At 37.4% G+C, this 288,358-nt stretch overlaps 6 protein-coding genes across 11 annotated transcripts; 1 reads left to right on the forward strand and 5 right to left on the reverse strand.

The window, feature by feature from the left end:
- Positions 1-1,998: 1,998 nt before the first annotated feature.
- On the reverse strand, positions 1,999-31,033 carry LOC148840813 (ADP-ribosyl cyclase/cyclic ADP-ribose hydrolase 1-like). Its single transcript, XM_088923582.1, has 8 exons — positions 30,778-31,033; positions 29,570-29,699; positions 11,304-11,439; positions 8,655-8,737; positions 6,746-6,819; positions 4,166-4,255; positions 3,699-3,782; positions 1,999-3,593 (listed from the first exon to the last, which is right to left on the reverse strand). The coding sequence occupies exons 1-8, from the start codon at positions 30,996-30,998 to the stop codon at positions 3,533-3,535; spliced, it is 879 nt and encodes a 292-aa protein (XP_088779708.1). The 5' UTR covers positions 30,999-31,033; the 3' UTR covers positions 1,999-3,532.
- A 3,156-nt stretch (positions 31,034-34,189) lies between these two features.
- Positions 34,190-56,725, reverse strand: LOC148840814 (ADP-ribosyl cyclase/cyclic ADP-ribose hydrolase 1). The gene is made up of 9 exons (XM_088920558.1): positions 56,554-56,725; positions 48,791-48,968; positions 46,504-46,630; positions 45,149-45,284; positions 44,709-44,791; positions 43,404-43,477; positions 39,096-39,188; positions 36,871-36,957; positions 34,190-34,265 (listed from the first exon to the last, which is right to left on the reverse strand). Exons 1-9 carry the CDS (start codon positions 56,723-56,725, stop codon positions 34,190-34,192), a joined length of 1,026 nt encoding a protein of 341 aa, XP_088776684.1.
- A 10,940-nt stretch (positions 56,726-67,665) lies between these two features.
- Positions 67,666-85,750, forward strand: fbxl5 (F-box and leucine-rich repeat protein 5). Of its 2 annotated transcripts, XM_088923910.1 has the most exons (11): positions 67,666-67,808; positions 70,468-70,683; positions 73,447-73,542; positions 73,880-74,069; positions 75,484-75,666; positions 76,421-76,546; positions 76,664-76,812; positions 76,900-76,982; positions 77,503-78,192; positions 81,471-81,619; positions 83,852-85,750. In XM_088923910.1, the coding sequence occupies exons 1-11, from the start codon at positions 67,725-67,727 to the stop codon at positions 83,926-83,928; spliced, it is 2,043 nt and encodes a 680-aa protein (XP_088780036.1). In that variant the 5' UTR covers positions 67,666-67,724; the 3' UTR covers positions 83,929-85,750. The 2 variants fall into 2 exon arrangements, with proteins under 2 accessions (XP_088780036.1, XP_088779949.1); XM_088923823.1 differs by lacking the exon at positions 83,852-85,750 and having other exon boundaries at positions 81,471-81,852.
- Positions 85,751-87,422: 1,672 nt separating this feature from the next.
- Positions 87,423-123,005, reverse strand: cc2d2a (coiled-coil and C2 domain containing 2A). The gene is made up of 39 exons (XM_088923701.1): positions 122,888-123,005; positions 122,060-122,141; positions 121,354-121,410; positions 120,650-120,730; positions 120,105-120,180; positions 119,875-119,925; positions 119,408-119,499; positions 118,973-119,074; positions 118,472-118,570; positions 117,248-117,454; positions 115,910-116,069; positions 113,129-113,265; positions 111,448-111,579; positions 109,812-110,021; positions 108,928-109,034; positions 108,438-108,578; positions 107,762-107,918; positions 106,824-107,071; positions 106,239-106,416; positions 104,152-104,305; positions 103,560-103,707; positions 102,370-102,508; positions 101,510-101,713; positions 101,021-101,113; positions 100,577-100,668; positions 97,318-97,485; positions 96,813-96,912; positions 94,581-94,690; positions 94,077-94,173; positions 93,866-93,964; positions 93,068-93,244; positions 92,325-92,528; positions 91,639-91,728; positions 90,755-90,868; positions 90,129-90,263; positions 89,432-89,554; positions 88,492-88,550; positions 88,235-88,412; positions 87,423-87,772 (listed from the first exon to the last, which is right to left on the reverse strand). Exons 1-39 carry the CDS (start codon positions 122,899-122,901, stop codon positions 87,584-87,586), a joined length of 5,004 nt encoding a protein of 1,667 aa, XP_088779827.1. The 5' UTR covers positions 122,902-123,005; the 3' UTR covers positions 87,423-87,583.
- A 10,691-nt stretch (positions 123,006-133,696) lies between these two features.
- On the reverse strand, positions 133,697-147,754 carry c1qtnf7 (C1q and TNF related 7). 2 transcript variants are annotated; one of them, XM_088912435.1, is made up of 3 exons: positions 147,522-147,754; positions 139,044-139,283; positions 133,697-137,157 (listed from the first exon to the last, which is right to left on the reverse strand). In XM_088912435.1, exons 2-3 carry the CDS (start codon positions 139,273-139,275, stop codon positions 136,529-136,531), a joined length of 861 nt encoding a protein of 286 aa, XP_088768561.1. In that variant the 5' UTR covers positions 139,276-139,283; positions 147,522-147,754; the 3' UTR covers positions 133,697-136,528. The 2 variants fall into 2 exon arrangements, with proteins under 2 accessions (XP_088768561.1, XP_088768570.1); XM_088912444.1 differs by lacking the exon at positions 147,522-147,754 and adding an exon at positions 140,830-140,868.
- A 24,448-nt stretch (positions 147,755-172,202) lies between these two features.
- On the reverse strand, positions 172,203-230,117 carry cpeb2 (cytoplasmic polyadenylation element binding protein 2). 4 transcript variants are annotated; one of them, XM_088926487.1, is made up of 12 exons: positions 229,404-230,117; positions 228,570-228,677; positions 219,514-219,795; positions 203,906-203,996; positions 194,509-194,559; positions 186,040-186,063; positions 182,833-183,006; positions 182,423-182,512; positions 181,392-181,510; positions 180,552-180,666; positions 179,776-179,957; positions 172,203-176,610 (listed from the first exon to the last, which is right to left on the reverse strand). In XM_088926487.1, exons 1-12 carry the CDS (start codon positions 229,860-229,862, stop codon positions 176,383-176,385), a joined length of 1,923 nt encoding a protein of 640 aa, XP_088782613.1. In that variant the 5' UTR covers positions 229,863-230,117; the 3' UTR covers positions 172,203-176,382. The 4 variants fall into 4 exon arrangements, with proteins under 4 accessions (XP_088782613.1, XP_088782614.1, XP_088782611.1 ...); XM_088926488.1 differs by lacking the exon at positions 186,040-186,063; XM_088926485.1 differs by having other exon boundaries at positions 228,570-230,117.
- Positions 230,118-288,358: the final 58,241 nt, after the last annotated feature.

Below are 288,358 nucleotides of genomic sequence, written 5' to 3' on the forward strand. Positions count from 1 at the left end.
GGGCTTTCTGGAGACTTCAATCATGTGTTAGTTAAGTTGAATAATCTTGAAGACAAAGAAGATCAAGCCAGGCACTGCATTTTTCCTTCTTTCTTATTTTTCTTTCTAAAGTTCTTTAAAAACTTTGGACCATGCACTGGCAAGCTCAAATCTTTGCCAGGGTCATCTGCAAAGAAAGGTGTACCAAACCTGTGGCGCAAATCTAAAGTGATGACTCTCCCAAAACCAGAAAAAGTCCCAAACTTAAACTAACCTTAAAGCTACCATTCAGTAGTCCTGTTCTGTGTGTGTTTCCATGTCTTTAGAGTGCTTTATTGTACAGTGAATAGAAGCAGATGTAGATTCAGAAAGTTGAACAAGTGGACTGCTGGAAAGGGCAAATCTGGATCCAGACCTTCATTGAGAATGTGCTTGAAACTCAGACCACTGGCCTTCTTGATCCCAATGACACACTGGATATAGAAAGGCACACGGGTCTCAAAATGTTCATTCCTAGCTTTTGGGGTCACTAAGGCCATTGACCATCTACCGCGAAGACAAAACATTTCAGAGTACACACAGATGATGAGTGTATCCGCAGGCCCCAGACCTTTTCAATCTTCACACCATCAACTCAGTCTCGCAATTTTATCTATACAATTTTGTCATATTTCACTTTCATTATGCATGCATACAACTGATACAATCATACATAGAAGTTAACAATTTATATGTGCAAAGACAATCAATATTAAAGGGTGACCAGGAAGTCTTACTGAACCCCATCTAACATAAAAATTGTATTCCAGTGTTTAAGGACAATTTAGATACTAATTTATGTCTCCTAATTAAAATACTATCACCATGAAGTTGGTCACAAAGAGCCCTTTGTGAAAAAACTTAAAATATGTTCTATGCAGCAGTGATTTGCAACGTTCCAGGTGTCTGTGGGCAGCTGTTGTTATCTTGCTCAGCTCACCTTTCATTCCATGTCCCCAGGGGTGCTTCAGAGCCACCTAGTGGCAAATTACTGTAAGGTCAAGCAAGAATGAAACTTTGAGTGAACACTCTACTGAGTCCTGTCATTAAGAGCTTGAGTTCCATAACACTGATAGTGATGAGACTACATAGGCTGGAAAACATAAAAACTAAAAGAAAATTGTCAAATTGTGTATATTATTTATAATTATTTTACTGCTCATTATTAAATTAAAAGCAGAACAAAACTGATAAATTGTCAATTCTATTTAGCTTTATGCAACAATTATATACATATGTAGCAATAATAATTACTTAACATTTAAATGTGAACAAATATTCTAAAAACCAAGATTAGTTTAACTAGGGTGAAGCTAAACCCGTGCTGCCATATCCTGAGTCTGAAAAAATCATAATTCTCTTATTTTTGGATATGCTTCCATTTCCTTTCTCTGGTAAATTGCATACAGTACTCAGGAAAAATACTCTTTCAGGACACCTAGTGTCACGCTGCTTTTCCATAGTGACAAAAGCAACCAAGAGCCACATGCTAACCTAGAGAATTGTTTTATAAATAATTATCCAATTAAATAAAAATAGAAACAAGTTTGCATTTCAGATGAAGGGGTGACAGCCTAGATAAGTTTTGTTTTAAAGTGAATGCACTTTAAGTACAGGGTTGGTGGCATTAGTAAGGCAACACAAGCTTTTAACCACATGGAAATATAGCCTTGTCATATTTTATAGATGAAAAAATAAGGTTTGATAATAGATTCCCATTAAAGTAGGAGTGTACAGTATAATAATGGTTGTACACTGGTGTTTCTGTGGGTTTTCATTCCAAATCAGCTCTTAACAAGCTGGTTATGGGCTTAACAGGACCACTTCAACAACTTCTCCCATCTTCCTCAAGTGTTTTAAAGCTAGAAAAGTAACGGGCACATGATGAGGCTTGGACACCCCCGACTTAAACCCTTGAGAAAAATTCTGTACTTTGTTCACCATTCAATCCTGATGTTAGACATTCCCATGACAGCGATGAACATTTGGAACATTTCCTTTTTATTTTTTCTATTTATCCTAGTGTACTGTAAAAATATTAATAATTATAGGCCATTATTATTATTATTATTTTATGTTGTTTTAAAAGAAATACTAATAACCATAAACTGGTTTACAGTAAGTCCCTTGCTTGCTTAAGATGTACAGTTTCACAAGTGAAAAAACTACATTTGTTGCAGCCCATTTTAAAAAATCCTTCCCCGCATTTTTTTGCATTTATTAAACACAGTATAACAAACAAAGTTGGGGAAAAAAAACATTTCTCACAACTAAAACTGAAGTAAAGATTACAATGATTAGAGCAGTAACTAAGAACAGATTTAGTTAAATTCAACATTCCCTGGAATGATGTACAGTATGACAGGGATGGTACTTGTATGATGCTTGCTCAGGGGTCCAACGGAGTAGGATTCCTTTGCCAGCCGTGGGATACGAACCAGCAATCTTCCAGCCACAGGAGCAGATCCTTAGCCACAGACCACCACACCACCCCATGTATGTACAGTATGTATACATGACAGATCATTTTTCTTTTGATCATTTATCTGTCAAAAACACCAGCTTTGTCTTCCACTTCTACTTCAAAAAATATAAATGAGCAAAGACCATTTACCCCAAAATCAAACAGGCAAAAAATGTCATGTTGTTTGAAATTGGTTATCTGTAAATTATGAAGAAGGAAGTTATTTCTTGAATTCATAACTGCAAGTAAACCCGTGGATATTACAATCATATTCCACTGTTTGTGTGCAACAGTCATTCAAAATTTATAAAATGGGATCACTAATACTTCTGGTTATTCTCCAGAGATGCCCTAACGTATACTAAATCTTCTTTCAGTACACAAAGGGCAAAGAGCAGTATAAAAAGAGTGGAAAAATAATTCTACCATTTGTCAATTTTTATGTCAAATATATATTAAAAAATGTCTATACCAGTCTAAAAAACCCTCTAAGAAAACAGTTGTGATAAAATCATTAATTATAACCCTTGATACGTACAGTATTAAGAAATTAATACTGATGTTATATACAGTATATATGCCATACTTTATGATAAATGATTTAATACTTTTTATAATTGAATTGGCTTAAATGTAACTTAAAATGTAATGTAAAGTCAGAAATGTACAGGGGAATAAACAATATAAGCAAATAAAAATCCTAAAGTAAGAGAAAGAGAAGCCCTACTCCTACAAGGTCAGTATTTCTGACTTTGTTTTATGCTGACAAAATTCCGTCCAATTGAAGAGCCCACTTAGCATGTACAGAAATCATGTATAAAATTGTATTGTGAGATGAACTGCTTGAAATGGGTTGTGTATAAGCACAGCAGATGAAAATAAGTAGCTTTAATTCGCAACATTCACATTCGCAGGTTTCCAACTAGCTGGAATGAAACTGGCACTTCTGGCGCAGTCTGGATTTGAACCAACCATCTGTGGGTTGTAAGGCCACTTAAAAGACTTTACCAGATGAGTCTCTGAATATTCACATTTTTGACTGCAAATGTTTTATTCCCAGCAAGGACCACATGGTTTCTGGGGATCTTCCAAACACTTCAGGATTGTTGACCTGATAGATGAGAAAAATTGTTAGAATTTCTTGAAAGAATCAAATGGGCCATTTGTTTTGTAAGATGTTCAAATTAAACGATATAACAAAGTAACGAGTACTTACAGCTGAACTGTTGTACAGGTATACTTGAATTCAGTGTTCAAAGTCTTTTCTAATTCTTGTAAAGAATCATTCTTACAGGACATCCTTCAGAAAAAAAAAACAATAAGAAAACCTATATTTCAAGATGAAGTTCACTTAAGTAACCTGTCCTCTAAATCTTTGTACAACACATTGTTTCATGTAAGACCTACTATAATGTGCAGTATTACTTTGCAATACTGTAGAACCATGCTGTTTTCTTCAGAAATCAACATTACTTAAAACAAAAGAAATGTAATTATTTTATTATACTAAATATAATAGTATACATATTTTCTCCCCAATTATTATTCTCTACAGTAATCCATTTAGCAGTAATATTCTGCATGCCTACTCTAATACTCTAGATTTTACTCCAAATGTTTTCCATTTTACCTTGACTCTTTCATGTAGAACCTATTCAAAACACAGAGGTTTATACTACTTACGGGTAATCTTCCCTGCCAATCAGTACAACATTCATGTATTTTATTTTCTTCTTGAGGTTTAACTCATTGATTTCGACGCTGCCAAATATACTGTTGGAAAAAAAACATACAAAAAACAGACATAAAGAACTGACAAATCGAATAATACTATAAATACAATCAATGGAACCACTATTGAGAAAACTGAAAATTAAAATACAAAAGGTTTAATATTTTGTACAGTTGCCCTGTGATCCAATTACCAAGAAAAATATTTGTAGGCAAAATACATACTAGAAATGGTATAATTCTAATTCCTGTATTTATTCCTGCATGTCATTATTTTACATAAAGGTATTTGCAACAAGTATTATAAATCATAATCATTATAAAATATTAAAATACATGCTATCTTTTGCTCAGTTATATAAAAATATCATACAGTATGAAATAAAAGGGACAGAGTCTCGCTCCTCTTACTGTAGATTTCAAATTACTTTACTAAAATGGAGTTATTAACAGAAGTTTTGGAGGGATAATGATGACAAGTCAATCTCACACAGCTTTTCCTAAGCACCATCATTACAGAAATTATATAACACAAACAGTTCCAAAGAGTTCTCACTTAGTATTCCAAACTTTCACAAAGCATCTAATTCTAGGATGTTCTTGTCCCTTGTGAAATTATGTATATATTGATCCTAAACCTGTTTATTGTTTTTCTAGGCAGATCATTTTGTACCAAAGTTTCAATTCCATAAAAAACATTCCAGTACAAACAGAAATGTGTACTTTTTAAATACCAAAGAGTCTATACATAAATCAATATTTAATGTTGAGAACCAGTGTAAAGCTCTAACAAAAGAGCAAACCTTGTATTACAAATAAAAAGAATAGTCTTTCAGGTTAGTAATGGAGAAACACCTAGTTTTAGATAGACACAGAGAAGGGGATAATAGAGATGATTTATCAAAGAGATATGTAAAGATCAGGGGCAAGTAGGTGTCATAAACAAGCAAAAACCAAGGTTCCTATATTTGCCAAACAATTTTAATTGCTACAGATTCACTCATTTCCAACACAAACAGGCATCACTGTGTTGGAAAAACACCCTCTCAGCGAACTACAGAAGCAACTAGAATTGTCTTTTTGATTAAAAAAAATCAGCCACTGACTAAATGAAGTTCAGGTGAAATAAGTTAAGATTAGTTAATATCTAATATCTTAATAAGTTAAGATCTATAGGTTGTTTGTCTCTGTCGTTTGAATGTTCTTTGAAGTGCTGTAGAGGCTGCCTTCTTGGTGGATTGGTTGAGGTATATGTGAATTGTCTGGTGTACAAACCTGTGACACTGAGATTGCCACAGTGCTAGAAGTAAGCTCACAATCTTATCAGATCCAGTTCACAAGCAAGCAGTACTTATACTTAACTCCTATTTTTCTGCTTCTTACCAGCAGAGGCCACTCTAACCACACACAGCCTCCCTGCCAGCTTCAATGGTTTGTGTAGGTTTCTACTTTTCCCCTGGCATGATACAGTACCTACTGTAACTTCACACCACATTAATAATAGTTAACAGTTGCAGTGATAGTCCATCATGGGCCCCATTGCAAAAATAAATTAAAGGTCCCTTCTCCTAACAACACAATAGCACACCATAATAATATAAAGCTACCTTCTAACTCATTTGAAATTAATCCTCTGGACAGAAAAAAACATTGTCTTGGCTAATGTCGCTGGTGGAAGGCCTAAAACTGCCTTCTGATATGACACATGACTTTACATGTCCATCAATAATATTTTTAGTAAAATGTCTTGTCAGTTAAATAAACATCATCTGACTCAATTTCACTGCTATGTAGTGGCTGGAAATGACCACTGAGGTGAAGTGAATTCCTCATCATGAGTCTGTGTCTCACTGTGTCCTCCACAGTCTCTACAGGAGGTCTGTGCGGAGTGTCTGAGCAAGCGCTCAGCCAGAGTTAATGTAGGGTTCATGCTCTGACACTGTCAGTTACAGTCCAAAAAAGTATATTTTAGTCAGTTTGATTGCTGTCTCAAACTGCTCTCTTTTGGTTTTTCATTCGAAAATACCACTTTTACACTTCTGTTGCATAGATAACGTAGTGTGATCATGACGCATGGTTAATTTTTTTTAATCTGCCACCTTTTTCCTTTTTTGTTCTTCCCTTTTCCCCATAAAGCTTTATTTTGTAATTAGCATATTTAAATATCACCAGCAATATACTTCAGACAGACCTTTGAAGTCATGTCAATCATACATTGGTTGATTAAGTTTAAATAACATTTTATATATAAGCACCCAACCCCAGATCTGATCTTAATCAGATTGTTTTATCATCGACTAAATGACAAGAAAATATTTAAAAAGTCCCATGTGTGGGACAAACTTTCAATATTAGTGGTATCAGTACAAATGAATCATAGTAAGGATAACAAATAAATAACTATTTCTCTAAAACATGCAGCGTTTAACTCTCTATATAAAAGTTTCAAATGTTGGATTCCATACATGTTGGGGCCCAAAGTTTGACTGGTGATACCAGGGCATAAAAAATAATTATCAAGTGTCTACGTACCTTTTTACACTAAAAGGTTTATCGATAGAGCCATTCAGCATTGCTGTGACATTGCCACATGCCGACTCTGCAAACTGCAAAATAGAAGAATATAAACATTTTACTACTTCACTATTTCACTACTTTGCAAAGTAGCATAAAAATAGGGATGCTCTTCCTCCCTTCCAGACCATTCTGAAGCTAATAATCAAGAATCCAAGCCCTTTTTTGAAAGAAGCCACTGTATCGGCTTAAATACCAGAATGTTATACATCTAAAATATGACACTTACGAAATCCTTAGTTGACAACTTCAATTAATACACATCACTTAATTGAACAACTAAAACAGAGATTCACAGAGTCATATTAAAATTGTGTTTAGATACTTCACTGGTGTGCAGTGGTGAAGTATGGAAACTTCCCACCATTGCATCACATCATAGTGCCCGTTTCCAGACTTTCCAAATTCCCCTTAAACCATGGTTAACTGTATTGCGATATTATAAAATGTTAAAACGTCTGCGTCTCTTCGATTCTTGAATTTCCACACTCAGGAGTATATGCACCTATAAATCAGCAGCATACAGTAGCTAATTTGCACAGGGGGGTTGATTACAAAATGGTGTGAATGATTTGTTTTCATGGTGGTATTTACTACACACACATGCATATACAGTATTTACCAGCATCATTAAACAGAAAGTGAAAATTTTTTTCATTGAGAGTGCTTATTTGTGGCAAATTTTGGGGTAATGAAACTTTGTGCTTGGGAACTTCAATTGCATCAACACATCTTCTAAAGAGTCGGTAACCAAATTAATTTTAAGCAGTTTTATTAAGCTCAGCTTTGGGTGTTTTTTCAGACACTACAATTTAAAAATAGAAAATGACATAAATTGCTAGGGACTGGAATATTTCATACACCAGTAATAACCTGCATATAAACATAAAACACCCATGGGTATTTCTGAGTGCAGAATTGTATTTATTGTAATTGTGGCAGTATGGCTACGGTACGTGTATACATAAAACACTGTTACAATACTAATTTTACCATTGATTTCTATTATATATAGGAATTGTATACAGCAACAGAACAGCAGCACAATAATTAGGACCACAGGTGTTACGCATTCCACTCGCGCCGCTCTTCCTTCTTGCATTCCCACGCGCACACCCTGTAAAACAAGCTCACGCCGCAAGTAAACGCCAATCACCTTTCTCTCCCGTCTCTATTTTAGTTCTCCCTTTTCCTCACTTCCCCGCTCCCTATTGCGGATTCTCTTCGAGCTCCCTAGTGCGCGGTTACCTCTTGCTTCTCTCCGGTTTTCGGTTTCGTCTTGTGATTTGGATTGCTGCTTCCTCGTTTGTGCTTCCGTGTTCTGATCTTCTCGCCTGCTTCCTGGATTCGATTTTGCCTAGTGTTTTTGGATTGTTGCTTCCTGCTTGTCTCTCTGTGTGCCGACCTACTCACCTGCCTCCTGGTTTTCGTTTTTGCCTAGCGTATCTGCTTAGTGTCATTCTCTTGTCGTGAGTCCTGCATAGGATCCTATTGCCCAAGCAGCCCTATCTTACAACAGGGTCCTAATCAAAACAGATCTGTGCTGACACTTTTGGCTACTGAACTCCTTACAGTTTTTTCTTTATACACTGCACACAGTCAAAGACCCACCCTATTTAAAACATTCCTGCCAAATTTCCCAACATTCCAAAGTACATTTAAGAAGTAAATATTAAGAAATCCCTTTCAACTCTGCACTAACACACATTACAAGCCACTAATATCTTTTTCATTTCTTTTTCTTTATATTGATTTTTTTTAACTCATAACTCATGTAAATACTTCACTTACAGAATATATACCATAAAATTTAAGACAATGTGTATTCTATACATTTGTTGTTTGTGAAATATCTATTTGTACTTACGTGTGCTGAAGCTCTGTTCCAAAATGATCTGACAGGATTTTGTTCACATGTATTCCAGTTTGGACAACCAGAACTGTATGTATCTACAACACATTAGAATTTTAAAAAGGAACTGTAAGCATCTTCAAAACAGGTTGCACTATTAGGAAGCGCTACAGGAAAACAATGTGGTCATAATATTATGGATGGTGGAGGATAGTTGTTTAAATAAGATAATGTGTAAGAATGATTTCTATCTTCACTAATTTCATATGAAATATTATGAAATACAATCACAATATTAGTAGTAAATCCCATTAGGTATCAACAGTTTAAAGAGTTGAGTGGAAACCTGTGTTAATGTGCAAGCTGTAATAGAGCAAAAACAATGTAATACCACTCTAAAAAGGATGAAGAAGAATCTACTGCTGAAATTTTGTTTCTTTTTTTATGTTTCAACATGGAATTAACCCCTGCTTGCTTCTATAAAATGAATGGAAGCTATAAAGATGAATGTATATGAATTTTTGTTTTTATAGCAATCACTGATGTCTGATTGTCATTTGTAGTTCAAATCAAGTGTTGTTTAGCCTTCAAGTTGAAAGACTTGAAAGAAGAATCTACTAATAAAAATTAGTAGTTTGCTTCAAGCCAAGGACACTAATAACAGCCTTAGAAAAAATGCAGTATTGAACTGTGTAACAACATTAACTACACTACCTTTAAAATAGTGCACACCTGAAGAAGGTTCAATAGCCAAAATTGTGTTTCTCCTTTCTAATTTTCAGCATGGAATTAACCTTTACTTGCAGCCAACACACACAACTCCCCACACTATCACTGTTCCAATCAAAAAATTCTGCTCTACGTGTAAGATATTGGTTACATATACAGGTATACACTATATAAATGGATACCTGTTTCAAAAATGTGTAACAGGGAAGAAATGCCCTTTTTTATTATGAAAGGCTGCTATGTTTCAATTTAAAATAACTATCAGAGAGAAGCAGAGACTCAATATATAACTGTTCTTACAGTAAATGATATCACACATTATTAATAATAATTGTTGTAATTAGACCTAATAATGTATGGCAATTCATTGGCCAGCAGCCATGTCACCCTGCAACTTACAATTAGCAACCCACTGAAGCTAAGCAGGTATGAGCCTGGTCAGTACCTGGATGGGAGACCTCCTGGGGAAAAACTAAGGTTGCTGCTGAAAGAGGTGTTAGTGAGGCCAGCAGAAGGTGCTCACCCTGAGTTCCAGGTGGGTCCTAATGCCCCAGTATAGTGATGGGGACACTATACTGTAAACAAGTGCTGTCCTTTGGATGAGATGTAAAACTGAGGTCCTGACTCTCTGTAGTCATTAAAAATCCCAGGGTGTTTCTTGAAAAGAGTAGGGGTGTAACCCCCACGTCCTGGCCAAATTTCCCATGCCTCCTAACAATCCCCCTCTATGAATTGGCTACATTACTTTGTTCTCCTCTGACAGCAAGCAGACCCTGCTGATGGGGGATTAACGCTAGGATGAGAGAATGTACAGTAATTCATTACTATGTTTTCAGAAGCAGCAGGGTTCTCCACAAGTTTTGCTTAAATCAATTCAACAAAGAATTGTACAGTATGCCTGCAAATGTACAAACTTACAATCTAATCCGTTTAAAACCATTTTTTTAAAATAATGTAGAAGTCAAACAATCACTCTTTGGTTAAAGAGACATATCACTTTAGCATATTTCAATTGTATTTACCCCTGCCTGATAATTACCAAGTTTGGTTTTAATTAGCTAAAAATGTTTGTGAACAGAGACAATTTAAATCTATTTTTTCTGAATACAAGCATTTTGTATTTTTCAAGCAGTGTATCCTGAAATAAATTGTGGTGTACTGTTCTTTTGCTTCATTCTGCTTTTTTTCAGAAAATTAAAAAAATATAAGAATGGTATACAAAATGAATCAAGTTCACAGGTACAATCAAGTTCTATAAAATGATAGATGTATTGTAACATTAGCTGGTTACTTCCCAGCTAAGCTAATCACCAATCTATTAGAATTACAACACATTTTGTTGAATACCCAAGATGTACAGGGAGTAACAGACCACAATCTCCATACAAAATTGATCTCCCAGATGCTTTTGGACTGTGCATGTACTGTAAACATAAGATCTAGTGGAATTTAAAACTATGCCGAAAAACAGAGTTAAGACAACTTCAGCTCTGGAGATTTTTTAAAGGTGTGACGGGAGACAGAAAAAAGTAAATATGACAGAAAGAGGACAGGATGTGGCAAACACAAGGTGAGGTGAGTATGTGCAGGGGTATATAAAACCTTGTTTCTTTAAGCACACTGACGCTGCTCCCTGTTTTAACCCCTTCTATACAGTACCACTCACAACTTCACACCCCTCCAGGGATGTTCTACTTTGTTCAGTGATGAATAATCTATAGACATTTCTTTTACAGTGAACACTGTGTAGAAGTTAACAATTAACTAACTCCTAAAGGTCTGGGGAGAAGTTTTTAATTAGTATTCCTACTGATCATAAGGCTCTTCACTTTGTAATTTTTCCTACTACCCATTTCTTAATTTTGTCCATAACACCGTAAAACTGATTGCAGACAATATTTTGATTTAAATTACTACTTAGCTTTCAAGTCATACCATTGCCATCTTGACTGCCACACCAAGTCAGTCCATCCATAATAAACCCAAGTAAGGTGTCTTCAAGAGTCATAAAGCATTTTTTAGCTTGTGTGAACCTGTGAGCCATCTGCTTGGTTTTGCTCCAGAACACCATCTGGAAAACAAAAACAGAAATTCCAAGAATGTTCCAATGATCTGTGGTCACAGAAACCCACACATTTTCTACGTTCAAGATGATCTTGAACACTGCAAGCATCTATTGTATAAATTTAGATTAAAGAACAAATAAAAACAAACTGTTTCCCTTCAAATTCTCACCAATGTTTTAATACAATAATTTCAATATCCCTGGAAAGTCCCTGAAAATTCAAAGACAAAAGTATGTCTTTGATGTTTTATGAGCTTAGTAAACACAGCATGAGTCTTCTTCCTAATGAGGTTTTTAAGAAGCAACAATTCAGACTTTCTGCCTAAACTGCCACCGTAAATGAACAGGTCCATTCAGAAATCTGTTTTTGTGTACTATAGAGTAATAACACCATTTCTACAACCCATTTTGTAGAATGGTTATTTAAGCATATAGTATATGTGATCTTTAAAAAGGTAAATGAGAACACAGCTCAACAAAAAAAAAAATCTATTTATAAAATTAATGTACTAACTTGTGGCCAAATATTAGAGCTTTCTCACATGAGCAAATCATTTACGGTGCTAGAAAGTTTGTAAACCCTTTAGAATTTTCTGAATTTCTGCGTAAATTTGACCTTAAATGTGATCAGATCATCATCTAAGTCATAAAAATAAATGAAGGAACACAATAAAAAGAATAACACACAAAAGGATGTACTTTTTCATTCATTTATTGATCACAATTATCCAAAATTAAATGTCTTTGTCAGAAAAAGTATGTGAACCTCTAGGATTATCAGTTCAGGGATAATTTTAGTTAGGAGTGTCAATCAATGGGATGACAATCAGGTGTGTGTTTGGGTGGCCCTGCCCTATTTAAAAAACATAAACCTGAGTCTTCACTACACAGGTTTGTGAACGTATACCATGCCTCGATCAAAGGAGATTTCTGAGGACCTCAGAAAAAGAGTTGTCGATGCTCGTCAGACTGGAAAAGGTTACAAAACAATTTCTAAAGACTTTGGGTCTTTACCAATCCACTATCAGGCAGATAGTGTACAAATGGAGAAAATTCAACACCATTGTTACTCTCTCCAGGAGATCACTCCAAGAGCAAGGCGTATAATATTCCGGGAGATCACAAAGAACCCCAGGGTAACATCTAAGTATCTGCAGGCTTCTCTTGCACTGGCCAATGTCAGTGTTCATGAGTCCACCATCGGGCAAACACTGAACAAGCATAGTGTGCATGGGAGGATAGCAAGGAGGAAGCCACTACTCTCCAAGAAGAACATTGCTGCTCGTTTAAAGTTTGCTAAAGACCACCTGGATGAGCCAGAAGACTACTGGAAGAATGTTCTGTGGACGGATGAATCGAAAATAGAACTTTTTTGCCTTAAATGAGAAATGTTATGTTTGGCAAAAACCAAACACTGTATTCCGATATAAAAACCTCATCCCAACCGTGAAACATGGTGGTGGCAGTATCATGGTTTAGGGCTGTTTTTCCTCCTCCCAGTGGTGTGCAGCTCACTTATTTGTATGGGCGTCAGGAGCCACCCATGAAGGGGGGGTACTGTCACGCCCTCTGCAGCCAGAGGGCGCTCCAACTCTGTCCTATCCCTTGTTTCCTGTGCTTTGCTCTCCGGTGTCTCTCTCTCTGGGGCTATATATTTCCGGGTCACTTACTCTCCTGCGCTCAGCATTGATGTTCGGATGTCCTGAGACCCGCCTAGCATCCAGGTCGCCCCACGTCCGCTGCCTGAGGGCATTGGTTTCTATACGACTCCTGAACTGCTGAGCCCGGTGTAGTGGCAATGCTTGTTAATAAGACAGAATTAAGCGTTGGTATGCTCCTAAAGGAGGCCCCATCTCACCCTCCATCTCTGTGGTGCAGCCACAGAGAAAGAATTCAGGCAAGCTGATTTAAGATGTTTTCCTTTTGATAAGAAGCAAGCTCCCAGACGGGGATGCAAGTAGCTAAGTCTGGCCATCATGATCAATGGTCATCTACTGGCGCCTATCTGTCTAGGGAGTGCTGAATGGACATCTGGACTGCATTGCTGAGTGTCAAGACTAAGTGACTTATATCTCACCTTGACCAACCAATCAGGGACTGGTAATACCACGTGGGTCTCCAATGCCCGCCAAACTCTCAACCAATCAGCACACATCTGGGTCTTGATCAAAAAGGGAGTGCAAGCTCAGTTCTGGGCTCTCCTTGGCCATTTTCGCGCATCCTCAGAGACAATCACGTGACAACTGCTGTTGTCTGCAAAAGGACTTGGACTTTGTCCTAAGCGCAAGGCCGAGGATCCCGTACGTACTCAGAATTCTACCAACGTGAATGCTCCGCTTGATCAACGGCAGCCTACAGTTGGACCCTCGTCGACAACCTGAATAGCTTATTCAGAAGCAGCGCTGGACCGGGAACGAACCAGTTTCTTCCCAGGCAAAAGAGTGACTTGTGAGGACTCGCGGTCACACTCTGTGCATAGAGACTTTCTACTAGCCAGCCGGACTGCTGGTAGATCCCCTCGGAGCAACGACTGCCCTGCGCGCCGCAGTCAGATTCCTCCGCCCGTCCTACTCCGAGCTGCACCTCGACTGGTTGGCCGGTAGCCAGAGGACGCCGACACAACGCCCATTGGACAACCGCTGCAACAGAGGCTGCAACAGAGCCTGTCAGCTGGTTTGGTGTTCGTGCCGGGAAATTCCAAATCCAAACACAGTGGATAAGTAAACCCCATGTTCTACATTGCGTCTCGAGAATTTAATTGTAACTCAACACAAGTTGTTATCAATTTAATTCATGAGTAATGTATTTACTTCCGAGTTTAGAGTAACAGTGGGTAATAACACTGATTAGCGATTTGGTAACCGAACGATATATGTTGACATATATTCTCTGTTGTGTATCTCTTTGTGTTTGCATCTCTTCGAGATTATATACCTTGTATCTTGATAACCCTCACAGTAAGGTCTGCCTCTCGTATCCAGGCAGACTAGTATATGTTTGGTGCACAGTTTATATTAATAAATGTATCTCGTGTATTGAACCCGTGTGTGTGCGTTGTTAGTTGTTCTGACGATTGATTTTCTAAAAGCCCCAACGAACAACCTTGTGATTACTGCTACAATTAATAATTGTCTCAGTAAACCCATCAAACCACTACATTTACTGGCGTCCCTGGGTGGGCGGTTAAGAATGAAATGAGAATCAATCGCACAGAATAACTGATATTGCTGTGAGTTTAAGTTCAGCACAGCACCGCGGCTTCTATACGCGAATACCGGGTGTGCTGATAACTGCGTAAAGAAATCCCCCTGTTTTCTAGCGTTTAGTGTAACGTGTGCTGATTGGAAATCCATCTGCTCGGGTGTTTAGATTCCATACTGTATTTTGGTAAAAGAAAAAAGTAATACTCTTAAAGTTTCTCTGACGTAATGACAATGGCTGCTAAAATGTCTGAAGTGGAGTCGCTTATAAGTACTATTTCTAGCGACGACAATCCTGGTTACTGGAGCGGTATCGAAAAGTTGAACTTTGATGATATTGAGAAGCTGCAAGTAGATTTAGTAGCTAAGGTAGCGAACCAGCTTAACACAGGAGGGTCCGTGAACGCAGTTCAGGTCCTATCGAGTTTCGCCTTAAATCTAGCTAAACAGCTGGAACTGTCTTTGTCCGAGCTGACAAAGTTTCAAAAGCTTCAGGGAAAGCTAGAAAGATATAAGGCGGAGCGAGTTGAGTTGTTGGATATAATCAGAGAAAAGAGAGTGAAAAATGAGGAAAGTGAAGACAGACTCAGGGAAGTTTTAGGTAAATTAGATGACCTGTCTGCTAGAGAAACTGCGGCTGAGGTAGCTAGGAGAGACCTGGAAGCGAGCTTGAAAGAAAAAGAAAAAGAAATTGAGCGTTTAAATGATCTCAGCCAGGAAAGGCAAAAGGAGTTAGATGCTGCCGTACTGGAAGCAAAACAGGCTAGATTCCACTTGCATGCCAGCCCATCTAGCAGCCCGGAGCGCTCACCCAGCGCGCCGGGGGGAGGTTTCTCCCGGCCAGGGTCTGTGGTCGGATCGGCATGGGGGAGATCGCCGAGTCCTGCGCGAGACGCAAGGGCGATGCAATTCAGGCAGAGACCCCCTGCTCCTGATCACGGCCGTCCCCCTGCCCGCGGAGAAACCGTAAAAATTAACCTCCACTCCCTGAGGCAGTTAGCCAAAGATGTAGAAAGGTTTGACCCGTCAGTGTCAGGGAATAATGTGGAAACCTACATCGATGAGCTGAGACACACTTTGCAGTTTATGCCCGGAGCGTCCGAACAGGAAAAGGCTATGTTAGTAAGGAAAACTACTAGCCGAGCGGTCCACGAGTGGATGTCTAGACAAGGACCGGAGGTCTGTAATAGCTTTGAGGAGCTGTGTCAGGCAATGATCGGAGAATTTTCGGCTTTTATCGATCCCATAGCTGCCGTGGCCGCTGCGCACCATATTAAGCACGAAAAAGCTGAAGCCCCTCGCGACTATTATGAGAGGCTTAGGCGCACTTATTTTGCAGGGCGGAATGAAGAGGGTTGCGAAGAGAACGTGAATTTCAAAGGTTTATTCATTGCTAATCTGCATCCCTCAATCAGGAAAATGATTGTGATGCACACTGATGCAAAAGCGATGAAAATGGCTGACATTAGAAGGTTGGCTCAAAAAGCCTGGGGAGCTGAAGTCTCTGCTTCCTCAGAGCGAAAACCTGCTAAAACGGCCGTGTTCGCCACTAAAGCCAGCAGGGTTGACGACTCGCCTCAGCTCGAGGGAGCTGAGGTTCCTGAGCCCGCTAAGCCCCGGCGCAAAATAGGCAGGCAGGACCGCACTAAGCGTCAGAGCCGCCGTGAGCGCTACGGGGAAGGCAAGGGCACAGGCAGAGCCTATCAGAAGGCTGGACGAAGGGAGTCGACTGCAACCCGCCTGGCCAGGCTTGAACAAGCCCTGCTTGAGAGATCAGGACAGGGTAAACCTTCCGCACCGAATGCCGGAAGCGTGAATGAGCTTAGGGGGACCACGCCCCTTCTCACTGGAGGAGGCGGGGATCCATCCCAAACCCCTCCCTCAGTCTATCTGATTGGGTGGGAGGGTTCCTGCCTGGAAGAAGGCTGTGACTCTGAGTTGGGCGCTGACCCCGCCCCTGAAGTCAAAGAAAAGGCAGGCTTCCAACAATTCTTAGGGAATCTCAGCCAGAAAGGCAAAGCAAGGCGTATTTATATCAAGGTTTCTCTTGAAAACGTCTTAGATAGAGAAGCACTGATTGACACTGGGGCTGAAATTAGTTTGATGTCAGCCGATCTACTCAGCGAGCTCAAACGAGTAGCGAAAGGAAAAGGCATCAGACTTAAGGTAGAACCGTGTAAGATAGATATTTCCAGCTATACCCAGGATCATGCCAGGATCACACACCGAGTGTGGGTGGCACTTAGGTTCGGGCCAATGAACGTGGTGCATCCTGTTTACATCTCTAGGTTTAAAACAGAGCCACTACTCATTGGCCAAGACCTGCTTGACAGGCTGGAGCCTCTGGTGGACTGCCAGCGTGGAAAATTGTGGGCTCAGGTCAAAAACCCTAAGCCTGTCGTACAGCAAAAAGGGGGGTTCAGTGGTTATGCTGTGATCACACAGTGCCCACTGAACACTATAGCTGAGTTGGAGGATCCTCCTGGTTCCTCTGGACGAGAAATAAATGTCTCTTCTTGCTTTCCAAAACTACAGGGAAGTCCTGCCCAGGCCAGCACTCCCACGGTCTCCCAACTACAGGAGCAGTGCTCCGAGCAGCTGCTTGACCCGCCAGGTAAAGCACACCCCTTTTTCATCCCTGAAGAAGAGTGGATCTCCCTGTCCGGTAATGAATGGGAGTCCTTTCTGTGCGCCCTGGTACCTCAGGGGGACCAGGACTACCACCCCATGGTGGTGGGAGGGGTCCAGGTGGCAGAAGTGCAGGTTGATGATGTAATTCTCAGCCTCAGCTCTGAGAAGTCCATAATCAGTGAAGTTCTGTTCGAGGACCTGTCGCGAAGCCGTCAGGTGACCCTGGTGACGCAATCACAGGTTCTGTGGTGGGCACCCCCACCTCATAGGTCTATTTGGAGCAAAGGAAGCTGTGTAGCTTCCATCTCCATCGGAAAAAGGAAGTTTGCTCACTACTTCCAGGTAGCACCTCAGCTGACCCATTCGGTCTGTATTGGTGCAGACCTGTTGGTTCGACTGGGCGCCCAACTGGACACAGTAAACAGTGTGCTGTGGACACGGGTGAACCCAGATGCCCACTCTCTAAGCGGCGACCCCAAGAACATTCGGTCAGGTCAGACGATTCCTCAGGCCTGCCAGGTAGTAAACGAATCGGACCTGATCGTTCCTGCGTCAACAGCAGGGTTTCCGGTACGCCTTGTCCTAAAGAAGGGACAGAGAATGGATGCTGAGATGGTTTTCTTCCAACCATCAGCTCAGTTTATCAGACTGAACCTAGCAGTCTGTGGTACCCCCAGACTGGAAAGGAATGGCCGAGCCACCTGCCTGTTGGTGCAAAACATAGCAAAACAAGATGTCAAAATCCCTGCTCGCACTGACATGGGACTGGTAATTGACAATGGTTTCTATGATTTCGAACTGGCCATCCCAGTACTGGGGCAGCTCCCTGGTCCCTTGGCCAGGGAGGGGGGAACCGAGCAGGTGTACTACACCTACCCCCGGCGGATGATTGCAATTATGCCAATAGAGGGATTCTGCAACCAGGAAGTGTGCAGAGTGGACCTTAGCGATAAGGATGAGATGGTTGTGTATACAGTACACGCAGGGGTTCCGACGGACCACTCAGCCGAGAGTGCGACCCGGGACACCGCCATGCCGTCAAAAGCGGGGTTCCTAGAGCAGGTACAGGAACAGGTTGGTAAGGCAGATGCCCTGGAAACGGAAAGCCAGCGTCAGCAGCTGCGTCAGATCTTCCAGGATTTCCAGGAAGTGTTTGCACGGGACGCCTATGACTGCGGGGTGACGGATTTGCACACAGTGCGCATTCCTACGGCCCCTGGCGCCCGCCCAACCTATGTCAGGCAGTATCGCATTCCCCTCACGGCATACGAGTCCATAAAGCAGACGTTGGATGCTCTACTAGAGCGTCAGATCATAAGGGAGTGTAACTCCACTTATAACTCCCCACTGTGGCCGGTGCTGAAACCCAATGGTAAGTGGCGTCTGACCATTGACTACCGGCAGCTGAATAAACAGGTTCCTTTGTCACGATGGCCAATGATCTACCTAGATCAGGAGTTAGCCAAGGTGACAACAGCGAAATATTTCACCACAGTGGATGTGGCCAATGGGTTCTGGACCCTTAAGGTAGAACCGACAGACCAGTACAAACTGGCCTTTTCCTTTGGAAACAGGCAGTTCACCTGGAATCGATGCCCCTTTGGGTATTCCAACTCCCCAGCGGAGTTCAACATATTTCTGCACAAAGCCATGAGTGATGCAGCCGCCAGGGGCAACTTGGTCTATGTGGACGATATTCTGATGCGGAGTCAGACCTGGGAAGAACACATGGCCGAGATCAGGCATGTGTTGACCCAGCTCTCCCGTGCAGGGGCCAAACTGTCTCTGGCTAAGGGACAGTGGTGTAGGACCCAAGTGGAGTACGTGGGACTATTGGTTGGAGCCCAAGGCATACAGCCACAGTCCAGCAGAGTCCAAGCTATCCAGAATATGAAGTCGCCCACTAACCTGTCTGAACTGCGCAGCTTTCTGGGAGTATGTAATTATTCCCGGCAGTTCATTGAGGATTACGCTGAAATAGCAAGGCCCCTCCACAAGCTGTTGCAGAAAGACGTGCCCTTTGAGTGGGGACCTTCCTCAGAACAGGCTGTAATGGAGCTGAAGCGCAGACTCGGTAGTGCGCCGTGCTTGGCCTACCCTGACAAAAATAAGGTCTTCTACCTTGAAGCAGGGTTCTCAGAGCACTGCCTTGGGGCTGCTCTGAGTCAGGAATATGACCAAGAGCGAAGGGTGGTGGCGTATGCCAGTCGAGCCCTGAGCCCAGTGGAGCAAAAGTTCTTGGACTGCGAGAAGGCCCTGTTGTCTACGGTCTGGTCGGTAGAACACTTCCGTAGTTATGTAGGGGGACAAAAGATCATCATCGAAACCTGCCACCAACCTGTGACATTCCTGCATAGCCAGAGACTGAAAGCGGGCAGGGTGTCAAATAGCAGGATTGTGGTATGGATGATGGCCCTACAAGGCTATGAGATAGAGGTACGTTATGCACAGAGCAAGAAAATGTACCTGGGACAGGGCCTGGCTTTGGGCCAAGTGTGTCACGGTTGTGACACTGACATGGAAGCTCCAGAAACAATTCCCGCTGCTGAGCTACCGAACAATCACCGGTACTACGATGAAAACGTGGGCCAGGGCTTACCCATGGCCTATGTTGACGGTTGCTCTTTTCGCCACGAGCAGCAGGTGCTAGCAGGGGTAGGTGTAGTCTGGCAAGACAATACTCCCTGTGGGCCGACCCGCTATAAGCTAGGACCAAAGACTAGTCAGTATGCGGAAGTAGCTGGGGTGCTGATCACCCTCCAGCAGGCCCTGACAAATGGCCTTAAACAATTTGTCATCTGTAGTGACTCGAACTACGCCCGACATAGCTTCGTGTCCCATCTTCCGTATTGGAAGGGTAACGGCATGAAAAATGCCCGGGGCAAGGAAGTAAAGAACAAAGAGTTGTTCCTGGCCAGTGACAAGCTCACGACCGAGGCTGGAATGATGGTTTACTGGAGGAAGGTGAAGGGACACTCCCAGGTGAAGGGACCCGACAAAGACGGGAATGATGAGGCCGACCGGCTGGCCAAATCTGGCGCCTTAGAGGGTGAACCCTGGCAGTTCCAGCAGGAATGGCTACCCCCAGAAACCGTGGCTGAGGTCAAGGCGGTCACCCGAAGCAGGGCTGGACAGGATGTCGGAACTGACCCTCAATCTGTAGTGCTTGGGTCACAGGGTTTTAACACCGATCTTGCGGAAATGCAGAAACAGGACCCAGCAATTGGGCAAATGTATCAGCATATCGCTGACCCAGTGCGTCAACCTCTTTCGGAGCAGGTGCTGAGCCAGTCTCCGGAGCTGAAGGAGCTGGCAGAGGTGAAAGACAACCTAAAAATTATAAAGGGGTTGTTGGTTTGTGTACCAGTTGCACAAGGTGTCCCAAAGTGGGTAGTTCCCCGCTGCCATCGGGGGGTCATGATCCAACACGCTCATGACGAGCCCTGTGGGGGCCACCGGGGAATCAAGGCCACGTACGACACTATCCAGCAGGTGGCGTTCTGGCCTCACATGGGCCAAGACATCGCCGCGTATGTAAAGGGGTGTCTGACGTGTAGCCAGTTCCAACCATCACGGCCCTTGCACCGTGCACCACTCCAGAAAAAGGGCATGACATTCCCCTGGTCCAATCTACAAATGGATTGGGTGGGGCCGCTGGTGAGGTCATCCAGAGGGAACAAATATTTCCTCACTGTTACGTGTGCATTCACAAAATGGATTGAGTGCCTCCCAGCACCCAACGACACGGCAGAGACAACTGCAGTGCTGTTGGTGAACCATGTGTTCAGTCGATGGGGACTCCCCCTTACCGTGGACTCGGATCGGGGAACCCATTTCACAGCTACAGTAATGGCAACCCTGTGGAATATGCTTGGGGTCAAGGCCCAGTTGCATATCTCCTACCACCCTCAATCCTCGGGCCAGGCAGAAAGGGCAAACCGAACGGTGGTTAGTATGCTCAAAAAGTTTGTCTCCACCAGCAGTAGGGACTGGGACATTAAGCTGCCCCTGGTTCTGATGGCCATCCGAGCCACGCCCCATTGCTCTACGGGGGTCCCACCTTTTGAGATGATGACAGGTCGGAAGATGACTCTTCCCCTACACTGTCTTTATGGGGTGGAGGACCTGAGCACGACGGGGGCTGCTACGGCCCATCAGTATGTGTCAGACCTGCGAGCACATCTGCAGGCAACCTTTGCTTTTGCCCAGAACAATCTGGGAAGGAGTGCAGAGGGTAGGAAAGCATACTATGACCGAAAGGCAGTTAACCAGGAACTCCAAGTAGGAGACAAGGTCCTGTACTTCCAATTTGCCAAACCCACAGGGGTGGCCCGGAAGTTCTTACCCAGTTGGACAGGACCCCACGAGATTGTCGATAAGGTATCACCGGTAGCTTATCGAATTCGGATTGAAAAAGGAAGGCAATCTCTGGTCTACAAGTGGGTGCATCGCAACCACCTCCGGTTGTATCGCCCACCTCAAATGGCGCCGGAGGACACAGAATAGGGTTAAAAATCTAAACCCGATCAAGAGGGGGGTGCCCCTTTGTAGCTGCAGGTAGTTAGGTATTGTAGTGTAGGTCCTCCTAGGAAAATATATTCAAAATTATAGTGGAACTGTACCATGTGCCTCATCTATGTTCCAGAATGGGAATCCTAAAACTGCCACGGCTGGTCCTGACAGTGCTGTGGATCGCCTCGACACAGCCCCTTGAAGTTGTGGAACCCGGTCCTCCTACCGGCATAGTCCTGCAGGACGCTCCCGGATTGTTGTTAACAAATTGCAGAACATATACTCAGCGAGTGTATGTGCGGCTGGACCCAGGTGATGTGTTTCGGAAGCACATCAACATGAACAGTAGGGTGTCCCATCATGGCAGGCAGTGGGCTAAGGATGCTGTATGGCATGCCCAGCTAGACACTATACACATGCTCCGCCAGCTGAGAAAGGCAACAGTCAGCCAGGAGGAGATGACAGGCCTCAGCCGCCCCAAAAGGTTCTTGGGGGGTCTGATTGCTGCGGCCTCCGCCGTGGGCTCGCTATTTTCAGCTGGTCTGTTTGCTGCTAACACTGTCACCCTGACCACCCTGAGAAGGCAGGTGTCTGGGTTACTTAAGGAAATGCCAGAAATTCAGGACAGGCTGTATCAACAGCAGCAGCGGCTGGAAAGCCTAGGGAAAACCTTACAGGGCACAATATTAGCAGTAAACCTTCATGCAGCAGTGTTAAATAACACCCTCCACACCGTGGGCAGGATTGTCGACGTGTTACAGTGGGATTATGCTTACGTGCAACAGGTCAGGATGCTGATGCAGGATTTGCTTAGGGAGCTTAGTGCCACGATAACTAGCCTAGCCATGGGACAGATTCCAACTTACTTGGTTCCACTGTCCTTAGTAGAAGAAGTACTTAGGACAACCACTTCTGAGATGGTGCAGCCATTGCAGGTACATCTTGCATACAGTCTAGGCAGTGCCATTCCTATACATGTAAACCCCGAAGCCAAGGAAATAGGTTTCCTGTTGAACCTTCCCATCGTGAGTGGCAAGGATATCTATAGACTCAAGTCTATATCGAACGTTGGCTTCTGGAGGGGGGACATGCATGTGAAGTTGACCACCCCACCGCTCGTAGCTTACCAAGAGGATGATCCAAATTTGTATCTTGCTCCAAACCTGGAACTGTGTATATCAACCAAGGATATCCACTGGGTATGCCCAAGTAAGCCATTCCTTAGGGACACAACTCAGAGGTTGTGTGGTATCAGAAAGGGGGCTGCCACTGAAAAGTGTAAAGCCACAGTGACGAGCAGAAGTGAGGTTAACGAACCCCAGGTTGAGCAGGTGGGAAAGAAATGGCTGGTCAGCACACCACAGTTAACTGTTACAATAACCTATGACAGGCATGATACAGCTACCGAAGTGCAGCTACCCAACCAAACAGTTTTTCTACAAGTTCCTGAAGGAGCGATAGTGCATCTCAACGATTTAGCACTGTATCACCTGGAGTCAGAACTGTATGAAACGGAACTCGAGATTGTGGACGCTTTCAGAGGACACGGCGTTGACTTGGATGAGAGAATCCAAGAGACAGTAAGTCTTGAGGGTGTACAGGTAGTCGAATTTGTTCTTAATGACACAAACTTAAAAACTACACTGGTAGGTCCCAAGCACAGTCGTTGTGGATCCTCTGGGGCGCTAGGAACAATAAACGTGGTCATCTTGACACTGCTGCTGGGTAGCTGGATCATGGCTGGGGTAATGTGTTGGATGTTGTTCTCTTGTATCAAAGCCTTGCGGGGTAGTTTGAATGAGACAAAGGGAGCAATGGTTTATCACCGAAATCAGGTAACCACTCCCAAACGTCTGCCTGCTGCAGAGCTATCCGATACTGATAGTGAATTGCCGGAAGTTTAAGGTCTAGGGCTAATGATGATGCCCAATGCCTCATTCCTAGGTACCTTATAACTGAGAGCAGGTATACGCAATGTTCTTTCCAACACTATTTCCTGTACAAATTCTCGAGAGGTAATGTGAATATTGGGTGGTAGAATCCACCGTGGTACAACAAACATCACTTAACTCTGTTTTTGTTTTGAAGGCAACAACGCCTCAGGACCTCGTGACCTTCAAAAAGGGGGGATATGTAGTGGCAATGCTTGTTAATAAGACAGAATTAAGCGTTGGTATGCTCCTAAAGGAGGCCCCATCTCACCCTCCATCTCTGTGGTGCAGCCACAGAGAAAGAATTCAGGCAAGCTGATTTAAGATGTTTTCCTTTTGATAAGAAGCAAGCTCCCAGACGGGGATGCAAGTAGCTAAGTCTGGCCATCATGATCAATGGTCATCTACTGGCGCCTATCTGTCTAGGGAGTGCTGAATGGACATCTGGACTGCATTGCTGAGTGTCAAGACTAAGTGACTTATATCTCACCTTGACCAACCAATCAGGGACTGGTAATACCACGTGGGTCTCCAATGCCCGCCAAACTCTCAACCAATCAGCACACATCTGGGTCTTGATCAAAAAGGGAGTGCAAGCTCAGTTCTGGGCTCTCCTTGGCCATTTTCGCGCATCCTCAGAGACAATCACGTGACAACTGCTGTTGTCTGCAAAAGGACTTGGACTTTGTCCTAAGCGCAAGGCCGAGGATCCCGTACGTACTCAGAATTCTACCAACGTGAATGCTCCGCTTGATCAACGGCAGCCTACAGTTGGACCCTCGTCGACAACCTGAATAGCTTATTCAGAAGCAGCGCTGGACCGGGAACGAACCAGTTTCTTCCCAGGCAAAAGAGTGACTTGTGAGGACTCGCGGTCACACTCTGTGCATAGAGACTTTCTACTAGCCAGCCGGACTGCTGGTAGATCCCCTCGGAGCAACGACTGCCCTGCGCGCCGCAGTCAGATTCCTCCGCCCGTCCTACTCCGAGCTGCACCTCGACTGGTTGGCCGGTAGCCAGAGGACGCCGACACAACGCCCATTGGACAACCGCTGCAACAGAGGCTGCAACAGAGCCTGTCAGCTGGTTTGGTGTTCGTGCCGGGAAATTCCAAATCCAAACACAGTGGATAAGTAAACCCCATGTTCTACATTGCGTCTCGAGAATTTAATTGTAACTCAACACAAGTTGTTATCAATTTAATTCATGAGTAATGTATTTACTTCCGAGTTTAGAGTAACAGTGGGTAATAACACTGATTAGCGATTTGGTAACCGAACGATATATGTTGACATATATTCTCTGTTGTGTATCTCTTTGTGTTTGCATCTCTTCGAGATTATATACCTTGTATCTTGATAACCCTCACAGTAAGGTCTGCCTCTCGTATCCAGGCAGACTAGTATATGTTTGGTGCACAGTTTATATTAATAAATGTATCTCGTGTATTGAACCCGTGTGTGTGCGTTGTTAGTTGTTCTGACGATTGATTTTCTAAAAGCCCCAACGAACAACCTTGTGATTACTGCTACAATTAATAATTGTCTCAGTAAACCCATCAAACCACTACACCGGGCTAACCCCCCATTCCGCTGCTACGCATATGGGTCTTTTTCTGCTCTCCTGCCTCTCCACGGTTTGTCCCTTCCGACATCCGGGACAGTTCTGTAAGGCCAAAATTCCTCCAAGCCAATGTGCGGGACTGATCAACAGTTACCGTAAACGTTTGGTTGAAGTCATTGCTGCTCAACCAGTTACTGAAAGCATAGGTTCACAAACTTTTTCCAACAAAGACATTTAATGTTTGTTCATTTTGGTCAATAAATGAATGAAAAAGTATATCCTTTTGTGTGTTATTTCTTTTATTGGGTTCTCTTTATCTATTTTTATGACTTAGATGAAGATCTGATCACATTTTAGGTCAAAATTGTGCAGACATTCAGAAAATTCTAAAGGGCTTACAAACTTTCCAGCACCACTGTACTCTTATAAAATATTAATGTTAGTTTAAGATCAACTATACAGCTTTGGGGTTATTATCCAAAATAAGATATGGTAGGTACAGAAATAAAACATCCACTCAAAGTAACAAGAATTCACACCAAAAAGCATGGTCCTCAGAGAGCAAGAAGAACAGATGGAACAACCTGAAAAATGTGCAGCACTGTACACTTCCAGTCTTTCAAGATCAACACCCACTGAGGTTGTGAAGGTAGTGGAATAGCAGGAGTGATCTGCACATTCGACCAATTCACAGCAGAAATAAGGTCTGGGATCTCTTGTGGTCACAGAATATGATGAAAGCTGGCCTCTTTCTCCTTAAGACAATCATACATTTCTTGAAAATAACAGAGCATATTAATTTGTTCCTAATTCCTATCAGTATTACTGTCAGTTCATTGACATCAAGTGCAGGCAGTAAAGTTCAAGGATGCTTCAATAAATTCATGAAACAAAATATTAAAGATCAATTTGGTTCACGTGAATGTTTAAGGGGGAACTGCGATCCTATTTTTATATTTTGGGGTCAGCAAGAATCAGCATTGAATAGTGCATTTTAAGCCACAATGAAAGTAAAATGTAACTTGTAAATCATCCAATTTGCATCACAAAATAGATTAATCTTCTAGGTATGTGTAGTTCTGTATTCTGTGATTCAGAATGAGGCAACAAAACTTCTAGGGATGTGAATTGGCCCTATTACACTGTAAAGAAGCAGGCTTATAATAATAATAATAATAATAATTATAATTGCTTAAACTTATATAACGCTTTTCTAGACACTTCACTCAAAGCACTTTACAGGTAATGGGGACTCCCCTCCACCACCAATGTGCAGCATCCACCTGGATGATGCGACGGCAGCCATAGTGCGCCAGAACACTCACCACACATCAGCTATCAGTGGGGAGGAGAGCAGAGTAATGAAGCCAATTCACAGATGGGGAATATTAGGAAGCCATGATTGGTAAGGGCCAATGGAAATTTTGGCCAGGATACCGGGGTTACACCCCTACTCTTTTCAAGAAACGCCCTGCGATTTGTAATGACCACAGAGAGTCAGGACCTCGGTTTTACGTCTCATCCAAAGGATGGCGCCTGTTTATAGTATAGTGTCCCCGTTTCTATTCTGGGGCATTAGGACCCACATGGACTGCAGGGTGAGCACCCCCCGGTGGTTCCACTAACACCTCTTCCAGCAGCAACCTTAGTTTTTCCCAGGAGGTCTCCCATGCAGGTACTGACCAGGCTCACACCTGCTTAGTTTCAGTGGGTTACCAGTTGTGAGTTGCAGAGTGAGCTGGCTTATGAATGAATACATCACATTTAATCCAACAGAAATATTGTTCTCGACTTTGACTTTGACAGTTTTGCCAACAAACCTGTTAACTCTGCATGCAGATCACATTGGAACATTTCTGTGATTAAATGTCTGCTGTACAACCAGTACTTATTTGCTCATACATTGCAGGTTTGTATTTAATTCAGAATTTGTAGAGTTTTGCAATATCACCAATTATTTTGTAACCAAGTTTAATAACCCATCTGAGAAATTAAAGGATCTTTTGCAATTGATAAAAAAAATTGTGTTTCTACTTATGGCCAAAAAAGCAACTGCTAAGCTGTGGCTACTTCCCAGTCTCACTAAACTTGAATGCATTAGCACAGCTTTAGGTGGTATGGACTGGGTAACTGCACCAAGGCCCACAAGTGTGCCACCCCTCATCTAAACATGGGCCCACTTTTAACTATACTGTGACTGTAAGTTTTAGAAGAATTATTCTATTATCACTTCATCCATCCACCTAATTTGTAACCTTCATCCAATTCAGGGATGCAGTGCAGCTAGAATTCATTCCATTTAGGCGAGCAACAGGTGCAAGGCAGGTTACACTCTGTATAGGATGACAGTCCATCGCAGGACAGATAGAAACATGCACTCATTCACAACAGGGCAAATCTTCCCAGAAGTCAACTAACCTAGCAGCATGTTTTTGAACCGTAATAAGAAACCAGAGTACCTGAAGGAAACACACATGAACATGGGGAGAACATACAAGCTCCAAACAGACAGAACCCTAGGTCTGGAATTGAACCCAGGGCCCCAGCACTACAAGTCATCACTGCTAACCACTGCACCACCCTCATCCTAGTGCTCTGAATATAACCCACTTGTATTTATACCACTAACACTGAATGTCTCCTTCCCTAACTGGCACCTTCTAATCATGGTCTTGTCATTTGCTTGAAGCATTGTTTTTCTTTAATACAATCTGGCTAAGGTCAGGCTTATATCTGGGATTGTTGTGTAAATGTAAAAATGTATTTAAAACTTCCTTATCAAACTTATTTAACTGACAAGACTAACATTGTGCAACCATGCAAAATGTTGCAAATGTAGGAAAATGTATTGATTGTGGTATTTAAATATGCTAAGTAGAAAACAAAATTTTATGGGAAAAATACAGGAAGAACAAAAACAAAGTGAGTGATAATTTTAAGAACGAGCCCAGGTCATCACCACAACACCTAAAGTCATACTACATTAACTGTGCCAAAGAAGTATGAAAGAGAGATACATCTGAGATGACAACCAGAATGACTAAAATAGAGATCTTTTTCAGGGTCAAGAGGACATTCACAAAGCCAATGTAAACTCGAGCTCAATGTTTGCTACCAACATTTGCACAATTCTCACGTGGAGATTGGGAAAGAAATGATGAAATGATGAGCAATTCACCACACCAGTGATCTCTGGTACTGACCTGGAGTCAGGTGACATTTATAGTATCTGACCAACAGAAGACATCTTACTGAAAGGTTAACAATTGGAAAGGTAAAGAGGAATACCACATCACAGGACTCCAGGACTATCCGGAGTGTAAAACAACTTTGTCTTAGAGGGGGAATTTCAAATGAATGAGAAAGCTACTTTATTTTATTATGGTGTTGCTAAGTTGTTATGTCAGGGAAGGTGGGGGAGAGTGACCACAAAAACTCAAGTTCCACAACTGTGATTCATGAGTGAATGATTAGGTGTGTATAATAATTAATAATAATTGCTTACACTTAGATAGCGCTTTTCTGGACACTCCACTCAAAGCACTTTACAGGTAATGGGGACTCTCCTCCCACCACCAATGTGCAGCATCCACCTGGATGATGCGACGGCAGCCATAGTGCACCAGAACGCTCACCACACATCAGCTATCAGTGGGGAGGAGAGCAGAGTAATGAAGCCAATTCATAGATGGGGATTATTAGGAGGCCATGATTGGTAAGGGCCAATGGGAAATTTGGCCAGGACACCAGGGTTACACCCCTACTCTTTTTGAGAAACACCCTGGGATTTTTAATGACCACAGAGAGTCAGGACCTCGGTTTTAACATCTCATCCGAAGGACAGCGCCTGTTTACAGTATAGTGTCCCTGTCACTATACTGGGGCATTAGAACCCACATGGACCGCAGGGTGAGCGCCCCCTGCTGGCCCCACTAACACCACTTCCAGCAGCAACATTAGTTTTTCCCAGGAGGTCTCCCATTCAGGTACTGACCAGGCTCACTCCTGCTTTGCTTCAGTGGGTTGCCAGTTGTGAGTTGCAGGGTGATATGGCTGCTGGCCATATCATGTTAATTGTATGTATGTAATAACTGTATGTTAATTGAGCACCTAAATACTTGACAACAGAAGACTGAAAGGTAAATACTGTACCTTAGAAACCATTAGTTCTACATTAAGTGAACTGCTGAAAAAGTTTCTACCGTACTTGTTAAGACTAAAGAGGTTTCTTTTTTCAAATACTGAGAAGCGTATTAAATGATGACATTTTTTAACAAAATCAACTAAATGCATTCTTACCTCATTGCAGGGTACCTTTTGTTTTACTGTGTTCATGAGACCATCATAAGCCTCTACTGAGATCTTACATGGGTCTTTGCCTACAAATGAACTCTGGAATGCATCCCAAACTTCATTGCAGTCAATACCACTTAAAGAGAATAGGAGATATGCAACATAAGTGTTTCAATAAAATACGTTAAAAATGATTTTCTTTACAAAAAACACATGTACTGTAATATAGGTTTTAGAGAACACATTTATACACACTGTATATTAGTACTTTTTTTTTACTTACTACAAGCACTGTAATGTGTTAAACGTATTGTTGTGGTTGAAATTAATGAACCATAGTACTCAAACAATACATTTATTTTTCATAAAATGAGTTTTAAAACATAAATAATACTCTTAATTCATTACCACACATATTTGTATTGTACAAATACCACATAGGTATTTGTAAATCTAGTTAAATACATTGTTACGTTTTTTTCACCATCATATCGTAAAATAGGGATGTGTTTGTTTTCATGATTTTTTATACTGATTCGTCATAAGACATTCCACAGAAGAAGCATGAAATTAAACTAATAATAAAATTTTGTAGGATCACTATTGAAGTTTAAGCCGTTTCCAAAATCTTAAAGAGCTAGACTGCATCTGTTCAGCAAAGTATAATTTGAATTTATATATACAATACGCCCTAAATAAGAGTTCGCACCCACTACGTTCCATTTTTAATTTTTATACACAAGCCATACAACGAAGAGATTTTGAGACAATGAAAAACATCTGTAGGTACAACTACAACACATTTTATATTTGGAGTGTTTATCCAGTACTTAAGTAATACAGTACAAAACTGTCTTGGAAACGAAGAGGAATTTCCGACAAATGTTTCGAGCCCAGTTGTTTTATATGGATAATGGCTAGACAGAACAACGCACGTGTGGAGTATCGTAAACAGGGCAGTAAAAGAGTCAAATAAATACAGTATGTCCCCTAACTAAACCAAGACGCCACAAACACCAATATTAAGAACAACCCTAATAAGACATTAGAATCAGAATGAAGCTGGAACTAATTTTAAAAAATGACCTATAAGTCATATATTTAAATTCAACGCGCTTCGAAATGTTAAGCATTCTTATGAACTTTGGATACAACACAGAATATACTGTATACTGTATATATAAATATATTTTTCAGAAAGTGAAACTACTTACACTCTAATTTCGTCATGTGTTTCCAAATATTCTTTACATCTTGTAATAAAGACATATTTAAGACTTCCTCCAGTTTCTGTAGTCCTAATTAACACGGCGAAACCAGCAATGGCCAGTGTTAAAAGAATTAATACACAGATTATTACTGTAACGCGTTTTGTGTTTAGGGTAGCACAGCAACCCTGTCGTTCCATCGCTATACCCCTTTCAGCTGTTCCCATTCACAGTGTTGCTGCCACAGACCTCTATGGGCAATGAAGTAAGCAAAGTAAAATCTGGCTTATCTAGCGTTTAAAACAAGCGGAACATGATACGCCTATAAAAAAGTTTAAAGTCAAAGATGATTGGGAAAGTAGCGCCACAATCTGCTGACAGTCTTTACAGTGCATGGGGTTACTTACTGGAATATTTTACACACTGGAATTTACCATCAAATTAGTACAGCTTTTCGTAGTTCATTGCCATGATTGCAAAATGACAAAAAAACTTTCGTAATTCAGAACATGTTTTCGGCATTACAGAAATACTTGAAACTGCCTGAGTGGTTTTGAATATGCTTTAATTCTCATCTTGTTAGAAGGAACTTAAATTCAACATTAAATTTTACATTACCTCTCATTCTTCGTACAATACGTTCTTATTTTTGTATTAGTTATTTTATTATTTATTAATTAATCAGAACCCTCTACAATGCGAGATACTAAAGCAAAAATACATGTAAAAAAAGCTGAATGTTATGCTACACAAAAACATTTTTAAATTAGTTCAAATTAGAAGTAACATTGAGAATAAAGTCAGGCAGGTGGTTAAAACAATTAAAACTCTATTTATCTAGAGTTTCTAGTGGTTGTGTTATGTTGATATTTTATCGTTTGTGTTAAATTTTATTTCTATGTATATTATACATATACAATACACTATTTCCAACTTACACTTTTGATTTGTTTTCCTCTAAAATAGTGGGGTGAATTGCATTAAACTGAAAGCAGCACAGGGGGGCATGATGGGGCAGTGGTTAGCATGGGTTCTTTGCAGTGCTGGGGCCCTGGATTACTGTCTGTGTGGAGTTTGTATGTTCTTCCTGTTTTTATGTGGGTTTTATCTGGTTGCTTCGGTTTCCTCACACAGTCTAGCGGCATACTGGTAAATTAATTGACTTCTGGGAAAATTCCTTTTAGGGGGGATTCTGACTCTGACAGTCATACTGTAGTCCCACAGATGGTAACTTTGCACCACTGGCTCCCCAGTCAAGCATATACATTCAGTGAGTGTGTTGTAGTCTGTGTCTGTGTGTGCCCTGCGATGGACTGGTGTCCCACCCAGGGTGTACCCTACCTTGCGTCTATTGCTTGCCAGGATGGGTTCCTGTTCCCCACGATCATGAATTGGAAGAGGCAGGTAGAAAATGACAAATTCCAAAATACAAGGAATTGTATATGGCCAATAAAGTGATCTTATCAAAAATGGATGGATGAACGAAAACAGTGATGAGTGACGAAAACAGTGAAACTAGTGATGATCCCATGGTTAGTACACAGCTCCAAACGCAGGCCCATACTAAACTAGTAAGCTAGTGAAGGCTTGAGAAAAGGAAAATATCTCTTTTGACGAGCAGAAATAACCAGACAATAGTTCAAGGTGAAAGGCAATCAAAAGAAAAATATTTAGCGTACTCTTTTTATTTCAGAATGCTCTTATAGAGGCATATTTAAATAGATCTGAAACAGAGAAGAAAATCCCATATATGGAATACTATAAAACTTATTTGTAATCTTTAACTTTTCTTGCTTTCTTGTTTATTGCTGGCTAACACCCCGAGCTAACCGTCACCCCTGTTTACTGTTAAAATAATTTACAGAATCAACTAGAAAGTAGACATTGTCTGGCTCAAAATGCTAGCACAAAAGGCCAATTTGTTTTACTGTACTGTATATACTGTATATGAAAAACAAAGAAAAACACCCAAAACTCTATGGTTTGAGCACATTTCAGTTAATAAAAGCCAAGATCACAGCTGTCTGGAGCACTGGAAACATTATTGACACTGTAGATACTCAATTCATGCCACACCAAAGAAGGTGCACCATGCTTTGAAAGCACAGAAACTACTTTCACAAGCCGGAGACATCAAGTGGGCATGTCTTGTGTGTCAACACACCTGAAGAAGGCTCCGCAGCCGAAATGTTGTCTCTTTTCTCTTCCTTTCAGCGTGAATGAAACTTTTACCTGTTCCTTTGCAGCCTACACATGCTGATGCAGCTACTTACTTGAATTTCTTGTGCTTTGTTTTTTTTTCAGAAAAATAAAGAGCTCAGATGATCATTAGATTACTGCCAGATGAACAAACTGACGTTGGATGACATACTGTATACCCACTCCAGATACTGGTAAATGGAAGTCCATGCAGATGACTGGGCCAATACTACTTTTGTCACCATGTATGAGTTAATACTGTATATACTGTATGCATGTTTTGCAGCTCCATTTAAGATCCATTTTGATCAAGGCTGAGGTTTTGAAAGAGACCTCTACACTCATGTCAACAACTTCAGACTGCAGGTACACAATTGAACAATTCCATTGCTTTATTCTTCTGAACATTATTATTCTAAACCTTTTACATTTTTTTTAAACCTACAGTGGATATAAAAAGTCTACACATCCTTATTGAAATTGCAGGTTTTTGTGATGTAAAGCCAGAAATCAAGATAAATCGTGTCAGACATTTGTCCTTCTTTAATGTAACCTTGCAACCAACAAAATTCAAGAGAAAAACAAACAGATAATTATTAGGAAAAATAATTGAAATTAAAAAACCTACAACACCCTTGTTGCATAAGTGTGCACACCCCCCAGCTAATACTTTGTGGAAGCACCTTTTGCATTAATTACAGCAGTAAGTCTTCATGAATAAGTCTCTATCAACTTTGCACACCTGGACTTTTCAATTTTATCCCACTCTTTTAGCAATTTTAGCCCGTGGTAGGGACACAGTGAGCCAAGGGCAGTCCTCACGATAGTTCAAACAGCCCTGAGAGAAAGGGCAAAACAAAACAAATCTGATGTCTTAAAATGAAACAGAATGAATTATTTTTACTTGTGGACTCATAAATAATACAAAGTTATTCATCATGATACACTGTAATTATTTACTGTCATTGTCTGAAAATTCCCCATAAATTTGAAACAATATTAGTGAAGAGATGGTTGATTTGAAAATTTAAAATAACTGTAAGTTACAGCACATAACAATCATCATTTACCTGGTTAAATAATAATCATAGATATCATAATGTATCATAACATAACAGATGGAAACTAACATCATTATAACCAAAACAAATACAGTATATTTGTTAAAATTAATACATTATTTTGATAAACAAATACTGATAGATTTCTATGTATCCTTTTAAAGCTGGGTGGGTTTGCAGATCCTGCATAATGGAATGCTTGGATTTTTAACACACTGTATGTGCATAAATGACCTGTTGAAACAAAAACAAAGTCGAAGGCTTTTTTATGCAAATTAAATATTTTAAAATATATCACATTTTATAATCAACTTAAAAGTAAAAGCCCGTGGTATGATAGTACACATTGTTAAAACCAGACCCATTAAGATATACGTATATCATTATGTATATACTGTACAATCACAGACCAAAAACTTCTATTACATGTAAGGTTATTGAAACCACAATTATAACTAATTAAAAGGATCATCTATGTTACAGTGGGATTAGGTAGTCAATATAGCGTTGGAGTTCTTTGAACATACAAAACATTTACATAATATTGCTTATTTAGATTTTAATAAGAATTTTCAGCTAATGTTCTTCATACATTCATACATTCTTAAATTGTAAAGGGTTAAATGCTGGAATGAGGGTGATAGAATTAGTGGAGTACACTGGAAGAACTTCTATTAGAACTTGATCTTGATCAGTGACCTTTATATTGGTGTACAGTATGTAGTAAGACAAGTTTGGAGATGATATGAAAATTGGAGGATTAGCAAATACTGTAAAAGCAGCAAAAGAAAATCTATATGATTTAGAAACAAAATGCATTTGGCAAAATACTAGTAATTTGCACAAGTGCAAGTGTCAGAACAAGTGTTACATGCATACAGCAAAAACAAACAAGTACTGTATTAATATAAGATCTGAAACTGAGCTCATAGCAGCTAGCTATTGTAGTGGCAATGCTTGTTAATAAGACAGAATTAAGTGTTGCTGTGCTTTCCCAAATGAGGCCCCATCTCTCTCTTCATCTCTGTGGTGCAGCCACAGAGAAGCTATTCATGCAGGCTGATTTAAAGATGTTTTCTTTTAATAAGGGACAGCTCCCAAATGGGGATGCACTTAGCTAAGCCTGGCTATCATGATCAATGGTCATCCATTGGCGCCTATCTGTCTAGGGAGTGCCAAATGGACATCTGGACTGCATTCCTAAGTGTCAGGAGTAAGTGACTCATATCTCACCTTGATCAACCAATCAGGGACTGGTAGGGCCGAGTAACCCACGTGGGACTCTGATGCCCATGGAACTTTCAGCCAACGAATGAGCTGAAGTTCCTCCAGGTAAAAACAGGCAACACAGAGCTCCAAGACTATTCGAAAGACTATTCTGAAAAGAACTATTCTAGAGGCAATTCTAAAGGGAATTCTAAGGAGAATTCCAGGGGTGCGAGACAATTCCAGGGCAGGACGGCCCAGGAGCAGAAAGGCTCCCAAGGGCAGGACATTCTCGCAGTGCGCCTCCTGACCATCCACGGAACGGCCAGTGTGTCCGAGTGCCAGAACTTTCCTCTGTTCTAAGAGTCTAGAGCGGAGGTTGCCAGAGAGTAACCAGAGGATCCACCCGAGGTTAGCATCAGCAGCAAGCCTCGTGAACAGGTCGGAACTGTGGACAGCTGAATCACTATTCAGAACTAGCGCTTCATCAGGAACGAACCGGTCCTCTTCCTGACTTGCTGGGACCCACAGTCATCTTTTCTCCTGTGCACAAACTTTGCTAGTTAAAGCCAACACTAACTAGCCGGTCAGTGAGCATCAGCAGCGCACCGTCGCAAGCCGCACAGCACAGCCTGGCACGGAGCCAGAGAGCCCGCAGGAAATCTGAATCCCTAGAGATTGGATGAGTATTCAACTTCAATGCATTACAGCTCGAGAATTCAATTGTTATCCCAACCAGTTGATATAAATTTAATTCCTAAGAGTTATGTACTTGTTTTGAGTATCCAATGTAGAAGTTATAACCAAGTTCATTTACGAAACGGTCTAAATGAATGATATACTGAACGTATGTCCTCTTGATATATGTAACTCTTCGTAACTGACTGAATATATACCTTTTGTATTCTGATAACCCTCTTGATAAGATCTGTTAGGTTTATATGCATATTCTATGTATTAATAAATATATCCTCGTGTATTAGTACCTGTGTGTGTGCGTTGTTTGAGTTATATCGCATGATTGGATTCTAAAGCCATTAAAAGAATCATTTTGTGATTTACGGCTACAATTAATAATTGTCCCCATAAATGCCCAAACCCTACAGAACTGGTGCCTCGTGAGAGCACACTACACTATGAACAAGGATAAGGTGTTTATTTACTCTTTCTATAAAATGTGTGCAAGAGAATTGTGAGAGAGAAGACTCTGAGAGGACCTGATTAATGTATTCAGTATCTTCAAAGGGACTGACAAAGTTAACCCAATAGGTGTCTTCAAAGTTAAGAGCAAAGTAAGAGCCAGAGAGCACAAGTGCACAAGTGGAAACTACAAGAAAGGACAACTGTTTAACACTAAGGGTTTTTGAGTCCAGAAGAAGCTACCCAGCCATGTTATTGTCTTCTTTCTACAAACTCCTATTATAGATCTTTGGTGACAGGCAGGCAAATGATCTAGATGAGTCAAATAGCTTCCTCTTGGTGGTAACCTTTATTATATTCTTATATAAATCATTTTTGTGTTTATCTACCACAATTTTACTTTTGTCGCCTCTGCTCAGCCAGTGCACTGGCATATACTGTAGTCAGGTTTCATCTTACAATAAATGAAACTGATTTAAAAAGAATAACTTACATTTCATTTTCAGTACAAGTCCATTGAAACCCCCTGTTCTGTAAGATCTTTATTAAATCCAGAATAGAACCACTGGTACAGGACTCTCTTGAAAAAAAAAATACATGTCTCTACATACTGTATAGCATGCTGCCTATCAATGTCATATATAGTGCCTTTCAAACATATTCACTCCTTTCCAATCATTTTGCTTCTCTATTGTTTATTTACTGATGATGCATACATTTTTTAAAGTGAATATGTTAATGCACAATGGTGCAGTGGTTAGTGTTCCCAACTCACAGCAGTGGGGTCCTGGGTTCAAATCTAGAGCTGGGGTGCTATCTGTGTGGAGGTTGTATGTTCTCCCCATTTTTGCATGGATTTCCTTAGGGTGTTCTGGTTTCCCTTCATGGTCTAAAGACATACTGGTAGATTAATTGGCTTCTGGAAAAATTGGCTTTGGTGTTTGTGTCAGTCTGCATTTGATTGACTGGTGTACCCTGCCATGTGCAGATAGGCTTGGGCTTGAACTGAATTGCAGTTAGAAAATAAATGGATGGATGTTAAAAACTTGATTACTTGAACTTTATTTTATGTGTAGTGAAACAAAATAAAAGTCGGGAAAAACTGCAAAGAAAAATCCAAACCATAAAATAGGTTGATTGCATAACTTTCCACATCCTTTGCTGCGACAAACCTAAATTAGTTCAGGGACACAAAATTACTTTGACAAGTCATACAATTAACTGACTATGTGCAATATCAGTGGTTTGCTTGATTTCAGAATAAATACACCTGTGATGTGCCTCTGTTATCTTCTATGGTTTCAACCATGAAGACTAAGGGACTTTCAAAACAACTGCAGGATGAAGGTGTAGAAAGGCAGAGGTCATGAGAAGGGTAGAAAAAGTCAAAGACAATGAATATTCCTTTGGACATGGTGAACCCAATCATCACAAAGTGCAATACAGCACACCACACAGACACTGCATAGATCAAGCTGTCCCTACAAACTGAGTAACTGGACAAGAAGGACTTGGTTGTCACGATCGCTACTCTTAAGGGCGCTCCAGCCCTTCCTTGTTCTGCCCCATTACCTGCACCTGTTTTAGTTCTGCCCCACCTTAAAAGCCAGACGCAGGCGTCACCCCGACGCTTCTCATTGAATCCCGTTTCGTGAGAGCCCGGGGTCCTGCTGCGTCTGGCTCCGTTATGGTTTTAGTTTCCTGTTCCTGATTCCCGGTCCCGACCCGGTTCTGGTTTTTAATTACTTTGGATGGATCCCCTGGTCTTGGACTCTGCGTCCCATATTGGATTTTACTTTTGGATTTATGCTTGGATTGTTCGCCTTGGATTCACTCCCCCTGGTCACCTGCACTCCTCTGACACGCCCCCGTCTCCAGGCCCTTCTCCTGCATGACTATTTTCCCTATTGTACCCTCACAATTCCGGATCGTGTCATCCGCATAGGGCCCGGAAAGAACTGTTCCTGACATTGGTGTAATCAGTGACTTAGTGGAAACTGTACATTAAAGTGGACTGGTCAACCATATCCTGGTATCTCTATACAAGCCTCTTGTACAAAGCCAACACAGAACATCAGCCCCTCAGCACCATTCCTACTCTTAAGCATGGTCATGGCAGCATTATGTGGTGGCTGCTTCTCATCAGGAGTGGGAAGCTGGTTGAGACTGAGGGGACAATGGATGGATCAAATACATTGAACTTCTTTACATCACAAAAGTGTCAGTATGAGCATTCATGTTTACAGTCACTTTAAAAATGTTTTTTTTTTCATTATTTGTAATTCAGCTAGGCAGGACATCATTGGAAAGGGGTGAATACTTCTGTAAGACATTTTTTAAAAATGAATATGCAGTAGTTCCAATGGGTATTTGTACAGCAGTCATGCAAACACCTACTGGAGCCAGTTTAACAATGACCTATACAAAAGTAACATAAATCAAATAGTTTCCTGATGATATCTAAAATCACATTAGAAACCAGAAACTGCCATATTTTATGATTCTGAAAATATACATACAGTATAGTATACTTTCAATAGATTATATTTAACCGTAAGCTTCAATCCACCATTGCATTACTGGTTTTTAGTTATACATTAAAAGTTTTATACCATTAAAACTTTTAATGGTAGCACAGCTTCCTTTTAGATATCATGGGAATGTATAAAAAGTTCTGCTGAAAGTGTTGCATGCTATTACTTTACCCACTATACATACCTGAATGGCCCCTCCAAGTTGTCAATCACCTTAATGTTGACATGGTTGATTTTCCTTGGATCCAGGCTGTTGATCTCAACACTTCCAAACATACTTTAAACAACAAGAAATATAATCAACAACAAGAAACTTAATGAAATATTGTTACAAATGGGGGGTTACAAAACTGGTGAAAATCAGGAATTGACCGAGCGGTTTAGTCAATCAGTGAAATAATTATTCATACTGTAACCCCTGACTTGTAAGTGATTTTTATACCTGATTTTTATACCTGGTACAATTACAGCCACGTGAATTATTTTTTCTCTGCCACAGCTTTGTTGAGAGGAGTAATAATCCAGGCACACTTGGCTAAAACAAATATTACAATAAACTACATTAAGACACAAAACATGTAACACACCAAGTTACATTATATTGTTACAAATAGGGCTGGACAGATATTTTAAAACAATGACACAACAAACAACAAAACATGTTACATTATATACAGTATTTACAGACTAGGCGTTTCAGAAGCCTGAAATTCTGGTCACCCAGAAAACCCCAGACTGCTACTAAGCACTAAACTCTTAACTTGCCTAGAGAGGCCACACAAGAGATGAGCTGCCTTCTAACTAAATAAAAAGTAACCTGCAGTTAAATCTCTCTCTCTGTACCCTAGATGCCACAAAATAAATGGGAGCCTATATCCCTATCCGTAAAATTCACCCTAATCAGGAAAGACAATTTGTCTAATTTCTAAGGTACCAGGAAACCTAAGTTCCCTAAAAACACAGAGTAGCAGGCTCTCTCTAACAAGGTTTAAATACTTAGTTCCAGTCAGGTTTTGTTTGGATGATCATGAAGTAGGAGCTCTCGCCTGGCGCAAGCTTCAAGCCCCAACTCCTCCGGACTCCTCTCTCTTCTCCCTGCTTCTCCTTGTTTCTTCCTCCTGTCTCTCCTCCTTTTCTCTCTCCTTAAGGTGAACTTACTCTATACTGTGTCTTTCTGCCCTGCTCCTTTGAAATAATTAATCCACAGGTTGCCTAGGCATACCAAGATAAACTTTACTATTGTTTCTGCTCACTCAGGAGACCCCCAGAACTCAGCAAACATCCTCTCTGCTTTGAAGCTATTTAACTCTTCCCAGTGTCACAGAGACACTTCTCAGTCACCCAAAGCTGTAACAATATGAAGTACTCATTGTGTATATGTAATTATTTTAAAGGAAATAAAAGTACCTAAACCGTGAGTCAGATGAAATGAATTCAGCAGGGGCTCAACAGGTATTGTTAAAAGAAGTAATAATGATATGTACAAAAATGGAATAATTACATGTAAATAACTCCATACTGAAATGTTATGTTATATGCCCCTTCTGAACATCATATTTCTTTGGTTTCCGCCTTGTTGGTAGAAACTCTTCTCATTCTTTTAAAAGTAATGTTAACATGAAGCAATTAGGTTACCTTAATACTGATATTTCCTTTGGTTCTCTAATTATACTGGTTTATAGTAATAAAATAATCGTTTAGGGTTACAAATTTGAAATACAACAGGGAGCCAGTTGAGGGATTGGAATAAATGTGTACTGTAACATGAAAAAAGATGAGCTGCAGAAATCTGCATGAGTTGAAACAGGCAGATAGTGTTGGCAGGAAAGACAACAAAGAGGGAATTACAATAGCAAAAGAATACTATAGAAGACGTGATTAAAGTAGAAGTGGGAGGTGCTTCTCTTATTGGTTATTTGTAGAGAAGGAGAATATATTGTGTCAAGAATATAGATACTGATATAGAGTCAAGAGGAAAAGAGAAACTGAAAGCAGTAGGTACTGCAGTTAATGCATGTGCAGTATTTTAATAGATTTATATAATTTATTAATGGTTATAAAGGAGTGAATGTTTAAATGGTCATTAAAAGAGTACTCATACCCCTTTATGTATGATACTCATATAGGCAGATTAGAAAACACCATGAAAGCTGCAAAAAGATGATGAAATATTAAGATACATTTCAAAACACCTAAATTTTGTTTAGGTTTTGTTATTTTTGACAAAATAATTACAATTACAAAGTGTCTCATACAGACAGCAAGGTCTTAAACTGCTAGTATAAGGTGGAACAGAATGCACTTGTAGAAGCTACCTATGAAAAAGACTCAGCAATAAACTGTGGAAACTATCAGAAAGAACAAATAAAACTGAGAACAAGAGGCACTTTTTCACAAAGTGTTGTGGGTGTCTAGAATAGGCATCTGGGGGCATGTTTTCAAACTGTTACACTGGCTTCTTTCACTTCTTTCAGAAAAAGCTGGATGAGATCCTTGGAACAACTACTAGCTTCCTCTTACTTGCAAGGGCTGGATCCCCAAAGTTAAAACCTGGCCTTGTTTAAACAAGAGCTGTTCAAACAACAAGGGTGGCACTAATTAATTTCTTGAGGATGAAGTAGGTCTAACAAGATTACAGTATTATGATATGTACAATATTACTGTATGGACTAATGTTGAAAAACCCAAAGTCAAAATATATGTACAATATGATGATGGAGTCTGCTAGCAGGATCGGTATGTTACTCTGTACCCATATAGTGGTAGGAGCTGTGAACTCCTGCTAAATTCACATGCTAAACTCTAACCTTCACGCTTGCTTTAGCACAGATGCTTCTCCCTCCCTGTACTGAACTCTCATCTTTTGTACTAAACTCCTGATAAGGAAGGCATGTTTTAAGTGTCTGGGTCTGCTAGATCCACCTACTTCTCTCACATCATTGAAAATCACTAAAACAACCCCAGACATCTTTTCTCCACCATCAACAGATTGCTCAAGCCAAACTGCCCCACCACTTTACCTGCCTCTTCTCAACTTTGCAACACATTCTTAGATATCTTTAGTTCTAAGATTGACAACATCCGGCATCACATTCTCTCCACTGCGCATATCATTTCCATACCTCCTCCTTCCTCATCCAACTTCTCTGGTTCCCTTCTCTCCAGCTTCTCTCTTCTTGACTCACCATCCCTCAATAAACTAGTTACACGCATGAAACCCACTACATCTATTTTAGATCCCATTCCCACCACTTTATTTCAGTCCTGTTTCTCTTCTCTCTGTCCCATTGTCCTCAATATTATACATGAATCCATGAGCACTGGCATTGTACCAGCGGTCCTCAAAACTGCTGCCATTACCCCCGTGCCAAAAAAGCCTAACATGGCTCTCGACAATCTTAACACTTTTCGCCCCATCTCCAACTTACCCTTTCTTGCTAAAATTCTAGAACATGCTGTCACACTTCAGTTACATAACCACCTCATATCAAACAACCTTTTCGAACCCCTCCAATCTGGCTTCCGTCAACTTCACAGCAGAGAAACTGCCCTGGTCAAAGTCACTAACAATCTTCTAATAGCTTCTACTCATCCTTCTTAATCTCAGTGCTGCTTTTGACACTGTTGACCATAACATCTTACTTTCTCGTCTTGAGACTGTGTTTGGAGTTTCTGACACTGCTCTCAAATGGTTCAAATCTTACCTCACTGATCGCTGTAACTTTGTCTCTCTTAATGGGTACAGGTCTGAAATTGGTCTTGTTAAATCTGGTGTTCCTCAGGGCTCAATACTGGGTACCTTGCTCTTCAGCATTTACATGTTTCCACTTGGTCAGCTTTTAAGATCACATGGCCTCAACTTTCATTTTTATGCTGACGATACTCAAATATACACCAATACCAAACCTGACCAGTCCTGTAACCCTATCTGTAGATGGTTCTGTACTTGAGCTTCAATCAAAATTGAAAAACCTTGGGGATATATTCGATTCTGGCTTAACATTCGACCCACATGTGCAGCATGCTGTCAAAACATATTTTTTTCACCTCAGAAGTATCGTTAGACTACGCCCTATGCTATCACTAACTGTGGCTGAAAAGCTGATCAACACATTTGTGTTCTCTCGAATTGACTTCTGTAATGCTCTACTCGCTTGGGTATCTAAATCTACTCTGAACAAACTTCAGTATGTCCAAAATTCAGCAGCCAGAATCCTGACCAGGTCTAGTGCAAGTGTTCACATTACTCCTGTCCTGGAGTCCTTGCACTGGCTTCCGGTCAAATTCCATGTAGACTTTAAAATCCTCATGCTCACCTATAAGGCTCTGCATGGCTTGGCACCTCAGTACCTGTCTGAACTATTATCGCCCTACTCCCCACCTATACAATAAAGCTATAGGAACAGATACTTCAGGATCTAATCTCTCGGTTTCTACAATAAGAAGATTCTTTCACTGGACAATATACTGTATAAGATCATTTCTGTTTTACCTTTCTTTATTGAAGGCCTTTTCTATGGATCCATTCAGCATCACAGTGATGTTGCCACATGATGAATAAGCAAACTAAATAACAGGATTAAACATGAGCTTTAGTTTCTAATAAAAGGGTTTTTCAAACTTAAGTTCAATAAATCTTCACATATTTAGTCTTTATTAGCTGCTCCATTGAAATAGGACAAAGTTGTTATTGTTTAATATTACTATTACTTTCATATAGTGTTTTTTTTATAAAATGTTTGAAGGATTTATTAACAAATCCCAGTTTGTAACTTTGACAGCATAAAAATAACAATGGTTTTCAGATTTTTAAGGAATGAAAGCACTTACACCTTATTTCCTTGAAGTATGGGTTTGTGCCAGAGGTTCTTTTGCAAAGAAATTAGCGTATATTCAAAGATCACAGTTTTGAACAGGAGCATAAATATTCATAAGGTTAACTTATGAATAAAAGTATGTTCTGACTGTCTTTCTGTTTATGAATGGTATGTAAGTCAACAATTTTCCTTTGTACAATGGGAGTTAAAAGTGATCTCACGCTTTTGTTGTGAGACATTTGGGAGCTTAAAAGATTGATTCAAGAGCAAATAAATACAGCGTTGGAGCCAAGGAAAAAAGTAGCTGTTTCTAAGGAAAGAAGTGAAGTGCTGCATGAGAACAATGTCTCTTTACATAATTGCCAAGAACACAGTCTGCAGAACTTTTCTTTCTGCTTACAGGGCCAGTTGAATTTTTATTACACAACATCATTTCATGCACAACTATTCTTTTCCTTGTGAAATACTAATACCGTAGTTTGCCATAGTCATTTTACATGCTATTCATGCTGTTGGAATAAAAAAAAACACTTCTGTTACTCATGTTACAGTGGGCAGTTGGCCTAGCAAATGGTCAAATGCTGTATTTTAAACAGATTTACTCTTTCTTATAAGAAGGTAAGAAAGAAGCCCTTGAAAGATATTCAATTCCATCTCATATTTCCATCTCAAACAATCATGTACAAACTAGCAATAATGAGTCAATAGTCAGTTGGTTTTGGCTTGTCAATTTACAATGAATTGGCAAAGCTTTCTTGTTTTTGAAACACATGCAGTATAAACACCTGCTGAAAGTCAGCAAAGCTGAGAAACATGTGACTGTTGAAATATTTCTCTGTTTTAGTACTTTTGAATGGCAGTATTGTGGCAAATTTATGCTAAATAGATTCTGTGTATCTAGATTTAGATGTGTATCTAATATATATTATGCATTAATTTCCTATTTTTGATAATTCTTATCAAATTCTATACAAACTTACATATTCTGAGGCTTTTTTCCATAATGAAGACACGGGGTGGTGTTCACAGGTTGACCACTCTGGACAGGAGTTAAAGTCAAACCCTGAAAATAGATTTTATCAATCGTTTAAATACAGTAGATATTGTTATCCATTTAAGAAATTACACTATGACAACAATTCAGACATTATCTAAACATAATACAGTGTACCGGGTCCTTAACTATATGCTTATTCTGTAGAGCTATGAAACCTGCTATGTTCTCTCTTTTTTATAATCCATAACATCTAAAACATATCGTGTTATTTTTTATTCATATATTATATGTTATGTGTAAACTAACACGTTAGATAAGACCTTATTAGAAAGCGTTGATTATAAATACATGAAAGTTGTATCTGCTAATACTGTTATCTTTGAGCTTTTAAAAATATCATTATCTTGGATAACTGAAACATACCTGTGTGGTTTGTTTGTCCACACCAAGTCAAGTCATTAAACATGTAACCAATGAGGGTGTCTTCCAAAGTTATAAAAAGGTGAGTAACAGCAGAGAGGCTGTGAACAAACTCATGAGTCTGGCTCCAGAACAGCAGCTCCATTAAAAAAGACAAGATGACAATAACTGTCAAAAGACATATCTAACATGGCTCTTTCTTAACTTAAAAGATTAAGGACATTTATTTTATTAGTAATTCAATTACTAAGAAAATACAAGTGATCCAAGTAATGCTGACATTAGAAATTATATTTAAAAAGTCACTTGGAAGAATATTTTTAACATCACTGAAAGTGTAAATTATGATCTAGTGATGCAATGTTCGTGCAATGACATAAGAAAAAGAAAACAGAAATGTAGAAGGACAAAGGACCCTTTATTTCAAAACAAGTAATGTTTACCAAACTAGTTTCAAACTTCCTGACTGAAAAGAAGTCCCATAGCATCATTCACAGTAACAATGCTCTGCTGTGTAGCCAAACTCCTTATTTTTATTAGCCTCTAACTTTTGCTGTCAAATGATATGTGGAGATTTAACACAAGTATGCTCAGTACTATAGACTAAACATTTAACACAGGCGAGCACAAGTGTAACAAACTATGTTGTCTTTGCCAAATTGTGCGCTGCAAATTATTTAAGAGAAAGAACTGTGTTAATGATTTTTTTATTCTGAATTTGAAAAAGCTGAAACAAAAGGATACTTTGGTTAGTGCTTTGCTTTGCACATGGGAGACAAAACCTTATAGCTTAGTGTGTCTGTAGAAAGATCCAGGCTATGTAAAAGTGCATTTAAAACTAATGGGAAAAAATGAAATAATTAGCAACTACCAAACAAGCCTCCTCTTTATGTTCTTACAACTGCAAACTTTTTTGTATAAATTTAGTGTACGAAAAAAAAAGAGCACCGTTTTGCGTTTACAAAATTTAGAGACAATGTTTATTGCTTCTTTGCTTTCATAATATAATTTATTTCATTCACAGTTCTCAGTCCCTTAAATCAGAAATTATTAAATCGGACATATTTCATTGCACAAAATAGCTCAGAGTTTATACAAGTTTTTTTTTACATTATTCTGTCCTAGTTCTATCCCAGTATGTACTCTAACAACCCATTATATTAGAACTTACCTCCAAAATGTATTATATGATTTAATTTCTTAATCAATTTCAGAGAAAAAAATGTGTGCACATTCATACTGTGGAGAACTTTTAATCATACGTTTAATCTTCTTTTTTAGTAACAACTCTGAAAAAATGCCTACTCTTTTTTCTGCACAATCACTTTTAGACTACATAATGAGGTTGTCACACATACCTTATTGCAGGGCAAAGTCTGCTTTGCTGTTTGGAACAATTTGTCATAGTCCTCTATGTGGACATTGCAAGGACCTTTATTTAGAACAGCATCCTGAAAATCTCTCCATATTTCTTCACAGTTGTACCTATTTGTAAATAACACACAAAAGAGTATCTAGAGTTTAATACTGTACAATAATAATATAGGTTTCTCTCTCAATATGCTGTATATGGTATGTGCTTAAGCATTATAAGCCAGTTTCACAGGACTCGTGCATGACTGCCTAGCACAATACACACCTTTGGTGGGAGTCATGGTGGGTCTATCCTCTTTTGTAATCAGGAGATAATTGTGGAAGCATTTAAAAGGCAAACAAAATGTTGGGATGCATAATGAAATAAGATCACTTTATTGGCCATATACAATTGCTTGTATTAAGATTTTGTCTTTTTCACATACCCCAACTTGCTCTCCATGAGATAAACCACAGACAGGGAGAGAAGCTTGGGGTCAGAGCACAGGGCCAGCCATTTATACAGCACCCCTGTAGCAGTTCAGGTTAAGGGCCTTGCTCAGGGGCCAATGGAGTAGGATTCTCCTGCCAGCCACGGGTTATGAACCAGCAACCTTCCAGCCACAGGCACAAATCCATAGCCACAGAACCACTGCTCCGCCCTAGCCACAGTAAGGCCTTGTTTGGAATATTGTTTTCAAGTTTGGTCATCACATTACAGAAAAGATATTGCTGCCCTTGATTCAGTTCAGAAAAGAGTAACCAGACATACTCTAGGGCTTAAAGGAATGTCCTATACTGAGGCTGGAGGAACTGAACCTTTTCAGTCTTGAATAAAGACAACTACATAAGGATCTGATATAAATATAAAACCTCAATGAAACGGACAAAGACCAGGGCAGTCCAGGGCATTTTTTCAGAATGAGCAGTGAAACATGAACCAGACGACACAAGTGAAAACTATGGGGAACTGAATTTAAAACTAAAAACAGGAGACGTTGGAAATGGAACAAAGTGTGGCATTACGCGGGGGCATACCCAGTGTGGAGGCGGAGCCCTGGTAGAAGGGCAGAGCCTCGCCTTTGTAGTCCCAGCTGTCCCGGCTTCTGGATGATGAGCCACAGCTGGGCAGGTCCTATAAAGGCACACTGGACACCTCTGGTTTACTCTCAGGCACACATTTTTCACGCACTGAGTTTTTGTTTTGTTTTTGCCATACGCGCCCTGTTCTACCAGACTGGATCCCGCTAAATAGGGTCCAGTCCAGTCTGGTCACCGCTGTGCTAGTGGTTCTTTTTTTTCCCAGTCTGGACCCCGTTAAATAGGGTAAGCTCAGCTTGGAGGTCGCGAGGCACAGCAGTACACTTTCTTTTTGCTTATTGTTTATTTTTTCACCCCTTTTTGTGTTATTTTTGGTCCCTGTTAACCTCACACCGGTGCTTCCATCCCCTCACCCAGGGCGTTGACCTTTTACTGGTGCCTGTCGCGGCGCCTCCCACTCCCCACTGTCACAGAAGCTAATAACTTGGCTCCTTTCAAGACACGGCTTCATGAGAACCATGGATCAATTAGTTAATAACTACCAAAAGAAGTCAAATGGGACTAGTGACCTTCTCTCTTTTATGACCTTCGTTAGGTTCTTACTTACTCATTGCTTTCAGAAATGGATCAACCACACAGTTTTGCTTTGCAAATGGAAATATTCCTCTGTTTTATTTAGAAAGTATTGGCCATTATTATAAGCTGCTCTTTTAATTAAGTATAGAATTGTTGTTGTTTTTTTAATATTACTGACTGGATCTACTGTATGTGGAGTAAGAAAGCAGTCTAATATTTTCAGTACATTTTCAGAGCCATTTCTTCATGAAAGGAGACCTCTTTAGCTTTATTTTTATATGAACTAAACTATCAGTGTTTTTTTTTTTAAAAAACACAATTTAAAAATACAATTTTGAGCTTTCTCATTATTTATTTTTTATTTTGAACTAACAACTCAATTCCAAAATTAAATCATCAGCCAGGATCAGGAGTTATGAATGAGGTGTTTCTTATTTTTGTAACGGCAACTTCTTGGTGTCTGTCCTGCAAAGGCATGGAAAATCATTTCTGTGGTAAATGCCTTGCACATGTGAACCACTAATTCTAAGAAAAGATACAGTATGTTCTCAGGCTCTTGTTCTGTTTAGTTTTCTTGTTTTTATTTATACTGAAGCTAATCTGATTATATTAACAACAGTGTCCTACTTGAATTACTTGAATTAATTTGTGTTTCTTACTACTGAATCGCTTTACCTAGAACTTGGATGAACAATTTTCACATAACTGTAACATCTTCCAATAATGATTTCTTTTATGTTCTGGGTTGTCCCCTTGTTGGTTCTAGTCTTCCCAGAAAAGAGAAACAGCAGAATCACAACACCTAGAAAAAATACAACAAATTCAGAATGTAAACCCAAACAATAAAATGGTACTGTAACAGAGATAGTCTTAAGCCAAAATATTACAGTTTTAACTACTAATTATTCGAACATACTGTATAACTAGCAAATGATGCATATAAAGTAGTTAAAAAATGCACCATTATGAATGTACAATGAAAAAAAAACATTTTGTTGTAAATTATTTTAAAGATAAAAAAGATCAAACTTACCACTGAAAAGTTTTGACATTTTTTAATGTTATGACAACTATCAGAAAATCGCATGTATAGTCTTATATTGAAATGTACTGTAGATATTTTCCCCCGCAGCTTATTTAGCAAAATTCCAGTCCTGCTGCCACCATCCGACCTTCCCAAAGGAAATAAGGAGATTAGATCAGCTGTATCTGAAATTGCTCAGCATATCTAGCTCCTATCTGACACATAAGTCACAAAGGAAGTGAGATTAAACAACTGCTCTGCAATTCTTTAGTGTCAGCCAGTCTCAATAAAACACCATGGCAAATAGTTTTCATAGACATTCCATAGTTTTACTATCTGAGGGTGAGAGGGTGTGAAGCAGACTTCTAAGTTAACAGGGGAGAAGAAATGACAAGGACAGATTGAGACAAGTATGGAAAGAGGAGCTCAGCAGAGAAGGAAACATATGATGGGGAGGAAAAAGGGAGATGGGATGAGGAAGAAGGGACCAAGGAGCTGTTTTTTTAGCAGCACTTACCCCACAGTAACACATGTCAGGAAAAAACAATATAAACAATATGGTTAAGATATTTACAAGAATAAAATGCATCATTCTTAAAGAAAACAATTGAAAGTGAAGAAAGTACAAACTTAGAGCACAAGCATTTTGTGCACCATGAAAAAACAGTTGTACAACTGTATTTTGTATTTGCAATGTTCTGTATTTGGTGATGTTTTAGGCCTCTAAACACAGATTTCACCATTCAAGTCCAAGCAAGAAATCCAAATTCCCTGTTCTCAGGACCCTCACAGGTCCTGGTTTCATTCCTGCCCAGCTCTAAATTATTTACTTGAATCTTTAATTGAAAGTATAAGTCTCCTTTAAAAAACTGGAGACTTAAATATTAAAGTACTTACAAATATTTAATTGCAGAAAAGGAAAAGAAAAAGGAAAAGGTTTACAAGCTCAAAACAATCGAAGAACATACTGTACATTAAGCATATTATTAGATCTATAGTGGATTTGACTCCATTAGCCAGGGCTTGGATGGAACAAGACCAGCAGTTGTGGGTTTTCAAGGACCAGAACTGGGAATCCCTGGCTTTCTTTTTAAAATCAAGCAATCTAATGTTAAAATTGTTTAACGTAGTTATAAGATTTCTACGTAGTTATAAGATCTCATTTAAAATAATATGTACAGCTTTGGTAGCTACATTTCAAGTAATTTATTTTAACTATGGAAATCCAATGTAGACTGACCTGGAATTTCAATTCAAGGAATATCCTACACTGGCATGCTAAAAGAAAAAGAAATGTGCACAATGAGAGCCCACTGTTTCCCTAACTGGTGGGAAGTGCCATGTACATTACCATATGGTATACCCCATCTTACTAACCCAGAGTCAATGCGTTAGTGCTGAACTTTCTCACTTGCTCACCTTGGTGCCAACATTTGAAAAAACCTAACCAAAAAGTTAGGTCTCACCATGAGACTAGACTACTGTATATAATACAGCTAGTCTGATCTCATCGTGATCTTTTCCTGGATCCTCTACCTGTTTATAGTGAAATCTAATGGAAACTAACTGCATTATACAGTATACTTCTATTGCAACCACATGTGAATGTTTGTACTTATTTCCTCCCTAGAGCAGGGGTCTCCAATTCTGGTCCTGGAGAGCCCCAATACAGTTAGTCTTATAGGTTCACTGTTTACACCTGTCATTAATCTGTTCAATGAGAAAACTAGTCTTTGATTGCTGAAGAGTACTTAGATTTTAGTTGTAAATTATCTCTGAAATACGTGTTTTTAAAAGACACCTCTTTAATTGTTCAGAATGGAATTGTTCCATAATTTTGCTGTGTAATGGTGACCTATAAGACTTGCTAGATTGGAGATTTCCAGCTGACCTCTAGTGGGTTAAACTGACACAGACAGCTCCCAGAGACAGCTGCTCCATTACAACATGTCATGTTAGAACTCATGAAATTGGCCAAACAGGCTGAATATTCCCATTACTGAAAATGGTGCGCATTTAATGTCAGAGCTCAAAATGATATTTACATATGTATCTGGCTTTGGATAAAACATTTTAAATAAACACCTACACATTCACTCCAGCAGGGAATCCCTGCTTTTCAAATGACCAAACATCCACAGTATGTACCATTTATATATAAAATGTTTCATTTTTGCCAATATATTCTTAACTGAGTTTCAATTATGTTTTTCCCTATGCTCACTGAAATGTACAGAAACCAAAGATTACATACTGACTTGTAAAAAAGGGTAGAACATGGTTCAGATATATATTTTATCATGAATTCAATTCCAAACCCTATCTTAACAAACATGATAAGATAACCTTGAAAAAAAGGCTATGTTCCTGAGAAATTGTTAGCCACTGGCTAAATCCTTATGAGTTTTTCATGGTAAACAATGAAAGTTGGTTAAAATAAACTATGCATCTGAATAAACTTTTCATTTAGCTGCATTCGGGTGACAAACGTAAATTAAACTACAGAGTCTAAAGTCTGACATATTAAATGTTTGTTACCTTGTGATACAATAATAACTATCATTAAATGAGCACCAATTTAGACAAAAAAAGCTGTTTTGATCTTTCACAGCAGAACAGAGTAATAAACTCAGACAGATAAACTGATGTGCTAACCACTCGACTTACCATGTCACAAAATGCTGTACCGAGACTTGAAAAAAACAAAACCATTCAACAAAAAGTGTAGTTTGACATGTTTTACAAAACAAAAGTCTTCAAATATTGCCTTCACCTGCTGAACAGTAGAGTTTAAGTACATGCAGAACTGTCTGAATTGAAGTGAAGCAGAAGTTTTTTTTAGACTACTTGTATGTAGCAGGCTAATGATCTTGATGTGACAGCATTCCCTAGTACAAGAGGTATACTGTGAAAGCTTAATTTGTTGTTAAATGTTCCCTGGGAGGTTACAGTCTTTCTCTAAGGTTGGGAGCAAAAATAAAATTAAAGTTAATCAGGTAACAGGGGACTACAGTTTTCCACTGAATGGGATGCCTTATAGGATTATGCAGACTTCCAGTTTACAGCAATATTATGGGGAATGGTCTTGCTGCATTTCACACCTACCTGTACTGTACTTTCTTCTTCTACAGACCATTGGAATTCAGCAGAAAACTTATTCCCCACCATTCTTCATGGTTGCTGTAAGATTTCAATAGAAGTTCCTTCAAAAGGTTTAGGCCTTGTTTTTTGTGACATGTTCTGAGCTGCAAAAACAATTGTATGGTTTGTGATCTGTCACTTGGCAGAGACTGAACTCTTTTTTTCTATGGCAACAGTACTTCTGTCTTGGGACCTGATCAAGTTACAGACAAGGAGCATACTGTATTACAAACCTTGCTTAGAAGGTTGACCTATATAGTACACATACTTGCTCAGATGTACATATACATATGCGTATACTGTATGTGTACATATACATAGATATACTGTATACATATACATATGCATGTACATTATTTTAAATTCCAGAGCTTTCAAATGTCATGTCTTAGTTTCTCAAATGTAATTTTTAGTGTTTTACGATACTTTTCACTCCAATCTCCACACTACTGCAGGAGCTACAGTGACGAGACAGAAAAGACCCTGCTTTTGAAGCTATTAAAGCTGTATTAGAAGAGGAAACTGGAAACTAGGTTGATGGTTGGAAGCAAGGAAGAGTCTGGTTGTCATTGGCCACATGTGCCATGAGAAATTAATTCCATTTGTGGGAAGAAATAATTCTTATTACTGTTATCTTATATGAATGTCACAGGAGGTTCCGAATCAGTTTACTCAGAATGAAACAAAGGAAGTCTGAGACAGCATTCACAGCGAGGCAGTAAGGATTATTTTAAAGGATATATTTTGCAGTAACCCTCCTATTGACCCTAGAAGTCGATAAGTGGTTGCATGGGACAAATGTAATCATCTCGTGTTAGAGCTATGTTTTCCACCAAAGACAAGAAGGTTTGCAGCCCCTGGGGAAGCTGAAAGCTCATATGGTGAATAGGAAAAAGGCTCTGTGGTATCTATGTACTGTATGTCACAGACTGCAGGTACAGGATCCAGTGAAAAGGTGTTTAAGTGGTATGTGATTAATGGCAACATTGATGTCAATAATTTCAAAGGGTGGAAGAGTTAACTGAGCACATGTACATACTATACGTTATGTCAGGTCCAGTACGGCTGTTGTTTTGTGTGTTGGTAGAGCCTGTTTCTTGAGATGTTAGGTGTGAAGTAGGGTGTACACTCTGGATAGCTATGCAAAAAAGTACCGGTTCAAGTAAAGAATTTTTGTTTTCTGATTCTGTAGTTGTAACAGATACTGTAGATGTTTGGAACTTGATATTTGTCTGAGATGCAACCAGGGGTGGTTAAGGTACATGGGCATGCAGAGCGAGAAATGTATACAAAAGAAAATGTTCCTTTTGTTTTTGCAGGGGGAAGGGCTGAGTGTGGAACAACAGAACCAACTGGATGGATGTGTTGGTGGTTCAGTCGTGGGGTTTTGTGTTTCCTGAATATGATTAAAGGTTTAATGTGGAAAGTGTGGTGATACATCACATTAAAACAAGACATCGGCCAAAATATGTCCACTACATATGCTCAGGAGATGAAATGAGAAGAAACACAAATGTCAGTACAATCAGGGGTGCTCAGGAAGGTTTATTATTACCATGGTGTTTTGGGTACATGGTATTTTGGGAATGTCTGGAAGACAGTTAAAGGAAAACTAGCCCATTAGGTTGAGGGCCCAGAATATAGTCTACTCAGGAAGTACTAAATTTATATAGTTTAGTTTCTTCGTCAGGGAGGGAGAAGAGTAGGGGATCCTCCAGAATGGGAATGGGAACATACTTTTTTTGCCCTATATTTTGAAGAAGACAGTTTCTTTCATAGTGTTTTGGAAAAGACGTTAGATTACTTCACCAGAATCAATTGATTGAAAGCTTAAGATAATAATGTTTCTCTGGCTTTGGAAATTAATCCAGGAGCTGGTTAATACCTCTGGACCAGATCCTTTAGAATTGTTTATTAATGAGACCAAATCAGCCACCATGAATCAGAACCATACTGACACCACCCTCATATACTGTAATGTCCCTATGTTTCTCAGTATGTACTGTAGTTCAAAGAGGATTTATACTGTATGTCCAATTAGTTTAATTGCTTAATTGTATTACTCTATTTTAATACAATTGTAATCTTATATTATTGGGATGGGCATGTGTACATTGCTAATTGTACTAAACTATTCCTATCAGCCATAAAAGTACCCTGTGAATTTAGTAATCAGATTTCTAATTATCAAAGTAAATTACTTCAAATTACAAATCACTAATTCAAACCACTTGTGTCTGCACTTGTCTGTATCCCTGCCTAAAAGGTGAGGTTAAGTTTTGGGGTTTCCAATGAAGATGACAATTCCATATTTATCCCCATTTTACTTGTCCTAAACTGTTATATTCAGTATTTGTTCCTGAAATTGTAAACATTTTTATTTCAAATCCACCTGTATACCTGGGTATATTATATACTATATACTACAAGTGTTCACACCTCAACTTTCCTTATTCTGTCTTCATTTACTGTAAAGACTAGGATCAGTACAGGCAGTCCCTGTATTATCCATGTGTATACAGTATATGTGTATATATAACTAATTTGTACATTCATTAAAACCTTAATTTAACCCAACCATACCTACTTCTACTTCCATTAATAACTAATACTCATAATATAACTTTAACATTACAAATTTCAACAGTTTTAGACCAATATTTAATCCTAATCCTAGGTTTAACTTTAACTCTAATGTGATGGTACAAGGTGAGGCTTGGTTCCGGCTTCCTCCTGCTGGAGAGTAAGTTGGGCTCACCTACTTTGACTGACTGATCATGGAATTTCACAGGCAGGAAAGGGGTTCACTCGACTGGCACTGTGGATTATTGAAGAATCTTCAGGAGCAGCAGTCAGTTTATCTGCAGTCAGGTGGATAAGCTTTGATTTGTGTCTAAGCTCCTTCAATTCAGTGAGGGTGTTTACTGTAGTTAGCATCTGAGAAGTTATTTTTCTCTCGTGCTTTAACATCAGCAACCAGCTGGAAGTCCGAACACTGGTTTGAGGAGTTTAAAAGAGAAAACAAAACTTGCAAGGTTTTTATTATGGATCAGATTTAGTAAAGAAAAATGGATCCAGGGTGAGTTTAGCATTTTTTAATATGAACTCCTGGACTAACTTCAATTCTCAAGACCTTCTCTACAGTTGAAGATTAGTGCTGTTTACACAGTGTAAAGCAGTTGGAAACTACAGTATTTGCCAGTGGTTCAGACAGAGAATGTGTATCTTCCAATGAAGGGAAGACTGGCTGTGAATGGAAGAGCCCAGTTGTGTGGGGCAGGGGTTCCAGTGACTCAAAACCAAGCTGATATTTTTGTAAAGAAGAGAAATGGAGAACTAAGAGGAGTTTACCTTTTCATGGCCTGATGAATTCATTGAAGATTAAAAAGCTATTCTGCAGGATATGAAAAGAAATTCAATGTACGTGGCAGAAAATACCATTGAGTGATTTAACTGGTTTTTGGGACTTAACTGGCTTCTCTGAAAGGGGGCCACCGGTGCATCATAGGAGCCCAGAGGGGTTCCACATCACAGACAGTGACAAACCACCCAAACACCCACATGTAATCTGGTGATGTGCTAGCCCTAGATTACATATAGTGGCTAGGGGGTCAACATTCACCACATTTAACTTTCAAATGTTATGAATTTTATACAAGCTAACAAACTGCTTATCTTTTATCTTCCTAACTGCTTATAACCCTGGTACATGGAAGCATATCAGGGGGGCATCTATAGGTCAATGGAAAAATGCAGCTCATGTCTTAAATGCAGTAAAAGGGCAGTCGAATGTCCTGTTCTGCCAATGTAAGCAATAACAAAAATCCTGATAAGGAGTTGTTTTTCTCTACCCGAGCTTACATGAGAACAGGGTTCGTTTTAGGAATTTGGTAATCTATATTTGCCATGTTTTTAATGTTAGTAAAAAAGTTTTACCTTTAGAATGAGTGTTGTCCTTCTCATGTTTCTTCCTTTGTGTTTTTGGCTGTACCTCAGTTCCAGTAATTTTGGGACAATCCATGAATAAATTTGTTTGGCAATGGAGTGCACAAGAATAGTATATTTTTGTAAATCCCAAAGACTAGTCTTTTCACAAACATACAGTATTTTACAAAACTGACTGAACGGTATAAGACAAAATGCATGAAAAACAGCTAAAGGGATGTCTGATACTTAGGTCAAAAGTTATATTTCCCTATAATTGTCACGCTCTTAAACCCCTCCTCTTAAGGATGCTCCAGCCCTTCCTTGTTTTATTCTTGATTCCCTGCACCTGCCTCTGGTTCCTGCCCCCGTCCTACAAAAGCCAGGTGTTCCTGCCAATCTGGGCTCAGCTTTGGAAGATGGACGCCCTGAAGCCCGTCTATCCGCGAGTCCAGGAGCGACTCGACGGCACAGGCTTCATCACAGTGTCCTGACCTTCTGAGTACGGGATTAGGAAGCATCTAGTCCCGTGACCCCCCTTTTATTCCCCCGTCCCTCCGCAGGATCCCGCTCCAGCTTTTAACTTTGTTCGTCTTCGTCAGGATGGATCACCCGGTCTTGGACTATTGCCACTCATGGATTTGCCTCGGACTCCTTTGGACTGTTTGCCTCGGCCACACCTCCCCCGAACACCAGCGCACCATGGACACTCCCCCCTGTTTTCCTTCCAGCCCCTTGCATGCCTTTTTCCCCATGTTTTCCTCACTCCTCCCCGGATTGTGTTATCCGCATAGGGTCCTGAAAGAACGCTTCATTACAATAATCATGGATGATTTACATGTTATCCATATTAAGGAAAATGTTAAAAGAATAGAAAAACGTTTTCACTTCTGCAAACTGCATGCATTTTTTCTCTGTGACATAAGCAAATCATTTTAAAAACAGGGTGAAATATGAAAAAGCATTTCCCTAAAAAGTGTACAGTAAATGTTGTCTCCAGTGAACACAAATCTTCACTTGGCTGCAAAGTGCAGAAAATATTATGCACCTTTCTCCCCTATCGCTACAGTCAATTTTGTTTTCTTTTTCATTTAAACAATTAAAATAAATTAATACTAATACTCAATCTTTACAAAACTACTGGAGTGAAGATAATAAAAATGTTTTTAAAAATCATAAAGGAGTGGATAATTAATTAATGTACTGTACTAAGCAGGAATGTTCTTTGTTAATGACATCGTTCAGTTTACAACGTGATCCTGACTTGGAGAATACCTGTCTACAGACAGGCTAGGGAATCCACTTGCTAGGTCCTGGTGGAGGCAAGCAGACAGTTGAGGAGGAGAATGCCCCAGGCAGACAGGCAGAGTTTAGATGTGCTAGGCAGACATAGACAGAAAGAAACCAGAACAAGAAAGCTGCAGAGCACAATCAGGCAATACAGTTAGGTTACTAACGATGCCGTCTGTGGCCGTGTAACAGCAGGGAGACAGGGATCCATTAGGTTTTGGCTCAGAATCAGAATAGAGGTTTAAGATGGGTTCAGACATATTGCAAGATCAGTAACTGGCAGGCTGGTACAGTACATGGAATGAGCGTTTCTATACATGCGGAGGAAGCTCAATGACAGGGCGTCTGACTAACAGGATAGGGCTTAAGTATCTGGCACTGACCTGTTAAGTGGGAGTAGCTGGCACAGATAGCCTCCCCAATCGTGTTCTCATGCCACCGGGAGGTGTTTGACTTGAGAATGGATCTGGTTACGGCAGAGAGCCACGGCTGCAAGCTCTGACTTGCCCAGACGTAACAGTTCAGTGTTGAAGATCTCATTGAATGCAACACTCTGAAAATGTGCTTTCACTCCAATATTCATAACCTATATTCAACTGTGGTGAGGTTGAATTTTCTTAATGCTGATAAGGTAGACAGTATGGCATAACATCCATCAAGCATTTTCAGCCTAACTCTGAATTCAGACTACTATCTCAAGCACATATTGAAAGATCTGATTTGCATAGCACAAACAAGCATGCAGACCCACAATGCCTAAAAGATGGACACCTAAAACAATGGATTTACCATGTCCTTGAAAACCGTGGATGATAATGTCAACAGCAGACTGATTAAAGACACTCACACCCTCTATACTCTATGACAACAACTCCTCTGAGCACCCAATCCACAGTGACCAAAAGCCACCGCATAATAAATAAATGGCAACCGTTACATATGATGAGTCCTGTGATAGAAATTGACGCATTAACACATTTGATATATGGCACATACTGTAGACAACCATACAAGAAAACACTCAAAAACAAAATCAAATAACGCTCTTGTGCTTGAATTTTCTGGAGCAAACTGGAAAAGGATGGCTGATTCAGCAGGTCACAAATGTATTTATTTTCAAAGTTTTCAATTTTTCAATTTTCTAGAAAAGTTACAGTCAAATATAAACTGCTGTTCAAAAGTCATTGATATCTTAGACACAACAGAAGTTTCTAGAAATGTTTGGGAGAAAGACTATATTCTGCCAATCCTGGAAATAAATACAGACCTCTTTTCCAATCTATTCCAGCACAATTGAGAAGATGATTAAGCAAAGATCAGAGAATGCAGGCAGTGTGTTGAGTGAGGAAGGAAATATACAGTACCTTGGATGAAAGGAATTTTAAAAATGACAAAGATAATAGAAATTTCTGTTGGCTAAAAGATAAGAAGGAAGGCTTACAAAGGGTTATTTTTTACCAGCTGAGCTCTGTCACAAAACCCCTAATTAACCTAATTAGATCAATTAATCTATGGAATCAGTTAAATATACAAATGCCAATGTACTAGTCATATGGTACAATTTATTTAATATGGATGGATGTTTGCCCGTTATGCCTTCCAGCATACAAGGGCCACAACATCCTGTTGCTGTTTCTGTAACACTATTTTTTTAGGGGACAGAGTTGTTAGCCTTGTGCCCAACCTCCAACATGGAGGACCTGGAGCCCTGACATGGGACACAAACCCACTACCCTGAGATTAGGAGTCTCATGCTCTACAAACAGAGCTAGCCGGGGCCAATTAATTTATTATATTGTGCTGTAAAACATTCTGTGGCCATGGTAACTGGCATTCTCCTAGTACTATAGAACTAAGTTTAGGGTTTAAAATTAGAGCAATAGGTTTACATCAGCTTAAGAGTTAAGGTATGGTTTTGGCTGAAATTGTAATGTTTTTGCTGAATTGTAGGGATATAATTTTAGGGAATTGGTATAAGCATTATTTGGAATCATGCGACTACGTGGGAACTCAAAAGCCAGATTGAAAATATACACGCTTGAAGTTTAAAAAACATCCTGTTATTCTGTCTTTCTTTTTTATGTGTCAGCTACATTTATGCATAGCCATAGTTTTTGCATAATGCAGAAATGGCCTGCACATCATGAAGCTGCAATATTATATCCCCCTCCTCTGTGACCATTTTGATATTTTCATTAAAATAAAACAATTCCCAGTGATAAAAAGCAGTAATATACTCAATATGCTCGGTAAAAAAGTGCATGACTTTAGTTGATAAGCATTCCCTTTGACAGCTGACTGAATAATAACTTTCGTAAACACACAGAGTTGTTTGACAAGGCTTGAGGGAACTTATGCCCCTCCAGTTAAAGTATAGGATAAAACCATCCCATTTAATATTAATATAAAGAATAGTCATAACTGGGTCAGAATGGTGACACAGTGTTTAGCATTGCTGCCTCACAGTGCTGAGGCCCCAGGTTCAATTCCCGACATTGAGTGCTGTCTGCATAGAGTTTATATATTCTCCTTGTGTTTGCCTGGGTTTCCTCCCTCAGTCCAACCTTGCAGGTTAACTGACTGCTGGGAAAATTGGTCATGGCGTGAGTGTGTCTGCGTTGGACTATCACCTCATTCAGGATGTACAGTGTCCAGCTGTGCTCCTGTGACTTTCTGGGATAGGCTCTGGCTCCCATGCGACCATGTACTGGATAAAGAAGTGAGAAAATATGCAGAACTGTGGTATTCATAACTGCTTTCACTAGAAACTGAAAACCTGAAGTGAAAAGCTTCCATGAGGAAGAAACATGCTGGGAAGGACAAAGGGAAATAAAAATAACCATGACTAAATTTGAAACCTACTGTAACAAAAACACTTCTACAATTCTGGCATCACTCTTTTCTGTAAGTTCACTTAAGTGTGAAGATTACTTTGATCTAGGGTTAGTTTTTCTCTGTTATGCTGAAGTAATTTATTGGATCTTGAACTATGCAGTATATTGTGACATACCTGGGGACAGGGTGTCATAACAGGAACTTTGAATAAACAGAGAAGATGTGATATAATGAAGCTACTGTCTGAATGGAATTTTAATCTGTTCAACAAACTAAAATCTTATGTTTAAATGTATAACCAGAAGTGGAGATATAAATGAATTTTCAAGAAAGATATTATGCTTGAACAGTGGTCAGTGCACAATCTAACAACTTTAACCCACCTCTTATGTTTACAGTTAACATATCTTCCACTACTCTTCTGTTTCTGGAGATAAATCTTTCCTTTAACCATCCAGAATTCTCACCTTTTGTCTATTACAAACCCACTGATTCACATAGCTATCTCCTGTACCCCACAAGTACTACAAACTCTCTCCTTTTTTTGCAATTCCTCAGACTCTGATAACTATACAGTAATGACATGGACTTTCATAGCCAAGCCTTCAAAGTGCACTCTTTTTCCTGACAGAGTATTTCCAACACATGTAATTGACAGGGCCCTCACCAGAATCAAAAATAGTTCTAACACCTAACACCCTTTCTATTCCCTGGACCATCAGTGACAAGCTCCCCATCTTACAAGATGATCCTTCCACTGGAGCCCTCTTTCTTAACCACCCCATCATCTCATATTGCCGACTACATAATCCATGCAAACATCTAGTTTACAGCTCCCTTAACCACCTGTAGCATCTACATCAGATTCTTTTCCCTGCAATAGAATCTGCTGAATCTCCTGCAAATATATATCCAATACAACAGACCTTCAAGATCTCTCTGGACAGTTCATGTCAGACAGATGACACCATGTATTTCCAGCATCCTCATTTACTGCATCTCATGCAGAAACTTCCCAGCCATTTACATTGGTGAGACAGGAGGAAGACTGACAGACAGGGAACATTCCAGAGCTGTGAGAATCAAAGATGTCCTTAAATCAACAGTTCCCCATTCCACCTCTAATGGCCATGATCTCTTTGATCTCTCTGTCTGCATCCTCACAGTGGGTTCTCGGAACTCCTATTGCAGAAAGATATCAGGAATCAAACCAGGATCACACTTTCCTCCTTTGCTCAATGACAGACTCACATCCTCCTTAATCCTCTCTATTCATTTGCAGATTTCAGCTTTCTACACCTCTCCTTCTGTTCTCCCTGAGTTAAGATGTTCAATATCACCTGCCAATTTCCTCATTGCTCCCCACCCCCTTCTTACACACTCTTTTGTTCTCCTATGCCTTATTTATTTTACTACTTTCCCTTCCTAACTCACACCCCAAGAAGGCTCCACAGCTGTTTCACAATTTTGAAACTCCGCAGATGAGTTTCTTTTCTTTGCCTTTCAGCATGGAATTAACCTGTTTTAGCATGAATTATCTGTTCCTTAGCAGCCATCTACTTGAAAACTTCAATATAACAATAATATACCAACTTGGGGATTGCACATCAGACTAGACTGGAAATACAGCTTATATTTAGAGCATGTTAAGATCAAAACACAACTACACAACTACACATCATGTATAAGGAACCTTTGTATCATACCAAAAAATAAAATCCTGATGGGCTTTTTAAATTTTAGAAAACAACTGAATAACATTAAATTTAAAGCTTCCTTGCACAACATGTATGGGGAAACCTAAGCAATTACTATGGGTGCTGAATGGATATGGCAAAACACCATGTAGGACATTAATAATTGGTTCGGGGCAGAATCCTTCTAGATGATCTTTCAAGATGCCAGTTGAGAATCAGCTCAGATTCAGAATGTTGTCTAAGGCAAAGTCAGACGACAATGCTGTGGTTAAATGAGAGAAAGATATTTCTCCTCTTCGCTCATCACGCAGACTCATACAGGGCTTCTATTCTTTTCTCAACTCCTCCTGGAAGCCCCAGATTCCTGTTTTTTAAAGCCTTGGGTAGTCAGGTGACCTTTTAGAAAGTTTTCTGGAGAATGTGGTTCATTTCAGAGAAGCCATTTCAGGTGGGAGACCCTCGCCCGACTTTAGAAACAGCCACTTCTTCCACAGAGTGATAGCAAAAACAGGGAGGGTGGGTCATGGGCCCATTGTATTTCCAGGTCTTGCAGCCACCCTTTCTTCTAGCATTAGTCAACATCAACAGCCCCCTCACTCTGCAGCTCCATTGGTGTTACCTATTCTGGCCACTTAGGAGTCTTTAAAAGCACTTCTTTCTCAGTTTGTAGCAGAATCTTAACACGTTTCATCCAGATTTGTTTTGTAATATGTGTACTGTAAAGAAAGGTTTCTTTCAGGACCCTATGCAAACAATACAATCCGGGAAAGAGTGAGGAAAACACGGGGAAAAAAGCATGCAAGGGGGCTGGAAGGAAAACAGGGGGCGTGTCCATGGTGCACTGGTGTTCTGGGGGGTGAGTCCAAGGCAAACAGTCCAAAAAGTGCCCATAGGGAAACCCTTGACAAGGCAAATGTCCAGACGAAGACGAAGACAAACGGAGTTAAAAACTGGAGCGGGATCTGGCAGAGAGTCGAAAAGGGGGAAAAAGAGGGAACGGGACCAGGTGCTCCAGGTCCCAGACTCGGCTGGTACTGGAAACCAATGCAGGGAACGGAACAGAGTGAGCGTCTGGCTTAAGTAGGAAGGCGGGAACCAGGAGCAGGTGCGCAAAATCAACTCAAATGTGAAAGAGCCGGAACGCCCTTAAGGGGGAGGGACTACAATTGTGACTTGTACACTGTAATAGTGGTTGTTTCTTACAGTCATACAGATAGCCATCTTGTTTCTCTGCTGCTTCTCAGCTTGCAAGGCCTCACTCTTCTCCTCCAGCTAATTAGCCCATATGGTGTACTCCTGATGGACTTTCTTCCAGTCAATTGCTTGTTGTAGTTTCTTTTCTCTTCCTCAGACTTCCTCGTAAAAGCTCTAGACTGGTCTTTCTATTTCTTCATCTTGGACCTCATATTTCTCCTTCATGAAGGCAGTCAGGTGCATAATATTCACAGTGAAAACACAAAGGTGCCCCTCTGGTGCCATTTCTTATTCCAGACTCTTACCTTCTAGACTTTCTCTGTCTAGTATCAAAGGCTCTCATTAGGTACGGGGACATCATTCTAAGGCTTCCTTCTTAAAAAACACATCTGTCTTCAAAAAGTTCAATATTTTCAATAGGGGGATTTGTTTCAGAAGTCTCCTGAAAACAGACACAAGGTCTGCCATAAGGTACACATTTTTCTGTAAACAAACTCATCTTTCTGGGTAATTTAGCTCAGTGCCCTCCTCATAAGACTAATATCTTTTAGCCATAGCACACAGTACATCTGCATTCCATGAGACTCTGGTCTATTTTCGCTTTAATTTAACAATTCAAATGAGATTTTCAATTCTTCTTTTACTCCAGTTCATTTACATCCAATTTTCATCAAAAAGAAATTAAGATCATAATTGGGACCATAGGTGCTATTTTCACCTCAATCCATTAATTCTTTTAGTGTCCTAAAACAATTCACATAGATGAGACTCAACCTGTAACAACAACTCAACATGTTGTAATGATAGTATTAAGATCACTAATACATTGCTTTCAGATGACCTCTAGTGGATGATGTGATGAATTTCTTACACATGCAGCATTTCCATCTGTATATTAGTGTAATTATTCTGTTACGGTTGACATCCCTCCCCAAGATGGTGCTCCATTTTACTCCTGTCAATAGATCTCTGTGATCATTTATACATGTTCCAGGTGTGCTTTGTTGTGTCTCCCCCTATTTATTCTTAGCTCCTTCACAGCTCAGGGCTCAACATTAGGGTATGGATGTCACGAGGCCTACCTAGCACCAGGATACCCTACGCCTGTCTCCTGAGGGCAAAGGCCTCATCCCCAACACCTTCTGTGTTCTGAGCCCGGGGTCTGGAGGACCTCGCCCCATTATCCCAGGATGTCCATGTCGATTGTCTGTTCGTGTTTTCCCCATTCCCGGGGATTTTAACCTCATCAGGTCTCAGGATGGATCTATGGTTAATGGACTCTTGGAATGTGCCCTGACCCTCCTTCAGACCTGCTCGGATTTGGACGCCAATCTTTGTCTCCCCTGCTCACTGTCTCATGGACTGTCACTGTTATTTTGTGCACCATTTAACCCCTGTGTGTTTTCCCATACCACGCCGCCTTTTTCCTCCAGCTCTTACTGCATTGCATAGGGTCTACTACAAGATCCGACACAGACTGCAGACCCTGTCTGTAACATTTTGAAGTGTAACACTCATCTCAAAGATCCCAGCCTTCATCTTCAAGGACTCCAGCCACATTTTGCTAGATCTCTTGATACCTTAAATTGTTCTCATTAAATTACATTGGACCAACACATTTTTTTGTCCTCTGGATTTGAGTGTTGCATGATTTTTAAGAACAGTAGTCAGTAATGGTGCTGTGGACACTGACTGGCATTACAAACAGATATCTATAAATAAACACATTAGTTTTTCTTTGGCCCACAGATTGGATGGGCTCAGATGACCAGGACTCATTTGGTCAAGGCTATGTTAGGAACAGAATGACCCCTGTGACCTCCAAGACTACATGCATTTACCATGAGTAATGCACCTTTCCTCCAACTGATGCTGCACCTCCAACTGTGTATCAGTGTCTTGTTAAAAGATTAATAGGTCGAAGGCAAGAGAAGCACATGAATCTGCCTAACCTTCCTCATTGTTTGCTAAAATATAAATCGCAAGTATCTCCATTCACGCTCAAACATTTTTTTCATTGATTTGTTGACATACTGTAAGTAGCCTGATTTCCTGTGGGTAAGCTGACCATCATTTACTGTAGAGATGCGGAAGCTGCCCTCTTTAGGGACAAATAAATAAAAATACGGAATGCAAATTATTGTTATCCTTTGCAGTTCAGGAGAATGAGGGGAGGTATTTTCAGTCCATTCAGTTAATTTGCTTTTAGGTAGCTCAGTCATTAAAGGAAGAGCATGAAAGTGAAAGCAAGAAAGAACAACAAAACAAACACTGGTCACCCAGTGTTCAGAGCCTTGTTTTGGAAACTGAATGAAGACCAGAGTGCAAAGTGTGCAAAAACGATTTAGGTATCTAGGGAATTGACAGCTCACTGATGTCATTAGGTGACAAACCTTTCAAGCCCTTAAAGGTGAGCTATTTTTTAAAGTATTTTTAATTTACAGCAGTTCAAGTGCAAATAAGCTAAAATGGGTGATATACAGTACAGTATGTTGATGCATTTTAGTTTTAGTTGAAATTCACCCATCTGAGGTCTGAACAGTGAAGGTCATGTTAGGATAGACAAGCAAGCACTGTAATACAATACTCAAGCCTGTTAAGTCATGAAAATAAAAGAAAAAAAACATTATTATAACTTTCACTTTGAAGTGCAAGACTTGGGTCAAAAATGAACAGAAGATTTGCCACCGGAGTAATAATAATAATTGCTTACACTTATAAAGCGCTTTTCTGGACACTCCACTCAAAGTGCTTTACAGGTAATGGGGACTCCTCTCCAACACCACCAATGTGCAGCATCCACCTGGATGATGCGACAGCAGCCATAGTGCACCAGTGGGGAGGAGAGCAGAGTAATGAAGCCAATTCATAGATGGGGATTATTAGGAGGCCATGATTGGTCAGGGCCAATGGGAAATTTGGCCAGGATTCCGGTTTTACACCCCTACTCTTTTTGAGAAAAACCCTGGGATTTTTAATAACCACAGAGAGTCAGGACCTCGGTTTTACGTCTCATCTGAAGGAGTAGTTGAATCAATGAGTTGGACTCCATCTAAGATGATGAGTAGTCAAATGTACTGAGTTAATAAGGAGAGACAAGCAGTTAATGTTTGATCTTGTCAGAGTTCAGATGTAAAATGTTTTTATAAGCAGTGTGACGAGACAGATAGTGTGGGATTAATATGAGGTGTCCTGTGAACATAAAGTTGGGTACCATCCTTAATAATAATCTTTTTATTTATAAAGCACCTTTCCAAAGCCAAGGATATGGTACATAGTGATAAAGAAAAAGACAAAAAAGTACAACAAAACACCAGAACACAAACGAGAACATCCAGGTTCATACAGATAGAATGATGACATGAAAGAGCTCATGATGGAGTGGAATGGTGGAGCCAGATTTTAAAAAGCCTTAAAAGTAACAAGATCTTGTATTGCATACATGACTTAAAAGACAACCAATGTAAAGATTTAAGTGTAGGAGTGATATGATGCCAGGGTCTGGTGTGAGTTGGTAGTCTAGCTGCAGAGTTTTGGACCCACTGCAACTTTTTGAGAAGAGTGTTGGGGGAACCAACAAAGAGTTGAGCAAAGAGTTAAGAGCTGCAGAAATCCAGCTTTGATGTTATAAATGCACAAATAATTTGCTGATGCCACACCCATGAAAAGTTCAATCCACTGGTTACACATTAAAAAGAAGTGGACCAAGACCAGAGCTTTGTGGAATGCCAAATAGGAGCAAATTTGTAAAAAAGGAACATTGCCCTCAATATTGGACCAAAATGCCTTCAGTTAGATAAAAAGATAAAAATTAAACCACATCAAAGTTCCTTGATCCAGACTCCCACAACCCTTTTTGAAAAGTGGTGGCTTCTGTTCTCAGGAGTCCTGGAACACATATCGCACTGAAATAGGATGTGAGGTATAGAAACATAAGTACTGTACTGCAACTTTATATACAAATGTTTAGATTTTTGTGCAAATTTATGTAATCCCTGCAATAATGCTTATTTGCTTAGTTATCCTATCCCTATCCTAAATAGTTATCCTATTTCCCAAAATAGCTTTCATACAAATTAATTACATAAAAACACATCACAAAATTAATATAGATATATATACACAATTGGCAGCAGTCAGGTTTCTGTTTGATTTTGTTACAAAGCGTATGTTTTAATCACTTGTAATTTGTGATTATGAACAAACCATTACCAGCACTGGTTGGCGCTGATTAGCATCTAGGCTTATAGCAGTGGAATGTCAGCATTCTGCTTGAGTACTGTTTTACGTACTCGCTGAATGAGTCACTGTTGGTGTTGACCATAAATTAGCACGCTGGCAGCCGCTCTTTCTCCAGTACGCACAGCAGGTCACGTAGGCTCAGTCTCACCCTCATCACGTGAGAGGGGAACCAGCATGGTTCCTCCCTGCGCTGCCTCACCTGTCTAAGGTCCGCTGGACTCAAAGCGCAGTTCTCTGGTTCCGCTGTTTCCATGGAGTGAAAATGTCTCCTTTCCCAGAAGAGGTAGATGTCTTTACAGGCCCACACTGGCGGATGAAGCAGCTGGTGGGTCTGTATTGCGACAAGGTGAGATCGCCTTTTCTTTCTGTAGCTCTGCTGGAGGTTTTAAAAAAGACATACGTGACAGGCGAAGCTTCCTCAGACAAGGGAGTGTTTGTTCACTTCTCTGCTACGCATTAGGAAATTCTGGGGTTTGTTTTGAACCTATACCATTGCAATAAAATTAAACACTGATTTGTTTCTTAATGTTTATGAACAAAAGTTTTTTTTGGGGGGAAAATGATACTGGATACTTGATCAGAGGACCTGAGGTGTAATATGTCTGAGCAGCTGTGTGCTGTAACTCCTCAAATTTAACATTTTTCAATTTGCCTCGTAAAAACTTGGGTGCAGAAAGACAGCAACCACCGAGGAACGTTATTCATATACAACTGTATACTTTGTAACATTATTGTTAAAAGCTGTCCAAACCGAGGGAAGTATTATTGTGAAAAAAATTTGTGCTAGTTTTTAGTGGAGTACGCACCCCACACTTTCATAAGCAGTTTTTTAAATTATTTTTAGTCATTCGAAAGTGTTTCTATTATTTTTCTACTTGATGTATTTAATGCATTAAGTGCTACCATTAAGTCATTAGGTCTTTGGACTCGGGGGAGGGGTGTGTGTGTAGTGCGTTAAAACTCACAGTGGGACGCTACTGTTGTATCCTTGAGCAAAGTACTTCACCAAGATTGTTTCATTAAAATACTGTTCGCATTTGACCCTAATAATGAAATCGGTGATTCATTAAAATGCGATATCCTGGGTAAAGCTGTCAGTGATGTTTGTGGTCTGACTTCTGTGACGTGGGCATTATAATATACCACAGTACAGAAAGCCTAAGACAAGTTGTTTCCACTACTGTTTAGCAAACCAAACCTTCCATCCCTTTTCACACTTGAATTTGAGACTACCAGGTCAGATTGTTATGGAAACTACACATCTTTCCTGCGATCTGGGCTAAACCTTATCTGCTGTTTGCTGATGATGTTGTCCTCTTTGCCTTATCTGACTGTGATCTCCAGCACACGCTGGAAAGTTGGACGCAGTCGGAATGAGGGTCTGCAACTCCACAAATTTGAGGTCATGGTTTTCTCCTGGAAGGGCTTGACTTGCTCTCTCCAGGAGAGGGGGTTAACAGCTGCCCCAAGTGGAGAAGTTTAAATACCCCCGGGGTCTTGGCCATGAATGAGGGCAGAGGGGATCGTGAGCTTGACCAGCGGATCGGAGCTGCGGCTGCAGTACTGAACCGTGGTGGTGAAGAGGGATCTGAGTTTTCGGACGGCCCCATTCTCGTCTATGGTCACAAGCCGTGGATAGTGACAGAAAGAATGAGATGGGGATATGGAAGTGAGATTACTCTGTAGGGGTACTGGGCTTACTCTTTGAGATAGGTTGAGGAGCTCGGGCATAAGGGAGGATCTTGGAGTACGGTTTCTGCTCCTCTGGATCAAGAGGGTGCTAGAGGTGTACTGGGCATGACCCATTGAAAAGAAAACCTGGGGCAGACTCAGGACACGCTGGAGGGATTATATCGGAGAAGTCTGGTCTGCCCTGCTCAGCCTACCACAACAGCCTTCACCAGGAGTAAGTGTAAAGAAAATGGATGGATGGATGGATTAGAAAACGCAGATTAACTGCAGTCCAGATTTTAGTAGTTTAAGTACGTAAGAACTTAAATGTGGCTTAAGTACCATATTTTATTAGTAATCCTTCAATTCAAATGTTTTTAGGTGTCATTATGCAAAAAAATTTGAAAAAAAAGTTGAAAATTCAGTGATGTCTACTAGTTATGTCAGTCAATAATGCGTACATAAAGCAATTACTTAAAAAATAGGACTGTGTTTCCCAGGCAGGTTTAGAGTTCTAATTGACAGAAAGCCATTGTACATCAAACCTAGAATGTCACCTGTGTGAACAGTTCAATGTGATATGTAAGGTGCTCTAAATCTTAAACTTTTCCATTTATTAGTTATGTGCATCTTAAGAAGAATTCACTATTCATGTTACACTGTGATACTGCTGCAGATATTGTATTAATTTACAATAATGCAATATGAAGGGTAATGTTAATGGGACTATCCATCCATTCATTTTCTAACCACTGCATCCAATTCAGGGTCACGGGGAAGCCAGAGCCTGCCCTGGCAGCAATGAGTGCAAGGCAGGACACACACTAGATGGGATGCCAGTCCATCGCAAGGCAGACACAAACGCAGATAGACACACACTCACACCAGGGTTAATTTTCCCAGAAGCCAGTCAACATACCAGTATGTATTTGGACTGTGGGAGGAAAACGGCACCTGAAGGAAACTCGTTTGGAGCATACAAACTCCAGCACGCCAGGTCAGGAACTGAACCCAGGGTCCCAGTGCTACGAGGCAATAATGCTAACTACATACAAGTATGTTGTTGAGTTGTGCGGCTTATAAAGCCTGAGCACAGTAGCGTTCCCTTAATTTTCAGTGTTTAATACTGTGAAAGTATTAAACATTTTGCTTTATATGTAAATAAGCTCTTTAAGAACTAACATTTTAGCGGCCCAGAATGTTAAACCCTTAGATTATCTTGTGACATGCAATACAGCTTTCCTCTTGGCGGGTATTTATCAATTGGGATTGGGTGTGCATTTCATTATTTATACATATTAGGCCTAATAACCCCTTTCACTGTTCTTTTTCAGCTGTCGAAGACCAACTTCTCCAACAACAACGACTTCCGCTCTTTTCTCCAGTCACTCTGTGCTACCTTCAAGGAATTTAAAATGCATGAGCAAATTGAGAATGAATACATCATTGGATTACTCCAGCAGCGGAGCCAAACTGTCTATAACGTGCATTCAGACAACAAGCTATCAGAGATGCTCAGTCTCTTTGAGAAGGGGCTCAGAAATGTTAAGGTAAATAATTGTTTCTGTAATACATACATTTGAGATCAATATTTACAAAGAGTTGTACTAAACCCCATGTTGGCTTAGGCAGTAGATGAGACAAAGTGATAGTGCGTTTGTATGTTTTTCCACTCCTTCTCCGTGAACAAGGCACATGAGTACTTAAACATTAGTCTAGAACTGTGGAATAGTATACGTTGCTCTTTGCAGTAATAAGTACATTATTTCCAAGTATCAGTAGTGCTTTTTTATTTTTTGATTTTTAAACAGGAAGAGAAAAATGTATACATGTATATCTGTACAAAAGGCATGATTTCTTTGTTATACAAATGTATCAAATAATGCTTTTACATACATGATTTCATTAAATATGGTTATGCTTTAATAAAAACCACCATTTACATTATTGTAGTAAATGTTAATAGCAAAAACATTGGGTAATTACAAGAAATGTAAGATCTTTTTAATATTTATTAAAAAACTGTCATTATTATATGTAGAATATATACAAATGCAATATGACTTTGTTATAAAAGGTTACTCAACAAAATACACCATACACGTTTAAAGGAATCAGATATTAGAGAACCATAGTGTATATATGAAAGAATTCAACTTGCCTAAACAATGCCATAAACAACTTCTTTAAGTAACACTTACTATCATTATATTAAGCAAACATGCAAAATGATAATCTTCAAGTAGTCTCTACTGTAAGATTAGAAAAACATATTGGTAAAGCAGTTCAGTTAGGATTACATAAAAATCTAAAAAAGTGAGATTAGGGTCACAGGCCCTAAATTTACTAAAAAACAGGAAAATTCTTCGAGAAATAATTTATAGAGTGAATAAAGAATTTTTAATGATGGCTTTGTATATGCCATTTATAGCATGCAAAGAGATGTTTCAGTGCATTTAATCACTCCATTAAGACGAAGTATTCTTTGTATTTATAGTGGAATGTGATCTCTCTGGTTTACTGTGCCTCTTTTAGAAGTGAGGATAGTTTGCACTGGGCAACAGATGTATTTACTGTATATGTTTCAGTTAGATTATAGGGAACCTAGCACTTCCTAAATTCTATTTTTGGTGTCTATGTAGTGTGATTTGAATTCCTTTCTTATATTTTAAATTAATCCTACAAAAAGTTTTAGGGTTGCTCTAATCTAAAAAATTATATGAAAATTATACCTTGTTGTCCCTCGTATCAGTTTCTCCTGGTTCCTCTCATGTGTCCATTCCATACTTATGAATCTTGAGAAACATTAATACATGGTTGCATGAGTTCCCAGCTAATGTGTAGTTTTATTAAGTGGATGCATTACTGTAGGAGTGTGTGCCCTGGGCTGGGTTTCAACACTTATAATCTGCCCTCTGCTGCTTTATCACCTGACCTGTTTGATATAGCTGATTTAACAATTTCAGCTATGAAATGGTTTTATATGGAGTTAAGTTTAATTTCTTACTGGTAATGGGGCTTTTTAAAAGTTTGACAGTGGTTAAGATTAAGTGGTATTGTTCAGTTATATCTTAGATGTGCTGTTTTAAAGCTCCAAGATGAACAAAATGGTAAATAACAAGAGCTGTATTTGTTAAAGTAAAAAAACAGCCACTTCTTAAATTTCCTAGGTCTTGTCTCCATTCCAAATACTGGAAGATGAAAGGTTTTACTGTAAAATATTTCATCAGTCTACCAAAAATTTCATCATAAACCCATTACCAAAAACACGTACAAGGCATAGTACAGGATTAAAAATATACCAGGGAAATTTTAATAAAATTTTTAGCTTTTGTTTTTTTTTAATTCAGTTTTTGTTGATTTCTTCTAAATGGAAGTGAAGTCCTTTGTTTGGTTCCCATTCTGGGAAGAGTGAAAATATTTACAGTACAATATTAGGTTACCAGAAAACTCACCATATGTCAAGGGAAAGATACCTGGTGGATCATGGTTAAGAAGAAAATGTACTGGAAGCAAATAATTTATGAATTCTGTTTACCACTGCTGAGGATATCTGTAGTAACGTCATACCGTTACATTCTACATATGAGTCGAGACCTGTAACTATGACATACATTTTTGGAATATTTAGAAAATACCTTAAGTAGCAGTATCTGACACTGCAGTTTCTGAATCCCGTTCTTAACACAATGGGATTAAGGAAGAGTATAGGTGGTCTAAAGTGATGTGATCTAATGACCATCTAGGTTATGAGTTCTGGTTCCTCAGCATGAGTCTGCATTTCATACCACACCTAATACTGAAAGTCCAGAGAAGTAGAGAAATCTACTGTTGCACCATCTGTTGTGTTCCTCTAGAATTTGCCAACAGGAAAGTTGGTAAGACTGCTGCCGAGAAAGAATTAGGAAATCTGCATTTCTTTGTGTGTATGGACGGTATCCAGTAGGTTTACAATCGGGCACAAGAGGAACATTTTATAAGTGTTCCATTAAAAATACTTTACCTTGCTCCAGGTGGTACTGAAGTGTTTGTCTATCATTATGTAATATATAAGTACCATGATGTAGAGTTTAGATGACAATTAAAATTTTAAATTGGAGAACCTTTTATTAGATGTACTAAGCTCTTGAATGTTGTCGGACAAGTGTAGATGTTAACAATAAGGAATTATTTGTCCAAGGACTTGGTGTAGCAAGTTGGCCGATAGTGGCATTTAACATTTATTTTACTACACTTCTGTCAATACTGTGAACATTTAGAATACATATTTTTTAGATTGAAAGCTTACATTGTGCATTTTATGTTGGGTTTAGAATGAATATGAACAGCTGAACTATGCACAACAGCTGAAAGAAAGACTGGAGGCTTTTACACAGGATTTCCTTCCTCATATGAAAGAAGAGGAGGAGGTAGGTGCCAATGTACAGTGCTTCCCTTAAATTATTATGTCTCTGTAGATATGTTCCACTGTCAAAGCTGCCATTTTCAGTGCTATGGTTTGATTGCCATTACAGAAGAAGGAAAATAATAACGTTTTGTGTACTTAATTGGAATGGCTTACAACCTCATTACTTCAATTTTTAAGACCTCAAAATTTAATTCTGCTGAAGAGCATATATCCTACAGGATAACAGTACAACATTTGTAAATAATCCAGAAGGTTTATAGAACTATTAATAATCCTGTAATAAAGATGTAAAGCTTTGTGGTAACTTGTGATATAATGCTTTAAAATCCACATTCAAGGTGTTCCAGCCGATGCTAATGGAGTACTTCACCTATGAGGAACTGAAGGACATTAGGAAAAAGGTGATAGCACAACATTACTCACAAAGGTGCTGGGATACAATGGAGGTTTTGAAGGGGCTGAGCCTATGGAACCAGGCAGAACTGCATAAAGCCTTCAAATACTCGGTGCATGAAAAGGTGGATGAGGGTGAGTAATTTGGAGCAGTTGTGGACCACTGTTACTAAACTGGTATTTAAGTAACATTGTGTTCAAATGATCTCTATTTTTAAACTTCTCAGCAATCAGGACTGGTACTGTATGTGCATCATTTCTCATTCTGTTAAGTTTTTAATAGCATTCCTAAAATTTGAAGGGAAGTTGGAAGTTCTAATGACGGTTAACTGTGTGTTGCAAAATATTTTCTACCCATACACTTCATAAATTTTATTTTTTTGACATCGGAGGCTCTGTATGCAAATTATGACTTTTTTTTAATCTCACTTCCTCTTACTGCTGTTTTTACCACAAAAACATATAAATCACACAGGTGTATTCTGGTGTTTCACAATACATCAGTAGTGCAATAGTACTACTGTATATTGAATGTTACTATACAGTATGCCAGTCATTCACAGACAAATTTGACCTAGTGGATTGCCAGTCCGTGCTCTTGGGAGTTCCTGTCCAGACAGGTTTGATCGTCTTTAACTACAGAGTGAAGAAACTTACATCCGTTACTTACAAGGGCTGGGATTGTGCTTAAAGGATATTATAAAAACGATGTTGTACTGTAGTTTGCTAGAGATGTGAACCTTGGTAAAAGAGCAATGAGAATATAATTTTCTCAATGTAAGTATGACTGATGGGGATAGTATGAAGTCTTAACTTAATAAGGTTCCAGATCAAAATATAAATACCATTGCAGTCTTTTTCTGTGTATTTTTATCTCATCACATTAAGATCTGGAATGATTAGAATTTGCATCATGAATTTCTGAACACACTCAATTAAATTTCACTTTCACTATTAATTGTAACATCCAGGGCATTAGGAATGAGTCATGTAACCTCATTTAAATTTGAAAATGAATAAAAATGAAATTTGAAACGTGGCAATGATGAAAAGAAAAAGAAGCTATGCAAAGATGCATGATTTCTTGCTGCTAAAACATTTTAAAAGCAGTTTTTTGTCAAATTAAATATACATAATACATAGGTGATTTTTCCACCAATCTAAAGGAACATGAACTGAGAAAACTAGTTTATAGAATAGAAGTAAGTGTTGAAATAGTCAATGTTGAGAGTATACAGTTATAAGTATTAAAATAAGTTACATACTGTACTTGCTTGGTTTTAAAATGTAATCCATTACATTCACAAGTAATTTGTGCTGTGGCATTGTTATGATGCAACAGAGATTTATAAAATATCAGATATTTAGGCTGTCACACCTTGTATGTCTCTTATAAATGGGTAATGGGTAAATAACTTGGAATAGTTGGAAGCAACCATGACTTACTGAAAGTGTTTGTAAAAGAAACTTGCATGTTTCTTTGTGTGATTTCATTTACTGGGAAAATAGGCAATATAAAGTAGTTTCTTTTTCTTTATTTTTCTTACAGGTTTTGAAAAGAATACAAGTTCAATCAGTATTTCCCACCTTCCACCTGAGGTCCTTTTGAAGGTCTTCAGGCATCTCAGTCCGGAGGATCTGTGCCGCTGCAGTCGAGTCTGCTCATCTTGGTCACAGGTGGTTAAAACTGGATCACTCTGGAAACACCTGTATCCAGTGGACTGGGCTAGAGGTGAGGAATAGCTAGTTCTCGGATTACATTTTGCTGTCTCCTGTTAATCATGCTTTAAAACGCAAGCTCGGGTTTAATGAACAATTTTACCCATAAAGTTGAGCATTTACATTTAGATTAGTCAGAATAGTTTGATGTTCAGACAACTGAAGGGTGTGAAAATTAAGTTTGATGTCATGCCTTTAGTACCTTTGTTGCCCATTTTAGAACTTTGTATAGAAAGTTCCATTGATCTCAGTGTAATTATGTAGATGTAAAAACTTAAAGCAGCAAACAGTAGTTCTTAATGTTATAACCAGATGTTATGTAATGGTTTTTTGTATTAATGGAGCATCAGTGTATATTACTTTTTGTAAATGAAACTGTTTTGTTTGTCCGTGGCCTTATGAAAAGACTTTTATATTGCTATATGTAAGGTATTAATTCCATACATCTGTGACAATAATTTTGTTTATATTGAACTAAACTCCACTCAAAAAGCATAAAGCCTTTTTAAATTGTTCTGATCTCTGTTATATCAGAGTTCATACAATTATAATTGCTCATTTGGGAAGGGGGACCCATACTTATGTCTGCAGTTACTGTATATTCATTAATATTATCAATTGGTGAACATCATTGTTTCAAATGGTGCCAATACTTCTGGAATTCTGAAATTCTAATGATTCTTTCCAAATACAGGGCTTTATATAGCTGAGTCTTATAAGAGTGTGTAATGTGTTTGACCTATCCTAAAACCTTTTCCCCTGCTCAGGTAATTTTAACAGAGGACCTCCAGGAGACCTGGATCAGGAGCCAGATGATGAGTGGAGGAAGAGCAGGGAAGATGAAAATAAAGCGTACCAGGAATGGGACGAAGATGCAGATATCGATGAATCTGGTTGGTAGTAATTTCTTATTGTATGTTGTACTATATTCCTGAAAAAATAAGGGGATGTTGGTTCAGAATGTTTAACTTTTTCTTCTTTTGCTAAATTGTGATCTGATTTTTTTGTAGAGGAAGGTTGGGAAAACTCCCCAGCTGTTAATGTAGTGCAGAAAGAGAAGAGCTTACTGTATGGAATGGTTCAGCATCTGCTTCCAGTTGTCGGACCATCCGTGAAGTCTCTCGTTTTGGCTTACAGTTCGACTGTCTCCAGCAAAATGGTATGAAATAAGAAATTGTTTTGATGGATGTCATTTCCATCGCAATTAAATATTAAAATCTAATTTTTCTCCATCATACTGTCACAGGTAAGACAAATGCTCAGTCTGTGTCCCAACTTAACACACTTGGATCTCACCCAGACGGACATCACTGACTCAGCTTTTGACAGGTAATCCTGTTTGTTTTTTGAAAGGTAATCATAAAGCCCTGGGGATTATCCCACAAATCCGAATTATTGTGTATCGTCTTTTTTACTCCTGGTTTGCACAACAGCAGCATCTTTTGCTTTTTGAGAGTTTTTTTACAAAATTAGAAAAGGTAATAAAATTTGATTTGGAGACCAATTATTTTGTTTTGTTTTTGAGATCTGTTTCAGAAAGGTTTGAGCATAAATGTCTTTATATTTGATTGAGAATTTTAATTAGTTCAAGTAGGTAGCTGTGTCAGCATGCGTAGGCTGCAAAGGAACAAATAAAGGTTTATATACCCGTTGACAACCAAAGAAGGCTTCACAGCCGAAACATGTTTTTTTTCCTCTTTTCAGCATGGAATAAACCTTTACTTATTCTTAAAATTATATTTCATAACTAATGAAAAGTGAGATTTTAATTCATTGCTGTTATTGATATTTTCAACACATTAGAGCTTTATCCAATATCTTTCTTCCTTTGCCCTTTTGTGTTCTGTAGCTGGTCATTTCTTGGGAGCTGCCAGACACTTGAACATCTTGACCTTTCTGGCTGTGAGAAGATTACTGACATGACTTTGAAGAAGCTCTCTCTGGCTCTTGGAGACCTTACTTCACTAAAGGAGAATGAAAGACTTCACAAAAATTGTCAAAACAAGTGTATAAAGACTTTACAGGAACAACAGTTGGTTAGTGTGCGGGGCAGCGATGACTGTAGTCTCCAGTCCTGTGGTCGTCAAGCTCTAATTTTCAAGAGGAAAACTGGAGAACAAGCAAGCACTCCGTCCCATGTCTGGGTGTTAGATCCTGTGGATTTGGTTGATATTGAAGATGCAGCAGAATGGAAGCAAAAAAGCAGTGACGGACTTGGTTTTGTGGAGAGTCAGCCATCAAACATCTCTTGCTGCTGCAGAAGAAGCAAGTATGGCTTAAGGACTAGTGCCTATTGGCAGCAGTATGCTTCCTCTTCTTCTGAGGCTCATTGCGGTCACTCCTTCTGCTGCAGTGAAATAGCTCTAAGGACTACTGGGACATTCCCAGAACCCTCTGCACTGTTAAGGACTAGACAGATGGAGGATAAGGACTTGATTTGCTCTGGGAGTGAAAAAAGGACTGATCAGCTTGAGGCTTGTCGAAGACTGAGATTTCTCAGTCTGTCGGGATGCTATCAGGTCACAGACCTTGGCTTAAGGTAAAGTGTGAACTCTGTTGAAACAGGTGAACAAGCAAGGAAACGGTAGAATATGGGAAAGCAAATTCCCATAATGTTGGGAATTAATGTTGTGTGAGGATTTAAATATTTTATCTCAGTGTTTCTAAATTACAAGCAGATTTTTGTTTTTCCTAGATGACCGTGAGAACTAGAGATCTTAAACCTAAATGAGCTAGATGAGCCACACTCATTAACCTATACTTTCAATCTTTAAAATGTTGGGAATTAGAGTAAGTGATGAGTATTTTAACAGTGCTTCTTCTACAAAATGTATCTTTTGAAATGTGACATTTATGAAAAGGGACATTCTTTACCTTCAAGTAACTTTCATTTTGCTTATTTTAGGTAGAGTGCCTATGCCAGTAAAGTTTCTTATAAACAGGGACCTATATTGAGAAATAGTCCATTTCATATCTAAGTAATTTTTAGTAGTGCTGAATCAAGATGAAATGGTTGTGGTTGTCTTGATCAGTGGATCTAATAAAGCAGACAACTGGCTCTTTAAAACACTTTGGCTTCAGCTGAACAGTAGTATAGCTTGCATTTTGTACTTATTGATGAGAACTCTGCCGGTATTGTGAGCCAGTTTATCTGAAAGTCTTTGTAATGTCATGTCCTTTAATGAATTTATGAGATTGTCGATCTTAGAGTATACTTTGGAAGACATTTTTTTCTGCCATTCACACCATGTTAGAAGCTGCATTCTCAGTCGCAAATACCAGTTGTTCCTCTTAATCTGTTCTTAAAGATAATTTAGCTTAAGCAAAGACTGTGCCTAGTGCAATGTCCAGATTCTCCCTAACTAGCTACTTGTAGTGTACCATTTTGGTATAGTAGGTAACTGCATGAAACCACTTATACAACCTAGTAATCACTGTTTCAGAATGCTGTGACACTACACCATTGCCACTTTGAGTCATTGTCAGCTCCTGGCATCACAGTTTTTGTATAGGACAATGCCAGACACTTTTTATTTGTGCGCTGACACCAGATTATAAACTTTGAAGAAATGTTTGCATCAGACATCTCTAGCTAAAGATGGGGATTTGCAAGAAAGGTAAACTGCATTCTATGTAGCATGGCTGAAGTCAAAACCATAATTCATAACAGTTCTACCGTACAGATTAGAGTTGAGCTCCGTAGAGAAAATCTAACATCTCTATTTTTCCATGAACCAGGTATGAATAAAATATGGCGAACATATTTTTATGGGTATCCATTATCTTATCTATAACTGCATCAGATTCCTCCAGTGTCAATTTAATAGACTGAACACCTATTGCAATTACCTATTGCAAAATTGTGTTTTGTGCATCTTTTTTTTTTGCATAATGTGAAAATACCACCATTTGCCATGTTTTTCTTTAATTATTAGCATGGTTTTACATTGTCTATATTCTTTAATGGTATGTTGGCAGCATTAACAGCCCCTACTAATTCAAATGTTTCACTTACTTTCTGCACTGCCTTTAAGCAGTGTCACTGTTGCTTGTTTTTTTGGCTGTCAGAGACATGAGACCTTACAGCTGCCATTTGTTTAATCCTTTGGGATTCCTAGGTGATTGCCCCTGCAGTGAGTTTGTTTTTTTCTGGATTTCACCAGTACAAGAACAACAGAATACAGCGTGTAACGGTGCTGCTGGGAACTCTTTGTCAAGATCCCGGTGCAAAAATGTTACCCTTTTCCTCATTTCTTACCCATTTTTTCAGTTGGAAGGCTGTCAAAGATTTCACTATAGTTTATGGAGTTTATAGTTAAGGTATAATTTATAGTTATGGTGCATATTTCTAGTTCAGTATAAAGTAGAAATCCCTTTTATAATGTTGTCATCCAATTATATAAAGGCAGAAACTAAAATAAGCATTTTGCTAATCTTTTGAAATTGAGGGTAATATGGTACTTAACATTGCCAGCAAAACTTTTGTGCGACACATTGCAAATTTAGTAGATCCTTCGCTACTATGGTTTTGCACTTTAAGGACAAATTTTAATTTATGTTTGAATCACTGAATTATGGATAAATCATTGGATTCTGGTGTTGGGCCTTGTGCCCAGTACTTCCTGGGACAGGCTCTGGGCAACAGCGAATTGGATAAATGGTTATTGAAAATGTTAAAAGCCAATTCTATTGGCAACATGGGGGAAAAAAATCCACTTTGTCTATTATTTGTAGTGTTCAGAATAAAATGAATGTTACCATGTGATGTTTAAAGCTGTTGGGGGGCCTCTTCCTGGTGTTTTCTAAAAGTTTCTCTGAATATTTTTTGTCATTAATGTTTTAATTCAATGAATTATTCTGTGAAAGGATCCTTTTAAAATTGTTACTGGTGGAATGCCTTTCTGCCTTTCTTTCTCATTTTCAGTTTTCTCATTGTGTTTAATCTTCTGTGCTCTGTTTCTATTTACATGCTATGAAGTTATAATCTCTTTGCTGATCAGGAGTAGGAGTTAATCCAGAGTATAAAATCAGGGATTCGTTATGCACTTATTTTAAGGAATATTTCTTTATGAAAAGTGACAGCATTTAGACAAATTCCTAATACAAGAAATTGTATATGGCCAAAAAAGTGATCTTATCTTATAATGTAGGGTTAAGACATTATAACCACATGAAATTAAAACTGGAGCTCACTGTTTTTTTGTCTTCATTTTTCAGTTATATTTATTAGAATGTGCTTAAGTTAGTCACAGGTCGGGGATTCTGTAAAGCAGTTATCTTTATAATTTGATTTAAAAGGCAAATGAAAATCACAGAAACACAGTTCAGTCATATTTGTAATTTTTGTGATTTGAACATTCCCAGCAGTGTTATTTATTAGGAGCTATTGCAGCTGCCAAGAACATGTGGGGTCCCCTCCCTCTCCCTGAGAAATGAGAGGGTGGCAAATCTTTGGCTTAGACTTTGGGCCTGTAAATCTCACAGTATAAGGAAAGACAAAACCTCAGCAGCTCTGAAAATGTCTTTCAAGAAAGCTGAGTAGAGCTGACAGTACAGAGCATTGCCAGTGTAAGGCCAGCTGTTCTACATTAGATTCAGCCACTAGAAATCGGAGTGTGGTGCATTAGGAGTCTCCCACTTGGGAGTCATGTAGCTTTTGAAAGCAATTCAAAAGCTGTTTTCTACAGCTCGTCTCTATCTGTAAATGGAGCATCATTGCATTTTACATCTTCAGGACAAATGTCAAATATTATAGAGATTCATCAAATGAAGTTTAATGATTAACTGTATAAACACAGTGGTCTTTGGCTTTTTCAGAGTGCTCTCTCTGCGTGGAGGCCTCCCTCGTCTTGAGCATCTTAACCTCTCTGGTTGCCTCTTCATCACTGAGGTGGGACTGCAAGATCTCGTGTCAGCCTGCCCCTCTCTGAATGATGAGCATTTTTACTATTGTGACAACATTAACGGTAAGCAGCCAGTTAGAGCAATTTTTATCTTTACTTTGCAAAGCAGATTCAGACGTTTTTGTTTTAATATGGTTGCATTTAGGGCCGCAGTTTGGTGTTCGTAGGCCTTGGGCACTTTCACTCCGAAATGTGCAAAAAACGGGGGTAAACGCCCATTGAATTGTGTCGATTTGATATGATGCACTCTAAACTGTTCTAATGCTAAACAACATGATGGAGTCGAGCGACCATCACTTTGATACTTCTAGTTTCTAGAACAGCCGCTAGATAGTGTATGATTATTGATTTGGAGCAAGCATTTTGTTTCAGCTCATTTTTCGTTAGTCATTAGTGAAACTAAAACTTTTGTAGGTCCTAGGATCCGGCACTGGTTGTATTATTTACGTTTTGGAAGAAAATCTCTTAACTTAATAAGAAAGAAAAAAACATCCTGTGTTTTATGTTTATAGGACCAGAATAACATTAATGTTTGGAATTATTTTCATTAAGTAGCATCTAAATAGTTTTTAAATCTTTTAAAAGAGCACTTGTTTTACAGCCTTGTAACAACATGGAAGCACTTAATTTTGGAGATACGATATTAACATTAACATATTTAACAAACAATTTTTTTTCAAGGTTTCATGTGAAGCCCCTCATAGTATTATTCATATACCAGTGCTAAGCACAGAGAAATATGTAGTACTTTGCTAAAGCAGTTGGATGATATCGGTGTTGTATACTTCATCTGTGGACTGCAATATAAAATAAATTGTGCAAGTCAAAACTCATTACTTTAGCATTCCTTTTTTCTATCTATAGATGTGAATGTGAATTACCTGCATTAATGAAAACTGAAATATTGTTAATAATCTTTAATTTCATAACAGTGTAATGACTGATGCTATTTTAATACTTGATAAAAAGAAAGCTTTAAATGTTTAATTTTTCCTTCTGCTAACCTCACTCATTCCTTTGTACAAGTTTATTTCTACAATATAAACCTAAGTGCCTTATTTAAGAACCCATTTGAAGTCCTGTAACCCTGAAGATTTAAGGTAAGTAGTAATAGGCAAGAGTGAGATGATAATCCCATATACAGACACAGTTGTGAGAAAACATTTGTGAACACCTGAATTGATTGGAACACCCGACTCATTGATTGGAATACCGGACTCCAATTGCCCTCTTTTCTAGATGTCATTGTCCAAGAGGTTCACATACTTTTTCCATCAGTTGCCTTGATTTATTTATTTGTTCAATAAAGATATGAAAATGTAAAATGTTGTATGTGTTGGTTGTTAAAGAAGACTCTTTAATTATTATTATGACTTAAATGAAGATCAGATCACATTTTAAGAGCCATTCATGCAGAAATCCAGATAATTCCAAAGGGTTCACAATTTTTTTTCTCACAACTAAGGTTAACACTATGGGTCAGGGTTATTTATTATCACGATATATTTGTACTGAGCTACGTGTTTAGTTTTGGAAAATGAAACTGTGCAGTTGGAACTGGTTCCAGGTTATTTACTAGATTTAGTGTGCTTGGATAAAATGGTAATTCAATAGTTTGTATTTACACTTTGTTTCTTAAAATGCCCTCGAAATTTTGTGACAGAATAATTTGTTTCATAATATTGTAAGATGGCAAAAGCAACAAGGCTTTAAAGTTGAATAAACAAATTAGTCTGTACTGAGTACTTGAATTTTATAGGCATGGGGGAAGGGCTGTATATTATTTTCTATCCTTGCATAGACAGTATTTTTATGAAATATTTTAAGATTACATCAAATTTATTTTGTATTACACATAAGTACCAAATAACTTTAGTACTCTGTTCATAAACTATAGTGTGTGCATACTATTTTGTAGTCTGAATCATGATGGTATCACTAATAAGGCTTTTAACTGCATGGGGAAAATTTCCATTGCCCCTTATTATACTGTTCCTAATGTTTGATTTATCAAAACCAATATTCATTGTTTTTCATAATGTTCTTGTATGTAACATAATAGATGTTCAAGCAATATAATACTGAAGTTAAAATGCTAAAAGTGGTTAATATATCCATTGATGTTGGGTACATTATATATATAATTATTTTATGCCTAAAGAAAGTGACTGGTGATTGTGCAAGCCAGATGGGGATTTTTTTAAAACAAACATTACTTCAGGATTAGTAGAGAAGGGAACTGCATTCTCTACTGAGTGTATTAAAATCATGATCTACCTTTTGTGTCTTTCCCAGGTCCCCACGCTGATACTGCAAGTGGATGTCAGAATCTGCAGTGTGGTTTCAGGGCATGCTGTCGTTCTGGAGAGTGAACTCACTCTTGCCCTTCCTAACTGTATGCTTTGTGTAGCTGAGCCTGCTTCCCTACCTGCACTTTACATTAGGAATACAAATCATTGTACCTTCTTTTACCTTAATTGTTTTATATTGATACATGAAAAGGGTTATCCTCAAATAGCCTCAAGTCACCTCAAAGTAGAGCCTTTCCAGCTCTATTTTGAAAAATATATTTAGAAAAATGATTAGTTACTTGAGGTCTTATGTTTATTTCAGCTCACATGTAAAGGGCATGATAGATGTCTTTGTTCTCACAAGGTATATCCTCATTTATCCCTTTGGGTAAGAAATGAACCTTTGCTGCCAGGGGCCATAGGATGTTGATGTTTTGTGCCTAGGGCATATCATTAGCTGTAACCACAGCTCCTCCAACCATGATGCGCAAGAGAGCTGACAGCATATGGTCAATTTTAGTCAGCCAGGGCACTCAGTCACTTTGATAAAAGTGACACCTGTGACTGGCTGGGCACCCTCATGCTTGCAGTGATGTCAAGTGATAGAGGTACCCCTTGCTGCATGTGGTACTATTTACAGTTCTCATGCAGTTCATAGCCGCTAATGCAGTTCTCTTAAAAAAAAAACAGGCGATTCCCAATTGGTTGGGAAAGTCAAAGATTTGTGACTTTGAGGAAATACATTTTATAATGATATGTGTTTCTGCTTAAATGAACTGTTAAATCTGAAACAGTTTAGGATACTTACATTTACTGTCTTAGTTTGAAAAGTATAGCAGTTGGTTATTGACATCCATTAAAGTATGTAGATGACTAATAACTAGGTGTCTTAACAGTCCATTACCAAAGTAAAGGGCACATACATTTATTTAAATCATATCTGGCAACTAGAAATAAAAGTTTATACATTCTCTACCTAGTCACATCTTGTGGATTAGAAATATCATTATTCTTAAATTTTACATTTTCACATTCCTTTACAGTAGCATTTATTTAGGAAAAATGAGAACGTCTCCATTATTCTCAAATGGTATCCTAATGTAAGACCTGCTATAAGGAGGGAATACATTTTTGCACATGTATATTGCCTGGTAATAAAGGTTCAACAGACAAAATTTGATTTATTTGAATATTTATTCATTAAAGAATAATCACCTTACCAATAGAAATTTGAGTTGGATTGTTGTTGAATCTGGGTAGTTTTTCTTTTCCAAAACAGGCTTTTTTTTAAGATAAGAATTATTCTGTTCAAATATGTTATAATTAAACATTTTTAATTTCCAGAAACTACAGCAGTTGAAGTTCATTTGGAAAAATGTAGATTTCACTGTTGCTTCTTTGTTGTTGCTTACAATTTTATAGGGAGGTTTTTCAGTTGGAGCACATGGATTTTTTAAAAAAATCTTTCACAAAAGCCGATTATTATATTGGTGAAAAAGTCATGTTTGAATGAAAGTCTAAATTCTACAAATTGAGCTCAGAAGAATTATAAAGCCTGAACAGTTTGTCCACTAAAGTAAAATTATAAATAAAGCTTTAAAGTAATCCATGTAATTATTCAAAGCTTTAGTGGCTGATTCCCAAAGCCCAGAACTGGTATTGCAGAACTGACATATAAAGTGATGGGAAAATTAGTTTGTTCTTCTCTAACTTGAGGACTATATGCTTCAAAAAAAGTACTGAAACTCTAATTTGAATTTCATTTGTGTGGTAGGAGCCCAGTATTTCACAATTCAAAATAATTAGCACACATTTGTTGGAATCCTTTGAAATATTTTGCATGATGATTCCTGTTGAGTGTAATTTAATCCAGAAATGAGTAAAACTGAGGCTTGGTTAAGGATCTCTGTGTACTGTCTACTGTGTTGACTTTTGAAAGATGACTCGTTTCCAGATGTGAGGAAGTCTACATAAGATAAGGAACAACACCTGACACCTGAAGGAGGCTCCACAGACAAAACGTTGTGCCTCTTTTCTTTTCAGCATGGAAGAAACCTCAGTTTGATGCAGCTACCTACTTGAACTTCTTACATAAGATGATAGTTTAGATTCTTCTACTACCCATTGAAATTTAAGACAAAAATATCCAAGGACTTTAAACATGAAAGTGACAATAGTCTTACAGGTAATGGTTTTGATGTTTCATTTATAAAAGATCTTTTCTTAAAATGATTTCAGTTATTTTGATGTTTACATTCAAGCAGTATACTGTGTCATGCTAAAAGCTATTTTATGTAGGTTATATGAAAGTGAAAAGAATAGTAACCATTTTCAAGTAGTTACAGTATACAGAAACTAGTGTAACAAATTTCTTGGCTATCATCCTACTGAAAATATCACCCACGGATTTTGATCTTGGACTAGGTTTTGAGGCAAGTCTTTAACTTATTGAAAGTGATAATCCGTAAGTTCTTTTGGTGGTGGACTGAAATGTTTTCATGTACTTCCAGTGCATTTTGCCTTCAAAGGTGCTGCATTGAATAATTTTTGATGACGGCTTAAGAATTTTGCATGTACAGGCCTAGTGGCTTTTAAAGACAATAGCAGTTTTAAGCAAATGTTGCTACTGTACTGAAATTGGACATAAATGCTCTCAAATATGTTCTATCAGACCTTAAGCATACTATACAGAAAGTTTGAGCACAGTGAACCACATATTTAATGTCCAGATAACACTTACGATCTCTTGAAATTACTGAGTTGATCAAAAGTTTTTTTCTAACTTGATTTAACAGTTTGAAATTACACAAAAATAAAACATTGTAACACATGAATCATGATCACAAATATTAATATTTTTTCAAATTACTCCATTATATAAAATAAACAGAAAATGTTAATAAAAATGAATTCATATTAATATCTTAAACAAAGAAAACGAAAGTGTTTCAGGTGTGCAGTCTATATTCACACTTTTCTGTATTGTAAAAAAAAGTAGTGATGGATTTTTCTACTGATATTAAAATTCTTGAAAAAATCTGAAGAAAATCAATACATTATTTTCCTTAATATGAGGTTTTTAGAAAAAGCAGTTTCAAAAATTAGATATTAGTGTTGGAGCAAAATATCCCTGTCATTTTTAAATGTGAGGATAGAAATTCAGCTGTAGCTAGGAACTATGTCAGTTATACTGTGTCCAAGCCACTAACAAGGCTCAAGTACACATAAACGATTAGGAATGTCACCAAATACATGAATCTTTTCTTGACAATACTTTATCGAAAGGACAATTGGGCAAAATAAAAGAAAACACTGAACTGAATGAAAGGCTAGGCTGTCATCTTTCAAGATGCAATTGTCAGCACTTTCAAAATGATCCTGACTTATCAGGTTCGGGCTGAGTTGCTGCTGACCATTTACAGTGATGATCTTACTTTGGTCCACCATTGTATTCAGCACATCAAAAGAAATTTGTTTTGTGGAATTAATACTGATTATTATTTCATAGGAATTTATGTACAGTATATGCTTTAGCACAGCTTTAAAAGAATGCTGTAATTTCAGAACATTAATCGGATATATTTTCCTCCCATCATTTTTAATCTTAAATCTAAAATTTGACTTTAAACATGTTTTTCACATCATACAAAAAATGCATACAACAGTCTTTGGATAAAAAGTGCATTCATTTCTCATTAAATCCCATGAATTAGTACAGAGTGGAATCTTTAGAAAACTATCTGGTCCGGATAAGAGAAGCAACATACACCCACACCGAGAGGACGTTGTTTGGATACGGATGGACATAAACAGCCAAAGCAAATTCCACATTTGATACTTCAATGTTATGAACTCCAGTACTATATACAGCTTCAATTATGGGTCTTATTTCAGAGAAGGGCATGTGCACTGGAAATCCAGATATCTAAAACAAAACAAGAAAAGTTTTAGCTTTATATGAAAATAATTCAATTTTCAGTAAGTTATTCACCTTCCGAAATGTATGTGAAGTTATTTTTAAATCATGACATTTAGGCAAGGAGAGGTTTTATTAGAACAAAATGCTGCAATGCTGAATTGCAGTTATTTGAATTATTGTACTGTAACTGTTGGAATAATGGGAGTCCATCAAGGCTATACTTCATTAGTCAGGCTGGACGAGTTTGGGTTGAATGGGGGAGCACATCTCTCCACAGCCTTCTTCCCCAGAATTTCCACAGCTCTCTATTGCACCAAATACACAGAAATCAACCAGATGAGCACCACTACTTGGAAATTTCTGGTCAGTGAGCTAATGTAGTTCAGACTAAGCTGAAGGAAAGTGCTGTAGCACTGTGTATTTTTTATTGAAAACCATACAACTTTCTAAAGATGGGGCTTGACTCACCCTATAGTCTCCCAACAGGCTCTGCAGTTCCATCCTGTGCTCGTCACCCACATCTTTACCTCCACTCAGCTCCAGTTTGGGCAGGAAGTGCCTCAGTGTGGAGGTGCAATACCTGTTCCAACGAGTCGGCTGTCGCGGACGCCACTCCATTATCTTTTCTCTCAGAATCTTCTCAATCCTGTAAAGGGCAACTTGAGTGATTTTTTTTGTCAAAAATGCTTGTTAAAAAAGCAAGATTTTTGTTATGCAGGGCTTACCTGTCTTGCAGTTCTGCTGCAGCAGCTTTGTCTGCCTTGTGATATACAAGTTCCTCAGGCTATTCAAAGAAAGCAGTAAAGTTAAAAAAACATACTGTAGATAGTGTGACTACTTGCTGTCTCTCTAGTAAATCTAAAAGCACAAATTTAAAGAGCTGTTTAAAGGAATATACTGTATATACTTGCATTTTTATGTAAAATATAGCCACTGTACTAAGTTTAGTTTAATTGAAAATCTGACTGGTTGTTCATTTTTTACTAATTCTATTGCTGCCAGCTGATACTGACACCTCTATGGATGAAGGAATTATTGAAAATGGATGAATGGACTTCCCGGGGATTCTAAGCTGCCATTTGTCAGTTAGACCCTCATCTACAAACATAAAACATTTGCCCAATTTCAGTGCTCAGTGTGAAGAAAATAATTGTAAAATGATTGATTCATGTTGAATTCTGAATACAGAGTAAAAAGGAAAACTCCATACTAGACAAGCAGCAGCTCAGAGTTCATCCTAATTTCTGTAGTGTGAAGCTGACTAGAGAGCACATGACTTCCCTCTGGAAGAGATACCAGTCCATCATAGGGATTACCTCCCAGCAATGCTAGTCCGCACTTATACAACTGGAACAACTGGCATAAAGAACCTCCATCAAATGTACAATGACAGTATGTACAGCAGGGACTACAACACACAACCTGTCACTTGTGGGAGTCCGATGACTTACTCACTATGCTATGTCGCCCTCTACTGTATACAGAATAGTTTTCTTTACATCAAAGTATTGAAAATCCCTAAAGCAAGTTAATAAAATTATAATTCTACACTTGTTCAGGTATAAATGGCATAATTTGATTAGCTTAACTGAAAAGAATGCATTTTTTCCATTCTAGAGTAAGGATATAGTTATATATATATAAATAACATGCAGCATGCCTCACCTGAATGCTGGACAGGCCTGGATGTGAAAAGCTTCTTGAAAAGAATGGCCTCCACAATTTGGATTTAGTGATGTCAAAACTTATTCTCATGGGAGCATCATATTGTTGAATGTTAAACCACACCTTAAAAACAAAGTATTTTGACAGATTTCAAATTGAATAATTAGCAATTTTTTACCTTTTCTGTTTGTGAATTACATTCTATAACCACCTGCTTTAAAGTTTTTGTGAAACGGGTCACTTATTAAACACTGCAAGTGTTGCTATGTTGTCCAGAGCCAAAATCGCCCTGCTCGACTAATCTCACCTTATCCTTAGTAGTGCTTGCCCACAGGAGTGCTGACTCTTGTGAAATCTTATCTGTCAGCTATTGACATGAGTCAGGCTAAAACCTGTGACAACTGGATCATAGAGCTCAACTGAGGTTGAGGCTCAACGTGTTGGCTCCAGTACATTTAAATTAAATGAAATTTTTAGATATACAAAAACGTTTTTGAGATAAAACTCACTTAAATACACGGTTTCCTAAATTAGAAACTCTTTGAATTTTTACAAGTTTAAAAAAACTGTAAAAAACTAATCAAGTGGTAAAATACTTACAATTATTCAAATTAAACCTATAAAGTAATAATGTAGTTAAAAACTGAATCACTGTTCATAAATAATCAAGTCTGAAGAATCCTGTATATGCACTCACATTGTCAGCATTCACAAGGCACCCCACACTTTGCAGTGGGCAGAAGGTATCAAATTGACCATAATATTGGCCTTTGCTAGGGTTCCAAATAACATATCGACTTTGTTCGTACGTCAGTACATAAGCAGTCGTCCCCTGTATAGAAATAAGACAAGCACACAAAACAAAAGATGACACAAACAGTGCACGTACTTTCTCAAAACAATATGTACAATATGATAGTTACAGAATTTTCTAGCAGCTGCTGTATACTGTATACTCAAAGCTTTAAGAAAACAAGGGTCACTGGTCATAATGTACAAAGATCTTAAAAAATACAAAAAAGGACTGTAAGATGACTCATTAATTTGGTGTCAGACATTCAGTAATTAAGATATAGTCTACTACCTTCATAAAAAAGAAACTTTTATAAAATAAATATTTAGTAAAATATAAACACAAGTGTGCACTTGAGTAATGTTGTCTAAAATGAATTTAATATCAGCATTTAATATCAATGCTCAGATAGTATATTTTAGAATTTCTAGAAAATTTTACAGTAAAACTAAAAACTCAAATTCCACCCAGCAAAAAGTGGCACTTCTTGTAAATGTTGAAAACCTATGGTAATCTAACAGCTGTTTTACCTCAGGAATAGCAGTTCCAATGATGAGCCAAGATTTCTTGCCCATTGCCAGAAAATAATTGCACAGCAAGACTGCATGCTCTTCTTCATCTCCGGCCAAAAGGTCTAGGAATTGCTACAACAACAAAACAAATTAAAATTACGCACACTGTACATGTATTCATCCATCAGCTCAAGAATTCACAGAACAATATCACTATTTCCATTCACACATCTGATGTGTGCTACAGTATGTATTTTATTGTTTGCAGGAAGTAAACACATGGATATCATATGACAGACAAGACATCAAAAGCAGACACAGCTCAATATTTGTGAAAAAAAAAAGATAAACATACATTTCTTCTGGGAGAAATGACTAAATTTTGAAGTGGTGGATAAATTTTACAGAAATGGTAAAATCCATGTTAATAATGAAAACCGCGCTTTGAGAACCCACATTTAAAGGTGCTATATAATATTAAGTTTATTATTATTATTAAAACAAATTAAATCAGGTTTACCGTTTCAGAATAAAAAGAGTATGGCTTCATAAGATAACAGCTTCAACAAACGTACTCAGTGTAGTAACCCTCCTTAAAACTCATGTAAAACAAAAAACATTTTGAAACAAAAAGAATTCGAAGGAATGTTAAAATGGTGGTGTTCAAAAAGACTTGGAATCCATATCAGTGAACTTGTTTATTGGTTATGTCATTGTTTTGATAAAGAAGTAAAAACAATAGAACACTTCCTGCAATTAAAATGTGCGTTAAAAATTAAAATGCCCACACAAAGATGGGTGTGTTCACAGATCACTGAAGGTAAAAAAACCTCTCCTGCAGCTGAATTCATGCTGAAAGACGATTATGTTTAAGTATTAGAACACTTAGTTCAGCTACTCACATCGCAGGTGCTCCACAGGTCACAGATGCCAGCAAAGGAAACGCTGTCAGGCAAGAAGGGGATGAGGGACACATAGTGAGCCACCAATTCCTACAGGAAGAAGTACAAGAGAGATTATAAAGCAACCTCTTAAAAAAATCAATCACAAGAGATTCTTAGATTATTTGGTTATGTACCATATTAATTAAATACAACATTGGCAGGTTGCAACTCTAGAAAAAAAACTGTGGACAGACCATTTAAAATCATAATATCAAGTTATCGAGCCCAAAACAGTATAATCGGAATTTGGTGATACTGCATACAACAGATGTGACCAACTGAGATTACCATTTATACACATCAGTCTGATTTTGTTATACATTAATATCAATAGAACCTAAAAAACCCTAATTGTAATATGAAAGTAACAAAAGCCATCAAGCAATAGCTGTTGCAGTAGCACAGAGCCCTTCAGAGAAAAAATACTGGAAATTGTCCAAATGTTCAAGTCTCCTTGTGTGTTTCTCACAGGAGGAGGATGGTGGAGTTACTTTACACTTCTGACCTCTGCAATATAGATTTGCTTATAAAATGTAAGCTTTATGATATCATAATGGTATTTTAATTACACTAAAAAGTGTTAGCTCCACAAACAAATAGAAATCAGACTCCTAAAGCCCAAACAAGAATATCCAAACACTTACAGATGCCTCCTGCAGGCTATTGGGAAAGGCGTCTAGCAGCTCCTGAGGAGGGTTGAGGGGCTTGATGTACCTCGTAATAAAGACTGTCTTTCCGTTGATATCAATGACAGTAGTGAGGCACTGACGGCTGGGGAACTTGGCAGCAGCTTCTTTCTCAAAGGTGTTTGCTGCCTGCAGAAGCTTCTCTTCTTCCTGGGTATCAAACTGATTGAATTTCAACAGTCAGGGATAAAACAAACACCAGGACATCTTCGTTTAAAACAATGGAAACATTTAAAACCTCTAAAATCACACTTTCAACTGAATGTTTAATTAAGGCTTCAAATTGCACTGCATCAAAAATAAATGAATAAAAATTAAAAGTTATACAACACTAGCTAGAAGATGTGTTAAACTACACAGGTGTGTACTGCACAACACAGAAGAACGTTTGTTCAAAAAGAGGAATTGTTTCCTAAAAACAACATAAATATTTTGAAACTTTACCTTCATCTCCTTCATCTAAAGAATAGCAGCAAAAATTAAAGAAAAACACAGCAAACTGAACAAAAAATCTAAAAATGAAAGAAAATCTATGAAATCAGCAAAACGTTAAGAGCTGGACACTTTAAAATTTGAAATTAAGACTGGCATATGCAAAAAGAAAAAATACTTTAATGTATACTGTAAATGCAGGTTGGTAGTAAAACAGAACAAAAAACAGACTATGTAGTAGGGAAGTCAAATAAACAACCAGAATGTACCTTCTCTCTCTCTGTTTCTCCAGGCACCAGCTGGGGCTCAATGGTGATGAAGAGCGTGATGTAAGAGCCCTCACTCAGACACCTCACTGCATCGTACCCTCCCTCACTAGCCGGACTGCGCTCCTTGCTGTATCCCAGCAGCACTGGCGGTGTATTAATCTTAAAAGTACCATCGATCTACAGAAAAAATACAAAATACACAAAAATACAAACAAGTTCAATACTGAATTTACGCTTAAAGTGCCAATTTAGAACCTAGATCATCAACAGTTCATGCTCTGTTTTCTACAGCACTTTTAAATTATTTGTTCCTAAAAGAATAAAAAAAATATTGTAATTCAGATTAATGATTTAAAATTACATTTTGAGCCCAACACACATTAAATTTTCCAGTCCAATTATAATGATTGAAACATTCATCAATTAAAAAAAACTGGTGGGTGCACTGATGTTGAATGTTGTTACTCTATGAACAAGAACCTACACTATAATCATCTGTGTAATCAATGCCTGCTGTGCAATGTCTTCAAAGAATGCTACTTAATCGCCAATTATTACTTGCTTGTTCAGTAGACTGCAAAGTTAAAATACCTACAACCAACATGAAAGTGCAATGGAGGTGCAATGCTGCATCACATCTGCAGTTTATGAAACAGATTACAGCTGCAAATTCCAATTTGCTTTTTTTATCATTATATCAAGGGACTTAGAGTTTAATAGATTACCAATTGTTTCATTGTACAGTATATGTATTTAGAGTATACATCTTAAATTAGGTGTATTATGTTCAATGTTTACCCGCGACTGCAAATAAATGGTGGTGAAAGGAATCCTGACAGATCCCAGCCAGTGCCTCTCAATCCGAGTATGAATTTCACTTCCTCTTTCTCGGTCATCCTGTAAAAATTACATCAAGATGCTGATGGTCAACGGCACCTGCACTGACATATTCAGTCAAATAAAACAGAAAATATTGTCAACATTTGTCAAGCATAGTTTTACCACCCACCTCTACCACATCATATAGGACTTCGTCGAAGACGTTGATGAAGATATCATCCTTTATTGACTGCAAGCTAGTTGTACTGTAATCCCCATTGGGGGCTCTGAAAGACACAAACAGAAGTAAAGAAGGATGTAGGAACAAGTAATAGGTTTATCCCATGCTGAAAATAGAAGAAAGAAAACACAACCTTTCGGCCGTGGAGCCTTCTTCAGGTGTAGAAGCATTTATAGAAGCATAGAAGTATTTATACATGTTAGCAAAAGTTAGCCAGTTTTACACTACTGGCAGTTTGGAAAAAGTCTTGTTCTGGAACATCAGTCGAATAAAAGTCTACAATAAAAATTACCTGGTCCACATAAAAGTTTCTTTTTAATGAACAACAAATGTAATTGAGAGAGTGAAGAATGAAAGTTAGGTTTCGGACATTTTAACATCAGAATTTGCAAAAAAAGGCACCAGTTGTTAATGCCGAGGATGGCTGTGATCTTAGTCTGCTGCCGTAGTTACCTGAAGGGTAGTTCTAGTTCCTCATTCCAGTTTGGGTTAGGCCCATCTGCTGCTGTCGTTTGTCGCACAGTGCGCTGAAACGTAACTTCTACAAAAGGATGAATCAAAACCTGGTAGAAAATAATATTTTTTTAAAAAGATTATTGTTATTGTTGTTTGCTGTACTCCAAAACCCTCGCTCAAAGAAAATCATCGTTTATCTTTATGATCAAGAAACAGGAACAAATCAAGTCTGATGTATGTACAGTTTTGTGCAAGAGTTTGGGTACCCCTGGCCAAATTACATGTTTTGTTGATTTTCTAAGTGAAAAGAAGTTAACACAACCTCTGCAGCGAACAAAATTAAACTTGACATGTTTCTGCAAATATTAATGCACAGTTACTATTTATTTGCTAAATTTAACAGATTGAAAAAAATAAAACAGTAAATGTGGCATGTGCAAAAGTTTGGGCACCCTTCCAGTTGATCCACTAACGTAATTTTTTGTAAGGTATCAGAACTTAATTGACTCGTTAGGCCTTAATCTAAGTTAGATGATGACAATCCCAGAGCTTCATAAGTTCTCCGACTCTTCGAACCTCTCAGGGTGTTGTGCTTATACTCAACAACCATGGCCTCCTCTAAGCAGCTGACTGAGGATCAGAAAATAAAGATAATTGACTCTTACAAAGCAGGGGAAGGCTATAAAAAGATATCTAAATGCTTCCTGCTTGCAATTTCCACTGTCCAAAATGTCATTAAGAAATGGAAGTTAAGGGGAACTGTTGAAGTCAAGACAAGATCTGGAAAACCAAGAAAAATCTCTAATAGAACTGCTTGTAGACTGATCAGGAATGCAAAACAAAACCCCCATATCACTGCAAAGGACCTGTAGGAAGGTTTAGCTGGCATGGGAGTAGTGGTGCACTGGTCCACTGTGCCACTGTGCAGCGTTGCTTGCACAAATATGATCTACATGGAAGAGTCATCAGAAAGAAACCTTACCTGCGATCTCATCACAAAGGTCAACATCTGAAGTATGCAACACAACACTTAGATAAGCCAGAGGCATTTTGGAACCAAGTGCTGTGGTCTGATGAAGTAAAAATTGAATTATTTGGCTATAATCACCAAGGGTAAGTTTGGAGAAAAAAGGAGAAGCATTTGAAGAAAAGAACACCTTGCCAACTGTTAAGCATGGTGGTGGATCTATTATGCTTTGGGGTTGTGTGGCAGCCAGTGGCACAGGAAATATCGTGTGGGTAGAGGGAAGAATGGATTCTACTAAGTATCATCCTGGAAGCTAATGTCCCACAGTCAGTGAAGAAACTGAAGCTGAAAAGAGGTTGGATATTACAACAAGACAATGATCCATGAAAAAATCAACCATGAAGTACTTTAAGAAATGAAAGATTAAGGTTTTGGAATGGCCTTCACAGACCCAAAATTAATATTATTGAAAATCTGTGGGTAGATCTCAAACACGCAGTGCATCCAAGATGACGTAGAAATATTTCTGAATTAGAACCGTTCTGCAGGGAAGAGTGGGAAAAAATTCCTAAAGCAAGAATAGAAAGACTGTTAGCTGGCTACAAAAAACGTTTGGAAGCTGTGATTTCTGCCAAAGGGGGTGTTATCAAGTACTGACTGATAGTGCCCAAAAGTTTGCACATGCCACATTTACTGTTTTATTTTTTTCAATCTGTTAAATTTAGCAAATAAATAATAACTGTGCATCAAAATTTACAGAAATATGTCAAGTTTAAGTGTGTTCGCTGCAGAGGTTGTGTTACCTTCTTCTCAACAAAACATATCATTTGGCCAGGGGTGCCCAAACTTTGGCATACAACTGTATGTAATGAAATAATAACAACAACCTATAATTATGGTCCTTTGCAAATCATGTTTAAGAATTATTATCTTACTTATCTGGATTTAAGTCTGAAACCTAAAGCTGTAAATCAAGGAACTCCAATAAAACTCATCTACAGAAAATAAGAGTACTTGGGGATTTCTTGTGATCCAACAAGCAAAACTAGAGCAGAGCCCTGTAGTTCAGGGGAGAGCCGGGGCTGTCATTAACTAACTGTGGTGGGAGGCTATGGTATACAATCGGCTGAGCATACTCAAACTGCAATCCCTAGGATTGTCACATGTCTATGAGCTTTAAGAATCAGCAAAGAGGTGCATTTTTCCTCCAGCTGATGCTAACTCTCCCGTAAGAACACTTTACAGCTTACTGTACAGTTTACCTGGTTTAGTGGCCAGTCATTATTCTGTACAGGACTCTGTGATGGATTCCCAGTAAACGATTCTGTTAAAGACCGAGCAGACTTGGATGCTACGGATTTACTAAAAAAAACAAAGCAAACATTATGACGGTTTATAATGGCACAGTTTATAATGAAGACAAAAGAAAGAGAAATAACCGTAGAGAGGTATGATGATGTACATTAAAACTGAATTCCAATTCCATTCAATAATGAACATGTTAAAATTTAATGGTGGTGCAATTTATTTCATTTTAACATTTTATTGACACTACTTTTCTTTCTTCCACTGCTTTGTTTATCTGTGGGCAACAATAGCTTGTTGTCCATAAATGTCATTGTAAATATTTTATTTTCTTAACTGACTCATGGGATTAAGAAAAAAGATTCTTTCAGTATTATTTACTTTTTAAAATTTAAATAAAATAACTTGATGGCTGTACTGAACAAAATTAAATAATGTTTTTTTTTTTCTTTTGGCACCTACCTTGTCTGGGGTTTCCGTATTGGAATATCATAGGCTCTAACAACATTCACAAGCAGTTTAATATCACCATCTGACAAGTTCTGTGCTGTCACCTTCTTTCTCTCCTTTCTCCTGGGCTTAAGAGGACGCTTGGGTTCTGCTAATTTGAAAAGATTGATGCCCAAAACCCTAACAAGAAACCAAACATAAAATTAAAAACTAACCAAACCCTATTTTCTATAGTGTACTACTATCAAATACTCATACTTATTCTGCTTATACTGTACTTACGCAAAACATAATTTTCAAATAAGATAACAATATTAAAAAAAAACAATCTAATGTTTCCAAGAAGCTTATATAAAGACAAACACAAGAATACATTCAAACCATTAAAGCTAAATTAGTGAAGCACTAACTACACACAAGACAAACACACTGAAATAAATATAAATGTACTGCAGGGAAAAAAAAACAATCATAACATACCCAGATCCCTCAGCACTAAAATATAAGGCAAAGCAAACCAAGAAAATGGAAAATAAAAGAGAATGGACATGAATGAGACAGCACATCCAATACAAAGCACTCTGTAGAATAAAACATTTTAAATATATATATAAGTATATATGCACATGCTGACTGAAAAGAGAAACAGCATGTATTTGACTTCATAATGAATGCTTCTATTCAACAAAAGACAGCAACATCCATCTTTTCTTTCATATGGAAATACCATTTATAAATGGTTTTGTAGCTTTTGCAAAAAAAGAGAAAATTTAAATGGCAAAAATAAAATTCTACATCCTGATTCACTAAGTATTTGAAGAGACATCAATTAAAGTAATATAAAATGAAGTTGCAGTCTGTAATCAAAGCTTTAAATAAGTTGCGTTGTTTCCTATATTACATTCAGTGTCTGTAGCATTCCCTTCAATATGTGTACTTGTGCATAGTCTCTCGCCATGCAGATGCAGCCATTTAAATGTGCGGTAAAACCCGGTACTGTGCAGAATTATCTGCAGTTTAGCGCGGTATACCGCAGTATGTGATTAGCTGGCCAAAATGACCGACAGGCGGCACCCGTGGTGCACTGGTTGTTAGTGAAATTATTTCTTCATTTAAATCTCTTTACTGTGCATGTTTAAATCCGCTTAATACTAAATATTAATATGGAATTTTTCAACTAAAGGGAAATTTTAGTAACTGAACATAAAAAGAAGAGGAGCATAACGTGTCTGAAGGTCATAAACGATATTAATTTAGGAATATAAACATATTATGTAAACTGTATACAGTATATATGGTTTGAGTAGTTGTGTTTGTTCAATACTTTTTGGCTTTCTACTTGAAATGCCAACATAGACTTCACAAAACTGCAAGCTAGTCATGGACACAAAGGAAGACGTGTAGATAAGGTCACTAGTTATCAGGTAACCCTTCAGGATGTGCAACACTGCTTCAAAACCTGAAAAAGTATAAATATGACAGTATTGCAGAGTTTTAAAAAATGTGATAATATTGCCATTGAGCTGCTTATACCTACAGTGCCATGCAAAAGTATTTCACCCCTTGCAAAGTTTCCACATTTTGTTGCGGTCTGAGCTTGTAATCATAAAAAACAAACAGGACTGATAAAGATAAAACAAGCTAATAGTATATAAATTGGACTTTTAAAGAAAATTTGATTATTCTATTGGCTACGGCCAATCGGTTCAGATACAAAAGAATAGTTTGATTGTTCACAGGAAAAAGTATAATAATCTCTGTCTGTGTATAATCAAATTGGTTAAACTTGAATTCACAGTAAATAAACCTGTCTCATTAAGTTTCCATCAAAAGACAGATTTTGAATTTCAAGAAACGCACATAATGAAATGACAAATCAACCATGAAGACAAAAAAGACCTTTTGAAACAAGGTTAAAGAAGCATTAAATTGAATATGATCCCAGGCAAGCTTAGATTAGGGTTGACACTGTAAATTTGATAATATCCTGGTCCCTACACAAAGGTGGCTTCTGATGATGACTGACATGAAAGATGCCTTTACTGAACAGGACTCATCTTCAATCTCTTTTGAGATGTACAGCAGATATGTGGCAGAACAAAAATTAACATTTTGGTATAAATGCAAAGGCATTATGTCTGACACAAGCCCAACACAGCACATTATCCAGTCAGTCCATCCCACCTGTCTAGCATAGTGTTGGCATCATCATGTACAGGAATGCTTCTTATAAGCAGGGACTATGAAGATTGTCAGGATGGAGGGAAAATGGAGAGTACAAAGCGCAGATGAATTCAAAGGAAAACATACAAGAGATACCCAGCATTCTAAACCGGGGTAATTTCAGCATGGCAATGACCAGACTAAGGCTGTCTGTCAAGAAGAGAGTGAATGTCCTTGACTGGCCCAGTCAAGTCCTTACTTGAATTCAATGGAAAATTTATGGTGAGTCATGATGACTGCAGTTCTTCACCTATCCGCAACAAACTTGTCAGAACTTTGAAAAGGATCCTATACGTGACTTGTAATTATTCAAACTGTGATATTGTTGGTAGAGGCTGAATGCTTTTGCAAGGCACTACATATATATGTTTGACATTTTACCTGTTACCTGATAACCAATGACACTGTTATATTTCAGTACTGTAATTTTATTTTTACACAAAATCATTTTATAGCACAGTTACAATTATATATAGACTTTTCCATAATTATTTCCAAAACTATATATATATGTATAACTATATATATGTAGATTCAGTATCTGACTTGTGTGGACTTAGACTCAACTTAAATGTTACTGTATGTCTTTTTGTATATGTTTTGCTCTTAGATTCCAATTGTCCACGAAAGATCTGGGTCATAAAGAAAATTATGCATATACATTTCATTTATACTGGAAAGGGAATTCCATGACATCTTGGAAAAAGCAAATGCACTGTGCAAAAAGGGATCCTATTAGGTTAAAAATGTAAAATAAAATACTCTACCTAATTCCTGTGGTAAAATAAGACATTGCAAACACAGTCAACAACTTTCAAAAGATGTCAGGTGTATTAGCTGAAACTAAATTTCTAATGAAGCTGAAAAGATTAAGATTCAATCAGAAATAAAAAATGTATTTCAATTCACAATACTTTCATCTTCTGCTATACTAAACATAAAGGGCACTAAAATGATACACCACGAAAATGCAGAACCAATTGTGATGGCTTTGGTGCAAAATGGCAAACAAGTATACAAGTAAAAGTATTTGAATCCATGTTTTTACCCAATACTGGGGACCTCCTCTTCTACAACCAGGTCAGACAAGATAAAATGATGCTTTGCTATCAGAAACCTATTCATCACAGCCTCTCTGACCTAGGAAGGAAAACAATATGAATTACCACTGACACCTACAGAAAACTGGCACATGCAAATTCCTTTGTCAACCAGGGGAAAACTAGTGTCATTATTGAATGATAAAACATAACACAAAATAAGTTAAAAACCAAACTGTGTGCATTTTTCCCCTCACAGTTCTTTTATCAAATGGCAAATAATAGGATTATTATATAGTGGCACACAGATTTAAAATACAGATGATAAGTGCAGACATTTTAATAAGTTAGATATTTTACATGAATTGTTTAACAGAAACAAGTGTTTTGTAACCCAGAAATAACAGTACAAATCACAGTCTTAAAAACTTAAGAGGATGCACTTCTCTCACCTTTTGCAGATATTTGGCTACCAGTGCTCTGTGAGCATCCAAATGATCCTTCATATCAATGACCTCTCCCTCACGCAGTCTTTTTTCATATTCCTGAATGGAAAGCAAAAAGTTTTCTATCACAGAAATTCTGCACAAATGGTACTAAGAATCTTCACTTAGGATACTGACATTTCTATTTTTTTTCCGATTAAAGACTTCTACTTTTTCAGCCTCTTTTAAAAGAAAATATATTCAACTGCAATTTTAATTTTTAACACTTAAATCTCAGGTTGAAGCATGTAGTTAAAATGCTAGAGCTACATTTCAAAACAGAAGTGCCCACTATTATTATTTTCTGGGACTTATCGACTTGTCCAACGTGACTAACAGTTCAATACATTATTGTAGCTTTTGGCATTTTAACAAATAATATCTAATTAACAATATTAATATATTATTTAGGTGCTGTATAGAAAATAGACAATAAATAGCTGAAACAAATCTGACCTGGAACACCTTTTCCGTGATCTCCCTGTCCAATGCAGGTACTTTCTTATAGTTACGAAACTCTGTCACTTCCTGGTTCCTCAGCATCAAAAGCCTGAACCTCTTGGATCTCTGAAACTCCTCTTCAGAGATGAAGTTAAAATCCTCCTGCAGCTGCTCCAGTCGGAAGAAGTCTGGCACACGGACCTCCCCACTGCTGGCAATCTAATCCCGCACAATCACACAATTTTACCAGTGTGACAATAGTAGGGATGCAACAACAGTAGTGAGATTACAACACAACTAAGATAGTGAAAGAAAGAATAACATTCCTGCTGATTAATTTGCATGGTTTGATAAGTCACTTCAAGGAGCTATGAAAATACCTACAGAAACGTAACTACAGAAATTGAAGAGCTAGAATAATTACATTTTAAATTAGAGTGTTTAAAACTACCTTGCAAAATTTCTTAAAATGTTCTGCTGTCTGTGAGTTTAAAAACAATATGTTTTTAGTTTGTAAATTTCACTTGGTCAACATTTCCAGAAACAAAATAATTTGCAGGAATAATATTTACGCGTGAGCAACACTATTTTTCTTAATAAAATATCTTCCAAAACCACTGCTACATTACAACAAATCAAATACACTTTTTCTAACAGATTATTTATATATATATTAAAATATATATAATATATATAATATATATAAATAAATATATATTTTTAAATCTCTACCAAAGTTTATACTTTTTTTCATGTAATACTTGACCCTGAGAGTTTATGAAAGTCTGGCAGCAGACAGATAGCATGCCTTTAACTTCATTTCACTGACACTGCAGGTACTTGGGTAGATAACAGGATAAATCTTAATCTCTTACAGTTAGAAGCTGCATAAGTGCAGCATTACTGGGGTCATTTGGATCCAGACGGGACTCAGCTGCCCATTTTGCCAGCTTCTTCATGTCACTTAATCCAGAGGCTCCAATACATGCAATAGCATCAAGCTGCTTCAGTGCACTTCAAAGAGAAAAAAACACCATTTGAAATCAATGCATTTTGTCATAAACACTGTCTTTTGTAATGCGTTCATGTTAAAGGATGAAGGATACTTTAAAGGATAAAGTACACTTTATTCTACAAATGTCTTTTCTCTCTATGCAGTTTAATTTCGGGGCAAGAATAAAGAATTAGTTTATGAAGATTACTGAATTCAATCAATCTGCTAAAACAGCTTAATTAAGTACAACATCTGTCAAACAATTTTCAAATAGTACTTAATATTTGGTATGTACATGTAGTTACATTATATTTGGTACACTACATGTAATGTTCGAAAAGCTGAAAACATTTTCAGTTTTAAACCAGTAAAAAAGCATTTACACCCATCTGGTCCCACCATCACTTCAATTACACTTAACATTATTGTCTAGATTAAGGCTACACAAATACATGCTTTCTAGTCTTCTAATGTAAATAACAGTAACTGACTGAAAAAAAATATACGGCGGTAAGTGAAGTGCACTGGTGAATTATTCACAAATTCACTTCAGGGGTTCAGAAGACTTTCAGTTTTCAATATAGTCCTCTGGCACATTCATAAACTTGCAATGAGCTGTACAAGGATAATGATGGCCCCCTAACAAAATTCAATTGACTAATCCCTAAGACCCTTTTTGTCATCATTAAGGTTCTAATCTTCTTTGAGCCAAAAGTGAAATTTGCACAGTGCAAATTCCAGACTGTAAGGTCAGTGAGCAAACCACACTCCACAATGCACTGCACACTAACCCTAGCTCTTGCCATGATGCAGAATAACAATGGCTGTGAGTGCCTCTGAACACTGTAATAGACCTAACTTCAATATAGTTCTCCATAGTATGTAGCATGCTGTATCTGTTACTGTTTGAAGGGTCATATGGAAGCAGCTGACAAGAACTACTTGTTACTGTACTTAAATATCTCACAATGTATTACACACATGCACTGTTAGAAACAACAACATTCCCTTTATCTATTGACCGATTCTCATATACAGTATATCATACTTTGTCAGCTAGTACATAGATACCTGTGTACTCCCCCAGTCTGCTGGGCTACAGGGGGGACCAGAGGAACACTGTTCTCTCCCACAGCCCAAGACACACTGCAGGACAATTTACCAGAGGTCAACAAGATCAGCTTGTTACTGCCATCAGCCTCAAATGAAAAGGGCACATCTGGAATGCAAGAGAATTATGGATATTCTTAAAATTAGGAGAAAAGTTTTGAAACACCTGTCTTACTAAAAACTGATTGTGCATACCTATTTTTTGTTCTTGATAAAAGTATGGTATATTTATGCATTATTATACTGTGACATATTAAAAGCATAATCCAGAACTGTGATTTTTTTAAATGCAGACATCAAGGATATATAGATATGTAACATTCAATAAACCCTTATTCTACAGCAATTACACTTTTGTGGTATTATAACTCCTTTAGTCAATATTTATTCACAAATATGTCTTGTAACTTTGTAAAAACATTTGGTAACACAAAGCGTTTTATTTTGTCATGACAATGTACAATTTTTTTATTTATTCAGATAAACCTGCTTCCTTTTGATAATAAGAACTCCATTTTCTGTGGTTTAATCTGAGAGAATGATTAAAACTTACCACTGCCTACCCCCTCATGGTCAAACATGACACGCTGGTTACTGCTGAACTCCAGTTCTTCAGAGGGGGCACTCCCTGTGAGGACTGTTGTCTCTGGGACAGGAACAAACACTTCTGCTAGCAAGGTATGGGAAGATCCCACTGTCTCAAAAATCTGAAAAAGGTCAAAACAGTTCATTCTATTTAAAATAGAAAGTTTTACCCAAAATCCCTTTGACTAAACACATATAGATATTAATACTGTATTTTTTCAAACAATGCAAGCAATACCTGTACGAAATGATTAATATAGTGATTTACATTTGTTATAGCCAACCTTAAGTATTGAATTTTAGAACCACTGCACAGCGATCAAATTGCAGTGTCCATCCTTTGCTGTCTGTTGCTGCCATATTCATCTGTCTTTGTTCTAGTGTCTTTTCTGTCTCTCCATGCTGTCTCAGAAGTATCTGAACCATCTTTCTGTCTCTCCATACTGTCTTAGGAAACAATGCTATTCTTCCTCAATGCTGGGGCGCAGACTCTGAGATCTCGTTTTAGACTGCTCTTTCTGCATCTTTGTTTGAGTTTATAAACTCTCTTTATATCTGTATATGTTTCTCTTCAATGTTTCTGGAATTACAAAATAACCTGTTTTTAAAAAAAATCAAGAGAAAATATATAATTTTTGAGCTTCTCGAAATCTCCTCTACAGAGTTTAAACAAAAGGCACACAATAAATAATAGGAAAGAAAAACTGAATAGGAAAGAAAAACTGAATGTAACCATACATTATACCCATATGTGAATCTCAAAAAGATAGTTGTATTGGCTGTCAACAAGCTAACAAGCAAAAAAGGACATTTTATTTATGCCACTGTGAATATGGCTTTTCAAATGACATGCTAGTCATTTCTATGTTTTTATGTACTGTATACATATAAAAATGGATTAAGAAAAGCTTTAAAGAAAATCTCTTTGCATTTTAACAGTTTTATCCATCGAACAGTCACTACAAGTAGTTTTCACTGTATACTAAAGGTCCACTGTGGAGGCAAGGCAGTTCTGGAAACGTCAGAAGGACAGATGGGGAGCTCTTCAAGTACTGCTGTTTAAAGAGATCTGGATATCCTGCACACACACCACTGTACAAAATTACTTAAGATATTTTACCTTCTGAGCAGGTGTTGACATTAGAAGACCCTTTAATTCATTACAGGTAAATTAGTTCTAACATGTATTAGAAGTAAACAAAACAATTAGACAGGCAAAGATCAACAACTACAATTAAAGTTTTCATTTAGTTCTTTGGATCAAACAAGTTAAAATAGTTCAAGTAGGTAGCTGCGTCAGCATGCATAGGCTGCAAAGGAACAGGTAAAGGCTTATTCCATGCTGAAAGGAAAAAAAAAGAGACAACATTTTGGCTGTGGAGCCTTTTTCAAGTGTGGAGGCTCCACAGCTAAAACATGGTGTCTTTTTTCTTCTCCTTTCAGCACAGGATTAACCTTTACCTGTTCCTTTGCAAGTTAAAAATATATCCATAACATTTTATGCAGCCCCATTCAAATAAAACAAGGATATGCATTTAAATTCGAGAATAGGAGGCACTTATTTAGAGAAGTGTGGGAGAATGGAACAAGCTACATACTGTACCCACATTGTTGAAAATAATATCCTTATTTAGTATTTAGGCCTCCTTTCAACCCTTCTTAATTCTTAAATCTTATGTATATGTTAGGTCACTGATAAAAGCTTTGTGTAATAGCTGAAATTAAAGAACAGTGAAGTTAATCAGATTGTATGCTTCAGTGTAGCTGGTGCCTAAAATTAACCAAAGTTAATTTTGATGTGCTTTTTGATATGTATATGTTAATTACACCATACTTTAGTTTCAAATAAAATAATTATTTTGTATGTGTTTATTACTATAATACTACTATAATAACACAAAATTAAACATTAAATTTGAGTTCAAATAAACAAGTTTCAATCAAAGCCCTTAAACTAATACTATCCCCTCCATAGTCTGATTCGGTTGTTTACAGTTTTGGCTATTCCATGCCTGTGAAGTTTGGAACTTTAATAATATCAAAGTTGTTACCTACCTGCAGCTTGACACTTTCTGGCCAACTGACTATTTTCAAATTAAAGATCTGCCCAAAGTGAACTCTGAAATCTGAGTTTAATGCACGGCTTGCAGTCCTAGAAACTTCCTTATTGTTGTAAAGAACCTTTGCAAATACAGAACGTTTAAGGACATCTTCCCTTCTTGATACTTCTCCCCTAGAAAGTAAAAAAAGGTTTCCATGTGAACACAACCAGTTTCAAAATACACAGACGTTATAGATGAAGTACTGGCCTGCAATATCCAAAGAAAACATGGAACTGGCAAACAAGAGGTTCAGAAAAAGCTTTGACAAAGAACACCAGTTAGACACAAAATTCAGATCAAGCTAAAACATAACCTCATCCAGATGTAATGGACCACCACTATACATGTTCTGCAAATTCATTGTCAGCTGTTTAGTACAGTTTCCAGATAACCTCTTGACTTCATTAACCACAACTGGTACTTGTGAAACTAATAGAGTGAAACAATTTTCAGGCCTCCATGTTTATTAACCCACAAGAGTACAAAAAAGCTTTTGACTGTCTCTCTGCTGGGCAGTAGTCGAAATACGAGTGGTCACCTTGGGCACTGCTCATTGGGTGTGACACTGCCAGTATTGCTCAGCTCAGGGAGGAGGACAGACTCCCCTGGTTTCCTGCGGATGTTGGCTGCTTTCTCCCGGACCTGCTGCTCCAGTGCCTCTTCATCAAGTGGCTCGGGAAGTGTTGGTTTTAGAGGCTCTTCCACCATCTCTATGTCACTCTGCCCAGGACCCTCATCTTCCCCTTCATCTTGTAGCTGCTGTTTTTTCTTCTTTTTCTTTCTCGCCTTTTGGACAAGCAGAATAAAGCATGAAGATAAATGTGATTCTCTCAGTCCCATATTGTGCATTTTTGGTCCTCAATCTGTTTGACATGCATTCAGCTTTAGACTTTAGTTGAATGCTAATGTTAGCATTTTCTTGAAAACAAAATGATTAATGATAATCAATGAACTCATACATTTTTCAAAAGCAATGAGATTTTTGATGTAATCACATTAAGACCTTCAAAAGCAATTATCATGAAATCAGATTAAAGACAATAGCACATTTTTATAACTCATAATATCTATAAAAATGTCCAAAATAAACATATGCTTTACCATAAAGTTGCTTATTCCTGGTAAGAGTCATTATCTGGCGCCTATCCTAAAAGCACAGAGTACAAGGCAGAGCAACAAGAAGGAGTGTTCACTAGTCCATTGCAGGACACAAAGAAGAAAGCACAATTCAGAGACACCAATTAACTTGGCCAGTGCATCTTTGGAAAAGGAGAGGAAACCACAGTATCCAGAGAAAAACAGGAAGAACATGCACCCTCCATCCAGAATGTGCTACAAGAACAAATAATGTCCACAATATGAGGCAGTTAATTAATTCCCAAATTAAGACAAAATAATACCAAATGAGTTAATTTAGAAAATTAAAGTCATTCAAAAAAAAATTAAAAGCATTTTCTCTTTAAAATTATAACCTACTTGCTTCTTTTTCCAGGCTTTCCACTCCTCATATTTTCTTTTATATTCAGAGAGCTTCTTCAGATATTCCTCCTCAAACTCATCCTTGAGCTCACAGATCTCTGCCTGAATTTCAGATTCATAACATTGCTCATCTGCCACCCGGTCCACTTCCTCCCTCAAATACAAATCGTTTAAGTGCATTTAAGGGCTTTGCAGTCAAACCAATATCAATGGCACAGTTTTTATCAGTGTGGTATCTCAGACCTTTCTTACATTTTAGAAAGGTCTGAGATACCACAACCACCATTACCACCACAGACAGACAAAATACTATGAATGTTTTAAAAAAGTCATGATATAAAGTAGCCATTCATTCAAGCATTTAAAGTCGCATTATAAGTCAGCACACTATTTTGAAAATTATATATATCTAATGTGCAATAGTTTGAAATATCACCCATTAAACACTATTGTTGATAATTACACATTTTCCATCAACAAATTTGAGAATGCTACACTACAATGGAAGCACCAAAAAAAGAAGCATATGCAATACTTAGTTAATACTTAGAACACTGCAGAATCACTTTCAACTGGAACCTGGTGATGTCAGAAGGACCCAAATCCATATTGGACAGAGATCTGTGGTGTGAATAGAAACACAGTATTGATATTGATACTTTTTATAACATACCTTCTGAGGTAGAGCTTGAGTGGTGTATTAGTGAATTTCTGAAACTCTCTCAGGGATTTTATTTCCTTCCAGACCTTCACAATGTTTTTCAATAAGGATCGGTCCTTTTCTTGCTCCATGTCACGCAATTTGCGAGTGTGCCTGTAAAACAAAATTAATCTAAATAAAATGATATACGAGTAAAAAATACCTTATTTGGCCCATTTCTTAAAATGAATACTTTCATTACATCATATATTAATAACTGATGATAAATTAATAAAAAAATGTAAGAACTATTTTCATTCAAAACCTTAAAGAATGGAAGCTTTAAGAGATATGACATAATGTTGACAGATTGTATACAATACTGTATACTGTATTGTAGACTGTATACTATACAAGTCAAACAATACTAAAAACTAATGGTTTTCAAGGACTTGAAAATATCACTTTATACTTAAATTTCAGCTAAAAATAATTAATCAATGCCAAGGTCTAAAAGATTCACCTGATCTCGCTTTTATACTCTAGTATCCTGTGCTGTGTAACAGGATCAAGGTCTTGTCCCCTGTGTTGTTCTGCGATATTGCGTACAGCATTCCTCAAAGCTCGTAGCTAAAGAATAATAATGAATTACATTTTACAACAAGTCATAACATTACTTATACCTTTTAAAAAATGGTTTGTGAAAACAACATCATAGAGTGAAGAATTTTGGTACGCACACAAATGGGGATCAGGGGAAACACATTCCCATAGGTAAAAACTATTCTTTGATGACACTGCGTTCCATGCCCTTCCAAGCAAGCAAGCCCTCATAGACATCAGTAGTCCTCATACAGAGCTCACGACTTGCCCCATGATGTTCCTGTTGACAGCCACAGTATACACGTTCTCCACTGTCCCACTTACACCTTTACGAATCTCCTTGCTCCACTGTTCAAAAGAGTTCTACTCGAACAGATTATCTAATTTCATAAAGTGATTAACAGATATTTTTGCTTTCTGAAAGGCCATAAAAAACAAATTAATCTACTGAAATAATTCCATAACAGAAATATTAAATACCAAATGTTATACAAAAAGATCATCAAAATATTCTGCAACTCATTATAATTTCAAAGGAATGATCTCCACATGTTGACCATCTGTGAGAAGACTGCATGCATCATAATCTTCACAATCACCGCTCTTTCATCATAATGGGCATGAATAACAATCTTGATTAAATACCATTGTATTATTAAAACACACAGCTTAAAGCTCTATAGCAAAATGAATCTGCGTGAACTATTCTAACCATTATTAAAACAAATAGAAAAGACCCCGAAAAGCAAGACCAACCTGCTGAGAGACAAAGGTTTAACATGTCTATGTAAGAAGAACACAGACCTTGTCAGTGAGAAGGCCAGTCAGATTCTTCTGCTGCCATGTCAAGTGCTGGTCATACATTTGGGCCAATCTGGCAGCCAGCACATGCTCTCGGCTGAAGAGGGGGTGGTGAGTGAAAATTAAGCCAGAGACGTCAATATCCAGCTGAAAGTCCCCTTGAGGATCTCCTGCCTCTGGGATATATCGGCTCGTGTACTTGGACTTTGCTGGCTTTAAGGTAAACACACCAAAGTCTGGAATTACTACAACGACAATCAATCTTTCAGTTGAAGGAAATCTTTCACTCTACTTCGCACTTATTCTGCAAGAGAGAAATGAGATATTTAAAAAGCCAAATTCCAATTTCTAGGTAATGATTGTGAGTAAACTGTATTAGATCAAATAGTATGTTAGAAAACATAAAAATACTTTTAGTTTTTTTTAAAGATTTCATCCAAATATAAAAATGGATTACAGCAAAATAAATGTTTGAGGACTGAAAAACAAATTTTAACAGACAAATTATGCCATTTAAATGCAAAACAATCATTCTTTGCTGGGAAAAGTCATTAGGTGTAGCCTTCTTAAGTCTCTTTATTTTGACATTTCAGAATGTAATCAAAATCAAAGCAACAGCATTGTCTAACTTAAAAAAACGGCAGAAACGTTTGGCTATGTTTCTCCAAGATGCTCACCAAACTTTGTTTAAAATGAAACCTTTCAATCTTGAAAGTAAACAAAATAAATTTAAATTAGCATCAGTCCCTTGTTTTATTCCTGCACATGTGTATGCAGCAAAATCAAGCTCTGTTGGTTACAAAAAGAATGTCTTATAAAAAAGAAATATACTGAAGATTAAAAGACTCTACTATGAAAATACATTTCACCAATAAAAAGAGTACGCAAGTTATAATCGATGTACCCATTTCAAACACAGTAGGAACAAATTCACACACGGCTGTAAACTAGAATTCAGTTTAAGTAAAATTCACAGAGTAGGTCTGATTACCTAAAATATTATAAATGTTATAACTTCTCACAGAAATATTATAACCTGTTATAACTAGATATAGCAGCAAGTCTAATATTAACCAAACTCTAATTGTTTCTTGGTAGAATTTAGTTCTTCCAGATTCACTGTCAGAAAATAAAGAACCAATTTAGCTCTAGAGCAAAAAACAAAAATTCAGCCAGTTAATGTTTTTAATCTAGCCTACTACTTACCATCAAAATACATTTGGTTTTATGTCATGTTAACGTAATGGAATACATTTTGTGAATGTTTTTTTCTCTTATGAAGATATTTAATTCAAAGGCCATGTTTAATATATTTCTCATTTTAGGTCTACATACTGTACACTATGAACTGCAGTTCCATTTTTTGCAAACCATTTTTTTGCATAGTATTTTTTTTAAATACTCAATCACTTTTTAATGATTTTAATGATTAAAGGCTATTGATTGGCCAAATGATCTACCGCAACCATAACATTCCCTTAAGTAGCCATGCTAGTAAACAATAAAACGTTCTCAGAGAAATTTCCCAAGTCAACCTCCTCTGCTACTTCAAAATCAGAAAAGGCTACAGTGAAATTGCAGACAGTAAAGGTTGCTGCAACTGGAGGATCCCCATAGCAAAGATATTAAAAAGCCATACCTTCCTGTACAGTGTTTCAAGAGCTGGATCTAGATCTTCTTCTAGAGAAAATACTGGAGGCCTTGTGGAGGATTCCTTGATGGGGTTTGGCAAAGCTATTATTCTCCCATCATCTCCAAACCACTTTTTACCCTGAAAGGATAAAGCAGGACAAAATTAAAACCTTGAATCTAAAAATAAATCACTGGATAAAAAAACTTTTTAAGTCTTATGACAGAACTCTCTCAACACGTGTTCACCGTTTCATACCCAGCAAAGCCTGGATTTTGGGTTTCTTTGTGCACTACTGGTTTATTCTCAGTCCTAAAGCTCAGTATTGTTTTTTAACACTTTTTTTAAGTTTAGTTCTACCTAATAGTGTTATAAAAACACTAACACTAAAAAGCAGTTCCTATCCATTAAGATTGGTGAGCTCAGGTATTAAGAAGGAAACAAAAACAAATTCTTATGATTCAGTGACTTGAGGAAATTTCATCCAAATAGTTACACACTTAGTCATTAGACAAGTCAAATAGTTCAGATTTCTTCATGAGTAGCATTCTGTGTTTTTGGTGTTCATTTTGCAATAGTGTAATTTAAATAGCAATAAAATATTTTTGGTTCTTCACTAGATTTAATAATTAATCCACTATCCTACTGATATGGGATATTTTTCAGTGTTATTAACCATAATTATTTTAAATATCACAGATATGATTACTCTGCGCTACATACATCTCTCTCCAGTTGAAAATAATACTGTCAGACATCTAATTTAAAAACTGGCAAAAATAAATGGGCAACCATAAGAAAACATATGCGTTGGTAAACTGTATGACTGAAATACAAGTTAACAGGCTCAGAGATTAGTGATTAGCATCATCTATAAGATCTGTTTGAGGTATTGAGGAGGCAAAACAGTCAAGCCTGTGATGTGAAGTGAACAGCAGTTCACCTTGTTTCAGAATTCTCTTACCAGTTTTAGTTATTTTTAACTGGAAACCGGAGCATGGTAAAGTCACATTTTTGAGATGCCATATGATAAAAAATAAACACTGAAAACATGTTTCAGAAACGTTGCACAAAGATTAATTTCAGACAGTAGCAAGAAGAAAATGCCTGATTTTTTTAGCAAAGGATAAGATAGATAAGTTCACTTTATTGGCCATATACAATTTCTTGTATTAGGAATTTGTCTTTTCGCATACCCCAACTTGCTCTCCATGAGACACACAGACAGGGAGAGAAGCTTGGGGTCAGAGCACAGGGTCAGCCATTTACAGTATATGGCGCCCCTGGAGCAGTTGGGGTTAAGGGCCTTGTTCAGGGGCCCAATGGAGTAGGATTCCTCTGCCAGCTGCAGGATACAAACCGGCAACCTTCCAGCCACAGGCGCAGATCCTTAGCCACAGAACCACTGCACCGCCCAATAACATTAGTAATTAAGCATGATGAAACAGTATGTGGCACAGCTCAGAGAAGCAGAGGTAAAGAAATGTATAAGAAAATAATTGATCAAGATAGCTCTCCACAATTAACTATGTGCAATTCTCGTCTCCATTTCTAATTTAATCATAGTATTAATATATCACAATTAATATGTCAAAACGTTGTCTTATGTGAATGTGAATCTTAGTGTTGTAATATTCCTTTAACCCTAGGCAGTGAAGTGGCAAATGAAAAAAAAAACAGAGAAAGATACCTCCTCCTGCTGCAATATTCTGTTCTCCAGGATGTTCTCATTGGTCACAGAAACCTGAGGTCTCTCTCCCACATACAGCCCTTCATCCTCCAGATAGCGAGGCTTCATGTTCTCAGACATCTTGGTAGAGGCTGGCACTGAGGAAGATATTCAAATGATCAATTACCAGTTGTCAGATAATGAAATCCCCACTCTTGGCCACCTTATTACTGTATATTTGCCACTTCAGTAATATTAAAATAAAAACTTTTTTTGACAGATGGTCAAATTCAGATTCCAGAAACATTAAACAAATGTATTAATGATGATTTAGAATATGTTTACACGAATTCAACCCTGCACTAAATTTAAATGTTTTTAATATTTAAAATAAAAGACAGAATTATACACTCAATGAGATAAAAATAAACAATGTTCTTGTATACACATAGAATTTTTTATTTAAATTCCACAACTTTAACAGGTAAGCCAGACAACAAGCATAACTTTGACTTCACATAACAGCTGTGTGCTTCCTCATTGTGTATCTTCTATGTACAGCCTGAAATAATTTCTGCTGCATCTGTAGTTCTGCATTACATAATTTTTGCAATGCTCTTTGCATACATTACAGTTTAAAGTACTGTATAGTGTGTTATAATACTTGTGCAATGTAATTTAGTGTTTTTACAGTACAGGAATACTAATTAATCATTATCATTATTGAATGTTCCATATAAAAGTGTGTTCCAACTTGCATAAGTAAGGCCACAGGACCTGATAACATCTGTCCCAGAGTTTTGTGGGCTTGTGCTGATCAGCTGAGCGGAGTGCTCCAGCAACTGTTCAACCTGAGCCTGCGCTCGAAGAGAGTCCCTGTGCTCTGGAAGACATCATGCCTGGTCCCGGTACCAAAGAAAGGGCACCCCTCTGTCCTCAATGACTATAGACCAGTTGCGCTGACTTCTCACGTCATGAAGACACTGGAGAGACTGGTCTTGTCCCACCTGAGACCACTGGCCAGTTCATCACTGGACACCCAACAGTTCGCCTACCAGCCCAGTGTTGGTGTGGAAGATGCAATCATCTACATGCTGCAAAGGGCCTACTCACACCTGGACAAGGCTGGCAACACTGTGAGGATTACGTTTTTCGATTTCTCCAGTGCCTTCAATACTATCCAGCCCTTACTGCTAGGGAGGAAGCTGGAGGAGATGCGAGTCGGTGCCTCCATGATATCATGGATCACTGACTATCTGACAGGCAAGACTATCTGTGAGACTTCAGAACTATGTGTCTGAACAGGTAGTGAGTAACACAGGGGCTCCTCAGGGGACAGTTCTTTCTCCATTCCTCTTCACCCTCTGTAGTGAGCAGCCAGCTCACTCTGCAACTCACAACTGGCAACCCACTGCAACTAAGCAGTTGTGAGCCTGGTCAGTACCTGGATGGGAGACCTCCTGGGAAAAGGTTGCTGCTGGAAGGAGTGTTAGTGGGGTCAGCAGGGGGCACTCACCCTGCAGTCCATGTGGGTCCTAATGCCCCAGTATAGTGACGGGGACACTATACTGTGAACAGTATACCTACTCCTGTCTACATCCATGGGAGTGGCGTGGAGATAGTGGACTCATACAAGTACCTGGGAGTGCACATCAACGATAGACTAGTATAGTCTAAGAACACTGAGGCCATCAACAAGAAGGGTCAGAGCCGACTTTACTTTTTGAGGAGGCTCAGGTCCTTTAATGTATGTAGTAGGATGCTACAGTACATATGTTCTATCAGTCGGTTGTGGCGAGCACCATTTTCTACGCGGTGGTATGCTGGGGCCCTGGGATTAGAGTAGGGGATGCTAACAGGCTGAACAAGCTCATCAGAAGAGCAAGCTCTGTCATTGGGTCTGACCTGGACCCCCTGGAGGTAGTGGCTGGGAGGAGAATGGTGTCCAAACTAGAGGCCATCATGGACAACATCTCCCATCCCCTCTATGGCATGCTTGTGAAAATGAAGAGCAAGTTCAGCAATAGGCTGATCCAACCACAGTGCGACAGGGAGCGCTACAGGAGGTAATTCTTGCCTTCTGCCATATGACTGTACAACACATCCACTTTGTGTCTGGGCAGGGGCAACATTGACATTGACGTGTTTTTGGACTAAACAGTAAACTCTCACAACCTCTTACAAATGTTTTTGTGCAATATATGCCAGGGACTTGTGCAATACACTTATATTTATATTTATGTTTATATTTATATTGTGCAATACAACTTTTTGTGTACTGTTCTGGTTTGTTCTTTATATATTCTGGACTGTGAGTAACTCTTCTTAGTGCACTTCTCACAGACTGTACTGATTGTATTGTATGCATTGTTTTGTATGTATTGTATTATTGTAGCATTTCATTACACTGTGCTGTGTTGACGTGTTAAGCTGCTGTTGCACTGCAATTTCCCTCACGGGATCAATAAAGTATCTACCTATAAATTTTAGCAAATAAATTTGTTTAGAACTTAACCCTTACGTGGGTTGGAGAGTTCCTGTAATCAATAATAATAAATCTAGGCATAGATGATACACTTCGTCTGCTGTATGGCAGATGTTTACAGTAACATAGTGCACTCTCCTGAAAGTGATATAGACTCTAGCTGGATTGAACCAGAAATTTTCTCAGATTGTTGAGGACGATTTTGTCATTTATAGTGGTGAGTAAAAGGCTGGATAGAAATCATTTTACAGTAAATTATTTAATCATAAGTAGACTACAACAACCAATGAAGATCTACAAAATAGTGTCTGAAATACCTGAAAGAAGGCTTGGTGTGAAAAGCAGCTTACTCTCCTTCTGAAGGCGGCTGTTGTAGCTCTCATACTGTGCAGCCTTCACTTCCAGGAAATCTAGTGCTGTTTGATCAATTATGAATAGGTCCTCTTCCTGTTCTCTTACAAGGGGTTCATCCTCTTCCTGCAGAAAAGAAGGGGTGTTGGTGTAAGCAGTTAATAATAAAGGACTATTACTACCATGGTTAAATCCTCTGCTTTGTGAGTGGCAGCTCACCATGATCTAATTACACACCCATGAAAGTTAAAGATAATTTTCTGTGTCAGGCCAAGGTTTGTACCTGTTTCATGAGTCTGTTTCACTCAGCTGTTACACATACTGGTGATGTACCCCAAAGCAGCCCCTCTTAAAACTTGTTAAACTTTCTATTGTATCTATAAGGATATTGCTCACTTTAATTTCAATGTATTGCTCCTTCATCTTTTGCTATTGAATTTGTTAGTCATCAATGAGAACGTTTTTTTACAGTAAGGTTTTACAATGAAAAGTCTGTTGGCTTACGGCACCTTCATCTGAAGGCATTTTCATTAAACACCTGCTGCCCACACGCCTTCACTCTGTCACTTCTGTGTTCCAAGTAGCTTATTACCAATAAATCACTACTTAGCAGTTCATGCATAACTAATAAGGCAGGAATGAAAGGACACTTGTGTCACAATCAAATAAGTTTATAAAAGTTTATAACTGTAAACTGTATTATTGTACAGATATCCTGAATACTGATAAATTGATATTTTTAGTCTCCCACTGAATATATTTTGGAACACCTCATAGAAAAATTGACAACATTGCCTGGAAATGAAATTTCAGGTAAACACTATAAGGTATTCTGGCTTTGAATATCAGATTAAGCAGCAAGTAATATTTCTGTTTTATTATTTTTCAGTGAGGTCTGTTGTTAGAACTGGTACAGATCGAGGGGGTCTCAAATGTTTTTTCCCATTTTCACATGTCACTAGCTCATTACCCACTCTTTACTTCCCACCAGTGTCTGTATCCTTAGGCCCTGTGTGGCAAGAGCCCTAAACCACTTATGAAAACACATAAATGCAATACAATTCATTTTAACATCAACAAAACCAACTTTTAAGCAGCTGATTTATCATTTTTATCGTCAAAGTCTGCAGAAATGAATAGTTTGTATATACACACCTTTGATAAAATCTAATGAATCCTCTGAAAACTGTATTATAGTATATAGCGTGGAAAACTTGACTTGTTTATGTGCTCTTTGTAATGCTTTTCAGTTTTATAAAACGGAGAAAGTCAGCTCAAGCAGCTACACAAAGCATCTTCATCACCTTCTCCTCAGCCTCCTCTTCCCCCTGCAGGTCCCTGCTCAGCCCAGTCTCGTCTTCCTCCTCCTCCTCTGCCTGTTCTTCCCCGCCTCTTTCCTCCACGGCTTGTCTCCTCTTTTCACCCTTCTCTTGGGCTTCCTGGGGTTCAGGATCAAAGGTGACGGTGAAAAAGTTGTAGGCTTCCTCCGCTGTAGGGAAACCAGTCTCCACCTGCGCAGGAGAGACAGGAAAATGAAGATGACATGATGGAAAGAAAATGCTATATATGCTTGGGCATTATTTTTGGTTAGTTCTGCTGACTTGAATTTAATTCCGATGTAGTCTGATAAAATTGGCAGACTACAGTAACCACTTGGTATAAAAGTGCAGTTTGCAGAAGTTTGCAAACATAAGCACGTGAAGCATACATAAGCATCGTGAACCTGGGGGGACACAAAGTGAATGGAGCTTTTTGTAACTGTGGTTCAGGTTGGAGGGAAATTAATTTTCTTGCATAACATAAAACCATTTAAAAAAAAAACTCATAAGACCACTTTTTCCATCTACAGTATGTTACTGTGCATATAAAAGTTACAGTATTTGTTGTGATACCAGATAGTAGATGCACTGTAGATGTGAAGAATTTTGTATTTTCAAGCGACTTTATTTGACATTTTTGGATTATCTTCTCCTCCTCTTAAACTATTTTATGTTGCAATGTTATAATTACTTATCACCTGACAGTACTAAAATTAAAAAAGCAACTTTCTACAATCAAGCCAAGGTAAAAATTTTGAGAAAAAACATGTTGGCTTCCTTTTTTAGATGCATTCTGTAGTTGACATTAATAAGAATAACATATATATATATAAATTAACAAATGCTTTAGAATCACAAACAGAAACCTAAGACTATTAGCAAAACCAAACGAACTTGGTTTTCTTGTAGTTCTTATAGGAGGATTTTCCACTCTGCAAAGAATGAAAAAACATCCTCTTAAAATACCTTTACTATTATTAAACCTTAAACTGTCACTGGCAGGTTTTTCACTTTGAAATCTTTATATTGGGTATATCTTTTCAAAACCATTACAGTAACATACTGTATCTGGCAAATAATATAAGAACATGAATAACACATACAGTATATACATACTCATTTCGGGAGTTGCATCGAGAGGAACAGCTGAATTGTAAAGAGATGTTAAAACAAAACTAAAAGAAAAACAAACTGAAAGAATACTGTTACCTGAGACCTCTGCTTGACTCTTTTCACATCTCGAAACTTTACTTTTGAACCAGCAGGAGATGCATCAGCTCCGTTTATCTTGAATTCTTGGTCATCTACCTGTATATTAGCAATTTCCAGATTTCAAATAAAAAAAACAAGAGCACAAACAAAGATGTTTACAGCATAATGAAATGCCTCTGCATTCATTTATATAAAGCATGCCTGTGTAACAGTAGAATTCATCAGGCCCCCAATGTATTTTTATATTCCTAGGGAAAGAAACAGAACTGTAATAGCTTATTTGAATAAGAAAAAAACAGAAATGTAGAACCTGTCAACTTTCAACTTAGCACAAAAAACATATCTACTGTACTTATTTTACTGAGGAAGATCATATATCCGTCGTATATCCTGCATTTCATTTCATTTTCAATTGGAGAGAAAATTTAATAGGATTCCATATGGTAAAGGTTAGACCAGATTTGCTCATTACTCATAACTTGTATCACAATAATTCACCTGTTTGTCAAATCTAGTGACTGTCTCTCTGTCTCTCAGGCTCCTCAGGCGACCTGTAGGCTCAAAAGTGTCTTCCTGCTGCAGAATGCTTTCTGCTTTGGACTAATGAAAAACATAACCAATACAGAATTTTATTTTTCTAAAAATAAAGATTAATATTTTTTCTTCCTTTCTGTTTTTGCGCACAGCAATTTATTATAGAAAGAAGAAAAATAAATCAAATAAAAAATTGTTTTACATTTTAGCTGATGTAAGTTTCTTCTGTATGAATATTCTACACAGATAATCAAAATATCATAAATTCAGTGTCTGTAAACCACTAGTGTCTTTTCAGTGACTTTGACACATTAAGCAAAGTTTTTTTACACTTCACATTATTTTTTCCTCTCAAAATGTTTCCTTTGGGGGGTGAATAATCAGTAATGGTTTTATTACCCTGGCAGCTTTCAGTTTCTCTCTCATGCGTTCTCTCATTGAGAATTCTGCATAGCTGGTACTTGGTGTAGACACAGGATGGGGAGACAAATCTTAGAAAAAATGTAAATAAAAAACTTTGTAAGAATTCAGACTTGTGATGGCTCAACGTTATATTTTATAACTTTCAAAAAATGTCTGAGGTACTACATCTTTTAAAAATGATACTGTATATATTACATTTTGTCTCATAAGAAACTTATTGGTTATTGGTTAGTAAGTGTTTTACTGTACCTTACAAGGAGTTATATGATTAAAAAGTTTAAAATTAAGAGTTCGTTTTATTTATAAAATGTTATATACTTTCCCAGGTCTCTCATCTATTAAAAATGCTGCAAGACAATGAAGACTTCTCAATGCATATCCGGTGTTAATGCCATTTACTGTATACTCCATTCATAGTCTTCTGAAGTATAGAAAAATACTACCATGCCTTGCGTCTGTTGCTTGCTGTGATAGGCTCCCACTCCCCTGCAACCCTGTATTGGAAGAAGCAGTTAGAAAATGAAAGGAAAGATGGAAGGATGGAGAAACCAAAGTGCTGCACTGAAGACAATGTTATTCTGTTTGATGGGAAGCTGAAATAAATATGATGAAGACACTATACAAAACAAAAAAAACCCAAAATCTGATGTGAAAACTTTAAGTAAACACTTACTTCTCTGACCACGAACCGCAACACTTGGGTCTCTCACTGGCTCCTCAGAGATTATATCAGCTGTATCCTCCTGCAACTAAGAAAAAAGTCAGAAGACTTTACTTTTTAGATTTACTATCACTAAATAGGGTGTGGATTGAATATTATCTTCAAGGGAGTATGACAAAAAGCATTCAAAAATAGTGTTTCAAAATCCCTTTGTATTATAATGAACGTAAACATTAAATGTAATGCTCAAGTACACTCGAAGCTGTTCAATAAATTAGAGGTGCAAATGCTCAATTCAGAGTGACACCAGGAGATGAAAAATCTCATTTAGAAAAAAAAGAGAGCTTCAGATTACAAAAAAGTGTGAATAGACTTGTGCCATTTTTAAAAAATGTAATAAAACTTTCTTAAAGAAAGGAAAGTCAGTAAATGCTTGAATAACATCTACAATAACTTACACGGAAACTAGAATAAAAGTATTTTCTTTACTGAACACATCTGTATCACACATTTGAAATTATATACACTGTGTGATCTATTTAATGAAAAACACTTACTGGCTTTTTTCTCCTCTGTCTCTGTGCCTTCAAAGTTCTTTTTAAATTTTCCACTTGTGTTTCCTCATTGTCAACAATTTCCTGAGTTATTTCAAAAAAGAATATAGAAAGAATCTTTAAAAAGAATGTTGATAATTTTCAATCTTCCTGAAAATAAAGCCCAAACCACAGAGAATGTTGTCAAAAAGACAAATTATTTAAGATTGCTATCTTGCAGTGCACACATTAAATTCTGGGGAAATCATCAACCAACCTGTTATATTTATTTAAGACAGTTCATACGAATAGCTTTCACATGTCCATCAGAAGTTTTGACAGACTTGTGGATTTCTTTACACTATTTTACAGTTTTTCCTAAAATCACAACTGATTATTAATTGCCATGAACAATAGGTAATCCTGTACTTGCTCAGGTAAAACCATAGAGAACAAGCTCACACGTGCATTGAAGAAACAAAGGGATCACTCATATTAATGCTTTTTTTTTTTTACTTTGGAACTGCCTATTAGACTAAAAAAGCTACAGGAAAGTCAAATGAATTCAGTTAATACTAAGATACTGTAGTGCCGTTTAGCGTTGTCATCTTATCCGGAAGAGACAAGCAAAAAAAGTATAAGATAGTTTAAAGGACAGGTACAATCCATGTGCCTAATGAAATCTATAGAGACAGCATACCAAACTGAAAGGCTGAACAGACACCAACCTCTACAGTAGCCTGTTCAGTTTCCTTACTGATTTCCATTTCTGTGGTGACCAAAGCCTGGCAAGCAAAACAACACAGCATTTAATGGTGAAAAGGAGCTCTGAGGAGTAGGTTCCTCCCTCCTTTGGCTACAAACCTCATTTCCAGGGCCTGCTGAGTCTTGCACAGAGCTGCCTTGATAAAAATTATCTGACCTGCCCACATTCTAATGAGCCGGTCCTGAACACATTTTCGTTGTACTTTTCACCAAAAAGACTGGATTAATATAAATTTATAGTTAGATTTCTTTTCTTAATAAGATAAGAAGAAAGATACGTCTTGCATTTGTAGAACAAATGCTAATTTTTGGAAATGATGGGTGGAGTTGAGGAGCTTATTTAATGCCCACAGCAGTAACAGGGAAAATATGATCCTGCTAAGTGAAAAAAATTCAGATGTGCCATAATGAACATTATTGTTCCTTTATGTGATTCATAAGCTATGGGAAAATAACAGCAAAACCGTTTAATGTCAGAAAGCATCTGACTCCAGGAATAAATACAGAGACCTCTTGGGGAAGTTTGAAATCAGTGCATCAGTCAGTAAACATGCCTAGTATGAGCCATGTAAGTCCAGTTATCATTCTGCCTTTTTTCAAATTGACCGGCTACCCCCTCTGTATATTTTCATATTATTATCAGTTACAGTACTTCAATCATCATTTTACCTGTTTATCAATGTCATCTTTAACTCTTGTCAAAGATTCTTGAAGTGCCTTCCGCTTCTTTCTAATTTTCTCACGAAGATCACTGAAAGAGAATTGGGATACCAATTCAGTGATATCCAAATAAAACACTAATTTCAAACAATAATGATTCCTTACACTTATATAGCACATTTCGGGACACACCACTCAAAGCACTTTGAAGGTAATGGGGACTCCCCTCCACCACCGATGTGCAGCATCCACCAATTTAATGTTGTACCCTAATAGGTAGTCTTTACTAGCTTTTGTATTTCATAACTGGTTTTAACACCTTAAGGATGTGCTCAATATATAATATATATATAACTGTTTACTGCTTAATATATAACTGTTTGATGCTTTTAGATATCTTTGTCCTTAACATTAATGAGTTTGCATGTTCTCCTAATGATTGAGTGGGTTTTCACCAGTTACACTGAATTTGAAGGAGTCCACAGGGTTAACTTTGTCATTTAAAATCCTGAAACGCAGAGACAAATCTATCAATATGGCCAGTGAAACGTGAACTAGATGACATGAAAAGAAACTAAAGGGAAATGATTTTAAAACTTAGAATGGGGGGTACTTTTTTACACAAAGGATTGTGGATGTCTGGAATACGCTAATACTCTTTCTTCTTTCAAGAATCAGCTGGATGACACATTCAGCTCAATTAGATACTAGAAACAAAGTCAGGTCTATGGGCTAAATGGCTTCCATTCTCTTTCAAGCTTTTTTATGTTCTTATAATTATATGGCCCAGTTATTTAAAAAATGTTGACTGCCTCATCAACCAATAATTCCACCTACCTTGAAGAAGCCATGTCCTTATGAACAGGAGTTTGACATCACAAGAAAGGATGCCAATTAAAAGTCGACACTTCACAATTCTCCTTTCTATTGTTGGGTCCCGTCTCAGATTTCTGTAAAAAAAAACACTGAAGTAATTTAAGCAACTAATTATTGGTTACTCAAAATCTTTGTCCTGTAATAAAAGGCAAGAGTTGTTTCTTATGCCCTAAAGCTATGCAAAAGAAAAATACAACCTCGGGCAAACCTGTTGCATCATAATTACTATCTAATTGGTAGGTGTACTACTTATATAGAAGTGCTATAAACAGACAACAGTACATCAATGCGCTGTTGTAGTTAACAAAAAATAATTCACTTTAGTCGCAGATACAGTACGCACACAATTACACATTGAACAGAATACAGTTTAAGCAAAGTTATTTATGCAAATAAAAAAGTAAGCTAATATACTGTGTCTTGCATTGTTTAAATGCAATTTATCTATGCACATCTCATAAAACAAGCATAATACCGTTTGTGAAACAGTGAGTGTAACATTTTAAATAAAAGCAGTGCAAAGTCACATCTGGCATATCTTTCATTGTTCGATATTCAGACATATACCAGTATATTTTCTTTCGCTGTATACACCTTATCAACTGCCGCAGGCTGTAACACTAGTTCAGTTTTGCTGCTTAGTAACGACGGAAACTACTTTCCAACCAAACATGATACCTTGAAGTAAAAATAACACCAGTGCTCCTCTGGACCCACCTCATTTAGCAACTTGCTTGTCAATCAGGGCAGAGGGCGGGCTTGAAAAGTCATTAACTATGGTGGCTCGGAAGGGTCTATATTCATTAAATCGATTAGATTTCAAAAGGAGTCCAAAACAAGGTTTAAACGTATCTCACAGCAACCTTTCTTTTTCATTTTTGTTACGTGTTTTAGGACTATTTCTCCATTCACCCCATTTCTATCCTATCTTTCAATTCAGGGTCGAGTTTTTTTTGTGGGGGAGGGGGGTTTAACCGAAATATCCTCGGTGACACTCGCAGGTCTGGAATTAAACCCAGGAATCCAGCACGGCGTCACTATGCCACTGTTTCCTTATTTTAAAAATATAACATTCAAAAGAGAAGAAGATGATCGATCCACTTTCCTTTTTTGAATTTATCCAAATTAAGTGACTGATCAAGCTATTTTATTATTTTTAACCCATTGAAAAAAGTTCTTTATGTACATTTTTTCTCATCTGGCACTCCCATAAACCTGAATTGGATGAAGCATTTAGAAAAGGGATGGATTTTGTTAAATAATCCAAATATATGTTATATTTTTGTATTATACATGCAATTAGGTTATTTTAATCTTTTATATAATAATTCTAAGGTAGTGAGAGGTGGCTTTGAGGGGAAGTCACCTGTTGATGTAAACAAAACTTTAAAAACAAGGCACACCTGGGATTTCATATGAGGTGAAGCAACTGATAGGATGGGCACAGTGTAGACTTGTAAGAGCAGCTAGGAGGAAAAGGATTTCAGTCTGTCTAGGTTTCAATCAAGTGAGAAGTGAGAAATTATGGGTGAGAGGTCTCATAAGTAATGAATTGAGCTGGCTTACAGACCTGCAGTTCTCAGTGAACAAGGGATGTTTGAGAAAATATAGGTTGGGCTGTAGGTGCAGGACAGATGGGTGCTGCATAGTAATTAGGAAGAGGATTGACTACACAAAAGATTAATGAATGTGAAGGAGGCAGTGTAATGCTATCCCAAAAAGCCTGAAGATGAGGAAGATATGTTTCTTGCTCAATTGGCACCAAAGGTACTGCTATATTAAGGCATAATAGCTTGTTTGTCATGCACAATGGGATTGAAGTCGGTTGCTAGGGAACAGAGCTAGCCTGCTTAATTAGAACTGACTGGAGTCTTTGGCACCTGGAATAGGGCATTGCTTGGCAAGGTAGAAATGTGCCATCTCCCTATACCTGAGAGAGAGTAGTCTAGCTAGCACAGGTTGAGTACCAAGGACTCCCTGGGTTTTCATAAATTGACAGACTGGTGGTCTATGAGAAGAGAGAGAGAGTCATAAGCAGACTGCTGCTGTGTCAAGGCTGCAAGTGTGGGCTACATGGAGGTTTGTCTGTTTGGCCAGGGACAGCTCTATAGATAGTGATGAGAAGAGTAATTGGTTATAAGTGAAGATCAGGTACTTGATGAAGATTGAGTGAAGGGTTGGGGTGAAAGTGTTGCACAAAGAATTGAGTGAAAGTGAATTTAGTCAACATTGTATTTAGTCAACAGTTAATCTGAATACTCTAGTGCCTGGTTGTTGAAGTGATTTTAGTTAAGACTGAGATTGAGCCGCAGTGAGTCAGTCTAATTGAATATTCTAGTGCCTAAATGTTAGTGAATTAGTGAAGATTAAGAATTGGGAAAACGGATTTAGTCATGTTGAATAGTCTAGTGCCTGGTGATTAGTGAAGATGGAGATTGGATAAACAATGAGAAGATCAAATGACTATTTTAGTCATGCATAGTGCTTAGTGTCAAATGAAGACAAAGGATGAAGAGTTAGTTCCAAATGGGAAGATCTAGTGATGTTGAGTAGAACCAAGTGAAGAGAAACCTGGAAGGAGGAGGAAGACTGTGCGACAGCAAAACATCAAGTAAAAGCTAGGATCACGGAGGCAGTCCAAAAGGTGAAAGATTAAATGATTTTGCGTTAAAATGCAAAACACAAAGGTGACATCCTTCTTGGGGAAGAGTTGAGAGTGATGTGTGTGCCAGCAGTTGTCACAAAGAACTTTTGGGTCTAATTACATTTTATCTTCAAAATATAAGAGAATAATGGCCAACTTCGGGGTTCACAAACATTTTCTCTTCATCAAATAATGATCATACCATTAACATCTGTCACACTGTTATTACTTCATCTACCATGATTTAAATATGTCACGAATAGCTAAAGCTTCTTGTGATTTTCACCTCACAAGTATTGACATAATTATCTCACCCCCATTGGGCCATCGACTGCTACTTGCCATGTGGCCTCTTACTCAGTGTTGTTCCTGGGCAAAAACTGCTTGACCATGTTGTTCTAAACATGGTAAGGACAACTCTAACGACAATAGTTAACATATGGCAATGTGTGGTTCTTGCAGAAAGTTAAATGACAAAATGAATGCCATTTTATTCAAAAATGCAGTCTGTCACTGTCTTAGACACTGCCCCACCAATTCTCTCGACACTTGGCAGTTTCCATTATATGCATACTGCACTTCAGAATTGCCCCTCAATGGTTGCAGTAATACCTTATATACTTACGGTACAACATGTCATCTCTTGTTTGATGAATCACGTTTCATAATGCAAGTTGATCTTTTGAAAGACAGGACAATTAACTTCAAACATGGAAGCTATCATTGTAGATTCAATACAATTAATATATTAAGAAACAGGCTTCCTACATAAATCAGAATGGCCACCATATAGTTCTCTTGTTCATACACTTTTAGCATTGCTATCTGCTGGGTAAAAAATATTTGGTAAAGTATTTCCAAACTTGGTATGGATATGGTGTTTTGGACACTGCTGTGAGCTTGGTGGTTAGCACTACTCCCTCAAAACTGATTCCTTTCCAACTTGGGGGACCTGTATGTATGGTGTCTGCATGTTCATTCTGATCATATATGGGTTTTTGCCATATGCATTGGTTTCCTCTGATCTCATAGAAGAGAAATCTACTTAAGTTTGACTGCATGAGTATCAGCAGTAATTAGTACAAACAGAACATGTGGCGAGATTTTTTTTTTCAGAAGGCTTTTGTTAAAACTCCATATGAAAGTTTCATTCTCAACATCCAAGCAGTATGCATTCAAGGTAAAGCATGTTTTTTTAAAACAGAAATATATACAGTACTTTAGCACAAATTGCTGTCAGGCGTATTTAAACACAGTTTGTTTGTTTATCAGACTTATTTAAACAAAGAGCCCATTTGTTTTTAAAAATTGACTAAAGCCACATGAATAGGAAGCACATTATATAGTCCACGTAACACAACTAAATAGAACCTTGGATATGAATCAAAACAAGGTGGCACAGTTTTACAAAAATTCCATCTTACCCTAGCCATCAACAAGTACCAGCAGGTTCTAATCCATCATGCCATTCCCCCAGGTGCACATTTCAATAGGCGTTGGTGCATCTTCCAACATGACACTGACTCCAAGCGAACAGCATAGTGAAAAAATACTTAGAACATAAAATATCCCACTCACCACTTGTCTGAAAATGGTTGAAAAGGCCTTGGTCTGAACAAGTCCTGATATGAACATCATTATTGGGTACTGGGATTATATGAATACCACAAAAGTTAAAACAGCAACCAGACAGCCTGAATAATTTGTGGAAAATGCTACAGGATATCATATCAAATCAAGGAATTGTGTTCTTTCTAAAACAAAGGACTCATATCAATGTATAATATAATGTATTCTTTATTTTACACATTTTGTTGTTTATATATTGCTGTATAATGTATTATGTAAGTAGTGTAAACAGATATGCTCTGCTTCAGCCCAGTTTGCAAGAAAAAATCCAGAATTCACTATAGTATAGTAAGAATAAAAAAGCTTCTAGCACAAGCTGTTCATGATCCCTTTTGTACTAGTTTATTATGGGACAGTTTATATAAGTCGCAAACTGTATTCACTGCTGACGTTTGTGCACCTAGGAAAAAACTGAAGAATAAGACACACATTGTAGTATTTGATGGGGCAATCTGCTCCAACTATATATAGTACATAAAGGTCAGACACTCATCAGCCACCTTAATGTCTGGTTACAGCATTTTGAGTCCATCCATCCATTTACTAACCTCCTCTTCCAATTCAGGATAGTTGAGGAAAGCTGGAGCTTCATTATATACTGAAGACAGAATATGTGGAACAGGGTTCCCATAGAAGGTCTTGGGAACTGTGACTCCAACGTTGTATGACTTTCTTTCAAACAATCTCTACATTTTGGTTAGAAAATCAGGTCTGTATTTTTACATAAAGTGTGAAGGAATGAGAGAATCTTTACTGCCTGTTGATTAGGGTCTGATTAAGAATGGATGGTTATATTTGACAAATTTAATGCTCATGGTAAAATGCAAACCTAACCCAATGTGTAATAAATCAATGCCCTGAAAGAGGTGACATAAATAATTTAATAGATCAATTAATAGCGTCGGGGAGAAATGCATTTTATATTATTTTCAACACTCAAAAGTCTAGAATAACAACCACAGACAGATAAGAAAATTGAATTGAAAGTGCATAATGCTATTTTACTCTAGCAATATAATAATAAATAACCTAGAGATGTTACTCATGAAAAGCAAAAGGTTAGTAAATATAATGTAATTATCACATTAATTGAATGAATATAGCTCAACTGGTTTTCACAACAAGTCAAAGTGTCAGGATTTCTGAAAGGGGTGAGTAGTTGGACCCTGTGAGGCCGTGAGCAAGGGAGTTCGAGCAAAAGTAAATCCAGTATTCCAAATCCAAGCCATTAGGCAAGAGCGAAGTCAAAAGTAGGAAAACCAGGTCAGGTAGTCAAAGAAGTCAGTTCGAGAATAGTAGTGCGCGTGCACAAGAGAAAGCTGTGGATGACTTCTCAATAGTGAGCGTAGGTAAGCCGGTGAAGAGTATTTAAATATTGAAGAGAGAGAGACATGGTTGGATAATTAGGTCCTGGATGAGCGTGTGTGGAGTTTAGTATACGTGGGAATGCCAAGACACTTACGGGAAAAGGTACGGAAACGTGACACAAAGATAGCAGGCCATAGGCTGAGGAAGAGGAATGTCCCTTTCCAACTTATAATAGTCTTACCATAAAAGAAGCAGAAATGTTAAAGAACTAGATGCTTTCAGAATAAAATAATCAAATGGACCTGCTGACATTTAAAAATGAAAGATGGTAAACGTGTAACTTTCACACTCTTTGGCAAATTGCAGTTGTATCCATTCATAAGAAAAGGTGCAAAAGCGTATCAAGAAGCTGCAGGCTAATCAGTTTTACATCAATTTCATATAGAAAATACTCGGTCTGGTTTATCATTATAATGAAACAAACTACAGCAGCAATGGTTACAAGTGTTACAATGTTACAGCAGTAAAAGCTTATGTTATGATATATTTATATTTGCAGAAAACCTTTAATAAGGTTGCCCATAAAAAGTTAATTCTCAAATGAAAAGCTGAGAAAACAGGTAACAAACATGCTTTGACAGAGAGCTGGATCATGGGCACCCATTAAAGCAACTCTACTGTAATTATTACTCCTGCTGGAATACTGCACAATTTTTCAATTTTTTCACCAGAAATGGGTCAGGTGTTTAAAGCTGACATTGAATCAATAGGAAACAAATTGTAATAATAATAATGATAGTAATAAGAATGTGAGTGATATTTTTTACTTGCCAAGTTTAGAGCATTACTGTAACAAAATGTCTTAGCTTTTTATGTTTTCACTTATTAAACCCCTGTGATTTGTTAATTAAAGGTTCATTTTCACTTACTTACTTACAGTTAAATAGCACCCCATCTATAGAAATGTGTAGTTAAAATCTCTCAATTGTTTTGGAACAAATAAAGGTTAATTAATTGTCTTTCTCTTTTCTACTTTTCACAGCATGGAAATAACCTTTATTGTTCCTTTGCTGCCACACTGACACAAACACAGTTCTCTACTACAACCTCATTTTTTGTTCATTCTGCAAATGTTAACATGAACCTAAAGTATACAGTATATCACTAAGAAAACAAAGCACATATTTTCAGTATAAATAGGTCAGATTTTTAAAAGACGTTTGTTGTTCTTACTGTATCTACGTTGTAAGCCATAATTTATAGTATAAAGTGTTTGCCTACTTCTCAACTTCTTAAAAGACAATTTCAGTGACTGTACCATAGGTCCTCTGAATCTGGATTGAACACAGTGAGTAGATATCCAGCAGGACTACATTCTAGCTGGGCTGAGGTAATTAGTGGAGTGATCTGTTCAAGGCCTGCTGTATCTCCTTATTTATATTCTGAAATATTCAGCAAACCTGTCAAATCTGCTTGCAACAGAAAAACAAGGGAGCAGAAGGCACTTTGAAAGCAGTAAAAGCACTACAAAAATACTTAGACACCACCCGACTTATGGCCGGCACTTCATAGATGAAAGCTTATGTAGGCAAGTGCAATGAATTAGTTGGAGGCAGCAGGAATATATATATATTTTAAATACAAAATAGCGCTGAGCTTGAAAAAATGAAAAGCTTGAAATTTGTTGAAATTATTATGTTTCTTATGCAGAATCCTCAATGTCCTTGTCTAGACAATTTGGTAAAGCAATACAAAAGCCTAATAAAATGAGGATTTCAGAAAAAATGCACATCAGGTTGCAAACAAGAGGCAAGTATTTAAATGCTAAACTTCTTTCCAGATTCTTATTAAAAGAGACCAGAGTTTGGGCTTCAACCACCTGGCTGGGTGGCTAAGAAGTCTGTTCCAAATAACTATAACTCTTTATATCAAAAAGAGTTTCCTATTATCTGTTCTAAACACATTTATTTTTCAGATCTGACTCAGGTCCTTATCCATACCCGTTAGGATCTTTTAAGGTTGAACCTCCTGTGTCATAGACTGAAGAAATTTAGTTCCCTTGAGTTCTCAACATTAAGGCTATAATATTCTTTTTGTAATATGGTGAACAAAACTCAACATTACAGTATATGCTTAATGCTGTCTTACTGGTGGGTTTTAAAACTTGAGCATAACTTCCCTGGATTTAAATACCACACTTTTTTTCTATAAACCTGAGTTTTTTTTTAACTTTTTTATTGCTTTCTTCACACTATGACTTGATGAGGACACAAAACATCTACATACACACCCAGATCTCTTTCTTGTGTGGATTCCTCCTTCTTAGAATCACCCTTGTGTTATCTGTAAGTTCTTACTACTGTTACTTTAATTTGTCTAATGTCAGATGGTTTTATCTGGTTCTTTTTGTAACTTCCTTGTAATTTACTGTTTCTGTGTTTCTCACTCTCTTATTTTTGTAACATCGGCAAATTCAACTAGTTTGTGAACTATGTCAGATTTAAATAATATAGATCAGAACGAGCTTAAAATACATACCAGTGTACCAATCTAAATATATCATTCCCTAGTGTTATCTGCTGTGTTTGTTTCTTGTTTGAAAAATTCTTAAAATCTACGTCTCAACTAGTTTTGTGCTACAATTATGCAATAGTGCTGGAGCTTAAGCTATAACACTGGGCATATTATTGGCACATTCTGTTGCACAAAACAGTGAAATATTCCTTCAGCATGCTTACTACTGTATATCATTTTCTATTATAAACTTCAATTATTCTACAAAAGTTTTATATTAATTTTTGATATAAATTATATATATATATATTTCCCCTGTACAGTTCTTTTAGCATTGTAGTACTGTTTTTTTTTTCAGGTGAGCATATAGCTCATTATGCTCTTTCTCTTCTGCATCCTTCCTCCTGACTATTTTCTTGATACAGTATACTGTATTTACTAAATATTTTATGGTTTAATATGTTTTGAGCCTTTAATGTTGTTTTTCAAGTCCCCCCTTCTAGTGATTCTGTATGCATCTGTACCTAATTCACTACTTGTATGATCTGCTTCACACTCTGAGTTCCTAGAATTCAAAATTCTAATTTTAGACTGAGTTTTTACAGTGCAGATAAAAAGATACCATATATGGTATATGGTGATTACAATTCCCAGGAAGTTCCATGATATCTACTCACTTTAATTAAATGCTTGAAAAGATTAGCTCAATAAAAGCTTCTTCCCTAATTATTACCTTTACAAACCATGTTAAAAGCGGCCACTAAACATCTCAGCCATATCAGGTTCAGTAACTTGCTTTCCTATCACAATATCCCAATTTATTTGTGGAAAGTTTAAATCAGCCAGTAATACAGTATAATCTCAACTTTACTACATACTTTGCTGATCTCATCATATTGTTACAGCAGTCATAAAAGCTAACACTTGCAGTTCTTAGAACTTAAAAGCAACGGACAGCAGCCATGGTGTTTACTGAACTTTAGGTGGTTTGAGAAATCATGATCAGAAAGGGGACCTTCTGGGAAATTATTCTGGATAATCATAATAAGAATAAACATTCAACACTGAGAAAGATAGGATAAGAAGACACAAGAGAGACAGAGAAGAGAGGAGGAACAGACGTAAGCAATGGAACAGAATGAGAGAAAGAGAAGGAATGTGTCAGGTGAGAGGACCTTGTTCTGACCAATCTTAAAGTTTAACTTGTAGCTAAGTATTTGGACCTTCTTTAAGAGTGCTTGTTGTTCTATTATATTAGGAATCTCCAATTTTGTATTTATAGAATCCTGAGGCTAAAGACGTGCTCTCCAGGTTAGTGATGTATTTTCAGAACAAGAAGATTCCAATTCAATTTGGGGCATCCAGGTTTATAGGAAGAGAAACGCAGTTCTGGGTGGTATTATGTTTTATTAAGAATGTACAGTAGGTTCATCTCTCTTTTTAACCTGTAAGGCATTATATAGTGTTCATACTGTAACGCTTACGGCCGACAGGTACTGTGTAAGAGCCGGCGTACCAGAGCAGGTGACGTCACCGCCCTTCCCTGTGATAGCAGGACTACAGCTACTGGGCTGTAGAGAGATCTCTCTTTAGCTCACGGGGCTAGGTCGCTGCAGAGAGACGCGGAAGTCCCGGGTTCGAGCCTCAGTCGGGATGGGGCCGACCAGATGCGGCAAGGGCGCCCGCCTGAGCCCCCGTTGCGTTACAATACTATTGGGTTAGCAGTCTGATATCAGAATGTATGTTTTATGTTATGCAGTATGTGCATAACATTGTATGTGATCTAGTTATTGTTATTGTTAATAATATTTGTCCTAGTTTGGTCTTTGGACAGAGCTGTGCAGGAGAATAAAAAGCTCAGGTGCCTCAAGTTATAACATCTGCTTGAGTATGTGTTTTGGCATACTGTATCTACATTTGACATTTGGGGTTTTAATTATTTATTCTAATTATTCCATTCCATTTTCTTAAACCCTGTATTTGTACTGTAAAAAATGCAATGTTACTTGTGCTCTTCAAAAAATGTGATGGTGGTTTATAGCATCCTCCTTGTGAAGGTTAAGCACATACAAATTGTTTTTTAGTGTAAAGAATATAGATTCTTAACAACTATTCTACACTTGCATGTCATAGTATTTAGGTTATGTTACTATTACATAATAAGTTGGTAGGATCTCCTTTAGAATATTGTGTTTTGGTTGCCATATTACAATATGGGTATTGCTGCTTTGGAATCAGTTCAAATGTCAAGAATGTTTATTTCTATCATTCAAGGGATGTCTTAGTACTGAACAGAGATGACATGTATTTAACATTACATATTAAACATGTTAATGTGTATGTCCTCTATATAAATTTGCACGATATGTATACTGTTTATATATCTTTGTTTATTGTATATGTAGATTACACTATTAACCATTGTACTTAAATATTGCATTATATATAATCAATAACAATATACATTTTTATATCACCATCTTTTAGAAAGCAATCAGTGACTTATTGTCACATCTGTGGAGTATCCAAATGTTTAAATTTTACATACCCACTCAGTAGAAGGGGGGACTTTAAATGTAAAACATTTGGGAGTATGTGAGAATTCTATTTTATCCTAAAAATATTTTAATAATATTTTATCCTTGAGGCAGTCACAATAGCAAAAAATCCAGGACAAGGAATTGAAGAATAATTACTTTATTAATTAAATAATAATGTCAACCTTCTCACAGCATCAAAGGAGAAGACAGGATAAAAGACCACACAGAAACAAAATTGAAGAAACAGAAGTGAGAGGAGAAGGAGTTATTGTACTTCCATGAGAGAGCATCACCCTTTATTGACTAAGATACAGAGCTTCCAGGTAATTTCAGTCCTCAAAACATTGACACTAGGATTTAAACAATTTGTGGAAGTCTCGATTTCTTATTTGTGATATCCACCAGGCTAAAAATAATTTCTCATTATGTTAGCAATGTATCATCTGGAACAGGCAAATAGGTTCCCTTTTTTAGCATCTGGTTTACAGAGAAAGTTAGTACTGAGTAGTATTTTTCATTTATTTATTCCTCAGCTGCAAAGTAGAGTTCTGTGTTCCCTTATCTGTAGAAGTAGGGTTCTAACGTTCGCAGCATTGTTAATATCTGTATAAAGTAGTCGTTGAAACATTGTGTATTATTGTAAATAAACATTTTTTTGTAATTTAATGTTTTGCAGTGTGGTTATTAGTTTGTAACAAAAAAAATGTGACTTAGTATTCTCTTACAATAGGAGGTTTATAATTGTTAAATTTTACTTGTATAATATGCTGGCGTTGGCATCTGCTAATCCTTATTTATAATGTATCACATCCTCTATTTCGTTGTCAGACTGGGATCCTTAATTGTTGATATATATTATGCATGTGTATATATTGGGCCCTTAGTCTTACCTGGATGATGAACTGTCACAATAACTTATGACTTGACTGATTTTAAGAGCCTAAACTAACTGGCATATACCAATACATTAAAATGGAGGGACACCAGCAATTCAAAACTCCAGGCCTGATATTATATTTTGTTTTAATCTGTTTAATGTGTGAGTGAGACTTTCAAAGTCACTTTTCCTCTTTGTCCATCTATTAAGATGTGTTAAACATATCAACAAAATGCTGCCATGGAAACCAGGGCTGCAAGCTGGAACACAAAGCTGGAGCAGACATGTCAGCATAACAAGGGCGTAAAATGGCACAGGGACTGACTGCTCATAAACATCAGCACCTCACTGCCGAGTGTGAGCTACAACATTGACTTTCACTCTGTTTCATGTGACAAGTATAATGAGGGAATATGGAGAAAACCTGAAACAACATTTGAAGGTTTAAAACTTTCAACCACTGTACCTTCTCTAATAGATTTTTACCTTACTTGAATAAAAACACCAAATCAATTTAAAAACATGAGGATTAATTTAATTTCAACCCTGAAAATGCCACATGCTGCTCAGCACTGAAAATACCACATGTTGCTCCAGTCTCATATGACTCTCAGTGCTATTCTCTGTCAACAAATACATACAATCACACTCAATGAATCCTGCATCTGCTACTGTTATTATTGATTTTGTTTCTGTAAAAGTATTTAATAAGAACATTATTGGATCTTTTTTATCTCTTACAATTTATAAAATCAATATGACTGAATAACAAAATGCATCAGTTATACATAAGATTAAGAGCACAAGACTCTCCACGTTAAGATGTTAGCTGTTAAAATCTACACCAGAATATAAACTCCAGCCATCATATATTAGGATTATATTATGATCTGAAAGTGAATTAATATATATTTCATTTTATGTTTTATTTATAATATTTTAACATTTTAAACTAAAATTTTGTCATTAATACAAAGATTATATTATATATACCAGAATACTTTTGTATCCTTGAAAGTCTCCTCTTCCAGCTCTAACTTCCCCTCTGGAAATTAGTCATTATTTTAAAAAAGTATCATGACAGATTCTTCACTTCCAAATGTTACTTTTATGAAGAAATAAGATGTAAGTACAATTTAAAAAATAACTCTACATAGTTTCAGTTATGAAACTCAAAACATGTGCTGTACAGCCTTCCATATCTATCCATTTGTCAAGAAAGAATGTTCTGTAAAACAATGTTTTACATTTACAAACAATCTCCTGGCAGACAATTTCCTGTACTATTATTTTCAACATCAGCACGTAGAAGCCAAGGATAAGGAAAAGTGATGTTTTTGTGTGTCAGAAAAACAATGAAAAAGAGAGCAACATATGTAATGAAAAGTATGGTAATCCATTGCTGGAGCAGTAGAAGTCAGGGATATTAGTACTGACAAACCCCTTTCAGATAATGTGAATATCTGAAATCACTTTTGAGCAGGAAAGGTTAAAGCACAAAAGAAAAACAGAAGTACTGTACTGTAAGTTCACCTCTGTGAGTGTTTTGGATGTGAAATGCTCATCTCTAAATATGGCATGCATGACATACACGTAAAGGTATGTTAGATGTAATACTCTGCAGGTTCAATCTTCTCGTTGTCTGACCACTTTCCAAATCAAGGAAAACAAAACCTTACATTGTCCTGTGGAGTGCTCCGCTCTCAACAATCATGAATGAACAATTGTATAAATTGTAATCCAAGTATTTGTGCCTGCAGAATGTTGTAAGAGGATGTTGGTTACCTTTTCCTAGTGCATTCTCTGCATTAAATTAATGTAAATTGAGTAATGTTTTATGGGTAAACAAGAGAGTCTTGAAAAATATTAATAACCACTTATAATTTAGGTATTTCTACTGATACTATGGTATATACAGTACATTATACACAACTGCATATGGTTTACATCAACATGTACTGTATAAGGAAAGATCACCAAGTCACTGGTAAACAATTTCGATACAATTCCAATGGGTTCAGCTGGTTCTATCCTTCTTATTGCTGTTTTAAATCTTTTGATGATAAATAGATGACAGAAGATCAGAAGTTTCAGGCATAATCCTCTGAAAGAGCATCCAGGTAATTTGTGTCTGCATAGAGTAAGAATCCAGAGAACAAGCTGTCAGCCCAGCTGGGATCTGAAAACAGCCCGTTCTGATCAGTGAAGAAAATCTCCAGCCAGACTTCATCCTCTGGGTTCAGATACATGACAGTAGATCCAGAAGCCACATCATGATTTCCTGTATTGGCATCAAAGGTCTTTATCCGATACTGACCGTTCTGCACCAGTCCTATTGCCAGGTGTTTGTTGGCCAACGTGATGTCATAGGAGAAGTAATAAATGCCTGGATAAGCGCATATAAACTTGCCCGTGTTTGGGTTGTAGTGCTCACCCTCATTGAAGAGAACTTTGTTAAATTTAATAGGGGTCAGCTCCACAGGGTAACTGGTAGTGATGCCAACAGAAAATGCAGACTTGGGCACCAGGCTGCCACACTTACATATGCCAGGTTTCCCGGGCATTCCCCGATTGCCCTTATCTCCCTTTTCCCCCGGCGGACCAGCTGGGCCTACAAAGCCTTTTTCCCCACCAGTCCCATTAGGACCTCTTTTCCCCACAGGCCCCCTGTCCCCTCTTCCTCCTATTTTTCCAGCCGGGCCTGCCTTTCCTCTGAGACCTGTAACAGAGTCATTGTTCAGATTGTCTGTGATATTAAGACACTTTGTACAGTTACAATACATCTCCTCCTTAAAAACTGTTCTACTTTATCAAATAATTGCACTTAAGGGGTACATATATCAAATCATTGTTTAAGAGAGTGAGACTGTCACTGTGTAATAAGAGGCTTATGTGTTGCTTTATAAGTACCATTATTTTGCTTTGAACGATTCTCAGTATATTTCAAGTCAAAATTAAAAGCTTTTTTACTTTTTCTCTTTACCCAGTACTACTTGAATACCAACAAACTGAAGTCATGAGTCATTACAATATGAATAGAAACATAAAAGTTTTTTTTCAAATTCTGAAGGGATTTATTGGATAAAGTATAACATGACAAAAGCTTAGATTATTTCTGGGAATAAACCTGAGATTTCTAGCCTTGCACTTATAATACTTTCATCATGTGACAGCAGAATTCAAAAGAGCATACGGTATATATTCTCAAAGTAGATGGTAGGAGTAGAAAAGTACTTCTTTGAGTTAGTGAGCAATTATGCATAAAGCATTTTTGTAGGATTAAACATTACTCAAGCAGACGATTGTAAAGAAGGAGAGTGATTGAACCTGTACACATCAATCTTGTTTTATAATATAAGAATGAGTAATCCAAAATAATACATTTATTCCATTTCTTCCTGAGATAAACTGACTTTTTGGAATGACAGCTGTACGACTGTACAGAAAGAGCACAGCAAAATGCATATTCTCGGATACATTTTTAGACTAACCTAGACCAGATTCTAAACAAAGTTCTGATATTATTTTTTAATGCTACAGTATTTAAATCTTAACACATACTGTATTCATCTGTCAGATATAAGAAGTTTTGATTGTAGAAAGGGATTAAGATATTTCATCAAAACAAGTTAAAGTGTTGCTTTTTTATGTTGTTACCAGGAATGTAGAGCATCTTTATGTTATTTATTCCTTTTAAGGCTGAGAATTTAGCTACACAAACAGATTTTACTAATGTCGTGAATGACAGAAGTGGGAGTAGAAGAGTATTTTGGCAGCTATGTTTAGTTAAGTATAAAATAGCCTGTGTTTTCCCAGTTTTTTTCTCTTATGTGTCTTCTTTCCCTTTTTCTTCCCTTGTCCTCCTTCCTTTTCCATGTCTTCCTACCTTTTTAGTACAAGCTACGCAATAGATGACAATCAGTACAAACTGAGTCACACACTGTTGGCCTAGACAACTGTCAATTACCACACAGCCAGAGGTGACACAATAGATGTGTGTAGGGGGGGTGGGCAGGCTGGGCCTGGACCTGAAACAGAAGGACAGGGAGGAAAGACAAAGGAGAAAGTACAAGGGGACCTGCTCTAAAAAGCTGTGTAAAGGGCTAATGGGCTAAAAGTTTAATTACAAGGATTGAGATAAATGTGTGCACACATTTGCAACTCGCTGGTGTAGCTGATGCTCATTAGCTGATCCTCGTATCTATAAGATATATGTAGCAAGAGGTAACACACAGGAAGATCACACAGGTGAGAACACTCACCTGCACACATTTGTCCCTAAATTTCTAATTAACCATTCCCCCGATTAACCCTTTATATGGCTCTCTAGACACCATAACCAAACACATTCCCCTTACAATGGCAGCCGCCCTGTTAAACCTTGTTAATTTATATATTTATTATTTCTTTAATCTGATAGAATATTATAATTCCTATAGTGTGATGACAACAACACAAAGAATAACCAATGGTGCCATTAGCCATTATCCTAAGAGATAAAAAAGGTATCTGAGAAACAGCACATCCTTTAATGCAGTATCACAATACAGCAAGAGCCAGAGTTTCAAAAGAAGTGACACGGCCACTGTTTTGTCATGCACCTACCTGGGTCTCCCTTTTCCCCTTTCTCTCCTTTCCGCCCATCTCTGCCATCTCGACCTGGCAGGCCAATCCGTCCATGGGGTCCAGCAGCTCCATTGGACCCTGGAAGTCCTGGGGGTCCAGGTAACCCAGGCACACTGCAGATATACCGAGGCGGGTTTCCCTTCCACTTGCTTTCCAGTGTCTGCCCACTGATGCAATAAAAGACACTGATAATACCGATCAATACTAGCATTCTGGAATCTAAAAAGATAGAAAAAGACAATGCATGGCCATTGGATTGCTTTCTGATGAAACCCAAAGACAAAACTGAAATGGGATCAAAACTTTCCATACATACATACATTCTTAGTGCAAAAATGAACTAAATCCATCCGACCATTTTCTAAAAGTTTCATCCATGAATCCATCAATACATGCTTGCAGGGGATCTGGAGCTGATCCCACCAAGCAATGGGCACAGGGCAGGATACGACCCGGACAGGACTCCAGTCCATCACACATACACACGTACATTCACACCATGGCGGTAATCCTGCCAGAAGCCAATTAGCCTACTAGTACCATGGGAGAAAATCAGAGTTCTTGGAGGAAACCCACAGAAACACAGGGAGAACATACAAACTCCACACAGACAGCACCCCAGATCTAGAACTGAAGTCAGGGCCACAGCACTGCAAGGCAGCAATGCTAATAACTCTGCCACCGTTTCAAGGATTAATGAAATGAAAATAAAACACCAAAATATACAGTATGGATCATTAACATCCCAAATGTACATCAGCTATTTACTGTATTTATATAGTCCCAGGTGTTATCTGCATCCTGATAACACAAACATTTATGGTATTTGCATTTTTTCCTTTTATTGTTCTGTAGCAGCGTTTTTTTTTCTGTTTTAAAAAATAGTACACTGTTATGCCTTTTTGGCTTCTATAAATTAATTATATAGTCTTTATATAGTTCTCATACTACTAAGATCAGTTATCCTTTGTATTTGTCTCATTTTAATTGCAAAATAACATAAAGATATTTTTGTCATTATTAATCAAATAATTATCAGTTAGAAGCAAATAATTGAATTTTTTATCAAAAACATGCTTGCTTATTTAATGCCAGCTTTTATTAGTTTACTTTTCCAAGGCATAACACATTTGTAGCTAAACAGAAAGGGCAATGAATAGTACATACAGAAGGAGTGCAACTCTGGTATGGAATCTAGGTATGGAAAAAACTGGAATGTATGTTTATTCACTGCTGCACTGAAATGAACAGTTTGGCTCAGAGAAACATATGCAGAAAAGTCAAAAAGGAACAAACACATCCCACACTCTAGTATCTTGGCCTTGCTAATCATATGCAATAGAAACTAACACAGGGTCTCATATACTAAAGAAATTTAATTTTATCATCACATGTGGACACTGTTGGGGAATACTGATTTTGGTTTGCCTCTGTATAACATTGTGAATCCCCTTATAAGAGCTGATAAAATGAGAATCGTGATGAATTTTCCCTGACATAGTCAATAGTGTTATAGTTTAATTACTCCAAATTCTAAAGAGCTTGCACTATGAATCATCATCATTCCTTTTTGCTGTCTAAACAAATAAAATGTTTCAGTAATTTTGCCGTCGGCCAGATATTTGAAGTTTCAGCTCAACTTAAAATAATAAACATAGCCCTCAAGGATCATACCATGTAAAATCTGGACTCCCTAAATGGTTTTCTTTTTATTATTTTCAAAAGCAAAAGAAATAATAGAAACAGATAGACTAAAATCACATACCGTGTGTTACTCTTGCCAAGAGTTGTTACATGCAGCCAGATGTTAGACTTTGCTAAGAAAACATTTCCTCAGCATTCTCAGTGGGTTATGACTTCTCTCTCCCAATGTACAATAGTAATATCCTGCTTCTTCTTTTCTAGGTGTGAATATTTTCACTGTCTTCAGTGTTAAAAAAAAAACAAGCAACAATGTTTCTTGATTTTTGATCGACAACCACATGTGCTCTGTATGAGACAACCCAAATCTTGTGTAAAAGCTTACAATGTGAATAAGTTGCACATGATTTCTGGCTTGTTAGCAAATGCATTCTTTAGTAATAACATAATAGTCTTGAAAACTGCATCAGTACAAATGCAACCAGCCTTATCATGAAATCAGAGAACTCATTTGGGATGGAGGTTATAAAATAGAGCAGAGTAGGTTACTTTGACCTCACCTTGCAACATTTTAACAACTGTAGTTTTAATGAATACATTACAAAATACAAAGTAAAGTATATTTCTTTACAGATGAGAACAGAATATGTATGAATTGTATTTTTTTTCATTCAAAATGAAACCCATTAAGGAAAGGAAACTCATTTATCATGGGAAAATATGAATGCTCTCTTGTTTTGTTTCTGCCAATATTCCCTGACCTTTGCACTTATAAGCATCCCATAACACGAAATGTAACTCATCCATGGGAAAGGGATGTATAAATGTGAATGTTATTCTATCTTTCCCTAAAAGCACTGGAAACATGGAAATTCTGTCAAAAATAATTATGAATCATACTTTAAACTTCTGGAAAGAATTACTACAGTTCAAAACTAGAAGTGGAAGCCATGGTCCATAGTTCATGCTAAGGTCTTGAACCAGGCTAAGTGATCTTTTGATTTTGTTATTTTAAATGTCAGTTTTCTTTTATGTACTGTGCATCAAAAATATGTAACATAATGAATCAATTTTTTGATAAAAGCATGGATTTTGGATACCAATTAAATGTTTTTGCCATCCTTTTGAGCAATCGATCATTCATTACAGTCACACTTGAGCAAATTATTCAGTGATTTGAGTGAATCATCAAAAGCAATGTTGAATGTACTGTACAACTTGGTGAATATCAAGAAAGAAAAACACAGACAGGGACCCATATGCCCTGCTTATCAAAAGAACAATGCTTTTGTGCCATCAGCATGTTAGACGCTGGTCTATGTCATCACACCACTGCTGTAAATGCTGTCTGGGCATTTACAATCTGTTATGTTTAACCTGGCAAGATGTTACAGCCAAGTTCTATCCACCGGTGAAATACCACTATTTGGGAGCCCTCAGGTCATGACACTGTGCCAGTATGAACGAAGATCCTAGTGGTCTGATTGGGAGTGTTTAGTCACAACAGAACTCCACTCGTAGTGATTGATGGCCTTGGACTTGACTTGCTGCCCTCCCTGTGAACTCCTGACATGACAACATTCCAGCTGGACAATGCACTTCCTCGTGCTGCTTGTGTAACAATGACTTTCTTGCAAGATGAGAGAGTGAGAGATATACTAAGGATCTCCAAACTTGATCCTCATTGAACATTCTGTTGGATGAGCTGGATTGTACAGCAAAGAGATATGAGACAGAAGAAAGACTAAATCCGAAGGCAGAATTTCAACGACAGAATCTACTGTATGGTGTGTGTGATGCAAATGTACACTTATACACTTTTCATGTTCACTATCAGTTCTTGTTAGTTCAAGATAAGAAATTATATACCGATGGAAAAAAGAAACACAAAACTTCCTCCTCCACACTCTGGCCCTCCTGTCTCTGTGGAACAGGCTAAAGAGTGTCTCATCGGTGAAGAGGACCTGATGCCACTGCTGATAGGTCCATCGCATCCTCTGTCTGGCCCAAGCCAGTCAGGTATGACGTCTAGGACATGTGACCAGAGGGTATCTGACAGGTCGGCGTGCTCTAAAGCTAGCAGTATAGAGCCTCACTGTCCTGTCACTGATGCGGGCATTGTGTCTGCCGGCAGTTTCAGCAGCAGTACGGGTGGCAGATCTGAAACGATCTCTCAGATGGACCAGTCTGATGTGTCGGTCCTGTTCTGGTGTGGTCACTTAAGGGCAAACGGATCTTGGACAGTCATCTGTCCTGTTGGTCTGCTGAAACCTTCTCTGCAGTCGGGACTCAGTGGAGCAGCTTACTCCATCGTGTCTAGCAACGCTGGCACATGACATGCCTGCCTGCGATATGCCAATTGCCGTCTCACTTGCTTCTGGGGACATTTGTGGCATTTTGGAATGCACAGAAAACTGACTAAGTGTGGCCTTTTTCCTGCCGTGACCTAATCTTTTGAATTAAGGCCTTTTTAAAGGTGACCTAATCAGGCATTGTTCCACCTGGATCTTGTTGGGTTAAAGTGCATCTAACAAGCTTTTGTGTGATTGGCAAGTTGCAATGCCTCACTACGCAAGTTGTCTTGCTGGTCAGAGGGCTTAAAACAAATCAACAACTTTTTGTGAAAGTACATAAGCTATAACTATAGTACTCTCATTCCAGAAAATGTTGCATTTCTTTTTTCCATCACTATACAGTACATACTGTACATATAAGAAGATGTCACATTAAAATAATTATTATGGGAACTAATATGGGTATTTTCTATAAAAAAGCACTACAAGTCTTCCTTTGTTTTGAAAATAAAGAAAACCCTCTATACTATGTTAAATATAGTGATAAATATACACTACTACATACACAAATTTTTTGGAAATTTTTAAAACACATGAAGGCTCTATCCGAATCAAATGTCAAGTTCTACCTGTGAGCAGAGTGTTACTGTACTGTATATATTACTCCATAATCAAATGAACACTGTAAATAAAAATGCTTCATTGCTAATTCATTATTGTTTTTGTTTTACTGAGGGCTTCAAGAAAAGATGTTTCCCAAATTTCAGATGTATCTGTAGATGGATGTTAGATGTCAGTATGCTAAGCTGTTAAATGTACAACTGAAGATCAGTTCATATGACACACACCTCATTTATAAGATTATATGTGGTTGCTACATTTTGGTGTTTTCTTTTATATACTGCACTGTTAGAATGTCTAGGACAGTCTGGGAGAGGTACTCAGCCAATCCACTGTCTGAGTGGAGACAGTTGTCACTCCTTACAATCCTGATACCTGACAGCTGCACTCCTCTCTATTTAAATGTGTTCTCCCTTTCTAGCTGGTATGTGGTAGCCTGGAAAACATGCAGGGTCCAAGCCAGGAAATGAAAGAGAGACAGAGACTGACTGACCAGTTTACAGTTAGAGACGAATGAGTATGGCAAGGGATGTGTGCGGGGGTCGGGGGGGAGACTTGTCATTGCTTGGGCTTTAAGATACCTGACGATGAGAGAGAAGGTAAGAAGAGAAAAATGACAAAGGGGCCAAGGAGTGAATTGGAAGGGAGGACAGACAGTGAGATGAGACAGAGGATGGGCATGGCTATGGTGGAGCTCTGTGGATTGTGGCATCATCATAATGAAACAAGGGAGAAGGAGGACAGCATGGTGACTCCAGTGAGCAAGTAATTTCCAGGCTTGTGCATGCATTGGGGTGGCTGTCTTGGAAAAAGAAGAGACACTGGGCCCAGGACTGAAGATGGAAGAGTTACAAGAAAACTGCTGTGACTTTAAAGGCAGATGGAGGGCACCATGAAAATAATGATTGCAGGGAGAATTGTGTTTTTTCTTGGTTTTCAAGCCAGTTTGGAGTTCACTGGCTTGCTGAGTCAGTAGGACCACTGCTGTTTGATTTCTATCAAGCATAAGGCAGAAGAAACAACAGAGCAAGGTATTTATCTGGTGAGAGTAAATGCAGAACAGTATCATGCACAATGAAAGTTGCAAACAAGAATGCTACACAAGTGGTACTGTATATGTGAGAACGGAAAACAGGACAAGATTAGGTTTTTAACACCTCTGGAATGTTCCTTTTGAACTCCATATGAATTGTGCCAAAACAGCAACTCTAAATTAAAATAATAAAATTAAACTAATGAATTTGTATTGAGAAAGCAATATTTACAAGAAATTACACCCATGAAAATAAAATAAAAGAATGGTTCAACAAACTATTGATCCTATTTTTGTTTTGGAAGGGAGAGACTAAATTTTGTCCAGCAGGAGATGAAATAATTTTTGGGTACTGAAGTAGAGTGTGACAAAAAGACATTCTTAGCGAAGAACTAAAGTATCACATTTTACAGTTTTTTTTAATAAGGCAATGCAGGAGCTGAAAAAAACCCTAATGTAATTTCCAAGTCTCTAAGACAGAAAGGAGTGGTGACTCAAGTTTAATGAGGAATACGTATTTAGGTTTTACGCCCTGATGTCTGGCTGAGTTTCTCTGGTGACATAACAGTACAGAAGAAATCCTGGGCACTAAATCTAAATAAAGTCAGAGAACTACCCTGTCTCCAGTGATCTCATAACAGCAAATTAAAAACATATTTCAACCAAATTGTTTCACACGTGTTAAAAAAGAATGAATTATACACAACCATGACTCCAAGCCTGCATAATTTGAGAGATGATTTTTTATGTATACCTTTTTGGATAATAAATAATTAAAGGTCTTTAAGAGATATGCTAGGATTTACTTTGGCCATGCAGGAACTATTTTTTATTTAGTGTTTCTAACATCTGACAGGGCAGTTTCCTGAAACATATTTCAGAAGATTCCATAGCAACAGAGCTTGTGAGAAATAAACAACAATCTTTAGGAAGACAATACTCACAGACATGGATCACATGTTATTTGTCTAATTGAAAATATATGTATGTCATGAAATAAAAATAATATGTACTGTATTTCTGGCTCTTCAAGTTAACAACTTTTATGCTTTTGAGAAACCCGGAACAAAGAGAATTCTTTACAACTGTTGCACATTTGTGAAATTAGTTCATGTCCTTTAGTGTGACATTATTCACTTCACAATAGACTATACAAAATATAGTTGATACATCCGATTTTTATCTAGAACAGGGACTCTCAGAGAATTCAGTACAGTACAGCCTGCTGCTTACCTATTTTTTACCTTTGTCTTTTTATTTTTTTATTCTGTCATATTTTGTATACTATGATAGGACAAAGCTATGAATATGGACCCAGACACAGTAACATCAAATTCTTCTGCAGCTATACTGTCTGTAACGTTTGGACATCTCAATGTTTTTTTTTTTTTTGACTGCTCATTATTAGGACATTTATATAAATTTGAAAATCAAATGCCATCTTCTTGTAAAGCTGTGGTGGGACAGTAACTTTTAACAGTGCAATTTCAAAATGAGAAAAAAAAAATAAAAGCAAACTTGCTAATTAAAAAGAGAAGATTTCAGAAAGTAAAATTTCTTTTGTTCAGTTTTGTATTGATAAAAAAAACAATCAATTATTTTTTCCTTACTAAATTGTTCATATTAAATGTATTTGACTAATATCTTTCACTATTCCTTTTTCTTCTTCAAACTGTTTGATTACTGGAGTAATCATCCAATCTTCATGTTGCCATTGTAAGCCTAGACTATGTCATTAGCTGACTGTGATTGGGATTCCTGTGGTGACGCACAATTGGAGAAGCTCTGCAGATGTTGGGCAGACCCCTGTGAAATTGCAGTGTTGGCAATAAAATATAGCAATCCTCCACTTAATCTGGTAAAACTCTATGGGATTCTCAGTGTGTGAAGCAGACCAATAAATAATCTAACAGATGCACATTTTTAGGACATTTTTGACATTCAATAGCCAGATAGATTTATGCAGTTTTCCTCTATCCATCTGGTAGGTAAAGCAGAAATAGCCTTTCCTGACAGTATTGCAAATACTAAACCAGGGATAGTTAACTTGTGTGTCATTTCATTGTATGTTTTTGCTGCTTGTTGCAGTGATCGTCAGCACCTGGGTTAGTTAAGGACAAGCACAGTAATTAATTTATTGTAAGGTTCAAAGGCCTGCAAAAAGATGGGACTGAAGTTTTAAGATTGGCTTCTCCTGGCATAAACCCTCTCCTCTTCAGACGACACAAAACAGCTCCATGTGAAAAAACTCAGAGAGCTTGATATGATGTGTTTGCCCATCCAGTCCTTACACCAGAAATTAGACTTACAGTACACCAAAACCTCAAAATAGTTTGAACATACAAATAATTCAATTTACGTATATGCTATTGGCAGCCTGTTTTGTTTTAAATCCAATCTTTAGAGGTTGAAGGCACTGATATCGTAATTTGGCTCGTTTAATAAGTTTGCATGAGATTTTTCTTTTTTTTGCACATATTATAACACCATAACATGCATTTTATTTACATACAAACCAAATTTATCTCAGGCCCTGATTATCCTTTGAATATCAGCCTAAAAGGAAAGACCACCAAACAGAAATAAAGAGAACAACACAGTCTGGAAATAATTAAAAATTTTAGGTAATTTAACATAGAATAGGTTACAATTGCTGTAGTTGGATTACTTCATTTTAAAATTAAATTTATGAAACTTTTTTTTCTCTTTTGGAAAGTAAACATGGCTTGTTTAAAGAAAGACTTATTGGAACTTTTAAAGAATTACAGAAGTAAGTCAAATAGTAGCATTAAATATGGTTAATCTAAAATATATATCTGAAATAAAGTTATTAAAAGTCTAGGTCATAAGACGAAACAAAATCCTTACCTTAATATATTTAAGAGAACAAATAAACAGCATTGTTGAAATCAGTGAAGTCTGCATCTGTTGCCAGATGTGCTTGTGAAAAACTTTACGTCTCCTCTCCTTTTTGTAAAGAGGCGTTGAGATTCCCAGCTGAAACCATGTTTCCTCTCAGTTGTGGGGACCATCTGTATTCATATGTTGTAGAGGAGCTGGAATTCTGCTCTTCTGTTCTTCTTCATCTTGTGTTGTAATATAAATTTCCCAGTGCAACAATTTCAAACTCCCACTCTCCTCCGCCCCCTAAGCCAAACTTCTTAACACAAAACAACTGTGCACTGGGTCAGCAGGTTTTTTCCAAGGAGACCGTTTTTGCCGTTTGTAGCAGACTTCACTGGTGCGGCACGATTTCTAGAAGAAATGTTTACAAATCACTCAACCTCCTTCTGCACCAACATTACCACACCAAATATATCTTTCATTCCCAAACATGAAGAATACTTATATGTACGTAAAATGAAAATGTACATTAGAAATGATATATAGATGATAAGTTTGCATGTGTTTCAAATGATGTCCATGTTTCAAAACAGGCAACTTTATTTTAATTTAAAAGCTGATGTGAACAAAGCATGCTATACTACTAATGTTTTTTTTTTCATTCTGTGCTTCAGCCAGTTAGGTTTTAGGTGCTCTGGAGAGAAAAAACCTCTAATGGGTATCGAGCCCTGATTCCTGGCACATTGTTCCCTAGCTGAAGAGTGGAAAAGCTCACTGGAGGCTAACTACCCAACTCAGATACTACTATAAAACTTGAGGGAAAGACTGTCAGCCAGGGATATAAGCCAGATCACTGTAAGGATTTTTTTTGCTACATTATCAACATACTCAAAACACTTGGGAAGGTTTAAATATGTGTCTATGTGTAATGAACATCCTTGGAAGGGACACACACAGTTACAGTATTTTACATAAAGAATAAGAACAGTTACAAATGTGAGGAGGCCATGCTGCCATCTAACCCATCTGAGGGTTAGCAGTTAAATGATCCAAACAGGGTATTGGCTTCACGAAGATGGCTAGCTACTGTAGCTTGTTCCATACTCCCACAACTCTTTGGATAAAGGAAAGACACTTATTCTGCATTGTAAATGCATTTCCACTTGTGTCCTCCGCTTTGTGTTTCAATATAAAGAAATCAACAGGGTTGACTTTGTCAATGCCCCTTACATGTCTGAGCACTCTCAGTCATTTTCCCCTGTTCAAGACTAAAAAAGTTCAGTTCCTTCAGTCATCTTCAGTGTAGGACATTCCTTTGAGCCCAGGAAAACATCTGGCTTCTCTTCTCTGGACTGATTCCAGAGCAGCAATATCTTTTTGTCATATAGTGACCAAAATTCTACACACTGTTCTTAATGAGGCCTTATTAGTGTATTGTACTATTATTATATTATTTTCACATAAGATCCTTTGATTTAAAATCTAAGCTTATATCCTATGCATGTATCCTAACATTTTGTGTGCCTATGTATTTGCTTACCCACATCTAAAATGTAGAAGATGTAAATGATGTGACAGTCCTCCCAATTCGTTATCATTGACTAGCTTACTATATCTACCAGAATTTAGATCATCAAGATTTCAATAACATAAAATGGACAGAGCAATGGTCCTAATACACATCCCTTATCTGTACTCTGTTTTCTATTAACTAACCAGTTCTCAATGTAAACACATTTCCCTGAGTGCCTACCCCTTGTAATCTAAATATTTCATTTTTATGAGGAACTTTATGAAACACCTTCTTAAAATCCATAAACTGTACTATGCACTATGTGTATCCATTTGTGTTGTTGCTTGTTCAAATCAGGTCTCCATAAGACCTGTCTTTTCTCAATCCATATGACCATTTTCTTAGTATTTGATTTCCATATAGTGTCACGACCACCAGGCTGTCAAGACCTACTCATAAGCAAGCTAATCAGTCCCAGCAGCGGGTGATTATTAACAAACGCCGCCGCACGAGTTAAACCACCTGCTCACATTCCACCGTGCGGTGCGCAGTGCTACTTATACCATCTTCACCTGGTTCCCGCTGCTCGGTATTGAGTCTACTCCTTGAGAGCTCTACCTGGCGTTTTTTTCCCCGTACCTCGTTTTTTCCTGGTTTTTGGACTCCCCTTCTGCCTTTTCGACTTTGCACCTCTCCTCTCGCCTCAGACTGTTTGCTACCAGAGATCTCCTTGGATTACGATTTGCCTTTCGCCTTTTGACCACGACCTTGCCTCTCGTTTTTGGATTGTTCGCCTGCCTCATCTATTACCCGTGCCTGCGTCTGCACAGGATCCTTGTATCTTCCCACCAGGGATTCCTAACATATAGATGATCCTCTAAATTAGTTCTAATAATTGTTTCCATATTTTTTCTTTCTTACAAACAAGTTTCTGTAATTAAAAGCAGCACTTTCCATAAACTTACATGTAATAGAAAACAGACTTTATGATTTACAGCTAATTGGTTCTGTTTTGCCACCCCTAAAAGATGAGCAGGATTCGAACCCATAGCCCCAAAGGAGCTGGTGATTTTTAGATTACTTTCTTTGTGATCTAATCATATCGTATGCTTATGTGATGCAAGGTTCTGTGGTCGTTTTCTAATTAGAATGTACTGTATGCCCTTAATCTCTTAAAAAATGACTCCACAAAGTTATTTAACTGTATTTCAAAAGATGCTACTATAATGGATTATTAGGCTTCAGTTATTATGTCAGTCCCTTAGAGGGTACACTAAAGACAGAAAGACAGGAGTTTATTCTATGACTAACAAATTCCAATTGGCAGCAGGGTTTTCCAGAATGGGGGACTGCCTGGGAGTGATGCTGTAGTCCACCTGCTTACAAAACATCTGCCTATCTCTTAGCTGTCACACCGAAGAAGTGGAAAGAACAGTACAAGCCAAACATCTTAGCCAAATGGTTCTTTTAAATGTATTACATTTGAATAGACTGGGAAGAAACAGCGTGGACTTACAGAGCCAAATTGTATATCTTCTACCTTTTATTTTTTTATCAGTTCTAGGGCTTGTGTGCATTGTGTGTGCTATCAACAAAAAGCATAAACAATTAAATTGCCAAGAAACACATAAGGCTTGGATTACCATGTCCACGGTTTGTTCTTCACCCAAATTTGTTTCCAAAGTATGGTTCACTTGGCCACATAAAACATAAACTTGACATAACTAATAACTAATCACATATGTTGGGATTAGAATTATACAGAGGAAATATGCTTTACACTGGGAAGCAACACTATACATTACAATAACAATTGCTATAAAAACACTTTTGCTTTTTTGTTACCACAATAAAATTTCAAGTGTACAGTAAAATAAAAGAATATGGAATCAGTGGACAAATGCATCTGAATTATTTTTTTTAACTTACTCTCTCTTTTTAACTTTTCTTACAAAGTACTAATGTCAGGAGATATTAAGCTGTATAGCTTATAGATCCTATATGATACTGTATTGGTTTAGTAATTAATTTGCCAGATCAAAATCCTGTAATAACATGAACTAAATGCATCATACTTGCCCATACCTATACTAATGAGTATAACCTGTCAAAATCAGACCCTGAAGTAGACATGTGTCAAAAGGAAAGATTGCAAATGAGAAGCCTCACAGTCCATCTTGCCTCTTTGGTAGTTAGCAAGGTTGTTCCGGAAATGTCTTCATTTGTTCCTTGAAAGGAGTCCGATCCAACATCTTGACAGGATAGCTCACTGTATAACCCATTATCTTTTTATAACACTACAATGCTTAATTTCATTGTATGTCCCTTTGTCCTTATTTCATTGTTGATGCTGATGTTTGTCACTCTATTTGAGGAGTTTTTGAAGACTTAAGTAGGCCTACTTGTAAACTCTCCTGATCAGGCCCAAGAAGATGAAGCTACAGTATATTGGTATGGAATTCCTTTGGACTGTGCCAGTTACTGCTCTTTGAGCTCTTTCCAGAGCAATGTTGGTTTACTTTGTATTTCCTTGTATTGTTGCAGCTATTGTGTTGTGACACAATACTATAAATGAGTCCTTCCAAATGCATTAACCATATTTCTCATCAGCTAAATATATACTAAACATATTATTACATACGCTAGCATTTTCTTTGCTTTCTTTTACATGAGAATGAGTCTTCCTAAATGCTTAAATGCTTTTCAAGGGGTTGTATCTTTACAGTCACCCACCTCATGTTTCTAACATAGTGTGATAGCTTCATAGCTGCAAATTGTAAAATTTCAGTTTTATTGCAGGCGTCTGTCCAGTCCTGAATAAGTTGTAAGCAGACTATTTGCATGTGCTTTGCTGCTGTCCAGATGTCTTCAACCCCTTGTTTTCATATCAACAAACAATTTAAGAATTGTATTAACTATGACAGAATCTAGAATCTAAATAAAGTGCAGCTGTCCTAAAACAGGTTCTTGTGGTCCACCACTAAATTTGATCAATTTTCCAGTTCATTCCATTATTCGCCTGAGTCTCTAGCTCGGATTTAGCTGTGATTCTAGCTCCCACAGCCAAGTATTTGTTTAACTCTTTCATACTTTGTGCATAGAAGGCCTCCTCTCCGTGTTCCTCATCCTTGATCTTCTCTTTTCTATTTCCTACTGATTCTTCACATTAACTCCATTAGTCATATGTATAATATTATTGGGAGACTTGTAATAGTTATAAAATGAATTAACAGATATAGAATATAGAATCTGGACAAACTATATAACTTAACACCTTACTTTATTTCCATGACCTACAGTACCTGACCTGTTAGGTACATGTTAAGGGACAAAAAAAAATCCCTCTTTGGTTGGTGGAAGTAAATAGACTAACTAAGAAAAACACTAAAAACACCTGAGAAGAACTTGAAAACACCACATTAAACATTAATCACCCAGGTAGGAATCAAGCCCAGGGCACTGGTAACCTCCATGCTTCTTTGCCTCCTTGCTCTACAAAATAAAATGTTGCAGTTTAATAGAATGCACTTGGAATACAGGGGAAGGTAAATATGTTTGACTCAATAAAAAAGAGGCTCTGTAAATTATTATTTGAGACTGTATTCTCATACATTTTCACTGACTATTCATCTGCCTGCAGAGGGAGCCAGAGGCCACTGAAATTTTAAATCATGTTCTCAAATGCAACATTTTTTTCCAAGTGTTTGTTTATGTTTATGAATAGCAATAACATTAAGAATTCTTGCATTAAGAATTGCTTTGAGCATTGAGCTCTCTTTCATCTTTTAAAGTGGGAACACATTCTGTCAGAGGACTCCCCCTCCTTCTCGAGAATGTGCACAACTAAGCATTCAACAACCAGAAATCCTAGAATGAGAAATAGGACATGAACATACAGCTCCCTGAGCTATTTATGGTAATACTGATTATTGATACCCTTGCACCCAAAGTGAGAGTGTAATGCCAGCTGCTATATCACCCTCCAGTTCACAACTGGTAACCCCCTGATGTCCAGCAGGTGTGAGCCTGGTCAGTACCTGGATGGGAGACTTCCAGGGAAGTTAAGATTGCTGCTGGAAGAGGTGTTAGTGGAACCAGTAGGGAGTCCTCATTCTGTGGTCTGTGTGGGTCCTAATACCCCAGTGTAGCAACAGGGACACTATACTGTAAAAAACGTGCTGTTCTTTGGAGGAGATGCAAAACTGATGTCCTGATTCTCATAAAAGAAATCCTAGAGTGTTTCTTTTCTGGCCAAATTTCCCCCTGGCCTTTACCAATCATGGCCTCCTAATAATCCATATCTTTGAATTTGCTTTATTACTCTGTTCTCCTCCCCACCGAGAGCTGTAGTGAGCATACAGGAACACTTTAGCTGCCGTCACATCATCCATTTGGGTGCTGCACATTGTTGTTGGTGGTAAAACACTATGAGTGGAGTTAACAGAAAAGAGCTGTATAAATTTAAGATTATTATTATTATAGCATAGCAGCAATCTTAAAAATGGCTTGTACTAGGCCACTAAAGAGGTAGCAAAGGAACAAGTAATAGGTTTATTCCATGCTGAAAAGAGAAAAGAGAAAACACAACGTTTCGGCCATGGAGCCTTCTTCAGGTGTCAGGTGTCAGGTGTTTTGTTTCTTTTCAGCATGGAATAAACCTATTACTTGCTCCTTTGCAGCCTACGCATGCTGACGCAGCTACCCACCTGAACTGATATTTTTATATCATAAATATCATAAGATATTTTTATGACATTATAACAACCATACGCCCACTAGCAGCAGAAACAGGACTGCAGCCTGGGATTGAGTGGAATTATGGGAGCTCAAACTATGAGTAACATATTCTGCTAATTGTTTGTGTTGTGTTTGATACACCACTTGCTTGTTCTGTTTAGAATGCTCTGTTCTTTGTGTTATAACCTGTTTTGTGATGGTTTCCCTTATTGTATTCGTTAGGGGTACCATGGAATGGAGAAGGACCTTGAATAATATGTTTAGGAGGCTGGGGTCATTATTGTTTCTGTAGGTGTAACTACTTGTGACACTTGACTTTTCACCAAGCACTATAGAAAAGTGATTTGGGCTCTGGATGTGAGTGGACTGTAGGTTGAAATCCCATCTGGGCCCTCTATTATTCTAACCCCGAGCAGTATACTGTATTTCATGAGGTTGCTCCAGTAAATGGATTAGCTCTATTAATTAATACAAATTTAAGTCACTTTGGATAATAATATTGTACACATACATTAATAAGAATAATATCTGGCTGTTCAAATAAAGGTGAGATTTAATTTTTTTTATATTGTGCTAAAATGTGCTCAAATATGATGCCAAGGGTCAATATAGTGTTACTGATTTAGATAATATGTTTTGAAGCATGATAGCAAATGCACCAAAATCCCACTCAGAAAGAATTACTCCTCAAGTCCATGAATTTTGTTAAATTATTTTTAAATGTGCATTTTACTTTTATTCAAATCTACTCCTAAAATAGGCTATGACTAGAATACAGAGCATGTGAGAGGCAATTTTATTACAAAGGATTTCTCATTCACCTACCCACAATGCACTGTAGTAACTCTTCAATGATAGCCTACAGTGATGAACTCTTTCCTGAATTAGTTCATTATTTCAATGCCTGCTCTACTAGGAAAATGCAACTCTCCTTTTATAAAATCTTGTTTCTTTTTAATTTTAAATATTTTATAGATATATAAAGATAGCTAGCCCTCTATTCCCAAACAATGCTCTATAGCACTTGGTAGATCTAGAAAAACACAGAAGAACAAAAAAAACACCAACATTCTGTTTCAATAATCTTTTTTTTTATTGGTGAAAAAAGAAAATACATGTCTGTGTTGCAAAAAGCTAGGAATGTGTGATATAACAGATGTATGTTATATCTAACTTAATAACCCAACATAATGCATCAATCAGTCAGCACAAATCCAACTATATAGCATACAGTATATAGTATTAAGTTTATCATGCTTGTCGAAACTAATGGGAGCAATATACTAGAGAAAGACTTGCTTTAGTTAATCAATAATTAGTATATCAGATATATTGCAATATAAAACATAAATTTTAAGCAACATTCAAGAAATTTCTATCAATACCACAAATTATTGATAAAGATCTGACTAAAATCCCTATTTAAAAAAAATGAGTGGCTGTTTTTAATTAGAAGCCACAGACTCCAAATATTAGGTAAGACAAGGTATTCCATAACCCTGATGCACAGGCAGAAAAAGCTCTCTCACAGTTTCCATTTGGAGACAGGGCTCCCACCTGGCCCCGGGTCGCATGAGACAGAGATGACCAAAAACAGGCAACAACAAATGTGTATTTGAAACATGAAGCCTTTGCTAATTATTATTGTTGCTTTATCAACAATCATTTTATAGAATGAAAAATGTATTTAATTATTTTCCTTTTTTTCTTTGGATTTTACATTTGCCCAAATTCTAAGCATGTGTTTTGTAACACGTAACCCTATTTTGTTGACTCCCTGATCATGTTTGTTAGTCACAGTCACAAGGATATTTTTGTACATATATTACATTTTTGGAGAAACAGGAAGGAGACTCGGAGACCGCTTCAGAGAACACGTCAGGGCTGTGAAGATTAAAGATCTCTCCAAGCCCATTGTTTCTCATTTCACCTCTGACGGCCACGACCACTCTAATCTCTCCGTCTGTGTTCTCAAAGACGGTTTTCCGAACTCATACATCAGAAAGACTACCGAAACCAAACTTATCCTGCAGCTAGGATCACACCTTCCCCCTTCTCTTAACGACAGACTACTCTTCTTTTAAATTTTCTCCATTCATTGGAAGTTTCATTTCACACCTCTCTACACCTATTCTGACTTCACACCTCTTGATTGGCCTCTCTTTCTGTCCCCTGCTCCCGCCTCTCACTCCTCCTCCCTCCCAGTCTTTGTTCTCCCTCTACACCTTTGCCTACTGCCTTGTCTCTCTCACACCTGAAGAAGGCTCCACGGCCGAAACGTTGTGTTTTCTTTCTTCTTTTTTTCAGCATGGAATAAACGTATTACTTGTTCCTATTACATTTTTGTTATGTTTATTAATGGAAGATGACGAGTAAAAAACTGCCAAAAAATAACAATCATTTTTTTAACAATGCTATCTTGCAGTAAGCTAATTAATCAAAGATCTTAATTAGAAAGTCTGAATGCTATATTTATGTATTAAATTCTGTCACTTTAAGAGTGGCTTTGCTTATTTTTCCTTTCCAAGGTTTCTAGGGGTATGAATATGAGTTCTAGGGGTAAAAGGAGCATGAGCATAATTTGAAAGTGGTTGGTTTTAATTAGTCATTCTAAGATCCAAAAATTTGTTCTTAAAGTACTTTGACAGCCAACCAAATGTAAAAAAGGATCACACAGCTATTTGGTTTCAGATTTAGTAAGGCCAGAAAAAATATAACACAAAAATATCACTTTAAGATTTCTGACTTGCTTATCAAGATTAAGATCGATACAGTTCAGACAGAAAAAAAAGATTAAATTAGCTTTTGTAAATATTTTCCAATTTTCAAACACTTGCAAAATGTCTATACAGTATACTCTGTAATTATTTTAACAATGTGACAATTATAGCTGCATCATTAATTACATACTAACTTACACAGTTGGAGAATAATAAACCTTCTAAATATATTTTAAATATAGTTGAAAAAAAATCAAAGTGCTTTCTGTCAAATTAAGTTACTTTGGAAATGAATTAAAATATACTGTAAATGTCAATAATCAAATTAAAAAAAACATATCTGTGCCCATGTTATCTAGTTAGAAAGGCCACATCTCTCAAAATAGGAAAATAAGGTTGCAGAAAGCCATCCTGTTACAAAATTGACATCCTGTTATAATAACTGTAGAGAGGTTTAGTTTCCATGCCACAAAAGTCCAAATAATAATAATATTTAATCATAATTGTAATACAGTATAATCTTGAATCTCAGCCCTACAAGACAAGGTATATTTGTGGCAGCATTTTGTATGTGACAATATCAGTTTCGTGAATGCCACGTCTTGCAAATTGTTAATGACATTTAAAAATAAATAAACGAAGATTACAATAAATGAAGGATGAGTATTGGTGTTGGTGGATAGTGCATGCAGAGCTCAAGCAAAGCCATCAAACCACTTTAAAGCTGATTCATAGCCAGGCTTTTTTAAAATAGATTGGAAGCATCAATGCCTAAATAGGCAAGTGAGAAAGCTTATGCTGGCCTTATCCTAGATTCCACTCATCAGCCCAGGGCTCCCTGTTAAGGTAAAATACCAGGCGTCCCTGATTGATTAACCATTCAGCTCCCTGTTTCACTCATTTGCTTTTGAACAATAGTCAGAGAACAGCAACCAAATATCATGACTTGCTTCAACTACTTAAAAAAGGAAAATTAGGAAAATATCTTACAGAGAGAGGGATGTCCTGTATCCAACAGTGACTGTGTTAGCAGATTATGATGAATATACATTTTAATGTCAGTATTACATTTAAGAGCACCACAATGACACAAAATGCAGTAATGGTACCTATAAAATATAATCTTCCAAATACAAGTTGAAGAAATAATATGTCTTCTCATTCTGGATGTTTCCTTTATATCATATTGACAGGTTATAAATCTCAAATATGCATTAATGATGAATATGAACTATAGGTCATAACATCTTTCTGTATTTGAAAAGCATAACAGCTGTTGCAATTAAATGAAACTGAAAAATATATTTTACCACTATACTGTACTGTATGGCCCTGTCACTCCAAGTAGACTTCTAAAATATTTCCTGCCCTGTTTACTCTGAGCTCTTCAGGTGGGAACATTGGAGTTTCTAGCTTTTACAAATCAGCTAGTGGAATTACAATGTTTTGGAAATCCAGTTGGGAAGTGTTGCTTTCATCACATTTTCTGCAGATATGTTTACTAAATCACAATACTTAGGTGGAAGTATTGATATGTAACCTTATAATATAACTTTATAATACTGTATAAAACTCTTTCGTTGAGGTAGAGAGGTAGAAAGGTGGCCACTCCCAAAGGTCCAGTTCACCCTCTGTCATTCCCTATGATAAAAAAAAAGGAATTTCTGGCCTCCAGGGGGTTCATCAGTTTGAGAAATATATCAATGTAAGGGTTTCTACTTTGCTGTCAGGTGAATTGAAGGGGTATTATTTCATATCAGCCTGTGCAGTTGGCCTGGCTCCACGTGAGCTCTTTTGTTTAACTTCCAGAGTGCTGACTTGAAGTGCAAGAGGTCAGCAGTTCAAACTGACATCTCTCTAGACACATCATTTATGGAAATGAAGGTCAGATTTTCATAGCATCAGCATAAATACCATAGGACCTGTATACATTAAGATGCAAAATCTGGACTGCTGAAAGGATGTTGATGGGTGATATTTAGTGTGAAGGGATGTGATGATAAAGGATAGTTATTGACTTCAGTGCGAAAAAATCTTCCTCTGTGGTGTTCAGTGTATGCCTGAAGGCCAAGCACCCTGGGGCTGGATTGTGTGTCTGGTCTGAGAGACTTGACCAGCTGTTGTAAACAACGAAAAAAAAATCTTTAGATCAAAAGAAATCTTTATCTTCTCTTTTTCAAAAGAAAATGTACCCCAGATAATCTAATAAAATATATACAGTAGCTTTCCCTGCTGTAATTCTTATTCCCAGCTGACCAGCATCCACCACAGAACTAAAACAAAACTGATGTGTCACCATGCAATGGCAAAGAATTATATGCCAATGTGTTAGATATTGTCTACTACCAACTTAGATATTGTTTATTAAAATGTCAACCTAAAGCATTTGCTGCAAATTAACACGTCTTTTTATGTTGGTGAGAGCTTCTCTTTTTCTCGATTAAGCTCACCTTCCTTTGAAAAAATGGAGCTTCCAAATTTTAACTGCGACATTTTAAAATTTAATTTAGAAATCAGAAAGTAGTAATCAGATCAATAACAAGACAAATAATATTTAGCTCATGTCTAACATCACAACATGACTGCGATGAATAAAGGTGCTGAGCTTTACAACATATTGTACTAGAAGATCTTATTTCTGTTAATATTCAAGCTGTTATTTATACATCAGAAATACATTTCAATATTGTGTGTTACAGATATAGATGTTTCATTGCTAATGCCCTGTTTATGTCATAAGATGCCCTTATCAAAATCGATTTACAGAAATAATCACAACTCGTACAATGACATAGCCTAAGAAATTAATTTGGAAAAACTTGTGTTGAAGAACCTATAGTATAGCTTAATTTTTTTCAGCTCTGTATGGATTTCACACATGTGCTTTCTGAATTTATATGCAACCATCTGCCCAAACACTCTACTAAATGATACGTACAGAATTTATTTCTCAAATGCTGTTCAGTGTCCTCTTCAGATAAATACTGAGCTCCTGCTGGGAGAGGCAGTGCAGTCAGTCCCTGATCAGCAGTTTGCCATGTGGTTGTGACAGAAGAACCTGCAGTAATGCTTTGCTAGCCAAGGGCAGCTGCACATCTCTTCAGAAATACGTTGCCATTTAACGAACTGAAACCTTGCCTCAGAGGGAAATCCTGCACTATAATGTGAGACCATCTGATGAGGAGGTCAATATTCTTTTCTCGTTTGTTTTCTCCTTAATATGTCTTTTGCAGTTGTTTATCAATTTCACAGTTAATATACACTGACAGAAAGTTTAATGAAGAGCATAGGTACAGCTTATAAAGCTTGGTGGCAGGTACCCCACAGGAATTGATAGCTCACAGCTAAAAATGTTCCAGCAGAAACTACGCCTTAAATATTTCTAATTCTTTGTGAACAAAAAATGCAATTGTATTTCACCCAAAGAATCCCAACATTAAAAATACTTTTAAAGCCTCAGAGCCATCATAATACTGTAACGCTTACGGCCGACAGGTACTGTGTAAGAGCCGGCGTACCAGAGCAGGTGACGTCACCGCCCTTCCCTGTGATAGCAGGACTACAGCTACTGGGCTGTGGAGAGATCTCTCTTTAGCTCACGGGGCTAGGTCGCTGCAGAGAGACGCGGAAGTCCCGGGTTCGAGCCTCAGTCGGGATGGGGCCGACCAGATGCGGCAAGGGCGCCCGCCGGAGCCCCCGTTGCGTTACATTGGTGTCAGAAGCGGGGTGGGATAGCCCTTCGCCGGGGACGGCGATTTAAGCGGGGGAGAGTGTAACGCTTACGGCCGACAGGTACTGTGTAAGAGCCGGCGTACCAGAGCAGGTGACGTCACCGCCCTTCCCTGTGATAGCAGGACCACAGCTACTGGGCTGTAGAGAGATCTCTCTTTAGCTCACGGGGCTAGGTCGCTGCAGAGAGATGCGGAAGTCCCGGGTTCGAGCCTCAGTCGGGATGGGGCCGACCAGATGCGGCAAGGGCGCCCGCCGGAGCCCCCGTTGCGTTACAATACTGTACAATCATCTTCTATTTTATTTAAAATGGCTGTTAAAGGTGCATTATCGATTAGGAGAAACTCAAACTCCAAAACATGAGAAACTATAAACCAAACAATTTAAATTTTCTAAAAATAACACGATTACATCAACAAAAACAGACAAGAGAAAGTTTCACAGCAACAAAATGCTTTCAGTGTACTCCTTCTGTTGTGTAAGCTTAAAGATGTTCATCCAACCATTTTAAAAAGAAGCAAAAAGGACCTATAAAAAGCATAGGAAGAATAAAAAAGTTTAATAATTGATTCCTGGACACTTTGGTAATTAATGGAATAATGTTTTTGCTGATTGTGTTTTCCTTAATTACACTACTAATAGTTCTTTTACAAATGACAAGCAGTCTTTTAATTCACCCTTTAATTTTATTAATAATAAAATAACATTTTAAAGAATTTTTAGATTGTTTTTATTTGCATTTTCTCTACATATTTTCCCTCTGTTTAATTTGACAGTTCTTGTGTATCATATTGTCTGTGATCTGTGTGAGTCACCATTATCTCTCCTTGGTTCATTTTAACTGCTGCCTTAAGCATCAACAGCTCCCGGAAAAGCAGAAAACGAGGACATGTGGTGAGGAGTCATGTCAATGTGATACTATTTTACCCTGCCAATGGGCAAAAAGCCCTGGTGTGAGGTGACGTTGCGTCCTGTATTCATTCAATGGGTTGGTAAGCTTTGTGAAGGCTTTTCAGGAGCTGCATTTACTGGATTATTTTGTTAGCATGGCAGTCTGCAAGCTTAACAGATAGAGCAGCTGGGAATCCAACAAGAAAAAATAATGCACATTCCATCAACTACAGGGATTATTTTTGGGTATTATTATATAGATAGGGTACGGAAATGTGTCATCAGAAGAACAGCAAATTATCGCTTAATGAAAAACAATGTGCTGTAATTTCAGAATTAGCAACACAGTAGTTAGCCTGTCTGAGACCTGAGAAAAATCACTGGCAACAGGGACAGGAATATACAGTGTCTTGCAAAACTATTCAGAAAGTCTTCCTATGGCTTCCAATTTGTCAAACTACAAAATGATGCATGCACATATTTTAAAATTAATATTTTATTCAGTACCTGAATCCTTAAACCAAATACTGCAAAGAGTAAGATAAATTAAAGTAAATGAAATTCTAAAGAGAAAAAAATGTTTGTTTTTTTTACTGCATAACTTCTGGCAGCAATTACAAGCACAAGTCTTTTTTCGGCTAGTATCGTCCAGCTCTGTGTAGTGGCTTGGTACAGTTTTGCCCATTGTTCTTGGCAGATTTGCTCACTCTCTCTCATGTTGCTTGGGGATCTCTAATTGACAGCGGTTTTCAAGTCTTTCCACAGATTCTTAAGAGGATTCAATGGCTAGACCACTCAAGGATATTCAATGTTTTATTCTTAAGCTATTCCGGTGTAGCTTTGAACATACAGTATGCTCTGGATCATTGTCCTGCTGAATTTTCCCCTCAGTTTTAAGTTTTTCTCTGGCTGAAACAGTTTTTTTTTACAGTATTTTTCTCTAAAGTAGCCTGTACTTTGCTCCATCCATTTTAATTACATTTTTCCTAAAGCCGATTGCAACATGTTTGTAGTAACACTCAAATGTAATGGGAGCCTGCCCTGACTCCCGTGTAGTGTATATTTAGGACCCTATGCAGACGGTATAATCCAGAAGTGACTGGAGAAGAGCTACAGGGAAAACGTGGTGAGGAATGGAAGGGATGGGGAACAGGGGGTGGTGCTGACAGTGATCCAGGTGCTTGGGGGGAGCGTAGGCAAACAAGGGTAGTCCAGGAGAGGTGCCTGGAGATCCATCCAAGACAAACGATTAAAACCAGGAACGGGATCAGGTACAGGATCAGGAACAAGGAAGTTAAAAATAGAGTGACGAGGTCAGGCGCTCCAAGCCCCGGACCCAGATGGTCAGGACGCTGTGATGAAGCCTATGCCGTCGAGTCTCTCCTGGACTCACTGGTAGGCGGGCTTCTGGGCGTCCATCTTCCAATGCTGAGTCCAGAGCTTAGGAGGCACATAACTTATATAGTGACGGGTTAAACAGAAGACAGGTGTACGTAATAATGAAACTAATAATAAAAGGTCAGAGCACCCTCTAGAGGAGGGATGACGACTGTGACATCAAGTGCTTTGTTGTAAACTACATGTGGGATTTGAGATGGGTTTTCCACTTTGCTCTACAGGCTGGCTTTGTGGAGTGAAAGAGGATATTGTTGACCCATGGACATTTTCTCCCATCACAGCCATTGATCTCTGTAGCTCTTTCAAAGTTGAGTTGTCGGCTTTACAGTGGCATGCAGTTTCTGGGTAGTTTGCTGGGATTGCCTGATCCAGGCATTGTGCGGGGTGCGGTATATTCTAGCTTCCACTTCTTCTTCTGATTTGAGTAGAAGATTAAGAGATTTTATATTTTATTATATATAATATATTTATATTAAGAGATATATTTTGTACCTTCTACAAATCTGCACTTTTCAGCAATTCTATCCCTCATGTTTGCTTTGAAAGCTCCTTAGTCTTCATGGCTAAGTCAAAAGATTTCTTTGCAAAAAAAAATGAACATTGTAAGGGCAGCAGATGAGGTGGGTTTGATGCCTGATGATGAAAACAGGGGCAGCGCCTGTTGCGAATAAGCATCATGGGACAGAGCGACTGTGCAGATGCTAGCAGATGTGTGACTAAATAATGTGGGACAGTGCATGTGTGCCAGGGGTGGATGGGAGAACATTAGACTACGATTGTGCTGGCAGTCAAGTGATATATTGGGCAGAGCAACTGCCCATGCATACAAGAGCGACTGCTTTATTGATAAGATAAACAGGTTTCGTGGAAAGGAGAGAGTAAGACAAGGGCCTGATCTGGATCTGCAATGTTTCAGAAGACCACTGATGGAGAATGAAGTGAATGAGAAACACATATGTTGCAAGCAATTGAACACAAGTCAGGTAATAGTACAGCCACAAAACTGTAACATGCTTGAGATGAAAACTCTGTGGTGGGCAGCAGAAAACACGGCAGTGACCCAGAAAGAATAGACTAGAGAGGAACTGCTGTGATGCTGAAGTAAGATATGATCCCATGGTGAGTTACTGCTTGCTGGAGTTTGCTAGAAATAAATTCTAAGAGTAAAGGGCTCACATACTCCAGCTGGAGGCCAATGGAAGGGGCAGGAAAGGGGGAGGAAATCGGTCAACCTAGCATCTTTGGCTGTGGGAGGCCAGGGGGTGTAAATGAGGAACCCCCGAAGCAGTGTGGGCTGGTGTTTGTTATCATCAGGAGAAATGGAAGAGACAAGAAGATAGCGTGGCAGTTTTCCAAAGAGAATTTTGGGAATACAGAAGTTGCTTGTTAGGGAAGAGGCAAGAAAGTACCTCCAATCCTTAGGTCCTTAAGGTCTTAACAACGCTTCATGCAAGTGATGATCCAGGTGGGTGTTGCACATTGGTGGTGGTGGAGGGGATGCCCATTACCTATAAACGCTTTGAGTGGAGTGTCCAGAAAAGCACCATATAAGTGTTAGCAATTATTATTATTATGAGATATCTGGCTCTGACGTCACTGAAACATGGAATGGTGGGAAGAATGTACTGTACACAGAGTTGTCTGCATCCAGAAGGCATTCATTTGTGAGATAGTGGAAGTGTGACATTAGAATTTGACCTCTTCCTGAATGTCAGTTTAACACCATTTACCACTCCCTGTTGGCTTTTCTAATATTCTTTTTACCTGTTTGTGCAGCGTATTATACTCATTTGTAATAGATCCTGTCAATTTTAAATTGTTCTATACAGTGCTTTCTTTCTCTATTAGAATTATAAATAAATAATACCTTAGTGTGAGATCATTCATCCTTGTCCAAAAGGAGCAGTGATACTGATATAGTAGGTATGAGATTTAATACCAAATTTCCAATATGTGTCAGAAAAATACAACCATTTGTCCTACCCTGCCGAATGCATTTATACAATACACAGCAAAAACATCTGAAGCACCGTGCAAGAGTGTCAGCTAGCTTTATCTGTCACTTTTCCTGTATAGTAGACGGCCTCTTGTTGCAGACGCAAGGCAGTCATTCTAATCAGTCCCCTTCCTGCCATTCCTGGGATAAGTATATTTCTTGAAATTGGCCCTTGCAAATGTTTCAGTATACTACTTTGTAAATTAATAAAATAGGAATAAAGGTGCTTTATTCATATATTTCAACTTTCAATCACCTATTTTTTAAATGTGAGATAAACAGCCTAAATCTGCGATGAAATTTATAATGGAGCGCTAATTGAAGACATTCAGGGTCAGGGAGAAACAGCCAGAGGCTCCTCTTTGAGTTGAACAGCAGCTGATGCACACAGTTGACGTTATTAGAACTGTGAAGTGTTTTTCCAGACAGATATGTAGTTAGCTCTCAAACAAGCTATGCAGTGTGCTTCTAATTTGAAACAAGTCCTGGCAGCATATTTACAAGGGCTTTGAATTATTTCACTGGGCACAAACTCCAGGTTAAAAACATGCTGTTCTCTTCCCCGGCATTATAAAACCATATTTACCACAGCAGCAACATTAAGATTTTACTGCTCTGAATTAGTTTTGCCATTAAATTACTGTATAATTGCTAAAGTAGGTACAGTAGCTGTTAACCTATGTGTTAATTATCCAAAGACCTATTTAAAGAACAGTAACTGAACAGTACATTTATTTAAAATTTGAGCATTATATTTACCATATTTTACCTTGAATTTGACAAAATATATGCTGTTCAAAATAAAAGCATGTACAGAATACATTCTGTTCAGAATAAATTTCACAGAATATATTCTGTTCAGAATAAGCTGTACTGTACTCTATAGAATAATGTCTGCAACATACAGTACAACGTATGCCCGTAACAATAATAATAACTAATCGTGTTAACAATAATCAGAGCACTATTTCTAAGAGAAGAAAATAACTTTGAAAATGTACATGCTGTGTAGTGTTCAAATCTGTATTTGCTCTATTGTATAAATTTGGCACAAGAGTTCAGTATAACATAAATATCTGTTAGTGAACAGTTTAAGACATCGCACTATAGAAGAAAAACATGTTGAATAAGTTGTGTTGTGAGGGAAAATGCTTCCTGAAAAGTATAGTACTTTCAGATAAATGCCTTATTTAAATGTTAAAAAGTAGGTTTCGTAGTGGTCTGGTCAAGTTGTTCCCATTCTTTCTGAGCCAACAAAATTATATTATTTTGCATGGGATGATTTTCCCTGTCAGAAATGAAAATAAATATGAAATCTTTCTTTTAAAATATACTTCTCATTTTTGAGGAATCCAGTAAAACACTATTCTTACCCTTAAACCTGTACAGACAAATACAAAAAATTACAAAACAGCATAAGATTTTTGTAAGGTATTTAAAATTTACGTTCACAATCCCTCTCAGTAAAAGGACAGCAGAATTCATTTAAAGTTCTACATTCTTGATTTATATTGAAGACGTTTCTCAAACATTAGACAAAGGGAACCATGGTGCTGAGCACAGGCTTATCGTAATGTACATTTAATTCACAATTTTGTTCCAGCTTTTTGCATTTAAGGCTTACAAGGGTTGAAAACCAGATACTGTCTCCAAATCCTGGGACTTTACAATATAACCTTCAAACACCAAAAAGACCAGCATAGAACAAACATTTCCTCACAGAAACCCAATACAGCCAGGGGTGATGGGAATTCTGCAGTCAGCTTGACTTTTCTGTTTAAATTGATGCCGGTGGCAGTCATTCAGGGCATCACTCTGTGGATACAAAAGAAGGCCCAAATGATGTCAGCGTGTCACAAGAAGCTAGACCAACAGTTGGTGTTGCCAGCATGTCAGGATCTTGGATCGTCCTCACCACTTGGCTTCCTGACAAGTCCACTTCAAAGTTGCAGGCAGAGGAGGCTGGAAAACTATTTTAAGTCTTGGTATGACATTCAGGATTCCTTCACAGAGTTCTAGAGGAAGGTAGGGGATTGCTCTATGAATTATGTCCTGCTGGAGCTGCCATCTGGTCTGTATTCATCTTACTTTGTGGAATACCACTTATCAATAGAGCACAGGTGTTAACCCAAATCAGGGTGCACAGGTGACTGATATAATAACTCAACACGCAGTCATGTGTAATTAATGCATCTGGCTGCTTGTCAAAATGAATATCAACTGCAATTTTTATTCCCATCTCTCTCAAGATAAATCAATCATGCTTGCCCTCTAGAATACTGATCAATAGTTTTACCTAAGTGTTCAGCTAAGGAGGTCTGAAGAAATGATTTGTCTATATCATATAACACACGATGGACCCCAATAACTATTTAAAAAAAGGAAAAAGGGTGAAACATTGAAATTATGGTTATGTGTCCTTAAGCATCTGAATGATGGACCTAAAGTCAGTATTTGCAAGTGTGGTAATGGTATTAAAATGCACACAGGGGAGTGTTTTATGTATGACATCTCTTCATAAGATGGTTTAACATTTATGTTCATAAGTCTTTTTATTTCATACTGTTAGTACTTATATACTGAAATATGACATTACAAACATTCCACACTATTAATACATCCATTCTAAATCACTGGATGCTAACTTGTACTTTTTTGCCTAAAGCTAAATGCTGATATAGTTTTTGAACTACAGTATTTTTTTAAATTCAGAATAATGTTAAATACTTATGAAATACTGGGCTACACACTCCTAAGATTTTCCATTTTGTGTTCATTCTGCAGAAAGATAAATTTCACATGATGCACACTGAAGGTGAATCCAATATTTCTTCAGCTTCACACAGTAAATTACTTGCAGTTACTGGTAACCTGAAAACTAAAATTAAAGCAGCAATCTCAGATTGATTTATTTCATTTTAATCTAAGATGTTGTTTTTTTATAAACTGCCTAAACTGGATCCTCATCTTGAAGCCAAATTTTAAAAACAGATGGCATCAGACATGAGAATCAGGTGCTTGGATACAGTATCTTGACAAACAAATAATACACACAGTGATAGCACTGTTGTAGAAAAGAAGTTGTCAGTGTTTATTTCTTTCTTATTGCATTGTGAGTGAAGGTGCAATGTGCAAGGAGAACTGTTCAGCTTATTTCTTGTGTCCTTGAGTGATTGCCTAAAATAAGGTTTCTTAATATAATCAAATTTTATAGTCAGGGCAGAAGTATGTGTGTATTGGATTGGAAAGTGTAGAATGAAAACAATGCTTTATAGCACATGACTCAAATGTTCTCATTCAAATGCTTCCTTCAAGGTACATTAGATGGCACTGATTAAAAGTGTCTCCTTAACACTGCTGTAATCCACAGTCTACATATAGCGTTGAAATGGTTGGTTTAGCATTAGAGGATAAAAAGGCCATGGCATACCGTACACAAATAGCTAACACACACTCATTCACCAGATCATCAACAAATATGTTGAATGTCTACAAGATAACCCTTTCCAAGAGCCAACATGCAAGTTTCATGTATGTAATTTAAGTGGGAAGTTGTGCTTCTGAAAGTTTTAAAGAGAAACCAGGAGTCTTGTAAACTTTAAGAATTTACAGTATGTTTTGTTGCAATCGGATGAATGTAAAAAACTTCTATCCACTGCATTTTTAAAAGATATATTAGAATATATCTCACTATTCTAAAACATTTCTCTGGGACGAAAGACTTTTGAACACTTATGTGAGAGCTAGAGAGTGATGTCACCATAATGCTTTGATTTTATAATATAAAACCTCTTTAATTAAATAAAATTGCTTCTTTCTACGTCTATATTTTTATTGTATGTAAATTATAAGATCAGTACCCTACACCTCAGAAGTTGCACCAATTTCTATGATACAGGACTGCAAATCCAAGAGACCATTCTCATAAGTGCAATCATTTGATTGCATTTTAGAGTGAAGTTTCCAGGTGGAGTAAAATATCAAGCTTTTAAGGTCCTAATGAGACAACTGAACCTTTGGATCCTGGCTATCAAATTGCCTTACCAAAAAAGAGTTGAAAGTTAAGTGCAGCATACATTACCTTTTAAACTGGCAGCTGACCAGCACAAAACAATGGTTTCTCTGACTGAATCGCAAGAGAAAAGAGTGTGAAACACCGAAAGTAGGTAAATTAAATAATGCTGAAACATCGGTGTTGTTTCCGTATGAGCGAACAGTGTCATCTATTAGTCATTGTGTCCCAATCTCTTTTTAGTGCAGTAAATGACTCTTGCTCATCACACTGGTCTGCCTCAAGCAAAGACTATTAAAAACAATGACAATTATTATCCATCATTTATTTGAACTACAAATAAGATATCACTATCTGTAGTAATGAACATTAACCTCTTCCTATGTAAAGATGCTAACTCATCAACCCTCCCAGGGTAGTGTGCTGAAAAATGTATCTGAAGATAGTCATAGTCTTAAGTCAACAGAAAATGTCAAGGTCATCTTATAGACTCGCTGATCTGATTGGTGTGTTTATAGGGGTGTGTTTTTACAATGTGGGAAAGTAAAGATGAAATAATTTCAGTGGGCACTTGAGCAGTTAAATGTGAAAGTTCACAGTAATCAGTAAATGAATCTAATGAATTATGTTATGACTTCATAACAGTATGTGTTGTAGTACTGTTTGCCAGGGATCTTTTGGTATCATAACATTAGAAATAAAAAATAGTATTGTTTTACTGTTATTTACAGTTGAGTCAAATACTGTTTATTTTCGTTCTAGCTAAAGATGAAAAAATCTTGCAATGAGGTTGTATTTTTTCTTGTGTTAAGACATTATGTTAAATTTTCTCTACCATTGTATTATCTACCTATTCCCTGTGTGACTGACAAAAGCTATTTTAATATTTACTTATGGTTGAGAATTGCTCAACCATCTATTTTATTTGCAGTGTTGTTTCCTAAACAGTCAGGATTCCATGAAGACATTCCTTTAAATGGTCTTTGGATTAACTTTTTAAAATTTAATTTAAAATGTAATTTAAATTGTTGGAAATTAATTTAAGGTAATTTATGCAATTAAGGGAAGATAATGTTAAATAATGGCAGAAGGATTATAAATTGAAGCCTTAACCCAGTTAACCATATTTACTCATGTCCTTGCTGCTGGTTTCAGTCTAAGTGCTGAGGATTTAATTTTGAACATAGCACAGCCTCACACTTGACATTTTGACTGGCACCAATTACACATTTGATCTATTAATAGCGATGGAAAAATGCAAACTTTGCACTCTGTTTCTTCCACTCGGAGCACAACAATCAATAGCCACAGTGGTGCTTGTGCACAGACAGACTAGACACATAAAATGTGCACAAAATATGTGTTTTTAAGAAATACAGACAGAAAAAAATGAGGTATTCAAAACTGTATTGATTCTGTGACACTTCTATATTTAGATATACTTGCCTCTCGTCACACACTAAATTAGCAAAACATAGTTGTGGATATGGAAAGAATGTCTGCTTTGCCATGCAGAACCTACAGTAAAGTCGACACTAGGAAAGCAAAACATCACCAAAGTTTAAAGCATATGTAACAATTTAAAAAATGAATAAAATTAAAAATATTCACCAATAAACTACTAATGAAAACATCGAAATGCCAAGTAAAATTGTTTCTTCTGAAATTCCAATTAAACAATAATGTACAAGACATCATATTAACATCTTTTAAGACAATATAGGCCTACGCCACCTTGTCAGAGGTGAAATCGGATTAAATCGTGCAATTGAACATGAGGCCAGTTTAAAAAGATGCAATGCTCGCAACTGCACTGCATACGACTGCTAACAATCTTTGACCAAAGAACAATCATTGGTCCAAAAACAATCACCCTGACCCACTCACACGGAGAACTTCAGAACAAGATGCAACCTGTTCAATCATAGCACTTGTCAGATGAGAGAATCCATCAAAAGTATTATTCTTTACTATACATCCATTCATTCATTTTACCCCACCCTGGAAAGCAACGAGTGCAAGGAAAGATACACCCTGGATGGGACACCAGAGCCACTCTTCCCAGAAGCCAATCAACCTACCAGTGTGTCTGGAAGGAGCCTGAACACCCAGAGGAAACCCACAAGAACACATGAAGAACAAACCACACAAATAGCAGCCCACAAATTTAACCCAGGGCCCCAAGGCTGTGAGGCATCAATGCTAACCACTGCACCACTGTATAGCCCTTCTTGTTATGACTTTTTAAAAAATTAGATTAAATGATATTATATTAAAATTATATTAAATCTTATTAATCTAATGCTAAAAAGGCTTTACATCTCATTCTACTGTGCAAGCATTCCATGTATAAATTGTAAATAATCTTGCAATTTCTTTACTTCCTGCATGAAGTCAGAAAAAACATAATACAAATTATAGTAAGTCATTTAGAAATTAAAATGTAAAAAGAAAATGGTAACTATATTGAAATTTTAATTTGATAGATTATCATGCAGAAGGCTAGCGTTTCCATTCAAAACACTTTTTAGGGTTAGCTTCAAAACGTTTAAACGTTGTTTAAAAAAATTACTGTCAACAGCACAGCAACAACTGATAAAACTACACAGCTAGTTCAAGAAAATGATGGTCTACATTCTATCATTATTGTACTATGAAATTCTACTTCTTTGCAACTTCTATACAATGTGGGAAAGCAATACAAAGTTAAACAAAGCTGGAGGATATACGGTATTGTTAAAAGTGTAGAATTTTAACCAAGGGATGTTATTAGACAATGCCTTAGTAAGTCCTCATTTAAACAACTGTTTAGTGTATAATTTGTGTCATGGCATTATAGAAAATCCTTTACTGCTCTGGAATCAGTCCAAAGATGAGCAAATAGATGCATTCCAGGGCTTAAAGGAATGTCCTACACTGACAGGCTGAAAGAACTGAACTTTTAAAGTGTTCTACAGAAAAGAACATGAGGGGACATGATCCAAGTATTCCACATACCCCAAGGCACTGACAAAGTCAACCCAATTGGACCTTGTCAGAATCAGCAGTGAAACAAACCAGAAGACACAAGTGGAAACTACGGGAAAGTGCAGTTAAAACAGAGAACAGTAGGCACTTATTTACTGTACATAAAGGGTTGTCGGAGTACGGAACATGTACCAAGTCATGTTGAAGTTGATTTCCTTCAAGAAATGGGTGGACAAGATCCACTGATCAATCAGCTACTAACTACCAAATAGGCTAAATTGGGCTGAATGCCCAACTCCAGTTTGAAACCTTTCTTAAATTAAAATTAATTGCAAAAAATGTTTGCAGTGATAAAATGTGTTTAATTTTTTTACAGTGAAAAGTGACGCTATGGATAATAAAATATGTAAAAGGAACAATGATAAACAAACTCATGGGTTGTGTGAGTCTGAAGAAAATATCCAGTCCTGATGTTGAAATGATGTCCAGGCTTCTTTAAAGAAATAGCTGGATGAAATTTTCTGTTCAATTAGCCAAACAAAACCAAACTAAATGTCAGCAACACTCTGTACCTAAACCAACCAGCCAGTGTGAGAGAACAATGAAAGTTTCATGTCTTACATGCGCTGCTGCAAACACCCTTAATATGAGCTGGATTTTAACTGGAAAACTGTAGTATTGTGGAGAAGGTTGCCTCAGCACAAGCAATAAAGGCCAAATCATTTTCAGTGAAAAGCAAACATGCCAATAATTTAATGGTTTATTAATTCAATCAACAATATTACAAATATTTAAAAATTACGTAATATAAATAGTTGGCAGCAAACTATTCCATTACAGAGTTAAATTACCAGTACAACAGACAAGACTGGAGAATTAAACACCTGACCTGAATAAAAAAAGATGCACAGAAATACAAAAATAAAAACAACAAAGCTGAAGGTGATCTTCTTGTGTCCAAACAGAATGGGTTTTTATTTAGGAAATGAATAAAACTAATTAACACCCCATTTAAATACAAAACAAAAATAAAAATCAACCAAATATTAATTTGCATATCAAAGAACCATTCAGTAATAATTACAATCCAAACACTCCGTAAACCACTTGTGTGAATCTATACACAAACTCTGATTTAGAAACTAGTTACTTTAACAATATTACAAAGATTTTAGCTCCAAAAATAATTCAACATAAAATAAATTTTAGCAATTAGCATCATAAAATTATATATATATTTCCACATAAAAATACAAAATAATATTAATGACACATAATATGAAAAATTATTCCAAGTATTTTGCTACTATTAAAATAATAAAATTAAATAAAAAAAACAACAAAATGGAACAAAATAGAAATATGCATGAAAAAGTCTCTCCTTTTGTTAGCAAAACACTATCCAAAATAATTACAGTCATTAACTTCAGTACAAAGATATCTGGATTTAAAAATAGTTGCAATGACAAAAGGGGTTTCTTTTTTGACAGTAAAAAATGACACTGTGGATAATAAAATCTGCAAAATATGCAATGAAAAAAATAAATCTGCATTAAAAAGGTTTACACTGTTATTCTTTTATACAAACATTAGAAACAGTATTGCACATCACAACACAGAATCGAGGTTAGTCAGCCTTTCAAAATGTGTTATATTCAAGTTTTGTAGCATCTTTGAGGAAAGGCCTACTGAGGCCAGATGCAACAGGGATAAAATCTCAAGTGTTTTCCATGAACTTAATATAAATACTAAGGTTTCCTTCCTTTAAAACAATGGAGAAAAATATATAAGATTGCATGGATTTAGAATATTTTTTTCTGCAGAACCCTGCATCTGGACAAAATTACAGAGATTAAGGGGAAACAAAATGTGTAAAGCCTATTGAAATAGAAAAATACAATCAAAATCAAATAGATATTTTGTCTACAAAAATAGTGAAATAAATATGATCTTACCAAAACATGCAACAGTGTTGAACAAATATAAAATAAGACGTATTACATACAAAAAACATGGAAAGCTGAGTGTTACGGTAGCAACATGATTAATGACAAGTATCTCTCTTTTTTTCCCTTGCTACCTCATTATTACAGAGGATAGCAATTTAACAAAATCAGAGAAAATATGGAGAGGAGTAAACTAAAAGTTAGGAGAGAAATATATTTTTTTCCCAAAGCACTGTATAGTTTATTTTAGATGTAACTATAAACTAAAATGATTAATCATTATAACTCTGTCACCGTTTATCATGCTTTTTTTTCATGTAATCCCTCAATCTGCAAGAGTAATTTGCCTTTTGCAACAACTCTTTTCTGTCATTAATATATTAGATTAGTATATTAATTTACATACATGTCAGGCTCAGAGCCTTTTACTATTTTAAATAACTTATGACAACAAATTTGATTAAATCACCTCTTAAGATGAAAATACAGGGAGAAGTTCCGAGAAAGAACAAAAGTCTTTTTTTTTCCGTTTGAATTAATGTTGAGGTACATGTATAGCACAAAAAACGCCTAATGCCTTAAAGACAGCCAACCATTAAGAGAAATATAAATAAGAAAAATTAAAAATGACTAAAAACATATAAAAGTAGTGCATAACAAATGGTCTAAACTGTCAAAGGTTTGGCAGGGAAAGAAATAATAACTGAAGAAAGTCTAAAGGACCAGGAGTAAGTAACAAATAGAAAACATAAATAAATAAGTTAGTAAAAAAAGACCTCATCTCCTTAACACAGCAGTGACATTGAACATTAAAAGCTTGAATCACGACCACCATAAAAACAGCAGACTTGGGCATGAAACACAAAATACAGTACAAAAAAAGCACAGCAGTCCACCACCCATATTCAAGATCAACACTGCTCACAGAAAGATTGTCCCTATGAGTTATTTAGAGCAACATCCTTGTATTATCACTATCAGAAAACATCACACAAAGACTGTTACTCTGCAGATTGGTAATACAATGAACATCTGGGGAAGTTGTCACAGGAAATTTTAAATGGTCTTAGGGGGCCAATTCTTTATCCTTTATGGTTTTACAGTCTCACAATTCCACTTAAACAAGATACTTCACAATATTTTATCATTCACTGTGATCATTTTCTTTTTCATCCTTCTGTGACCTTGCTCTTTAAACACCAAGGCAGATCTGAGCTTTACAGAAATCAACATTGCAGATTTCAAATCTCCTCAACTCAACTTAAAATTCTGCCTTTAAGTTAAACAGAAGTCAACTGAACTGAACTTGAACTCTGACTGAAGTTCTAACATGAATTGAACCAAGGTGTTGGTTTCATTTTTTTTTTCCAAGCAGATATTTGTTGTTGATTCCAGTTTCCAGTTTTGTTAAACTGAAAATCGTGTTACCTTTTTTTTTTAGTGTTACTATTGAGAGAACATACTTTTCTTTCTCACTGCGTATTCCAAAAGTACCAAAAGACATACTGCATCATTCTGGTTTATAGATCAGCATAAAGTAAAAGTGACTTATAACCAAAGATACTTCTTGTTCCAGTCTAACTGCACATTTGCACAATGCAATCATCCACTTATTTAAACACTATCTCCATTTTGACTTTACCTGGATTAGTAACTATAGCAAAGCCATACTAAAAACTACTTTGACCTCCTTTTTCCTAGATTACTGAATTTTGCTACTAGCAGTGAGCTGGCCATCTTTGGTTTGCAGAGGACGTCGAAGCCATGTTCATCTACATGCTAAAAAGGGGCAGAATATTCTTTTTATGTCTTGTTCTACATCACAAAGTGTAACTACACTAAAATCTCACTCCACACTAAATAGAACCACAAATCACAAAAACTGCACAGGAACTACGATATAACATCCAGTCTGCATTTTTTTTTTTCAAAATTTCACTAACCACCAGGTCACAAAATGGCTGCACATTCTAATCTAAAACTAAGTTTGCTTATTGTATATATATATGTAGGACACTGGTAACTGATCACATTGATGCATGCAAGGTACTTTTTTATCATTTTTTTTAATATGCCTAGCTTCCGTAATTTTGTTCATGCTTTTTAATATGTTTTTAGTAACTGTTTTTTTCTCCTATAAGTATCATTAATGTTTACATTGCATGCATATGGAGAATATTAATAAGTAAACATGCAGTTCAGTTTTCACATTCTAAAATCATTATGGCAGTTTAGGCCACGTGTGCCACCTGCATTTCAGCTTGCAATGCAGTTTATCGGTTTTCTTTTCTAAATCCCGTATTAATAGATGGCATTATATATAACACCTATATATAGCAGCAAAGCTTCTAATACAGCTTGTGATTAAAAATGTTTAAAATAGCTAATAACAAACCAGATTAATATAATGAGGTATTATTTTTTTGCAAGTCAAAATGGAGAGCAAAAAGTAACCCTATTTTTCAATAAGAATACACAGCAAATAGCAACAATAAAAAATAAAATTTGTTTTGTGGCAGAAATGTTTCACTTTGCCTCCTATCATTTTTGCTACCTTTGGTAAATCACTTGGGGCAGGTCTTAAGAGAGTTTAAAATCAAGGTTTCCCAGAAATAAGTGCACGCTTCACCCACTGGAGATAGCAGCAGACAGTGCGCCCCCATGCAAAAAACATTCTCATATCTAGTTTAAATTTTACATATAAAAATAATTTGAAAAACTACAAAAAATCCATTTTTTTTCTTTAAAAAACATGAAAGTACCACAAAAAAGTTAGTAAAGCCTGAGATGTAGGGTTTTGGTGAAAAACAGAGGCTTGTAGTGTTTTGGCTGCTACAAAAGATATATGTACTGTATTGATAGCTTAGGGTAAGAGGCAGAAGAATGCACTTATTTCTGCCTCAAGGTCTTGGTATCTTCATTCATAATAAGCCACATGCATTCTTGCGTCGTCTCGCTGATCCTCTGCCGTGGCCTTCAGTTCCAGCGGAAGTGAATCTGTCGCGGACGGTCAGCCCCTTCCTTCACCAACGGCTTGTGAAACTCGCGCCCCGCACGAGAATGAATGTTTGCCCAGCAAAACTCACAGTAATACTGCAGGCAAGTGACATTGGCACAAAAGAAAGGGGCAAACTTCCCCCCACAGCGGGCTCCCTGGCATTCGTCACACATCTGATCGTCCAGCACGTATGGCTTGACCTCCACCTTCAGTGAAAAAACAAAAGACAATTGTTTCGAGTCAGCTGGGCATTTATATAATCTCTAACACTTTATCTGGCTATGAAAAGTTCAAATTAAAACCAGACATTATTTAGTGCGGACAATCTCAATTGAAAAGGAGATTTTCTGGATCATGTTCATTCTCAAAGATATTAAAATTAAAAAATGAACAAATAATACTGAAAAATAAAATCGCATTCCAATTTGGCACACATCGGTTACAGTTGCAAAAGTAATCAAATCCGCAAATTAGGCTGATGCCCAACGATTGGTTGCTGTTTGTGATGCCGCACCTTGATGGACGTTACTTTCCACGATGATTCCTGCAATTTTTTAAAGCTTTCCCTCTACCCAAGATGGCTGACTGGATACCCCACTCCCAAGATGGTGAAAGCCGGCAATCACTGGAGCAGGGATCAGCTGTGTTCCCTGCTTCAGCCCACAAAAATAGAGCACCGATCCAGGAGAGAAAACAGAGAAAGGAAAAGAAGAAGACAGGGGAAAAGCTAGAAAGGAGAGTGAAGAGGAGAGAGGATAGAGCTAGAATACACGGGGGAATACCTATATCGACTGTAGGACCACCATACCTGCGGTGTTATTATAACAGAAGCTGCCGCACTACAATTTCAGCCTCAGGGCTGAAGATTCCAGCCGCTCGGCTGTAACACAAGCCTTCGGGCTGAAGACCAGCTGCTGTTACTCCTCATAGGCTGGTGTACTGCAGCACCAGCTGCTGAACCACCATTCAAGACACAGTGATAACCCTACGGGCTACGGGGCTACCATACTAGCCGCTTGGCTTAGAATATCCATACGCTGCTGTTGCTATGCCAGAATTGAAGCCAGCAATGTTCACTATAAATAAAGTTTACTTTGTCTTCAAACCTAAAACCAGTGCCCCTGCTGTGAACAGCCCCATGCAGCATCACACCTAGCAATGATTATTCATAAAGTAAAGCTATACAAAGCTATACAAACACAACCCAGTCCAGGAACAGGTCAAAGCCATGCTGAAAAACCTTTCCTTAACTCACAGCAATTTTCTTCTAGTCAAAACTACACAGGCACAGCATCATAGAATGTAATATAATATGAAGCATAATAAACAAAGCACTTCTGAAGAGTTTCAAACCACCATTTCCTATCACATCTGTTTTTCTTAAAGGTAAATACGAACCTGACTGCACATCTCCCTACCAAACTGAGAAGTTCAGAATTATCTAGTTTTACAAAGGATAAGCAAAACTGGTTGATGATAAATGAGGAGGAAAATGGATAAAAAAGTGGATGCTGACAAATGGGATACAAAATATTCCCAAAACACAAAATGCAATGTAAACCTATGGAGGCCTTTAGAAAATCATTGTGCATCTGTGGTTGATAGACAGTACCTTCTGTGCCTGCTGCCAGAGAACACTCGGCATTGAATGAGAGCAATTTGCATGTGCAGTCTCTGCTGACCACGCAGGCCGTTTGGATAAGCTACCCTGGGCTTTCTGCACGACAACAATAGAGCTTGATAGAAGATATTACAGTGATTGCTCCTGATGGGCATTGAATTTGGCAGTTCCAACAGATGAGAGCAATTTTACTACAGTGATGACTTCAGCTTCATGTGCTTCTAACTCTGCCAATAATATATGGAATTTATTACCATATCTATGAGGAATATATTACTTCAGAGGGTTTCTGAAAGATGAGTCCAACAGGAAAAAAAAATCACATAACTAAACTTGGCCTACGCTTTTAATGTTACACATCCTTTACTGTTGTAGACTTGATTTCAAGTTCAATAAGCTGAGACAGATTGCTTCCTTTTTTTCCCTTTGCCTAAATATGCAATGTAAAAAAAAAACATTTAAAGTAGGAAATGTGCCTAAATGGCTTGATTGTTGAATTTAGCTCAAATCTTTAACAATTATATTTTTTTCTGAGTCATCAGGCTTTGCGGGAACACAAATACATTTACAATAGCTTAAGAAACATTTCAGATCTGTTGCAGAAGGCCTCAATGTTATTACTTTTAAGCCACAATGTTAAAGTAGGAAATGTGCTTTAAATGGCTTGACTGTTGAATTTAACTCAAATCTTTAACAATTATATTTATTTCTGAGTCATCAGGCTTTTGTGGGAACACAAATACATTTACAATAGCTTAAGAAACATTTCAGATCTGGTGCAGAAGGCCTCAACGTTATTACGTCTAGCCACAACGGCTTTTTTTCAGTTGGTTGAACTCTCCATAAATTATTTTTGTCAGTTCATTTAAAATAGTGATTTGATATGTATGTGCAGTTATATTCAGACCCAGCCTAACAACTTAAATATTTTAAAAGACATTACAAAACCTTCTATGCATACATAATATACATGTAGTCATTTGTGACTGAAAAATAACTTGGAGAAATGGTGCCCTTGTGATGACAAAGACGAATGTTGAATTTTGTAGCAACAACTGCAGTGAAACTCAAACTGAGTCAATCATTAAAAATCATGATTTCTTCCAGGATTTGTGGTTCCACTTCCACTGCCATTGGATTCCACTGATTCCACTAAGAACCTGATAAGCATTACTGTCACATCTGTGTAGCTTAACACTAGTGCAATGAATTAATGTCTATATTTTCCGTTTATAATTTATAGTCCTCATTACAGCCATCTGCAAATAATACATTAATTATGCATTCAGAGAAACACTGATGAATACATATTGTAACATTTTACCATAATAATTTAAAATATGCAAAGTAGCTTTAACATAAAACTATCTAAGATGAAAGATAATTAACACTGGAAAATCAGCTGATTTTCTTCATTTATATAAGGCAAAAATAAGTTACTTGAATGATACAAATAGAAATTAACCCAAGAGATTTCAAACTTGGTGAAAACCAGCAACTACATATATTATTCAAAATCAAACTGCTACTGCTAGACAGTAGAAGTGATTTTTATTCCATTATTGTCAAGCAGCTCATTGGCCTCTATAAGTTACTGTGGTACTGTTATGTTGTTCAAAAACTTTGTGTACTCTCAAAAGCAGTTCTTTTGCTATGCAGTTCAACGTCCATGAAAAGGAGGCTTGAATTGTTCCCCCAGTATTTCTTCCGTCTCTCTAGAGAAACCAGAGAAAGTGCAAGCTTCCCTTACCCGTTTATCAATATCCCCGTGCTGCAGCTGAACGAAGCGAGCGCTGATGGCCGCGATGTAGCTCTGCTGATTGGAGAAAGCCACACGTCCTGCGCCTTTCGGATACTTTAGCTCAGGGTCAGTGTCAATTCCTGCATAGCAAACTCCTCCGTACAGACGATCCATGATCATAGCCAGCTCCACTGTGAAGGAACAAGAGCTCCAAGTTATAACTTGTAACTCGTCAGCAAATAGTTGCAGTGCTTCTCCACACATTTGTAAAAGTACATATTGGAAATCCAGACAGACGCGTCCAACACTTCTTTCCAGTTGTACGAAATGGGTTCTTTTTATTGACCATTCTTTTAAAACCCACATAATGAAGAGAAATTTAATAAATGGGTTAGATGTTTTACCAATTTTATTTTATGACTTTAAATACCCATTATAGTTTTATGATACCCATTTATAGTTTAAAACTATAAAAGGCAGGTGGGGCTCAGACAGGGGGATCCCTCCCAATTTTATAGTGGCCCCGCAGTGTATCTCAACATCACCCTACCCTAAAAAACGGTCCCTCCCCTGGATATTTGAGATTTACAGCATACCTCTTTAACCCTGTGTGATGTAATCTAAAGACAAAATTTTTCTGCCGCTGTGTAGATGGAATTTTTTTAAAGTTAAGTTTTTTAACCTTCACACACACATGAGTAACTAATTCCAGTCAAATATTTCTAGTGTAAAATCTGTGTTCAATCACTCCTATAACATTTATGCCCTACTGTTTCTCAGCTTACCGGCTCTCAGGGGTCGAGGAACTCCTCCTACAAAAATGGTTTTACGAGGGTCCAGTGGCTGTGAACCATCCATGACAAAGTCACTGTCACTCAGGTTCCAGGGCCGGATTTGCACCTATTAAAACAAACAAAAAAAAGATTCTGTTATGTACGAACAAAACATTCAGAGACACATGAAATGTTTCATTAGGGCTGCAGTATGACATTCCCAAGGTGTATAAAATCTGATGAGAAAAAACAAATGTTGATCTAAAAAACCTGTGGTTAGAAGTCAAGGCTTTTAGTTAGCAATTATTTCCCTGAAGTTCAAAATCAACAATGATAGAAAGCAATTAATGATACAGGGGTGCTTTGGTAGAAGCATCCATGTAGTATAACAAAGAAACTGTTTACATTTTTTTTTCAGCTACATTGCTACAGTCTCTGTATAATGAGGAATTATATGTAATTCTTTCAGGATATTAACGTTTGAATCATTCCACTGATGAATATTATTTTTCTTCTTTATTAGAAATAAGAATGTTACAGGGATCACAGTACCAGATGGATGTTCTAAATGTTATTCTCCCAAAGTAAATAAAAGTAGAGCTATACATTAGCCAAAATAAACATAAAGAACAGGTGCATACCTAACTTAAAAAAAACAAAAGATTGTTAAATTCAGGTGTTACTAGTAAGAAAATGTTTATAAATGATCACTGAAATATTTTATAATCAACTCTGCTGAGCTATTCCCTTCTCATGTGGACAATCAGAGCAAGAAATGTTCTACAGTTTCTGTTTCTAACCACGCATTGTGCTCTTCTATCAGGAAAGCTTTCAGATCACTGCTTTACTTACAGGCTTGTCCTTGATTGTAGGGCTAGATACACACAGGTAAAGTTTTCCATCTTCTTCAAGGCAGGCATCAATCAAGGCCTGGACTGAGCTTTCCTCTTGAAACAGCAGGAACGCATAACCTGGCAAACAATTAAATGTCGTTCAATCGATCAAGAGGAGGAAACATTCAATCTTTTTCCTTGTCTTTGAAGTTAATTATAAAACTTGTATCTCAATTGATTACAATGGTGATGCTGCAATTTAAACTGTAAATTGTGTGCAGGGCTAAATGTATACAATAATGTATCTTTGTGGGAGGTTGCATCAATAAGTGAGACAGCAGCTTTCAAAATAACTGTGTGACTTTGTCTTCAATCTGCAACTCAGAGTATGCACACAGCATTCTTTTCTCATGTGTAAGCCATCTTCCTACTTTATTATGTTAAACATTTCTAGCTAAATATACAATGAGCAGAAAGGTAGCTTCCTTTTTTTGTTACAGAGGAGCTGCGCCAACTTAGTCACTACTACTTTACGCAAAAGAGGGAATAATTTATGTATAATTTATGATTACCTCTGGGTCCGCTGTGCACACTGTAGCCTCAAATGCACTGCCTAATTACTTCCCTGACTACATTATAAATGTGAACAAATACTCAACATCTGCCTTTATAAGTGTGTGCATAATGATACTGTACTAAACAGACATGGTTTGGTTAAATAATCAACTAAGCAACATTAAACTTGTTCTGCAGAGATTAATAAAAAAGTCCCCTTGGAAGCTAGAAATCTTACTAAGTCTAAACATTTCAATGTGTTAAAATGCTTATACATAAGAGCTGAAAATTAAAAACCACACACATTTCATAATGAAATGGAAATATAGTTAATGAATATATTTAGTGTAAATAGTGCTCCTCAACTTGGTAGCAATTTTCAGACTAAACACCTAAAACATAATCCATTCTGTAATGATCTAGCTTCTGAAAATAATGTCAGGTCTGTGAGTATGACCACAGAGGAGTGAAGCTGTACACCTCGATCTTCATTACCTTTTGGTGGAAAGTAGGATTTGCTCTCTGCCTTGTGAGGCCAGTCAACCACAAGATGTCCGAAGCGTCGAAAACTTGTAGTGATTTCATCTACAGAAAATAACCAAAAAGGAAGAACGTAATTGACATCTATCCTTAAAAAGATCTGGACAAACACCTTCGTTTTATTATGAAACCGGCAAGCCTGCTATTTATCCTTTTTTTTCCCCTTCTTGAAGGACGCCTACAATACCCTTCCTGCTTTTATATTTCCCTGTAGAAAATATAAAGAATTAATTAAGAGTGGTTTCTTTTAATCAAGGAGCTGCCAGCTGGTCTTGTAAATAATGGAGCATGACAGCTTCACAACACCCCACTCCTCCCTTGGGGAAGAGCTGCTGCATTATTAAACATAGTCAACGTCTTCTCACCTTCATCAATGTCTGGGGGTAGGCCACCAACAAACACCTTGCGGGAGAAGCGCTCGATACGCTCGCCATTCTGGTGGGAGTAGCAGTTGGGAGAGCTGAGGACGCCAGGGACCACCTGATCATTGTGCCCGTCATCCAGGAGACCGTCGTCGATAGGGAACAGGGAGGAGCGTCCTGAGAAGCAAGCACAGAACAGGTTAGGCGCCTGCAAATCCCCCGGAGACTGCCGGATCCATTGTTACAAACTGCACTGAAACTTACAGGCATGCAATGTATAAAAAAGTGGACTGAAATGTGAAAAAATATGTGTTACCTATTCTTTATGTAACATTAAACCCTTCTTGTTTTCAGGAACAGTTAAGCAATGCCATATGAATAAACATAGATGTGAAAAAAATGCTTCCTCTCTTTACTTGAGTTTCCCTCCAAAGCGGAAAAAAAACCCAATTAAAACAGCTACTTATAACTAGCACTTTACACATTAAAAATGACTTTGATGAATCAGAACTGCAGCAGTCAAAACACATTTTCCATTTTCCTTACAATGGTGCAGAACTTGCACTGAACAGGTAAGTACAAAACAGCACATTAGTCAGTGTTTCATTTCCATTATGCTGAGCACTATACAACAGTGAGTTAAGATTACTTTTACACTTTCAGAGCAGTTCTTAAAAGCCTACTAGCCATCTGTACTAAGAACAGTCTGCTAATGTGAAAAGGCTGTTTGGCCCATTTAGCTCCTTATTGATTTGAGACCAGTCATTTCTTGAAAGAAGAGATGGTATCAGCTAACGTGAAGGCTTGTTCCAGACTCCCACAATCTTTTGTGTAAGGTAGTGCCTCTTGTTTTTGGACTGAAATGAACTTTTTTCCAATAGTGAACTCTGTAAGTGTAAGCTGTTTTGAATAATATTAAAGTAATTTCATAATAAAATATATAAACAACTGGTGAAATTGAGGATAAAGGGATATTTAAATATTTCTAGGTAATGTCTAGGTACAGTAGATGGTTAGCATTGCCACCATATGCAATTCTATGGGGGGGGGGGGGTTGAGATTAACTAAAAATAACAGTAGAAAATGGTACAAAAGAAGATAACTGGTAATGCCATCTGGTATCCTTACACATTATGCAACTTCTTGTACAACTCAAATACTCTTTCAAGGTGCAAGTTTGCTTGCTACCTGATCAATCACACAGACATATAGCAAACTATAAATTAAATATTTAAAAGCAAAAATAACAACTGTCCTAGAAAAGCTGCCACCAAATCCACAGCAGAATTGAAATGAGCATGTTTCTATGACAGGGATTTCCTAGAAAAGACTCCTTTACTCAATGACCATGTGAAAGGAAAAACAAATGTTACAAAAATAAAAAAAGCCTCTTTGCACTGTGCACCGTATATCATAATTATGCTTCATACAAGCACAAAAAATTAAAAGTAGAAAAAAATGGATTTCCTATGCTGCTGTAGACAAGAAAATAAAGCAAAAATTGACTCCCTAGTGGAGGACCTGGCAAATCTGGAGCACTGTTTAATTTGTTACGTGCACCATGTAGCCAAGACAGTGCCTGCTCAGGTCCCAGAGGAGATCTGATCTTGGCTTGAGGGCTCACATACAGATCTGCATTAACCTCTACATCATAAAGAACAAGAGGATAAAAAAAAAAATCTCTCTAGAGAATTAAGTCCAAGGGAGCTGGCTCTTGGTGATTTCAGACACAGACCGCAGAATAAGGCTGTCCACCGAGTTCAATGAAATAGCCTCCTGGCAACAACCATTAATTAAATTCATGATGTGTGTACCGATACAAGCAGCCTTTACAGTCTTAGAATACATGTTCATCTTTTACAACTGAAATTATAGAGAACTTACTTGTCCTGCTATTGTTTTAACAAGCATGAAGGCCTGAAAGGCACGGGAAGTATTTTGCTAAAGGCCTTCTAAAACAAAGTACTGTGACTACAAACTTCAGTGAATGAGTCCTCTGAGACAGGTTTACAGTAAGCGGTGTATTGTTGAGGAAAACATTTCCTCATGTAAGTAAAGTTTCACAATTTTAACCTAATTCATCTTCAGAAACATACATCAGATAGAAATGAATGACATTACGGCTGTTTATTTCATGGTTATCCTGGCCAACAGAATACATTATACTACACAAAATAAAAATACTAGCCACTATGAGAAAAAACAGTATGATTATGTAAGTATGATTAGATTGTGCCAACCTCTAATTATTTGTTTTTTTTTTGGAAACACCTTACTTAATAATGCAAGTTTCAATTATCCACAAGCCTTATACAATGACAGCCTATTTAATGGGCTGTAGTGTACAGCTCTTTAATAATGTAGAATGCTGCATTTAAATGCACTACACACATCATTTGGGGAACACCAGACTGGAATTTATATGTGTATTTGATGTAAAAAAATCAAGTTTTAAATACCTTAACATCTTGGAAAACACAATGGATAGAGACTACTGATTAAAGCATCTCATGACTTTATTAAACCTGAGGAGAGCTACAGACTTCTACCAAACCGTGATAGTTCTGTGGTCTATTTAAGGGCTTTGTTTATTTGAACTTTTTGAAATATAATCACATTCTTCATTGCTACTGCAAGGTTACATCATTGTACAAGCAGTCAAGGACTTCTGGTAAATATGAGTTTTATTACAGATTAAATGGGACTGGAGCACCCAGCAGTCTTTCCACAACCACATCTCCACCCCTGCAATTAATTTTAAAGTATAAAGGATTTATTTAACATTAAAAGGAGCAAAATAATTGGTGTAATTAAAATTATCTGCCTAACTGATCTGATTTGGACTATATAAAATTAATTAGCGTTACATGCACTCCAAAGTTATTTTTTAAACAAGGTCAATTCGACTCATTCAGTAAAAATTATACAGTGTTATACACTGTATAGTCACATTTTTATCCAAGAGGGATAAAGTCAGATAGTGAATGGATGTAAAGTATTATTAAGATACAGTAATAACTAGACAATATATTTGATAAAATATATTTTATAATTTAAACAAAAGTGTTCTGTTCAACATAAAAACTGAAGCTGAAGAAGTAGAATTTTAAATCAATAGTCAACAACATGCACTGATTACGGTCATTGAATTAATTGCCAACCACTGGGAATCATGCTGAACCCAAACAGCAAAACACAGAAGTGCATTACCTCGTCTTCTCCCATAACTCCTTGCTGCGTGTAAACAAAGCACAAAGTGATTTTAGCAGTCAGAAAACCAGACAAAAACATCACTTATACTCATTGTATATTTCTGAAAACAGCAAAGAGGGCTACAATTACATTACATGAAGCAGTCATTATGTGTGACTATTTAACCATATAACACCTAACATATAGTTTACAGTGCCCTCCAAAAATATAGGGATAGTGAAGTTTAAACTGGAATTTTAACAATAGGCTCTCATGAAAATGTAGACTGCTATATGCTTCGAAGTATTTAATGCTTAATATCATCATTTCAGTTTTACTGTCTTGGTTGAATGAAACTGACCATTCTAACCCTATTTATTTTTAGGTGTTGTGAGTTTTAAAGTATTGATTCATGTGTTTCTTGGTCAAGTGTTCATTGGTGGGTAATTAGGCACATGTAGAGCTTTGAACATCCTATCAACTCTGTTCACTTTGACTTCAGAATAGATACTTCAGAGTGGTATATAATTGAAATGAAAAGCAAATAACTTTTTCTTAAAAAACATCGAAGCTTAAAGAAAACAAGCAAATCAGAACCACAGTATAGGAATTGGGAATACCGAGATCAACCATTTGAACCACAATGTAAAAGAAACCTCAGGTGAAATTACCAATCAGCTGAGAAAAACATATGCAGTTGATGACAGACAAATTATCAGAGCTATCTAGAAAAACCCTAAAACAACTGTCAGTGAGATCACCAACAACCTCCAGAGAGCAGGGCTGAAGGTATCAAAATCCAGTTTGTAGAAGGCTGAGAGCAGAATTACAAAAAGCTACATCACAAAATGTAAACAACTCATCAGCACAGAAAAGTCAGATTATAATTATAATAGAATTAACAGAAGTACAAAGATGAGCCAGGAGCATTTTGAATCAGAATTTTATGGACGAATAAGATCAAGATAATCTTCTGCCAAAGTGAATTGAAAGGTTAAAAGTGCTGAGAAAAAAGTAAATCATTCATGCTCCCTAGAAAAACACCTCATCAGTGAAGCATAGTGGACGTAACATCACAATCTGGGCATCTGTGGCTGCCTCACCTGTCATTATAGATGATGTGGCCGAATGATGGCAGCATCAGAAGAGAATCTGAAGTTTACAGTAACATTTTATAAATGAAAATTCTTTGATACTAATCGGGCAATGCTTTACAATAGAATATGACGATGACTTAAAACACACCGCCAATACAAACAAGGAGTTCATCAGCAGAAAACAAATGTTAAGTCTGGCCAAATTCATCTCTACATTTAAATGTAATTGAGCACGTACATTATATGTTGAAGAAATAATTGATGTCAGAACACCCCAAGAGCAGGCAAGAACTGAAACTGGCAGAACTAAAGCATCTCAAATGACTGCAGAAAGTTTTTAGTGAGCTCAGTGGGTCATAGAATTCATGTGGTGAGTGTCTCAAAGGGATTTGCAACCCAATACTGACTTTTACACTCTGTAATCTACAATCCTATAAGTGAATGTGTCCCAGTACTTACAGTCACTTGAAATAATTGGTTTGAACACAAAGTACGTTTTTGTTTTAACATTAATCCATTGTATGCTTGGAACTGCTTCAAAAATAAAACACACTTATCATTCACATTAATCTAACGATACGGATAGGAAAAAGGAAAAAAAAGGCATCTACAGATAGGAAGGTACTTGACTGAAAAGCAAAACTTTCGTTTTTACTTTGCTGACCCATTATTTTGGAAGGAACTGAATGTCATTTCAACTTGGAAAATTTAAGTTTTTCACTGGCCTCTTTTTGTAACCTTTCTTGCATTATTACAACTACATGGGTTTGTTTCAGGCCTTCAGCTTCTCGTTTGTTGGTAAAGCAAAAGATATGAAAACACAACAGCAGGATGACTAAACCTAAAGGACTGCTCTGTCAGTTTTAGTTTCATTTCAACAACTGGGAGCAAAATGTAAATTGCTCTTGCACATTAAGAAGCACAACACCACAGGCAGTTTCCCATCTCATGACTATTAAAAATTTAGTGAAGCTCTTTCAAGTAATATAACTATTTTTTTTCTATTTTAAAAACAGGGTTTGGGTATTGATGTATTCCTAGAATTGTTAGCTGAAAATGTTTCCTTATCTTCTCTTACCAGCGATATGCCATTTGATATTAGTGTCTTCACAGTGGTCAAGCATGTTTTCAAATCTGCCTTTAAGAGCGACAGTGAAACACAGAACCTTATCTGCCATCATCAACAGACGAAGATGCTTTGGATCATTCAGATTATTAATTCTACTATTGCAGGCAAAATATGTAGCATACCACATGCAGACTTATTCAATGACGGACTCAGTGAGCCATAACATTATCTTGAGACATATTAATCTTTTGCACTCAATCTAGGCTTTTAGATGTATGAAGGAATATCTCATAGCAAAAACCTCAGCAGCTATCCCAAAAGCACAACAATCCACAACAATATTGGCTCAAATCAGTAATACCTGTATAAAAAAATAGGATTGAAAGGTAAAGAAGTTTCCCTTACTGTCCTGCTTTTGATGTTGTCTACGTAACTGAGTTAATAGGCAAAATGAGACCTATAATCTGTGTCCTGAACCCTATTCCTACAACCATAAAAATAATATCTCAAATTACCTACTGGTCCTACTACCTTATCTGGTCAACAAGCCCCTGAAATCTAATTAAAATTAAAGCCTGCTGATATTGCATTTAAAATGGTAAGATCCCTCAGGTACTTTACTGCTGCCCTATTTTCAATTTGCTAGTTTCAGGAAGTGGTGGAAACAGCTCAATTACAATATCATCTTGCATCTAATGAGTTCTTTGAGCCTTTTTAGTCAGTGTTAAGAAGAAACACAGCAATGAAAGAGCCCTGGTTAAACTGGTTAATGATCTTCTGATAGTTTCTGGCTCATGATATATTTTTTCTGGATGTAAGTGTTGCTTTTGATATTATCAATCACAGCATCCTACTGGTTTGCTTGGAAATTTTCTAGGTGACATTCTTTATTTCATTTTCATCTTTTCATCATTTAGTTTTTCCTTTCAGTGGCTTGGCTCCCATTTTGCATACATGCAAATCTGAAACTGTCCCACTTACACAGGGTGTTCCGAAAAGCTCAGTGCTGGGACTCGAATACTGAAGTGCACTTGTTGACTGCTTTAATCAAACATTTCATGAAAATCCAAAGGCTTTCTGTTACTTTTGACCTGTGTTATCATGTCAAGTATGTCACTGGGGGCGAGCCTGTTAGGAATTTAACATTGACTTTTTCCCCTCAACTGCTTACCTCGGCTCAATTAAGACCCTGCTTAAATATTTAGACACGTTTTTATTAAATCGTGGTTAGACTACTGTAATGCCTTACACTATCTTCAAATATTACTAAGCCAGCTTCAATTTGACAAGATTTCAGGTGACCTTTGTGCTAACCAAAGGTACACCCATCCTCTGTAAAATGTACAACTTTAGAGTAAACTTTAAGGTTCTTATGTATTATTGAATGGTCTAGCCAAATATTTTTGAGGGCTTGAGTGCGGGCCAGCTGTGAATCTGCTGAATGTGGTCTTTTTGCTTTGCTAAAGAACAAATTCCATGCAGTAAGGTAGTTGAGCCTTCTTGCGTGTAGCACCACATCTTGGGAACTTCAAAATCTTGCATAAAACCTATCCTTACACTAAAGATTTAGTATAATTGAGTATTATTCTTGGTTTCAACAAGTCTGTTTGCTGTGTTTCTTTGTTTGCTTCCGTTGTGTGATGTGTTATACCACTTTCAATTTCTTAAAAGTACTCATTCAAAAAAAAGAAATGAATGTTTCTGCAGAGGTATTTTTTAGAAGCTAGATTCAAATGGTTAAAAACTATTTTTCAAAGGAGAAAACTAACAAATACACGTATATAGCAAGCATTACTGTGAACTACACATGAGCGGTGATCTCCACTAGCCAGAGAGAGAGCCAGAGCCACTAACCTTCAATTCTGAATAATTCAAGAAACTGAAAAATGTCTTATATTTTTGTGAACTGTAATAAAATGCAGTATTTTACTGCTTTTAATTTGTCTGCTAAAACTGTTTCAAATACTACTTAAATCAAGAAGTCAATAATTAAAGGGAAACATGCTCCACAGAAGTAATGCCTACAATTTCAGTTAAAATTACATTATGTTTCAAGTGCTGCTCACATGATGTACAGTATATATGCCTGGCATGGAAGCAGCTGTAAAGTTTGTGCAAGAAGACTTTTTAAAAATAATAGTTAATTTGACAGCCTTAAAATGTGGAAATGTCTGAAAGGTGCGAGTCTGCCAGTAAAAAGAAATGAAAATGTGTTATTATTTTTTTCAACAGAACAGGCAAAGGTTTATTCCATGCTGAAAGGAAAAGTAAAGAGACACAACACAAAGAGCACCACTTTTCGGCTGTGGAGTCTTCTTCAGGTGTGTTTACAATGGATCGTTTTCAATAAAAAGCATGTTTAGATGCTTTTTCTACAGCTAACAGGCCTCAACAAATTCCCTATTCTTTTTAATGAACTGTGAAATTTAAATGTCGAATTATTAATCTTACACTTATCCATCTTATCCACGCCGCATTTATCAAGCTTGCCAAATAGGTGCAACTCTCATTCAAAACATCTATCAATTCATTTTCCAAGTGTTTCACACAGGGTCGCAGGGGGAGTTGGAGGCTATCTCGGCACGTAACTTGTGCAAGGTACACCCTGGACAGGACACCAGTCTATCGCAGGGCACACACAGGCACAAACATGTACACATGCACATTCGCACCAGGGCCAACTTTCCCAGAAGCCAACTAACCTACCAGTATGCCTTTGGACAGCGGGATTAAACCAGAGATCCCAGAGGAAACCCATGAGAACAAGGAGAGAACATACAAAACCCACGCAGATGGTACCCCAGGTCCGGAATTGAACCCAGGGTTCCAGCGCTGTGAGGCAGCTATGCTAATCACTGGGCTACCATTCCACCCTCAAACACAACATCATTCCGTTTGATGTCTATTGTAGATCGTCCAAACTTTTCACTCCAAGATCCACACCATTTAGCAGAAAATGAAGCGCTAAGATGAGAACAACAGTTTATAATCTTTCTATATTTAAAAAATATTTCAGATACCAACTGACTCTATTCAATGACAATTTTGTTACAGCCTGGGTGAACAAGATTTTTAAGCACCCTGACAAACAATATTGCCAGCTCCTGGACTAGAGTATTGACAACCAACATAATTGTAAACTTTGATACTTCAAATGAAAAATATCTCACATATTAACTATGACCATAACTAAGCTGTTTTCTGCAGTGTGATTAGCCGAGTTCAATAAAGAAGGTGTAGTCTTGTATTTGATTGATTTAACACAAATAACCTTTTTTATTATAATTGTAACTAAGTAAAAAGATACTTTTCTTTTCAAAATTTCTAAACAATGCATGATTACAAATTTTTTAAAGTTTACATCATTGCAAAAACTATGACGAGAATACCTGCTCTTATCAAGATTTGCTTTTCAAAAGCACACTTTCTTTAAAAACACTGTGACTGACCCACTCTGATGACAATAAATATTCTAGCACATGCGGTCTCATTTAACAGATGTATATCAAGGATGGCTCTATTACTGTGGGTGCCAGCCTGGGTCACATCACTAGCCGGCTGCGATTGTGATTTCTCATGTGCCGGTACACTGTGCCGGTACACTGGAGTGCCATCCAGGACAGGGGAAGATCAGCGGACCAGGGCTCTCTTGACTCTCAAGAACACAGCAACCCCTGCAGCCTCCCAGTTGCTTGAAGGCGTGCAGTGCTGTTAGTGAGGGGGCATGTCTCCCTTGCAGTATGGAGATGTAGTGCCTGTAATGAGCGGCTCACTGGTTCCGAAGGTGGGCTGGTTAGGAGTCTGCCTACACCTCCTCATTCACTCCTGTGTCTGGTCACAGTCTGGTTTGTACCATGGAATGTGCTTTGACACAGACGAGACAGCCTTCCAACAATATGCCAATAATGGCGCTTTAGTTAGACAAAAAAAAAGAAGGCTACACTTAATAATTGCTAGGCACTGTAGCAATTTATGGTTAAATATGAGTGTATATTTCGTACTATAGACTGACAAAGTAGTACTGAAAGAAATCATAGTAGGGCAGGAAGGTGAAGTGCCTGGAGCTGAATCCTGATATATGCACACAGACAGCAAGATGGCACATGTATGCTATTTTTAGGTATCACGTGTTCCCAGATCCCAGGTTTGAAAATAGCAAGGAATGAAAACTAAGGTATATTATTATATGTTCTGTGACACTCATAAATGTACTGTATTATTAATCAGCAAAGTATCAGCAGTAACAAGTTCATCTGTGAAACCTTATTTCTCTAGAAAGAAAATATGAAATATTGTGAATTCTATTTTCATGTCAGTCACCTACTTCATAAGGTTTAATTTACCTCATTAACTCCCAAGTTTCAACCACAACAGGGTGTAAAAATAAACAAAAAACAGATACCGTCAAGTACCAAATGTACATTTGCTTGTGCTACACTGGAGACCTGATTACTTACTTAAACAATTTAAGATGGACATTGTCCATCAAGTCTCCAAGATACAGTCTTAAATATTTCGGGATTTTATGTCTACACTAATTTGGATTAGGATTCAAAATAATAAACTATTTTTCCATGGCAAATTTTCTGTGGAGATGGAGAGGAATATAACATAAACAATGTTGTTTTTCCTTTCCAGTCATTAAAGTAAGATATTAATGAGAGATGGGGGATATTTAATATGTTTTCATGGCCTATTTAATTAAATGAACAGACCAAGATGCCTTTAAATATCTTCAAAGACATAGTTATTAATACATTTATTAAAGCACTGCATCCAGTTCTTCAGTGAGAGGCAAAAAATAGGACAAACAAAAGTACATCTTAAATGTTCAACATTTACTAATAAATCTGAACTGAATTAATAGTAATACTATTTAAGAATTATAGAACTACTAAATTCAAAAACTAACATGCAGCAAAATGGTTTCCTTACATTATAAGACAAAACAACAAAATATGTGTATGCCAACTTTCTAAATCATGTGAGCAGCTCCCAGAAATTTCGGAAGTTAGTTCCAACCATATAAAAGTAATTTACTTCGGCCTGCATAGCATTTTGCCAGAAAGACAAGGAACCCTACTCATTCCTGCAGTAGACAGTCTCTTAACGTTTTTCTGTTTCCCCTTGAGACAAAGATAAGGAATGAAAGAAAAACCCTCACTTCATTCTGTGGTCAGTGATTTTCTGTATCACTTTTAAAAGAGCAGTTATTGCAAAACATATTTACCATTTGTCTATCACATCATCTATCATCGCCTATCATATCATATCAGGATATTAAAAAAGTCTACAATTCCTGGTCCAATTACCAACTCCACTTAAAGGAAAAGAAACATACTAATTTTGTTTATTTTCCTGGCTAAAGCTACTGAATCAGATGTTACAATTATTAGTAAGGATGACCGACCAGGTCACTTGCACGTGGAAAGAATAACACTTGTATAATCCAGTGCACCAGATTGCTTTGTTCATGACCTTTTTATATGGTTGATGTAATGACATGAGTCATGCTCTCTGTGGAAAAAAACAGCTGCTGCCTTTTGAAATCTGTCATCCTCCAGAACTGCCATGGAAGAGCAAAGTTTGATCGATATGGCTCTCATCCTGCGTGCTCATGCACTATAATGAGAGGCTGAGGACAAATCGTCCCAAAAACTTTTTGTTCTTGACCTCACAAAGTTTTCTCACTGAATTGTCTACTTGTGCGGTCTCAAAGTCTGTAGGTAATGTTCGATAAAAAGAATCCTTTTCTAGAATACTTGTGTCTCCCCCCCATGTGAAGTGTTCCATTGAAAAAAGAAAAAAGAAAAAAAGAAATGGCATCTAAATCTTCATGGTTGCTGTGCTAGTGCCATCTTCCAAACAATGGAAACTGTTTCCAGAAAACAGGATGAAATAATGTACTAAATTTTCTCAGTACACAAGGATATTTTCAACAGAGACATTTTTTTAAAACAATGTGCATGTGTATCCAATTAATCACAAACAAATACTCCTAGATACACTACTTTCTCAGGCATCCACTAGTTCATTTTAAATGCTGTGCCAGAGGCATGGTAATAAATTTCTAGTCTTCATAATGAGCTGAAACTGCAAATCTTCCAGAGGGCAGGGTGTGCTTTGGATACACAGTAGTAACAGTAAAAGTTAGGAATAATCAACACATGGTCTGCAGGAATTAAAACTTAAATTCATAACAGTTTCTTGGTGGCCACAATACGTGGGAACACACAGCAAACATTTATTCTTGTGTGTAGTGCTCGGTCAAATACAAAATTAACGAAATACAGCACATTGAAAAAAATTCATCATAATTACCATTTAGCATAAGAAGATTGTCTGTTCCTGGATGTGGGTATCCCATTCTGCCTACAACAAAAATTAAAAATATATATATAAATGGCAGCAAAAACAAATAAAACAGGTTTAATGTATTCATAGCCAGCAAGACTCATTTTGTTTTTTAGCCATATTGTTTTAAAACGCAAAGACAACTGTCTTTGATCATTCTGTTCATGTTCAAATTGCTGTCACAATAGATTTGCAACAGATGCCCATGGGAAGAGACTGCACTTGTTCTATAATGCTGCCTGACTTAGTGCTGGGGAAGTCCTATGGTTGTCAGATATAATTAATTTGTATTCTACTGTCCCAGGGAGACCTCTGAATCACAAATGGGCAAAGTTTAATAGCTCTGAATGCAGATCTATATTTACCTCAGCAGATACTCTGGCAGTCACTTTTATTACTTTTTCCACATGCTATATTGCTGCCAACTTAATTAAAGAAATATCTATGATTGTGTACAGCCTTTCTATAGTAAACTTCAGATCTACCTCCACAAAACACAGTAATCTTCAATTCTATGCATTTAAGATTAAATGTAAATTAGTTTGTTTAGCACGGAAGAAGCAGGCATATATCAAGAAGTTTCATCATTTATGCATTGTTCTATATACAGTACATCAATAGTATAGCTGTGGAATAATTCCTTTTTTCTTATTACTTAAACATACAATCTTCACATTTTTTCATACACTTGAAATTTGGTGAAAATAAACACTCTCCATTTAATCCTCTAGTTTTTTAGTCATCTGGTAGTGTATTAAAGTTTCAGAAACTTTTAGAAGTCACCTTCATTGCCAATACGTATTAAAGATTGCTGAACACATACACAGAAAACTAAGTATCTCCTCATCACAGAGAAGAGAATTGTGAATCAAGAAAGGTAAAGTATTATCTACCTCCACAACTTGAGAAATAATTATAAAAAAACATAAGACATCCCCAATTTAACCATAGTGTCCATTGTTAGAGGTTCAAGAATAATCAGATGATTGCTACTCTTTCAGGAAAAGAGAGAATAAAATGTACCCAAATGTGCAATAAGAAAACTGTGTGCGTTTCAAAATCTGGGTTTTGTACCTGTGTTCCATGGCAACATAAAAAGGAAACAATATGCCGAACAGCAAAACATTGATTTCCAACTGCTAACAGGACCATTTGATGTGGCTGGATGAAACACAAATTAAGATTTTGAGCAGTGTCGCCAGGAGTATGATTAGGGCAGGAAAGTGAAGCTCCTGTTGAGAACATGTAATCTTCAATGTCTGTGAAGAAGAGACCCAGAACTGTTTTGCTATAGGTTTAGTTTGCATCCTCTGGTCCTTGAGTCATAGAACTGAAGGATATATGGATTACTGAGTTTACCTGGAAAGTCAGGTTAGAAGAACTACGCCTTCTAACATAATGCTCAAGCTTAGTCGCAAACAGACTTTATATATCATGAAACAATTACAGGTTAAGATGGCATAATAAATCAGTGTTCTTGAATGGTTATCGCAGAATCTAGTAGAATAGTTGGGGCATAACCTGGAGAAAGAACACAAGCACAGATCATACAACCTGGAGGAAATGAAGTGGTTCTTGATGGAGAAGTGAACAAATATCCCTCATGAACCTAAAAAGATGCTACAGGAAGTGCTTCTGCATGGTTGTCAAAGCCAAAAAAGGTTCACAAAATGTACTGCCAGTGTATTAATGAATGTGATAAAAATCCTTCATAATTACAAATAACAGATCTGTTTGTGACCAATGTTCTGTTAATACAAACAATATTGAGAGTCATGCAAGTTACTGGTTTGGAACTTGTTTCTATCAAACTGGGTTTTCCTACCAAATTAGCTCTTAGCTATGATTCCTTGAGGATATGAATAAGCTTGTGGACTACTGTTTATAGTATTAACACTAAATACTGTGGCACTGAGTGGAAGAATGTATCTCAGGGCATCTTTTTTTGTTGTTTAAGCAGAATGTTCACTAGGCAAAAACTCCATGACCCAAATAATTCAGTAAAGGACTCTTTGTCTCCTGTACTATGAGTGCACAAGAAAATAAGCCACAAAAAATCAGAACCTTCAGCAGTTGAGCACTAATGCCCTTTTTCGATTTTTGGACACCTAATCTGTTCAGCAATATGAAATACCTTAGAGAAAATGCAAAAACTTTACCCATATCATTATCTTTTCCGGGTAATTAAAAAAAAATGTTTCCCCTCCCCTTTTCTTTGGATAGGAAGTTTTATCCTTTGTCCAGTGGCCATTATTACTCTTCTTATTGTTGCACCCCAGAGAGCAAGTTCAGCTGGGATTCTTTTTTTCTTCTGCTAGCCAAGGATTCTGGGTTGTGTAGTTTCCAGACCTTTTCATCTCCATTTCACACAGCTGTTTGCTAGGAATGTACATGGCTTTCCACTCACTACAACTCTTCCTCTCACTGTGCTGCAATTCACGTGGAAAGCAAAGATATTGTACCAAATATTAAACTCTAGGTCAGGCAGCACAAAGCAGTTATTCACGGTCTCCAGGTGTGTCCTAAACTAATTCCTGGTAACTACAAAACCTCACATCCGCCCTTTCCAACACTTTACATGTGCCCCACATCACATAAATGTGCTGAACTCTATACAGTACTTTCCCATGCCAGTTCACTCTCTTGATGAACTTTTCGTATCTTTTTTGTGTAGTCCTTTGATTATATACATTCATAATGCCCATACTTTTGTTTTAATTGTGTGTTTAAAAATAGCATTGATCATTTCAAACTAATTTCTATATCCTTTTTGTAGTTTGATTGATATCAACCGTGAAAAATCATATAAAGGTAAGTTATCCATGCATAGTACTGTACTATACTCTTTTTGTTCAATTAAAAAGGTTTGTCTTTCTCCTGTTGAATAGGAACAAACAAAATTGATTATTCTTTACATAAGGAGTACTACCAGTGGGACATCAAAGGTTAAGGAGTTTCAAATATACTGGTGTTGTTTGTGCCTCCTTAAATTGACATAGCATTTTGTTGTTCATTTTTCTTTTAGCAATGTTGAGCAGAAGTTACATTGTGCATGCTGGTACATAAAAGTACAGCTATAAAGAAAACTTAAACTGAAGAAAATGGTCTTGTTTATTTGTATACCATATAGTATATACTAATGTATTAACTAAGGCATATATTTGCAGGATGTTTTAAATTGATCATTCAGTAGGCAGAAGAATAATGCTGATTATTGCTTAGTTCTGCAATTACATATGGTAAATGGTATAGCAGATTCTAAAATATTTATTCTGAAACAACAAAGTTGCTGGAACACTTGTTGTCAGAATATTTTTTCTCGAGAACAGAATTTTTAAATGACATAGAAATACAAAGCCCTGGCTTAAAGGCCATGTCATCTAGCATGATTACAAAAGGCAAATGGTAAATTTCATCACAGGTACTGTATGCTAGTTATTGGTCTCATGGTTTTACTACCATGTTGGAATCTGAGGAATTTTCAAAACTGGTCTTTAACATTATTAAAATAATGTCCAAATCAGTCATTTCGGTTGCAATTCAATAGTGCTGCCTTGCAGCGCTGAGGCACTTGGGTTCAATTCCTTGGGTGGTGTGGAGTTTGCATGTTCTCCCCAGGTTTGCATGGGTTTCCCCTGGGTGCTCCAGTTTCCCCCACAGTCTAAAGACACGCAGGTAGATTAACTGGCTCCTGTAAAAAATGGTCCTGAAGTGTGTGCGCTTGTATCTGTGTGTGCCCTGTGAAGGACTGGCTATCCAGTCCAGGTGCATCCTGCCTTGCGTCTGCTGCTTTCTGGGTTACGCCCCGGCTCTCCCATGACCATCTACTGGATAAAGCTGTTTAAAATGGATGGACTGAACGACGTTCAAAAAGACTGCCCCTTTAGGCAGAGTGATTGTCCTTATCTAGCTGGCGTTTTCTCTCTCACTTTAGCAACACAACTTCTGTCAAGCTGATTGAAGATGTAGCTGATTAAACAAGCAACTTACTTACTTGAAACTTACTTAAAGAATAATCTTTATTTATCAGGTAAACCACACTGTCATGTTCCTTTTGAAGCTCTAACAGTACTTTCATAACAGCACTGGGTATGGTTTACACATAAGACTTATTTACTGATTTGTAAAACAAGACTGTGTTCTTTATTTAAAAACCCTGAAAAGTGTTTTAACAAAGTATCTGGTAAAAGAGGGAGAAAAAATAAGGAATCTGCCAGAGTCCACTTATATTCAGAGTCCACTTAAGTATTTATATTCACATATATTAGTCAACAGAAAGGGTAAACAATTTAATAGGGATTGCATTACATAGTATACAGTGGTGTGAAAAAGTGTTTGCCCCCTTCCTGATTTCTTATTTTTTGCACGTTTGTCACACTGAAATGTTTCAGGTCATCAAACCAATTGAAATATTAGATAAAGATAACACAAGTAAACACAAAATGCAGTTTTTAAATTAAGGTTTTTATTATTAAGGAAAAAAAAAATCCAAACCTACATGGCCCTGTGTGAAAAAGTGATTGCCCCCAGTCTTTTACAGTGCTGTGGAGGAATTTTGGCCCACTCATCTTTACAGAATTGTTGTAATTCAGCCACATTGGAGGGTTTTCGAGCCTTAACCGCTTTTTTAAGGTCATGCCACAACATCTCAATCGGATTCAGGTCAGGACTTTGACTAGGCCACTCCAAAGTCTTCATTTTGTTTTTCTTAAGCCATTCAGAGGTGGACTTGCTGGTGTGTTTTGGATCATTGTCCTGCTGCAGAACCCAAGCGCGCTTCAGCTTGAGGTCATGAACAGATGGCCGGACATTCTCCTTCAGGATTTTTTGGTAGACAGCAGAATTCATGGTTCCATTTACCACAGCAAGTCTTCCAGGTCCTGAAGCACCAAAACAGCCCAAGACCATCACACTACCACCACCACATTTTACTGTTGGTATGATGTTCCTTTTCTGAAATGCTGTGTTACTTTTACGCCAGATGTAATGGGACACACACCTTCCAAAAAGTTCAACTTTTGTCTCGTCAGTCCACAGAGTATTTTCCCAAAAGTCTTGGGGATCATCAAGATGTTTTCTGGCAAAACTGAGACGAGCCTTTATGTTCTTTTTGCTCAGCAGTGGTTTTCGTCTTGGAACTCTGCCATGCAGGCCATTTTTGCCCAGTCTCTTTCTTATGGTGGAGTCCTGAACACTGACCTTAACTGAGGCAAGTGAAGCCTGCAGTTCTTTGGATGTTGTTGTGGGGTTTTTTGTGACCTCTTGGATGAGTTGTCGCTGCGCTCTTGGGGTAATTTTGGTCGGCCGGCCACTCCTGGGAAGGTTCACCACTATTCCACGTTTTCGCCATTTGTGGATAATGGTTATCACTGTGGTTCGCTGGAGTCCCAAAGCTTTAGAAATGGTTTTATAACCTTTTCCAGACTGATAAATCTCAATTACTCTGTTTCTCATTTGTTCCTGAATTTGTTTGGATCGCAGCACGATGTCTAGCTTTTGAGGATCTTTTGGTCTACTTCACTTTGTCAGGCAGGTCCTATTTAAGTGATTTCTTGATTGAGAACAGGTGTGGCAGTAATCAGGCCTGGGTGTGGCTAGAGAAATTGAACTCCGCTTTCCAAAGATGTGATAAACCACAGTTGATTTATGTTTTAACAGGGGGGGCAATCACTTTTTCACACAGGGCCATGTAGGTTTGGATTTTTTTTTTCACTTAATAATAAAAACCTTCATTTAAAAACTGCATTTTGTGTTTACTTGTGTTATCTTTGTCTAATATTTCAATTTGTTTGATGATCTGAAACATTTCAGTGTGACAAACATGCAAAAAAATAAGAAATCAGGAAGGGGGCAAACACTTTTTCACACCACTGTATATGAAAATAATCATCAAGCAAGGAATAACTATAGATTACTTTAGCTTCCCTCTGACCAACAGTAAGCAACTTCTTAATCCTAACTTCCTGACCATTAGATCCACATTGTAATGCACTTTGGAAACTGCAATAGGACAATTTCATTTTTTTATGCAAAACAGCATTAATCTGAAACTATCATTAATTAATATAATTTGTGAACTGTAAATATTGGTTTAAGGTGGCTTTTCCCGTGTCATTCTTTGTACTTTATCTTCATTGACCCCTAGACACTGTATAGAATCCATAATTACCTCCAAAAACAAGTGATCCTTGTAACTGTAACAAATTCACAAGAAAATTCATAAGAAAATGACAAAAATATTGCAGCAGGTGCACTAAAACCTTATTGGACAGACATGAACTGCCTGAGAAACAACAAATATGAGTGCGTGTATTGTTCACTTCAAATGTTGTCATGTCAGTATGAGCCTGCAGGATATGCAGCAGGTGAAGTTCTAGGACTTCAATCAATGTAGCACCTTGCAGTGAGGCTGCCTTCAATCAGTACAAGTGCACTGGTCAGACTTCAGGTCAGACCGTCACACTTGGGACTCCATCAATCAGTCCATAAAAATGAACATAAATATAAATGTGATGGTGTAGGTCTGTAACTCTGTGCCAGACACACCAACGTCCAATAGGGTGGTCTACACAAAACCACGATTCATCAACACATTGGACATAGCTCCATAAAAGTCCACCTTAGATAACTCAGTCCAACCTTTAAAGGAGAACTCTGAGGCTATTGTTATATTCCAGGGCTAGAAAGAATCAGCATTGATGAGTGAATTTCAAACCACAATAAAAGTAAAATGGACACAATAAACCGTAAAACCTCCAATTTACAGTACATCACAAAATAGATGAAATTTCCAGGTATGCACAGCACCATATTCTGTGATTCAGAACTAGCCAACAAACCTTCCAGTGATATTAAGTGGCTTTATTACACTGTAAACAAGCAGGCTTGTGAATACATTTTATTTAATCCAACAGAAATATTGCTCTCGATTTTCAAGACGGTTTTGCCAATAAATGGAACTTACTTGTTAACTCTGCATGCTGATCACATTGGGAACTTTCTATTCTGAAATACCTGCTGCACAACCTGTACTTAACTTGCTCGTACATCACATTACATCAGTTATTACAGTGACTAGCGAGCAGGAAGGGCCGCATCACGTCACAATTTGTGGGAACTCTCTCTGTGGGAACCAGGGGTTGGTGACAACATGGCAACTTACAGTACTTTCACAAAGTTCACAAATTTGAGCTTCATTCTAAATTTGTAAAAATGTTCTATACCGTCAACGAATTTATTTGTTACTGAGATTTAATAACTGGTCTGAGAAACTGGGACTGCAGTTCCCTTTTAATATACCGACAGCACACTGATAAATATGGGATATCGCTTACTTTTTTGCAGTCTCACAAGGCTTCACATTCAATGGGTTAAATCCACTCATCACTAGTACCCAATCTACTGTCACCTTAATTAAGTGATTTAGTGCTAACGCAATAGTCAGTCACTCAAGTGTATCATAGCAAGTCATGATCAATTAATCAAAATGACAAGCAAAAACATGATCAACATCCAAAACCTGTTTATTTATTTTTCTGAAAGCACACATGCATAAACAGCATGGCAAGTTTCTTTTTCTAGTACTTTTGCATTTTAAAAGTTGAAATACACACCGTAATTAAAATTATGGTCCTGACTACATTGCAAGTATGCAAGTATTTTTTTAGAAAGTGTGGATATAAGTGTACAGATTAAACACTAAGAGAAGGCAGAACCAGAAAGTCCAGCACAATTTTTTGTTATTCCATCTGTTCGAAAAAATATCATTTTAATGCTGTATGCCTTATTTCATGTTTTCCTGACGTTTTTCAAATTGTTAATTGAAATTGTTCATTTAAAGTGACTTTGAATGAATGATACTGAAAGTCAGGTATAAAATGCTTCGTCACTCTGCAGCCGAATTACCAGCCAAATCAACAAGGGCACGTGCTTGACATTCCAATAGCTCTCTTTCTTACCACTGCAGTACGACATAAAAGCTGCACTGTTTCAGGTCATCTAAATGTTCAAACTCAAAGAGTTGGCTGTAAATAAGTTCCTAGCTGGAAGAAAGCAGGCTTTGTGCTTCAATGTGACTTTCACTGGGAAGAACATGTCTTTTGCTTCCAACAAAGAGTTTTAACATTTCTGGGCAGCAATCATGAAAAAAAAAACATTCTCAAAGATGAGTAACAGAAACGCATCTAGCTTTACTGCACCACGCTAAAACAAACCAGAGTATCCTTGCAAATTCTTTGTGACAAATTTAAAAAAAAAAGTGTGTGCAAATATTCCAGATATTTTCTACAGTGGGAAAAGATAAACAAAATGATTTGTTAATCACTTCACTGATACATTTACAATTCAAATCTAAACTCAGCACAGCTTGTGGTATTCAGCTAAAACACTGCATTGCGATCAACAATCTTAATACTGTATAGCCTGCTTGTTTATGAAAACCATGTAATGAAGGTCACTACAACACAGCAGTGAGACAGTATGTTTTTCTCATTATTCCAGCGTAACTGCTGTTTTTAACGGTTCGCTGTAAGGGTGGAGCAGGTGAGGACAGGACAGCCAACTTGCTTTTAAAGTAGGTCAGATTTTTACTGGATTACAGCACATACATATTAAAAAAAGGCTACCATTTGCACAGCACACTGCTTGTATTTTTGTTTTGCTTAATGAGCCAATGCATTTACACTACAAAGTAGGCATAACAACAACAGCTGTTACAGTTCTCCCTTCCTTATACCACTGTGAGCTCCAGGGCCGCACACACTTCATGGCAGGAATTCTCTACCTCTGCTCGCGCCATTGCACAGCTGCATGCATGCCAAGGGTTTGCTTTAACCAAGTACTTTGCCATCCTTGGTTCAGTAGTGACTATTACAATGTAAGGTAAAACATACAATTGAAATACAGAAATGCATATACATATATAATACAATATTACTGTGTTTAATGTATGCCTGCCTGACTGATCTTTAGTTATTCTATTTATTGTAATTCTTTTTTAAACAGCCTTCATTAAAGTTTTCTTTCCCAACCAAATTTTGCAGTGTTTTTTTTTACAATGCATTACAAACAAGGTACAGGCATCAGGCAGAAATAATTTAAAAGGACGATTAAGTGACAGCCACTGTTAATCAGAAGCATTTAGTGGAAGGGAAAATTGATTTTTTTTTTTTAGTTCCGTAACAAACAGCCCCAAGAGTGATACATTTAATGAAAACATTCCCTGTATTTTTAAATCTATATCCCGGCATTTACAAAGGACACTCAGGCTTCAGATAAAATGGTTACAAAGGCGAATGGAAAAAAAAACAGGAACTGGTCACAAATTGCTCTGCAAATAAAAAGCATCTCTGAATTAACAACCTACCTTTCAATGGATCGTGTTCAGCTCTCATTATATCAATAAGTGAGCTTTCCAGGGAGTGCATGTTCAAGCTGTCATACATTCTTGAACGGTCCTACAAAAAAAAAAGATCAGGCTTCGTTGAGTCATAACAGTAATCACCATGGGCAGATTTAACTGGGCGTTGGCTTCATATTGCAATATTTTGGCACTTAAGTTCACATGCTGTATTTGGGCATTACAGTACTTTCCATTAGTGCAGTAACAAAGGTTTGTCTCCCAACCCTGCGGGTTATGATGCACTATGTTTTTTTTATTAAGCGAAACGTCCGTTTTAGAAACGAAGGACCAAACTAAAAATAATAGAAATAAATCTCTAGCATTATGCTAAATAGCAAGAACAACTATTACCTGTACAATTACCACATGCAGAACTACTTTGTGTCCTGTAAGGTTTATGAATACAGTTTCATTCTTAATTTTATAAGACAAGGCAAGACAAGATTGTTGCCACAGCCACATATCAAATTTACTAAAAATCCTGACACAGATATTTGGTCATATTCATGGCCCAAAACAAATTAACAAGTAAACAAATGTTATTTTTCCTTAACTGAACTTTATCCCAGCTACACTGAAGAAGGCATTGAGGCAGAACCACTCGAGAGGGCAGATTTTTTTGGGAGGGGAAGCAACGTTCTAGAAACAAAGAAAAAACAATCCTATTTTCTCCCATGCCAATCTAACCACCAACCCAAAAAAGCTCTCTATATGTTTAAAATGCTTGGCCATTCAATATGTTTTCATTTAAAAGAGCACGTCAGTGAAGTACTCAAAGGAAGCAGGGCAATTAATCTTATGTCTCAAAAGTGAACTTACAAGTTTTTACTAAATATCATATCCTCTAAACATACCATGATATCTTATAATAAGAATAAATAATAATAAAATGTGTGATTCCCAATACAGATAGGGACACACGTATAAGATTGGCAGAGTGCTTGTGCTTCTGGCAAGTGCCCTGAAAACAGAGAAGAGAGGTTGCACCAGCGTCAAGGAGTTTGCCTATACTTCTATTTTATTTTCATGAACTCTGTCCCCAGTCCCATATGTTACATTCCACCTAAAGCTTTTTCACCAGCTAAAGAAACAACTGACTGAAAAATGCGCACCGAGCTACGGTATTAACAGTGGCATGAGTAAAATGAAGGAGATGGAGAGTTTTATCTGTCACTCCTTGGGTTCTAAGAAATCTTGTTTGGGCACGATGAATGAATTTAGACATCTAAGTGTTGAGTCTATGCATGAGCACTTCTGCGTATATTTTAGCATGTAAATTTTATCTGGGACAGGGGCCAATAGCTACCACATGACACAGTTTCTAGTAAAGGAACCCCTCTTTGTAGCCATCTGTATCATCTCAAGTAGTAAGGGTCTCAGCTGATCGCGAAAAATGAGAAGAAACTGGGGTATGCCATCAAAGCCAGGGAGCTTGCCTTTGTTCACAGTCTGCAATGCATCTTGTAACTCTCCAAGAGACGTGGCAGCTAAAAGCCTTCAAGAAAGCATTATCAATACAGTGTTGGCTGTATATAAGCTACATAACTTCGAAAAAGAAGCACAATGCAGGATTGGAAACCATAACACGTTTTGAGGACTTAATAAAGTAAATATTTGCAAAACTAGTATTATTGCAGTCTTAAAGTTAGAATTTGGCTCGGTCTGCTACCATGAAAATAGTAATTCTGACTAACCCACTTTCATTTTGGACAAACAGGATTGATAGAGAGTAGAATCCAACATTGTAGAAGTACTCGTAATGAAGCCCCTCACTGCATTATGCAAGACATGAGAATCGCTCATTGAGCCGTGAGCAAGAGAGAGCAATTCAAGAGGGTGGATTAATGAGGCAGGGGCCCTAATCCCACTCCTCATGGAAATGCCAATTCAGCACAGCCAATCAACCTATCAAGCACGTCTTTGGGAGGAGGCAGTAAAATGAAGCACTCAGAGAAATCACATGGGAACATAGGGTAAATCCAGAAACTCCACATGGAAAGCCTCCCAGCGCCGAATCAGACTCAAGAGCCTAGAAGTGTGAGACTGTAGCACTAACTGCCACACTTTTCTGCAACCGAATTTTATTGAATTGCAATAATGTAATTTTCACTTCTGAAAAAAAAACAGCTTGAATTTTTAGCTGTTTAGAAAGCAACACCAAAAGTCAATAGCAAAAAACAAAATCGCAATATTCCCAATAGTTAAAAGTATTAATAAACTAACCACATAAGCATTTTGCAGACACAATGTATTTTTTAAAGGAAGATCACTGAACTAATTGGCAAATATTAGATGACATATGTCGAAGGAGAGGATGGGAGGACAATGTGTCTTCTGATACAGTAATCACCATGAAGTAGTCATTGTTACGAGGCTAATGAAAACAGTTCTGCCCAGACTATCTCTGCCTGACCTTCTTTTGAGAAGGGGGGTATTGAATCACAAAAAGCACAATCCACCCTCACCAAGTTTCATTCTGAAAACCCATGGGAACGTCAAGGTCTGTGGATCCCCAGCCAAGTCTGTCCGTCAGGCACATACAGTACAACTTTTTCTAGCTGTCCAGTGTGTGCAACATTTAATTACACATAAATAGGCTGTCAGGAATATCAAATTAACTGATCTGAGAAAACCCCGGAATAATAAGGAGGCAAAGTCAATAACAAGTCTCAGACATTATAGAAATATTGTAAAGAGAGAAAATAATGGCATAAAAGCATGGTGCAAAAACTGTAAATACAGTATATATCTACAGTATGTGCAATTCTTAAAAATTGATCTGTTTTAAGACTCATTAAGCAAATATTCCCATCACAATTGTGCTATTATTTAGGTTGAATTCTAATAAAAGTTGAAAGGGTAACAAAAGACATTCAGTACGCAAAACAGTAGGAATGTTTGCTATGGAATGTGATTCAGCAGGGAATGCTCATATCAATAAAAGGACTTCATCAACAATGGCATGTAAACCAATGTTGCTAAGAGCTTAGAGAAATAACAGAGAACAACAGGAGAGTTATTTCAGATGGCTGATAAAGCTATCTGTTAGTATGCTAAATTTAAACTCGCCACTTCTAACACAGAGTCTCAAGACAGTAGCAGCAATGTTACAGCCAAAAAACTTTTTTTTCATTTTTTCACAATTTCTTTCAGAAACCACTGAGGACCTGGAGGCTTAAAATATTGTGTACAGCTTCCCTGATGAACAGCTGTAACTCCCATGGAAGGCTTTTACCTTGGTAAAAACACACTTCTTCTCAGCTACAGGACAGATACTAGCAGTTGAAAACAAGTCAAACTGACAGTTCACTGAAACCCTTTTTAAATTTTCACAATGTTTACATTTACACATTTACATAAACATTTAGTTTATTTTGATCATAGTTTTGACCTTGTTCATTTTAAAGGCACAGCAAAAGAAGAAGATATTACTTTTTGTTTTATGGTGTTGCTTTAAAGAAAATTCTGTCACTTTGTAATAAAATATAGGCTATATAGTAACTGAAAAGTAATAAATACAAAACTTAATCTGGGTTTACTGTTAAAAAAAATCAAATTAACATTAATAACATAATACAATATGCAGTATTATGTGCAAGAGTACAATAGCCCAGTCAGAGGAGAAAACATAAAAGGTTTCTAGTAGTGATTAATGATGTAAACTGTACAGCAGGCCCTTCTCAGCTCAGACAACAAGCAAAAAGATAAAGACTGAACTCAAAAATAGCATTCAAGTGATAACAAGTTAATTCAGGAATTATCACAATCCAATAAAAGCCAGTTCTAGAGGTTGTCTTCAAGGAAGCTTATAGAATTCCCCAAGAACAAAAAAGAAGAATTTGTAATATTTACTTGCAGTAAGACAAATTAGCTAGTGAAAGAACTGCTAAAACTACAAAATATTCAGCATTTACAATAATTCTGTCACTAGAAACACAAAACTAATATTTGGGGTTTTTTAAGTAAGATTTTGAGGTCTTGAACAGGTATAGAATATTTTGGTTTAAATTGTCAGTAGGCACAATGGTCAGCATTGCTACTTTGTCATGCTCTGGACATGGGGGGCTATCTGCATACAAGGAGTTTGTATGTTCTCTTGTTTTGGCTCCCCTTACAGTTGGGTATTGAAAGAAGTGGTCAGAAGATGGATGGGTGTTGCTGATTCATAGGGACAACATGAAAATTACACAGAAATAAATCAGACCAAGATCGGGCCAAAAGCTATGAGGAGACGCCAACTGCCTTACCACTTTTTTATTCCTATGGCTACTTTTATATCAATGAAAAATGTGTTTGCCTTTTCATCCATCCATTTTCTAACTGATTCATCCAATACAGGGTCATGGCTCATACTTTTATATTACTCGAAAACATGCATTCTTTGTGGCAGTGAAACAAAGATGAAAAACAAGCCATCCTTCTTATACAGAAATATCCACCATCCTCACGTTTAAACCTGCTGCAACAAATGGCCTACTTATAATAATAATACTTAATTCTTTGTAAATATAATAATTGAAAATAGAAGGAGTGAAGACTTTAATTTTAGACCTCTGTAATAACTGAGAACTCAATGTAAAGAAATGGCAGTTGCGATAATATTAAAATACAGAAAAAATATAACAGTTTCAAATGCATCTAGATCTGTATAGATTTTTTGCGCAAAAATATTCAAGGTAATGAGGATTGCAATATTTTAATCTTGCTTTTTTAAAGCATAGTTGACCACAAATGAAGCCTAGAGAACTAGTGCCTATATGAACCAAATTCAGAGATAAATGTGGAAGGCAGCAGGTCATGGTAAAGAAAAACTACACTTGTCACAGTGAGAGTTATCACATCATCATATTATATGACTTCCATTAACAGCTTATCCATCCAATTCTGCATCACAGTGGCCCAGAGCCTACTGCAGGAAGCATTGGGTACAAGGCAGGACAGATCCTGGACAGAATGCCAGTCCATCACAGGGCACAGACACAAAAACACATACACTCACACCAGAGCCAGGTTTTTACAGGAGCTGATTAACCCAAGCATATCTTTGGAGTGTGGGTGACAAGTGGAGGAAACCCCAGAAACACGAGAAGAACATACAAACTCCACACAGATAGAAAGCACTGAACCTGAACCCAGGACCCCAGTGCTATGAGGCAGCAATGCTGACCACAGCATCAATGTGCTACCGAATGAGGGTTATTGATGAGACAAAAGGTAAAAAAGTGATAAATTTGACATTATTTGTGGAAATAAAGGTACCAGAGAATTGAACATAAAAAGATGATTTCAACAAATACAGTTACAAATTATTTGGTTTTTAGGGTTGGTCATTTTAAACTTACTAATGCATAAAAGCTTCATGTCTGATTGAATTTTCTGAACTAAATTAAATGTACCAATTACCTTTTCTATTATTTCTCAATCTCTATAGTAATGTATGAAGGCAGTGTCAGTGACTGACAGATGCACTGTGGAATTCTGCACACACACCCACAAGTTCGGTCTTGAAGACATACCCCCCACTGCTTTAAGCAAAAGCAACACACACTAAAACAGCAGGATCATTACAATGTGCTGCACCCTAAGGTTTGTTAGCAAGTCACCAGGGACTTCATGGATATGATTTTTCAGCTGTAGGCCTCGAAGCTAAGCTATGTTACATTCAGAAATCTACCAACTACAGTGCCTAAAGTCCAACAGGAAATATTCAAAAAGATTCTTTTGACAGGCCCTGATTTGGATACATAAAGTGTTACAGTGTAATGTTTCAAAGAAAAGTGTCAACAAACATCTGAAGATTTAACTTGCAAGTCATGTTCCTGCAGAACGTTTGGAGGGTTTGAAATGCTATGTGCTTCTATTAGTCTGCTAGACTAATCTTCCAGGCATTTGAGAGGTTTCTGACTTTAGCACCAACTTTTAATCAGATACATCAAGATTTATTATTCTTAGCATAGCTGCATCAAAGGAAGGGAAGCTATAGTAATTTTGAAGCACAAGTTGTGGTCATGGAAATACAATTAGTTGTGAGGATATGGAGACAGGAATACCCAAGATGCTTTAAACCTCCAGACTGAAAAAAAAAACATTCCTAAGAAAGATTAAGCATCCGAAATATTCAGTGTCACACTGTTAATGGAATTTAACAATTTATTCTGGCTTTCATCTTTCATCTCTGATGTTTATGAAAGGAAGGGGGTTTTATGGTATCAAAGACTGAAATAAAGGGAATCAAAAAAAGTGCAGAAACATGGCAAATCAAATTTAACTGAAAACATGAATGCCTGTTTTATAAAAGAGGTAAAAAATTGTATCTAAAATGTGTAGTATCTTTTGTAATTAGAGCAGGGTTGACAAAAAAGGCCTGGGCATTCATACAGAACCAAAGTTTTTTTTAACAAGGCAGTACAGGGTAATTATCAATGTGATAAAAATGAGGAAGACAAACTTACATCAAGATTCAGCTCTGACCTCTATAAGACACACTAGAAATCAGAAAATAGACTTGAGTCTGGAATTCACAAGCAGGTAGATTAAAAGAATATTATGCCTTTAAAGCACAGAGCAATTCAAGTGACATTTTCAACATCCTGAAGAGGGAGAATGTAACAATATGTGTTGGAGGCTTTGCATACAGACCTGGACCAAACTTACTTTGAAATTATGGAGAAATATGCCATTTTCACCATAAAAAGGACTTCTTTAAACACAGAGAAACTGATTTAGAACCAACGAAGAAAATTATGCCACAGCAGTCTCCCATTTAAAACTTTCAAGGACTGTCTAGCTCTTGGCTCCCCCAATACAAATTGAAGAATGAGCAAGAGAAGCTGAATGGAAGCATTAGAATGGCAATTTTGTCATTACAATTATTTTGAAAAAGACCTGAAACACTTCCGCACTTCAAAAATATTTGTTCAAGGCCTACATAACTCAAAAATCATTATTACAGCTTAAAGACGCTTCCTCAAAACTACATCGTTGTTAAATACTGAATTTAAAAGCAGTTTAATCAAGCTCTGTGAAAGACAAAAATACCTTACTACAACACTATAACTTAAAGACAATGGAAAACAGTAGCAGACGAGAAGTAGTTTGACAAGACCTTCAATTGGAATATCTAACTTGATTTACGCTATAAACCCACATCACATTTCAGCATTTATTAAGTACAGCAGACTTTAGTACAAAATGTTTCAGAACAGGGTAATAGCTTCCTAAAATACTTCTTAAACGTGTTTTAAATTTTACATAATCTACAAAAATAATTGTCTGCCTTGTGAAAGCTAAAGCTCATTAAAGTTACTACTTCATCAAATAAGGCAAACAGTACAATGTGTCTGCACCTTTAAGAGCATACACTTGAAATACTTCACCTTTTATGGATACTCTGAGCATACAGAACTGAACACGAAGAATACCAGTAGTATTCTTGACTTATAAAGTTACAAGTTGATTACAGAAGTAAATTACAGAAGTAAGAAAGATAACTGAAAATATACATATACTGTAAATACTAATATCCAATGTTTGTTGCACTTTGCATCTCATCATGTAAGATCCCGTCATGTACTAGTCTTTCTAGCTTGGACTACGGTACATCTTTACACATTTGTCTTAGAGAGAACAGTTTCCATTTGAAATAAACATGTGTATAAATATGGATGTAAATGTCTAGAATCCTGCAGCTGTACTAGTGTCACTCTGTGTTCAAGTATAAAACTAGAATCATGCAAGATCTTTTTTCTATTGTAAAAAAACAACCAAACTACTAGGTACTAATCAATGTATCACTGCAATGTACTCTATGAGGTACATTGGGTTTTCCAACTGATGTGTTAAATATGTGCACCACAAAAGTGCAGCTTCTTTCTATGTTTAGAAATTTAGTACCTGATTTGCTTTCTAAAGAATGCATGTTATTGTAACTGTAGTCATATTCAATTAAACGTTGGTGTCTTACTAAGCAGTCTGTTATTGTCTAATGAACACACTTCACATTCATCTCACTTTTTAAAAGTTCTCCTTTCCATTACGAAATCTCTTCAAGGTTTTAAAAAATATGCCCCCTTTTATTTTAACAGTATTGGACAAATAAAGGACACAGATTATTGCTATGTTTATTTTTATAATCATGTCTAAAATAAATCCGGTATTGTGTTGCTAGGGGAACTTATACGAGAAAGTCAAGTTTTAAAACTATTTAAAAAATAAAAATATTAGATTATATTTTAATGGAAAAATATTAAAACATGTGAAATCTAAAGGCACAATTCCAACAAATATTACAAACATGAAAACCACGAGACCTGAAACAGGATCTCCTGCTTCTATGGCAGATGAGGCAATGCATTGTAAATTAAAATTAATAGTAACACGTTTCACAGACTCTTCTACCATTTTTGGTAAAATGCAGACTTTCGCAGATTTAATAATGAAGCAAATTGTGCGAGCAATCAATTATCACACTTGACAACTCAGCTGCTTTAAATGACCCAAAAGAGGGTAGAATGAAGAGTGGGGCCCACTGCTCAGAAGATCAGGAACATTCAGACTGAGGCTTTTGAATTGGTAACGGCATAAAATGTCTATTTCCTCTACTGAGAAACTAAACACTTGGAAAAACATTACCGTAAATTATACATCTAAAAGTCATTATATGCAGCTGATAAAAAAATAAACTGATGACAAGGATTGTCATCAAGCACTGAATAGTACTTTATTAATCTTAACAGAAATTGGTTTAAGAGATAAATAAGGACACCGGCAACACTGCTTTTAACGTTGTAGGTTAGGAAATTCTACGAACTTGGCAGCATTTTAATATGGGCAATAGTGGTTAGGGTTCTGAACTTGTATCTGGAGATTGTGCGTACAAATCCCAGGTTTCCCACTGCTGTTACACCCTTCAGCAAGTTACTTTATCTGTATTGTTCCAGTGAAATATGTCACTTTGGATAAAAGGGTCTGTCAAATTTGTAAATAACTCAATGAAAGAATATTAAATCAGCTGTATGGAACAACTGGTATGTGTGTATTTGAAGGATAGCTGTCAAGGCCTTTTGAAAATAATCACTTCTCTTTTTCAATGGAATATATCCATTACTCAATTTGCCCCTTTAAATGTGTACAATTACTTTTAGATAAATGACAAGCAAATTCCGCTCTGCCACAACACAGTCTGAAAATAGCCCTGGTGGCCTTGGGGAGTACAATACACATAATAAATGCTCCCCAAACAAAATTTCACCTCTGCAATGACAGAGAAACATAAATAGCTTATACAAGCATACCCTTTCTTCCGCTGAGACTGTTATAGGAAAAACATCAGATATTCACATTTAAGAAAAAAACTGTTCTCTTTACTGCTATTGTTGTAGATGAGACAATTTCCCATGAAAAAATAAAACAACCTTACAGTTAATTCTTGTAAGCTCTGGTCTGAAACCCTGATACAGTAACAGTATTCAGCCAAGTGTAACTTTAGGATGTAAACACAGATTTTACAGATTTTTCATGTTCTTCAGTTAATTACTGGCAGCACTTCATCACTACTAAAACTATTTAAAAAAAAGAACCCTCTTTAATACGTAGGGAAATGGCTCAGAACACTAGGGTGGGACGCTGGTTGCGCTACACACTAAGTAAAAGTCTAATGATGCAACAGTATGATTTGAGACCAGACACACCTATTTACTGTACTACAGGCCTTAGTGAAACCAAATCAGCAACAGTTAAGGAGTCAGTTTACATTACTTTCTCTCACTTTCTTCTGATGAAATGCTGAACACCCACTGCTTCTACATGATGACTTTTCACTGAATATCTGGTTTAAATGCACTTTACAATTTGAGAATGAATCTAATGTTTTAGGTACACAAACAAAAATAGGCCAACCAGGCTGGATTAAACACTCTGGGACAGCTCTTGAATATACAAAAAATAAATTATAAATTATATATTATTAAATTATAAATGCAGTGTTTACTACTCAATGAACACTAAAGCATTACTTTACATTTTAACCAGTGACAAAGTATGGAATAAAGTTCTAGAGAGTGCCTATCATGAATCAGGGTGTGGCAGTCTTTTATCTTGTGTGACTATCCCTACTGAGAAGTGTAGTTCAAGGGGCTACATAGTACGTTTCCCAGGTGGCCATGGGTGAGAGAGGCCAAAAATACATGTCAGTTAAGTTTATCAGGTACAGGTTTTATCAATGGGGGGTCGCACAGTGGGGTAGCAGTTAGCATTGCTGCCTTGCAGCACTGGGGCCCAAGAGTTAATTCCTGGGGTGCTATCTGTGGGATTGCACATGTTCTCCCTGTGTTGGCCTTAGTTTCCTCTGGGTGCTCCAGTTTCCTCCCAGTCTAAAGACATTCTGGTATGTTCATTGCCTTCTGTGAAAATCGGCCTTACTGCGAGTGTGTGCATTTGTGTCTGTGTGTGCCCAGTGACCCGTTCAGGGTGTGTCCCACCTTGAGCCCGCTGCTTATTGAGATATGCTCCAACTTTCCCACAACCATCTACTGGATAAAGTGGGTGAGTTAGTGAGTTATCAATGAAGCACTGTGTTCAGCACATATAAAAGCCTAGAAGGCCACAGATAAGGGTGTTTTGAGACCTTGGATGTTCAATGGAACACTGTTTTCACCACACCTTTTAAAACTGGTAAAAAGGAGGCTAAAATAATGATTAAAGTAATGCTGGTTTACTGTGGGTTTGAATTACATGGTTGATAAGTGAGACAGTCACCTGACCGATATGTATGTGCTGGAAAGTGTGTAGTCTGGCCTTCACAAATGGAATCAATTGTTTGCTTTTTTAATAAAAACTCTAGACTTGGTAAATACTGAGCATTCCTGAGGTTTAATTTTGTTAAATAAACCATCTTGACACCTTCATTAAAATGGCATTAACATACTGCTAGCTACAGTACATAAGCGCTGAGATCCCAGTTCCAGTCCTGGGAACTCACATGCCTTTTTCCAGCTCAGCTGTTCCATAATTGACCCTCAACTGACCTAGTAAGACTAATTCAAACTTGTCAATTGTTTAGATTTTTTGCATTTTGATTACTGCACTGCATATGTAACACACTCACAAAGGTTCCAATCAAGCAATGTGCCGCTTCAATTAAATAAAGAGCTTGGGTAGAAAACCTTCAGGTAGGAGAGTCAGGTCCAGGGACTGGGGAAACCCCCAAGTCTCACAACCTTGAAAAAAAAAGTTTTCAAATGTTGCTGGATTACAAATGATATTTACACATCTTTTTCCAATCTTTATTTTGATTGCAATCTCACATACTCAAACTTTAAAATTTTTTAAAGACAAAATTAGCTATTTTTTCCAGCAGATATCTTAAAGAAATCGAAAAACTGAAAGTATGTTGCTTGCATAAGTATTCAGACGCCATACTTTAATATTTTAGAGACATTTTGTGCCGCAATAACAGCTTGAAGACTTTTGGGGTAGGCGTCTACCAGTTTTGCATACTTGCTAGCAGCGATGTTCACCAACTCCTCGTGGCAGATTTGCTCCAACTCATTCACGTTTCCTGGACAGCATTTCTGGACCTCAATTTTTAAACTGTGCAACAGATTCTCGACAGTGTTGAGGTCGGGACTTTGACTGGGCCACTCAAGGACATTTACCTTTCTATTCTTGAGCCATTCCAATTGCTCTGGCACAGTGCTTATTGTCCTGATGAAAGGTGAATATTTTCCCACACTTGACTTTTGTAGCAACACAGAAACAAGTTTCCTTGCAGTATTTCTCCAGACTTTGTACATCCAGTTTTCCTTCAATTCTAACAAGATTCCCAGTCCCTGCTGATGAGAAGTCTCCCACATGATGCTACCCCCACCATACTTCACTGTAAGGATATTGTTTCTTGGAGCAGGGGCTAGATTAGGTTTCCAAAAAAGCTCTCTCATCTGACCACACACCTTTTCCCCAAGTCGTAGCTGGACCTCTCTCGTGCTGTCTAAAAAAGTCCAGACAGGCTTTGAGATGGTTCTTTTTGAGTAACAGTTTCTTTCTTGTCACCCTCCCATACAAGCCAGTGTTATGAGCTCTTGATATAGTTGACTCATGCACCTTTACTCTTCTCTCAGCCAGTGAATTCTGTAGGTCTTTCAAAGAGATTGTGCGCTTCTCAGTGGCTTCCCTAACAAGTCTCCTGCTTGATCGGATGGAAAGTTTTATGGAACAGCCTGGGTAGGTCAATTATATCCTCATTAGGGCAATTTCTTTCCTCCATGTTAACTTAGAGCTACCAGAGCACAGGGACCTGAAAACGTATGCAGGCAGCATATTTCAGTTTTTGACTTTAAGAGATCTGCTGACAAAAAAAAATATTTTTTCTTTTAAAATTTAATGTTTGAGCATGTGAGTTTGCAATAAAAATACTGACTGGAAAAAGATGTGTATGTATTTACAATCCAGCAACATTTGAAAACTTTTAAAGGGTTTGAATACTTCTGCGAGGCACTGTATATACTTATTGGCACAATTGATACAGTAAATGAGGTGAACTAGCCTGGGGCTCAGAACACAGAATATGATCAATCTCTAACCAGAAATGGTTCATAACATTTATTATATTTTCCTATTCAAGCCAATTGTTTTCCTTTAGATGGATATATGAAGCAGGTGTACACAGTTAAAACCGGTCATTTCAATCCACTTACCATTTAAGGAAACTGTTCCATAATCCTTATGGGTTCCAATATTTTTCCACTTAGTAATGTTTTTCTCCTTAATACAAGCAGATGTGCATTTGTGACACTTCCAAATTCATGTCCAAAATTGTTTAAAGTTGCAGGGTTCAGTTTTGCATGATCCAAACAACCAGCTTTATTATTTTGAGGTATCAAATCTTAAATCTGACTTAAGATTGACATCTTTGGCTTTAATAAATAGTCCCATACACCATTTTACGGCACAAAAGGTAGTAAGAGAAAAGTAGAGCAATGTGTTGCTGCAGCACTTACACTGTGATGACAAAATAACTATACCCCCTTAAGAGTGTTTAATTTTTAACATACTGAGACATATTTGGCCTTCACCTAGTCCTCACCAAGTTATAACAGTAGATAAAACTAACCTCATTTCACAGATAAAAAAATCTACTTTATCATGATTTTTTAAATCAGCCAGCATTCAGGTCATTTTGGTATATTTGAGCACAAGCTTACTCCTACCATCTTAATTCAGAGGGTATGTAGAATCAAGTGCACCAAAACAAATGATTAACTGATCATCAGGAAGAGATTCTACCTGTATATAAAAAACAAACACTTTGTTAGAGACTTTGCCCGAGAAGCATTCAGGTTTGTTATAACACATCATGTCCAGATCAGACGAAATCTGTGACAGTCTCAGAGAAAGAATTGTTGATGCTTATCAGCCTCTGAAGGGTTACAAAACCATTTTCAAACAGTATGAAGTCCGTCATTCCACAGCAAAATAAGATCTACAAATGGACAAAACTCAAGACCATTGCCTATCTACCCAGGAGTGGCTGTCCTCCCAAATTCTCTCTAAGATCTGACTGTATGATGCTCCTAGAAATCTCAAAGAACCCCAAGGTTACATCCAGGGATCCACAGGCCTCCCTTGTTATGCTAAATGCCAGAGTTCATGGAACCTACCATCAGGAAAAGATTCAATAATAAAAGCTTTCATGGAAGGATAGCCTGGAGGAAACCCCTGCGGTCCAAGAAGAACATTGCTGCATGGCTTATAAAACAGCACATGACTGAAAAACAAGATAAATGTGCTCTGGACAGATGAGTCAAAGGTGGACCTGTTTGGCCAAAACATCACATTTGACCAGAGGAACCTCATACCAATTATCAAGCATGGAGGTCATGGGGTGTTGGTTTAGGTCTGCGTTGCTGCCTTTAGGACCTGGCTATTAAACTCTTAAAGCTGAACTGAAAGTGAATCATGCAACAGGACAAAGATACAAAGCACAAAAATCTACGACAGAATGGCTCAAAAAGAAGAAATTCAGGATTTTGGAGTGGCCAAGTCAAAGTCCAAACCTAAATACTATAGAAATGCTGTGGTGGGACCTGAAGAGTGTTGTGCATAGAAGAAAGTCCTCAAATATTACAAAATTGAAGCAGCTCAGTGGTTCAGAGTGGTTCAGAATTCCACCCTGGTTATGTGACAGACTGATCAACTCTAACATTTAATTCAAGTTATACCAGTTAAAAGGGGTGCCACAAGTTACTGAATCAAGAGTGCTTTTACTTTTTCAGACAAAAATATTGAATGTGGGGCTGATTTTTATCATTTTATAATGACAAAGTAGAACTTTGTGTTATTTGTAAAAGGTGGTTAATTTTATCTACTAGGATGACTTGGTGAGGACAAGATGAAGGCCATATATTTCAAACTGTATGTTACAATTTATAATCTTAAGGTGGTGTATTTACTTTTTACCACAATGTATTTGATGCATTAATTCTGTATAACACAACTGGGTCCTCTGATCTAAGAGATTAGTGGGTCAGAGCACTTAATCCTCATGCATCAGCACACCACACTGTTAAGGCCTCATTTATTGCTTCAGCATGTTCTGGTCTAAACACCCATGCAATCCGTTTTTCCACGTAAGCTGAGTTACTATTGGAAACCTTGACAAGTGTGACATGAATAATGCCTTTGACAAAGATTGCACTACCTTGCAAATAGAGAAACTGCAAAGTTGCAATACTGTAAAAGAAACCTTACACATTTACTTGCACAACAAGTAAACATACCCTCATTCTACTGTTATTTAAATGATTAATTTCATGTTGTAAGGGAAACCCAACGACTTTCCCTGGCAACTTCAGGTGGGCGAGCAGCACTTGTAAAATAATCCATGGTTTATATTAGTCATAATGTCAAATGACAGAAAATGTTTTTGTTTTACTTATTCTAAGCTTACTCTCATTCTCACTTCAGCTGAGTTCCTCACTAAAAGCAATGTTTTGAAAGGAAGAGGAAAAGTTGGAAGACCCACCCTACTTTGGACAAGAAAACAAAAACAAATTCTATCCCAGTGAACAACTGCCCAGAAACAGTGCTTTGCACCCAGCTATGGAAAATTCCTAGAAAGAACACCGCAAGGCTTGATGTTTGTTTCCACAAAACTTTTTAATCAGCATGCTTGACGGCCTTGTTCTGGTTAAAATTCCATTTTTATGGGAAAGTTCAATAAAAATATGTACTTTTTAAAAACTGTTTGAACGGCAATGTTTGCTTTTCACATTTCAGTATAGAAGATCCTCCCAAAGTTGCCAAATAACCTGTTCTCAGTCTCTGCCACACCTAGTCTAAAACAAAGAGGCCTATTTAATCGACAGTGTTGATGCAAGTGCTGCACCTACATTCTTAATCTCACAGAGCTAAATCATTCTGTACTCAAGACTTTTTCAATGAGATTCTCATTAAAAAAGTCAACATACTTTTTGAGGATATCCAATTCCCTTTTTTTTTTTAATTTGAGGATAAAGTGAGGATGGATTTAATTGCATGTTTTAAAAAAACTGTGGAAACTGAGCTGCTAAACTCACCTGCAGGGGCAAGAGAGTGTTGCTGTTGCTGTCCGTGCGGAAAATGTTGTCCTCAATCCAGGATTTCGGTGTGAGTGAGGCTGCAGATCTTGGGAACTTAGGCGGCGCGATGACATTGCTGGAAAAAGGCTTTTTCATGGGCGAGATCTGGTTCATGGTGCCTGGGATGCCCATTCCCCCTGGCCTGCGGTGGTCTCGGCCATGAACCCCCCCCCAAGACATCCCTCCAGAGCTCCAGCCGCTTCCCTGATTGCTACTCCATGGGGATTGCTTCATGATGGGCTGGGGGGAGACACAGACAGGGACAGCTGTCAGAGCTCCACCGCGACACAACTGAAAAAAAGCAAATGCCAGGCCTATACAGTGGGGGGGGGGGGGTGGGAGGACCTAAAAAGGAAAACATATTCTTTTGTGTTGGTATTAAAAAGTTTGATTCGGTTCACAAATGGAAGACGGACTAACACTCAAAGCTTTATTTCTTTGAGGGGGGCCCTGTGACTCAGCTAGAGCAGTTTAATCCCTCTTATTGAGGGCTTTCTCTGCTAGGCCATTCCGCCTTGGATAATTCAAGCCCCTCTTCTGCTCACCTCTTGGGTAAGAAGATTTAGGTTTTACGTTAATGCTGTATCCCTTCCGCGCAGCAAGAAATGCTGGCAACTCTATACATGATACAGCTTTTGTCAAAAGCAACTGCCGCATGCCGAGAATCTATTCTAAGTTAATTTGCGGTGATCCTGACCCTCTGGTATTGTTTGCTCAGAGGGACTTGTTCTTACAATCCATAGGCCTTAAGAGAAGACCAGTAATTAGTGCACATATAAAGCACAACACCCACTGAAACTTCAGGTAAATTTCAAAGAACAGAGCAAATACTCAAAAAGCATTACTCTGTCATCTCATACAATGATACATGCATTGCAAGTTTTGAAAACCGCAATGATTTCAACCAGTCTACAATGTTGTGTGTATTTCTGCCATAACCTCAGGTCAAAACTTCAAACTACTGCTCATTTGCAAAGCTTCGTTTCTAAGCCTAGTCCCTGGCAGAGAGAGGGTATGGGTGGGTGGATGCTTTCATTAAATATTTGCAACCATTTTCAGAGTAATAGCCCAGATCTGAATGTGTGATGTCCTTTAGGATTTCAGCATTAATAATGAAATACTCCTAGAAAGTCTTGGCATCCATCTTGTATTAAGGGGGAAGTAAATGAAATAAGACATTATAGAAACAAAGGGCCCCATAACATTGCTCACAAATGTGATGTTACATCTCCCTTTAATGACCCAACTAATGATTATAAGCATCAGGCTTCACAGACTCCATTACTTCTTTTAATTCCCAATAATTTTAGCAATTGTGAGTACAATTATTCAGTCTAATTAAAATAATTAGGTTAAGATGTCAGCCATTCTGAAACTTGAATGAGCAAAGTCTGCTATATTTATCAGAAATGTTGTGCCTCTATCCTACTGCATCAACAATTATAAAGAACATCAAAGTTAAGGAAATCTGTTTTTCAAATCCAACTTGAAAAACATACCATCTTCAGCAATTCACCAAGCACAGAAATGCCACTATAATCACTATACCACTATCATATACTATCACCATAATTAGCTGAAACAAACATAAATTAAAAAAATCTTACCATAAGGAAACTATGATATTGCCACAAAATGAGCTTTTGGTATAAGTAGCTTAATAGCATTTTACAAATTTTATATTCAAAGAAAAAAGCAATGGCTTCATTAATCAATCCATTTATTTATTGGTATTAAGATACCAATAAATATTTTTTTTCTGCTTGCTTTATCAAGTTCTCAATTTTTAGTGGTTAAGAAATACTGAGAAAATGCGTGCAGAGAGGATTCCCATTTCCCTGTGGTCTCCTTAAGACATCACTCTCGGGAGGCAATGTACAGCATCTCAACCTCCTCCAGAAATACAACCCCCTCTCTCACTACAATATACACAGTATATAATGTAGGAAAGTATGCAAGCTAAGTACTCAAAATCTTCAAAGGCACTGACAAGGTCAACACATTAGACTTCATAAGCTTCAACAGTGAAACACAAACCCGATGACCAGTAATAATGTGAAAGTATATTTAAAGCTTATAACAGGACGTACTTTGCGCATATGTTGTAGGAGTATGGAACAAGCTACCTACCCATGTTATTAAAGCCGACACTCTTTTTTTTCCAAGAAATGGTTCAATTAGGTACTACCTATCAAAAGGACTAGATAACCTCTATGGTCTCCTCTTCTTTGTAACATTCATCTTAATAAGGGTACAAAGTACTTCTTGGGTGATAAAATAAAAATAAGAAGTGCCAGGAACTTGTACTGACAAATTGAGCTTTAGAACCTCATAAAGCAAACAACACAGAACATTAGTCCTTTAAGGCACTAAACACCCTTTCTGGACAATATCTTAGAAAACGCAACCAGAGGGAATAAAACGAGAATTCATGAAGACTCTCCACTAGCAATTATACAGACTTTATCTAGTGTAACTGAAAACAAAGGTCCAGAATATACATATAGTGTATTTTTTATAAATTGTGGTATAAGACCTGAATTGAAAAAAATCATGAACAAAAAATCTCCAAGCTTTTTGCCAAGGAGTGCCCTTTTGCTTGCTAACCAACTACATTCCTTAATATTGATTTGTTTGGCATCACTTCCCACTCTACTCTATAAAACATTTTCAGACGCTGGTAACCTGTTATCCGTGTGCTGGAACAATACACAGTGAAAACTGGAAAATGGAAGCAAAGACGATGGAAGCGAGTCTCAAGAACAAATCACAAAAACATTATTTTAACATATGTTACCTTGATGACTCCATCTGAATTTAAATCAAATGGAAACTGGTGGTGTCTGGGAAAGGTTTGATGGTAGCACGTCATAGGTACTGCTTTAAAAACAACAATTTGCACAGCTGGCATTGTAAACTGTACCACGTACCGTAGCATACAGAGTACAGATGAAGACAGAAAAAAAACTGTCCCAATTCCAAAGTAGTCATGTATAATACAGCACACATTATATAATTTAAGTGAATCACTTTAGAGTACAGCAGCACACATATACTAGTGTAAAATACAGAAATTTCTCTCACGCCATGTTCTATATTTGGAAAAACATCTAAACTAAGCATAAAACACTCAGTACAGTGACAGTCTCTAAGAAATACAAGGTATAGTAAACTATATATTCCAACCTACTTTTAGTTGAACTGATTAAATACAAAGGTTGTAATCATCTGTCTGCCAGGACAAAATATCTACAATAACAATGCCAAATAGAAAACTGGTTTATATATACCTCATTTAACATAAACTTGCCAATTTTCAATAATTTTACAACTAACCTCTAATCTAGACTTCCACAGAATCATATAAAAATAAGTAGAATATACCACACCATATGCAAATCTAAAATTGTGCACAGTATATTTAGATAGGGTGTTGGCGGTAAATGTAATCACTATGTCTTAGTCAAGTCTAGACTCAGAAGATTGAAAGCAATATCGCCTTGGATTTAGTTACTTCATGTTTCTGTCCACCATTACACATAACACAATTTAAATTTCAGTTTGCATATCATATTCCTGCTTTAACAAGATGATTTTAAAGAAAGCCTACAGTACGACAGCAGCTTGCTATACCTACGGTCTCTATTTTTTAGTAGCTGAAAACAAATTTAGTAATATGCTGTAAGACACTTCTATCCCTGCAATGGAAGGACAAAACTAAAGGCTTCTTCTTTCAAGTTCTGTGCCAGATCTGATTCTACCAAATGCAGAAAAAAATTGCAATGAGAAAACAATTCCGTCCAATAATGTCATTAACAACCACAGTTCTCTTCATGACCACAAATTTCTCAAAAGAGTAAAGCAAGTTCACATTTCAGGCAAAAAAAAAATATTTTTAAGCAAGCAAAAAAACGTTTTACAACAAAACAGAACAGTCTCAACCCAGTTGTAGACATCTTGTATCTGAAATACGGTAATTTACTAATGTATTAAGCACCATTGTTAAATTATATTTAATACTCAGTGATAACTAAGGGGCAGTTTTGTCAGTTCCAGTACCCTCTTTAAAGTCAATTCCCATTTCTACATTCACAGATTTGGAATTGGTTTGAAGAGGCAATAGTAACTGTAAAAATGGAAATTACTGTCCCTAATGATAGACTTACCTCTTTTAAAGTGTATATTATACTCTTGTGTCCTAGTGTGTATTAATGCGCTCTGCTTTTAATTTAAGTAGTGCCATCATTAAGAAATATGGAAAATACTCTCTAGTACAGTAATATTCTTTACACTAATTGTCTTCTCATTCCATTTGCTGTCTCACCTGCTCCCCATGTTAACCTCTAAAACACATTGGGGGATTCGTGCACTCATGCACATTGTGCTGTTACTAACTCACGGTTACAACCCTGGGTAGCTCCAGCTGCACTGTAAGGGCCATTATCCCTCTATGGTTATTTCTCCCAGCTAGCCCTTCCAGGTGCTAAGCCAGCTCTCTCCAATTTTGCAGCTTTCAGTGCTCCGGTATCTCAGAGAGTGTGGCTATCCTACACTATATAACCATGTCAAAACAGTGCTCTTAGTGTAGTTTTTGGAACTGAAGTCCTGTGAAGGAAGATTCATAACAATAATATTTAATGCTAACTTTTCTCCTGAAGGTTTAGTTTTTGTAGACAAAACATGTAATGCCTCCTGCTCGCCTTTTTAGGGATTTAAAGTACGACATTGGCTACCTCAATTAAAAAACATGACCACTCAGACAATTTAAAAAGCCATATTTTGAGGTAGAATTTTCACACCAAGTTTTCTTCATGACAAAACAATCCAAACAACCTCAAAACAGAAACTGAAATGCTGCCATTTTGTCCATCTCCCTTTAGATGACCTAAGACAGAAGACTTCATTTTTAAAGTTAATTTGTGCTCACATATGAATGTACATGCAAAATATGAAGAGAAAACAGTAACAAGATTTCTATAATGACAGGATTAATTCTAAAAAGAATAATAATGATAGGAGAAAATCTGAAATGTTGATTTATTACTAGGGCTGATTTGTAAAACTGAAAGCTCTATCCATATTTCTAAGAGACAACATTTAAAAATGCTGGTTAAGGTATGGAAAAGAATTAGCTGGAACAGAAAGATAATATATCGGGAGAAAGGCATGGCTAGCCATGATATAGAGTGTAACACTTCATGAACCCAAAAGGCAATCCTCTTTTTCTTGAACAACTTTTAAATTAATTATAAAGACGAAGGTGTTATGAGAAAAGGTGACTCTTGATGAATTTCTGTCAAAGACACCTCACCCCCTCCTTTGCAGTCACCAACAGTGCAGACTTTCACAAGCAATTAATTAATCCCAATAGATTAAAAGAAAAGTCAGTCACAGGGGCCCCCAGATTAAAGAAACAAAAACAGACTAAACTACTCTCTCACGCTATAAGTAAAGTACAGGTTAGCATGGGTCCATTGAATATGAGCACTGTGGCACTGCCTTGGCCTTCTGCCACACTGAGATGCACCCTATGGCACAGGAGAAGGATTAAATGCTCATTTTTCAACCATGGTCCTTCATTTGCATTAAGATGAACACAACTTACATGCACAGTACGAACCAATTAAGTAATGTCAACATCAATTAGAATCATTCTGAGCAATTTTAGGACAAGTATTTAACCATTATGCTGCTGTAGGCCATATAGCAACTAGACTTTAATGGAGACAGATTGTAGAGCAGTCTTTTGTCCTTCCATTTCATGTCTGCATTAATATTGTTTTCACAAATTACAGAACAACAGAAATTCAGTGGGTTCAATTGAACCCCTTTGCATCTTAACCTGTGCATAAAACTAGCCCATATCACCAATCTATGAAATGCTATCTGCAAACAAGCAACCAATCACATGAACTTGTCATTAATTAGCTTTAAAAATAAAAAAGGGAGAGAACATTCCTGCGCATGCGATTTCAGTTCAGAAAAAGAACTGCTGTTTAGCTCCGTTGTACAGCCTACAACAATGTCGCCAATTATGTTTGCTGCTTATAATTGAGCGCATACACATTCACCTGTGGTGTTTTTCGACACCTTTGCAACAATGCAACCCTACCTTCTTAACAAAACCCATCCGTGTGTTTTCTAGTGAATGGTTAATATTATTTGAAATAAATGGAGCTGTAATGTTGAGTATTCAATAAAAGATGATTAGTCCTGCAGAAGCACTGGAATCCAAATCAGACCAGGCTGCCAAAGGCTGATCTTATTCATTCCTTAGAAGGTCAAATCGTGATTCACTCTCTAGCCTTTAGTGGTCCAATTTGACAGCACTATGCAGTGAGTTGATGTTGGTGTTTAAAGTGTGGAAATGTTTTGTTTAACTACAATAACTAATCAACACATCCGAAAATTTCATTAGTCCTGTTTATTGCCCTCTTCATTAAACAGTATTTCTTGGTCTAGTCAAGCCAACTTTGAATGCGGAATAACATGAACTGAACATCTCTTCCATTATTGTTTTTAATGACATTTTCTATGTACGTTGTGGGTATTCTCAGTTATTCTGTTATCTGCCAGGCTATGCACAGATTAAACAAATATTTAAAGTCTCATTGTACCTGAATCTGGGGGAATCCTCCCAGAATGAACCATGTAATGTTTCACCAATGAACTTGGTAGAAAAGTAACAATGATTGATGGACAAAAGAAAATACAATTGCCTTTTAAAATGATTTTTCACAAACCCTTTTTTCCTGAATAGAACAGAATATATATAGAAGATAGATGCATTAAAAAGAAGGATTAGTGGTTAATCCCTCACTTCCAACAACTCAGTAGAGGCCTTTGCCTTACAAACCTGATAAATACAACCTAGTCTCAAACTTAACCTCAGAAAGATTTGGTTTAATAACTCAAAGAAGAGGTATCTAAATTAAAGGAAAGACTTTGTCTCTCACAGTCTTTAATTGCTACAGTAAATACCTGGCTGTCTGTAAAATGAGGTTACAGTATTGCCCACAGACCCTGTGTTTCAACCTGCTCATCACCAGAACGACGAATCTGGCACTCATAAGCCAGTACTCATCAGTCTATCACTAAACCGCAAACTTGCACAAACAGCTGTCTCTTTCAAAAAACAATGCTATTGCTCTGGACCATATTTGGATGGGCTCTCAACAAAACAATAAGGATCTTCATTTTTTTTATAATATGAGTTTGGATGGGCTCTCAACAAAACAATAAGGATCTTCATTTTTTTTAATAATATGAGTTTGGATGGGCTCTCAACAAAACAATAAGGATCTTCATTTTTTTTTAATAATATGAGTGAGTCTTACTGCATGCGCGTCCTAAAAATGTATCACAAGCACAGAAAGTTCTATGTAAAAACAATGAGAAACATAACTTGAAGCTACCACGTTAATTTGTTGAAACATTACAAACCTGAAAAGAATTGTACAGTTCTAAAAAACTTACAATTTCGAAGAAAAAAAAATAAACTGACCAAATAAAGCGGCCCACTTTAAAAGTGAACTATAATAATGGGCCAATTGCATTGCTTTTAAGATCACAACTGTTGTATTAGGCTATTGCCAATACATTTTAAAAATAAAAGTGATAGAAATTCGTTTGCTATAATGACAAATAGCATATGGGATTTTTACTTTAACAGATGGTGCTAGTTAGCAGTGCTAACATGCATTAAGGTCAAAAAGACAGATACATGTGTGAATGTGAATTGCGTCCACATAATCTTTATCTGTATTTTATGTCTTTTCATGACAGCTTGTCAGCTAACGGAATTCCTTTCATCATATCCCTAATACACTCTACAGACAGTTCTGCAGTAAGGCGTTTATTTACATCAGATCACAAAATCTACATTTTCAATCAGAACTCTGCCCTGGTTCTGGTTCTGTTTCAACAGCACGGCTCTAATCAACTGATGACCAGTCAGATTCAGAAGAGACTAGAGGTAAACTCATACTTCCACTAAATGTATTCTTCTTCAACAGCAAACTAAAAAATGGCAAAAACTGCTTTGTTTATTCATTTTTCATATCACTATACTGCCGCAGAATGACTCATGGACCAATTATACTGTACACTGAGCTGACATAACAGCAAAGGAAACCTCCCTCACAAATGATACCTCCAATTTAATGCATAACAACATAACAAGCACTAAAATAGACCTGAACTCTAGGGCGGTCTATTTTACCTGAAGTAAAATAAGACGTTCCTTTTCCTCAGACAGGTGACTGAGAGGTGTGGCAAGTATATCCTGATTGAGACTTCTGGTCAAAGACTAATCTGGGTGTTACAAAGCAGGGTGTAACACAAGGAATCTCGTCCTGCCTTCTCAGTGCTCTTAGCAGTTTTTGCAGAGACTCGGTAATGGTGGCTCAATTGAACAATGAGAAACAGAAGAACTGTCGTTAAATTTTTGACTGATTCCATTACAGTCTGGTCAAGACTGACCATCATCTGTTGTATTGTGAATAAAAGGTCTGGGTCACGTTGTGTTAAAGCTACAGAATAGAATGTCACTTGACAAATATTCTGAAATATAGTACTGAATTGTTTTTATACAGTTAACATAAGTTTTGTTCTGCCCAGTACCAAACTGGGAAAAAAAATCAATTCTTAACACCTACCAAAACATTTTACATTTTTTACCTAGATGTTTCATTATTTTAAACCAGGTGCACATGCTTTTATGACTCAGTAAAATACCATTCACCTGCACAGTTTATATATATATAGTGTTACAGCTGAAGTGACAAAGGCCTGTGTCCTGAATGATTCAATGCCCTTACATACAGACCATGTTCACAGTAAAAAAAAATAGTATCGTTAGTAATTTTTCACCAACACCGTTCAGTTTATAAATCTGCGTTTGGGAAATATGGTTTACACGGTATGAATCGACTAAAAGATTGTTTTCCGTTCCCAAAATATGTCGCTATCAATGAATTTTAAAAAGAGGGGGACCCCCCACCACCTCCCCTTACCTGATGGTGGTTGTAGTTGTTCCTCTGCTGGAGAAATGCGCTCTGGTGTTGGTGCAGCTGGGGGCTGACTGGAGACCTCCTGTTCTGTTGCTGTTGAGGTAAATTAATCTGGGGAGAGAAAGGGCTGTTAAAGCCTGGCACATTAATCCCCGCGCAGGGATTAGTTGAAACCGGCGAAAAACTCTGGAAAAAAGCAGGGTTGATGGAAGAAGGGATCCCCGGGTAAAAGCTGTTGTCTGGCTCGCTGCTGGGAATCTGATTCATTGGGTTAGCGTGATTTGGGTTGCTAGAGTTGGAAACTGGTGGCGGGGGTGAGCTAGTCTGGACTGACCAAGGGGTTCCGAAACCGGGCAGAGACGGGGAAGCTGAGCTCCCGGGGTTCTGCTGAGGAGATGCCATATCCTGATTTTGGAGATTTGTGAAACCGGCTCCGAGACCTCCTGGCAACATGTTACTAGTGCTGCTGCCATTGCCGTTATTGAGCAGGTGGGCACTGGGAGAGTCCATTTGGATTTTAACCTTGTTGGGATTCACGGAAGAGGGCGATGGCGACGCAGCAACCACCACATTGGTTTCGGAAACCGCAATCTCGTCAATAGTCGAGGTGCTGGTCTGAATGGGGCTTGAGTCCGGGCTCCGCTCGCAGTTGCTCTGATCTGAATCGGGGGATCCCTGCTGCTGGCGGCTGAGGGCTGGGTACGGCTGCTGCTGAGCCAGGTGACTGAACTCTCCCTGCGGCGGCGGAGGGGGTGGCTGCTTGGTCCTGCTGAATTCAGTCTGCTGTTGCTGGTTTATCGGCTGATGTTTTTTTCGATCTAGCTGAAGGTCACTGACCTGCTGCGGCTGCCCAAACTGGTCTTGATTTACAGTTGGCTTGAAATCGGACAACTGTTGCTGGTTCTGGTTAAGGTGGTTGTAGTCCAGCCTCTTCTGCTGCTGTCCCAGCGGGTTGCCAAAATCGGGGTTGTTGTTGGTGGTGGTTTGCTGACTGGTTTTGTTGACGTTGCTGTTGTTTTTTTCGGTGGCCGAGGACTGCTGCTGCGCTGTTTTTGTCACCCCAAGAAGAAGCTCATCCTGCATGTTTTGATGATGCGCAGAAGTTGACAGGAACAGAGGGGACACACAGGCGGCGTTACTGCTGGAAGCGGAGAAGCTGCTGGGAGCGAGAGGGGAGAACTGGGCACTCGAAGCCGGGGAAGAAGTCGCGTACGACCTGAAAGCGCCTCCGCCAAAGAACGTAGAGCTGCTGTTCAAATTAGCTGTCTGTAACAAGCCGAACCCGTAATCCCCCATTTATTTATATAAAAAAAATGTTTGAAAATGTAAAATAAAAAATACGATTTCCTTTTTTTATATCAAAATAATCTTTTAAAGTATTTTACAATATAAATACAGAGGGAGGGTATAAATTGCGTCGTTCGTTCTTATTTTATTTAATGGCCGGTGCCTTTATGTTGTGTTATTTTTTAATTATTGTTATATTTCTGTCTTAACTCAGTCCTATTACTACTGTACTCCCCGGTTTACTCGTTCATCTCCCCTCCTCTCATTGCCGGTTCGGCTGCAGCACAGCACAATAAAAACCCCGGAATGTACGTCACGAAAACGTCATGATTTATTCCCGACTCCGCCTTCTGCTTATAAATACTAAACACCACAACTAACTGCAGAGCGCCGCATTCTTTACGTCATTATTTTCATTATTCATAAGCTGCAGTGCCGCGTCATGACTTCTTGAATATTTAGCAAGGGAAGCGTGAGTCTTTTTGCCTTATGCGGTTTTCAGGCTCCTCCGAAGGTAGGCGCAGATACAGTTCCGTTTCAAGCCTCCCCTCCTTTTATCTTTCTTCTCATAGTATTGACGTAGCGTCACACGTGGAAAGGACGCATTTATCTGGCGCCGTGGGAAAAATTGGGATTAAACCGGGAATTAACTGATTCGTTGCCAGTTAAAGTTGAAAACTGGTAATAATACATGATTTGCATTGTTTTTTCGGATCCGAAGAATTAACATTAGTTCATGTGCAGTAGAGTTTGTATGCAGGGGTATGGGGACAGTTTAAGAAACGCTGTAAGACAGTCAAAGGAAACAAAATATCAGGGAAAACTACATTGTAGGACAGAAGTTAATGTGTGGCTTTTAGTATTCTACAAGACGCATGACTAGTAATAGTAATGCACAAAAATACAAGTGTATTGCGGTAAATAATATTTTTATTTTTTTATAAGACCTTTGCAAACTGAAATGTTGTGAAAACCTCAAAAGATTCTAATGACAACAATGTGACGGGGGCAAAACAGTTTTGACCAAAGTGAAGATAAATATATATATATTAGTATTAAAAGATCAGATTAAGTTGTGGTCAGGGAAGAGTCCAGTAAAGAAGCTGTAGCCAAAAATTGCAGGTTCTAGTATCAAGAACTGAAATTTTTGGTGATGCAGTTCGTGTGAAGAACGTATTCATCAGTAAAGCATACAAAAAGGCTGTCTGTATGCAGCACTAGTGGGGTTATACTTAGAAAACAATGGATGCAGGACTTGCATCTTAATATTAAAATGAATAATACAGCGAATTAATGAAAAATGGAAGTATAAATAAAATATTTGTACTCATGTTCTTGCTTTCTTTTTAAAAACGGTTTTCGAGTTATCCTTTATTCCCTTTGTTAATGTATATTGTTTGGTTATTCTTATGCATAGTGTGAATTAAGTGATAAATGTAAGATGTTTTGTTTCAGATACACAATACACAAATTCCTCCGGTTAAACGCACTGTGTTATTTTCAGATTGTTTAATCCCTCTTTATTACATTTTGTATGTCAATATGTTTTCCATATGAACCCCCTTGATTTGATAGAAAATGTATACAGCATGCTTAATAAGATCCTTGGAGCAACAAGATGGGATCAAGCAAGATGTCTTAAATAATGCACTTAATATTATGAAGTGCCTCTATAAGCAATAATCTCAAACAACTTGATCTTTGATTAAATGGCTTGTTCTTGTTTGTAACCTTTCTTTTGTGCTTATGCTAATGTCGATTCTCAACAGTATTTCAGTAATCTAGTTGACATTTCAGCGGGTGCGCCAGTAGAACCTTATTTCTAATTTTGTTTTGCAACACATCTCACCAAATGCCACATGGCTGCTTTTAATTATTTATAATTCATTTAAGAAATATTGCAGACCTGACCCCTAAAGTGAGGTCATAATAGGTTAGAAAGATTTTTGTAAAGGTGGCTGTCCCTCTGGATTGCTATTGGATTATGAATAATTGTGAGCATCAATGTTATACTTAAAGTTTAATAAAGAGTTTGTAATAGAAGATGCTACATTCAGCTCTTCAGATTTCCTCAAGTCCTGTACTGAAAGTGAGTGTAATACAGTATAACATATGTACTGTATACAGAGTACATAACTCTATTAGTACATAACTAATACAGAGGGGATCTCTATATCTGTAAAACAGGTATTTCAGCCTCTGTTTACTCAAACTTCTATCTTTCTGGGAGTAGCCTGACAAGCTATAAAAAATCTGCACAACACTATTTTTAACTGTGTACTGATTAATGACTATACCCAATATCACGGATACTACTGGTACATAATACACTCTACATTATGAATACAGTAATCAAGGCATTTTCTTAATTAATATCAAATCTAAGATAAAATTCATTAAATTATTTTTACAGATGGAGTTTCAGAGCAGCAGTCCAATCATCAGAATGCAACACTTATGTGATGCACAGAAAAGAATGCAATGATGGTAATATGAATGTTTATATAGTCAAGCTCGTTTTAAATATATATAAACAGGTAACTTCTTCTTTCCCTTTTTTTACCTCTTTATAGCAGGTTCCCAGTTTTACTGAGTCATCCACAGAAAGAAAATGCAGAAGCAATTCTCCATGCTTAAATTTCCCTTACTGTCTTTATTACTTTGGTTGCTGCATTTTGAAAGTGTCCCGGTCCTGTATAAAGTACCCCCCATGGGGAACTGACTCATGCATAAACAGCAAGTTGGTTTCAAAATAAAAGATGTGCTGTGTTGAGCCAAAGGTGGAGAACAGAGTAGTACAACATCAAGGGCTGCAGCATCACACACTGGCTGTTATTGGGAGCTGGCAGAGATGGGGTGGGGGATGTGAACGAGGAGAACAAAGAAAAAGATTAAAAAAAGGATGATCGCGCAGCTTAGAAACATCTTCAGTCAGTTAAAGAACATTTACTTATGCTACGAATATAACCAGCATAAACTACATAATGCAGGTTGATGATAAAAGATCATAAAATGCATAGGAATGATAGATTGATCAGAAAATTCTGTTTTTACATCACAGCATTTCCTGTGCATTTAAAGGCAACATTGATGTTTGCATTGCCTGTCCTCAAATATTTGAAACTGAGAAGATTATCCAATAAGTAATGAAGGATTTTTTTAAGCACAGCCAAAACTATAATTTGGGGAGGATTTGTAAATAGACAGATAGATTTGTGATAATCCCCAAAAGGCATGTTCAGATCGAATTCCACCAAGATTTGGGGTTAGTGTTCATCGTATTTCCTGTAATGCTACTTTAACAATTCTGATGCATTAGTATATAGAGTGCCACAGTTATACAGTATATGCAACACACTGTGAAGACAAATGCTTTTGATTTATAGCCAGAACATACAATATCTATTTAATTATCCTGAATATAATTGCACATTTATTTGATTTTCTTCATTATTCATTTGACACCCAATTTGATATGCCTTTTGTTGAATGTAGGATTTTATACTGATGCACTTTTATTGAATATAACAAAATACACTTTTCTAGTGATTACAGTAAAATTAATCACTTATTAAATTTTCATTATATGTAATGTTGTTAAGAAATTGTACATTTTATTGTGCACTATTTGCTAGACCTGCAAGCACTACAAAGAGTACCTTACAGTTTTAAAACTATTGTTGTAAGTTGATTTAAATGTTAAATTACTTTAACCCTTGTATTTTTAATACATTTAACTGAACATTTTGGGGGAGGGGTAAATTGTTCTTTTCTTCAGTTTTTGTTCCATTACTTCAGTTAGCTTCTGTATTTACCATGTAGATATCTTTTGTGTGCCCATGCTGTGCACTTAAGTAATTAACAGAGGTTATCTAATACACTGTAAGGGTGCACCAAATCTTAATAAGCAACACAGTTATTTCTGAAGTCCTGTACTTACAGACAGAGAGCTCGTACAATCCAGTTATAGATGAACTTTTGTTAAATTTTAAATTAAACATTTGTTGGAACTGTCAAATCACAGAACTTATGATGTGGAAGAAATTGATAGTTTCCATTGGGGCCACAATAGATTGATACCGGAGCTTGTCTTTGACGAGAGCTTAGATCAAATGCACTTGTTAAGAAGAGAATCAAATTGAAAATAAGAAATGAGAGAAAACATATACATTGGAAGTCATTTTACAAGAGTGCCTTTCCAGTTTATAAACTAGTGTGCCATACCCATTCAATTTTATGATCTTTCAAAATTCTTAGATAATTTAGTATTTTCAACAATGTTTCTTTACCAAAAATACCTGTTGGTTTCAAACTAGAGATTTAGTTTTGACAGGAGTTGTCTATGCCTTGATCATATTTATTGACATAGAGAACAATTGAAATAGTCTAATGATATGACTATAAAGAATTTGAAAAACATCTTATTGTACTGTATGTATGAAGTATCCGAAGGTCTTTCTGACAATACGAGCAGTTAAATTATGAATGTAAATTGGATGATCTACAGTTACAGGACGGAGTTGCCGTGGAGTAATTGAAAAGCAGAAGTTTTCATTCTGGCCTCCTTCTCTTACATGAATGCCTTTGGCATTGAAATTTAGCTTGATTGCTGCTGACCAGATATACAGCATGCTGTGGGGACATCAAAATGAAAAAGAGGGCCTGCAGAATGGCTTAAACAGTAGAGGCACTCATTTGTAGAGCAAATTAGGTGCTGTAGTACACAGATTGCCAGTTTGTATATGCATGCTATGTTATTAGCTGTTTCTAACTGGGATTTCCCAATTGGAGAGTTTGGATACATTTAATTCATGTAGAGGATAGTCCTGTCTTACTATGCTTATCTTAAAGGGCAATATTCCCTTTTTTGCTTACATTTTGCGTGTGTGCTTGAAGTGTTATCAGGATAGGCTGTCTCAGTACTCCAACTGCTGTAGGTGCTGTGGTGCTCGGTGTGAAAAAAATGTATAAGGTTCAGAAAGTGAAAATATCAGAGGAAAGCATGCATAATCCTTATTCCTCTCATAATGGCCTGTTGTCATAAAGTTGAATTGAATAGCATTTGTCCAGTCCATATTATTCAAGATATTCGAGTATAAAAAAGATTCCACTTTTGTTTTCCAAAGCTAAAAAAGTAAAAAGGTGGGTAACTGGCAAAGCATGCAATTGTACGATAAAGTAATCACTAGTGAGCCGAAAGGCTCTTCAACTACTGCAGTAAGGGGGCTAGCCTGTTCAGTGAGCCAAAAGAAATTCAGAATTTTGCGCATCTGTTTCCTTAAATCAAATTAATAAAGTGTCTTTAATAAAGTGTCTGTCTAGTCAAGGGCTCTTCTACCACCTTTTCCTAGAAGATGTTTCAGCTGTGTCTCTGCACCACAATGACGCTGTCAGCTGTCAATTCCATAAACAGAAATTTACCTCCCATTACAGGATATTTGCCCCTCTCCATGACCCTTCGCCAGTTCTCCATATCCTGGCCATGTGGCACAGATGGTACAATCCTGTCCGTTCAAGGCAGGTGACAGTGCTGCCTGATGCTGAGTAATCAGTGGCTGTAATTAGCCAGACTGGACCAGGCACAGATAATAGGGCAGACAGCCAGCTGCCAGTCAGGGTGCTTCTGTGTGGGGGAAGGGCTGTGGATCACAGCTCCACTGTAGCTCCTTGAAAGCAATATCACACCTAAATTGAGAGACAAAATTACATGTTAAAAGTGTTCTTGTATCACAAGGTGCTGCTACTATGTTCTTATTTAGATGTTATATGCTCTTTGGTAACAATTGAACTGGATTGAAGATCCTAGCACTGCTGGTTACCTCTTTGTGCTCTAGGCAAGCTAATGTTACCGTTATAAATTTTAAGTAATTTTTTTTACACACATCTCACTTTGGATACTGAAGTTACAGCTTGGTTTACGTTTGTAGATCATTTTAGGAAAAAGAGGCTTTCATGTGTGATGTATATCTATATTTATGTTAGAAATCTATGTATTAAACACATACATATTGTAAACACAGAACCCCCAATTTATACTTCCAAATACTCAATTTAATTTATTTTTGTTTATTTTATGTTATAAAATGAGATTATATATTCTCATATTTATTATAGATTACATATTCTCATAGACATAGTCTTTATAGAAACATATTTTCTTACATAATTATGCCCCAGCAAATGTCAGACATTTAACAAAACTGGCTCTTCTGTCTTGACCTTAGAGCTCAATCGTATTATGGTTTTGCTTGATAAATGCCTAGATATGTTTTTGAAGTGTAATTGTATTAAAATATTCTTCTTCACAACGTGCACTGTTATACTTAGCTGGACTATTGGATTTCGCTGGATCTGTACATTATTTTAAAGCAACCTTAATTAGGACACAGAGAGGGATGCTGCATTCTATAAATAAATTATACTGATCGAGATGAGGTTACACATTAGCATTGTCTGCCTAGCAAACAGGCCCTGACACAGAAGTGCAGCTGTTGTCCTTGTGATAGGTAATCTGCATTTCCTATTGTTTGCTTGATTACAACATTTAAGCCTGAGGTGGAGGGGGCTGTGTAATGATAACATTTGGCACAGTCCCTGATTGCTCTGACAAGCTTCTATGATGCACTATATCAGCCTATAAAGGCAGCAACTTTCCTAGCTCAACCCATCCCCCATCCTTTTTTTGGCAAATCCAGAGAATCTGAAAGTGTCATGTATAGTGAGTGCCAGCTGGACCATATACCCAGACACTTTGGTCTGCGTCAACAGATGGCAGGGGAAAAAAGGGACTATATCAATAAAGTGCTGAAAAATAGATACCAATAAAGTCTGGGTTAATCATGGATTGACAAGTGGAGAAAGTGTCATTAACAATAGGAAGCAAACCGTGCATTTGTGGATGAGCTTTTTGAAAGATGCCGGATATGAAATGTATAAAATGAATGTAAATTATTATTTCTGGACCCAGGCAGATGCTGCCCTGACTGTTTTATATAAAATAAGTGCTCGTGATCAACACAAAGCATGAAGCATGAGAATAGTGTGTATTGTGCCTGCTCCTGAAAAAAAAATTCTAGTGAATTGTAAATGACATCAAAAGAAATAATGAATACATCAGCTGCTGCCATGATAAAAACATAAAACCTTAGGGAGTAAGTGTCACAAACACTATTAATGTTTATGTATTATTAAGCTATGTTGTTTGTATGTTACAAGTCCAGGATACTGCACATTGTTAAATAAACCTTAACTAGATCAAAGGTTTGAGGAGTAGTCAAAAGTATAAATGAATGTATTTATGTAAAAAATACAGTATCATAAAATTCACAGCAGATCACAGTATGAAATGGTTTGTGTCTGTTGACAGAGCCATAAGCAGCTCCTAGAATCTTGACAACACGACTTGTTGTTCCTTTTTATTTTGAGGACTATTATTGTTACTTCAGAGTATGGTACAAATACAGTTCACCATTCAGCAATAGCAGCATTAGTAATGCGAATGTTATTTTTCTTTTTTTTTACTGATGATTAATGTGGCCTACACCTGTGAAAAATAGAAATCCACTATGTGTTACATAAAAATATACCCCTACAAAACTGTAATAAATTGCACATTAAACAAATGGCATGAAGGTATTCAAGCAGCAACTTTGGATTTGTAAAATACTAAATGATCAAAATTAATTGATGTGTCCCTTAATTGCACAGGATCTTTCAATAGATTGTATTGCAAGTAGTAATTAATTTTCATGTGTTTGTCATCAGAACTGTTGATATCCTGCATTTATAGGCATGGAGAGCAATAAGCTCTACATTGGACTATAAAAAGGGTTGCACAAATATATTGCTCTGCATTTGTATGCTTGACTTGGGATACCAGCAAGACTGAGACTAGTGCAAACTAAATATTTTTAAAATTAACATTAAAATGTTAATGTAATTAATGGTGAATTATATAATTGTTGAATTGATTATACAAAGTGTTTTACTTTGAATGATAAAAAATACAATACACATAAATGAACTCTGCAATGAAGTGATAAATTAATTCAGCCTTGTATTAATTATGTGTGTATGCATTTATTTTCTGCCTAAGGTACCCACAGCCATTGCATAAAGCTACTGCAATGGTTTTTAAATGGATTTTGTTGGATTTTGTCTCACTGACATGTTTCTAAGGAAGTACTCATTCAGCAAATGGCTTGAACGGAATAAATCTAGAAAGACATAATTAAATGATGACCTACCAAAAATATAGGATATAATCCAAAATAATACTTTTTCTGACATTCAGATTTAATTTCATTCACCAATCATAGGTTACATACCCATGCCAGGTTTCTAAAACCACACTCAAGCAATGGGTTTATAATTTTGTATTGGAGCAATTAAATCAAGATTTGAATTAATTCAGGCTTTACCCTATCAGTAATCTCAAAATCATTTTATTTTTTCAAACAATAACATTAAATTAAAACATTATATGTCATACCTTATTTGACAATATAGTATTGTTAACCACATCAAAAATTCTGCATTAGAATTGCTTCAGCTTACATTTTTAAAAACTAGACTTGGTCACATACCGGTGTTAGTCATTGTTTTTTAAACTAATTTGTATACATTTCATACCACATTGGAATATTATTGATAACAATTTCATAATTGCTTACAGTGTGTATGTATACATGTGTAATTAATCCCTTACAAAATCACAGAATCTCTTCTAGCCAGAATCCAATATAGACAATAATGGTAGCGTGTTCTGTAATGCATATTATTATAAATAAGATGTGAAATAAAACATTTCTCATAAAACATATTCTTTGTATTTAATTAACTTTAGAAGTATTGTGATGCTTTCATGACTTGTTAAAGCTATTGACAATGTTTAGATGAAAAACCAAAAGATGCCTGATAATCTGTGTATTACTAAAGGACAAATCTCAATGTGTTTCTAATGTAAATGTCAAGACCTCATTTAGGGTGGCCTACTACTTGTAACTTTGTGTAAATCTTGTGCTCAGTATTCTGTTTTCTGACCTTACTCAATGTATAGTAATAGTAACCACCTTTTTAAAACGTCACTAAAATAAAAAGTGTAGTCAGACCAGTGCAACCACCTATATTTTTGCATTAGATGTAAACAGGTATTGAGGAAACTCCTAAAATGTGAAGTAATCAAGATCTGCAATTGTTTTCAGTCAAGAACGTATCTTTCCTTTTTAATGTAGCTGTCGGCTCTTACTTTTGTCAAGCCATGGAGATCGGATTCACATTACTGTGTCGTCTTGTTCCAGACTTTTTATGATGAGCTTAACACGACTTGCCCCCAAGCCAAACCATTTAAACCCCAATGGGAACAACAGGATTTTATATAATTTTCCCACGATTGCTGTATTCTCAACTGAGGAGCTATGAATACAGTCCCTAAGGAGGCCATCCCATAGGGCCTCCTTAATCTCTTGACACTGAAGAGTTAGAGCAGTGTAAAGTGCGAGTCAAGCAGGAATGGAATAATCATTAATAACTGTATTGCTGAGGATGACTGAAAACCTTTAAAAGGTACACCAGCATCTCAACCCAGCATTGTTTAGAAAAGGTGCACAAATTACATTCAACATTCCATACTTTTGTATACAAAAACTTATTCTTAACCTTATTCTAGGTTGAAATGTGCATGCTATTACTATTTGTTTCAAAACATATGATCACTTTCAGTATTTAATTAACTAATAAAAGTATTTAATCTAGGTGACATGGTGGTGCTGCTGCTGGGGACAGGGTTCAATTCCCGAATTGCTATCTGTGTGGAGTTTGTATGTTCTCCCTGTGTACCTGTGTGTTTTCCCCTACGCAAAATAGAAAACGAATGGATGTATTTCATAAATGGGTCAAGACACAACAGTGTTGGCTTCATGCTGTGATATAAAAAATGAAGACATTTTTTCTTCATTTCCAAATAAAAAGGGCAACTGATCCTGTGATTAATTCCTCCTTCAGGCATGCAGGAGTATGGAAATATCATATTCCCCCAATGTTTGTGGGGATTTACACCAGGCACCTCCATTTCCTCTCTCTTCCCAGAGACATGCTGGCTATTTAAACTGGATAATCTGAATTGTCCTTTTACCCAAGGCTCTGTCCAGGCAAAGAGAAGTCGTGTACTTTCAGTCCTGCCTTTTGATATGTTCTTCTGGAATAGGCTTCTATGATTCTCACCAGGACAAAGAGTCTTCTGATAACAGATAAATGGGTTTAAAATAATGGTAAATGACATTTTCTTTGTGATTTTGCATTATGACTTATTATTTACCAGGCTACCAGAGTGTTCCTTAGTCTGTTTCAGTTTGGTGTACTGCTCTGGGCTGCTGGTACATAAGATAAGATCACTTTATTAGCCATATACAATTTCTTGCATTAAGAATTTGTCTTTTTCTCATACCCCAGCTTGCTCTCCATGAGACACACAGACAGGGAGAGAGAAGCTTGGGGTCAGAGCACAGGGTCAGCCATTTATACAGCACCCCTGGAGCAGCTGGGGTTAAGGGCCTTGCTCAGGGGCCCAACAGAGTAGGATTCCTCTGCCAGCCATGGGATTTGAGCCACCAGCCCCAGACGCAGATCCTTAGCCACAGTGCCACCGCTCCACCTGAGTAAAGCCACATGCTGACATTGGATCACAAAGCACATACAGTAAGTTTAGCTGGAGGAAGAAGACCTCCCCAGGGGCATCCTTAGTGTATTCTTCAGGACAAATGTCGCACTTACACAGCCCTTCTACCTGTTCAGTAGTCTCCCATGGATGTATTCAGAGAGGAATGGTGAGTTTCTGAAAGTGTTGCCTGTTTTATTTGTATTATGTACAGTATATGGTGAGCATAGTGGCTGGGATGTTTCTCCTCCTTCATTAATACATACTGTACATCTCTGCTCAATCCTTCAAGCAGAACTGTTATTCTCTGGGCCATTGCCAGGTACCGTATATACCATGTGCTCATATCATAAAGTTATAACTCCCCTCTCCTAAAACATGGCAAATATTGTATCTCTAGATGTTGAAAATATTCACATTATTTGGTAAGTTGTTATATCACCCTTAAGGAGCTGTTAAGCTGTAACCAAGTTTGGCTAGAGATACAGTAAGTGTAGGCTTGCTTTGACTCATTCTTTTTCTAGTCAAATCCTGCTTTGACAAGCACGTGAAATGTCTCATAGTCCATGAATTTCCTCACAAAGTGCAAATACCTGTTATTTTGTGAGCCAATAAGAAAATATTTGAAGAGGATCCCAAAATTCAGATTCTTTATGCTTCTTTACAGCCTCCCGATTATGTTCCTCCTCCATTATCAGTTCAAGATAGCAGTCTTAGAAAGGTTAGAGTTTGTCTTTGACCTCTGGATTTTCCTAGCATTATCTAGTATTGCACTACCATTACCTACCATTGCTCTGAGTACAGCTCCTGAACATGTAGCTGACACACAGTAATATATTTAATATCCATCTATCACTTTCTACTGTTATATGCAGGATTGCTGGGGAGCTGGAACCAATTCCTGCAAACAATTGGTGCAATGTGGGATCCACCTTGGACATGATGCCAGTCTGTCGCAGGTCACACACAGACACAAACACACACTCTCACATTCACACCAGGACCAATTTTCTCAGAAAGAGAATTGTATAAATCATTCACCTTTTACTAATGATTACCAGTATGTCTTTGGACTGTGGGAGGAGACTGGAGTACCTGGAGGAAACCCATGTGAACACAGGAAGAACATACAAACTACACACAGATAGCAGCCCTGGAATTGAACCCAGAGCCCCTGTGATGTGAAGCAGCAATGTTAACCACTGAGCTTCTGTGTCTTTCCTATACAGTGAACAATGAAGGTGATATATATTTGATGTTATCAGTTGGGTTTTGAACAGTGCAGTGTCGTTAGAAAGTCTTAATTCAATTAGTGTTTTCACAAAAAAAACCTTGGAATGGATTAAACAATATATAAAGTTCTGCACTCATATCTATAATAGTGAACCAGATGTGTAAAATGTTAACAACCCGTTTTGTTATGTAAGGTTTTCTTTTTAGTCATATCTGCTACCATATATTTATGGAAACATGTCAAAGGAAATCTCTGAATAGTAGTTTTGGAAGGATTATATGGATCTTTTTTTTGTTTGCATTAAATAAAATAACATTTTATTTACAATAAACAGTACAACCTGAACATTATAAATGCAGAGCAGTGCAATACATGCATTCTGCCATGGTGGTCCTACCCACTAGAAATAATTAATGGTAATTAAATAAACTCCTTAATATAATGTTTCCATTTATTGATGCTATTACAGCTATGGAATTCAAGAGGTTTTTAATAAAAATAGTAAGATGCTCTTGTGAATCAAAAATTATATCAAGAAAACTAAATTTTAGAAAAACAAAATACTTCTAGCACTTAATATTCTAATAATAATAATAAACTTTATTTTATATAGCGCCTTTAAAGGTGGCATCTCAAAGCGTTTTACAGAATGAAAACAACAATAAATAAGAAGAATATACAAGATAAAACACAATTAGAATACACAGAGGATACTGTGGATGGTGGTACTAAGAAGAGCAGAGGGGTGAAGAATGGAACCAGTTAAGTAAAGGCTTTTCTGAAGAAGAAGGTTTTGAGTCTGGATTTGAAGGAGTTTAGAGAAGGTGACTCTCTGATATCCTTGGGCAAAGAGTTCCAGAGCTTGGGGGCATAACAGGAGAAGGCCCTGTCACCCATACAATGTAGACGGGCTTGGGGAACAGTAAAGAGGGCAGAATTTGAAGAGCGGAGGTTGCGAGGTGGGGAGTAGGGCGATAATAGTTCAGACAGGTACTGAGGTGCCAAGCCATGCAGAGCCTTATACAGTAGGTGAGCATGAGTCTACACAGAATTTGACCGGAAGCCAGTGCAAGGACTCCAGGACAGGAGTAATGTGAACACTTGCACTAGACCTGGTCAGGATTCTGGCTGCTGAATTTTGTACATACTGCAGTTTGTTCAGAGTAGATTTAGATACCCCAGCGAGTAGAGCATTACAGTAGTCAATTCGAGAGAATACAAATGTGTTGATCAGCTTTTCAGCCACAGTTAATGATAGCACAGGGCGTAGTCTTGCAATATTTCTAAGGTGAAAAAAATAAGTTTTGACAGTATGCTGCACATGTGGGTCGAATGTTAAACCAGAATTGAACCCCAAGGTTTTTCAATTTTGATTGAAGCTCAAGTACAGAGCCATCTATAGATAGGGTTACAGGACTGGCTTTACGAAGGTGATGGGGGGTACCAATAAGCATGACTTCAGTCTTGTCGCAGTTAAGATGAAGGAAGTTTTGAGTCATCCAAATTTTTATGTCAGAGATGCAATTAGATAGAATAGAGACAGCCACATCAGTGTCAGGTTTGGTATGGATGTATATTTGAGTATCGTCAGCGTAAAAATGAAAGCTGAGGCCATGTGATCTTAAAAGCTGACCAAGAGGGAACATGTAAATGCTGAAGAGCAAGGGGCCCAGTATTGAGCCCTGAGGGACACCAGACTTAACAAGACCAATTTCAGACCTGTACCCATTAAGAGAGACAAAGTGACAGCGATCAGTGAGGTAAGATTTGAACCATTTGAGGGCAGTGTCAGAAACTCCAAACACAGTCTCAAGACAAGAAAGTAAGATGTTATGGTCAACAGTGTCAAAAGCAGCACTGAGATCAAGAAGGATGAGTATAGAAAGAGAACCAGAATCAGAAGCTATTAGAAGATCGTTGGTGACTTTGACCAGGGCAGTTTCTGTGCTGTGAAGTTGACGGAAGCCAGAATGGAGGGGTTCAAAAAGGTTGTTTGTCATGAGGTGGTTATGTAACTGAAGTGTGACAGCATGTTCTAGAATTTTAGAAAAAAAGGGTAAGTTAGAGATGGGGCGAAAATTGTTAAGATTGTCGAGAGCCATGTTAGGCTTTTTTGGCAAGGGGGTAATGGCAGCAGTTTTAAGGACCATTGGTACAACACCAATGCTCATGGATTCATGTAAAATATTGAGGACAATGGGACAGAGAGAAGAGAAACAGGACTGGAATAAAGTGGTGGGAATGAGATCTAAAATAGATGTGGTGGGTTTCATGCGTGTAACAAGTTTGTTGAGGGATGCTGAGTCAAGAAGAGAGAAGCTGGAGAGAAGGGAACCAGAGAAGTTGGATGAGGAGGGAGGAGGTATGGAAATGATATGCATAGTGGAGAGAATATGATGCCAGATGTTGTCAATCTTAGAACTAAAGAAATCTAAGAATGTTTTGCAAAGTTGTGATGAGGCAGTTTGGCTTGAGCAGTCTGTTGATGGTGGAAAAAAGATGTCTGGGGTTGTTTTGGTGATTTTCAATGATGTGAGAGAAGTAGGTGGATCTAGCAGACTCTATAGTAACCTTATAATCAGATAAGTAATCTCTCCAAGCCTGGTAATGTGCATTTAGGCCGGAAAGATGCCACCTACGCTCAAGTTTGCGAGAGGCTGCCTTCATGGATCGCAGATGGTCATTGTACCAGGGGGCAGGGCGAGAGAAAGAGATGGTTCGAGTTTTTAAAGGAGCAAAGGTGTAGATAAAAGAGCACTGTCAAGTAACTGTATTTTGTCCTCTAGAGGGTCAGAGGAAGAGAAACAGGATAAGGAGGACAGAACAGAATTTGCAAACCTTGGGTGATCAATTGATCGCCAGTTGCGGAAATTTACAGAGCGTGGGGGGGAGGTGTTAGAAACAGGTAATTCCAGATTGAAGAGAATGGCTAAGTGGTCAGAGAGGGCTAGATCAAGGGGAGAGCAGTGAGAGACAAAGGAGTCATTTGCAATAATTAGATCTAAAGTGTGTCCTTTGTTATGTGTAGGGGTACAAACAAACTGAGTAAGGTCAAAGCATCCCAAAAGAGAAAGGAAGTCTTTAGCCAGACTGGAATAGGTTGAATCGATGTGTATATTAAAGTCCCCTAGAATAATGATCCTTTTAAACTTAAGGCATAAGAATGAGAGAAAATCAGCAAACTCACCTAAGAAGGCTCCACTGGGTTTGGGTGGTCTATAAACTGTGGCAATAATAGTAGATTGGGGGATAGAAACATTTACAACAAGACACTCAAAAGAAGAGGGAGGGGGTATAGTAATAGGACTTAGACTGTAAAAAAGGTTGTAAATAACAATAATGCCCCCGCCTCTGCCAGAAAGACACGGAAGGTCAAACAAACCATATCCAGGAGGAACTAGTTGGTTGAACAGGAGTCCATCGTTTTGTTTGTGCCAGGTTTCAGTTAAGCACAGAAGGTCCATTTTTTTTTCTTTGATGATGTCACATAAGAGAAGAGCCTTGTTGGTCACGGAGCGGGTGTTGAGTAGCGCTGATCTGGCTACTCTATATATAATATTCAAGACATATCATATAACATATTCAAAAGTTTGGAAATATTGATCTCAGTGTAGATGACAAAATATAGCAATGCAATGAACTCTTCTACTTCAGATTTTTACTGAAGATATCTTGTTCTATAGGGGATTCAAATTTTTGGTATGGATTATGCATTTTGTTGAATTCTGTACATACTGTATAGACACATTGCTGAAACATTATTAAACTAGCAATTGCAACACTGCTGGTACACTGGCTGTCAGGAATATTGGACAACTCTGCCAATTTAATTGAAGTCCATTAAAGAAAGGTTGAATCTGCGTAAACTGCTAACCTCTATGACAGATTTGCTTTACTACAAATATAGGCATGCTATATTTTTCAGTAGCTTTTCACATGAAAATATCTTGCCTTGATAGCCATCTCAACTGCATGTATTCAAAATATTCTATCCCACAATTTTAGTTGTGTTTTGCCATGTTTTTGCACGTTCAATCCTAATTATTTTCCTGAGCATATTTTAAGCTCTGCCTTCTTTTGGCGTCCTAGGAAGGCATTCTGTGAGACTGGTTTTGTAAACAATTTCCAATACTGTCTGTACATTGTACTCACTGAACTTAACCTGACGTTACTGATTGGATCATTTTTCCTGATCTTCTTTTACAGTATACTGTAAGTGGAAATGAACTTTCAGGGCTTCAAATCAGACTTCTTCTCAGATAACTTGTACAGAAAACCAATGATTATGTTACTCTCCTGTAATGCCTCTTGATTCTTTTGGTCCAGTATATTGCAGACAATAACTGAATTTAATAACTGAATTTAATACTCGATATGTAGTCTTACTATTGCACCATTTTAACATAAACTCTCTTTCTGTTTCTATTTCTATCCTACAAATGTATATACAGTACAAGGAAGAGCAGCAGGTCCAGCACCAAGCCCTGTGGGACCCATTCAATTCAATTCCCTGTATCCTACAATAGATCCTACAATAGATCCTTCTAGGTTTACACAGATTTCATTTTAAGAATGGGCTGCTTCTACCTTATAAGAGTCTTACTTAATATTCAGATAAATAATATACAGTAGTAAGCAGCACAAACCATATTTTTTAACCTTGTTTATAATGATGTATATCTCCCTGTATGGAACCCATGTTGACTGTTCAAATAATACTATTTCTAATATCTAGTTTGACCTTACTGGTAGGACTCCACTATTTTAAATAATGTCATGTAATTTACCAAACAGCTTTATACCATCCGGTGTTGTGGGATGCTGGAGCCTACCCAGCAAGCAGCGAGCGCAAGACAGGGTACACCCTGGACGGCGCACCAGTCCATCGCAGGACAAGTGCAAGCCAATCGTACATGGGGATATCGTGACAGATATAAAATTCTAACACTAATTTCTTGAACGCACATAGAATTTCAGCATGGCCACTTAGAGGGGAACTGCAGTCCCAAATTCTCAGTCCAGTTATTAAATCTTGATAACAAAATAAATTAATTGACGGCATAGAAACATTTTACAAATTTCAAATTAAGCAAAAAATCATGAACTTTGTGAAAGTACTATAAGTTGCCATGTGTATCACAAACCCCTGGTCTTGCCACAGGTGAGAGTGAAGGTTCCCACAAATTGCAACATGATGCAGCCCTTCCTGCTCACTAGTCACTGTAAAGACTAATATAATGTGATGTATAAGGAATTAAGTACAGGTTGTGCAGCAGATATTTCACTGCAGAAATGTTCCAACGTGATCTCCATGCAGAGGTAACAGGTAAGTTCCATTTATCGATCGTCTTGAAGTCAAGAACAATATTTCTTAACTGGCTTTTGGGAAAAATGGCCCAGGTGTGACTATTTGTGTCTGTTTGTACCCTGCAACAGACTGGCATCCCATGCAAGATGTATCTTGCATGAGAAAGTGGAGGTGCACTTAAACTTTATTAAGAATGGCTTCAGTATTGTCTTCAGAGATCTCCAGTCCAAGGAATCTGAAGCAGCTAAATTTTCCCCAATGCTCCATCGATTATGATTGGAGTGTCCACAATGAGCTCTTTGTTTTAGTGATATTCAGGACTAGGTAGAGGTCATTACATCACTTTGCCAGATCTGCCACCTTATTCCTGTATGCATTGCTGATCTGCCTAATTACTGTGGTGTCATCAGAAAATTTGATGATATGGTTGTTACTGTATTTGGCTGAACAGTCAGAAGTGAAGAGTGAGTAGTGTCTGAGCCTGAGGCAGAAGCTTTGAGGGACACCAGAGTTGGGAATCCATGTGAATGAGGCATCCTAACATAGATATCTCACCTAAGGTGTTCAGACAATGTGTAGAGCCTGAGAGAAGACATCATCCACTGACCTGTTAGTTTGACATAAAAACTGGAGTGGATCTAGGGAGGCTGGAATAGTGCAATTGATGTAAGTCATTACTACCCTTTCCAAGTTCTTCATAGCCACAGAAGTGAGTGCCACTGGACAATTCAGGCATGTTGCTTGGTTTTCCTGGGTACCTGCACTATGGAGGTTTTCTTGATGTACATTGGTACTACAGACAGGAAAAGTGAGAGGTTGAAAATGAAAATCTTTTGATTGGGTGTAACTGGATCTTTCTGGTAGGAACACAGCTATCCATACAATATTTAATCTCCCCACTCTTCAACTACTTTAAAAATAAAATGACACCTATTCTACTTGTACAGGTTTTTTCACAGCAAAAGCTCCTGAAGTTTTTAAATAATGCAGAGAGATAGATCAGCCATTGTTCCTTTACAAATGCAGCTACTGCTTTTATTATATCCCCTACTTTTTTATCCATCCATTTTGTCGGCAAGCAAAGGGCGCAAGGCAGGATACATTCTGCATGGGATGCCAGTCTGTTGCAGGATACAAACAGACACAAATAGTCACACCAGGGCCATTTTTCCCAAAAGCCAGTTCAGCTATAAATATTTCTTTGGACTGAGGGAGGAAACCAGAGGCACCTGGAGAAACCCCATGTGTACAAAGGGAAACCATACAAACCTCACGCCGAGAAAACCCCAGGAATTGGACTCAGGGGCAGTGTTGCTAACTACGGCTCCATCATGCCGCCAACTGTCACGAACATATTGCTTCAAAATAAAACGCACATTTTCAAATGAGAGTGTGATATCTCTCCTATATATGTAATTTAGGCTCTGAAATCTGTCTATAGCTTTTTGGTTGAAAATGCACACTTTATTTTAAGACTACTATGTCAATGTCACGCTGTATTGGATAAAGTGGTTAGAAAAAGGATAGATGGATGTCTGATCCAGTAAGAAAAATCATCAACTGTTAGATTTTATTTATTTTATTGAAATCCTGCATGTAGAAGCAAACTATACTCTTCCTTCCTTCTGCCCAGATTAAATTAAAAACATGACTGCTCGACAATCATTTTGTACGTAATGGTGGCTTTCTGGTTCCCTGTGGCTTCTTGCTCATTCCCGACAGAAAACAGCCATCATATAATTGGTTTTGAGTCTTTGATTAGCATGTTGGCATGAAGTATTCAGTTAATCCAGGCATTAGAGTGATTTCAGGTGTTACAGTTATGACCACCAGCACATATTCATCCAGTTTCATTGACAAGAAGTACAAAGTGCTTATTTTTCTAATCTTTCTCTTAGGATAATTCAATTGTTTTTCAAAAATAACCTATAAATGGAAAACAAGTATGTACTTTAGTCAAAAGCTAAAGAACAAAAATCTACAGGTGATGGATAAAATTAGATTTGTCACAGCTTAATTAGTTTAAAAATTCTGTCATACCCATTTGTTTCCCTAAGCAAAGCCTCAAGGCCACTGTCTTCTTTGTTTGTTTAAATTGTCCCTTTGTTGAGCCAGTCCTCATTTAGTGATGAATGCAGTCTCTGTGTGAGTGTTTTAGCCTGATAAAGGCTACACAAACACTTTCATTTTATTGCCCAATGAGCCATGTTAGCTAAGGAGGTCCTTTGTGTGATTGTATTCTGCTTTGTAAAAATGAATTAAGAAATCACAACATACTAAAAACTTTATTCTGATATTTGTTTAGTGGTTTTAAAGTAAAATAGGGTGTATGCTTCCATAAAAGTAGATAATTTGCTTCAATTGCAGTTTGGCTGTAAATGGTATACAAAAATTCTGCGCTGTTGCCAACAAGCAAGTCTGTGATGTAAAATATAAAAACATACGCACAAAACTAGAAAAAGCTCAAATGTAGACAGAAATTCAGATTTTTGTAGATTTTGTTTTGTTTTGTCTAAATGAGATTAGTCACATAAACATTTATATACATAGGAAGAACAGTAGACATGCATCACTAAAACCATTGCCAAATGTCTGACCTTTCACATTTTTGTGTAACTGCACAATAATAGTGTTATAGAGTTTGCCCACAAATTGGTAATCTGCTACAGTATATGGCTGGGGCTGGGCAAATTAGCCTTTAGATGATGTAAGAGAACTCCTGTCTACACTAAATTCCTTTAGCTTTTTTTAATCTGTGTGACTCACAGGCCCGAGAAGGTGTTATTCACTTTTGTTTTTAAGATTGTTTTACATATTGCAATGTAATAGTGTCAATTATGCAGAAATATGCCACATAAACTATTATTTTAGTTGACTTGTTTATTTAATTTTGCTTACAGCAACTGAATATTATTGATCAAATTATGCATTTCAGCTTTATTTAAGAAGGGAAGTGATATTCTAGTACAAATATGCTCTTGTACCCTAAAAGTGAAACTGCAAGCACTTGAGAAATTTTCAGTACAAAGCTAATAAGCATTAGTATATTTGAAATTTACATTATATACAGTAGATAAAGGAAAATTACAACTTTTACAATTCAAAAAGCATTAAAGACAATTTTGAAACCCTGTGAAGCAGAACATAGAACTTGTGCATGAGTTAAATTGTAGTCTAGCAGCTGCATTTTAGATTTGTTAAATCATAGTCACAATCTGATATACCAGTCTAAAATACAGTACATTATGACAAGATTGAAAGATGTACAGTCCTTATATAACAGCCTTTCTGAAAAGGTTCATATAGAAAAGGCTGTTATATAAACATATAGAAACATATAGAAACTTAAACAATAAAGACTTTGTGTTACTTTTGTTGTCCGTTTGATAACATAGAAGTGACAATAGATTATTTTCCAGCTACCAAAGACCTATATTTGAATCTGTAAACCATTGTTTGCAAATGATTGATTTGTAACTTTAATTGTTTAACAAACTTCTAGAAAAAATGTATTATAACAATATCATTCTTTACAAGAAACACGTTTTATTACCAATACAAAATATATATGACGCACATGACAAAGTATTTAATCACTCTTTTTCAATCTGTCATCCATGCATTTCAGGCAATACTTTTATGACTGTTTAAATGTTAATGATTCATGCATGAATTGCAGTCCAGAGATCATATTTCATATGAAGCTTTTGAAGATCCAAGAACACAACACTACACAACACAACAAACTTCTAGCTTTCCTCAGTGCTCAGAAATTAAGCAAGGGTCTGAGGAAAACAGGTAGCTCAATAAGTGGTATTTGTGGACCAGCAGATAGTGCTCTTCCCTTTTGACTCAAAATTTCAAATCAGCAACTCGGTATAGAGGCCTGCTGTGCAGTGTCCAGACTAAATCCCACCTTGAACTATTTAAAGTTTCCCCTTAATTAATTTAAAATAAAAGCAATTAATCACTTCTTCATCTCATCTGCTGTGTAGTGGGGCTGTTGGTGGATGTCTGCTGTGTGTTACTCAGGTGGGAGCTGCACTTCAGTCGTGGATGAAGTGGGTCCCCTCCTATGTGTGAAACACTCTGGGATCCTCCGGAATAAAACGTCTTATACTAAATGAAAAGGGCATTAAATAAATACGTAGGGATGTATCATTGGAATATAAAGAGTGCTCAAATCGAAATCACATTACAAGTCTTGTAGTCAGTAAAGAAGTCACTAACTCTGCCTGAAAATGAAAAACCAGTAGGGTAAATTTCAAAGGCCTGTCCCATTTTCTTTTTGGTAAATACTCATCTTTTCCATTAACCAAATGTGGTCAATTATTCAAATTACAATAATTTCACAGTTTTTACTAGTACAGAAAGAATGAAGGGATGTGCATTAATACAAACATCAATGATGACACTGCATTCTGCCAGCCTTTCAGTGAGGCCAACCTTTTGTCCACATATAATTCTTTTTTTGCTTATTTAAAAAAAAAGAGTCCATCCTAGAAATGAATATATTAAATTGTAGCAGTATGCACATTTGGATTTAAATTTAGGATATCTGTTTCCATTTCCTTCAGGTGTGATTTTTTTTTTAACCTTGACTCTTTAATATAAATGAGAGGATAATAACTATAACTATCCACAGATACAGTGACTGTTAGCAATTGCCATCAGTCTTATCTCAGGGAGGTCTCGGAGTTTCTCAAAATTGGATCTTAGCAGCCAGTCAATCTACATGTATATTGCGCAAATGGGATGGGGTTGATATTTTGAGGACTGATTTTTGGCAAATATCTGTGCAATGGCTGCTTTAAAAAGCAATGAATCGGCTAATCGCGTAAAATTGGTTAGCAATGCTTGAGTAGTAAAGTGCGACTCCTAATCCAGGGATTTCGGCTTCTTCAAGGACAAAGAGGGTTGTAATGTTAGGTTCCAATAGAAATGAGACCTCTGACAGTCTCTGTTTAAACCAATCTGCCTTATCAAGAGACTCCTGATGTTGCCAGGTAGCAGCAAACAATGGTGACTAATGGCCCTGGAGCTCTTTACAGTTCTTCACTCAGAAACAGCTGCCATTTCTGAGGGCTGTGGGGGGCCTTCCTTTTTTATTAAAGCCTTTTGTGAGAGAAGGGGTTACGATAAAGAGCATGTGGGTCTAAGATAAATATTTTCTCTTCTGTGAAATAGGACATTTTGCCAAGCATCTATTAGCACAAAAAGAAAAAAAAATAGGTAACGCATAACAGAAGTAAAATTTGACAAGAATTCAAATCCAAAACATTCTAACAAATTAAAAAGCAGTTAAATATAAAAAGTAACCCTACTGTAATACACTGTGATAGCGAAGCACTGGTCACTGTTTTCACATTTTTTCTTGTTTTTTATTCCCGCTATGTGTTGACTCAGTTTAAATATGTTCAGGCATTAAATCCTAAAATTCCACTTTATGAAGCACTTTATTTTAAAATACATATATATTATGAAGGCATTAGACCCATGTTTGCATGTGCTGACCTCCAGGAGATTTTATTGCCTAAAGCCAGAGTCTGAGAGTAGTGTCTCTTTGATGTTGATGTATACACTCAAGGGATTGCTCATTTAACTCTGTAAAAGTAAAGTCTAGTCTATATATTTTATTAATCCATGAAAGATTGCCATTGGGTCATTCACCCCTCTCCATGGCTAATGCTTTCCTGCATATGTTTTAGGAATTCGCAGATGTTTCAAGTTTAAAATAAAGTTTTGCTCTAGTTCTCTGTCATGTTATGTGATGGTAAATCACAAAGTAAGCATTGAAAACTTACATTAAATAAATTACAACAGATGCTCAAAAAGAAAGAACATGAAAAAATTACATCGCAAGAAAATATAAAAGCACAATCTGTATATTTGGGTCATAATCTATGGAGTACAATTTTCACTTTATTGAGTCATAATTTCACTTTCTCTTTTTGTTTAAATGCTGCACTGTCTATGACTATAGTTACTGTAGCACAGCTCGGTTTTAACTCCAAGTGGAATCATGTAATTTTTACATGCTTTGTTTCTGGTCCAAAAATAGTGCATCTTACAAGTGAAATAAATAATAAATAATCCTTTCACTTATATAGTGTTTTTCTGGACACTCCACTCAAACCACTTTACAGCAGTCATATCACTCTGCAACTTACAACTGCCAACCCACTGAAGCTAAGCAGATGTGAGCCTAGTCAGTACCTGGATGGGAGACCTCCTGGGAAAAACTAAGGTTGCTGCTGGAAGAGGTTTTAGTGGGGCCAACAGGAGGCCATGTGGGTCCTAATGCCCCAGTATAGTGACGGGGACACTATAAACAGGTGCCATCCTTCGGATGAGATGTAAAACCAAGGTCCTGACTCTTTGTGGTCATTTAAAATGACTCAAAAATAGTAGGGGTGTAACCCCGGCGTCCTGGCCAAATTTCCCATTGGCCTTTACCAATCATGGCCTCCTAATAATCCCCATCTATGAATTGGCTTCATTACTCTGCTCTCCTCCCCACTGCTAGCTGATGTGTGGTGAGCATTCTGGTGCACTACGACTGCTGTCGCATCATCCAAGTGGATGCTGCACATTGGTGGTTGAGGGGATTCCCAATTACCAGTAAAGCGCTTTGAGTGGAGTGTCCAGAAAAGCGCTATATAAGTGTAAGCAATTATTATTATTATATTGAGGACTCTTCTATGCCACCATCAACATGTAGCACCCACTTGGATGATGCAATGGCAGCCAAAGTATGCCGGTACACTCACAACACATCAGCTATCAGTGGGGAGGAGAACAGTGATGAAGTCAATTAATAGATAGGGATTATTAGGTGGCCATGATTTATAAAGGCCCGGGGGAGATTTGGCCAGGACACCAGGGTAACACCCCTGCTTTTTTCAAGAAATGACCAGGGATTTTTAATGACCAAGGAGAGCCAGGACCTTGATTTTACATCTCATCTGAAGGACAGTGCATACATTACAGCATATCACTAAATCACTATACTAGGGCATTAGGATCCATACAGACTGTGGAGTACCCCCTACTTGCCCCACTAACACCACTTCCAGCAGCAACCTTAGTTTTTCCAGGAGATCTCCCATGAGGATACTGGCCAGGCTCATAAATGCTTAGCGTCTGTGGGTTGGCAGTTGTGAGTTGCAGGGTGATATAACTGCTGGTTAAACACACTTGCTACTGGTACTGGTATTGGTACCGGCCATGCAGGTACCTGGCCAGTGACATAAGTTATTCTGATACAGCAATCAGAAACAGATTTTGATGTCTTTCAAACCACTCAGCCAAAAAGTGGGGCGAGGATGCATTTTGGATTTTTAACCAGTCCTCTGCAAACAACAGAGGCCCCAAAGGCAGAGGTGTTTAATGCTGAAGACACTCAAGCACACCTCATATACTGTATTTTACACTGATTTATTTTGTATTCGTTTGGAAAATAAGCATGTAATTGTGTAGAATGCATTTTCAGGCTGCATGTTCAAAACATTCCATTCCATCCTAATAAAAAACAAATGTTGTTTCAATGTTTAGGTAGTAATTGTGCCTTTCTTTAGGAGCTTTTTTTTTTGCTTTGTGTGGAGCTGGTTTGTTTGTTCATTTAGAGCTGTTTTGCCTTTCAAGAAAAAAAGAACAAAAATGATGGACAGATGCTGGTGCCATCTGATAGACTCGTGTTTTTTTTTGTTTGGTATTTTGTTTCCTTTTTTTCCTGACACTGTTTCGTCAGATAAGAGTGCCTGCTAATGGAGCAAAGTGCAGATCTGTCATCTGACGGGGAGCACGAAGGCGAGCTTCCATGTTCGGCAAACACAGCTGGCAATAGATCAAACAGCAAGCCCTCTGATATTCAAATGATCCGACTTTACACTTTAGCTCTGATTTAAATATTTACCATTTCAGACAGTGCGGGGCACAGCACTAATGGAAATGAAAGAACAGAAATTGCAATCAAGCCAGACTGATTGGAGTATATCAAGTGTGTGTTAATAAAGGAATGTTGGGGATTTATTTTAAAAAATGAAGCATGTTATAAATCAAACTTCTTTTGATTCCTTTAAATTCCTGGTCCTCCAATTAAGAATCAGCATCCTTACAAACAGCCACAAGATGGAACATTATACTATTGCATTATTTAACTTTGATTGTGTTTATTTGTTTTTGTCTTTTTTTTCTGCTATAAATATGCAAATTTCCTCTTTAAGTGTTTTTGTCTTTCTTTGGCTGTTGTAATGTTATAGACACAACCACTTTTTTGCACTATAGATTATGATTAGTATTCTGGACATCGTGGTTATGCAATGGTTAGCACTGTATCCTTGCAGTGCTGGGGACCTGCATTCAATTCCTGGGGTGCTATCTGTGTGGAGTTTGTATGTTCTGACTGTGTTTGTGTGGGTTTCCTCTGGCTGCTCTGGTTTCTTCTCAAAGTCCAAAGAAATATTGGTACCTTAATTGGCTTCTGGGAATTGAAACGGGCCTTGGTGTGAGTGTGTTTGTGTCAGTGTATGTGCTGGGATGTACTGGACTCCTGTCCAATGTGTATTCTGTCCTTGCCCTTTGCTGGTCAGGATAGGCTCCTGCTCCTGCTCTCCGGCGACCCTGTATCGGATAGAAAATTGATGGATGAATGAATAGATGGTTAGTATTTCCCCCCCAAAATATGTTAGTACAGTGATATTCAATACACGATGTATAATCAGACATAAACAACAGGGTGGTGATGCCTAACCTTTCAGGCTGCAGCAAAGAGTAGAGATTGGGCTTAGACTGGATCATCACGCTGAGCAGAATCTTTATTATTTGGTAGCATGCAAACATCCCTTCATCTGTTATCAGAAAGCAGGTTACTCCTGCAATATGGGACTAAGCTCTGGACAAGAATCTTGTCCATTACAGGATAGACACAGCCAAGCACACACGAACGACTGGAAACTAGGAGAACATACACAGTGCAGGATATCCAGAACAGAATCTAACACAGGACTCAAGAGCTGTGAAGCAGCAATGCTAATTGATGCCAGTATATAAACTTCATAACATAAAAAAATGAACAAAACAGATGTGACCATGGAATATGAGCTAATTCATTGATGTTCAAACTTCTAGTAAAAGAACAAAGACCAAAGTGCTGAATACAAATTAATTTCAAGCTAAAGATCAGGGCTGACAACCATGTGTAAATTGTACAGCCCTTCTTTATAAAAGAGTCCAATTTTACACTGTAAATCTAAAAAAAAAACAGCCTGCAATTTTTAAAAAAATGAAGTGAAGAAAATCCTCATGATATTATTTTAAATTTATATTAATTAAATTTATATTCACTATATATGCATACAGATCCATAAATATAATTTCTACCATGCAAAAAGTAGAATTTCTTTTTAGTTTAATTTAATATTGAATCTAGTGTCCTCGGTTTTCAGACTAATTTTTCTGTTCTCAAGTAATATATGTAACAAATAAATCTAGGATTTATGGTGTAAATACCAACAATATTCACAACTCAAAATCCAAATTCACAGTTTCACAAGTTTCATAATGGTAATATTATATAAAGTAAATATGTTTCATTACTGGGAAGCATTCACTAGCCTATTATTAACTATGCACCAATCTTTAATTGGTATTGTGCAATGCTTCACATGGCTAGGCAATGGATCTTGTGGGTATCAAAGTGGAACACATTTGCATTTTAAAGTCAATTAAAAAGAATTGATTGCATTTGTGCCTCTTCAGCTCAGCAAGTATGAGCACATCTGTCACATTCCATGTGCACTTGGCTTCAGTTAGATAACCAGGGTCAAGGCACTGAATCTTTATCGAGTAGGTTAATTTACTCAGAATAATGCAAAACTCTGTACAAACTCTGTATAAAAAAGTTGTTTAAACCAAAGTACAGATACTTATCCATAAGCTTTACAGTAACACCATTACATATTCTACATGTGGGTAAAGCTGTCTTCAGGCTAAAACTGCATTATAACATACTGTAACAGACAGTTGGCATTCATCTGTCCCTGAAGACTAAAGCATTTTCACAAGTTACAAATGAGTGCAGTAATACTGTAATTACAAGACACTTTTAAATCCAACATCTTACATAAAAGACAAAGACCAAGATCCTTCCAGGCTAAGCCAAAACTTCAACCCACCAGCTGGAATCCCTGAGCTGGTACAATACTTGATATTGGGTTACTACTAGGTAAATTAAGAAATGTCTAGAATTAAAATGATATTAACTACTGTATTAAACAGCATACTAATTTCAATGTTTTTGTTTAATAGAGATCATCTTGGCCAGATTTACTGTAAATTAAAGATTTCTGAAGTAAACTGATATTTAGTTTTAACAATGATGCAATATCATCAATATGATTGTTTAATTTATGTGTTTTAGACTTTCAAAATAAGACGAGTAGAATTTAGAAAGTTCTTATTAAAAAAACATTAGGATATCATCTTTATAGTCATTAAATTCCTTGCCTTATTTCTTACCCTTTCTCTGGTGACCCATTTTCTGAAAATATAAAATGATACATACAGTATATTGTACACTTTTTATTAAACATAATATATTATTCAAAATCTGAATGCTCAGACTGGTCTTTTAAGAGTAAGATATAATACAGTAATTGTTAGAAAAAAATAATTATGTTGATTGCGTATTCAGACCCATGAAATCAATATTTGAAGGAAGCACCTTTGCCAGCAATTACAATCACAAGTCATTTTGGGCCTTTACCATCTATGCACACCAGCTTTTTGCAATTTTTGCCAGTTTGTCTCAGTAGACATACTCAGGCTCTCTGAAGTTGCTTATACTGTGGTTAGTAGTTTTGAAGTCCCTCCACAGATTTCCAATAACATTAAAGTCTGATCTTTGACTGGGCCACTCAGAAAAACGTTTTTAAATCCTAAACTACTTCGGTGTAGCTTTGGTTTCATGCTTCAGATACTGTCCTTCTGAAAGGTACATTTTCAACTTGGTCAGAAGCAGATTTTCTATAGTATTTGCCAGTTTGCTCCATCTATGTTCACTTAGGTTTTGACAAGCTTCCCAGTCCTTGCTGATGAGAAACAGAACTATATCATAATGCTTGACAATAGCTATGGTGGTGATTGAGTGATGCACTATTTTAGGTTTGAGTTAGATATAGCTCTTTGCATTTAGATTAAACATTTCTCATTTGATCACCAAACATTTTGCTGTTTGCAGTATGATTTGATGCTTTGCTGCAGACCCCATGTGGGATTTTAGATGTTAACGTCAGTTTCATGGAAATCCCTTTGCGGAGAGACTAGAATACTGCTGGCCCATAGATATGTTCTCTCATCTTGTTCACTGAACTCTGTAACTCAAAGTCACTGTAGGCCTCACAGTGACATCTCTAAACAGGCTTTTCACTTCTTATTGATCAACTTCACTGAAGTGGCGTTGAAATGTTTTTATACCCTTCTCCCAGTTTGTATTTCTAATTGTGTGGCAAGTTAAGATAATTGCCACACCAAACGATTTAAGTACTTATGACTATTCAATTTTTCTTTAATGTTATCTATTTACATTTTTTTGTTTTGATTCTGTAGATATGGCTGTATATGTAACATTTTCTTGCTGCTTCAAAGTGTCATTACTGCAATACTTGCTTTAAAGCAACAAAATGTGAAAACAGTGCAAGAGTCTGAATATTATGACTGATTAATGTACATTCAAATAAATGCAGATATACCTCTACAGAGGACTTCTAATGTATCAAACATTCATACTATAATAATTTATTGTTAGTGTTAATAAATTGTTAGTGTTATAATTATTATAATAATTACAATATACAATACTACATTGTGATTACCACTTTTATCACTTGTTTCTGTTTTGAGCAGCTAGCCTTGTGTTTAGTTCTTTAACCCATTTACTGACAAAAATGTGATTTAAATACTTGATAATCTACAAAGCCAAACACCTCAACATTTTGTACTATACTGAAATGAGAGCATTTTTCATTTGAAATTTTCTTCTAGTTGGATTTGCATAATTATTCAGAAAGATCCATCTGGAAATATTGAGAAGAAAATATTTCTTTCTTTTCACATCAGTTTTGACTTCATTTAATAGATTGTATAAAAGTAAACAAGCAATCTTCATGACATGCCTGTTCTGAGTTTGCCTTTCTTTTATCTGCCCAAAGTTTGGATCAAAGGAAAAATAAACTTTTATTCCTCACAGGCCTTTTGTTTTAAAGATTCACTGCGGTCCTTTTAGAAAATCTATTTCTATGTACAGTATATTAGTTATCATGATCTTTGTGAGGAGAGCTCTAATTCAGAACTGTAAATAAATTTGCCACACTCAGAAGTAAGAGAAAATGGATTATTCTGTTTACTACATGGGTGTTCACAGCACATGGCATTATTTTAAAACATAATCCCATATTTTGCAATTAGCTAAACTGCGTATTGACATTTAAAAAATAATGTTCACATCCATCCATCCTTTCTCTAACCCCTTCATCCAATTCAGGGTCAAGGGGGAGCCGGAGCCTATCCCAGCAAGCAACAGATACAAGGCACACACTCAAACCAGAGCCAATTGTCCCAGAAGCCAATTAACCTTCTAGTCTGTCTTTGGACTGTGGGAAGAAACTGAAGTACCTGGAGAGAACCCAAACAACCATGGGGAAACCATTAAAAACTCCACACAGACCCCCGAGAACCAGAATTGAACCACTGCAAGACAGCAATGCAAACCACTGTGTCATCCACATAATCACATAATTGTCACTAACTGATTGCCGTACTCAGTGATAAAAAACAAATAAACATGGGTCTTCCATAATTTAGCAGAGGTGCACAGCTCTAGTCCCGGAAGGCTATAAATATTCTGGTTATCTTTCCATCAGTAAGACAGACAAGTTGAAACCTTTCCTAGTACTTAATAAGCTGGAAATTTTAAGAGGCCCAGAAAACCTTGTGGACAATTGTCCTGGAGGTCCTGAGTTGAGCACCACTGATCTATAATCTAGGGGAGAATACCTGGTTCTTGGAGGTGATCAGCGAGTGAAGTATCAATGCAGAACACGGCTTAGAACCTAAAGACTGAGAAGATCATTTGTCCTAGGTAATTGGTTCACTTTTTAGAAGATAGTATATCTGATAGGCTTAGACATCGTGGCTGGGTAGCTATTTCCAGTCTTCCACAAGGTGGAAGGAACTTGCCTTTAATTTCTTCTTCTGTCCTCTAGCTCATGTTTCACTTTTGATTCTAAAGAGGTCCATTGGGTTTACATTCTCAATACTTTTAAAGTTTTTGTATAATTGGATCAAGTCCCCTTATAGTCCTTTGTGCTCAAAAGCCCCAGCTAGGGTTAGGTTCAGCATTCACACACTACTTATTTTAAAATATTAATTAATAGTTAATTTAGCCTGAATGAAACATTTCCTTTAGGAGAGGAGAGTATTTCTTCTTTGGCCTGATTTCTAAACAGCAATGTCTTTGTAACATGATGATCGTATTTGTACACAATATTCTAAATAATGACTTGCTATTTTTATTTTTTTTACTTAATTTTATTTTTTACTTTTACTTTATTTTTTGCTACTTACCATTTTAAGACTTGTTATATAATTTAGCAATTTTAAGGAAAACCCATTGATTCATATACTACACATTTAACTACTGTATAAGACCTAACATTCTGTTTGGCTACTTAACTGCTTCCCCAAATTGCCTGAAAATGCCTAAACATAGGCACCTAAATCTTTTTTTCATAGATAGCGTCTTTAGTTTCATGTATTTTCATATATTGGTATTTCATACATTTACAGTATGTTTTCCTACTTGCATGCAGCAGTCTGTACTTCTCTACATTAAATCTTCCAGGTGTTGCCCAGTCTTGAGTCATTTCTAAAACCTCTTTGACTGTCCTATGAAACTTAGGAAGTATGTCCTAATCCTCCTTCTTGGTATCATTTGCAAATTTGGCTAGTTTTTTACCTATATCACAATTGAGATCACTTGTATAATATACTAAGAGCAGTCAGTGTCAGTTGTGGTACAGATAAACTAGTCAGATGTGAGCAGCGAATAAAAGTGCCTGTGGTACTTTGATGGTTAGAATTAAAACAAGCCAAGGTAAAAAAGACTACATGTTGAAGGGGTTTTAAGATGATTATTAAATAAGGTGATAAATTAAGGACCTCCAATTGAACATCTAAAAAAAGTTTTTGTTATTCACTATAACATTCAATATGACCTTCACTATGGCAATACTCTACACTTAATGTAAAATCAGTTCAAATATGGACATATTTTATTTTAGCAATGATTCTCAGGAGGTTAAAGAGCAAAAACCCACAGACGTAATCATTAATGAGTAATCAATAATGTGTTGTTATGTTTAAGATAAAACAAAGTTAGAACTGAGCACAGGATTTTGCTTAAATATATTTAAGAATTTGAAATCTGTCCTCAGAAATAATGGTGTCTATAATATGGTGGTTAGGGTTAGGGTATTTTGTTTTCACTTCTCAGTAACAACAGAACTTGTACAGTAGATGAACTCTAATTTTAAAGCCTTGTAGTAGATATTGAGGTGTCTTATGAATTATATTGATGTCAGAATGGAATTACTACCTGAGATGGTGTAAAGGCACAAAGTGCTGAGGCAGTTAATGGACCCTATGCGGAGTACTGAACACTGGTCAGAAAAGATGTGAACTGGGAAAGTAGTTGGTACTACCAAAGCCAAATCGCTAGACTAGAAATGAAGTCGAGGACAGATTCCGAATTCAAGGCCACGAGTAATATTAGAGAGAGAGAGCAAGAGAAAATGTGAGGCAAGGCGCTCCTAAGGAGCTACCAATACCGAGCAATGAGATGAGAATGAGAGACAGTTTAAATATGTCTGGATGTAGAGGGTGCGGTAACCAGTGAGCTGCTGATTGCTTGATTGGGGCGAGATCGTTTGTGTGGAGGATTCCGATTAGCAGCGGCTGTGACAGATGGACTGCCTTCCCATCCCAGGTGTGTCCTGCCTTATGCTTGTTGCTTGCCAGGATAGGCCTCGACTCCCCCGTGACCCCGAATTTGAAAAAGCAGTTCGAAAATGGATGGAATTTCAGCAAGACAAATAGACATTAGTTAAACATGAAGGAGAATTCCGACCATCCATTTACTAGTTGCATCATCCAATATAAAGGAGATTTTCACTATTAAAATTTGAAAAACATTCAACAGTACAGTCAACTCAATTATTAGCCTTTAAATGTAGAACGGTTAACATTTAAGTATTGCACTTTCCTTTGTTTTTAAATACTTTTAGAAAGTAATGTTAGATTATTAATTAAGTTACAGGACAGTAATGTTACAAATGAATTAAATATGAAATACATGAAAACAGTGGAATTAAGATGAGATAATTTTACATATTTCTAGTTTCTAGATCTCTGACATAGCTAAAAGTGATGATTTATACTGCAGTTCAAACCTTTGAGTCTCCAAATGAAGAGCTGTGTATTATAACAATGACATGATATTTCCACTGTATGCTGCTGATTTAAAGTATAATTTACTTGAAATAAGACATAACCCAGCATGTCAGATAAGGTGATGACAAAGCTGTAGTGTAGCTCACATCATTAACAATGGATTGCTATGTGTAATTGAGTTTCAAACTAATGCATTTTAAACTGAAGGGAGAATATGCCAAGTCATGCCTCTGATGGAGCTGATTTTTAACACAACACTAGTATTTCAGAAATGACTAATATGAATTTGAACTGGCAGATAATTATATGTTCATCTTAGGACTCAACAATGTGTAGTAGCCCATCTGCCTATCAACATATGTAGAATGATGTAGAATGTTTCAAAGCTAAGGATGAAAAAAATAGATGAAACATCGGCTCATCCATCACACTAGTTTGAAGGGTCAGTGCTATCCATTTCAAAGTGTATGTAAAGCAATGCTATAGATTGAATGAAACATGTTAGATGTAAGCACAAGTAAGGAATAGATTTAAAACAACACACTGAGAATTAGCTCAGGTTTGGGTACCCTTGTTTTCCTTCTGTATTGTAAGCTGATAACGGGGTACTGTGGACACAGCTGGTATCCAGATTGGACCTTCCATGACTTGGTTTAGTGTGAAATTGGGTATTTGGTTTAATACACTACTAAATGAAATACCTTCATTTAGTGTGTAATTTGTAGTGTCGGTAAAATGAAACATGATTCAAATATCTAGGAACCATAAAATACTTGCACATCGCTGGGCTGCTGTGGTGAATCGTCACCATTGTGCAAATAAAATCAAATACTATTACTACTTATAATATATAAAACATTATACAATACTAAATTGATACTTAGAACAAACCATGATAAAAAAGCCATTTATTTTTTTCTTATTTTTTATTTTTATGTTTTTACAAATGTACATATTTATCTGTATCATCTGACTTATGAATACAAAGGTAATGGGTCTATTCATCTCATCATGTGGGTGAATCTTCCTTTGATATAGAAAATTAGATTGGCGGGGGCACTGAGGCAAGGTAACAGGCTTTGCAGACTTCACCTGGTTCTTGAGACTCTAGCACCAGATCGAGGCAAACAAATCACAGGCCTTGTTAGTTTCTTGCAATACATGGGCTCTGAAGTTTTACTCCCTGTGGATTCCTAGCCAAAATTGGCTATTCACGTCTTCTGCAATTCAAATTAGCCATGTCTCAGAAATGTGGCTGACATCTCCCAGTGTTCTGGCTTCATGTATTACAGCTCTGGGGACCTTTGTGTTATTGTTCTTTAATTACAAAAACAGGAGGCAAACTCCTATAAACCAAAGTATTTACAGTTTTCATTCTACAGATGATGTGGAGTTACCAGTCCAGATCAGAGAAATAAAAAGGGAAAGATGTTGCTATCAAATATTAACTATCCTTACTATTGTAGAAGTGAAGGCTACTTATTTTACCTGGTTTAACCCTAATGATTCAGTACAGGATTTGGATGCTAAAATGTTATCGCAATGCATTAAACATACTATATGGTAACATACTCAATATGCATTAAACATACTCTACTGTATATACTCTATACTGTATATGTTACTTCAGTGTTATGTGTCTAGTGTTATATATTTTTGCTGTCAAGGCCTTTACACAAAACTGCCAAGTTCAAAATTCTGCAGTGCCTTATTTTACTTAATGACTCTGCTTATTGTCACAGCTGCAGCAAATTAAAGTGAAAGAGAGCTGAATGTGAATGAGTAATATGTACTTTAATAAGGATCTACAACAAGGAAACAGTGAAAAATTATGATAGGAAATACTGGACTTTGATAAGTCAGGAAATATCAGGATTGTAAATTTTTAAAGAAAATAATAATATAGTTGACAAAGGAGCAAATTGAATGTATGTCTCCCATAAATTGATTAAGATAGGATTTACTAGTTGAAACATGCATTACAATGAATGTATGATACGAAAAACAATGAATCTTGAAAATGTACAGGGAGAGCAGTACAACAATCGGTTATGGCTGCAGCTAGTCTCAATTAACCCCTCATTATCCAATTTCTCTTACACACCACTTCCTTCACTATTTAAACCCTCAGTTCACCCTGTAACATCTCTCGGTATTAGGATCTCTTTTGCCTCTTCCTCCTAAGTACCTTTTTACCTCGACTCTTTGCTTTTGGATTTCCCGCTCTTGTCTCGCCCCTATTGGATTTCTATGCCTCTAATCTGGACTATTACCTGGACTGTACCCTGCCTAGAATAACCAACCACTGTACCTCGTTGCCCGCCTTGGATATCTCAGCTACCGGACCTCGCCTGGAGACCCGCACAGGGTTCGTAAATTATTCCGTTCTTACACAATCTGTCTTGTAGCCATCATTCTGCAATATACTGTAAGACTTCATAATGTGAAGAAACTGCCAGAGCCCACTATGTTAAGACGGTTAAGTGGAAAGTAAAGCAATGAAACGTTGACCACCAAGTGTCCAGTGTTTTTGCAGAAGACCAGATCTGCGAGGGTAACAAGTAATTTTGTGCCTTTAGTATTTCAATGGCGAAGTTCCATCTGGAGCAGCTGCTGTAGGACATAAAATGCAGCACTCTAGCTGTCAGGGGTAGGAAAAGGCCACAGGCACTATATAGTGAGGGAGCTTAGCACTTTTTCGGCACCAGATGGGCTTGCCTTTTGGAAATAACTTAGGACATTCTGACTCAGCACTTCAAGAGCCTTTCGTCCTCTCTAATGCAAACCATGTGGCAAAAGAGGACAAGTTCTATTTACCTTGCATTTCCTGAGGAGATCCAGGCAATTCAATTCGCACATGGAGAAGAGATGTATGGTGCATAAAAATCAGAGGATTGTAAAAAACACATAATGGGAAATAACAGTCTGAAGACCATTTCAGATTCCATTTCCGTTGGCTGAAGGTTTTGGAAGAAAAATAATATTCCATGGACCTGCAAATAAGCAAAGCTTTACAGATTTATGTAATTACAGTTGTATAATGAAAACTGATTCAAATTCTGTCCCAGTTGCCAGCTCATATACAATGCTAACATTATCCAAATTATTATTCTTTACTTTATAGACAAAATGTTGCTGTGGGAAAGTGCAAATCAGTGTGAAAATTAGAGGCCAAAGTATATAAAAACATAAGTAAGTGATACACATGAGATGAGGCCTTTTGGCCCATTTGGTTCCTATGCATTTCTTGAAGGAAGCCTGGCCGCTCAACTGAAAATCAAGACTAACTAACAATTTACATATAACCACAACCCTTAAATAAGGGCTTCCTTTTTTCAGTTTCAGGTACTTTCCTATAGTTTCCTCCTGTGTCCTCTGGTTCATTAACATCACCTCAGATGGACTGAGCAATAGAGTCAGGACCTCTTTAGAACTGAGTGAAGCATCTTTGCAGACCACCCTGATGGCCATCATTTAGTGTGGGCCAGACATGCCGAATGACAACCTAAATGTTGTGTACTCCAAACCAATTAATCAGAAGGCTGTGATGTGACATGTGACAGCAGGAGTGTTTAGTTGCTATGGAGTGTGTTGTGTGCAACGGGTGCCACGCATGCTACTAGCCTTTCATAGTAGACCTCCTGTCAATCAACCCTTTTGATGACAAATGTTAATCAGCTTAATGATTTTACCCATCTCTTGTATGTTCAATAAAATGTCCCATGGAAGCATTTGTCATTTTATGATCACTTGTGAATTTTTGTTGCAGTTTTAAACTATAATTTTCTTTTGATTTTTCAGTATGTTTCAATGTTTTTTTTATTTTCCTCAACATAGGTTGCTTGTGCTAAAAACTTTCTGTGTAAAAAAGAAGTGTTTTTTTGTATCAATGCAGAATTCACTTTTGACAGGATTCCATTTCTTTCTGCCCACTATTCTTAGGGAAATATCAGATTGGGTTCAGACCTACTCATGCCCTTTTTAATTCTAAAATCTCTGGTGATGCTTTCTAGATAAAGGTTGATTTTCTTCAACCTGACAGGTTTCCCTGAACTGTTAGTGTTGTGGCTGAGGGCCCATGCACATCATCCACCTGTTAGTCAGTTCTTTGTGCCAGTTATAGAATTAAAATGTAATATAACCGTATGGGGAATTTCTGGGCTGGGGTTGAGTTGGAACACATCTTGCTATTATTAAATCACCATCCTACCCTAGTCTGGTCCGTAACCCATTTTGCTTACCGTTTTTCTCCTAACAGGGTCCCTTCATCTGAACGGGCAGCTAAAGTTGCTCTGTTTACAAAAGAGATAAAGATATCCATGGGGAAATTGAACCATGTTTCTTCCTTCACGTATCTCAAAATAATCTGCATCCTTACCAGTGGTAAATACTTTAACCAATCACACTATAACCACATGAATGCATGCATTTATGTTTTTCCTAAATTGTACATGAAATGCCACCCAGAAGCTTAAACAAGGTCACTTCAGAGAGACAGTAGCACCATTTCAGTCCCAACATCATTTTCATTGCCTGGAGAAAAGAATTGTATGAAGTATGAACATTTTTTTACAATTTTAAAGCTTGCATTTTTCATTAGAACACAGCATAGGAAAGGTTCTAAACAACAGGGAGCTCATCTGTTCATCTTGCTTTTTTGGTTTCTAGGACTGTAGCTTATTTGTATTTATTGGTATAAGGATGTTGTTTCCTGAGTGATCCGAGGTAATTGATATTCTCTGTGTAGCTGCACAGTTTGCTCAATGCTGAATATTTTGGACCATTCTTGGCAGATTTCCTTAGCAGCCTCAAATATCTTCACCAAACTTCCTGAAGTTAGCTCTCCAAGTACAATACCCTTGTAGTCGTGATTTTTGCTCATTACTAGCAGCATGAGACATCACTGCCAGACAAAACTTGCTAATGTCAGGCTGTCAGTTTACAGATGCTATGTAAAATGACTTGCTGCCTCATGTACACACACATTACACCAAGGACTGTCATTAATGTTAGTGGTGGATGTTTCCATGTTTCAAAATGAAGCCTGTTGTGGCATTCTTGCCACTTGAATTGAATGTTTTATCATCTTTCCAATTTCTTGAGTTGGCAAAACACTCAATATCCTCAATAAAGATATACAGCAAAAGAGACCAAATATAATGGTTTGTGTTTTCTGAGAATTATGTGTTTAAACACATGTGCTTTCTGTTAGTACATTTCTCATTTTTCACCAATGTGATTTTCACAAATGCGAATTACTTGAAAGAGTAATTTACTAGTGAGGGGTTTCCCTATCATAGTTTAAAGTTGTCAATATCTGTATCATATTATATTTCTTGCAGCTAGTGGTAAACTTGGGAAATTATTAGATTTTGATTGATCTGCAAAATACACATATCCAGTATCAGTTTTTGATAAAGTAATCATTAATATTTTGCAATTCTCAAATTTAATTTTATTTCTAAATATTCTAACAAAATGTGCATATGTTTTGATTTAGAGGTTTCCTGAGGAACCTTACGTAAATTAAATTAAATAATTTCAGTGTTCCTTTCTAAAAAATTGAAATATGGAAAATAGATTTAAGTGCAAAATAATATGAAAAATATAATAATGAAATGTTATTTTGCCTTATTTTCATTAAGTAAACATTAATGATGCATTATACTGATGGAATAAAGTAGTCTATTAAACTAATCTGAATTTTGTAAAGATTAGTGAGTTTCTGTTTTGTGAAATTGAAGCTTTTATAGAACAAAGCAATTCTGCTTTAAATGAGTATTATTACTTGCATGGTAATAAAAGTCACTTAGATTTCTGCAAGTGTTTTTGTGGTTTAGAAATTCAGTACTGCACTTGTATTATATCAGACTAGACATTCGCATTTATCAGAAGCAGAGGATTGAAAATGAAAAAAGAATTTTGCAAAATAAGTCGTATTAAAATGACAGAACCGGTCAACAAAATGAAGTAAGAAATTGGATGTAAATTGTATTTTGACAAACGCTCGTTTTCTCATGACCTCCAAGTCAAACTCTGTCAGACATTTACAATTCCTGCCATGCTTTAAACTTGCATTTATATAATATGTTGCCACTCAAGGGCTTCTGTTGTTTTCCTTCCGAGGAAGTACATTTGCATTTAAATGATATGAAATAATCATAAAATCAGGGTGCTATGAAGTTTGAAATTAGTTACTGTCTATAAATTGCAACACCATTAAAAGATGATTCTGAAGTGTCTCCCACCCCAAATATATGCAGATTAAAATCAGACAAACAGCTACTCATTGTTTAAAAAAAAACACCAGAAAAAAATGACATTAAGTTTTACTGACTACATTTTCTCTGCTCTGGGCTGATGTGATCCAAGCTCAAATATAATTATCAGCAGGTAACAGAGCACCTTCTCTGATAATTTATATAAGGAGCTATAAATATGATGTATTATATATATTTAAAGATTTTACATCTATTTGTGAATATAGAATGTCCCGTGACATTTATCAGGCATTCACTGATGTATCCCAAGAGGCTGAGTTAAACCTTTTAACAAAACAAACGTAAGAAATATTTATAACATTAATGCAGGTTAGTGTGTACAGTAGCTACAGTACACGGGTTGAACAGATCTCCTTTCACCTTAAACCCTTCTTATATTACAGGTCAGACAGTTTCTTTATTCCTTAAATCTAAGGTAAGAGAATAAGAAATACTTGGTGTTGTTATACCACCAATTGATGTGAATTAAGCGTAACATTCAACAAACCGAGGCGCTGCTTTCTTTTAGTTATAGTATCTCAGATAAAATATTTCTTTTGCTATTGATTTTGTCAATTAAATTTCCTCTACATATATGTCAATGTGGATTGCTTATTGATGTCACAATTATAATAAAATACATTTCAAAATTCGTTCTTGAGTGTTTAGACCAGCAAAGGTGCTCCTCTATAATGAAGGTTGAGCCTCAGTATTTCTGGCTTAGGTCACTAAGGTCACACAATACTGGATATTATGACCAGGCTTTCCCAAAGGGCAGTGTAGGGATAGGTGAGCTTCAGTGAGCCACTGACTTCAGTCAGCTGTTTCCTCAGCTTTAGCTTTATCAATGATGCCACTTTCTAGATCAGTGTTAACTCCACTGTAAAGCATGGTGGAGCACAAAGAGTGTTAACAGACAAACAGCTCAAGATGGTAAATAATTGGGCTGGCATAAAATAGAAAATTAAAGATTCCCAATCCAAAATATATAAACACAAAAATTAATGCACAAATATTTTATGAAATATATACCAGCACTTTTGTTATTATCGTGAGTCACTGGATGAGGTAGACCTAAAGGGTAATGGAGGGATATTACTATCATAATATATTAAACTAACCTTTGAATCATAATATTCTGAAAAATGTGGTAATCATTATATTTGTGGGCTACAGTACATCTTGTACTGAATACAAAGCATTCCTTGGAAATTTAATTTAAATGTACTCAAACAGCTTTGCATGCAATATTACACTATGCTGGAAGTCAAACTGGATTTGTTAAAAGAGGCTGAGACTTACTATACACATACAATTGATAACTGAGAACAAATACAAATCTTTTTCTTTTTCTTTTTAAGGAAATAACAGGATAACATATGTAACATTTACTATTTGGAGTGGGTTGGCTTCAATCCTAGATTAAGCCAAGAACCGAATGTTTTGTACAGCTGGTTATGAGGTAAATGCTGATGAAACTGATTTGCCACCACCTGCTCCAGAGCCCTGGGCTTTAGCTGTAAATCAGAGATAGGTCGATAATTTGCTAACTGGCCCTAGTCCAATGTGCATTTCTTTATTAGCAGAGTAATTAGTACTAATTGAGGGATGATAGAGCAATGCAAGACGAAAAAGTGCAATAAATAATTAGAAAAAGAGGACAGAGAAACGAACGATGCAAACTAAATTTAGTTTCTTTAGGGTTAGATAGACCTGATCCATTACACTGAACACATAATGTGTCGCATGTTGAATATTAAGATAAATCCAGTATCCTGTAGAAACTTTAAAATAGCCAGAAATCCTTGAAAACTGCTCATGCTAAATTATAAGTTACCATTTACATTTTTTTTTCTATTTTAAAAAAAAATCTTGCTCTCTGGTGGTACCAGACTTTTTAACAACCTGAGCCTTCATAAGAGGAACACACAGCAATGATTTAAAGGTAGCTAAAACAATGAAGACATTTAAATTCTTCTTAGCCTCACATTTTGAATCAACTTGCATCAGCGCAGCCCGAGGACAGTGCGTCAATTCGAAATGCATTAACCAACCTTAATGTTTCTTGTTAAATCAATGCAGTGCATCAGGGAAATATAGCCTGCTTGTAGTACCCAAATGGACTATTGAATTGGATGTTTTTTTTACCTCATTCTTTGGTATACAAGTTAAAGTGCTTTCTCTTGCATTTTAAAATTTGTTCTGGAAAAATGTAGAGCGAGTGATTGAACTTAATATGTAATACAATCTATTTCCCAGATGAAACGTTCTGTCTGTGCATAATATTATTATCCTTTCCTTTCTGAGCTTTTATTTCCTCTGCAGGGGCTGCTGGATTTCACAAGATTGTTTTATTTCTCCTCTAACAGCTTCAGGAGATCTTCCTGCAAAGGTTGCCTTTGCAGGAAGGAATGCTATGGGTTCTTTCATTACAAAGAATGAAAAACGCAATGTCTGTTTTAAGTTGAAGGACTTGTCTACAGTATTCACCCTCAAATTAAATGAAGAAATCAATTGGAAATTCAATGATTTACTGTGTTTGACCGTTGTGAGGTTGACCTATGTTTTTAAACTCATATGACCTATGACCTGTTGTCTCCCCCCTCCTTGGGTTATCGCTCATGGAACCCAATCTTCATTGTGTGCCTGTAATTGACATATATTTCTATCTTTCTAAAGCTGGCTGTGCTTTTTATTGGGTAAATAAGGCCATTAAATATCCAGTGGAAGTATAATTAACAGTAGACTGTTAAGAAGTCTGTAACGATTCACATATCTGTTCATTTTGTGAATCATTATGCTTATTTTGATACACATAGGAGTCCCTATATTGAGTTCTTGAACAAAAAAGAGCAATTAAGAAATATAATATTAAAAAAAAACAGTCAGTTTTTAAAATAAAAAATCATAACGACCCAAAAGTTGTTTAAGTTTAACAGAGTGTAACAAAAGACAGATCAGTGATTTCAGTTCACATTTCAAAGACAGCTTTAATACTAGGGAAAATTACGAAAAATCCACAATATTTGTTTGGATTATTTCATTTAATGAGAAATAGCATGCTTCATTCCTTCCTAATTGTAAAATTGAAGTTTAGCCCTTAAAGACTAAACTGCTCTTTTCTTCATTTTTTTATTTTTGCCTTCTGTAATTTGTTTTCAATTCAATGTGTATTGTTTTAAGGAAAGTATAATATATTGAGGTCTTTTAGATTCATTTTCTATTCATATTGGTAATGAAACATGTCCCATTTTCTTTATCATTTATTCAGTTTCTTTGTTCCAAGAGCACACATTTTGCTGTATTTCATTCCTGTTACTGACGTAATTCAGGCATCTCTTGTCATTTAATGTACTGTGCATGATCTGTTTGCTATTTTGTGTACCGTTGTTCAACTTTACATAAACTTGCACAAACAAGAACAATAAACAACACATGTTTAATCTACTTAAATATCAGAATTTCGTGCAGTTCTTCTGTGTTGTAATTAAAGAATTTTGTTTTTCAATCAGCTGTGAAATGGAGTTGAATTTATGTGACATGTTTTGCCTGTGCAAAAAGCTGCATCAACAGCAATATCTTTATGCAACTCACATCACGAGACACTGGCAGTGCAGCCATCAAGCAACTTCAAAGGGAAGAATGCACAGTTAAAATGGCTGTCACATAACATTTATTTTTATCCAGAAGAGGAGTACGGAAAGTCTCGTGAAAGGCTAAATCATGAGGAACAATAGGAAAAGGTGAAAAAAAACCCAAATACAGTAATTAGTTCATTTTTTAGTTAAATTATAATTGAAGTTTAAAGTAGGTTACTATGTATTTGACTATGTGCAGTAAAATATTCAGTTTTTTAATCACTGTCTAATGCTGCCAGCCAGGCACTGATGCAGTAGTCAGAGGCAGTGGCACTGAGGATGCTGGGAAGGTAATGCTATACTAATGCTATCCTGGAATTTAAAGGGTTTTCACAAGGAATGACAGCAGCCAAAAGCTTGGGAGAAATTAGTATCGTTTATTGGGATGTGGAGATTTGGCGTAACCCGCTTGGCTGAGGGCCAACCTCCCGGCCATTGGACGGGGAGGATAGGACCCCCAAAAGAACCAAGAGGGACCCCCAGTCACCAGTGCAGAAAAAAACAAAACAATTTTGTAAGATTATTGGACTAATTGAGCCGAGGAGAGAAAGTGCCTGTTTGAGGATACCGGGGTTAGTTTTAATGTATGCATGGTAAGCCTCGGAGAATCAACGACCAAGTTGCTTGATGAGATAGTTGGGTATGTCTTGACGAGTGGCAGAGGATGCGGCCCCTGGTCTAAAGGAGTGCCCGGAGAATTGTTCAGGAGGGTATCACGATACGGCCCTTCGTTTACGAACAGAGGGGTAGTAGGCAAAGCTCAGGCAGAGGTGCGAAGATGTGCGTAATGGGATAGAGGCTCGTAAGGGCTTACGTAGGAACAGAGTTTGAAATAATAGATGAGAGTGGCGGATCTGAGTTGGTCGGTTTTGCTTTTCTTGAGATAGAAGGTCAGTGTATCGGAAGATAAGATGGAGATGTCGGATAAGCAGGGTTGAGAAGAAGGATCGAAGGATGTGGAAGCAGAGGTAATTTCGGAGCACCTTAGGAAGATGAAGAAGGCTAACAAGAATAAAGATTCAAGAGTGCGGTCGACCCAGGGTGAGTGGTAACCCAACCTGAGAAAGTAGGTGCGGGATTCAAGGATGTCCAAAGTAAGTGGTGCGCGTTGGTTCAGAAGTGGTTTTTCAAGCCGCTGAAAGCCTTTAAGAAGGAGAGTAATTTGAGGGTTGTTAAGGGATGGACAGATTGTGCCAAAAAGGAGTTTATGGAAGAAGTGGATGCCGCACAGGTATACTTTGGTGGTGGATGCTCGTACCTTGAGTGAGTTTCTACAATAGCAAACGAAGGATGATACGGTGAGAATATCGAAAGAAGGGAATTTTATGCTCGCATAGAGGTGGAAGGATTGGAAGCCCTTCTAGGCAGTCCAGTAAGAATTGAGAGTTCGAGGGGCAATCCCTAAGAGGATAGTTTGCTGGGCCAGCTGAAGATAGTGATGGAAAAGATGATTCAGAGGAACGTGAATTCCGAATAGGCAGGTACTGTGCATGAGTTCGGTCTTGCATCTGGTGCCAAGTTCCTGAATTTCTGACATTGAAAGCGAGAGAGAGAGAGAGAGAGAGAGAGAGAGAGTCAGCTATCTCATTGAGGTGGCCTGGAATGTGAGCAGCTACGAGGATGAATTGATGTGTGAGAGAAATCCATTTAAGGCAGCGGAGGAATTTTATGATAGATTGGGATGAAGACCTTCCTTTGTCGATTATATGAACTACTGCATAGATGGCCGAATGGATGAGGATGTATTTTTGTTTCCAATTGTGGCCCCAAAGAGAAGCGGCAACAATTGGAAATATTTCTAACAAGGCCGATGACTGGTTGGCGAGAGGGATTGAAGAGAATTCAGGAGGCCAAGGGGCCGCAAACCATTGGCCTTTGTAATAGCCTCCGAAACTGACTGAGGGGGCTGCGTCTGTGAAAAGCTGGATATCCTCGGTGTCAGAGAGGAGGTCATAGAAGAAGAGAGATATGCCATTCCAGATGGCCAAGAGAAGCTGCCAAAGCCTGAGCTCGGATTTGCAGTCTGCTGAAAGGCTTACGTGGTGGTAAAGAGAGGGCACGGAAGAGGCGAGGTTTGAGAAGGTAGACCATCCTTGAGGAATGATACACATGGCGTAATTGAGGTGGCCAAGCGGAGAGAGAAGTTCCCTCTTTGTGCAAAATTTGGCGGAAGAATAGGTAGAGATATACATCTGGATCCCGTCGATCTTGTCGCGAGGCATTGAGGCGGAGAAATTGATGGAATTGAGGGTGATCCCGAAGAATTGGATTATACGAGAGGGGCCGGTTGTTTTGTCTGTGGCAAGAGGTACCTCTAGTTTCCTAAAAACGGAAATAAGTGTGGAGGAGGCTCTTGCAGGTGGGGTGTGAGGAAAGTCTATGGTAAGGAAATTGTCAAGAAGGTGGACGAGAAAAGGAAGCTTATAGTTATTCAAGGGGATCCAGCAGAGAGCTTCGGCTAAGGTACCGAAAATTTTTGGGTTACTCCTACGTCCGAAGGTAAGGTGGCCTGCGAAGAACTTGTTCCGCCAATGAACTCCGAAGAGGTGCCAGAAGTCTGGGTCAAGAGGCATAACTTTAAAGGCACTGGAGATGTCGGCCTTAGCGAGCCAGGCACCCGGACCTGCAATTTTGGTGAGAGAAATGGCGTGGTCAATTGTGGCATAGTGGAGGGAGAAGTCTGAGCTGGGAATAAGGCTATTGAGACTTAACTCCCGTGTGCCACGAGGGGCTGACAAGTCAATTATAAGGTGTTTTTTTACCGGAATACTTACGGACCGCTATACCAATGGGATTGATACGGTATGCAGGGAATGGGGGAGAGTCAAGTGGGCCGATCATGAAACCATTCTCTACTTCGGATGCTAGCAAGGAATCAATGGACTGGGGATCAGCGGTGGCAGATTGCAAATTTTTGCAAAAGACGGAGGAAGAAGGAAGTGTGCACAGGCCTGGTGAGAATCCGAAGGATTACATCAAGTAAGATGTGGGTGGAAGAGGGGTCGGGGTGACAGAGCAGGTCGGAAGCAAGAGCGGGGATGTCGATTGGGGTAGACAGAAAAGCCAGTAGTCTTTTGGGAACGCTGAAGGTGGAGCGAGCATGGAAGGGCCGGTGGGGGCAGGCGGAGCGAGCATGAGCTTTGCTGCAGAAGCTGCATATGTGAAGGAAGCGACGAAGGGAGAGGTACGTGTCGAGGAATTGGAGATGTTGGAAATTTGTTGGCCTCTGATCATCACGATGGGGTGACCGTGAACGTCTTTGGACAGGGAAGGTTTGAAGAAGAGGGAGAAGGGGCGGAGTCAGGGTTGAGCTTGCAGACGGTATCTGGGCAAAGATTTGATGAATGTGTCCAAGAGGAACAGAAGTCGCAGGAAAGAGCTCGGACGCCGGTGAAAGTGTGGCAGTAAAGCTCGATGTCGAGGGCTCCCTAGTAGGTGCGCTGGTTCCGTTGGAGTAGGCGGGCAGCGGCCTTGGCCGAGAACTGCTTATGGTAATCGTAGAACAGGGAGCCATCGAAAAGGACAGATAGATCGGGGATGCTGTGCATGTAATCGTCGAGTTCCTGACGACGTTCGGGAAAGGCGGAGCACGTGATGTCACGGAAAATGCTGAAAGCCAAGCAGAAGTCGGAAATTCGAAGGACTGAAGCAGAGCGAGGGTCAGAAGATTTGAGAGTAACGGAAATCGAGCAGCAGTCGACTGTTCTAGAATCGGAGTTGTAAGTGGAGGAAGAGAGAAGGTGAGCTAGATTGATGTCCGCACCTCGTAGAATTTGCTACAGTGAAAAGGGGAATGGGAGGAGGACTAAACTTTAGTGTGTTAGGAGGAGCTGAGAGAGGAACGGCTGTTCGGAGAGGAAAGTCCTTAGCAAAGGGGAGATTGGAATCCAGGGCCGAAGGCATGGGATGACGGATGCCGTGTTGGACACCTAGGATGGGAGAAGATGAGGAGGGAAGAAGAGCGGAAAGCAGATTGTGGTAGGAGAGGTTAGACGGATCTGGGGCCTGAAGCTCGGTGGCTTGGGATATGGAAGCCGAAGACTGTTGAGGAGGAACTGAAGCAGGGGCGGAGGCTGCTTGAAGGACTGAGGAGGCTGCCGAGTCGTCTTGGACGCCAGGGGGTGGGGGAGGGTAAGGGCCGCCTGCTGGCCGAGCTGGGGGTCGTTTACTAGCTGGCCTTTGGGCCGTGGAGACAGCAGCAGGGGCCGAAAGAGAAAAAACCGGGGCCGAAGGCACCAAGCTGGCGGAGCTTGAGCCGTGTTGGACGCCGGAGGTAGAGACGGAAGAGTGCAGAAGTTAGATTAAGCAGGGGCGTGAGCCTGGGGCCTTAGACTCGGCAGCAAGGAGTTTAGGGAAGGAGGCTGGGTGGAAGAGGCTAGGTGCAGTTGTTCAGCAGAGGTATGGATTGCTTTTGGAAGAGACACAGACACGGATATATCAGGACAAGACAAGACAGAAGACGCGACAGGCAGAGGCGCGGGCGGCCTCGGGGTCCTCACATTGGGATGAGTGACGGCGGCGCGGGTGATGTTATCAGAGGGCGCCGGGGGAATCTGTGGAGCTGATGTTTCCTTTGTGTAGACTGCGGTTAAGTACAGGGAAAACAGAGCTTTTTTGGAAGCGTTTCTTTTAAAATGGATGCCATGTTTTCGAAGTATCCTCTGGAGTCTTGCTACGGTCCAGTTGGAAATCACGAGAGATGATCCAGGAGAAGGGGGAGCCGATGTGCGTGAAGCGCGGCGGCAGGGACATCCTCGAGAGAAGCGGGGGTTATTTGGAGACTTTGCCGTGGAGGAACGGGAAGGCTGGGTTTGTAATGAGAGAGGGACTATGACGGCGGAACGCAGTCTTCGGCGAGGAGTTGGATCTTGTGAGGACTGGCTGGGAGATGAGCGGCGCTGATGTGGCACGGCGGCTGAAGGAGGCGATGAGACGGAGATGAGGGGAGCAGTGGGGGGAGGACTGGACGAGAGGGGTAGGAGAGTCTCCTGCGCTGCAGAAAAGGTCTTCATCGGAGCGGTGGATTTGTAGATCCATGAGAAGGGAGCACGGATTCGAGCTAGGCGAAAACGAACCATGCAGAAAACGAACGAGGAAGAGGAGAGGGTGATGTTTGATATATATGGAGACCGTTTGCTTACGTCAGGATTAGTGAGAATTGCAGCAGCTGTGTCGAATGAGCGCGGCTGCCTTCATTCCTCCCGAACTTTCATTAAAAACTTCACTAAAAAATAAATAACTGAAAGTGCATGGAGTACTGTTGTTACTTTGTTGTGCCCTTTTGCTCTTGTCCTGCCCAGACTCCACGGTCTAGCTGTTGGCCCTACTTCTCTGAGTGCAGGTGGCCTCCTTTGCTTATGGATGGTGCCAGTACAGTGGCCGAAACGTTTATACAAGAGCACCAAAAAAATTATAAAGCTCTACTGTACTTTTGTGGCTTGCTAGAACATTACTGGTTTTGGTCTCTCCTGCTATTATACAAAGGTGCTGGTGACTATAACTGGGCTTAGGGTTTGCAGAGTGTACTGAAATAGAAAGTCCAGACATTTGTGTTTCAACCAAAAATGAATCCAAATACAAAATTATTTTCTTTTTTCATTTATATCTTGTTGTAAAAATACAGAGTAAGAGGAATACACTGTAATTACAGCTCACACCTTTCACCTAATTCATATTCCAAGACTATCTATCCCAATGGCTCCACTGGGAAGAAAATTACCTCCATTGCCAATAAATGAATGCACTTTACGTTGAATGTAGCTTCTCCTATAAATTGATGCATTCATTTCTAATACCCACCTCTTTTCTACTGGCAGGCCCAATCTCAAATTAGAATGTAATTTAACAAGGTTTATGAACAGAAGGTAGTCAAATGGCCTAATTTCTTCCATTTGTTAGCTAATAATTTATGGATTTGGGAACCTCTTCGAATTTCGTCTTGTAGAATCCCTGAAAAATAGCTAATAACACGTCATGCAAAATACTCCTATCATCGCCAACTACAATATTTAAGCAAATAAGTGCCTGTCCCTTTCAGGTCTGAACGCTCAATGATTTTCCATTTGGCTTTGAAGAAGGTCATTTCAGGTTAAACTTTTTACTAACAGACTTCTGACGTTATATACACTGAACATCTCAAATTACTATTTTTAGTTTGCCACTAATTAAATCTTTGGGTATCAGGTTTGCATCTATGAAAACCAATTCAGATACGTTTTCACAGGAAATTAAGGGGTTCCCTTTTCCCTGGAATGCAATAGTGTGTTGCACTTTACTAATTAACTAAAATCAATGTTGTTGTAGGAAGGCAAAACAATAATTTTAGTTGCAAAGAAATCAAATGATATCTGGATCCAGTCCTTTTTTTATTATTTATATTGTCCCAAATAGTGACTGAAAGGGTAGAGATAAATATTCTGAGAAGAATTAAAATTACAACATAGTATTGAGAAGAAAGTAGTACAGAGAAGTACACTAGATTAACAATTATTGTTATTGTTTTCAAATTGTAATTGGCAAGTTATTTTGGAGGTTCCGTTCAGTACAGAGCAGATAAAGTGTATAATAAAACATTTTCTTTAAAATGACAGAAAAGAGAAAATATTAAATATTAAGTACCTTTAAAGTGTTTTTACTCATCTCAGAAAAATAACTACAGGATGTTACAATGTTTATGAATTAAATAATTTGATATGCTCAAGTATCTATCAATATTCTTTAAATATTGTTTTTCATTGGTGTGATGATTATTTCATTGTACAGTACCGTGACAAATAAATTGTTTTGTCCTCGTAAAAAGGAATAATTAAATCTGCTATTATGTAAACCAGTGGGTTGTGATTAGAAGTTTTATGTTTTTCATCTTTCAGTGAATTACTGTATTTTTTGTAGAGAAGTGAATGGTTCTCTTGGAGAATCGAGGAGAGCTCTCTTGGAGGCATTTTAAAGTATGTTCTCTATGCTGATACTTCACTGATATGGATGGTAATTACAGACCTTTGACTCTAAAGCTGAAAGAAAAAAATGATCAAATTCAAACTTTTCTTTAAGTGTATGACAGGCAGAGCTGTTTATTTGAAATTATTAATACCTTGTAGCATCTTGTACAGCAGAATCTTTTGTTCTTCTGTAACAGCACATGAAAAGGTGGCTGTGCCATTTGTCTTCTTTTAAAGCTGCTGTCACAGACCAATATCTATAAAAAAGATTTTACACATCTAATCCATTCTTTCTCACAACCAGTATCTGGCCAGATCCAGATGCTATTTATCTTCTAGAATATGGCATTGGCAGTCAAAAAAGATATCGGCCCATATGTTTAAAAATAAAACAAAAAACAATAAGAAAATATTTATCAAGACCACTCATCTTGGTTGAGATTCCTATGTGCCATGCTGATAGCACAAAATAACATAACCAATAGATACCAGTATGTTTTAAAAATAAATCATCATATTTAATCTTACAGTAGGGTCGTTATTATCTGTTGTCTTCTGGGCTAGTTTAATGCTCACTGTATTGCTACCCTGTATTGGACTAAGCGGTTACTGAATATGGATGCATAGCTCTATTGAAAGGAGGACGGGATATAATGTAATGTTCTGTACATTTCATTAGTCAAGGTCATTTATAGCTTGAGATCATGGCCACTGTCAGTTCCAGATAATACTTTTTTTGCTTAGAACCAGGATTTTTGCCCATAATCAAGCTGAATTTTAATCACAAAGAAAAGCACAAAGTGGAATCTGAAAATAATCATCAAAAGCTCAAATGTAATCAGTGATCATGTCTGTCTAATTTATCTTTCTAACAAACTGAAATTGCCATAATGTGAGATAGCTGCAATGTAAGCTGCTAAATTTTGCCAGCATATGAATTTTAAAGTGGATTGTTCTTTGAAACTTTTTTACTTTTTAAAAAAGTGTATTGCTGAATATTGCAGGTGGAACAGTGGCACAGTAATAAGCATTGCTGCCCTGCAATGCTGGGACCCTGGGTTCAATTCCTGGTGTGCTGTCTGTGTGGAGTTAGCATTTTCTCCACATGTTCATAGGGGTTTCCTCAGGATGTTCTGGTTTTCTCCCATAGTCCAAAGACATATTGCTAGGTTAATCAGCTTCTGGGAAAATTTGTCTTGGTGTGGGTTTGTGCATGTTTTATGGGACTGGCATCCACTTTGAATGCATTGCTTCCCGGGATGGGCTCTGACTTACCTGGAACCCAGTATTGGAAAAAGTGGTTAAAAAATGGATGGATAGATATTGCAAAATTTACAAATCTACTCTGAGGTTCTTCATAAAGTTCACTTTGGAAATTAGACATGTCATGACATGACATTTGCCAAACCGCTTTATACCATACGGTGTCACAGGAAGCCAGAGCCAACCCAGCAAGCAATGAGCGCAAGGCAGGATACACCCTGGACGGGGCACCAGTCCATCGCAGGACAAATACAAGCCAATCATACATGGGGACAATTTGGAGGCCACGGTAAAGGACGAGGGGGGATATTTGGCCCAGACACCGGGATAACTCCCTACTCTTATCGAGAAATGCCCGGGGATCTTTAACGACCACTGAGAGTCACGACCTTGGTTTAAGGTCTCATCCGAAAGACGGAGCCCACTACAGTATAATGTTCCCACCACTATACCAGGGCACTAGGACCCACACAGACCACAGGGTGGGCGCCCCCCGCTGGTCCAACTAACACCACTTCCAGCAGCAACCATAGCTTCCCAGGAGGTCTCTTATCCAGGTACTGACCAGGCTCAAGCCTGCTTAGTTTCAGTGGGTAGCCAGTGAGAGCTGCAGGCTGATATGGCTACTGGCTGAAATTAGTAATAAGGACTTTAAAAGATATTTAACCACACTTTTCAAATGTTTTATAAACTTATAATAGACATATTATTGCCTACCAATTTTTAAGCTTTTCATAAATGCAACAACATTTCCCTCATAAAACATAAGATGTATAAGATTGTAAATAGCTAGATGTATTTATCTGTGTTTCAGCAACCTCTCAACAGAAATGGCTATGTCAGTTTAATCAGAACATTAATAGCTCCTTGGCAACATCTGGACCAATGCAAAAGTGTTCCTGCTGTTCCTTCCTTGGCAAATACAAAGTCCTAAAAACCATTTTGATTTACATAATAAACAATTCCCAGCAAATGCATTTGTTGAAAACAATACATTCTCTAAGGAGAATAAAAAGAATGAAAGCTTAAGCATTGATTTGATCCTGATCAGGGAATATTGCTCTTCTTTTAGTGAAGATTTGTTTGCTCATCCATATGTCTTATTTGCCTACATAAATAACACACTCAGTTTAGATGTAGAGCCCTTTCATTCAGACGTTTCATTAAAAAAGTAACAGCAAGAACCATGTTTGGATGTAAGTTAAAACTATTTGTGTACATATTAATTTAAAACAATCATAGCATATACAGTAGATCATTCAAGTGGGCCTATGCTAGTGGACATCTGCATTTTTAAACGAGATCAAGAGTCAGCTGAAAGTTTACATGTAACATATAATATATTAAGTATATATTATGATAGAGAATTAATACAGTATATAGAAAAATTGTAATAATGAGTTGTATTCTATACTACAGTATGTGTCAGTACTGTGTGTGATTTCAGGACATGTGTTCCTGCTTCCCTCATCTGAGCATCATATTTTTTTTCATGAAAGGCTATTATTTCAGTGATTAGCACTACATAAAGATTAATTATCCTCATCTTAAAGAATTATGTGCAGATAAGCTACTGTATCTGGGTCACATCAACTTTAAACTCCATAAGAATCCGGTAACTAGTTCAGCTATTTAAATCTTCACCTGTCCTTTGGTGGTTTTCAAGCAAGATATATAAATAGTAGAGGAACAAGTTATAGCTGCTTGGTTTTATCAGATTTATTTGCAGACAGTCCTGAAAATATAGAGGAAAAGCAGAAGAACAATATGAACATCTACCAAGTTTTCTCCAAATCTTCTAAGCCCTCCCCTATACTTACTGTATGTCTCCAAGGAGAACAACCATTCAAGCCCACTTATTCACCCCCTCTTCCCCTGTGATGTTGCACAATTGCTATACACCAGCCTGACCCTTTAAGCTCCATAGAACACTTCCCAGCAGACTGCAATGGCTATGGCACTTTGCATCCAAGCATTCACATGCAAGAAAATCACACAACACAAAGACAACTATTTGCAAATATTTGTTAAGTACAGGCCTTTGTATCCTCATGAAAATGACAGTATTAAAGTATTATGGATGTGAATTATTTACTAGATCTTTGTCCAACTGTAATGTCACAGCAGAAGGAACTCATGATCTTACGATTTCTCCTTCTGTCTTTTTGCACATGAAAAGTCATTAAAAGTAAATTATATATTAAAATTCATACTCACAATCCACTTGTGACCTTTAACTCCCACTCTAGCATGGAAAGGCCCTCAGACATCAGTGAGCATTTGTGCAGTGCACAGGTCTACCTTAATAAGGCTACTTCTGTATCTTGGGTTCTCTGAGCACCATCTACAAATTAGGTTGGGACAGGCTTGGACATTTGGAGATGAGCCACTACAGTATTAGAAGAAAATGTCATGCACATATGAGACCAAGACAAACCTTTACCAAAGTAATTCCAAAGCTGGCTTGAGCATGCATAGCTAACTAGTCTTTATTGATGAATTAATAAAGGCAGCTGAAGAATTAATTCTGAAGTTTTCAGAATCTTCTTATATAAAGAAAATGCTACCACCCTTCTGGACAGACAGCCAATGCATCCAAGTTCATTAGGAGAAAAAAAGTTAAAAATATTTGACCACTCAAGTCAAATTCCAAATCTAAATTTGGAATTTGCATGCATTTACCTCAAAAAGAGATATGCAACCAAATACTGATTTCTAATCCCTGGTATTTTGAATGTTGAATGTTGGATGGATGGAATTTGCTGAAAATAATTATTGTGATATTATCAAATGAGGGTGGCCCGGTGGCACAATGATAAGCATTGCTGCCTCACAGTGCTGGGGCCCTGGAAATCATTCCTGGGGTGCTATTTGTGTGGATGTTTGTGTGGAATCTCCCTGTTTGCGTGGGATTCCTCCAGGTTTTTCTCCAATAGTCCAAAGTCATACTGGTCCAGTGTAGATGAATTGTCTTCAGGGAAGATTGGTGCTGGTGTGAGTGTGTGCCTGGATGGATAATCAAATGAATGCATTTAAATTACCTACTGACAGATTACATTTGTTATATAGAATTTATCATTCATATTAAATATGAATGATAAAAAATAAAAAAATAAATTTTGCTTGATTGTGAAGCAAAAATACGTTTTCACTTTACTGTCCCAATATTTTTGGAGGGTATCATATATATATATTCTATCCATATACTGTATTCTGAATTTGGGCTTAGTCTCTGTGTCCTTTAAACACAAAATTCCATGGGGCCTTGTATTCAATATATCAATAGTGTGTCATGTAGCCTCTCAACTCTGTTATCTGTATTAACCTACATCAGGTCATCTGGTATTGAATTCTTGTTAATTTATTCAAAGAGAGGTGAGAGCAGGAAAGGATTTTGTATTGGCAAAGACACAATGAGTACAGGATTTGTTAATTGTAGTGTTCCCATTATCTAGAAATCAAAAGTCATTTTACTTTTATCAAAAGCCAAACAAATTTGCAGTTTAAGTACATTTATTTCATTTACATTTAGGGTTCTTCATAAGTGTTGTATATTTTAGTTTAGATATTTTCCTTTGCTATAGTGTACACTTGTATGGCTGGTTTAATAAAAACAGGTTTAAATATGGTTCTAGACTTATTTACCTTAAATAACATTACATAATCCAGAATTTGTGCTAATCGAAGTCTGCAATTTCTCTAGTTACTCTTTTTCTAACCACTTTATCCACTACAGGGTTGTTGGGGAGCCAGAGCCTATCCCAACAAGCAACAAGCAAGGCAGGATACACCCTGAATGGGATGCCAGTGTATCTCAGGACACACACAAGACACCAACAGGTACACTCTTACACCATGGCCAATTTTCCCAGAAGCCAACTAACCTAACAGTATTTTTTTGCACTGTGGGAGGAAATCTGAGGACCAAGAGGTAACCCACATGAAGATAGAAAGAACATACAAACTCCACATAAATAGACCTCCAGGAATTGAATTCAGAGCTCCAACTCTGTGAGACAGTAATGCTAACCACTACAGAGGCACAGTGCCACCTGATTCTCCTGTCTTATTTTTTTTAAAATTCATACATGAAGAAATTCTGTGTAAAACATTAATGATCAAATTAAGGGTGGTAAACATTCAGGAAAATTTGGATTGAAAACCGGTTAATAGAAAATAAAGAGTACAGATAAGGGGTAAAAACTCAGACTGGAGAAATGTAATTAGTGCTCTACCACAGGGATCTGTATTAGGATCATACCTCTTCCTAATTTATATCAATCATTTAGATCCTGGTATAGATAATAAATGAATCAATTCTGCAGATGATGGAAAATTAGGAGGATTAGCAAACACTGCAGAAGCAGCAAATGCAATTCAAGAAGATTTAGATAAATATCTGGGTAAACATCTGTAGCGTAACATTTAGTGTACACGTGCAGAATATAACTGTACATGCAGGCAGCAAAGCATAAACTCTTAATACAAAATACAAAATGAGGAGCTGAAAGGGGCTAATTACGAAAAGAATTTAACTGTTCATGTTGAGACATCGGTCACATCCTCTAGATTTGGAGAAGAAATAAAAAGACAAGCAAAATGTTCCAATCTGTAAAGTATAGTTAAAAGCGTAGGATTTTAATGAAGGGATATTATGTTAAAATTTACATATATTTTATATTTGGTACAATTTTACTTACCATGTTGCATAACATGTTGCTCTGGAATCAGTCTGGAGAAGAGCGGTAGGTATAATGGAATGAAACTATACTTATAGCATAAAAGAACTGAACCTTTTCATTCCTGAGAAGACTATAAGAAGCCTGATCCAAACATAAAAAATCCTCAAAGTCAACCCATTGGATTTCTTTTGTATCAACAGTGAAACACAAACTAGAGGTCCTATATGGAAACCTGTATGGAAATGCATTTAAAATCAAGATCAGGAGGCACTTCTTCACACAAATGGTTGTGGGAGTATGGAAAATGCAATCCAGTCAGGCAGTTAAAGGCAATATGCTGACTTCTTTCAAGAAATGTCTGGCTGAGATCCCTCGATCTAGCTATTAATTACCAATTAAGCTAGACAGGCTGAAAGGCCTACTCTTTGCTGTAACCTTTCTTGCGTTCTTTCTAATTTTGAAACTGTAATTGGATCTTATAGTTATCACTACTAATTTTCTACTATATACAATGTACTTTATTCCTAAATTCAAAGGGTGAAGGACAATGGCTTCTGAGGAAATTGTGTCTAGTTTGAGTGTGTTTGTGTGTATACCCTGTGACGGACTGGTATCCTTTATAGGGCATATTCTGCACTACTCCTGTTCCCCCATGACCCAGTACTGTATAAAGCGGTAAGAAAATGGTTGTTGCTGAAATAATCATTATATGCTATCGAGTTCCTCACACAAAATGAATAGCAAAGCTGTTCCTATTAATAGCAATTATTTATTTAAATACATTTCTACATGATTTTTTATTTTCCTTATTTATTAATTGTTGAATTAATCCTCTTTAGCCAGAAACCAATGGAATTATCTGCTCTTCTGTAGACCGGCAACTATTTACTGGCAATAATTAATGCCCTTTTAGCAGCACACCAATTTTAGCAACAGAGTTAAACCATAAACTGTCCTGTTCCAGCATTGATGCTATTATTTACAAACCTTCAGATTTTATGTTGTAAATTTTCAGAATTAGGTGGAAGATAATATTTGTATATGTTAAATGTACATAAACATAAAGGTTTCACTTATTCATTAAGCAGAGCAGAAAGAGCATAGTGCAGGCTTCAATTGTCAGTTTAAGCCAGTGTGCTTTTGTTATAAAATTCACTATGGAATTGCAAAATTTTCACAACACATAATAAAAAAAATGGCAAATGTAGCCCTAAAGTAAATGCAATATCTGAATACTTCATATCTCTGAATAATTTACTAATCATTATTGTACATCATACTTTGTCTTAAAGCAACATTAACAACAATGCAATGCAAGACTTGCTGTAAGAACTATGATGTCAACTTAGTGATTCAAATTCAATTGAATTTCCCAGAAAATCTTTTTTTTAGAAATCATATTGGTGTCTACCAGTAAGTAAATGAATGGGAATTAAGCCCCGAATCAAATGAAGTCTTTAGTTATGTCTTCCTTCTATGTCCTTAATCCCACTAGGCACACCATGACAAGTGTCACTTTTCTCTCAAAGACCCGTGAAGCTTGGTGGTCTGTTCAACCTTCTGTGACTACATATGTCTGCAGGTGATGGCAATTGTTCTGAACAGCATGGGCTGTACTTTATTGTCTTTGCCAGCCCTTGACTCCTCTGAAATATGAAACAAATGGCTGTATAAGAGAGAGATCAAGTTAGTATTCAAGTGGTTTCTAGAGTGAAGATCACAAAGTGATAAAAAGAGAATAAATAAATAAATCTATGTAGATTTAAAATACTGCAAAACTCCTGTAATTCAGTTTCTTGGTATGCTTGACAAAATTCGTGTATTTGAGTAAAATTCTTTATTATGTATTGGATACTTACAGTACATGGTGGTGAGAATGTTTGTCCTGGATATTCCTTTACACTCTAGTAAATGATTGAGGTAAATCCAACTATAGCTCATATGTATTGGCATAAATGCTTCACTTTAGAAAACTGGACTTGTGAAAGATTTGTATTTTGGTTTCATTAAAAAAAACTAACAATTATTTGTTTTACTGAAAACCAGTGATCAACGAGTAGTTACAACTTATGGAAAATGGATTTACCCATCTTCGGTATTTAATTTTGTAGACCTGAATCACATTTAAATTAATGTCTGTGAAGGAGAACCATTTTGTTTTTGTCCTGGGCTTTAATGACTTCCTTAATATTGAGCCTTCCTTATTTGCTGTTTGAAATGTGAAGAAATTTCCTTCTAAAATGAACATTGTCTGCATAAAAAATATTTGGATGAAAATAATAATGAGAGTTGTAGTTTTGTTAAGTTTTCATGTTCTCATTACAGTATATTAAATACATTCTGTAAGGTTCATCAATTTTAAAGGGTATCTATAGTATGTATGAACATCTTTTTCATTTCCTAATTGTTTTAACCAGTACAGGGTCACAGAGGAGCTGGACACCAGGAGCAAGGCAGGAAACATCCTAAATAGGACATCATAGGGCACACATAAATACAGACACACTATCACTAGATGGTCAATTTTCCCAGAAGCTAATTAACTTCCAGTATGTATTTTGACTGTGGGAGGAAACTGGTGGAAACCCATGTGAAGACAGGAAGAAAATGCAAACTCCATGGAGATAGTACCACAGGTCCACAATTGAACCCAGGGCCACACTGTAGCACTGTGCGGTCCTGAATAGATATCACTAATCTTTAATGACCTGTGCTATAAGTATATAGCCAGCGGCTATATCACCCTGCGACTCACAACTGTCACAACTGAAGCTAAGCAGGTGTGAGCCTGGCAAGTGCCTGGATAGGAGACCTCTGAGGAAAGCTAAGGATGCTATTGGAAGAGGTATAAGTGGGACCAGTAGTGTGTGCTCAATGTGTGGTCTGTGTGGGTCCTAATGCCCTAGTGTAGTGACAGGAACACTATACTGTAAAAAAGACACCGTCCTTCAGATGTGTTAACCCCAGTTTTCTGGTCAAAATTCCCTGTGTAAGGAAGGACCATAGACACAAAGCAGATGT

Source organism: Atractosteus spatula, chromosome 1 (genome assembly GCF_055471065.1).
Source record: "Atractosteus spatula isolate fAtrSpa1 chromosome 1, fAtrSpa1.hap1, whole genome shotgun sequence".
Classification (NCBI taxonomy): domain Eukaryota; kingdom Metazoa; phylum Chordata; class Actinopteri; order Semionotiformes; family Lepisosteidae; genus Atractosteus; species Atractosteus spatula.

Coding starts and splice junctions, on each gene's coding strand:
- LOC148840813 (XM_088923582.1), bottom strand. CDS start 30,998: ATGGGAACAGCTGAAAGGGGTATAGCGATGGAACGACAGGGTTGCTGT. Junction 6,820..8,654: donor GGAACAGAGCTTCAGCACAC/GTAAGTACAAAT, acceptor TCTATTTTGCAG/TTTGCAGAGTCGGCATGTGG. Junction 3,783..4,165: donor ATTGGCAGGGAAGATTACCC/GTAAGTAGTATA, acceptor TTTTTTCTGAAG/GATGTCCTGTAAGAATGATT.
- LOC148840814 (XM_088920558.1), bottom strand. CDS start 56,725: ATGCTTCCTAATCCCGTACTCAGAAGGTCAGGACACTGTGATGAAGCC. Junction 44,792..45,148: donor TGGACAAACAAACCACACAG/GTATGTTTCAGT, acceptor ATCTATTTTCAG/GGTTTGACTTTAACTCCTGT. Junction 39,189..43,403: donor AAGGCCTTCAATAAAGAAAG/GTAAAACAGAAA, acceptor TGTTGTTTAAAG/TATGTTTGGAAGTGTTGAGA.
- fbxl5 (XM_088923823.1), top strand. CDS start 67,725: ATGTCTCCTTTCCCAGAAGAGGTAGATGTCTTTACAGGCCCACACTGG. Junction 73,543..73,879: donor ATATGAAAGAAGAGGAGGAG/GTAGGTGCCAAT, acceptor TCCACATTCAAG/GTGTTCCAGCCGATGCTAAT. Junction 76,547..76,663: donor TGCAGATATCGATGAATCTG/GTTGGTAGTAAT, acceptor ATTTTTTTGTAG/AGGAAGGTTGGGAAAACTCC.
- cc2d2a (XM_088923701.1), bottom strand. Junction 100,669..101,020: donor TAGCCAAATATCTGCAAAAG/GTGAGAGAAGTG, acceptor TTTCCTTCCTAG/GTCAGAGAGGCTGTGATGAA. Junction 94,174..94,580: donor GAACTAGAACTACCCTTCAG/GTAACTACGGCA, acceptor TGTGTCTTTCAG/AGCCCCCAATGGGGATTACA.
- c1qtnf7 (XM_088912435.1), bottom strand. CDS start 139,275: ATGCTAGTATTGATCGGTATTATCAGTGTCTTTTATTGCATCAGTGGG. Junction 137,158..139,043: donor AGGGGAAAAGGGAGACCCAG/GTAGGTGCATGA, acceptor ACTCTGTTACAG/GTCTCAGAGGAAAGGCAGGC.
- cpeb2 (XM_088926485.1), bottom strand. CDS start 229,862: ATGGGGGATTACGGGTTCGGCTTGTTACAGACAGCTAATTTGAACAGC. Junction 179,958..180,551: donor TCCTCGACCCCTGAGAGCCG/GTAAGCTGAGAA, acceptor GTTCCTTCACAG/TGGAGCTGGCTATGATCATG. Junction 176,611..179,775: donor ACGGGGATATTGATAAACGG/GTAAGGGAAGCT, acceptor TTTTCACTGAAG/GTGGAGGTCAAGCCATACGT.